We start from the raw sequence: 288,358 nt of genomic DNA on the forward strand, positions 1-288,358 counted from the left end.
CTATCAGTCCATGTCTTAAGTATGTTTCAAAATTTCTTCTTTCCATAGTCATGACCATTGGCCTAGGTTGAGCAATGGGCTAGGTTAGAAACTCTTTCGGTGATCTTTTTGATGTTTATCTTATATAAATCTTCCTGAAAAACCCATCTATTACCCATGCTGCCTTCTAAGATGCCGGTCTTATCAGATTACTTCTCAACAACATTGCTCAGTAGCTTTCCATTATCTACAGAATAAAATTTAAAATTCCTTTGTATGGCTTAGAAAACCCTTTAATTACCGGTCCATTTTTATCTCTTGTAATCCTTATATTTACTTCCTGTGACACCTTATACTTCAGAAATTCTAATATTTTCTAGTTTCTGAATCTCAAGCATAAAATACAGTTTCATATTTGTTTCTGCCTTTGTTTGTGCATGTTGCATTGCCTCTTTTCTACTAAATTGCCTGACAAACACCTACAAATCCCCCAAGTGTCCTCTCAAGATCTTTCTCCTCTGTGATATCATCCTCAACTTCCTTAAATAGGTTTTCTTTCCCTAAAATGCCATTACACCTACTGTATTATAGCAATTTTTCTCTTTGTATTGATTTTTCTGGCTCCCACCTCTTGAGAATTGAAACAATTTCTTTCTTTTTTTCTTGTTTTTATTTTTAATTTTTATGGGTACATGGTGCATATATTTATGGGGTACATGAGATATTTTGATGTAAGCATACAATGTGTGATAATCACATCAAGGTACGTGGGGTATCCATCACCTTAAGTATTTATCATTTCTTTGGATTATGTACATTCTAATTATACTCCTTTAGTTATTTTAAAATGTACAATAAATTATTGTTGACTGTAATCACTCTGTTGTGCATACTGGCTCTTATTCATTCTATGTAACTCTGCTTTTGGACCCATTAACCATCCCCAGGTCCCCACCATCACCACCACCCAACTACCCTTCCCAGTCTCTGATAATCATCATTCTACTTGCTATCTCCATGAGTTCAGTTGTTTTAATTTTTAGCTCCCACAGATGGGTGAGAACATAAGAAGTTTGTCTTTCTGTTCCTGGTTTATTTCACTTAACATGTCCTGTTCCATCCATGTTATCTCAAATGACAGGATTTAATTATTTTTAATGGCTGAATATTACTCCATTGTGTGTATGTACTACCTTTTCTTTATTCATTCATCTTTTTTTTTCTTTTTTTTTTGGAGGTGGAGTTTTGCTCTTGTTGCCCAGGCTGGAGTGCAATGGGGCAATCTCGGCTCACTGCAACTTCCAGCTCACTGCAACCTCCGCCTCCCAGGTTCAAGTGATTCTCCTGCCACAGCCTCCCGAGCAGCAGGGATTACAGGTGGCTGTAACCATGCCTGGCTAATTTTTTTTTGTATTTTTAATAGAGACAGGGTTTCGCCATGCTGGCCAGGCTGGTCTCAAACTCCTGACCTCAGGTTATCCTCCTGCCTTGGCCTCCTCAATTGTTGGGGTTACAGGCATGAGCTACCACGCCCAGCCTTATTCATCTCTTCATGGACACTTAGGTTCCTTCCAAATCTTGGCTATTGTGAATAGTATTGCAAAAAAACATGGGATATCTCAAAAAACATGGAGATAACTCCTTCATATACTGATTTCCTTTCTTTTGGGGATATACCTAGCAGTGGGATTACTGGATCATATGATAGTTCAATTTTTAGTTTTTTGAGGAACCTCCATACTGTTCTCCATAGTACCTAAACTAATTTACATTCCCACCAATAGTATACAAGGGTTCCCTTTTTTCCACATCCTTGCCAGCATTTGTTATTTTCTGTCTTTTTGGATAAAAGCCATTTTAACTGGGGTATGATGATATCTCATTGCAGTTGTGATTTGCATTTCTTTGATGATCAGTGAAGTTGAGCACCTTTTCATATACCTGTTTGCCATTTGTATATCTTCTTTTGAGAAATATTTATTCAGTTTTTTGCCCATTTTTAACTTAGTTTATTGGATGTTTTTCTATTGAGTTGTTTGAGCTTCTTATATATTCTGGTTACTAATTTCTTGCCAGATGGATAGTGTGCAAATATTCTCTCCCACAAAGTGGGTTGTCTCTTAACTTCATTGATTATTTTGCTGTGCAAGAGCTTTTTAGTGATCTCATTTGTCCATTGTTGCTTGAGTTGCCTGTGCTTTTGGGGAATTAACTCAAGAAACCTTTGCCCAGACCAATTTACCAGAGTTTCTCCAATGTTTTCTTTTAATAATTTTATAGCATGAGGTCTTAGATTTAAGTCTTTAATCCATTTTGATTTTATGCTTGTATATGGTATAGTTTCATATGATATAGGGGACTAGTTTCATTCTTCTGCATGTGTATATCCAGTTTTCTCAGCACAATTTATTGAAGAGACTGTCCTTTCCCCAGTGTATGCCCTTGGCAACTTTGTCAAAAATAGGTTCACTGTAGATGAAAGGAATTATTTCTGGGTTCGCTCTTCTGTGCCATTGGTCTATGGGTCTGTTTTTAGCCAGAACACTGTTGTTTTGGTTACAATAGCCCTGTAGTATAATTTGAAGTCAGGTAATGTGATTCCTCCAATTTTGTTCTTTTTGCTCAGGATGGCTTTGGCTGTTCTGGGTTGTGGTTCCATATACATTTTGGGATTATTTTTTCTATTTCTTTGAAGAATGCCATTGGTATTTTGATAAGGATTGCATTGAATCTGTAGATTGCTTTGGATAGTATGGACATTATAACAATATTGATTATTCCAATCCATGAATATGGAATATCTTTTAATTGTGTCCTCTTCAATTTCTTGCACCAATGTTTTATAGTTTTCATTGGAGAGATCTTTCACTTCTTTAGCTAATTTTATTCATAGGTGTTTTATTTTATTTTTGGTATTGTAAATGGTATTACTTTTTTGATTTCTTTATCAGATTGCTTGCTTTTGGCATACAAAAATGCTACTGAATTTTTTTTTTAATTTTTTATTTTTTAGATAAAGTCTAGCTCTATCACCCAGACTGGAATGCAATGGTGCAATCTCAGCTCAGAGCAACCTCCACCTCCCAGCTTCAAGCAATTCTTCTTCCTCAGCCTCACTGGTAGCTGAGATTACAGGTGCCCACCACCACGCTTCGCTAATTTTTTTTTTTTTTTTGAGACAGTTTCCCTCTTTTTGCCCAGGCTGGAGTGCAATGGTACGATCTCGGCTCACCATAACCTCTGCCTCCTGGGTTCAAGCGATTCTCCTGCCTCAGCCTCACCAGTAGCTGAGATTACAGGTGCGCACCACCACATCCAGCTAATTTTTTGTATTTTTAGTAGAGACAGGGTTTCACCATGTTGGCCAGGCTGGTCTTGAACTCCTGACCTCAGGTGATCTACCCGCCTTAGCCTCCTAAAGTGCTGGGATTACAGGCGGGAGCCACCGCATCTGGCCCTCATTTTTGTATTTCTAGTAGAGGCGGGGTTTCACCATGTTGACCAGGCTGGTCTTGAACTCCTGACCTCAGGTGATTCACCCACCTTGGCCTCCCAATGTGCTGGGATTACAGGCGTGAGTCACCATGCCTGGCCAACTACTGATTTTGTATGTTGATTTTGTATCCTGCAACTTTACTGAATTTATCAGTTCTAATAGCTTTTTGTAAAGTCTTTCGATTTTTCCAAATATAAGATCATATCATCTGCAAACAAGGATAATTTGACTTTTTCCATTTTATCTAGGACTTCAATGCAATGTTGAATAAAAGGAAACTCTTTTTCAATGTCACAGAACTTGAATTACCAAAGTGATCACTTTTTAAAATGTTTTATTCCACTTCCCTTTATTGTTCCCGACCCTGTATAAGTCATTATCCTAGCTCCCATGAAGCAATCCACCCAATAAGTAGGCAATTGCCACACTTGTAACGAATGATCTCTGAATCCTATTTCCTAATCATTTATTACATCCAAGAAAATCCAAGAATTTGTGTCATTTTTTTCCCTAAGGTATTTTCAAATGTGTCTCACTGCTTTCCCATCATCAAGCCAGTTGAGGTTATTGTAGGGAAAGAATTGTGCTTCAATGTAAAAAAGTATGTATTATTTAGATCATAAACTTCTAGGTATCTGATTCTTGTCCTTCATTGTGCTTGAGCTATTTACAACTCTGCACATTGTAGATAACTGATAGCAATGTACAATAATTATTGTCTATGAAGCATAAATTCTGTCTGGTGCAGAGTCCACTGGCTTGCCTCCTTTCCCATCTGTCCCCATGAAGCCAGTCTTAATTTCATTAGCACATTTATTTAAATGTTCCTGATTTATAATTTTAAAAAATTCTTCCTTGACTTGGTTGTAACACCTCACCTATTTCCTGAGTTAAACAAAATCTTTAACACATTTATTTTTATATTAATATAAAAGTCATGATTTTATTGTTTATAAAAAATTTATTTTAACATATTAAAAAATGATTTACTGTCACTTCTAAACATTCAAGATCATCAGTAATATGGCACCTTTGGCCATCCTACTGTTCATGTAAACTATTTGATACTAAAACAGCCTATATCAGACCAACAAACATGAAAAAATGCTCAACATCACTAATTATCAGAGAAATGCAAATGAAAACCACTGTGTGATACCACCTTACTCGTGCAAGAATGGTCATAATCAAACAATAAAAAATAATAGATGTTGGCATCTATTATTATTACTATTTTTTGAGATGGAGTCTCGCTCTGTTGCCAGACTGGAGTGCAGTGGCACTACCTCTGCTCACTGCAACCTCCACTAAAAAGGGAACACTTTTACACTGTTGATGGGAGTGTAAACTAGTAAAACCACTATGGAAAACAGTGTGGAGATTCCTTAAAGAACTAAAAGTAAATCTACCATTGGATCCAGCAATCCCACTTGTGGGTATCTACCCAAAGGAAAAGAAGTCACTACATGAAAAAGATATTTGCACACACATGTTTATAGCAGTACAATCCACAATTGCAAAAATGTGAAGCCAGCCCAAATGCCCATTAATCAATGAGTAGATAAAGAACATGTGGTATATATATATACACCATGGAATACTACCCGGCCATAAAAAGGAACAAAATAATGGCATTTGTAGCAACCTGGATGGAATTGCAGACCATTATTCTAAGTGAAATAACCCAGGAATGGAAAACCAAACATTGTATGTTCTCACTCATAAGCGAGAGCTAAGCTATGAGGATGCAAAGGCATAAAAATAATTTAATGGACTTTGGGGATTCAGGGGAAAGAGTGGGAGGGAGGTGAGGGATAAAAGACTACACATTGCATACAGTCTACACTACTTCGGTGTTGGGTGTACCAAAATCACAGAAGTCATCACCGAAGGACTTATTCACGTAACTAAACACCACCTGTTCCCCAAAAGCCTATTTAAATAAATAAATAATTAATTAATTAAGCCTAAATCATCATTCTCTAAGTATACCATGGGAGTTTTTCTTTCTTTTTTCTGGCTCTTAGTCAACTCTTGATATCTCGTCTAACTCTACAGTCAGACCTGGGGACAAATGGGTACATTAGACCATTGACTTCAGAGTCAAAAAAGCATTTCATGTATATCTAAGTCTGATTGTACATAGTCAACAAGTTGCTCTTCATTCATAAGAGTAGTATTTGGGGGACGGGCGTGGTGGCTCATGCCTGTAATCCCAGCACTTTGGGAGGATGAGGCAGCCAGATCACCTGAGTTCAGGAGTTCGATACCAGCCTGGCCAACATGGTGAAAGCCGTCTCTACTTAAAAAAAAAAAATACAAAAATTAGTTGGGTGTGGTAGCAGGCACCCATAATCCCAGCTACTCAGGAGGCTGAGGCAGGAAAATTGCTTGAACCCGGGAGGCGGAGGTTGCAGTGAGCTGAGATTAGGTCATTGCACTCCAGCCTGGGCAACAAGAGCAAAACTCTGTCTCAAAAAAAAGAGTTGTATTTGGGAATCTGGTTTTATGATGTGATCATGTAGTGACCTCTCTCAGGATATAAAGGGGATTGGTTTCTGTTGGATGAGAGACAATAAAAAAATCTGGTTTGTTAGCCCTCTTTTTGTTTACTTGTCTGTTTGACTATTTGTGAGCTCAACTCAATCAGGAAAACATTATATGCTCACTAAAAGTAAAATGTCCCTTCAAGATCTCCACTAGTGGTTTTTATGGTTCTGTGTTTACTGTTGACTCATGATTGAGGCTGTAGAACCGAAACTTCAAGTTCTCAGTCTGAGCAAGTCTATCTGTAATTGTGTAAAATCTTTACCTCTCATTGAGTGAGTTTGACATTTTTCTACCTCATGTGTGTAAATAAATTAAATTATAAATTATCTTAAATTTAAATAGCTCCTCTCATTAGTTCATAGACAAAAATAAGCACTTACATAACTCTGGCATTCGCAAATTTCTCAGGAAATAAAGAAATTGTTCATTTAAAACTAGGCTTAAAAATTATTATGGAAATCTCAAGATCAGAAGCAGGTTTGTATGACAACATGAGTTCATATTATAAAGGTGAATCTTTTGAGTCATATGTTTCATGTCAAAGAAATAAAATAAAGGTGAATCTTTTATAGATTAGGCTTGTTTGATAACTTTTGGTTTGAAAACAACTATATGACTCTTCCCTAGTTTTATTAATGGGGTTGAACTGATTTTCTATTGCCACATAACAATATTACCACAAATTTCTCAACCTTACACAACAAACATTGATTAACTTACAGTTTCCATTGATCAATCAAAGCTCAGTCTGCTACAACAAGGGAGAATACCACCTTGAGAGATCCTAGTAACATCTCAAAATGGGAACGTAAGAGGAGGATATTTATGAGGCTTAGGGATCTAGGCTTCAGTTGTTTAAGGCAGGTTTATCAAGACAAGAAACTAACTGAACTGGAGGATAGTTCATGACTTATAGTTTAGGATTAGGAGACCCAGAAAGGCCAACATAAGCCTTGATGAGTAATTTTTCTTTTCTTTTCTTTTCTTTTGCTGACAAAATCTTGCTCTGTTGTCCAGGCTGGAGTACAGTAGTATGATCTCGGCTCACTGCACCCTCCGCCTCCTGGGTTCAAGAAGTAATTTTCCTGCCTCAGCCTACCAAGTAGCTAAGATAACAGGTGCCTGCCACCACACCTGGCTGATTTTTTTTTTTTTTTTTTGAGTTGGAGTTTTTCTCTTGTTGCCCAGGCTGGAGTGCAATGGCAAGATTTGGGCTCACTGCAACCTCCGCTTCCCCAGTTCAAGCAATTCTCCTGCCTCGGCCTCCCTAGTAGCTGGGATTACAGGCACCTGCCACCATGCCCGGCTAGTTTTTTTTTTTTTTTTTGCTTTTTGTTTATGAGTGAGAACATGCGGTGTTTGGTTTTCTGTTCTTGTGACAGTTTGCTGAGAATGATGGTTTCCAGCTTCATCCATGTGCCTGAGAAGGACATGGACTCACCTAAAGGATACATTTTATAAATAAAATATTACTCACACATTTATTTCTGAGACTGTACACATTACAGAATAAATTGGAAGGCCCTGAATATTTGTTTGTGCTCTCACTGTTCATAGTATTATTTTACTTATATGAAAAACACTGATCAAACTCTTATTAAAAAATTATGTATTGCAGCCGGGTGTGGTGGTTCACGACTGACAGGCCCTGGTGTGTGATGCTCCCCTCCCTATGTTCATGTGTTCTCATTGTTCACGACTGTAATCCCAGCACTTTGGGAGGATAAGCCAGCCGGATCACCTGAGGTCAGGAGTTCGAGACCAGCCTGGCCAACATGGTGAAACCCTGTCTCTAGTAAAAATACAAAATTAGCGAGGCGTGGTGGTGCATGTCTGTAATCCCAGCTATTCGGGAGGCTGAGGCAGTAGAATCACTTGAACCCAGGAGGCGGATGTTGCAGTGAGCTGAGATCATGCCATTGCCCTCCAACCTGTGCAAAAAGAGTGAAACTCAGTCTCAAAAAAAAGAAAAAATATTGTGTATTGCACATCAACAGAGAATTTTACTGTCTTCAATTTTGACCTCATCGTACAAAGCCCACCCTGGAGTCACATTTGAGAATAAATTGAGATGGGAAAGTTCTTTGGACCCCTTCTTGGGGGACATGGGTGTGGCTCATTTACTCAGCCACTACATAAACCCCATGCAGGAGGGGGAGCATGCAGGCAAGTGGGTGCCGGGGCCTGGGTGAACGTTTTTGGGTTCCAGCCCCATGGTAGCATCTAGGGGTGTGTTACAATTAATGCTTTTTTGCAGTTGTCATCCACGGACGGCTAAGTGTTAACCAGCTCAGTGAAGAGTTGGGGTGAAGGCTTTTTATAACCTACTCTGTTGGTACCTGGGTCCTTGTCCGGCATCCAGGAAGACAGGTCACATAGACTTGAATGATGGTGAATGCAGAGGTTTTATTAATGGAGGTGGCTCTCAGTGGTATAGGGAGCTGGAAAGGGGATGGAGTTGGAAGATAATCTTCCCCCAGAATTTGGCCCTCCCCAGCCAAACTCCTCTCTGACCATCCAGCTGCCTCTTTGTTATTCAGATGCTTTTCTTCTCTTCTTCTCTGCTGTGCTGCTCTGCTCCTTGCCAGAGGAGTTTGGGGTTTCTATGAGTACATAGGATGGGGGCACGGTGGGCCAGGGTGGTTTGGAAAAAGCAGTGTTCGGGCAGGAAAACAGCAATAACTATTCTCATTTAGGGTGGCAGTTTCCAGGCTTGAGGGTGGAGCCTTTGCCAGGGAACCGCCCTCTTCTACTCAGTATTTCCCTGCCTCCTGTCTGTATCAAAACGACATTTAATCAAACATGGAAAGTTCATCATTAAGGGGCAAGATGTGAAAATAATGACTACAAATTTCATTGCCCACCCCCACTCAAAAAAAAAAAATCAACCTGTTTTATGGTTAAAGCCTCACGAGTGAAGAGCAATATCACTTACTAGCCAGCCAGGGATCTCAAGAGTATTTGGAGACTTCAAGTAGAAAGAAATCCACCAGTAGAAAGTAATAATGACCCTGTAATCTTGGTGGATAGAATTTTGGGGGCTTGGTTTTGTAGTCTTGGGATAGAAGAAAAAAATAACAGGTTTTTAAAGAATTGAATCCTATATTCTCTAATGAAATTACCTGACAGAATTTAATTATTTGGCCTCTGTAGTTGCTCAATACCGAATGTTTAAGGAAGCAGATACAGTTAGTTAATACCTCTTACTGAGCTGTGTGAACTATCATGACAAAACATGAAATTAGCTTTATATGTGAGTAATCAAGAATAATCTCCAGAGGTTATTTATGATCACAAAAAGAGGCTGTTAATTACAATTATTTAAAACTTGGAAATAAGGCAAAAAGGTAACTTGGCAAAAAGGAGGGACCTTCAATGTCATAGTGTTTTTTGTTGTTGTTGTTTTTTTTAAACAGGCTTAACCAAGGATTATATAATTATCTAAGGGAATGTATCTGAATTTAACTTGGCTGTTTTCTGTTAATTAAATATCTGGTCTCTGACACATGTGTTTACTTTTAGATATAGTCAGGAAGAGAACAGATTTAAGACAGACTGCTTGTGTATTTACCAGTGACAATGAAGTTTGAAGGAGGAAAGAAATAATTTTTTATTGAGCATCTCCTAGGTGTCAAGATCTATACATTACTCATTGAGTCAGAAAAACAACCTTGAGTGATAAGTGTGATTATCTTCATTTTACAGAAGTTGAAGTTCAACAGGTAAAATGATTTGCCACATTATTTAGCTAGTAAATAGTAGAGCCAAATGTCAAATAACAAATGTTCTTCTTTCAAAACCTACACTCTTTTTTACCACATTATTCTACCCCCATAGTAAAAACTTTTTTCTAATGACCACGAAGTTATACCCGCCACTTCTTCAAACTGAAAATGATATCTAAATGTCAACAAAAAGATATACTAGTTAGAAAAGACAGAATTTCATGATGGGAGTATATGTTCTGTGTGCATAGAGTAAAAGATCTATGAGTCATCTCCTACAACCCACGAAGTGTTTAGTTGAAAATGGTTCTTTAACATCTAGCTAGATAGCAATTAGAAGTGTGAGAGACAAAGTATCCTTTAAGAAAAATTGGCTAAAGAATAAATCATTTAAAGTGCTTTACAGACATTACCTAATACGTTTTCATACATCCCTGTGAGCTACACAGCCATACACAAAAAGCAATCCTAATGTGTTTATAGGCATTCAAAGGTGACACAATGTGGAGTGGAAGACCAAGATGTTGCTAACAGCATTAAACTTACCTTAGGCCTATGGCAGTGTTGGTCATTTTAGCTGAAACACCTGTAAGTTAATTAACCTCTATTTTTTCCCTTAACCTGCTTAGTGAAAATGTCAGTACCATTTGGGCCATGAGACTTTACAACCAGGCAGGTCATTTAGTTTTCTTCTCCACTTCCAACTGCCCCTCTTTGACCTGATCAATGGTTAACACCCTTTATTCTAGTAACAATAGGAGATATTCATATTCACCATCCCTAAGGGACCCCTTCCATGCCTTTAAAAAACCAGTGAACTGAATTTTAACTAATTTAAACCACTATTCTATAGAAAGGAAAATTGGTCTTAGTTTTTTTAGAAAGACCCAAGGCAAAATAATTGTTTTTTTTTTTTTTTTTTTTTTTTTTTTATTATACTTTAAGTTCTAGGGTACATGTGCATGACGTTTATATCATGTATAACTCCCCAATGCAATCCCTCCCTCCTCCCCCCTCCCCATGATAGGCCCCAGTGTGTGATGTTCCCCTTCCCGAGTCCAAGTGATCTCATTGTTCAGTTCCCACCTATGAGTGAGAACATGCGGTGTTTGGTTTCTCTTCTTGTGATAGTTTGCTAAGAATGATGGTTTCCAGCTGCATCCATGTCCCTACAAAGGACGCAAACTCATCCTTTTTGATGGCTGCATAGTATTCCATGGTGTATATGTGCCACATTTTCTTAATCCAGTCTGTCACAGATGGACATTTGGGTTGATTCCAAGTCTTTGCTATTGTGAATAGTGCCGCAATAAACATACGTGTGCATGTGTCTTTGTAGTAGAGTAATTTATAATCCTTTGGGTATATACCCAGTAGTGGGATGGCTGGGTCATATGGTACATCTAGTTCTAGATCCTTGAGGAATCGCCATACTGTTTTCCATAATGGTTGAACTAGTTTACAATCCCACCAACAGTGTAAAAGTGTTCCTATTTCTCCACATCCTCTCCAACACCTGTTGTTTCCTGACTTCTTAATGATTGCCATTCTAACTGGTGTGAGATGGTATCTCATTGTGGTTTTGATTTGCATTTCTCTGATGGCCAGTGATGATGAGCATTTTTTCATGTGTCTGTTGGCTGTATGGATGTCTTCTTTTGAGAAATGTCTGTTCATATCCTTTCCCCACTTTTTGATGGGGTTGTTTGCTTTTTTCTTGTATATTTGTTTGAGTTCTTGGTAGATTCTGGATATTAGCCCTTTGTCAGATGAGTAGGTTGCAAAAATTTTTTCCCATTCTGTAGGTTGCCTGTTCACTCTGATGGTAGTTTCTTTGCTGTGCAAAAGCTCTTTAGTTTAATTAGATCCCATGTGTCAATTTTTGCTTTTGCTGCCGTTGCTTTTGGTGTTTTAGACATGAAGTCCTTGCCCATGCCTATGTCCTGAATGGTACTACCTAGATTTTCTTCTAGGGTTTTTATGGTATTAGGTCTAACATTTAAGTCTCTAATCCATCTTGAATTAATTTTCGTATAAGGGGTAAGGAAAGGATCCAGTTTCAGCTTTCTACTTATGGCTAGCCAATTTTCCCAGCACCATTTATTAAATAGGGAATCCTTTCCCCATTTCTTGTTTCTCTCAGGTTTGTCAAAGATCAGATGGCTGTAGATGTGTGGTATTATTTCTGAGGACTCTGTTCTGTTCCATTGGTCTATATCTCTGTTGTGGTACCAGTACCATGCTGTTTTGGTTACTGTAGCCTTGTAGTATAGTTTGAAGTCAGGTAGCGTGACGCCTCCAGCTTTGTCCTTTTGACTTAGGATTGTCTTGGCAATGCGGGCTCTTTTTTGGTTCCATATGAACTTTAAAGCCGTTTTTTCCAATTCTGTGAAGAAAGTCATTGGTAGCTTGATGGGGATGGCATTGAATCTATAAATCACCTTGGGCAGTATGGCCATTTTCACGATATTGATTCTTCCTATCCATGAGCATGGTATGTTCTTCCATTTGTTTGTGTCCTCTTTGATTTCACTGAGCAGTGGTTTGTAGTTCTCCTTGAAGAGGTCCTTTACATCCCTTGTAAGCTGGATTCCTAGGTATTTGATTCTCTTTGAAGCAATTGTGAATGGAAGTTCATTCCTGATTTGGCTCTCTGCTTGTCTGTTACTGGTGTATAAGAATGCTTGTGATTTTTGCACATTAATTTTGTATCCTGAGACTTTGCTGAAGTTGCTTATCAGCTTAAGGAGATTTTGGGCTGAGACAATGGGGTTTTCTAAATATACAATCATGTCATCTGCAAACAGGGACAATTTGACTTCTTCTTTTCCTAACTGGATACCCTTGATTTCTTTCTCTTGCCTGATTGCCCTAGCCAGAACTTCCAACACTATGTTGAATAGGAGTGGTGAGAGAGGGCATCCCTGTCTTGTGCCAGTTTTCAAAGGGAATTTTTCCAGTTTTTGCCCATTCAGTATGATATTAGCTGTGGGTTTGTCATAAATAGCTCTTATTATTTTGAGGTACGTTCCATCAATACCAAATTTATTGAGCGTTTTTAGCATAAAGGGCTGTTGAATTTTGTCAAAAGCCTTTTCTGCATCTATTGAGATAATCATGTGGTTCTTGTCTTTGGTTCTGTTTATATGCTGGATTACGTTTATTGATTTGCGAATGTTGAACCAGCCTTGCATCCCAGGGATGAAGCCCACTTGATCATGGTGGATAAGCTTTTTGATGTGCTGCTGAATCCGGTTTGCCAGTATTTTATTGAGGATTTTTGCATCGATGTTCATCAGGGATATTGGTCTAAAATTCTCTTTTTTGTTGTGTCTCTGCCAGGCTTTGGTATCAGGATGATGTTGGCCTCATAAAAAGAGTTAGGGAGGATTCCCTCTTTTTCTATTGATTGAAATAGTTTCAGAAGGAATGGTACCAGCTCCTCCTTGTACCTCTGGTAGAATTCAGCTGTGAATCCATCTGGTCCTGGACTTTTTTTGGTGGGTAGGCTATTAATTGTTGCCTCAATTTCAGAGCCTGCTATTGGTCTATTCAGGGATTCAACTTCTTCCTGGTTTAGTCTTGGGAGAGTGTAAGTGTCCAGGAAATTATCCATTTCTTCTAGATTTTCTAGTTGATTTGCGTAGAGGTGTTTATAGTATTCTCTGATGGTAGTTTGTATTTCTGTGGGGTCGGTGGTGATATCCCCTTTATCATTTTTTATTGCGTCTATTTGATTCCTCTCTCTTTTCTTCTTTATTAGTCTAGCTAGCGGTCTGTCAATTTTGTTGATCTTTTCAAAAAACCAACTCCTGGATTCATTGATTTTTTGGAGGGTTTTTTGTGTCTCTATCTCCTTCAGTTCTGCTCTGATCTTAGTTATTTCTTGCCTTCTGCTAGCTTTTGAATGTGTTTGCTCTTGCCTCTCTAGTTCTTTTAATTGTGATGTTAGAGTGTCAATTTTAGATCTCTCCTGCTTTCTCTTGTGGGCATTTAGTGCTATAAATTTCCCTCTACACACTGCTTTAAATGTGTCCCAGAGATTCTGGTATGTTGTATCTTTGTTCTCATTGGTTTCAAAGAACATCTTTATTTCTGCTTTCATTTCGTTATGTACCCAGTAGTCATTCAGGAGCAGGTTGTTCAGTTTCCATGTAGTTGAGCGGTTTTGATTGAGTTTCTTAGTCCTGAGTTCTAGTTTGATTGCACTGTGGTCTGAGAGACAGTTTGTTATAATTTCTGTTCTTGTACATTTGCTGAGGAGTGCTTTACTTCCAATTATGTGGTCAATTTTGGAATAAGTGCGATGTGGTGCTGAGAAGAATGTATATTCTGTTGATTTGGGGTGGAGAGTTCTATAGATGTCTATTAGGTCCGCTTGGTGCAGAGATGAGTTCAATTCCTGGATATCCTTGTTAACTTTCTGTCTCGTTGATCTGTCTAATGTTGACAGTGGAGTGTTGAAGTCTCCCATTATTATTGTATGGGAGTCTAAGTCTCTTTGTAGGTCTCTAAGGACTTGCTTTATGAATCTGGGTGCTCCTGTATTGGGTGCATATATATTTAGGAGAGTTAGCTCTTCCTGTTGAATTGATCCCTTTACCATTATGTAATGGCCTTCTTTGTCTCTTTTGATCTTTGATGGTTTAAAGTCTGTTTTATCAGAGACTAGGATTGCAACCCCTGCTTTTTTTTGTTCTCCATTTGCTTGGTAGATCTTCCTCCATCCCTTTATTTTGAGCCTATGTATGTCTCTGCATGTGAGATGGGTCTCCTGAATACAGCAGACTGATGGGTCTTGACTCTTGATCCAGTTTGCCAGTCTGTGTCTTTTAATTGGAGCATTTAGTCCATTGACATTTAAGGTTAATATTGTTATGTGTGAACTTGATCCTGTCATTATGATATTAACTGGTTATTTTGCTCGTTAGTTGATGCAGTTTCTTCCTAGCCTCGATGGTCTTTACATTTTGGCATGTTTTTGCAATGGCTGGTACCGGTTGTTCCTTTCCATGTTTAGGGCTTCCTTCAGGGTCTCTTGTAAGGCAGGCCTGGTGGTGACAAAATCTCTAAGCATTTGCTTATCTGTAAAGGATTTTATTTCTCCTTCACTGATGAAGCTTAGTTTGGCTGGATATGAAATTCTGGGTTGAAAATTCTTTTCTTTAAGAACGTTGAATATTGGCCCCCACTCTCTTCTGGCTTGTAGAGTTTCTGCCGAGAGGTCTGCTGTTATTCTGATGGGCTTCCCTTTGTGGGTAACCCGACCTTTCTCTCTGGCTGCCCTTAAGATTTTTTCCTTCATTTCAACTTTGGTGAATCTGGCAATTATGTGTCTTGGAGTTGCTCTTCTGGAGGAGTATCTTTGTGGCGTTCTCTGTATTTCCTGAATTTGAATGTTGGCCTGCCCTACTAGGTTGGGGAAGTTCTCCTGGATGATATCCTGAAGAGTGTTTTCCAACTTGGTTCCATTTTCCCCCTCACTTTCAGGCACCCCAATCAGACGTAGATTTGGTCTTTTTACATAATCCCATACTTCTTGCAGGCTTTGTTCATTTCTTTTTCTTCTTTTTTCTTTTGGTTTCTCTTCTCGCTTCATTTCATTCATTTGATCCTCAATCGCTGATACTCTTTCTTCCAGTTGATCGAGTCGGTTACTGAAGCTTGTGCATTTGTCACGTATTTCTCGTGTCATGGTTTTCATCTCTGTCATTTCGTTTATGATCTTCTCTGCATTAATTAATCTAGCTGTCAATTCTTCCACTTTTTTTCAAGATTTTTAGTTTCTTTGCGCTGGGTACGTAATTCCTCCTTTAGCTCTGAGAGGTTTGATGGAGTGAAGCCTTCTTCTCTCATCTCGTCAAAGTCATTCTCTGACCAGCTTTGATCCGTTGCTGGCGATGGGCTGCGCTCCTTTGCAGGGGGAGATGCGCTCTTATTTTTTGAATTTCCAGCTTTTCTGCCCTGCTTCTTCCCCATCTTTGTGGTTTTATCTGTCTCTGGACTTTGATGATGGTGACGTACGGATGGGGTTTTGGTATAGGTGTCCTTCCTGTTTGATAGTTTTCCGTCTGACAGTCAGAAGGACTGTCTGTTGGTCTGTTGGAGATTGCTTGAGGTCCACTCCAGACCCTGTTTGCCTGGGTATCAGCAGCAGAGGTTGCCGAAGATAGAATATTGCTGAACAGCGAGTGTACCTGTCTGATTCTTTCTTTGGAAGTTTCCTCTCAGGGGTGATGCCACCCTGTGAGGTGTGGGGTGTCAGACTGCCCCTAGTGGGGGATGTCTCCCAGCTAGGCTACTCAGGGGTCAGGGACCCACCTGAGCAGGCAGTCTGTCCGTTCCCGGATCTCAACCTCCGCGTTAGGAGATCCACGGCTCTCCCCAAAGCTGTCAGACAGAGTCGTTCGCGTCTGCACCGCCCCTGCTCTTTCCCCTAATGGGCTGCAGCTGTGCGCTGTCTGCAGAGGTAGAGTCTACAGAGACAGGCAGGCTTCCTTGAGCTGCTGTGAGCTCCACCCAGTTCGAGCTTCCCAGCGGCTTTGTTTACCTACTTAAGCCTCAGCAATGGCGGGTGCCCCTCCCCCAGCCTCGCTGCTGCCTTGCGGATAGATCGCTGCAGACGGCTGTGTTAGCAGTGAGGGAGGCTCCGTGGGCGTGGGACCCTCCCGGCCAGGTGTGGGATATATTCTCCTGGTGTGCCTGTTTCCTTAAAGCGCAGTATTGGGGTGGGAGTTACCCGATTTTCCAGGTGTTGTGTGTCTCAGTTCCCTGGCTAGGAAAAAGGGATTCCTTTCCCCCTTGCGCTTCCAGGTGAGGCGATGCCTCGCCCTGCTTCAGCTCACGCTGGTCAGGCTGCAGCAGCTGACCAGCACCGATTGTCCGGCACTCCCTAGCGAGATGACCCCAGTACCTCAGTTGAAAACGCAGAAATCACCGGTCTTCTGTGTCGCTCGTGCTGGGAGTTGGAGACTGGAGCTGCTCCTATTCGGCCATCTTGCTCCGCCCTCTATCCGGCAAAATAATTGTTACACTACCATTCCATCCCCCACTCACTCAATTTTTTTAAAACTCATCGGTGAAAACTGTTGATTTCGTCTGAAAAAAAAAAAATGCAACTTGGGAATGGAGTTGGAGATGTACTTTTTGTATTTGTGTCCCAGCAATAAAAGTATTAAGAGTGGTGGGGTAGGGCAGAGTTTCATATATGAACATTTAATATGTATTGTATTTTCTTAGTTTTAACTTTTAAACATACTATCTAATGTAAATAAGAATTAACTGAATAAATATTCTGATAATCATTTCTAAGGTTGTTCCTACTGCAGTCTTTCCCCTGTTAATAAGCAGTCTCTGAAGCCACTGTTTAAGCCAGAAATAGAAATCACCTTTGATTCTCCCTCTCTCTAATCCATCACATACAATCCATCAGCAAGTTATGTCAATTTTACTTCTAAAATCCAACCTGTCCACTTTTCTGTCATTTCCTCTGCTTCCACCTTTGCTCAAACTATTAAAACAAATGAAGCCACCAGGGTAAGGAGTGAAGAGTTTTCTCGGAAGTACAAATATTTAGTAAACACTACAATTGCTGGCAGAAGGAAACGAGATAGAAGAGAAACTAAAAAGGTGGGAAAAACAGACTATACTTGAGATAGGAAGACAATTTAAACAGAAAGAACCAGAGATCTAAAGTTAAATCTCAAGTGCTTCCAGTCTGAAGACAAAGAGGACATGTGTGAATTTGGAGTGAATTTGGAATGTGTTAATTACAATGAAGACTACTATACCATGTATAAAATTTTTACTTTATACAACTTTCAAATGATTATTGAGAAGATTTCTGTATCATTTTTTTCACTGTGAAAACTTCCGGATTGAAAAAGTACAAACAAAATAATTGAGTAATACTTTAGGACTTCTTTATGTTTATTCTCTTGTATCAGTTTTCAAGTAATTGAATAAACACAAATTGGATCTTTGGGGTTTTTTTGTTTTATTTTGGTAGGGGATACTCAACTTGATTGAAGGATCTAAAGGCTGATGTTCAAATTCATCATGCTAAAAATAAGTATTTTTCAAGAAATCCAAATAGGAAAAGAGGGAGTTACCTCTCTTTGCTGAGGATATGATTCTATATCTAGAAAACTCTAATGATTCCACCAAAAAGCTCCTGAAACTGAGAAATGACCTCAGTAAAGTTTCAGAATACAAAATCAATGCATAAAAAATCAGTAGCATTTCTATATACCAATAACATTCAAACTGGGAACCAAATTAAGAACACAATTCCATTTACAATAGCCACAAAAAGAATAAAATACCTAGGAATACATCTAACCAAGGAGGTGAAAGAACTCTACAATAAGAACTACAAAACATTGCTGAAAGGAAGAATAGATAACACAAACAAATGGAAAAACATTTCACATTCATGATTAGAAGAATGAATATTGCTAAAATGTCCATACTGCCCAAAGCAATCATTGGATTCAATACAATTCCTATCAAATTACCAATGTCATTCTTCACAGAATTAGAAAAAGCTATTCTAAAATTCATATGAAACAAACAAACAAAAAACCAGCCTGAATAGCCAAAGCAATTCTAAGCAAAAAGAACAAAGCCAGAGGCATCTCATTACCCAGCTTCAAGCTATACCACAAGGCTGTAATAACCAAAACAGCATGGTACTGGTACAAAACCAGACACATAGACAAATGGAACAGAATAGAGAAGTCAGAAATAAAGCCGCACATGTACAACCTACTGATCTTCGACAAAGTCAATGAAAATAAACAATAGGGAAAGAACACCTTATTCAATAAATGTTGCTGGGGAAACTGGTGATCCATATGCAGAAGAAAGAAATTCAAACCCTACTTCTCACCATATACAAAAATTAGCTCAAGATGTATTGAAGACTTAAATGTAAGTCCTCAGCCTATAGAAATCCAAGAAGAAAACCTAGAAAATACTCTTCTGGACATTGACTTAGGCAAATAATTTATGACTAAGTCCTTAAAAGCAAATGCAACAAAAACAAAAACTAAGTGGTACCTAATTAAAGAGCTTCTGCACAGCAAAAGAAAGTAGCAACAGAGTAAACAAGCAACCTATAGAATGGGAGAAAATATTTGCAAACTATGCATCTGACAAAGGACTAACATCTAGAATCTATAAGGAACTTAAACAAATAAACAAGAAAAAAAAAACCCCACTAAAGAGTGGGCAAAGAACATAAATAGACACTTCTCAAAAGACGTAAAAGCAGCCAACAAATCTATAAAATATGCTCAACATCACTAATTATCAAAGAAATGCAAATCAAAACCACAATGAGATATCATCTCACACCAGTCAAAATGGCTACTATTAAAAAGTAAAAAAATAACAGATAACTGGTGAGGTTGCAGAGAAAAGGGAACATTCAAGTACTGTTAGTGAGATTGTAAATTAGTCTAGCCCATGTGGACAGCAGTTTCGAGATTTCTCAAAGAACTAAAAATAGAATTATCATTCAACTCAGTTATTCCATTACTGGGTATACACCCAAAGGAAAGTAAATCATTCTACCAAAAAGACAACTGCACTCACATATTTATCACAGCACTATTCAAAGACATGGAATTAACATAGGTGTCCATCAATGGTGGATGAACAAAGAAAATGTGATATGTATATACCATGAAATACTACAGAGCCATGAGAAAGAACAAAATCATGTCCTTTGCAACAACATGGACACAACTAGAGGCCAATATCCTAAGTGAATTAACACAGAAACAGAAAACGAAATACTACATATTCTCACTTGTAAGTGGGAGCTAAACAGTGGGTATACATAGACTTAACAGTGGGTACAATAGACACTGGGGACTCCAAAAGCCAGGTGGAGGATGGAAAAACTACCTATTGGTTACTATGTTTACTATTTGGGTGATGAGTTCAATCAAAGCCCAAACCTCAGCATCATGCAATATATCCATGTAACAAAATTGAACATGTACCTGCTGAATTTAAACCTTTTTAAATAAAAAAATAAATATTTTTTAATTAAAAATGTCATTTTCAGTCTTTTAGAGGAAGTTGTTCTCTCATCTAGGCAAACAAAAATTTGGCTTGGAAAATATTTCTTTACCTCATAACCTTAAAAACTTGTAAATGAAAAGTGTCTAAATTTTCTCCAATATTCTTCATTAAATGATCTTTAATCTGTATTTAAGAAATATCATGCCAGGTGTGTGGGGAAAAGAAAGAGAGAACAGCCTGTTACTGTGTCTATATAGAAAGAAATAGACATAAGAGACTCCATTTTTTCTGTATTTGAGATGCTGTTAATCTGTGACCCTACCCCCAACCTTGTCCTTGCAAGAGACATGTGCTGTAGTGACTCAAGGTTTAATGGATTTTGGGCTGTGCAGGATGCGTCTTTGTTAAACAAGTGCCTGAAGGCAGCTTGCTGGTTAAAAATCCTGCCCGTCCCTGGGCAATGGAACATCTCGGTGTAAGACCCGATTGTATGCTCTGTTTACTGAGATAGGAGAAAACCACCTTATGGCATAAGGTGGGACTTGCTGGCGGGACTTGCTGCAGCAATGCTGCTAAAAGGTTTATGGAGATGTTTGCATATGCATCTCAAGGCACAGCATTTTCCTTTAAACTTATTCATGTCACAGGGATTTTTGTTCATATGTCTTACTGCTGATTTCCTCCCTACAGTGATCCTATTGTCCAGCCACTCCCTTATCTTTAAGATGGTAAAGATAATTATCAATAAATACTAAGGGAACTCAGAGACCGGTGCCGGCATGGGTCCTCTGTAAGCTGAGCGTCGGTCCCCTGGGCCCACTTTTCTTTCTCTATACTTTGTCTCTGTGTCTCATTTCTTTTCTCAAGTCTCTCGTTCCACCTAACGAGAAACGCCCACAGGTGTGGAGGGGCAGGCCACCCCTTCAAGGTGTTGTGGCTCACACGGGTAATCCCAGCACTTTGGGAAGATGAGGCAGGAGGATTGCTTGAGCCCAGGAGTCCAAGACCAGAGTGGGCAACATGATGAAACCCTGTCACTACAAAAAAAATACAAAAATTAGCTGGGCGTGGTGTCCTGTGCTTATGATCGCAGCTACTGGGGATGCTGAAGTGGGTGGATTACTTGAGCCCAGGAGTTCAAGGCTGCAGTGACCTGTGATCACATCACTGCATTCCAGCCTGTGCAACAGAGCAAGACTCTGTCTCAAAAGAAAAAAAGAAATATTAATATTTACTAAATGTAAGGCATACTTATGTATTAAAACAGTGGTCCCAAACCTTCTTGGCATCAGAGACCAATTTCATAGAAGACAATTTTTCCATGGACCGGATGGGCAGGGTGGACGGTTTCCAGATGAAAATGTTTCACCTCAGATCATCAGGCATTAGTTAGATTCTCATAAGAAGCACGCAACCTAGATCTCTCCCATGCACAGTTCACAATAGGATTCGTGCTCCTATGAGAATCTGATGCCTCCGCTGAGATGATAGAAGGCGGAGCTCAGGTGGTAATGCTCCTTCAGCAACTTTCACCTCCTGCTGTGCAGCCTTGTTCCTAACAGGTCACAGACTGGTACTGGTCCATGGCCCAGGGGGTGGGACACACGTATTAAAAGACAATTTTTAAAAGAAGATATTATGACTCTCAAATAGATATAAAGTGAACATGTGTCAAAACTTTATTTATTTAGCTCATTAATTAATGAAGGAACCAATAAGATGTAACAACTGGTTTAAAGAAAAATTCAAAGAGCCACACATATATAGGTCAGCAAAAATTGTGAAATAAATTTGCTTAATAGATGTAAAAACTTAAATCTGTTCAATATCCAGAGGGCAATAATCAACTCTCAAATGAGAGACAATTTGCATTTCTATGGACAAGAATCATTTGCATTACTACAAGTATTAGATAATATAGTATAATTATGTATTATAGTTATTTTACAGCAATGTAAAACAAAGGCAAGATACACAAAACCCCCATAGAATCAGATAATGTGGACAATGCCCAATTTTCCACTGATGACAACCATATTTTTTCTCAATTTCTAAGTTTTTCACATTTTCCCTACATATAACAAGGACTAAGTTCCTGTGCCCCAATGTATAAAGTATGGAGGGAGGGGGATGAGGAAAAGGAAAATAAACATAGTAACTGAATAGTTTATAAGGTTCAGTGGGATATATCCCAAAAAACAGAACTGATAATTTCCCAATTACACACAATATGCACAAGTAATGAAAATATCTGTTCTGATTGGATGATGCCTGTGTTGAAGGCATACTTAAGCATATATAGAAACAAAATGCTATGAGAAATGAAAAAAAGGAAAAGATTTATATTCCCATAAGGAAGTATGGCACAAGTTCATGGAAAAAGCAAAATGTAGCAGGTCTTTAAAACAGATTTTAAATAAGTAGAATATGAGATGTGGAGTGGGGGGCAGTATTTCAACGTAAGGAAATAGTAAGAGAAAAGCCACATACCTAATGTTCTTGACTTGTAGTTTAGCATGGTTTGATGAAATCAAAGCTAAGAGAGGGAGATTTAGGCCAAATTACGAACAATCTTAAACATGTTGACAGTTTGTTATTCATTTTGTTCCAATAAAGAACCACCAAAGATTTTGAGCAGGTGCATGACAAAATCAAATATAAGTTTTAGACAAAAAATGCTAGTAGCAATTGGAAAAAAGAGATTGAAAAAGTGAGAAACTAGAGGCAAGGAATCCAGTAGAGCCTGTTGCAATGGTCAGGATAAAGCCTAAACCAGAGCATTCTGAAGAGGAAAAGAAAAGCTTTAGGGAAGGCAGAGTGAACAGCATATGTTGATTCATTAGGTAAGTGATTCCAATTTTTGTGACTGTGTGTTCACATTCGTTAAAAATTGGAGCATGCACTCCTCCAACTTTTGCATATTTATTTAGTTACAAATTATATACTGCTCTACTAATGTACTAATACAACACATGTAATTTGAAACCTTCATACATGCTCATAAATTTTTTTTGATCTCAAAGAGTAAAGATTTAATTCATGTTTTGGTGCTTAGTTTCTAAATGTCTTGCTAATGTTGATGGCTTTATATCAGTAGTAACTCTCAAAGCACTGTACATTTACAGCAAGGTCTATAAATTCTTATTTCAAACAGTTTTGATCATTTATTTTTTCTGATATCTTACAGATTTAAGTGACCATGATATATATATATATATCATATGTATGACATATATATACACACACACATACATACATACATACTTTTGTTTTAAGCATATAACGTAACTAATAAAGAGTTGAGTTTTTTGGTTTTTGTCTTTTTTCTGAGACAGAGTCTCACTCTGTCACCCAGGCTGAAGTGTAGTGATATGATCTTGGCTCACTGCAGCCTTGACCTCCCGTGCTCAGGTGATCCTGCTACCTCAGCCTTCTGAGTAGCTGAGACTATAGGCACGTGCCACCGCGCCACCACACTTGGCTAATTTTTATCTTTTCTGTAGAGACAGGGTTTCACTATGTTGCGCAGGCTGGTCTTGAACTCCTGAGCTCAAGCACTCTGCCTACCTTGGTCTCCCGAAATTCTGGGATTACAGGCAGGGTTTCACTATGTTACCCAGGCTGGTCTTGAACTTCTGAGTTCAAGCACTCTGCCCACCTTGGTCTCCCGAAATGCTGGGATTACAAGTAGGAGCCACCATGTCCGGTGTAAAGGGTTTGTTTTTTTTTTTTTGAGTTGGAGTCTCTCTCTGTTACACAGGCTGGAGGAGAGTGGCATGATTTTGGCTCACTGCAACCTCTGCCCCCCAGGTTCAAGCGATTCTCATGATTGAGCCTCCCAAATAACTGGGACTACAGGTGCCTGCCACCACAGCTGGCTAATTTTTGCATTTTTAGTAGAGACAGGGTTTCACCATGTTGGCCAGGCTGGTCTCGAACTCCTGACCTCAAGTGATTCACCCACCTTGGCCTCCCAAAGTGCTGGGATGCCTGGCCAAAACCCTATACTTTAGATGAGTAGAAGGCAGAGCAGAGAGAAGATGAGTCAAAGATTAGCAGAAATTACATGAAGGATAGTGTGCCAATGAACTAAAGGGAAAATTTAAAGGATGAACAAGGTTTAGAAGTAAAATAAAACTTGTTTTCCAACACATTGAATCTGAGGTACTATGAGAGTCATTGAAGCTGTCCCTGAGGTATATGAAAATCAGAGGACCATGAGAAGCCAGGTTGCACGTGTGGATCAGGAGTGATAGAACTAAGTCAACTTACAATTTAGTTTTGCTAAGAAGAGAAATAGGCAAATGAGAAACTTGAAACGCGCTTTTAAAAAGGGGCTTTGAGAAAGCAAGAGGAGTCTTCGGAGATGCATGAGAAAGGTAAGAGGAGAGATCTGAATAAAGCAAATATTTCAAGGAAGCTGCACAGCCAAGAAGGATAAAGCTAAGATAAATACGTTGAATTTGGTAATTTAGGATGTGGCCCTCATTTGAAAGAGTGGTTTAAATAAAGTAGTAGGGACATAAGTTAGTTTTCACGTAAAGAACTGACAAGTAGTTAAAACAAACTTTTTTTAATGGGGAAAGTAACCACAAACTGTTCCTTCAGAAGTGTGGTGGTGAAAAAAGAGAGATTGTGTGGTGCATTAAGGAAGATAGGATGCATTTGGCAAACAATGAAGAGAGATAAATTAAAGGTAGAAATAAGAAAGGTGAACTTAGGAGACCAGATTCTCAATGAAATTATATTGATACAATCATAGACACAGGTGACAGTGATAGTTTTGGGAAAGGGGAGGAGGAACTTTTCTTTGAGTCAGAAGGGAAAAGATAAAGTGTAGCAGTTTGTTTTAAAGTAATACATAGGGCTGGTGTTGTGGCTCATGCCTGTAATCCCAGCAGTTTGGGAGGCCGAGGCGGGTGGATCACCTAAGGTCAGGAGTTCGAGACCAGCCTGGCCAGCATGGTAAAACCCCATCTCTATTAAAAATACAAAAATTAGCCAGGTATGGTGGTGCACACCTGTAGTCTCAGCTACTCAGGAGACAGGCAGGAGAATCGCTTGAACCTGGGAGGCAGAGGTTGCAGTGAGCCAAGATCATACCACTGCACTCTAGCTTGGGTGACAGAGTGAGACTCCATATCAAAAAATAAAAATAAAACTAATGCACAGGTTGAGAGAGTTTCTGTCAGATGGTTTCTGTCTCTCTCTTTTAAAAATATTATTAAGGTGTGAGGTAACCTGCTGAGCATTAGTAAACATTCTGAGTAGCTCAGAGGTAAGGAAATAAACATGGAGCCACTAACTAGTTTTTAGCAGGAAATGACATTATCAGATTTTAATTTAAGAAAGTTCTGTCTGGTAAGAGATATGGCAGAATATCAGTAGGATTGGATTTTGAGTGACCTGAGAAAGATGAGTAAAAGGATAAGAAGTGCAGGCAAGAAATCATCCCTTAACCAAGGTAACAGCAAGTGGATAGAAAGGGGGCAACACAGTTGAGAGTTATTTAGAAGGAAACAAGGATGACTCAAACACTTGCTTGGATAGCTGGGTTAATGGCAAAAACTTAGGCATCAAGGTTGAAAGTAGATAAAGGAGAAGGGAGGTGATGAGTTTGTTTAGGAAATGGTGAGTATTAGGTACCTGAAGGATATCCTAGTAGAGAGATCCAGTAGGCAGGTGGTTCTTACAGCATGAGGATAGATAAATATGGACTGACATAATCAGGTGTGTGTGTGTGTGCGTGCATGCGTGTGTGTGTGTGTGTGTATGTGTGTGTGTGTGTGTATAAGGAAATTGATCCCATAGCAGTGGTGGGACCACAAATAATGGCTAAGTGATCCTAAGATTACTTAAAAACAGCAAGAAGTGGGCTGAAAACAGAGTCCCTGCTCTGTTTTAGATGGATACTAAATAAGGAAGAATGGTCAACAATGTCAGGTGCCACAGAATGGTCCAGGAAGATAAGGAATATAAAGTGTCCCTTGGATTTAAAAAGTGGTCATACCACACAGTCTTGGTGAAGAACAATGAAGTGGCTGAGGAGAGAATGCTAATTGAGCCAGTGAAGGCAGAGAGTCAACACTGCTCTTTCTAGATGTTTGCCAGAGGAGGAAAGAGTTGACCAGGTAAACACACAGGAACAGTGTCCATGGGTGTTTTTCATATAAAAACAAATTCTTTTGGAGGAAGGCAAACAGCAAGGAGATAGGAAGAACTGGAAGATACTGAAAAAGGATGATTTGCATGGGGATAACTGATGGAGGAATCAACATCCTCAAGAAAGGAGGACAAGATTCAGAGCAGAGGTAGAGAGATTGGCCTTAAACTTGAGAGAAGAAAAAGGAGGTTCACAAGCTATTTACAATATTTCAGAAAGCTTTCTGGAAATTGCAATTAATAGAATGTCAAGTTTCTTTACTTTTCGCAGGCATTAACTCAACCCTTTGGGTTAACGCTGGTTACTGCATGCTGATCAGAAATTCTAATTTGCTGTTGATGACATCATAGAAATGTCTAGGATGTGACTGGCAGACCATATATTGTTGGCAGAGTTATCTGTTTTTTACAGTATCCAATTCTTACAGCATGTGATCAACCTCTGATCAGAATGACAGCCAAAATTAAAAGACTATTTGCAGGGAACAGTGCCTAAGTGTTTGTACACTTATTTAACTTCATTGCTTATTAGCATTACATCCATGACAGTGATGTATGTGATTTCATTTAAGTGACAAAATCTTTCAAGATATGAAGTCCATGGATGAAAACACAATAAAGGTCCTTGGATGAAGAGAATGGGAATGAGTAGACAAGATCTCTACAGTCCCTTCATATCTAATATTCTATAATTTTAAGAGGGGCCAAGTTCAGGAATGGCTAAATGGGAAAGTTGTAAAGAATACTTGACAACACCCCAACTAAACAATGACTCACTCTAAACAGGGCAAGGCAAGTAGAATGGCAAGCAATGTAAATAACCATTCCCATCTGGAAGGCAGCACAAGAAAAAACATTTTAAAAACGGGTGGGATGGGAGCGAGAAGAGAGTAGGGATAACAAGTGCTTTATTAAGGAAATGGAGTGCTGGCTTTATTGAGAATCACAAAACATTAACCAACGTTTAGTAGCGGGGATGATTGCCATAAGCACATAAAAAAAATTTTTTTTTTGGCAGGGCATGGTGGCTCACGCCTGTAATCCCAGCACTTTGGGAGGCCGAGAGGGGCCGATCATTTGAAGTCAGGAGTTCGAAACCAGCCTGACCCAAATGGTGAAGCCCCCATCTCTATTAAAATTCAAAAATTAGCTGGGCGTGGTGGCGGGCGCCTGTAATATCAGCTACTCGGCAGGCTGAGGCAGGAGAATCACTTGGACCCAGGAGGCAGAGGTTGCAGTGAGCCAAGATTGCGCCTCTTGCACTAGAGCCTGGGCGACAGAGACTCCCTCTTAAAAAAAAAATTTTTTTTTTTGACACAACGACCTAGCCAACCTTGTGTAAATACAAGTGAGAGTCAGGCTTTTTTCTCATCAACACCTACACTAAGTTAGGCTCCTTCTGTACCTTCCACTCGGTACTTAAAAAATGGTTTAAGAGAAACTGGCCAGAGCAGTGAGTTAAGTTTTAAAGACTGGTCTTAATTCCTGGGTTGGATGCCAGCAATCCATCAGCCAGCACCATCAACTGTATCCATCAATCCCATCTGGCAAGCACCCAGGGGCAGCCAGATTGACCAGCCAGACAATAATCGACCTTGGGGTGTCCTTCGCATCCCGCTGGGCGGGTTCTGGGAGTAGAAGGCTGAGAAAGGGGAGTGTTGGGGAAGGCAGGACTGGGACGATGTGTACTTTTCTCCCGGAACTGTAGTTCTATTGTCCCAACCTGGGCTCAGGTAGCAGCCAGTAAACTAGGAGACAGCCCTAAGGCTCGCGTCCGGGCCAGGCGGTATCCCTAGTACCCTCTCCCCACACACCCATGGCTCTGCCTCAGCCGCCGCCGCCGCCGCCAGCCGGGGTCCGTGACCCGGTGACCCCGGAGCACTGGGCATCCGGACCCCCCTCGCAGGCGCAGCCGCTATTAAGGCAGGAGGCTAAAGAGGAGGAGGAAGGGGAGGAGACAGGCGTCCAGGGCGCCTGGGGAACCGGCACGGCGGAGCAGCGGCGGCGGGGCTGGGGGGAGGCCGCCGAGTCGGCCGCGGCCGAGGAGGGGCAGGCGGAGGTCGGGGGCGCCGCGGCCGCGGGGTCAGGTTCCCCGGCGGGAGGCTCGGGTGGCGGCCGCGGGGGCTGGCGGCGGATCCTCGCCTGGCTGCAGCGGCAGCAGCCCCAGTGCTGCCCCTGTGCGGCGCCCCTTCCCCGCTCCGCCGCGCACTGTTGTCATGGAGGAACCAAGATGGCGGCTCTGGCCTACAACCTGGGCAAGCGGGAGATCAACCACTACTTCAGCGTGAGGAGCGCCAAGGTGCTGGCGCTGGTGGCCGTGCTGCTGCTCGCAGCGTGCCACCTCGCCTCCCGCCGCTACCGAGGTGAGCGGGCCCTCCCCCCTGCCCGGGCAGGCCGTGGGGGAGGCGGCGACACGGCGACTGGAGGCCGCCCCCCTCGCCCAACACACGCCCACGCGGCCTCCCACCCGCCCGGCCCGCGGGGGAGGCGGTTCCCCCACGTGCGCCCAGGTGTCCCCAGCAGCGGGCCGGCGCCCCAGGCCAACTGAGTGGACCCCAGTGGGGGCCACCACAGGACAATGGCTGGTAGTTCTGGGCCCCCGGAGCCTCCCGCGCTGGGGTCGGGGATGCCAACTCTGGGCCTGGCCCAAGGTGTTGTCGGGTCGGCTCCTGAGCCTGTCTGGGCTGGGGGAGACGCGCCAGACCAGGGGCTCGCGTGCAGGAGGTCTGACAGGCGGCCCTTGGGGGCAGCGCGGGGCGCATGTAACCCAAGGCCGCCTTACAAGGGGCACCGCTGCCAGGAGTGGGGTCGCAGGTCCTGCCACTTAAGAGTCCGGCTCTTTAGCCTTTGTTTAATTTTGCCTCTGCCCTGTAACACCCAGTCTGGGCTGTTGGACAGCGGCAAGGGCCGCCCCCATGTTCCTTTGCCAAAAGGGCGACAGCTGGCAAAAGATGCCTGTGGCCAAATGGAAGAGGTGCCACCCAGCTTTTGTGATACATAAACGTTTAAAGACTTCGGAGTGCGCACTTTTTACAAAGTAAAGGCACTGGAGCAGATTCGTGGAAGGAAGTTATGGGTTGACAGGCATAAAGGTGGGCAGTTGAAAGCAAATTGTAAGCAGTTTGAAAGCAGGCCTTGGCCATGGGTTTTGAAATTGGTGTAAAGGGGAAAAGGAAATATGACCTTATTTCAGAACGAATTATCTTTCAGTAATCAAGGGATATTTACTTGTCCTTGTTGATTGATTTTTTTTTCCTCTGTAAAAGTGCCACTAAGAGAGAGGCTGACAGGCAGAGGGAAATTAATGATGATAGGATCTTTTATTTTTGGCTCTTAATACTATCAGAGCCATTATCTGGACAGCTCTTGGTGACTGTGAGATTAATCAGTCAAGATGTAATGTGTAATGGACAGGTGCAAATTAACGCTGTGCACGTTTAACTTTACACCTACTTTGGCAAAATATCCATAAACGAGGTGCTGGAGTCTGAGCTGTAGTCTCATCCCAGGAGATCTTTCAAGGTGTAGGGCATTTTGGTCAGTTTTGCTGCTTTATTTCTTCCAACTCCTGAGAATGAAAAATCTTATACTCTAGAGCCATACTGGGTGAACAGCTTTTAATATACTAAATTGATAAAAATGTGTAGATTCTTTATAACCTTTTGGCCTCTCTCCAGCTCTCTCCAGATTACAACCATATGACCTGACAAGGCCTTGGTTCATCTACAATCATGTAAAACTAGCAATGTTGATGCATTGATTTGTGGTAGTTTTGAGGAAATACTTCTTTTAACTACTATTAATCATTTTATGCCAATTTGGTGTAAATTAACCATAATTTAATTCAATTTTGTGTATGTGATGGTAGTAGAGAGAAATTTTGTAACTACAGTACTATTGTCCTAAGATAAACTTCTAGTCCCCTGCCTTTTGTGTTTTTGTGCTTTTTATCTTTTGATAAGCTTGGAATACTATGATTTTTAGATTATGGATTTCATCTTAAGATCTGTCATCAGGGAGAATAGAACGTCAGATGGGGACTTATGAGTCAGTGTAGCAATCTGGGATTGTTTGTAAAGCCTTCTCCAGAAGTAAGTCATCAGTTTCCATAGGTACTTCAGTGCCTTGAGTGTGAAGTAGTACACCTAGTGTGTGTACTTGTCCAGACTGAATGTCAATAATTTGAACTGAAGACTTTGGGAAAAATAAACATCTTACCAGGAACATCTTAGCCATCCTCATGCTTTGGCAGTATCAAACTGAGTCAGGTGCAGTGCCCTTCACACAAAGATAATCATACATTTGACTCACATTATAACTCTTTAGGACAGAGGTGGCCAATCTTTTGGCTTCCGTGGGCCACACTGGAAGAAGAATTGTCTTTGGGCCACACGTAAAATTAACACTAATGATAGCTGATGAGCTTAAAAAAAAAATTGCAGAAACATCTTGTATTGTTTTAAGAAAGTTTACGAATTCAGGCTACATTCAAAGCCATCCTGGGCCGCCAGCAGCCCAGGCCATGGCTTGGAAAATCTTGCTTTAGAATGAGAACGGATCTTACATCAGATGAAGGGGATTAGGCTGTGTATTTGGATTTTGAATGTGAGTGTGCTCAGGCAAAGTAGAGTGAATGCAGTTTGGATATACATATTCAGTATCTCTTGCTTTACAAACTGCCGAAAGTAAAAGAAAGAATTACCCACTACAGAAAGTAAAGCTTGGCAAATACTGTGTGCTAACATTGAGTGCTTATATGTCAGGGACTGTTCTACTAAAGGTTTTACATGTTTTAACTCATTTTGTCTTTATAACCATTCTATAAGGTAGATACAATTACCATATTTCACTCCCCCCTACTATTTTTAACATCTCTGTAATCAGGGCGAGTCTTTAAAACTTTGATTGCATGTCAAAGTTTAATTGGTAACATTTTTTTCTTACTATGACATAAAATAATCATGTGTCTTATAATCAGTGGTCTTAGATTCAGTGAATTACAGTATTATTTCCATTTTAAATATGAAGCATGACAGATTAAATGAATCGCCTAAGGATACACAATGACTGAGCTAGGATTTAGATCCCAGTTAGTCTGTCTCATGCCTTATTGTCTTTCTCAGAGCTTCTTAGACAGTGGGGAGTATAGAAAATAGAGGGAGAAAGCATTTTCCAGGGAAGCATGGGTTAAACAACTTAGAAACAGTAATTCAGGCTGGGCACAGTGGCTCACGCCTGTAATCCCAGCACTTTGGGAGGCTGAGGCAGGTGGATCACCTGAGGTCAGGAGTTCAAGACCAGCCTGGCCAACATGGTGAAACCCCCCTCTCTACTAAAAATACAAAAATTAGCCGGGTGTGGTGGCGGGCACCTGTAATCCCAGCTACTCAGGAGGCTGAGGCAGGAGAATCACTTGAACCCAGGAGGCGGAGGTTGCAGTGAGCCAAGATCGCATTCCAGCGTGGGCAACAGGGCAAGACTCTGTCTCAAAATAATAATAATAATAATAATTCAACTTTGTTGTACCAGCTAAGAGTTTTTCTAAATTTTTTTTTCCAGTCAGGAGGTAATTTTCTAAAAGTTGTTTGTGTAAAGCTTCAAAATCTGACCCGAGCCTACTTTTTGTTACCTGTGTTTTTTCATTATTTTCTCCAAATTTCGGGTTCACAATCTGAATGTGCTTTGCCCATTCACATCTCACAGTTATCTGATTTTCTCTGCCTGCAGTGACTTCTCTCTTGAAAGAAAGTGTACATTTTTCCTTCAAGGCCTGGTTCAAATGTCACCCCCACAGCAGTAGGAATTAGCAGTTCAGTTCTGCCAGCAACTTACACTTACTTATTGTGTTGTATTGTAATAATTGGTATCTGCCTACCCACACAGACGGTTGAGCTTCCAAGAGTATCTTACTCATCTTTAAATCTTTAAATCATCAGAGCCTTACACACAATAGGAAATCCTTAAATAACTGTGCATAAATAGATTTCAAAGTCCTTATTTCCTTTTATGTTCTTTTCTGGCTTTAATTGAATTTCATGTTCTAATCTCAATTTTAGAAAGTAGGCTTTATAAAATTATTAATATTATTTTCACATAATAGAATGACATTTTGAAAATAATTACTGTCTTCACTATACTTTTTCCAAATGTTATCAATTTCCAACATTATGAATCTCAAAATGTCCATTATTAGTTTGATTACAGGTTAAAAACATCGTTTCTGTGACAAATGGCCAGTATCTGTAGCCTTAAGGATAGTTCCAATCTGGATAAATTTTAATTTTTTAAATTGATAAAGTTAACTTCGAATGCCTTAATTTTTTTGAAATCAATTTTTTTTTTTTTTTAAATCACTAAGCATGTTAAATGCCAATGCTAAATGATATTTGATGTTCTGGAGAAAAGTAAGTTGAAAGCTTCAGAAATTAAAGCAAGAAAACAGCAGCTCTGGGTCTCTTAGCTTTTTCTTTCTTTGTGAGAAAGATCCTGATCTTTATGATACTACTTGTAATGAGACACTCCTTGGTTGTCTACAGATAAATTTTAATGGTGATTTTCAGCGCAGACTAACGTGTAACTTGCCGTATCTTAGGCAAACAAAATATTCTGTGGACTATACTGTAAGCTTCATGATCTGATATTTTAATGGTTAGTAGTAGGAAACACACAGTTTTAGCAGGATGAGTCAGTCTAAATTTAGGTGCAGTGTGCCAGAGATAATCTCTTCAAAGGAAAACATAAGTTGGGGTTTATATGGGCCATCAGATGTTTTCTTTAGTTGTTACATTTTATTTTTCAGTTTGTTTTTGTTTGCTTGCTTTTAAAAGTATTTTTCTATCACAGAAAAATCATGCATAAAATTCTGAGATTGTAGATTGACAAACTAGAAAGCTTATACTTAAGATAATAGAATAAAGAGGAAGACAGCTATTCATCCAGATAATCTTGGTGTTGGAGATAGCTGAAGTAGATAATTCTGTCTCTTTAGTTTCTTTGTGTGTGTGTGTTTCTTGCTTGATTTTTCTGAGCGCTTGGCAACATTTATTTCACATTAGTTGTATTAAAATAGCTATCAAAATATTAGACAATTGAAAATAACCAAAGTTTTGTTTTGTTTTGTCTTTGGTAAATTTGGAACGGAAAATATGTGCCAACAGATATTTATATATAGTGTAAATATTAAAAAGGTGACACATTATATTAAGATCTAGATTTACATTTAGTGATTTGATTTTTAAAAATTTCCTTCCTGAGAAAAGAGAACTTGTTTTAGAGTATGAAATTTTATGGAGTTTTTTCTGGATCACATTAATTTATTTTAATCAGATTATAATAATAGTAGTAATTTATTATTACTACTATTTTTATTTTGCTGACACACAAAAAAGTCATTCTCTTCTTGCTTTTTTTGGTCGTCTACTTAGCAATCCTTTGTATTAGATTCTGTTAAGATAACTGGTACAGTTCCTGTCTTTTGACTGGACCCCAGCTGATATGATACAGACACATATGGATTAATTTCAGATACAAGTCTTGTAAAAAACATCTTTGCATTATGAAATGTATTAAGTCATCATCAACTAGCATTCATTAGCAAAGTAAGAATTTCTTCCCTGGAAAGCTCAGTATTCTCTAAAATGCTGTGTTTATAATGCCTGTGGGTTAGTGACAACTTCAAATCTTATTTTGCTATGGTTTTTTGTTTTGTTTTGTTTTGTTTTGACACGGGTTCATCAGATTAGAACTATTGTTTTCCATCAGCTCAACAACTGATTAGCAAGATGTGGGTAGTAGTATTGACTGGAGGCAAAAAAAGTTGTTTGCATTTTAGACACGTTTTCTGGGGAGAAACGACTGGTTGTTTTGAGATACTGGTATGGTGTTTCCATTCTCTATAAAAACATATTGGTAACCCACATAGATGCATAATCCCAGACACTGAAGTTTGATTAAGATGTGTTTCTGTCTAGGCTTTTAATTAAAAGACAAAAGGCAAGTAACAACACCCCCCCACCAAAAAAGGGGAGGGGAGAAAGAAAACAGAAAAGAAAAAGAAGAAAACCTTAAAGGATTAACACTTAGTTATTTACAACTTACAACTTTTTAAAAAAATAGAAGTGTTGCTAACTTTTAACTTGGTTTAATAGATTTAAAGAGAAATGCTATAAATGTGGAATTTTGGCCTTAATTTTAAACATTTACTAAAGGTTTTAATAAGATTTTACCATGTGGCCATTATAAAAGAATACTACAAAATTGCTATTTGTAGAAAAATAACTTGTGTGTTTCCACAGTTCTGTTTTTACTCATCCTTAGTTATTTATATAGCTTAATTTTGTTTTTTAGAACTAGAATTAGTTTTTAATAATGGGGAAAATGAAGAACTAATTATTTGTAGTTTACTTAAAGACAGGTTATTAAAAAAATCTGTGAAATACAAAAAAACCTGCTCAGGCTGCATATATAGTTAACATAAATTTAGTAATTGATATCCTGCTTTCCTTAACCAGTTTCCCATCAATAAGATAGTGCAACATTTTAACTTTTCCTTCCTGTTCTACTTTAGAATTTATGACATAAGAAACAACAACACTTTCAATATTTATTCATACTTATCTTACATTTGTATCATCTTTTGTCTGTATTTTGGCTAAATAATGAGTAACTAGATTGAGAAAAGAGATGTGTTCTTCTACTTTAAATATCTTTGTGTCTTCCTTATCTCTACCCTGAAAAGCTCAATATCCTTTTAGTTCTGCAGTATTCTTCCTCCCAGACTCCTTAGCCTGACCTTAATTAAATGTCAAGTATAACTTGCTATTGACTATTAATAAAGAGCTGGAGATTAAATAATATTTTATTATATCCCATAATTAACCTAAACATCTCATTCTGCCCCCCCACAAACCCCCATCCCACCCCATTCATTTGACATGTTTGAGCTTAAATGCCTCCAAACTCTCTTTTAACCCCTTTGGTCATGTATATTTAGCTAATGTACAGTAAAATGTCTAAAAGTGTAGAGCGACTCTTTGCCTCGGTTTACCTGGGACTGAGGAGTTCCCTAGTTACGGAACTTTCTGTTTAAAACTAGGTCTCCAGGTATGCTGATGCACTATGTATTACAATAGTTGAGTAGTTGAATAGGAAGTCATTTCCAAAGTCTTGTCTTTTATCCCTTAAACTTTTTTTTTTTTTTTTAATTAAATCAGATAGAGTCTCGCTCTATCACCCAGGCTGGAATGCAGTGACATGATCTTGGCTCACTGCAACCTCTGCCTCCCGGGTTCAAGCAATTCTCATGCCTCAGCCTCCCGAGTAGCTGGGACTACAGACGTGTGCCACCACATCTGGCCAATTTTTGTATTTTTAGTAGAAATGGGGTTTCACCATGTTGGCCAGGCTGGTCTTGAACTCCTGACCTTGAGTGATCTGCCCACCTAGGCCTCCCAAAGTGCTGGGATTACAGGTGTGAGCCACCGTGCCTGGCCTCCCTTAAACTTTTCTTTCTCAGCTAGAAGTAGGAGTGATATTCAGATGTAAAGGCTAATTTAAGGTTGAGATGATGTCCCGGGAAAGAAAACCTGAAGCAGAAGGAACTGCCAAAGCAGGAAACGTATCATTTAGGAGTTAGGTGAAGTATAAGCCATCAGTGGCTCTTGTCCTCTTGAATATTAATGTATTAATATTTACCATGTTTTTCATGAATGGGAAATACGAACCTGGATGGTATAGTGAAACATAGAAAACTCTACTTTTTGATTTCAAGGAACTTAGATAGGGTCAAGATAGCTGATGCGTAAAATTTTAACTATTGTTTACAACACTGTTGTGTTTAACTGTTTTAGGCAATGATTCATGTGAATACCTTCTCTCAAGTGGCAGATTTCTTGGAGAGAAAGTTTGGCAACCTCACAGCTGTATGATGCATAAATACAAAATCAGGTAACATTTCTTCATTTTGTTGTTTTACTTTTTAGGATGGGTCTTAATATGTAGTGGAGAGGGGTTGATGAAGCAGTACTTTTCTTCTCTATGCTGGGGTGGAGACTTGCTGACTGTGTGTAGGGCTGATTGCAAATGAAGATTTCCCTGCCCCCTAAAGTTTTAGGGAAGGGCTTTGGCCAATGTGCTTTATCTCAGGTGAGAGATAACTAGGCCTAAGGCAATAATCCTTGAGCAAAAGACTCTTGCTCTGGCACCTGGATACTTATCTTAATGGAGTTATTCTAAGGATTAAGAGATAATAGATATAAAGCACCAAATACAGTTAGAATACATCTTAAACATGTAATGAATCGAGCTATTACAGAGAGTTAACTGGTCATAGGTGCATGGAGTGGTAAGTTAAACAAACCTGGCCACCGGCTTATAAAGCAATATAATGGTATGTGTAACAATCCAGTACAACTTTCTTCAAAAACCGTGTGCTTTGAAATGCCAATATGGCTGATTTTACTTATTTTAATTAATTTTTCTTTGTTGCTTTCAGTGAAGCAAAGAACTGCCTTGTAGATAAACATATTGCATTTATTGGAGATTCCAGAATTCGTCAATTGTTTTATTCTTTTGTAAAAATAATTAATCCCCAATTCAAAGAAGAAGGAAATAAGGTAAAACTTGTCTATTCCCTTCTGTAGAGTTGTTTTAGAAGTTAACCAACTGAATAGTTATAGGAGGAATGTGTCTCTCCAGATTGAGTAGGAGCTGAAAAACTTTTACTTTGATTTTCAGAAAGGTTGGGGAAAAAGAGGGATGACTTGCTTTAATGAGGAGGATGAGAAAAAGAAGTGGTGGCTAAGACATTGGCAAGCTTTTTATTATAATAACCTAAACTTTTAGTTTTCAGAAGTAATAAATTCTTACCATGGAAAAACTTTTAAATTTCCTTAGAAAGAAGACAAAGAGAAAATATCACCCCTTATTCTCCTGTTAGTATTTTTCCATACTTCTTTTTGCTCATCTCTTTTTTAAAAAAAAAATACAGTAATCTTTTAATATGTGTAATTTTATATCTTCCGTTTTTTCTTCACCGCTTATTCATCATTATATAATCAACTTAAGTATCTTCTTAATGGCAACATATTATTGAGTGGATATAATGTAATTTTATATAATTTCCCACTTTTTAAAGCTTTTTGTAGTTTTCTAATTTTTTGCAGTTAAAAAAGACATTTTAAATTACTTCTTTATGTGAAAACTTTGCTTTTTAAATTATTTCCTTAGGGTGGAATCTCTAAAATTCAAATATTAGGTTAAATAACATGAACATTTAAAAATTATTAATTATGCTGCAAAATTCAGTTTATACTAATTAGCAATGTATTTTGGGGCCTAATTTTCTGCAAACTTTCTGGCATTGGGTGATCATGCTATAAATTGAAACAGCAATGCAGTAGATTTCTGTTATTGATTTTGTTAGAAAATTTCTCATTTAAAAAATATAACTTTGAAAACTAACAAGGATTAATTTCTTTCTATAAATTAATTCATTATTTTTTGGTGAATTAGCTCATATCCTCTGTTTATACCTTTATAAGTGATCTCAGATTCTAATCATTGTCTTCAAATACCATGTGATTGCGAGAGGGGAATAGCAAAGGGGGAAAAGTAGAGTACAAGAAAGTAGAGTACAAGAAAGTAGAGTACAAGAGTAGAGGGGAGTAGCTCATGAATTTATGAAAATCTGCCTGTGGTAAAAAGTTGTAAACTTAGAGGCTTCATAGCTAAGTAGTTTTTAACATAATGATGATGATACCAGGTCCTGAATCTTTAGCAGCTATTCCATGTGAGAATGAGAATAATGGAAACAAACGATACAGTCAACTTTTCATTTTATTTGCGATCTGTGTTTTCCATTTGCATTTATACATATGAAATTGTAGAGAAGACTCAAAACTATTTAACATGAAATTATTACAATTTAAAGTGAAAATGTTTAATAAACTTTTATTTTTAATAGAGATGAGGTCTCACTATGTTGCCCAAGCGTTCTTAAACTTCTGAGCTCAAGCAGTTCTTCCACCTTGACCTCCCAAAGTGCTGGAATTACAGGCGTGAGCCACTGTGCCTGCCCAGCCTTTAGTAAATTTTTGAAAAGTACAGAGATTTCTGATTACTATGAAGGTTTTAATATTTCTTGGTTTAAACTTGCATGACTTTCTAAAAATTCGAATACTCCATTTGACAACAGGTAGTTGAAAAAAGCTATAATGGTTTAGTCTGCAGCCAAAAGTAGATACAGTATGGTACCTTGTTCCTGAGCCCCAGTTACAACACTTAGGTTTCCAGTTTTTATAGTCTAAGATGCCCAGTTATCCCAAGATTATCAAACGAGATATCAGACAAGATTAATTTATATGCATTTAAAAAGAAACTATAAAGATAGTGTGTCCCGGTCTTAAAGAGACAGTTTTCAAGAAAATATTTAATTCAAGCTGCTAGTGGAGCATTTGCCAAATTATATGTTACCTTGTCTCTGCACACCTTGAGGACAGAAATTACATATCATCATTATTATTTTTAAATATATTTCTTGTGCCTAGCATAATCTGGCATATTATAAAAGCTTATTAATTTTATTTAAAGCCTGGTATGGGTATGTCTGGGTAGAATAGGAATTTTGAAGATAATTCTTTGTTTAAATTTGTTTTCTTTTCTGTATCGAGGCAAATTTTTTAAAAAAGAGACCTTAGAGGTGAATTTTTTCAAATTATGCTTTGTGGGAAACTAGTTCTGTGAGAAGCTTTGGTCAAATGAATTTGGGCAGAGCTAGATATCGTATCTCCCTCTTAGATAGTTTTAATTTAGGCTGGGATATTAAAAACTTGAGAAGTCTTATAATAAAGAAATCCATTTTGTGTTGCTTCCAGCCATAGGGCTGGCTGGATACTCTGGGGGCTCCTCCTACATCAAACCAAGTGGAGCCTAGGTTTAAAAAAATACTGTCTATGGGCTGGGTGTGGTGGCTCATGCCTGTAATCCCAACACTTTGGGAGGCTGAAGCAGTCGGATCACGAGGTCGAGATGGAGACCATCCTGGCCAACATAGTGAAACCCCGTCTCTCCTAAAAATACAAAAATTAGGCTGGCCGTGGTGGCTCATGCCTGTAATCCCAGCACTTTGGGATGCCGAGGCGGATGGATCACCTGAGGTCAGGAGATCGAGGCCATCCTGGCCAACATGGTGTTACCCCATGTCTACTAAAATGCAAAAAATTAGCTGAGTGTGGTGGCATGTGCCGTCAGTCCCAGCTACTAGGGAGGCTGAGGCAGGAGAGTCACTTGAACCCAGGAGGTGGAGGTTGCAGTGAGCTGAGATCATGCCACTGCACTCCAGCCTGGTGACAGAGTGAGACTCTGTCTCAAAAAGAAAAAAAAAAAAAAAAAAGAATAGTAGCATTAAAGTTCGGAAAGTAAGTTTTAACCTAGAATTGTATACCTGGAATTAAAATTTCTGCATTCTTGAGATGTATTATAGGACATTCTCAGATATATGAAAATAATGAGGGTTTACTATAAAATAGACTTAACACTAAAGGAATTTCTGAAGGATAAACATCAGGAATGAGGGAAATGTTCAGAAAAAAATTATCTGAAATATAAGAAGCAATGGTTTAAGAAAATAGTAAACGTGTATAAATCTCAACAATGTATAAAATAATAATATCTTTTGCACTTAGTGAAAAGACAGAACTAAAGAACTGGCTAATAATAGCATATAAATCAAGGGTAAATGATCACAAAGTGTTCTAATGTACTCTATGTTCTCTAAAATATTGTGTTTTTTTAAAACTTAAGTTAAAGATGCACAGTAAAACTTCAAGAATAAGGACCGAAAGAATAGAATTAGGCTGTATACATTTCAACCAGAAGAATAAAAAAATTAAGCAAAAACCAAACTCATCTAATGCCAAATATGTATTTTATACACATGCATACACATGCATGTACCATACACATACATATGATATACATACACACACATATTTATATGTCTATGTAAAAAGCTGTTTTTACATATATTATACATATATGAAAAAGCTACATATATGTGGCAGGAATAGAAATTAAAAAGTGAGATGGTAAAGCTGGGCGCTGTGGCTCACACCTGTAATTCCAGCACTTTGGGAGGCCGAGGTGGGTGGATCACCAGGGCAGGAGATCAAGACCATCCTGGCTAACACAAAAAATTAGCTTACGTGATGGTGGGCGCCTGTAGTCCCAGCTACTCGGGAGGCTGAGGCAGGAGAATGGCGTGAACCCTGGGAGACAGAGCTTGCAGTGAGCTGAAATCGCTGGAGTGCAGCTTGGGTGACAGAGTGAGACTCCATCTCAAAAAAAAAAAGCAAAAAAGTGAGATGGTAAAAACATTTATAGTCAGAATACATGCAAGTAGCCTAAACTTGTGAGCTAAACACAGATTTTTCAGATTGCTCTTAAAGAGAACTTTCTGCTGGTTAAAAAGACATACTTAAAATAAAAAGGACATGAAAAGGTTTTAATTAAAAATGAAAAAGGATTCACCAGATAAATACTAAAGAAAGTTAAGTCATATTAGTATAAGATAAATAGATTTTAAGGCAAAAGCATTTTCAGAGATACAGAAAATCACTTTCTAATGACAAAGAATTCAGATAACTAAGATTTTAAACTTGTAGGCATCTAATAAATTAGCCTTAAAATTTATAAAGCAAAACTATAACTGCAAGGAGAAATTGGCAAATTCTCACCCATAGTGGGAGAATTGCATACTGCTCTCAATTAATGGTAGAACAAGCAAATAAAACTAGTAAACATACAGTAGACCATTAACATGCTTGATTCTATAACCTTATAGCTCAATAATTTAGAAAATACACTACAATCAGGGAATATGTTTGTTTCAAGCACGCATGGAACTTTTGAATTATTTTTATTTTTATTTTTACTTTTTTTTGAGATGGAGTCTTGCTCTGTTGCCCAGGCTGGAGTGCGGTGGTGCAGTCTCAGCTCACTGCAAGCTCTACCTCCCGGGTTCATGCTGTTCTCCTGCCTCTGCCTCCCCAGTAGCTGGGACTATGGGTGCCCGCCACCACGCCCAGATAATTTTGTTTTTGTGTTTTTAGTAGAGACAGGGTTTCACCGTGTTAGCCAGCATGGTCTTGATCTCCTGACCTTGTGATCTGCCCGCCTCGGCCTCCCAAAGTGCTGGGATTACAGGTGTGAGCCACTGCACCTGGCCAACTTTTTGATTTTTAATGTGTATTACACCATTAAGCAAATTCCAACAATATCAGAGAATTAATGTCATTCTTTCTTTAAGTTACTTTATATCAAACTTAATCTGGTAAAAATTCTAGAAGCCTACAGTAAATGTTCTTAATGGTGAAATGTCAGACATATTTCCATTAAAATCAGGAAAAAGACAAGGATGTTCATTACTGCTGCTTTTGTACAACATTGTATTAGAGATTCTAGCCAAAAAAGATAATCTAAAGATGTAAGGATTGGAAAGAAATAAACTTAGGAGTTCATATGATACAATTCTCTACATAGAAAATCCCAAAGAATTTATAGAAAATTTACTAGAAGTAATAAAGATTTTAACAAGGTAGCTGATTATAAGATGTACATACAAAAATTGTGATACCTCAACAAAGCTGTTAAAAATTAACACATATCTACATGCCAGCAATGTAAAGTTCTAAAGGCTTTTAAAATATATCATGTGCAATGGTAACAACAACAACTATATGTTACATAGGAATAAACAGCAAATGTGGAAGATCTGTATCCAGAAAAGCCATAAAAATTTGTTGGAAGACAGTTCCAAATGACATAATTAGATGGAATATAATATACTGTTTCCTTGGATGGGAAGACTCAGTATTGTAAAGATGTCAGTTATTGCCAAACTGATCTGTAGGTTCAGTGTAATTCCAATAAAATCCTAACATAATTTGTTGTGGAACTTTACTAATGGATTCTAAATTTTTTATAGAAGGGCAGCAGACCAAGAATAACCACAAGAAATCTGAAGAACAAGGTGGAAAGGATTTGTTCTACAATATCAAGATTTAATTTTACCTTGTAGTAATTAAAACTGTGTGGTATTGGTGTAGAGTTAAATGAATAAACCATTAGAATAAAATATAGAGCTCTAAAATAGAAACTTCCATATAAAATAACTTTAAAAGTAACAGAAATGCGATAGAAGATCCCTGGGGAAAGGAAGGTCTATTCAGTTAATGGTGCTAAGGCAATTAGCACATGGAAAAAGTTGAAATTGGATTCCTACCTCACACCAGTGAGTAAAATCGTTTTTAGATGGATGAGTTTAAACTTAAATATGAAAGTAAAAAATTTGAAACCTTTAGAAATAGAAATAAAATGTAGGAGAATATCTTCATTATCTCAAAATCATGCTGCTATAAAGACACATGCACACGTATGTTTATTGCGGCACTATTCACAATAGCAAAGACTTGGAATCAACCCAAATGTCCATCTGTGACAGACTGGATTAAGAAAATGTGGCACATATACACCATGGAATACTATGCAGCCATAAAAAAGGATGAGTTTGCATCCTTTGTAGGGACATGGATGCAGCTGGAAACCATCATTCTTAGCAAACTATCACAAGAACAGAAAACCAAACACCGCATGTTCTCACTCATAGGTGGGAACTGAACAATGAGATCACTTGGACTCGGGAAGGGGAACATCACACACTGGGGCCTATCATGGGGAGGGGGGAGGGGGGAGGGATTGCATTGGGAGTTATACATGATATAAATGATGAATTGATGGGTGCTGACGAGTTGATGGGTGCAGCACACCAACATGGCACAGGTATACATATGTAACAAACCTGCACGTTATGCACATGTACCCTACAACTTAAAGTATAATAAAAAATAAAAAATAAAAAAATAAATAAAAAAAAGGGAAACATCTCTTACATAAGAAACAAAAAGTGCTAAGAAATAAAAGATAAATTCACATACCTTAAGATAAAGAGTATCTATTCACCAAAAGATACCTTAAAGAAAAAAGATAAGCTACAAATTGAGATAAGATAATTTACAACATACATTCAAGAAATATCAGAAACTGCAAATTAATGAAAAAGATAACCCAGTGGACAGAAGGTGTGCATCAGGGAGTATGGCCAGGCATTTTACTGAAGTGGAAGTGAGATTTTTTTTTTTTAATACCTACTATAATGGCAGAAATTAAATCTGACAATGGCAAGAAATATGAAAACAGACCAGATATATTAGGCTGTGTACCAGTAGATGTCTTATAAACTGCTAGTGAGAGTGTAAATTGTTACAAATACTCCAGAAAATAATTTGCATTATCATTTGATGGTGAACATTTTTATGGCTTATGGATCTATGGAACAATTAGGGAAATTCTTACTCTTTTCTTAAGGGACATATCCAAGAAGATAACAATTAGTGCTTTTTATAATCTAGATAGTAATGTATTGTATCAGTTGACCTGTACTCTACAAAAATAGTAAATACGATATTTGATATTTATAAAAATAGTATTGATAAAATAAACTGGTATGTACAAATTTTTAAAGGCTAGGGAATGTTCCAGGTTATATCAGATTAAGAGATGTGAAAACTAAATGTAACACGATTTTAATGGGATTGTAGATTAAAATATAAGAGCTATAAAAAGGATATTCTTGGGAAATAGGAAAAAATTGAATATGGACTATATATTAAATGAGATAATATTTTTTCAATGTCAAATTCTTTATGTAAGAGAGTGTTCTTAGGGGTATGTACTTAAAGAGAATATGCTTAAGTATTTAAGGGTGAAATGTTATGACTTCAGCAAAGGAGAAAAACTATAGAATATGTATGTATAGAGAGGAAGAAAGGTGAAGCTGGTATAGGAAATGTTAACAATTGGTAAAAGGTTTTGGGCATTCATTTAATTCTGTCAGCTTTGCTGTAAGATTGAAAATTTTTAAAATTAAAAGTTGGAGAGAAAACTGACAAAATTAAACAATGTATCATTTAAAGATGCATATTTATGTGACAAAAACTATAGAAAGTTTTTAAAAACAAAGTATAAACACACAATTCAGGAGAGTGGTTTACTTTGGGTGAAGCAGGGAGTTAAGATAGGGAAAGGACCACATAGGTGGTTCAGTGTGTTGGCAATGCTCTGATTTGTATCATGGATTCATGAGTGTTTATTTAGTTCTACTGTGCTTTGTGATTTTCATATATGTGACTTTTTTGTATATATCAAACGTTATATTAAAAAATGAAAAAGAAGAAAGAGATCGAGTTGCATTAACTACTCTATGCAAAGTAAGACAGAGAAAGTTCATGACATTATTTTTCTGAGGACACATTTTTAAAAGTTTGAAGATGCGGTAGAAGGAGGAAAACACCTGTGTGATTTTGTTTGACCCAGTATGTCCCAGATTTATTTGACCAAATAAACTTACCTTAAAGTTTCATTGAATTAATAGTCTCAAGACTCCTTTTGGAAAGTAATGTTTTAGAAGTACCAACAAGAACCTAAAAAGTTAACCTGTTGATAGAACAAATTTTGTTTCATGGAGATTTCAGTATAAATACTATTTGTCTGTTTGAATTAATGAAAACATTTCAATTTTGATTTTAGCAAGAGAATTAGTTTCTTACTGACCACCCTTACCCTTTCCCACCTAGGATTTTTTAATTCTGAAAGGAATGCCATTCTTTATGTAGAACATTTGGTTATAAGAAGTTGTAGTGTTCACATTTCATTTTTTTTCTACAAATGGACTATTTATATGCTGTTTTCAGAGTGAAACCTACAATAACCTAGAGTCATGTTCATCCATTCCTGTCAGTCAGGGCCTATACTAGTACACTGGTGAGAATGGACTAGGTGTTGCTACACCAACAAACTGCTCTAATATCTTAACAAAACAGAAGTTCTTACTTAGCGTTGCGTGTCCTAGGTGGGCTGGCGAGAGGCTTTGCTCCACATAGTCATGTAGCCGTTCCTACTATTGGAATTTTTACTGTCTTCTAAAGTACCTTGGAACATTCGGCTTCCCTAGTCTGTGTATCAGTTAAATTAGAGGCCAGAGAATTGCCTTGGGAAATTCAGCCTGGAAGTGGCGTATGTCACATATATCCACATTGCATTAGCCAAAACTAGCCTTGTGGCTCTGCCTAACCGGAAGGGACTCAGGAAATGAAGGGAAGCAGTCCATTTCTGAGACAAATAGTAATACAAGTGCTGGGCACAGTGGCATATGCCTTGTAATCCCAGCACTTTGGGAGGCTGAGGTGGGGGTGGATCACTTGATCCCAGGAGTTCGAGACCAGCTGGACAACATGGCAAAACCCCGTCGCGACAAAAAATATTTAAAAAAAATTAGCCAAGCATGGTGGCGTGCACCTGTGGTCCTAGCTACTTGGGAGGCTGAGGTGAGAGGATTGCTTGAGCCCAGGAGGCGGAGGTTGCAATGAGCCAAGATCGCACCTCTGTACTACATCCCAGGCAACAGAGTGAGACTCTGTCTCAAAATAGCAAACAAAAAACAAATCAAACAAAAAATAGTAATACTGGGGACTAAATTGGAATCCTGGCAATCTTGGCAAAAAGGTAATTTATATAGACATGTTTATGTATTTGCTTGTTTGCTGTTGAAATTTTATCTTTGAACTGTATCTTAGATCTTGAAAATCACATGTAGACAATTTAACTAATGTCACTTATTTTGTTATGTTCTGTCTCGGTTTTTTCCCCTTTGGGTAGAATTTTTAGGTAATTGAGATTTGGTGCTTAAAAATAAATCAACAAAAATATGCATAAAAATAAAGCAGCTAAATGGGGCATTATTTATATAAATTTTATCTATACATTAATGTTTCTCTGTCTCCTTTTATGGCAGCATGAAAATATTCCTTTTGAAGACAAGACTGCATCAGTTAAAGTGGTAAGTTCATGTAATAGTAAGCTAGAGGTTACAATGTTGAAACTATATTCTTTGGTTAATTGAACATATTAAGTGTATTTCAGTGTATTCTTGAGAGTAGATAAGAGTATTAGGATAGTGGAGTAAAAGTTTGTGTGAGTTGTTTTATGTAATGGTCTCAAAATTTTGTTAAGAACGAATAATCTTGCACATGAATTCAAAACCAGTATGTGTTCTGGATTAATGTCCATAAAAGAATATATGTGAATTTTCTGAATTCCCAATCAGTGAGAATTCAGTGAGGATCAAGACAAAAATGGCCTTGACGTAATGAAGATTGCAGATTTGTATAGTTCTCTACATGCAAATACAAGTGGGACAAGGATGGCAGAAAAGAAAAAGAGGGGCAATGGGAATGTACAGAGCAAGGAATTGAAAGTTGTTTTCCTCCCTGCAGAAGTGATATTTTAACTGAGCCTTCAAAAATAAGTAAGAGTTAGGCAGGCTCAGTGGAAGAGTTTGTGAGCATTATGGACAGAAGGAATAGTATGTGCAAAATCCTAGAGAAAAAGGAGAACATAGAGCATTCCAGGAGCTGACTGAGTACCAAAAGGGAGAGCAAGGGTACAAGTAGCCGGAGGCAAAGGCTGAAGAGACAGGTGGAGATCCTGAACCTTGTTAGCAATTTATAGTATTTTAGATTTTATTCTGAGGGCAGTAGAAAGTCTCTGAATACTTAAGCAGGGGCGTGGCAAGATCAGATTTAAGTTTTTAAAAGATTGCTCTGGCTAAAATGTGGACAGTAGGTTAGAGGAAGACAGAAGTGGATTCAAGGAGAACTATTGTAAGACTCTTGCTAAATTAAGATAGGAATTGAAGATGTGTTGGACAAGGTAGTGTTTTTACTTTTAAATACTCTTTTATAAGAGAATGTTAATGTTTATTCTGAATGGTGGAATTAAGAGTTTCTTTGACTTTGTCTTTACTTCTCACATTTCTCTTTTAGGATTTTCTGTGGCATCCTGAAGTTAATGGTTCTATGAAACAGTGTATCAAAGTGTGGACTGAGGTCTGTATTTAAAAATCCTAGAGCTTTTTTTTTTTTTTTTAAGCAACCAAATTTTAAAAGCCCGCAAGCATATATTTCTTCCCTTTACTCACTTGTCCCACTCTCCTATATTTTATACCTGCCTTCTTGATAGCAACTAAGCTGTGCTGCACTGATTTTAGCACTTTATTGAGAAGAGATCGTGTTGATCCAATATCTCTGCCCCATTATCACCATTCTAACCATAAAGCAGATAATGTATATACCAGACTTTCCATATTTAAAGTCTTCTGTTAACTGCTCTAGTTCAGCTGATTCAAACCCAGGTAATCTTCCCAGCACAGCGTATGTTCTCCTGTGCGTTTTTCTGTTTTCTCCTTCAAACTCATGCCCAGATTCTTCAGGAAACTTTTGTTTATTTGTTTTTATAGCCTTTTTTTCCTTTTATTATTATATTTGTGACCCAGCAGGCAAGACTAATATGTTTTAGCTCATCATGTTTGGAGATAAATTAGATGTAAAGGTAAGCATGCTATTAACCTCAGGAAACTCCTAAGTTCTCACAAGTCCATTTTACAATCTGTGTAGTAGTTTCCATACAGCCTTTTGTCAGTCCTTTAATTAAACCTGTATTCTTTCCCAGAGACATTTGTATTTTAGATGGATAAAACAATATTTAATTTTATTGGCCTTGTTTTGTTTAATTAATTTCCCTGCAACAGTTTTTTGGTTTGGGATTTTTTTTCTTCACAATAAATATTTAGTATTACAACCACATCATACAATAAATAGGCTTTTGTAGGATCTTGTGGGAACCTAGCTACCATTTCTAACCTTGTTTCTTTGAGCAAATGTTTTCCAAAAAACAAACATGTAGTCAGCTTCTGGAATTCAAATTTCTGGTAAATTGAGGTCTACAGTGCATTTTGGTTTTTGTCGATATGTTTTTAAATGTCCGTAAGTGTAGAATTCTGTTCCATGTATATTTGAAATGATTTAAGCATATGGTTCATATTTGTGCTGGACTGAAAATATATTTATTAAAGTAGTAGAAATTCACAGTTAAACATTAATACACTACAATTTATAAATCCTGCAAGATCACATAAAACCTTTATAGGTTATTTACTAACCTGGAGATATATTACATATCCAAAATTTCAATTCTCATACATTTTTTTTTTTTTTTTTTTTTTTTTTTTTTGAGATGGAGTCTCACTCTGTCGCCCAAGCTGGAGTGCAGTGGCCCGATCTCAGTTCACTGCAATCTCCGCTTCCCGGGTTCACGCCATTCTCCTGCCTCAGCCTCCCGAGTAGCTGGGACTACAGGTGCCCGCCACCTCGCCCGGCTAGTTTTTTGTACTTTTTAGTAGAGACGGGGTTTCACTGTGTTAGCCAGGATGGTCTCGATCTCCTGACCTCATGATCCGCCCGTCTCGGCCTCCCAAAGTGCTGGGATTACAGGCTTGAGCCACCGCGCCCGGCCCATACATTTGTTAAAGCTAGTTTTTGGAGCCTTAGATTCTGTTGTAAAACTCATTATGGTTGTTGAGAAAAAGGAAATATTTTATTTAGGTAGATGACCACATGGTCACCTGAGATTGATTAGTTGATGGTTTTCATTCACCGAGGAGTATGTGTGGATGTATCTATTTACTTTTTACTATTTCCATAATAAACTGCTAGATCCTGAGGATTTGGAGACCCACATTTTTGTTGTTAATGTACTATTGCCAGCTTTGTGCTGAGTCATAGTAATGTGGCTGGGAATTAGCTGCAGTCTCAGCCTTCAAGGAATTTGCAGTCTAGTAGATGGTGACTTACTGATGAATAACGACAAAAGAAGGCAAAAACTAACACAGAATTGAGTTCAAAGGATTATGGAAGCACCATGGATAGAGACACTTAGGATAGGAGGTGATGAGAGCATTGGTAATTATGTAAGAACATTTTATAGAGGAGATAATATTTGAGAACTATGAGTTAGGAAGAAGATACACTTATTAACTAGAATAGCCTCGTAGAAGCCTATAGGCGTAAAAGCAAAGTTGAATTGAGAGGACTCTAAGTAGATTGTTATTCCACAGATATTTCTATATTCTAGGCACTAAGCTAGACACTGTTGATATATTGGTTAACATTATAGAGATCTTCCCCTCAAAGAGCTAGATGAATAACACATATACTTAAGCAATGTGACAAGTGCTAGAATAGGAAATGTAAAGGGCACAACAAACAGGATTACAGAGGATAGACCATAAGTATAATTTTTTTTAAGTTTTCAAAATTAGTTTTCAGATAAAGTGGTCATGAAGGTGAGTGTGGGGAACGAGAAGTGGGGTTATTTCCTGCAGAGGAAACAGCGTGTGCAGTGATGCTGAACATGGAGTATAGCCTATTCAGGGACTCTCCAGCAGTTTTAGTGGAGCTGACATTCAAAATGCTTCTTTATGTGTGTTGGTTTTGGTTGTTCTTTTCATATGCTTCATTTTACAGGGAGTTGACAAGAGATGAGGAAGCAGGTACTACATTATGAATGATATCCTAAGCCATATTGGGGGAGTGGATTTATTTTATCTGTTTTTTAACTACTTCTAAATACTTCAGGGTGTATTTTCTGAAAATAAGTACATTGAATTGAATTGAAGTGGAGAACCATTGAAAGTTTTAAACAGGAGAATGATGTGATATAGTGGAAGAGTGGAAGGAAATTAGGCTGACTTGTAAAGAAACTGGCAGTTGAGATGTAATTCTGTAAGTGAATGGAAGTCATTAAGTCTGAGCTATTGGATGGATTTTGGGAGTCTTGGTATGGATTGAGGTGATATTTGAAGTTATTTGAATGGAAGAAATTGAATAGGCAGAGAATTTAGAGATTCAAGAGGAGAGGGCTTATGAGGAATGGAATTATCAAGGAGATTCCGAAAAGTGGCAGTAAAAGGAGTAGGAAGAAAACCAAGGGAGGAAGGACTGTAAAATCACATACAGGGGCGGTAAGGATTTTAAAAGATGGATAGTCACCAGTGTCACTTTCAAAACTTGCTAAGGTGGAATGAAGCTACAGCATTTGGCAATCCAGGGTTCATTAATGGGCTCGCGGGAGAGTTTTAATGGATAGTGAAGCCCAAATTCAAAGCATAAGTTGAGGCATAAATGAGAGATAAAGAAATTGGCATAGTGAAGGAAGTAATCTTTCAAGTAATCTGTTGGTTACAGGTGTGAGACAGGGTTGAAGGAAAACTTTTTGAGGATAAAGATGATTTAACACTTGCAGGTTGAGGGAAGGAAAGAGAGTGGAGGAGGAGGGCAAGATTGATACTATGAGAGTTGGAGGACATAATTCATGAATCATACTCCAGAAGTGAAAAGGGGGGGAATGTAGACAGAGGAAGGCATTAGCCATTGAGAAGAATAGAGACATACTTTCTTTACTCTCTTGTCAGAGGAAGGTAGCTGCGGGAATATAGAGAAGTTGTAAGAATGAAGGAAGGAAGGCAAGAGCACACTTGTCGGATGAATTTTATTTTCTCTATGAAGTTTGAGAATTAAACTTTATGCTGAGAAGGAGCACAAGAGAGACTGTATATGGAATGTCAGGTTTGGGATAACCAGTGTAAGTTTTGGGAATGAGAAAGGCACCTAGAGATGAGGAAAAAATATTAAAAATTTTGTATTCACTAAAAATTCTTTAACAGTGTAAAATGAAGCATGCTAAACTGGAAATGGTCATGTATCTAAAAGAAAATGGATTTATTTTGTTATTTTTCTCTATTTTTGTAGTATTTTACACGAAGCATGTATTACCTTTATAGTGAAAAAGTAACTCATTTTTTACATCAATCAATTTTTTGTTATTAAATTTCATGCTTGTTTTTAATTGTTTCTTGTGTGTATGATTGCAATATCAGGTCTTTGATGATTCAGAAGTCAGAAGACTTAAGTTCTGACTTACCTGGCAGGCCTCAGCAATATCCTATTAGCCATTCTGAGTCTGTATCTTTGTTTTATAAGAGATGTATAATATCATCTTGCCTGCCCCACAGGGTGGAAGGCAGGAATCTATATTACAATGAGATAAGAGAATGTACTTAGTAAGTTACTAAGTACTATATACTTGTTATGCTATATATAACATATAGTTACCTACAAATATAATTGTACTATAATATACTATTGCTATATATTATAAATAGCATACAGTAGTCCCCATTTGTCCATGGTTAGTATGTTCCAAGACCCCAGCATGTGCCGAAACTATAGATGGTACCAAACCCTATGTGTACAATGTTTTTTCCTATACATACAAATGCATGATGAAGTTTAATGTATAAATTAGGCATAGTAAGAGGTTAACAGCAATAACTAATAATAAAATAGAACAATTATAAAAGTATCTCAGCATTACTATTTTTGAGCTTTGGGGTCATTATTGAGTAAAATAGGGGTAACTTTAACACAAAGATTGTGATGCTGTGACAGTTGGTTTGACAACTGAGATGGCTACTAAGTGACTAATGGGCAGGTAGCATACAGTGTGATACCCTGGACAAAGGGAGCATTCACATCCCAGGAGGGACAGTGCAGGATAGCATGAGACTTTATCATATTACTCAGAATGGCACATAATTTAAAACTTAGGAATTATTTATTTCTGGAAGTTTCTATTTAATGTTTTTGGACTTCAGTTGACTACGGGTAACTGAAACAGTGGACTCTGAAACCATGTGTAAGGGAGGGAGCTACTCTAATTTGCGTTTGGCGAAGGTTTTTAGGGATCTCTACTTGTATTTTTCTGCATGTGGTCTTTAATAATTATCGGTTTATTTTGTTAAATACGCATTGGATTTCACTTTCCCAGAAGATTGTTTTGGCACTGACCTTGTATTTTATTTAACACTTACGCTATGTACCCTTTAGGCTTCCATGATTACCTTTTAATTGACTGACATAATACACTAGTGCTTTACTCTAAGCATTTTACTCAGAGTTCAGAATAGTATTAGGTCGTGTTAGATTTCAATGGTGCTTTTTCTTAAGAACAGCAAAGAATTAACCATCCAAATTTCTGTCATCCTGTATGTATATGTAGCCTTACAAGATTTTAGGCATTGGATATCTGTCTTGTTATAACAATAATAAGTGATAATAATAACAAGGAATTCTAAAAACTTAGAATGAATTTAGAAGGAAGAACTTACATTTTAAGGAAAAAAAATTAAATGATGTTATTTGTATTAATTCCCTGAACTGGATATAATACTATGATAAAGATTTTTCTTCCTTTAGGATTCCATTGCAAAACCACATGTGATTGTAGCAGGAGCTGCCACAGTAAGTTATTATCTGTATTCTTAATGATTTTGTTTCACATTTAAGACCATGCTAAGAAAAAGTTAATTTGTATTCAGAATTCTTGATTGTACCTAAATTTTTAATTCTTCTATTATGATTAGATTGTTGAATTTTAATAAGATTGGAATGAACTTAGGAAACTTACTGTTACATATCAGCATTTTTTATATCTAAAATTGTATTCTTCTTGAATGTTATGCATTGAAAGTATAGTTTTATAACAGCTTTTTCTAATTGCCTTCATGTATTTCATGAAATAATTTGAATTTTATTCTAATGTTAAATAAAATGAGAAATAGCTAAAATAATAACACTTGTTACAGTAGGTAAATTATATACTTTAATTGTTTATGATAAATGCTACATTAATGGATAATATATACTTCTTTTTAGTGGTCCATCAAGATTCACAATGGTAGCAGTGAAGCACTTTCTCAGTATAAAATGAACATTACCTCCATAGCACCACTTTTAGAAAAATTGGCAAAGACTAGTGATGTTTATTGGGTCTTACAAGGTAAGGAATGAGTAATGAAAAAACGTCATTTTGTGTATATTTTGAAGCATGGGTTTTTACTATCTTCTGTTTCACGAAGCAGAATTACTGCTTTATGTGAGTTAATTTTGAAACAAGATTTGCAAGATTAGAGTACACTTGAGTTATTTGCTCTCCTTTTTCAAATGTAAGGAACAAATTAATAAATGTAGGTGAAAAATAAGAAATATCCTCCAAGGAACCTTAGCAGAATAGCTATAGAATGTATAACAAAAAGATAAGTCCTAAAGGCAAATGAGATGTGGTCTCTCTGACTTTTTTTCTTACAAAACATATTTATTGTGATTGGGAAATATATAGAAAAAATATGATCTATTTCATAATTTTTTTTTTTTTTTTTGAGACAGGGTCTCGCTCTCTTTCCCAGGTTGGAGTGCAGTGGCACGATCTTGGCTCACTGCAACCTCCGCCTCCCAGGCTCAAGCCATCCTCCCGCCTCAGCCTCCCGAGTAGCTGGGACTACAGGTGTGCACCACCACACCCAGCTAATTTTTTGTATGTTTGGTAGAGACGGGGTTTTGCCGTGTTTCGTAACATTAAAGTCATTAGAAGTAAATATACTTCACCCTGCTTCATAATATTAAAGTCATTAGAAGTAAATATACTTTTTTAGCAAGCAAAGGGTTTCTGAAAAAATAAAAATAATTAAATAAAATACACTTTTGAATTGACAGAATATGTTTAAATTTACACAATCTAGTTTATGCTTGGTAATGAAATTCTTAGTAGACATTAGGATAACTCATTTTAGGAATTTATTGAATGTTATTTAATGCCTAGCACAATATGAAATGTCATGGATATTTTAGCAATTCATGCTTTTTGTCAGGAATTCTTATTATTTCCAAGTTGAATGTCAAAATGAAAGGAGTAAGAAAAATGGTAGTGATGATCTGTTCCATAATTCCTATTTTATTCACAGACTCATTGTTAACCTTTCTCATATTAAAATGAGGAAAAATTAAATTTAAGTTATTTATAGTAAGTGATAAGAGAATAGGCAGACCTTGAGCCTCAATAATGGTATGAACCTCCTAATGGTATGCACAAAGTTTACAGAATTAAGCAGTGACAAGAGAAAAAAAAGATGGGCAGCTATTTTTATTCAAGCAATCTTCTATAACTAATTTTAGATTTCTTGTTACCCATTATATCCCAGCATCCAAAAATGTTAAACTCTTAAGACATGCTAGAGCATAAAAATATTTCCCCAAATCTGTGTACATAGAGATGGGACAACAGTTCTTTAAATTTGAGAGGGATATTGCTTGACTCAAAACTTGAATATAAAATGGGAAATCTGTTGCAAACTTTGGGAAGCTTTATGTAAAAATGAATTATTAGGTACCTGGTATCATCTGTACTTTTAAAAACAACATATGAAATGTGGAACAGCTAACGTGTATGATCACGATTTTTACCAATAGGGATTTTTAAAATGTGTTTTTAAAAATGTGTCTCACATGCAGATCCTGTTTATGAAGATCTATTAAGTGAAAATAGGAAGATGATCACTAATGAGAAGATAGATGCTTACAATGAAGCTGCAGTCAGTATTTTGAATAGTAGCACCAGAAATTCTAAATCAAATGTTAAAATGTTCAGTGTTTCCAAATTAATTGCTCAAGAAACCATCATGGAATCTTTGGATGGCTTACATCTTCCTGAATCAAGCAGAGAAACTGTAAGAAATTTTTACATGTATCAGTAGAAGGAGACTATAATATCAATTGCTTTAAGCCATAAGTCATCATAACATGGTTATAAATAATTTATTTTATTGCAATCCTAGTGACTTGTAGTTATTCTGTATAGATACATCTAGAAATACTTTTGTTTTCTGTCATCTAGCTGACAGAAGTTTTGGTACGTTCTAAGAGAGAAAGAAGTTAAGGAAGAAGGGAAATTAAACAATTTATTGAGTGCTAATCACTGTTAATATACACTGTCTCCTCAGAAGCATATATGTTCTCAGCACACTCACATTTAAAAACTACTGCTTCTATGTTCTCCTTACCTTAAACCTTAAGCTTGTAAGATTAAGCTTCAATGAAGACTACACTTTTTAATGCTTAAAATAATTTTTATTATTTCCCTATAACTCTTCTGGCCAGGCGTGGTGGCTCATGCCTGTAATCCCAGCACTTTGGGAGGCTGAGGCAGGTGGATCACTTGAGGTCAGGAGTTTGAGACTAGCCTGACTAACTTGGGGAAACCCCATCTCTACTAAAAATACAAAAATTAGCTGGGCGTGGTGGCATATGCTTGTAGTCCCAGCTACTCGGGAGGCTGAGGCAGGAGAATTGCTTGAACCGAGAAGGCAGAGTTTGCAGTGAGTCAGGATCCCACCACTGCACTCCAGCCTGGGTGACAGAGAGAGACTCTGTCTCAAGAAAAGAAAAAAAGAATTCTTATAACTCTTCTATCCTAAGCATTATTCAAGATACAGAGTATATACTGAACAAATCCAAGTTGACCTATGGAAGGGGATTTAGGTTAAGTATGAAAGAGAACTACATAACTATAAATTTTAACAAACAGTGGAACAAATTATTTAGTTTTTTTCATTAAGCAGTGGTTCTTAACCTTTGTGAGAGTTGCATAAGCCCTTTGAGTATCTGATACAAGACAGTGGTTTTGTTCTTCTCCTGCAGAATAATGTGTATGTTTGCGTATACATATGGTTCTCCATATACATAAAAGGGCTTGATGAACCCCCTAAAAGCTGGTTAAGAACCTTGCAGTGGAATTTGCAGGCTAGTGTCTGCAAGAGTGCCAGGCATAAAACCACCTGTGGTCTTAGGGCTAAAAGGATGAGATTTCCTCAAATCTTGATTATTTTGAATGTTTAAGCTTAAGTAACATAATCATCTAGAGTTCCACAGATGCCTAAACTATGATGTTTTTATAAAACTAGAGTTTGACTCAACCTTCAACTAGACAGACTCTTGACAACTTTCCCAGAATAATTTTATTATAATTAAACCATATTGAAGGTTCTAAATTTTATTTAACATTAGATATCTTAAAACTGTAGAATCTTAAATGGCCTATAAACTATAATCCAAATGAAAGACCTATTACAAATATTGCTAGCTAAAAATTAATAATTTTTTAGTGGAAGTTATTTTATGCCTTTTTTTTTTCCCACATTTAAACAGTAGACTTTATCTTAAGTGTCCTGGTATCTTCTGTTTTGAAAGTCTTCTAATTAAAATTCTTTGGTCCTTGATGTCTGTCAGCATTTTTTTAACTAAAGGTCACAACCCATTAACAACCATGAAATTGGTGTTGGAAAAAAAAAAGAGAACAATCTTGGAGTGCATTCCAAGTAGTAAGGATAGGTATTGTTTCCTATAAATGTCCTGGGTCACATTATAAAATGAATTTTGTATTTTGGTTCATAGCCCCAGAAGTTTGAAACACCCTGAACTAGCTGTTACAGATGGAAGGAATACCATTATTTGCGTGACTTGGGAAATGGTAGAAAAAGATACAAAAGCATTCTGGTTTCAGTGCTAAAAACTCAGTAGTATTCACTGGAGAAAATTTAATGTGAAATACATCACTGACAAGATAATAACAAAATAACTTGATTTGTTCACAGAATGCAATGATTCTTATGAACGTGTACTGCAATAAGATTTTGAAGCCTGTGGATGGGTCCTGTTGTCAACCTCGGCCTCCTCTGACTCTCATACAGAAGCTAGCTGCTTGTTTTTTCACTTTATCTATTATCGGATATTTAATTTTTTACGTAATTCATCGTAATGCTCATCGGAAGAATAAGCCATGTACTGATTTGGAAAGTGGAGAGGAAAAGAAAAATATTATCAATACCCCTGTGTCTTCATTAGAAATACTTTTACAGTCTTTCTGCAAACTTGGCCTGATTATGGCATATTTCTACATGTGTGACCGTGCAAATCTGTTCATGAAGGAAAACAAATTTTATACACATTCATCTTTCTTTATTCCAATTATCTACATTTTGGTTTTGGGAGTATTTTACAATGAAAATACTAAAGAGGTAAGAGTCATTTTCTTTTTAACTCATGTTACTCTTTTTATCATTACAAACTCTGTTAAAGAACTAATATCATTTATCGTGACAGAATATACAAACAGGTATATAGATGAAGATGAAGGAATATTGTAGTTACACTTCACTTAGTGGACTCTTAACTATTGCTTTTTCAGAACAGTTTGGAGAAAGGTCAGAGTCACGTGAAAATGTTGAAAAGTTGGGAAATATGACCTGTGAAAAAGATTTCATGACTTAGTGTCATTTTGCCTGCTTGTTGATGGAGAAAGTTGAAGTACTTCTGATTTTATAGTGGTCTTCAAGCATGAGATACTATTATCTTTTATAAAGTAAAAGAATATGATTATATTAACAAATGCCTATGCACACAAACATTTTATATTTATATATTTATCAGTCAGACATATGTACGTACCAATTGGAACTTAATGATGTGGCCACCACTACTCACAGTATTCTGATTTTCCTGTTTTAGAATTGCTGTCATTGCTCAAAATATTTGTGTAACTTCTTTACAAGGCATGATTTATTTGAATTACTGAATTGTATTGTAAAACATACCTCTCCTGTGAGGATTATTAATTAGTTATTCATCTTCAGTGAGAATATATTGGGGAAAGTAAACTGTAATGATAGAGCTTTTTTTCCTGTCGGTGAAGTGTAGGGGAAGTGTAAGATCCTTTTAACTCTGAAATTCTAAAGAAAATTATAGAATGCCATTTTTAGATTTATAAATACATCTGTCATAGTTTAATTTTAGTACATTTAATTTTAATACATTGTCATTTAATACAAAACCAAGGGGATCAACTTAAATATTCAAAATCTCTTTAGTTTATATTTTTCAGATTCATATTATATTTAAAATAGTTTTACACTATCTTTTAGCAAGAAATATAATGACAGTGTTTAACTGTTTCTCACCACCATCAAGGTTCTTTTGACAGAAGCATTAGCTTTATGTCCTGTAAGAAGACTTTTAACATACTTATTATATACTGTTAAATAATTTCTTCATGATAAATTTTAAAACAGATTTTGGTTCCTTTACACAGACCAAAGTATTAAATAGAGAACAAACAGATGAATGGAAAGGCTGGATGCAACTTGTGATTTTGATTTATCATATTTCTGGAGCAAGTACAGTAAGTATTGGAATTTAAGTTCAGAAAGTATAGGAAATGATGTCATTTTAATGTTTCTTTAAGGGCATCAGCTTTTCTGTGTTTTATATTCTCTACCAGTTATAGACCCTTTTTTTTTTTTTTTTTTTTTTTTTGAGAGGGAGTCTCACTCTGTCGCCTGGGCTGGAGTACAGTGGCCGGATCTCAGCTCATTGCCAGCTCCGCTTCCCAGGTTCATGCCATTCTCCTGCCTCAGCCTCCCGAGTAGCTGGGACTACAGGCGCCCGCCACCTCGCCCAGCTAGTTTTTTGTATTTTTTTTTTTTTAGTAGAGACGGGGTTTCACCGTGTTAGCCAGGATGGTCTCGATCTCCTGACCTCGTGATCCGCCCGTCTCGGCCTCCCAAAGTGCTGGGATTACAGGCTTGAGCCACTGCGCCCTGCTACCAGTTATAGACCCTTCTTATTTCCCACTTAATCTTTCTGCCTTTCCATTCTCCTAACTCTTTGAGAAAATGTAATTTTAAAAGCAAAAATTTTTTTTAAAAAGATAAGGCAATAATTGATTTGTATTTACTTGGCCTTAATTTTTAACGTAATAGAAATAGCTGATATCTTTTTTTTTTTTTTTTTTTTTTTTTTTTTTTTTTTTTTTTTTGAGACGGAGTCTCGCTCTGCCGCCCAGGCTGGAGTGCAATGGCCGGGTCTCAGCTCACTGCAAGCTCCGCCTCCTGGGTTTACGCCATTCTCCTGCCTCAGCCTCCCAAGCAGCTGGGACTACAGGCGCCCGCCATGTCGCCCGGCTAGTTTTTTGTATTTTTTAGTAGAGACGGGGTTTCACCATGTTAGCCAGGATGGTCTCGATCTCCTGACCTCGTGATCCGCCCATCTCGGCCTCCCAAAGTGCTGGGATTACAGGCTTGAGCCACCGCGCCCGGCCGAAATAGCTGATATCTAAGGGTATTATTTTATGCCATCTTATTGAACAGCTAATTTGAAGTTATCAGGAAACTTTGAAGAGGCCAGGTGCAGTGGCTCATGCCTGTAATTCGAGCACTTTGGGAGGCCGAGGCGGGGGATCTCTTGAGGTCAGGAGTTCAAGACCAGCCTAGTCAACATGGTGAGACCCTGTCTCTACTAAAAATACAAAAATTAGCCGGGCATGGTGGTGCATGCCTGTAATCCCAGCTACTCGGGAAGATGAGGCAAGAGAAACAGGGGACCAGGGAATGGAGGTTGCAGTGAGCCGATATTTCGCCACTGTACTCCAGCCTGGGTCGCAGGGCGAGACTCCGTCTCAATAAAAACAAGAAAAAAAAAACTTTGAAGATGATGATTATAAAGGATATAGAATAGGCAAATTACTACCAGAAGAAATCAAATTTGGTTATTATAGTTTATGTTCTATCCTTCACTGTCTTTTAGGAAGTGTGACTAGCTATTTTTACATTTTTAAAGTTTAAAAAACTTACAACTCTCTTGCCTCAGTGTTCAAAGAATCCAAATACAGGTGAACTACCGTCGTAGACTATGTAGGGTGTGCCATACTTCCTAAGTGCTAAGGACTATTATCTCCTCTGTGCTGTGGAGGACCCTTCCTTTGGTCACCTAGTTAGTGCCTTTTGTACCTGGAAAAAATATTTTTTTCCTTCTCCATAGGTGTCTTGAAAGACAGGATTATTATAATCTCTGGCCACCTTGGATGTGGCAGGGCTAGAAAAAAATGTGTGCTCTGAATTTTAACACCCCAGCCACATTACAGTGAAAACAAACTTCTGTGGCTGAGCCTAACAGCCACTTTTCACACAAACTTTTATAGTGAAGATGCAAACTTTCCATAAAATATGTTTGAAAATTTTAAGAAATTCATAATTTGGGAACTACTGAACTGTTTTTTATTGTTATATTTGCTTACAGAAAGCACACATCTATAAACAGTACGTGCATCAATGATAAGTTGAAGTTAGAGAGGAGTGTTGCCCAGAAAGGAGTATTTTGAAGATTTAAGGCCGGGCGCGGTGGCTCAAGCCTGTAATCCCAGCACTTTGGGAGGCCGAGACGGGTGGATCACGAGGTCAGGAGATCGAGACCATCCTGGCTAATATGGTGAAACCCCGTCTCTACTAAAAAATACAAAAAACTAGCTGGGCGAGGTGGCAGGCGCCTGTAGTCCCAGCTACTCGGGAGGCTGAGGCAGGAGAATGGCGTGAACCCGGGAGGCGGAGCTTGCAGTGAGCTGAGATCCGGCCACTGCATTCCAGCCTGGGCGACAGAGCGAGACTCCGTCTCAAAAAAAAAAAAAAAAGAAGATTTAAGCAGCATTAAGAACATAAATAACATGGTTACTAGTGTTTTTCAGATATCTCTAACAATTGAAGGATGTCTTTCTTCATTGTCTCTTTATTATTTTCAAAAATTATGATTTTATGAATTATTTGAAGTATAGAAGTCAGAGAAATGAAGTATAAATTTTACTAAAATTATTTGGCTATGATATGTATATTTGTTGCAACAGTGAAATTCCTGTGATGCTGCAACTGAAGGGAAGCTAGTGAATTTGAGTCATTATGAAAGAGCCAAGATAGTGTAAATGATCCAAGGCAAGGAGAGATGGAGATAGTAAGACATAGTTTATAAGCCCAGCTAAGAATTTGTAGTATAAATCCAGAGATTCTCTGAGAAGTAAGTAGAGATGAAAATTGAATCCTAAGAATATCTCTGATGTGTGAATAAAGACTGGGTAATGGGAATTTGTTTTAAGAAAATACCACTTAGAGACATAATTAATTGCTGACATATTAAAGGATGATACTACTGTTTAAAAAAATCAGGTAGAAAGAATTAATGGCAGATTAAGTTCCTCAATTCAGTGATTCAAGAAAGGATTTATATCATAAAAGGATGAAGGCAATTTGGTATTCTATTAAAATCATTTACCAGCCTAACATTCTAATATATCTTATACTGCATCCTAATATATTCTAATTTACAATTTTAAAAAATCTCTGTTCTGGAAGGACATACTTTTCACTAACACATCATTTATAATGATTAATTAACATATCCCTGTTCTTTTATATAGGATGTTGTGGTTAAAAAATTTGCCTTATCTACATAGGCAAAACATTGTTAGTATACGTTATAGCATATTTGGGGACTTGATTCTTGGATATTTGAGGGATTACTCATGTTAAAAACTTTTTAACATGATTATTTTAATTAATATTTTTTATTTTGAATAAAATCTGTCAAACTTCAGTTGTGTCATGTTTTTATGCTAAAAGATAAGAACTGCTCAAAAATTCTGGAGAATTATGAAAATAATCCTTATGGTCTGACAGATTCTCATTGTTAGTGTAAATATTATTTTAAAGTATATATATGAAATATAGATTAAATGTGAATTTAATATGAAGAGAATAGTGAGTTTGGTATATACGGTAGATGATTTTGTGTTTCATTGTTTCATTTTTTTTTTTTTTGCCCTTGGAGAGTTTGTAAGTAACTTCCATGGAAAGACCTGAATGAAAGGTCGTGAGAATATATGGGGGACTAAAGAAAGAGCAGAACCGGAAGTCAAACTAGCTCTTAACTGTAAACTTGAAATTTCTTACATATTTTTAATAATAAATTTTTGTTGTAATATAACAAAATAATAATTAGATAATTTTGAATATGGATCATACAGTAAATACTGTTGTCTTCGTATTAAATTTATTGGGTATGGTAATGATAATGTTGTCATATAAGAAACCATCCTTTTTTCCTGAGATATACGTGGTGAAATAGTTTAGGAGCACTGTCACATCGGCTGCAACATACTTTTAAAAGGTCCAGCATACAGCATATAGGTGTCCATTGTACTAGTACAACTTTTCTGTTTATTTAAAATATCTTAAAACGTTGGAATAAATATTACATGAAATTTGCAATAAGGCCACAATCGGCAAAAACTTGGAAAATTGTTGTTACAGTATTTAATTTTGTTTAAATGAGCTATACTTACTGTTTAAATGTAATAACCAACCCAACTTTGTAGTCCCAGCCCCAGTCTTTAAGGGAGTTGAAAGCATGTTTTATGGAGAGTGCTTAAAGTAATTAGGAATGATTAACCTAGGTTCGACATCTGTTTTCAAATATTTATAGAGCCATCAGATGTAAAAGTGAGTTAGCTTTGACAGACTCTAGAGCTAGACTTTCCGCTGTGCTAGCCCCATTCGCTGCATGTGGCTGTTGAGCACTTTGTAGCTATTCAGGATTCAGGTGTGCTGTAAGTGTGAAATGTATACCACATTAAATATGATTAATTATGATGAATCAGTAATGAATTTAAAAACTATATAAAGAATGAAAATATCTCATATGTTGAAATAATATTTTGAATATATTGGGTTAAATAAAATATATTTATTGAAATTAATTTTACCTGTTTCTTTTAACTTTTAAAATGCTCTGGTAGCCTCATTAGAAAATTGCTTATGGCTCACATTTTATTTCTGTTGGACAGCGCTGCTTTAGAAGACTGAACTTAGTAGCTTTTACATATAGTTAGGTTTCAACTTTTCATGAAAAGGAATATTATAGCAGTTAGTGACCATCTAAAGGTGGAATGGATTGCATTGGGAATTTGTTTTCTGCTATTAAAAGATGCTTAGACAATCTACGAAGGGGATATTTTAGAGTACATTCAAGAATGAGGTAAGGGCGCAGATTTGGATTAGATAAATTCTGAGGTTATTTCAGTACATTTCCTGCCTCCATCCTTGTGATTCTAATATGTTACACCCTTCTTGAAAATTTCTGATGTAATAATAAGTGATTTAAAAAAAATGATGAAGGGCAATAAATAAAAACTCTTTGATATGTAGATTATAGGTGCTGTAGGAACTCAGGAAGGAGAAGTGACACTCATCTGATAGCAAAAATTGGAGTTTTGAACCAGGCTCTGAAGAAGAGTAGGATTTGAATAAGCAAAACGCTTAGGGGAAGAACATTCCAGGGCAAGAATAAGCAGGTAAATAGAAGAGACTTCACAAAAGAGTACAAGAAGGATCAGTTTAAGAGACAGGGAATCTCTAAGTTTGCTTAGAGTGGAGGCTGTGTAGAAGAACTTACGATCTAAGTTCATGTTTGTTTGTTTTTTTTCCCCAGAAGAAATATCTGTCAAAAAAGAAACAGGTGAATTCAAGGATGTTTGCAAAAGATGCATATATTTCAGGACTTGTAAAATCTATTTAATGTGTCTGCCCAATTACTTTATTTTATCCTACGAAGTATCACTTGGGAAAGGCACATTAACCTGAAATGACCACAAGCAATGTTAATGCTAGGTAACTGCAGGGATGATCAGATGAGTTCGTAAAATAGAAGCCAAAGAAATTTTACATAGATCTAGTAATTATCCCCAAAAGAATGGCCTTATAATTACAAGGATTGCATGTCACTGAACAAGCCTTTTAAATATCACTTTATTTTTGTTATTTTTTGTGATGGAGTCTTGTTCTGTCACCCAGGTTGGAGTACAGTGGCGTGAGCTTGGCTCACTGTAAGCTCCACCTCCCAGGTTCAAGTGGTTCTCTTGCCTCAGCCTCCTGAGTAGCTGGGATTACAAGTGTGTGCCACTATGCCTGGCTCATTTTTGTATTTTTAATAGAGATAGGATTTCACCATGTTGTCCAGGCTGGTCTCAAACTCCTGACCTCTGGTGATCCACCTGCCTCAGCCTCCCAAAGTGCTGGGATTACAGGCTTAAAGATCACTTTAAAGAGTAGTGTATGGCCAGGAGCAGTGACTCACGCCTGTAATCTCAGCACTTGGGGAGGCCAAGGCGGGTGGGTCACCCGAGGTCAGGAGTTCTGGCCAACATGGCGAAACCCCGTCTCTACTAAAAATACAAAAAGTTAGCTGGATGTGGTGGTGGGTGCCTTTAGTCCCAGCTACTTGGGAGGCTAAGGCAGAAGAATTGCTTGAATCCGAGAGGTGGGTTGCAGTGAGCCGAGATCATGCCACTGCAGTCCAGCCTGGATGACAGAGTGAGACTGTCTCAAAAAAAGAAAAAAAAAAGCACTGTACAAATTATGCTGTGGAAATTGTGCTTGTACACATAAAGGGCCAGCAGGTGATAGATAGGTGGAATGACAGTGTTCTAAGGTTATGAGAATTAGTGCTAGTAAATGAGATAACATTTTTGGTGCTTTCTATCATATGTGGATTCAAATGTGTTGTATTTCATTCAGCGTAGAAGTAAAGATGTGATGCTCTCAAATACCATAATAAATGACACTAAGGGACTTGGTGATGATGAAGATAGTGATGTAGGAGTGTAAAACAAAATTGTTTTGTAAAATAATAGTGGGAGGGAAATAATATTCCTAAATTATGTTTACACTGGGTAAAAGTGCAAATCCATCTTGCATTCAGGATGTATGACAGTTAATAATTATAGCTATCATATATTGAATTTTAATTGGTTTCAAGTTAATGTATAAAGTGCTTCACATTTATTATCTCATTCATCCTTCACAAGAACCCTTCAAGGAAGGAAGGAATAGTCTCATTTTGCAAATCAGAAAACTCAGTCATGTTAGAAAGTAGCAGAATTAGAATTTGTACCTAGGTCTCTCCAATTCCAATTCTACATTTTTGTAATCCTTGCTATAATGATTAACTTATGAGAATCAACTTTGTGATTGAACTGATGCCAAATGCTAATAATGATTTATTATCTTTGTTAAATGTACTTTTTATGATAATCCGGGGTGTAGTTGATGCCAACGTATGTTTTACCTGTTTATCTTGGTCAACAGTTTTTGCCTGTATACATGCACATTCGAGTTCTGGTTGCCGCATACTTATTTCAAACAGGGTATGGTCATTTCTCATACTTCTGGATCAAAGGAGATTTTGGAATCCATAGAGTATGTCAGGTAGGAATGCACTGTTATTTCCTTTTCTTTCAGTTGAACATGCTTTCTTGAGAAATCATTAACTTGAAAAAAAAATATAAATTATAGTCGTTATAAGACTATGAATAATTTGAATTTATGAAATAGCACTGTAAAGTTGTATTCTGTGTTCTGTGTTTAGTATTTCAAGATAAATAGTGAAAGAAGGAAAATATAATTTAATATATAATAAAAGCACTGGTACACAGGAGAGAGCATTGCTGATTCACTTTGGTTTTGTAGAAACAGACAGTTCACCTGGAATTAGTGTAATGTGCTGTATTTTCTTTCTCTGAGAAGAGGATGAATATTAATTAAGTTTCTACCTAGTGCTAAGTAGTTTCTAAACATTATTTCATTTACCCCACATTACAACCTTGAGTTGTTATCCTTATATTTACAGATGAGGAATGTAAGGCTCAGAGAGCTTAAATAATTTGCCCAAGGTCACATAGTAAGTGGTAGAGCACTAATAAAGCTCTGCCCAAATTCTGTGTTTTTTGAATGACATTAAACTGATATCTGAAATGACTGTTAGGAAAGTCTCAAAGACACTTTTAAATTTGAGTTTTGAGTAATACTATTTTGTATGTATGACAACTCTTAATTTGATCCCAAATGGGGTAAATCAGCATTAAACTAGATGAAATGGACAATGCTTTCTTAAGATAATATAATCTATGCTTCTAAACTATAGCCCTCAGAAGGACTGCTTTTTTCTCCTTTAGCAAAATAGCACTTATAGCCAGAGTACAGCCTAGGTTGGTGCTTTTCTGGGATTTAGTTAATGTAATCATGTATGCATATTTTATATTCAACTCTTTACAGTGATTGTAGAAAAATGTAATTTAAGGGATTAGTAGTATGTACTTGTACAGTCATTACTGAGTCTTAGCCATTTATACTCTGTCAGAGAAAATCTGCCTTTGCTGTTTGTGTATACCTAGAATGAAAACCATTACTTAGAATGAAACTATTTTCTTCTCCTTTTCAATAGGTTTTATTTCGTCTCAATTTCCTGGTAGTGGTGTTATGTATAGTAATGGATCGACCTTATCAATTCTATTACTTTGTCCCCTTGGTCACTGTATGGTTCATGGTCATATATGTTACTTTAGCACTATGGCCACAAATAATCCAAAAGAAAGCAAACGGTAAATATACTTTCTTACTAATGTTAGTAAATATATTTTTTCAAAGTGTGAAATTTCTTTTTAGTTGCTAAAGGATATTATTTTTATTAAGTGATATAGACAGTTTAAATTTATATGTAGTTTTGACATTTTGAAATTCTGTTCATAAACGATATTTCTAAAATGATACAGCTAAGTAGTTAAGGTAATATAACAATGGAGAATAATAGTTTACATTATGTGTGTTTTTTCTTTTTTAAATTTAAATTCTTCAAAACCACTTTACATATTAACTAATGCTACAGTGTCTTCTTATACAGAGGCAGAGTGGAGAGAGCTGAAAGAGAGAAGGAAAAGCCAAATAAGCCTCCGTGCCCCTATGTCTTGCTTCAATCTTGGCAGCTTTACTTTGATTTCTTATGTATATATTGAGATTTTTGAGTAAATATTTCTTTGCAAAATGCTTCTTATGTCAAACACAATTAAAAGCACTAATATAATTTATGTTCTAGACAAGCGTTAAAGCAGTTATTATCAACCTGTTTTACATATAAGGAACCTAAATACCCAAAAGCTTGTTATTTTCAAATTTCACATGGTTAGTTACTAATAATGTTCAAAGTGAGGCCACAGTCATTTATCTTAATGCTTTTTTCACCCTCAAGATTATATAATTAAAATAAAATCTTCCTTTTTTGGAAAAGTAATTTTTTATTTTAAAAAATGTATTTAACTTGACTCAACCAAATATTATATGTCAAAAATATTTTTCTATTGGCTTCCAGTATAATATCAAATAATTTTTCAAGAATGAGTTGAGGTCTAGCCTCTATTAAAGTCCTATAGTGTCTTTGGACAGCCTTTGTCATTTAATTTCTCTATACAAACCCAGCATATTAATCGAATAAACTATCAATATGTATAAACTTTGAACATGTAATTTTAAATATGCATATGTTACAATACATTTTATATTTAAACTCTAATCCATTAGGGAGTTTAAGCTTTCTCCTTGGAACTTTAATGTTTAAGCAATATCACCTAAGTCATATTCAACAAGAGTGTTTGTTAGAATTATATTGAACATCTTGTTCCAGATGTTGCTGTAACTTTGAATAATGAATAAGTATAATTGAATCTAGGAGGCATTTTGAAATATATTTCTAATGGATGAACAGCAGGTGTACAGGGTATCAGTTATACTTTATAGCCTCATTCCTAGCAAGAATCCTTTGTTTTTCTTTTTGTCCTACTTGTAATTTATACCAGCTAGGTATATTTTGTGTATTCTTGTAAGCATTCTTATATTCTTTTAAGAATTATTCAGCATGTACATATATCAAATAGAGAGTATTTAATATGTTGTGTAATACAAATTTATTTTTTAGTAAATTAAATATTTTCTCTCTTAGGAAACTGTTTCTGGCATTTTGGCTTACTGTTGAAACTAGGCTTTTTGCTGTTATTCATATGTTTTTTGGCATATTCTCAGGTTTGTACAATCCTTTCAGTTTATATTTTTTAATATTTCATTTTAAAGTTCAAATCTATTAAAGCATGTGAGAAGAGCCAGAGCTTTTTTTTAGCTTCATTTTTTAATGACTGTAATAAAAGTGTCACTCTGTAGTTGACTACTCAGTGTAGTTCTTTTGAGATATATATACTTCGTTACCACTGTTTTTGTTGTAAGAGCAATTTAAAGCTCTTCCTCTGGCAGTTGTTCAAGATCCATTTTACTTGACTTTGATCAATCAAACACTTATTGAATGCTTCTTGTAAGACACTAGTCTAAGCGGAGATCAAAATTTTCTTGACAGAATTTGCAGCTAGTTTGTATATTATTCATTGCATCAAAGTATTACTTGATTTTTCCATAACTACATACAGTAAAATTTTAGCAGTTAGTAAAACCAACTTAGGAGCAAAGGGGTTTACGTATATATAGTATGTTTAATTGAATAAAACTTTTGGTCATTTTTTTTAGCTCTAACCTTGTATTTTTCTATTCTGATGATTGAGATATTCTGTTGTTTTAACAGGATGGCAGTCTGCTGCCTGCTGGTTAAATCCATCAGGCAGATGTATTATTTGGGCAGCATGATATTTATAACAACACATTTTAATTTGAATGCCTATAGTTGTGTCATATTCTGCAGTGTACTCACATCGCTAACACTCTGTTTTGTACCTGGCTGTGTCAGGTGGAAGGAAGTGCCCTGTAGGCATTTTGTGTGTATGTATAATCCTATGCTGTTTGGGTTTTTTTTTTTCTTTTTGTAGACTTTTATATTTGTTTTTATACTTAGAGGTCTTTAAAGCACTGTTATTTCTGCCTGACACTCAAGCTTTTTTATAGAAGATAAATAAGGAAACAACTGACAAATGTATAAAGAAATAGCCAGGTTACGGCAACAACTTCTTGACAGTTATTCATTAAAATTCCCAACACTCTGTGGTTACTGCTGAGGGAAAGAAAGAAAAGCTGACTAGAGATTCAATATAGGGAGTAAGAATGTTTCCCTAGCTTTGAGTCAGTGTTGACCACTGGACAAGAACAAAAAGCCCACTGTCTTTCACAAAACAGTGCTTAATAAATACTTGTTTATTGATCACATAATAAGAAATTAATTAGAGATAAAATTTTAAATTGTGTATACATCATATATATTCATAGGTATGTTACATGTGTATGATCCGTAAGATCATATATTTTATCTAAGAGGTATGTACTTAGTGTATATCTATATTCATGTTGATATATATACACACACACACGTATATATAATCTATTAGCACTTCAGACTTCAGATTGCCACTCTTGGTAAAAATCATCCTTGGCCGGGCGCGGTGGCTCACGCCTGTAATCCCAGCACTTTGGGAGGCTGAGACGGGCGGATCACGAGGTCAGGAGATCGAGACCATCCTGGCTAACACGGTGAAACCCTGTCTCTACTAAAATACAAAAAAAATTAGCCGGGCGTGGTGGCGGGCGCCTGTAGTCCCAGCTACTCGGGAGGCTGAGGCAGGAGAATGGCGTGAACCCGGGAGGCGGAGCTTGCAGTGAGCCGAGATCGCGCCACGGCACTCCAGCCTGGGCGACAGAGCGAGACTCCGTCTCAAAAAAAAAGAATCCTTAATTTTCTGAGACATAGATTTTGATATAATCTATTTTTAATATGCTATGTGCATTTTAAATTCTGTGGTTAAATGGAGATGGTTGCATTTTATTAAAATAATATTATAAAGTTCTTCTGACCTAAAGACTCAACATTATCTAAAATACAATATTATTTTCATCTTTTTTCTTTGTTTTTCAATAGCCTCTTTAAAAATCACGATGTTACACTTTTTATGCCGTAGCATTAGGTCTAATAATGGAGCTTTCCTTGATAGAGAGTTCATTGTGATTCTTTATTCTGAAAATTGAGGGTTTTGTTCTCTTCTTTGAAAGACTTCGTTAATGTTCAGGAATGTACCCAAGACTTCTGCCCCTTCATTCCCTGATTTTCCAACCTGTCAGATTCATAAGAGGGTACTATTCACTAACTTTACCAGAGTAAAACTGTAAACTTTGTTTTAAAGGCTGGTAATGGCATTTGAGTATGGTTGATTGAGTAAGGTGACTAATTCAGTGGACTCTTTTAACTCAAATAGTTAATTATAGATTATTGAGGACATTTGGAGAATGATAACTATATTTTAACTTTAACAGTTGTTATTTGGGATATTGATACCATATTGGCTGAAATATTTTGTATTTTTCTGTTTGATTAGTAAATACTATCATTTTGTTTGTGAGATTAAAAACCTTATATAGAATGATTTTCTAATTACCAGGTTTTCTGATTTGGGGGCTCAAGAAAATTTTACACTCTCAGTAGCCTTTCATGTGAAATGAAAATAAGTTTACCAAGTTTTAAGTCATGTTTTTTGGTCATTGAAAGATAAATTTATTTTCAAATTTTAAAAATTTCATTTGAAATACATTTCAAATGAAGTGATATTTTCAAATGAAATAAAACAGAATTTTAACATTGTGAATTACTCTTATGTAATCCAGACTTTGGAAAACTATAATTTATAATAGAATTGCAAAGCAAATATTGACTTCTACCATCTTAATTTATTTTCTGGATTCCTTTTCTAGGGTGCATTTGAGAAGATCTTTTCTCTTTGGCCATTGTCCAAGTGTTTTGAACTGAAAGGGAATGTGTATGAATGGTGGTTCAGATGGAGGTTAGACCGTTATGTATGTATTTACTTTGTGGTATTTTGTCATTTCAAATCATACTGTTGGAAAATGATGTGGAAATTTTTGATCTATCTATACTTAGTTTCAGAATAAAGATAGATGTTGATTTAGTAAATCAAAGCAGTCCACTACCCCTTGCACTCGTTTCTTTAGAGCAGTGAAAGAGTATGCATGTGTATATATATCTGCTGGGAAATATTATTTTAAAATGTTATCTATAATGTGGTCTTTGTCTGACTTATAATTTTGATTTGTAGGTGACCTGTTGTGTATATGCTTCAGCCATTCAAAACAATATTTATTGAGTTTCAATATGTGCCCTAGATGGTGATGCCATAAAGTATACATTAGAGAAAGAAAGAAGACATCCCAGCAGGCTTCTAAGCTTTAAGAATCTAGTTTAGGCCGGGCGCGGTGGCTCAAGCCTGTAATCCCAGCACTTTGGGAGGCCGAGGCGGGTGGATCATGAGGTCAGGAGATTGAGACCATCCTGGCTAACACGGTGAAACCCTGTCTCTACTAAAAAATACAAAAAAACTAGCCGGGCGAGGTGGCGGGCACCTATAGTCCCAGCTACTTGGGAGGCTGAGGCAGGAGAATGGTGTAAACCCGGGAGGCAGAGCTTGCAGTGAGCTGAGATCCGGCCACTGCACTCCAGCCTGGGTGACAGAGCGAGACTCCGTCTCAAAAAAAAAAAAAGAATCTAGTTTAAAACCCAAGATTACTATTATAAGAGGATACTAAACTATGCAATATAGATGTTGTGGTAGAAGTGTGCAAAGAAGAAAGAGCGGTGTCTTGTATTAGTCTATGAACTTGATCTTGAAGAAGGGTTAAGGTTTAATTGGCCAAGAAAATGTACATCTAGCACAGCATTTGGAAAACAGATACTAAATAACTATTAATTATTTAATTATTTCCTTTTTTCCTTTCATTTTTGACTCATCTCTTTTTTCCAACAAATGTTTTCTTAGTGCTTATTCTTTGCCTTTCCTAGTTTCCAACACCTATGCACTTTTCCAGTGCACTACGTTGCATTTCAAAACCACATCTGAATAAAATCTTTGCTAAAGTCTCTACATCAAATAATTTTTAAATTTACTCAATGTTCTCATTAGAGCAGTGTATTATGATATGACTGTCCCAGTCTATTTAGGCTGCTGTAACAGAGTACCATAGATTGCGTGGTTTATAAACAACAAAAATTTATTTCTTACAGTTTTGGAAGCTGGGAAGTGTAAAATCACACCATCATATTTGGTCTGGTGAGGACCCACTTGCTATTTGATAGACACTCGACTTCTCACTCTGTCCTCACATGCTGCAAGGGGCAAGGGTGCTCTCTGGGGTCTTTTTTTTTTTTAAAGGGCATGAATCCCATTCATGAAGTCTCTGACCTAATGACCAACCAAAGGCTTTACCTCCAAAACTATCACACTGGGGATTAACATGATTCAATTTACGATTTTGAGTGGAAGGAAATGTTCAGTCTGTTGCAACGATAGTTCACATTAAATCTTTGTTTAAAAAGAGAAAGCTCGTGTACTTTCTGTTCTACCATATTTTTTTCACTTTTTTGAGCATATGCTTTTTTTCAAAATTATGACCTGGTGGTGTTATTCTTTGTTTTATTTGACTGAAAGGACTGATATAAAATGTTTCATCTTTGTTGGGTGCGTTTAAATTTTATCATACGTCTGTAGGAGAGTTTCTTATTATTTTTACATTGTCTTTATTACTTCACTTACCACTGAGACGGCTCAGAATGAACCAGCGTTATCTCATATTGTTCCAAGAGATGCTTGCTTGTCTATTGCTGATGGTTTCTAACAATCATCAGCTTTATTTCGTTTCTTGAAGTTTCACTCTTGAAGTTGAAGTCCTTCATAGACACTTCAAACTTTAAGCTTTTAACCTACCCACTTTTATTCATATATTCCTTACTAACCAAATAGTTTTCCTGTTTTTTGAAAACTAACTGTTTAAAACAGATTTTCTGTCTTTACTTTTCAGGTAGTTTTCCATGGAATGCTGTTTGCTTTCATTTATCTGGCTTTGCAGAAGCGTCAAATACTTTCTGAAGGAAAGGGTGAACCTCTTTTTTCAAACAAAATTTCAAATTTTCTATTGTTTATTTCAGTAGTTTCTTTCTTGGTAAGTTTTGAAAACTTTCCAAAATCCTAAATGGTATGGAATATTAATGTTAAGATATGAAAATATAATCAGTTATTTTTAATAATAAATCTTTTATTGTTTTCTCCTTATTTTTCTTTTTAATATTTAGAAATTTTAATACTTCTCTTCCAGTAATTGATAGGATAGCTAGACAAATTTAGTAAAGCTATAGAATATCTTAAGGACATGATCAATTTGACCTGATGTTAGAATAGTTAGGTGAGCAATAACAGCAGAATACACATTTATCTCAAATGCATGCAAAATGTTTGCGTATTTAAAAAAAAAAAAACCATATTTTTATCTATAAAAATACTTTCAATAGTTTTTAAAAATTGTTTATTTTTAATTATGAATACATATTAGTTCATATTTATGGGGCACATGTGATATTTTGATATAAGCATGCAATGCATAATGATCAAATCAAGGTAATGTTAAATGCTTGAGGCGATGTATATCTCCTTATTTTTCTAACTGCACTTAAATTCTAAAGAGACTGTATATAAGTTAAAAATGAATAAATGAGAGCTCAATTAAATGGGAATTTTTAAAGTTACAGTAAATTTGGGAGAAAATATAATGTAAGGTGTTTCATATGGAAAGCCATCACTGCCTTTTGATCACTATTTCCAGAAAAGCACAGACTTGTGCACCTCCCTCTGTGCTTTCTTATGTTTGGACAGTTGAACATAACAAAACAGGTGATGAGCAAACTTGTAAGCAGTTTTTACTGATAGTTGTTATATAGCATAATGAAGTATAATGTTATAAATGAAGAAAACTGTTAAAAAAAAAAAAAAAAAAACACTGTGAGGCTTATGCCCCTTCCAGACTTGTTTTTGTGAACTTTTCAATACATTTTTTGTTTTAGACCTATTCCATCTGGGCTAGCAGTTGTAAAAACAAAGCAGAATGCAATGAACTCCATCCATCTGTTTCTGTGGTGCAGGTACTTATCTTGATTTAGAGAAATTTTTACATCTTAATTCTTGATAAGAAAATGGTTTTTAGAGGCAGAGAGATTTGAGATTGAACTCCAGAAAATGTAGAGAAGTTACTTCATCTTTCTAAGCCCTTCTTTCTCTGTGGTAGTAGGGGTATTAAAATCTCTTTCAAAGGGTTCTTGTATTTAATATGTGAAAATGATGTAGCTCGGTATTTTTCACTTAATCTGCCCTTAGAAAACGTTAATTCCCGGCCACGCATGGTGGCTCACGCCTGTAATCCCAGCACTTTGGGAGGCTAAGGCTGGTGGATCACCTGAGGTTAGGAGTTTGAGACCAGCCTGGACAACATGGTGAAACCCTGTTTCTACTAAAAATACAAAAATTAGCCAGGCATGGTGGTGGGCGTCTGTAATCCCAGCTACTTGAAAGGCTGAGGCAGCAGAATCACTTGAACCCAGGAAGCGGAGGTTGCAGTGATCCAAGATTGCATCATTGCACTCCAACCTGGGTGACGATCAAGACTCCGTCTCAAACAAACAAAAAACCCAAGAAGTTAATACTACATGCTAGATATTATGCCAAGGGCTACAGTGGTTACCAAATCAGACATAGTTCCTACTCTCTTGGAGCCTACATTCTTTTTAGTGTTGTACATCTTACACAATACTTTTATTATAATAAACTCATTAAATGGTTTTATGTTTAAAACTTTTGTTTAGGTCTTACCATCATGATTTTCACTATTTTGTATATCACCTGTACTATTAATTATTTACAATGTTTCTTTAAATGACTCACAACCTGTGCTATAATTAGTACCTTATGTATGTTTTCTCATTTAATGTTCACATCAACCTTTCAAAGTAAAGCTTATCTCTGTTTGTGTGAATTAAGAAAAAGACCCACAAGATTAAGTGCCTTGCCACAAGTCCCAGAACTAACACAAGCAAAAGACGAGATTTAAACTTGAGTCTTTTTGATGCTATTGCCCATGAGAATCACTCAGTTATACCTGAGTGGTTCACTTTGGTTCCTTTTTCCCATATTATCTCCTCCTTCTTCATCTTTTATGCATCCTAGAGACTTCTTAGATCCTTTGACAAAATACCCAAGATGATCAACATTGAATATGAGTTTTTCCCTGAAGTGTGAACAGATTTGTCAATCCTTTTATAAGAGAAAGTTTCTGGAAAGTAGTAGTGAAAGTGGAAATTCTTTTTTTCTTTACAGTTTCTTGCTTTTTTATAAGGAGGGTGGATTCTAAGGAAAGGATTCTTTGCTTGGTAAGCTGGTTATTGGATGTGAGACAATTATTAACAGGGCACATGTGTAGTTATGTAACAAACCTGCACGTTGTGCACATGTATCCTAGAACTTAAAGTATAATAAAAAATAAGAAGAAGAAGAAAAGAAAATGCAAGATTGTTCCACCGAAAATGAAAGATTGTTCCACCTGGTACAGAAGGATAGGGGAGAGGAGTAAAGGCCAGGATCCCAAAAGCTGGAGATTCTTTCGGGAGAGAAAAGATCCAGGGAGGAAAATATCGTACATGTGAATATAGTTCAAGACATCATTTGTGAGGCCATGCAGAGCAAACATGAAGACATGTTAAAAGCCATGCCATTTTCCATACTATTATGGCTGTCAGCCAATGGAGAATTTTGAAGGGAGTCAAGAGAGGGAGTGACTGTCAACCAAGCAGATACTTTATGCGAGCAGCAAAATTATATGATTTTGTAAAGTGTTGCTACATAAATATGATAGCAACTTTTTCTACACAAAGGGCCCTAGATAAATTTGTAATTTTTTCAGTATACATAAAATTGTTCAGTCATGTACTACTAAAAATGTTCATTGGTATGCAGCATACAGACCATGTGTTGAGAAATCCAGTTTGGGTAGGCTCTAGAACAAAAGTAACTTTCTAATACTTCTAGAATATAAAAAGACCATTGTATATGTGTCAAGTTCACAAACAAAGAATAAGGTTATCATTTAAAAGAAAGCTTTATACAAAATAATTTTCAATAAAGAGATTATTAATATTTGCCTTTGTGCTTTTTCTTTAGATTTTAGCCTTCATCCTAATAAGGAACATCCCTGGATATGCCCGTTCAGTTTACAGTTCATTTTTTGCTTGGTTTGGAAAAATTTCATTAGAGGTTGGTACATTAATATTTTCCTTATCTTACACAGCCAGGTGTTACATGTTTGTGTATGTACATGTGTATGTGTGTAAATATCACACATATATATGTGAGTATGAAAATCAGACATACTTTTTTCTAAACCAAAGCTATTATGGAATTGCAGGGAAAAGACTTAGAACTTTCAACAATACTGAAGTATTTTTGAATGTTTTTAAGCCTTATTTTTAAATGACTAGATATAGATTACTTGCAAAATATTATTTACGTTGTCTTGAGCTTTCAAGCACAACCAAGATGCTGAGATCAAGAGAGAAAAATATTAGACCAAGTATATAAATGAAATCAAGCTGAGGGGATTTTGATTTTTTGTTCATCTCCATAATTAAATATATTACTGGAATTCAGTTTATCGATGCACACCATAATAAAATTTATCCTTATTATGATTGGAAATTGTGGGAGAAAGTATAAACTCATTACATTTTGTGTAAGATACATTATATGAAATTATTTACAAAATCAGTTTGAACTGTAGGTTTTGAAATGTATTCTGAGTAGTCCAAGCCTTATTATTTGAAATAGAATGTTTTAAAACAATTTATATTGTAATCATAACATATATTTTAGAGTTTTTAGAGTATAAGATTTATTAAATTGTCTCTTAAAATAGGGAAAATAGATTCCTCTTTGAGTTCTTGAATAATTGTTCTGTTATTTTCTTTGGTCTCATTTATAAGAGAGATTGTATTAGCAGTTGGAGTTCTAAGGAGTAGACTGCAGTGGACTTTTCAGGGCCAATAGTGAGACAGAATAAAATGGTTTTAGGAAAGCCTTCTAATGTTACTATGCGATCCATGTTTAAATTAGGAAAAACTATAATTTATTCCTGGACCCTCTATAAATATCTGACTTAAATATTTTTTCTCCTAGCTGTTTATTTGCCAGTACCACATATGGCTGGCAGCGGACACAAGGGGTATCTTGGTACTGATACCTGGAAACCCTATGCTCAACATCATTGTCAGCACTTTCATATTTGTTTGTGTGGCACATGAAATTTCTCAGATCACTAATGATCTTGCACAGATTATTATTCCTAAAGATAACTCATCTCTCTTGAAAAGGTTGGCATGTATAGCTGCATTTTTTTGTGGACTCCTCATCTTATCATCCATTCAAGATAAATCAAAACATTAGGTTCCAAAAATTCTAAAAAACCTAAACTCTTCAGGCTTACTTTGTGTGTCTCTAGAAGAGAAAAGCATCTATCTGGAGATATAAATGTATATGTAAATATAAACGTTTGTGGCAAGAGGACAGTTCTGTGATATCTGTTGAACATGTGTGGTTGTATATATTAGAAATGTACATATCCAATGTGAAATACTAAACAAACAAACAAAAAACCGGAGTGCGTTGTATAGAATTGCATGTGAAGTCTTTTCTACTGAATCTATATTTCCATTTGTAAATGATTTTAAGTTAACACATGAAGGCAGGGGAATGATTACCTTTCCAGTAAAAAGTATAGATAATTTAATTAACTTAGTGACACCACCGAGTGTTTTGATATAACTAAATTATTCATTGTGGAACTTCCTATTTCATTGGAAACTTTCTTACTCAAGAATGATGGCAGTATTGTTTTCTTATATGTGCAATGAAGTGGAATGATAAACAGTATGCCTTTAATTTATATGTGTTCTTGTTCTGATGTTATGTTTTCTGAAATGATTTTTCTTCCTAACTGTGGTTTTCAGGTATGCAAGCCAAAATCTTTGTACACTTTGTCTCACAGAATAGTTCTGAGGCTCCAGTACAGGGTTTTGTCATTGTTGATGTTATTGTTGCTTCTTTTTATAAAAAGCCAAAATTTTTTTTCCAATCCAAACGTTCACCTGTTTCCTTTCCTCAAGCTATACCAGTGTAATACAGGTTACCCTGTGGATCCATTTGTTATCCCCACTAATTAATTTTCATATATTATTTCCAATATTTGGAAAACTATAGCCATTTGGTATTTCCTATTACCCACCTCCTATTTTAAATATTTGTCAGTCTAAACTTGTACAGTGTAGTAAACATGCAAGTTGTTATGATTGGGCTGTATTACCATAAGTAGAATTTTAAGTAAACTGGTGAATTTGGTCAATAAATGTTTTTGCTTTTTTTTTTTCCCCCCCCACAGGCTGTTAGAGGTATACATTTATTTATCTGTTGTACAGATTTGATTATGATTTTAATGTTTGAAAGATTGCACTTGTTTGCTTTTACTATGTGTGGGGTAAAATATATTTTCTGTTCACAGTATATGAAAATATGGAGTAATTTAAACAGTAAATAAACATTCTGTGGATGCTTATTTTTGTATTGGCAAAGTATCAATTAAACTCTGTGTTCTTTTTCAAAAATGCTGGATCCATTAATGATTGGTTCAAATATCTAATTTATTTCCTCAACTTAAATTTGCTTTTTAAATTGCTTAGTATGTAGGTGTAGATTACCAAATGGTAGTTGAATAAGGAATCATTTAGTTATCAGAGCTTCAGAGGGTCATCTGCTTTCCACCAAGGAAGTTTAAGCATTATGGTTCATTAGTGATTTTGCTTGAAGATTTTAAAAATGTAATTATTATTTATTTAGCACTGGATTTATGTGCTACTGATATACCTCCATTAATTGAGGAATATTTCTTGGACAGAAATGTGTGTTCTTTCCTTTTCTCCCTTCTTTTGCCCTTACTTAATCTTTTGACATTTCCCAGATAGACAATTGTAATGATTCATTGCTCTGCCTCCTAGACTGCAGCCTTATAAGTAGAGAATAGTATAGTTATAAATCAAAAACTTCCAAGTACTGTGATCACATTATTCTTGTTCATGTAGCTTGCCAATGAGTACAGTGCATTTTAATTTAGCTTGTAAGTTTTATCACCTGAAAAAGGTTCTTCTTGATGAAACAATTGAAAAAGAAAGATGACCAGTCTCCCTGTGTATTTTTGGAAGCACTTACGTCTTCAGTAGTGATGCCTAAGTGAATATATGCTTTTCTCTCCTATTTGAACTCAAAACTAAAACTTACCTGGTGAGCCCTGTTTCTTCATCACATGTTCTTATTTAATGTAAAGCACTATTTTTTGCATATAATTATATATATAATAATTTGTATAATTTAAATATAATGTATTTGTAGTTAAAAATATACTTTATATTTGATTTTCTTAATTAGTCTTAAAAGGTTACTGTGGAAGTTGCCACAATGATAGCACCTGCATATATGGTAAATATATGGTCTTAATATTTTATTTTCTGCATCGACTCAGGTACTGACCAGTTGCATTACTCAGTCATACCATTCTTCAGAATAAGATTTTCAACAGGATGTTTAGATATGCTAAAGTTGAGATAAAACCACAGAGATTCTCTAAATTCAGATTTTCTATAATAGAAATCACAGTCAGAAATCTACCATCTGGCTTTAAAAGGTAATTGCTTGACTGAATTCCATGTCAAATCGTTCCTCCTTTCCTTTGCCAAAACTTCCCATTTTTGTGCATAGCCAATAGAAGCATTAAAAATTCAGCCCACGTAAATTAATAATGTTTTACAAGGATGTGGAACCCAAGTTCATTCATTATTCTATTCTTGAATGACTTTATACTAAAACCTTAAAAAGAGAATGCATCCTAGATATAGTCATTGATATCATAAACTGGATGTGTTCCGTGGCTTACAGTGCAGACAATTCAGTGTTTTGCGTGATGAATTGGATATACCACATGGGAGTCTGCTGTATGACAGGAGATTAGGTAGTATTGTACTTAGAGATTTTTGGAAGAGTTGAAAGAAATTCAATTCTTCACATCATTCAAGAGAGAAATTACCTTTTTAGCTTAATAGTGGAGACTGAAATAAAGATTGCCAGTTTTGGTTGGCAGTTCAATCCATCTTACCACTTTGAATATTTCTCTGCAAAGACATTCAAAAATGATTGCGTACATTTATGACTTAATTTGTTCATTCTTAGAATAATTGTGATTTGGGGAAACTTATTTGGCAAGGTGAATTCTGACTCATTTTCTTATACTAAAAATGGTTTCCAGAAAAGGAAGTGGTGGTCCAAACTATGTTCCCAAAATTGTGGTGTTTGATGACTGATTTCCAGAGTAGATTTCTGATTTTATTTAATTAATTAATTTTTGAGACAGAGTCTTACTCTGTCACCCAGGCTGGAGTGCAGTGGCACGATCTTGGCTCACTGCAACCTCCACCTCCTGGGTTCAGGCAATTCTCCTGCCTCAGCCTCCTGAGTAGCTGGGATTACAGGTGCCTGCACCATACCTGGCTAATTTTTGTATTTTTAGTAGAAATGGGGTTTCACCATGTTGGTCAAGCTGGTCTCAAATTCCTGGCCTCAAGTGATCCACCCTCCTCAGCCTCCCAAAGTGCTGGGATTACAGGCATGAGCCACTATACCTGGCCTGATTTTCTGATTTTAGATCTTACAAAAATTTAATGGCACTATTTGTTCTGCCTTTCCATATTAATAGTCATAGTAGAAACAAGGAGACACAAATGGAAGCTATTTAACTGCCATTCAGTATGGTAACAGAACCTAAATATAACAATATTGGAATACCCAAATTCTGTATATATGTCTATATATATGTATGTGTGTGTATATATATGTATATATATGGAATAATTTCTTTAAAAATTATGCAAATATTTATGTTCAAAAGTAACCATTATGAACAATTTGGGGGGAATATGAAATTGAATAAAATACTCTTTGTTTTTCAAGGACTTGGTGGTAAAATTGTCCCGAACATCTGACATTTTACATCTTAGTAAAAAAGTATTAAAATTGTTTTGCTTTTGTTTTATTTTGTTTTGAGAGGGAGTCTCGCTCTGTTACACAGGCTGGAGTGCAATGGCGTGATCTCGGCTCACTGCTTCCTTTGCCTCCCAGGTTCAAGCAATTCTCCTGCCTCAGCTTCCCGAGGAGCTGCGATTACAGGTGTGCACCCACGCCTGGCTAATTTATATATATATATATTTTTTTGGAGACGGAGTTTCGCTGTGTCGCCCAGGCTGGAGTGCAGTGGCGCGATCTCGGCTCACTGCAAGCTCCGCCTCCCGGGTTCCCGCCATTCTCCTGCCTCAGCCTCCGAGTAGCTGGGACTACAGGCGCCCGCCACCTCGCCCGGCTAGTTTTTTGTATTTTTAGTAGAGACGGGGTTTCACCGTGTTAGCCAGGAGGGTCTCGATCTCCTGACCTCGTGATCCACCCGCCTCGGCCTCCCAAAGTGCTGGGATTACAGTCTTGAGCCACCGCACCCGTAATTTTTATATTTTTAGTAGAGACGGGATTTCACCATGTTGGCCAGGCTGGTCTTGAATTCCTGACCTCAGGTGATCCACCTTCCTTGGTCTCCCAAAGTGCTAGGATATAGGCGTGAGCCACTGCACCCAGCCAAACATTTATTAAAATTATTATTTCAAATTCAAAGTAAAACTAAGAAAAATGTCATAATTAAATGTATTTCCCTTTATTTTCAAATTAAATATCTTCAATGTTATACATGCCTATGTTGTATTAAAAGCTTATACTATCATTCAGTAAAAATAAAGCTTGATTCTATATCTAGCACTTTTGTTGGTTTGTTTGTTTTAATTCTTAGGCTTTGTCTTTCTCTTTTCTGTCTATCCTTAGTACTTGATTTTTGACTGTAGCTCTTTCATAAGTAGGCTAGTATTTGTTTTGTTTTGTTTTGTTTTTAACAAGTCACAGGGTCAAAGTCCTGCTGATAGACGGAATGAATATGCGTTCCTTCATGAGACTAGACTAGACAGGTTTTTGAAGATAACTAATACTGGGAGTGGCGTGATGTGTTTTTCTTAGGTTATTCAGGAGAAAATAGTGGCAGTTATTTCTGGTGTTGAGAGAAAACTGGAGCTAAGAATTCAGCACTTTCTTTCCTTGACCCCTTCCATTTCATCCCCACCTCTAGACCCTGTCATTGGGAGAGACAAAGTGGTGGAAAAACATTTAGTTGAAGTCTGAGGAGTCCAGTACTTTCAAAGTACGTAATGCATAAGGCTCATGGAACTGGAGCCCTTTCTCAGAGACTGTAAGATTTAAAATGGGAACTATAAAGAAGTAATACCTGGGCCAGAATATCCAGGAAAAGTTTTAGAGTAATGAGAGAAGTGGGACTTGTAAAGTTGTATATTTGGATATATTATTAAGTTACGCTAATATCAGTGTGGAATGGATGCAAGAATATGTAGATTAATGGATAGAATCAGAAGCATAAAAACAGATTTTATCAGAAGATACTAGAATAAGGTAATGGTTTGATTTCACATTACTGGAGAAAGGTAGAAATATTCTTTAAATAGCCCCAGGACTATTGCTTAATTGGGGAGTGAGAGCAATGAATTCCCATTCTTGCTCTGTATACCAAAAGAAGTATAAAATGATTAATAGGTTAAAGACATGTAAAATAAACAGTAGAAAATGTAGGTGAACATCTCATTCTTAGATGAGAAATGACCTGTTAAGGCTAAAATGTAAAATCAGAATTGCTACATCTATTACATGAAAATTTAAAATTTCAGTATGCCAGAAAACATAAATAGAAAAAATACAGTGGGAACATTTTAGAACATTAATATTTGATAAAAATTTAATATCCTGGTTCGTGACCAGCCTGGCCAATATGGCAAAACCCCATCTCTACTAAAAATACAAAAAAATTAGCCAGGTGTGGTGGTGGGTGCCTGCAATTCCAGGTACTTGGGAGGCTGAGGCAGGATAATCGTTTGAACCCAGGAGGCAGAGGTTGCAGTGAGCCAAGATCACGCTATTGCACTCCAGCCTGGGCAGCAAGAGCGAAACTCTGCCTCAGAAAAAAAAAAAAATAAAATCCTGGGTGTATAGAGAGCTCTTACAGTTTAGAAACACCAAGCTGTTTTCCAAATTTCACTTGGTTCCTATTTCTATACAGAAGGTCACTTCATTCAAATACCTCAATGTACATTACATAAATAATTTAACTTGGAAGAACATCAGGAAACCACAGTACTCAAAGTTAGGCTTCCTATGGATGCTTTTTGGGAATTAATGGGTGGGGAAGGATTCTTTAATGGCCACTATATTTAGTTACGCCTTCCTTAAACATATTCCAGACTAAAATTAGTTAAGACTAGGTTATTGAACAGAACATTGGAACCTAAATGGCCCATCTCTCTCTGTAAGAGCACAGATTCAATTTTTTTTTTTCCTAAAGAGAACCTTGGTCAAACTCTAGAGTATTCCCTCAGAAACTGCTGATTATTAAACTCAAGTTTGCCTAAAAGATGTCACTCCTACACCAGCTCAATGTCTCATTAACACTGTTTTTCTTAGAACCCTAGGGTGGCTGAACTCCAGTAATGAGCCCTCAGCTAGCTAATATCTATCTTCTGTGGGTTTGACTATGGTTAACAGTATTTATAAAGGAATATTAGGGATTTGCTTTTTATCACTTCCTCAGATACTTTAGAATGTACCTGAGAATTAAGTCTGGCAAGCACCTAGCAAAGACCACCTGGACAGTAACTTCCTGATTTATCCCTAGTATTTGTCTTGAGTTTGAAGCCATTGGTTAGCATTGCAGGACATTCTATAGACAATTCTATGAAACTCATCATTGTGTCAACTGTAGGAATGTTAATTACATTACACAATGGGCCCTTTTTGTGGAGTCTGAAGTTATTTCATTCTGACCTTACTGTAATATTTGCACCTCTTCTAGACAGCTCATTTTTTCCTGTCTTAGGTACAATGTGAGTTGACTTTTTCTGTTTGCTGATAAGAAGCTAGAGCTAAATTTGTTCTCCATCCCAGAAAACAGGACACTTTGATATTATTTATATTAGTCTCATTCTTGATCTCTTTTTCCTTCTTATCTACTTCAGATGTTATTTGGCTGTATTTTACCTAGCCGTATAAGCCATCTTACATTCTTTTTTGAAATGAGGCAGTCTGATAGACCTAAGTGTTTCTTCAGACCACACCAGTCAGGATGATCAAGAGTCAGAGTATATACAAATAGTAGTAGTAATATTTCTGCATTACTGGTTATGTTTGAAAATCCTAGCCTTCCAAGTCATTTATCTCCACATTAGGGTCCCTGAGTTGCTCATGAAATGTCCCTATAGTAAATGTTCACCGTTCTCTGCAATTCCCCTTATGAAAATAAGGCCGAAAGTTCTTATCCTATTCACCTCATGTGTTTCTTCTCAGCCAATACTGTTTCCTTTTTTTTTCTTTGAGATTACCAAAAATTCCAGTGGTAGCTATGCTATTTCCTTCTCTAACTGCCAGTTGTTTCCTCTTTTGAGATTGCTGCTCTGAGGACCAGATGTCAGGCTGCAAACTCAAGATGTTGGTACACACTTGCCCTTATGACGTAGCAGTAACCTCTTCTATGGATGCTTCTTACTGCCATGTCATCATGTTGCAGCCTGGGAGTGGTTTCATTTTAGACCAGATGTTCTCCAACTGGGATGTAGTCTCAGCTGATCCCTTTTTCTTTTATGCCAGAGAATGCTGGAGGATTCAGGAAAATTCCTGTATTTTACAGCTTAGTTTTCCTGGCCCTTCAGAAAAATACGAGATGCTGAAACAACCTGATATGATGGTGCCTAGGAGTAAGGTCTTCCTTATGCCCAACCCTATCTTAAATACAAAGGCCTTTGTAGAAACAGCAGTATCACCTTTAGGGGGGATCTGCTCTATGAATCTCCGATGATGTATGACAAAGTGAGCAGTGACCAAATTGCTAGAGAAATGAGTAGCAAGAAGGAACATGGGACTTGAAGATGTTGAGTGGACCGTGTAAGAAAAGAGGTTATACTACCTCCCTCATTACCCCCTTTCCCAAATATCCTAAATGGGGGCAATATTAAAGATGCATCTTCCATGCAAGGCTCAGAAAAGGCCTCTGTGAAGATAATAGTTAAACTCTGGAAAACTCTTACACATAGATAAGGAATTTGAGGAAAAACAATTTTTTGGTGGTTTGGCCAATTAGAGAATGAAGCCATAACTAATTACTTGCAGTTTTCAATTTTTTTCTTAAAATTCCTGCTTATTTTTTTATCCCTATGCAACTTTTAAGGGCTTGTCTTTTTCTTGGTAATTTAGAAGTATTCCTTGTATAATAAGGAAGACAACTCTGTCTAATTTTGCAAACACTTTCCCGGTTGCCACTTGTCTTCTGTTTTGACTATTATTTCTTACATTTTTTGTTTTAACAAATCCATACATTTTTCAGTAATAGCACAGCCCTTTTTTATTTAGCACCCCCACCCCTACCCCCCTGCTAAAAGCTGGCTACCATTTTTATCACTTGGTATATGTCCAGAGCAGTATCCCTTAGTGTGGAATGTATTGGCCCCAGAACCCAAAGAGCCTACCAGGCACTAGGAGCTTCCTTCTTTGCAGTAGGGAATACAAGATGCAGCAATGTGTTTTTTATTTTGATTGACATGTCTTGTCATAGCCCTGACTGCTGGACTCTTGAAAAGTGTACTTAAGTGGCAACACTATTAGTCTTTTAATGGCTTATTTCCCATACTCTAGAGTACATGTGTCTCACCAAGACCTCCAGTGTGATAACCACTTTATGAGCATGATGTCCTCAACATAATCAACATAATATCCTATGGGATGTTTAGATAGTTTAGATCTCTTTGGACTATTTTATGACACACAGCAAAAGAGTTACCACAGCCAAGAAGCAAATGAACATTTTTGTCTCTTTCATGTGAATGTGGACAATTTCTGATTGGAATGGAAAGAACACATTCACTAAGCCCGTGGACATGTACCTGAGGCCTTACTACTATGCTCTAACAATGAAACTGTGTCTGGCACAACAATTGCGGTCCAGGCTACTGCTTGGTTGAGCTTGTTGTACTGTACTGATATTCCTCAAGATCCATCTGGTTTCTGCAGGGCCAGACTAATGAATTAAAGTGATGTGATAGGGACCACTATCCCTGCATTCTTTGGATCTTTAATGGTTGCGCTAATACCTTCCATCACCCCTGGGATAAGAAATTGTAATTTACCGTCTTCAGCAGTTAGGGAGGCAGTTTCAAAGTCTTCCACTTGGCCTTGGTCCTCTGTGATAGCTCTTGCCCCACAGGCAAAGGACCCAGTTGAGGCTAACTTCAATTTTCAAGTATGTAAATTCCAATTATACATTCAGGAAATGACCACAGGGTCCTGGCTAAAGTAGTACTAAATGGGGAGCATGGTCCAACAGGGTGGATCTATGGACACAGTGAACCTACTTTGGCCAGGACCCCATTTACTACTTAGTCTTTGCGTGTCCCCACTGAGAAGGCCTTGAAAATACTCGAGTCTCCATGTATCAATGTCAAATAGTTCTCAAAATGGCTGGTTATTCTCCTTTAACAGCAACAATCACATTAGTAAATGTCTGTGAATCTCTATCAGGGAAGAACTGAACAAAGCTTTGCAGTACTGTATGTATTTGTGATTGCGTTGCAGGGTTCTTTCTCTTGGGAAATTGGCCAACTCTTTAGGTGATGGGTTCCAGATCTGAATGTAGTCTCAGATCTGGGAAATCAGGAAGGAATTGCAGTGTTTTTTTGGGCTACGGCTCTCAGCCTCCTGCTCCTCGATTCTTGCCTTCTGATTGTATATGTTAAGTAACACAGTAATTCCCTGCCCATGTATCCCATGTATTTTTCCCCTAGAGACACCATATTCTATTATCTATCTCCACTATTCCTTGCCATGAAGACTGTTTGGCTACCCATAAGACTCTAATGGTAAAGCAACTCTGACAATTATGTGCCACTACCTGGCCTCTGTTGTTTTGGAGCCTATCAACCCATTGTGAATAACAAGACCAGTTGTGTGTATATTCCCAACCCATGTTTCAGAGTCCCGAGCTTCACATAAGGGTCCTAAATTTAGAGTAATAGACCTGCCTTGTCTGAGCATTTAAACACCTCTGGTGCTCTGTAACCCTAGTTATTAAATCCTGAACTTACTTCCCACTGAAGGTAAAGTTCCTCTTTGTAAGCTTCCTAAAAGGTCCTGTGACTGTAAAACTTAGCTTATGTCTGTTAACTGTCTTCAGCTTCTCATCCTCCATCTACAGGACATTCATACAGCTGAGCAATAACCCATTGACATAACTGTCTCTGTAGGTGCTGTTTCTCCCAAAACCTTCAAATGCCTCAATTGTCACATTAGTAAGGGTGCTTCCCTCCACCAGGACATTTTCCCAGGTCTCCACTAATGAAAATTTCAGCAATTAAGCTATCACCTATGCCAAGGACTCCATGATTCACATTCTGCTTAATAAGGGGCTTCTCGTTGCCTGCCGAGCATGAGTGAGCCAGTCTCCTAATCTCATCTTACCATATACATTCTCAGACCACTCCAGGTACCAACTATGTCACTTTGGTTTCCCTAGAAGCAGACAGAATCATATATGCAATACATTTGCTAAGGAAAATACTTGTGAAGGATAAAGGGGAAAGGTACTGGGGTAGTCAGAGAATTGGGTAAGAAGAGCTTCAGAATGCAATGCAGCTTCAAGAAAGTCTTGGCTAGGATGATGGGGAGCTCCAAAACCAAGATTGCCATTGGAAATGTCAATCACTGAGCGGGAATGAGCTGGCTCTAGTACTGCTTCCATGCCCAGTCATTGGCTGGGATCAGCGGCCCAGGGAGAACCAGGACTTCCTCACAATAGGTTTTTTGAAGGGAGAGCTGAGCAGCACATTTTCATGTCAACCATGAAGAATGAGGTGAGCACTTATAGTTAATAAATGCAGAAATTTACAATTAAATTCATGGGCTTCATCAAAACACCAGAAGAAAAACTGGGAATAGAATCATATATATGTGAAAATTCTTAGTACAGTGTACATAGAATTTTAAGTAAGCAAAGAAAGGAGGGAAGCAAAATATAATTTAATTTTTATCTAACTTCTGATACAGAAAGAATAGTTCAAGCATATAAACAAAAGAAAGCAAAATGAATGTGATTATAATACTTATAAAAAAGAAATATTTCTTAGTAAAAAGAAATGCTGCAAACAAAATTATGAGTCAAATTGGAAAAAAAAAACTTGACAAATGGACTACTTTTAACATCCTTACATAAAGAATTCTTACAATTTTTTTTAAACACAGGTTTTCTCCAACTTATGGCTGTTTCATAGTTTATGATTCCATATAGTACTTTTATTCCATTACTTTGGTCTCCATTACATAAATAGTTTAGCTTGGAGGGTGCATCAGGAAGCAACACTGCTTAAAGCTAGGCATTCTAATGGAAGCTTTATTGAGTTTTCTCTCTCCTTTTTTCAAATGTGCCATAGTGGGCTTTTGGTTACGCCTTCCTTAAACATTTAACAGAGTAAAATTATTGAGTATGCCATATGGAGCAGAAATCTGGGCCCTCAATTGACCATTTGTCTGTGGTTAAGAGCAAATTCAGTTTCTTCCTGAGGAGAACCTTAGCCAGGTCTTAACTACCCCTCGGCTCATCATGGTGTGGCAGCATGATGGCTCTTCTGGTTAGGCTTTCTGACATGTGGAAATATTTCTCCTAACCCTGGTGGATCCTCTAGCAGTTTATACTTGAATTTGTACCCTGAATCATCCAAACAGAGTAGCTATACTCCAGATATTTACCAGGGGTGTTATACACTTTCACATTTATTCTGTTAACTGTGATGTTTAGTCTTACTGATTCCATCCTTTTTTTTTTTTTTTTTTAATCTTTCTGTTAAAGATTTATTTCCTATTGGAACCAAGTCTGTGAGTTCAAACCCACATATCAGATTTTGCTTCATGATTATCAGAGGCTAGTACTCATCGATCTTGTTTTATATGTGTTTTTTTGTTGACTGCTCTTTATTATAGTGATTTGTTTTTCTCTTTTCTAACATGTTGAAATGGCCTAGTTTTTATTTATTTTCTATTGATTTGAGCCTCCTATACCCTGCTTCTGTCATACCAGTGGTTACCTTATCTTTCTTCAGAACTCTAATATTATCTGAGTAGGGCCATGTAAAAGAAAGCCATATTATTGAAACAAAAATGAAAATTGCCATGAGCCCATTTTTTACCTCATGAAGCATGTGTACACTTCATTTTTGGCAAGGTACTGGCCCTGAAAATACCAGTGCAGTAAGGGGATCTCAGAAAGAAGACACCAGAAAGTTTGTAAGCCCCTCTCTCTCAACATTCTGGTCATCTTTAAAATACCAGGGAAGCTATGTGGAGAGAACTGAAATAGGAATGTCTACTGTTGCCAGCCTATGCCTGCTAGCTTCTTTTTTCAAAGGCAAGGTCCTTTATTATTTCCTTGTTATGTATGTATTTTTGAATAGGGAATATATTTAGATGTTTCAAAAATAAAATATTAAGGGCAGATAGTGAAAAGTTTTATTTTTCCTCTACAATTCCTCATCTGCCTAGTTCTCGTGACTACTACTCCCCAACTACACATAACCAGTCTTACTAGCTTTTTATGTATTCTTACAGAGTTCCTTTATACATTATAAGGAAATGGAAATATATATTCCTTTAACATTTATCCTAAATTATAAAGTTCATGTGATTCCAACATGAACATTAATAGTTTTTTAAAGAAATAAGCTGATTCTGAATTATATTTGGAAAAATAAGAATCGCAAGAAAACCTCTGATTTAAAAGAAGAGCATTATGGGAGGGTACTTTCACCAGAAATAAAAATGTATTATTTTATAATATTGTATGACATAATATAATAGAAAGCCTGTCGAATTAAAACTGTGTGGAGCTGATGCATGAATAGCTAGTGATACAGAGTAAAAAGTACGTAGATCGTCCCATACATGTTTATGAATTTAGTATATGCTATAGGTAGTAACTCAAGTCAGTTACAAAAAAGATGGATTGTTTAATAAATAATACTGGCAAGAAGGTTGTCATTTTAAAATTAAGTTGGATCCCTACCATACATCATAAGAGTATAGAAAAAATACAGATGATATCCTGTATTACTTTGGAATGATAAAGTACTCTTTATTCAAAAACTATGCAAAATCCAGAAGTCATAAAAGATTGACAAAATCTGCTATGTTAGAAAAAAATGTTTTGCAAAGCACAAACAAGTAAATCCAAAGGTAGACTGAGAAATGACACTTGTATCTTATATTATAGACAAAAGGCTAGTCTCCCCGAAATATAAAGACTTCCTAGGCATTGATGAGAAAAGAACAAATGACAGATAAGTGAAGTGGGTGCTATGGTCTGAATGTGTATGATAGTATGTTGAAACCTAATCACCAGTGTGATGGTATTTGGAGATGGGGCCTTTGGGAGATGATTAGGTCATGAGGGCAAACCCTCATGAATGGGATTATTGCCCTTATAAAAAGAAGCCCCAGGGAGTTTCCTTGCCCCTTCCACCATGTGAGGACATAGAAAATGGCCATCTAGGAATCAGGACCCTTTCCAGACATCAACCCTCATCATGAGGGCAAACCCTCATGAATGGGATTATTGCCCTTATAAAAGAAGCCCCAGGGAGTTTCCTTGCCCCTTCCACCATGTGAGGACATAGAAAATGGCCATCTAGGAATCTGGACCCTTTCCAGACATCAACTCTACCAGCACTTTGATCTTGGACTTCCTAGCCTTCCATACTGTGAGAAATAAATTTGTTGTTTATAAGCTACCTAGTCTGTGGTACATGTTATAGCAACTCAAATGGACTAAGACAGAGGGGAGGCAGTATAAGCAAACTGTTCACAGAAAGGGAAATATTAATGCCTTTTAAATATATGACAAGATATGAGTTGATAAGACACTGTGTTGAGTGAAGCTTATGGCAGGACAGCACAGATGCATTACTGTGGGAATATAAATTCCTAGGGTCCCTATGGAAGGCAGTCTAGATACACATATTAAAATAAAAAATGCATATACCACATCTGGTGACTTATATTGGTGGAAAAGGGTATATACATAAGGTCATTCACTGCAGTATTACTTGTAATTGATTGTACAATTGATAATTGTAATTGGAACTAACATCATCAATAAAGGAATAGTGGATTGATGATGTGGTAACCAATACTATATAACACCATGTAGTGGTGATAACGAATGGGGAGATTATGTATTAACAGGGAAAAATCCCAAGGAATATTGCTAAGTGAAAAAAATTTCAGAGATCTGAGTATATTTTATGTTTTTAAGAAGACAGAGTCTTACTCTGTCACCCAGACTGGAGAGCAGTGGTGCAATTTTGGCTCACTGCAGCCTCTACCTCCTGGGCTCAAGTAATCCTCCTGTCTCAGCCTCCCAAGTAGTTTGACACCTCTGCACTTGGCTAGTTTTTAAATTTTTTGTAGGCCGGGCGCGGTCGCTCAAGCCTGTAATCCCAGCACTTTGGGAGGCCAAGGCGGGCAGATCACGAGGTCAGGAGATTGAGACCATCCTGGCTAACATGGTGAAACCCCGTCTCTACTAAAAATACAAAAAAAATTAGCCAGACGTGGTGGCGGGCACCTGTAGTCACAGCTACTCAGAGGCTGAGGCGGGAGAATGGCATGAACCCAGGAGGTGGAGCTTGCAGTGAGCTGAGATCACGCCACTGCATTCCGGCCTGGGTGACACAGCGAGACTCTGTCTCAAAAAAAAAAAAATTGTTTGTATAGGTGGGACTCTATCTATGTTCCCCAGACTGGTTTCAAACTCCTGGCCTCAAGGGGTCCTCCCACCTCAGCCTCCCAAAGTATTAGGATTACAGGTGTGAGCCACCACACACCAGGCATGAAGTGTGTCTCTTGTAGACAGCATATAGTTGGATCATTTGAAAAACTCCATTCTACCAATCTCTGACTTTTTTTTTCTTCTTTTTTGAGATGGAGTGTCACTCTGTCACCCAGGCTGGAGTGCAGTGGTGTGATCTCGGCTCACTGCAAGCTCCACCTCCTGGGTTCACACCATTCTTCTGCCTCAGCCCCCTGAGTAGCTGGGACTACCAGTGCCTACCACCATGCCCAGCTAATTTTTTGTATTTTTAGTAGGGACGGGGTTTCACCTTGTTAGCCAGGATGGTTTCGATCTCCTGACCTTGTTATCTGCCTGCCTCGGCCTCCCAAAATGCTGGGATTACAGGTGTAAGCCACCTTGCCTGGCCCAGTCTCTGACTTTTGATTGCAAAGTTTAATCGATTTAAAGTACTGACAAGAATTTACTTCTGCCATTTTATTATTTTCTGCCTGTCTTATTATTTTTTTGTCCCCTATTTCCTCTACTACTGCCTCTTTTCATGTTTAGTTGATTTTTCTGTAGTAAAAGGTTTTGATTCCCCTCTCACTTCTTTTTGTGAACCTTCTAAAATTATTTTCTTTGTGATAATAATGATAAAAGGGGCTCATATTTAACATCCTAAATTTGAATTGATAACTGCAATAGCATGCAAAATCTCTGCTTCTATACAACTCTGTCTCCTTTTATGTTACTGATGTCACAAATTACATTTTTATGCATTGTGTGTCCAATAATATAGATTTATGTTTTACACGTTTCTCTTTTTTTCGGGGGGGGGGGGACGGAGTCTCCCTCTGTCACCCAGGCTGAAGTGCAGTGTCATGATCTCGACTCACTGCAACATCCACCTCTCAAGTTCAAATGATTCTCCTGCCCCAGCCTCCTGAGTAGCTGTGACTGCAGACATGGACCACTATGCCCAGCTAATCCTTCTACGTTTAGTGGAGACGGGGGTTCACCATGTTGGCAAGGCTGATCTCGAACTCCTGACCTCAGGTGATCCAACTACCTTGGCCTCCCAAAGTGCTGGGATTACAGGAATGAACCACCATGTCCATCCCACATTTGTCTTTTAAATCATGTAGAAAAAGTGGAGCTATATTTATATATATATATATAAAGCAAAATTACAGTAGTATCAACTTTTTTATTTGCTGGTGTATTTAACTTTACTGAAGATCTTTATTTCTTTATTTGGCTTTGAGTTACTGTTGAGTGTCCTTTACCCTGAAGTACTACCTTGAGCATTTCTTGTAGGACAGGTCTAATGGTAAGAGAATCCTTCAGCTTTTCCTTATCTGGAAATGTCTTAAATTCTCTTTTTTTTTTTTTTTTTTGAGACAGTGTCTCACTGTGTCACCCAGGCTGGAAAGCGATAGTGCAATCACAGCTCACTGCAGTCTTGACCTCCCAGGCTTAAGTGATCCTCCCACCTCAGCCTCCCAAGTAGCTGGTACCACAGGCACAAGCCACCATGCCTGGCTCATTGTTTAATTTTTGTAAAGACAAGGTCTCCCTATGTTGCCCAGGCTGATCTTGAACTCCTGGGCTCAAGCAATCCTCCTGCTTCAGCCTCCCAAAGTACTGGGATTACAGGCATGATCCACCATGTCCAGCCACACACCTCCTACCCCCATTTTTGAAGGACAGTTTTGCCAGACATAGAATTATTAATTGACAGGTTCTCTACTGCCTCCACTCCTGCAGGATGTAATAATTATGAGGAGCTTGATACAGAAAACCTAAACTGCCTTGAACTTATTTTTAGTAGAAAGTTGGATTTTAAGGGTGCTGCCAATGAGGGCTCAAAAGAAAATAAGAAACAGTATTTCAACCTGCATGAAGGGAGATTCTTGTCATGTAGTGGTAGAAAGCTTAACGAAATTGTTTCCTGGAAAGAGAACTCACAAATGATAAACTTAGATATGTAGCTAAGGATATTTCCAAGCAAGGTATTGAAGATGTGCCTGGTTTGCTTACAGTAAAAAATGAGAGAAAGGAGACAAAAAGTAACCAAGACTGGATGACATTTAAAATTCCAGCTTCTCTATGCGGCAAAATAAGCCTAGAATCAGAAATGGCTGCCAAAAGTGTGGCACAAAAAGATGGTTGAGTGTATGACTGTATAACCTTTTACTAAAACCTCAAAAAAATAAAAAAAAATGGTTAGAAGATGAAATCGTATAAATGACCCTTGCAAGAGATTAAGGTTGTGCCTTACAGATCTTCCCAAACTAGAGGACTTCTAGGAAACAAAAGTGGTGTCCCTCAGCAGGAGGCCAAAATAGAGAAGGAATTCTCTCAAAAACATCTGGGATTGTGGCTTTTGCCTACTGAAGTTAATATCCATTAAATCCATGGAATGCCCTTAACATTTTTTTCTTTCATTTTGACCTTGGATAATCTGATGATTATGTGCCTTGGGGTTGATCTTCTCCTGCAGTATTTTACTGGGGCTCTCTAGATTTCCTAAATTTGAATGAGATTACAGGCCTGAGCCACCATGCCTGGCTAATAATTTTTATCTTAAAGTTTATTTTTCTGATATCATATTCCAGCTTTCTTTCGGTCAACATTTTCCTGGAGTATCTTTTCTTCTGTAATTTCACTTTCAACTTATTTGAGTCTCTGAATCTCAAGTGTGCCTCTTGAAGACAACATAGTTGGATTATGTTTTTTTGTTGGCTTGGTTGTTGGTGGTCTATAGGAATGCTGGTGATTTTTGTACATTGATCATTTCTCTAATGATCAGTGATATTGAACTTTTCTTCATATGCTTGGCCACATGTATGTCTTCTTTTGAAAAGTGTCAGTTCATGTCCTTTGCCCATTTTTTTTTTTTTTTTTTTTTTTGAGGCAGAGTCTCGCTCTGTCGCCTGGACTGGGACTGGAGTGCAGTGGCCAGATCTCAGCTCACTGCAAGCTCCGCCTCCCGGGTTTACACCATTCTCCTGCCTCAGCCTCCCGAGTAGCTGGGACTACAGGCGCCCGCCACCTCGCCCGGCTAGTTTTTGTATTTTTAGTAGAGACGGGGTTTCACCGTGTTAGCCAGGATGGTCTCGATCTCCTGACCTCATGATCCGCCCGTCTCGGCCTCCCATAGTGCTGGGATTACAGGCTTGAGCCACCACGCCCGGCCCCTTTGCCCATTTTTTAATGGGGTTGTTTTTCTCTTGTAAATTTGTTTAAGTTCCTTATAGATGCTGGATATTAGTCTTTTGTTAGATGCCTAGTTGGCAAATATTTTCTCCCATTCTGTAGGTTATCTCTTCACTTTGTTGATAGTTTCTTTTGCTGTGCAGAAGTTTTTAAGTTTAATTAGATCCCATTTGTCAATTTTTTGCTCTTGTTTTGATTGCTTTTGGTGTCTTTGTCATGAAATCTTTGCCCATTCCTATGTCCAGGTTGCTATTGCCTAGGTTGTTTCAGGGCTTTTATAGTTTTGGGTTTTACATTTAAGCCTTTAATCCATCTTGAGTTGATTCTTGTATATGGTGTAAGGAAGGAGACAAATTCCAATCTTATGCATATGGCTAGCCAGTTATCCTAGCACCATTTATTTGAATAGGGAGTCTTTTCCCCATTGCATGTTTTGTCAGTTTTGTTGAAGATCAGATGGTCATAGGGGTGCAGCCTTATATCCTCTATTCTGTTCCATTGATCTATGTTCCTGTTTTTGTACCAGTAACATGCTGTTTTGGTTACTGTAGCACTGTAGTATAGTTTGAGGCATCAGGTAACACAGTGCTTCTAGCACTGTTCTTTGTGCTTAGGATTGCTTTGGCTATTCAGACTCTTTTTTGGTTCCATATGAATTTTAAAATAGTTTTATTTTTCTAGTTCTGTGAAGAGTGTCATTGGTAGTTTGATAGGAATAGCACTGCATCTGTAAATTGCTTTGGGCACTATGCCCACTTTAATAATATCAATCCTTCCCATCCTTGAGAATGGGAAGTTTTTCCATTTGTTTGTGTCTTCTCTGATTTCTTCGAGCAGTGTTTTGTAATTCTCATTGTAGGGATATTTCACCTCCCTGATTAGCTGTATCTTCGATATTTTATCCTTTTTCTGGCAAATGTGGATGGAATTGCCTTTCTGATTTAGCTCCTGGCTTGGCTGGCTGTTGGTGTATAGGAATGCTAGTGATTTTTGTACATTGATTTTGTATCCTGAAACTTTGCTGTAGTTGCTTATTAGTGAAAGGAGCTTTTGGGCTGAGACTATGGGGTTTTTCAGGATGTAGAATCATGTTTGTTGGCAAACAGAATAGTTTGATAGTTTGATTTCCACTCTTCCTGTTTGGATGCCCTTTATTTCTTTCTCTTGCTTGATTGTTCTGGCTAGGACTTCCAGTGCTATGTTGAATAGGAGTGAAGAGAGAGGGCATTCTTGTCTTGTACTGATTTTTAAGGAGAATACTTTCAGCTTTTGCCCATTCAGTATAATATTGGCTGTAGGTTTGTCATAGATGGCTCTCATTATTTTGAAGTATGTTCCTTCAATACCTAGTTTATCGGGAGTTTTTAATATGAAGGGGCATTGAATTTTATTGAATGCCTTTTCTGCATCTATTGAGATAACCATGTGGTTTTTTGTTTATGTACTTTTGTTTATGTGATTAATCACATTTATTGATTTGTGTATGTTGAACCAACTTTGAATCCCAGGATGAAACCTACTTGTTTGTGGTGGATTAGCTTTTTGATGTGCTACTGGATTCAGTTTGCAAGTATTTTGTTGAGGATTTTTGCATCAGTGTTCATCAACGATATTGGCCTGCAGTTTTCTTTTTTGTTTTGTGTCTCTGACAGGTTTTGGTATCAGGATTATGCTGGTCTCATAGAATGAGTTGAGGAGAAGTCCCACCTCCTTAATTTTTTGGAATAATTTCTATAGGAATGGTACCAGCTCTTCTTTGTACATCTGGTAGAATTTGGCTGTGAATCCATCAGGTCCTGGGCTTTTTTTGGTTGGTAGGCTACTTATTTCTGATTCCGTTTTAGAGCTTGTTATTGGTCTGTTCAGGGAATCAATTTCTTCCTTGTTCAGTCTTGGGAGGCTATATGTGTCCAAGAATTTATCTGTCTCTTCTACATTTTCTACTTTGTGTGCATAGAGGTATTCATAGTGGTTTCTGATGGTTATTTTTATTTCTTTGTGGTCAGTGGTAACATTACCATCATCATTTCTGATTGTTTTATTTGGATCTTCTCTATTTTATCCTTTATTAGTCCAGTTAGCAGTCTATCTATCTTAATGATTAAAAAAAAAAAAAAATTCCTGGGCTGGGTGTGGTGGCTCATGCCTGTAATCCCAGCACTTTGGGAGGCCGAGGCGGGTGGATCATGAGGCCAGGAGATCAAGACTATCTTGGCTAACACGGTGAAACCCTGTCTCTACTAAAAATACAAAAAATTAGCCAGGCATGGTGGCGGGCGCCGGTAGTCTCAGCTACTCAGGAGGCTGAGGCAGGAGAATGGCATGAACCTGGGAGACAGAGCTTGCAGTGAGCCAAAATCATGGCACTGCACTCCAGCCTGGGTGACAGAGGGAGACTCCATTTCAAAAAAAAAAAAAAAAAAAAACACCAAATCCTGGATTTGTTGATCTTTTGAATGGTTTTTCATGTCTCACTCTCCTTCAGTTCAGCTCTAATTTTGGTTATTTCTTGTCTTCTGCTAGCTTTGGCCTTGATTGTTTTTGCTTCTTGAATTCTTTCAGTTGTGATGTTAAGTTGTTAATTTAAGATCTTCCCAACTTTTTGATGTGAGCATTTAGTGCTATGAATTTCCTTCTTAACACTGCCTTAGCTGTGTCCCAGAGATTCTGGTATGTTTTATCTTTGTTTTAATTATTTTCAAATAATTTCTTGATTTCTGCCTGAATTTCATTATTTATCCAAAAGTCATTAAGGAGCATGTTGTTTAATTTCCATGTAATTGAATGGTTTTGAGTGATCCTCTTAGTCTTGACATCTGTTTCTTTGTGCTCTGGTCCCACAGAATGTTTGGTATGATTTCCATTCTTTCGCATTTGCTGAGGATTGTTGTATGTTCAATTATATGGTCAATTTTAGAGTATGTGCCATGTGGTGATGAGAATGTATACTCTGTTTTTTTGGGTGGAGAGTTCTGTAGAGGTCCATCAGATCTATTTGGTCCACAGTTGAATTCAGGTCCTGAATATCCTTGTTAATTTTCTGCCTCAATGATCTGTCTAATACTGTCAGTAGGACTCCCTTTAATTTTCTGGTAGGGCAGGCTTTCTAGCATTTCTTTACTTTGTGTTTATCTGGGAATGTCTTAAATTCTTCTTCAGTTTTTCAAAATAAGTTTGCTGAATATAAAATCTTTGGTTGATGATTTTTCCCCCAAGGACTTTGGGACCTTGCTACACGGTTTCTGATGAGAAATCCACTGTTAATCTTGTTGAGGAGCCCTTGCACATACTGAATTGCATTTTTCTTGCTGCTTTCAAGAGTCTTTCTTTTTCTTTGTCTTTCAGTAGTTTGATCATGATGTGTCTAAGTGTGTATCTCTGAGTTTGTCCTGCTCAGAGTTCATTGAGCTCTTGAATGTGAATGTTTTTCATCAAATTTTGGAAGTTTTGGCCATTGTTTCTTGATGTGTTCTTCCTGTCTGTCTCTTTCTCTGTCTCTTCTCCTTCTAAGATTCCCATTATGCATATGATGATATGCTTATGGAGTAAGACGGGTCTCTCAAGCTCTATTTATTTACTTTCATTCTTTTTTTGTTTTATTCCTCAGACTGGATAACCTCAGTTGTCCCATATTCAAGTTTACTGATTCTTTCTGTTGCCTGCTCAAATCTGCTGTTAAACCCTTGGGCAGGAGGATTGGGTTGCTCAAATCTTATACATTTCAAAGAAATGTTTATCTTCAGGCCTGGCCATTGGCTGGCCCCTGGAAGGTAGCCTCTGAGCCCTTGGAACATTCTTCCTGATACGAGTTTCTGTATGCCCGAAGCCCTGAGCCATGCTGTATTTATGGTATTTATTGTAAACATCTGTTTTTGTATGATTAATCCCTTGGCCTACACTGTACCAGTTTGACTGGATAAGTTTATCCTAGAAAAGTGATTTATGATAAATGCCTGGTTTTGCTCTGTGGTGAAGACTGGATGGAATCTGAGTAGCTGAGGTCATTCATATGTGCACTGCATGCCTACATGACTGACCCCCAATGAAATCTCTGGATACCAAGGCTTAGGTGAACTTTCCTAGCAACACTTCACTTGTGTGGTCACACATTCCTGCTGGAACAATTAAGGACAAATCCAGAGTAATTTAAAAATGTAAATTGCGTGTTATTTTTCTACTTCAAATGCTTTATTTCCAATGTTTTTAGAATAAAATCCAAACTCCACGATCAAAGTCTATAAGACTAATAGGACTCTGTTTATATCTCCAGAATCATCTTTAATCTCACTTCCCCCTCATCAATATGTTCCAACAACACAGAGATCCTTCATGTTCTTGAGAGTCAAGTGTTACCCAAACCAACTGCCTGCAGTATATAAAGAATTGGTTTCTGACCATTCTGTTGGTCCTCCACTTTTTTTCTGTTGGTCTTATTTTCACCCCAAATTCAAGTATATTGGATAAGAGACCCCTACCCATTTGCCAGTCTCAGTAAAATTAAATTATATCTCACAGGTCCTACTGAGTCCGAGGTCTAAACCCTGACCAGAGAGATGCAGTGTTCTGATTAGCCAGACCTGAGATCTGGTGCAAGGTGTGGAGTTACCTTAAATGCAAGTACCTGGCTAGAAATTAGAGCAGAGGTGTTTGTGTAGAGAAAAAATGTAAAGTTGCTAGAGGAAGGGTAAATTGATACTGGGCAGAAACCACAACCACCTGTTGTCATTACATTGCCTTTGAGTCTGTGCCCATGCTGTTTCCTGTGACCAGAATACTAAGCATGAGTGGCACATGATTAGTCTTCAAATCATGTCTTAAATATTTTCTCTTTAGATAGCCTACTCTGATCATTTAATCCAGGTAGCTTCCTTTCCTCATTCTCTATTACAACACTCTTTTAAAACCTTATACCTTTTATATTAGACATTAGGTTAATTCTGTCAACAAATATTTACTTAGCACCAGCTAGTACCAGATAGTATACTAGATTTGGTTCATGATCTTCCATAATACACTATGTTTTATTCACCAGTGCATAGTTCAATGCCTAGAACACAAAAGGTCATAAGTCAATATTCACTCAATGAATGAATGAAAGGGCCCTGATACTCAGTCCAATAAGATATTTTGAAATGTTAAAAAAGGAAAGGGAGTATATAATTCTACTAGGCCAGTTTATCTCAATCTTTCTTCATTGTCTTAATACTTAATTTGCTTTAGGCACATCCATGGACTCCCAAATTAAGGTAATAAGAATCTTAATCACCTAAAAATTAAACATAATATGAAAACTACATGATAAACTGCCTAAAATGAACTGCAGCCTATTAATTGAATGCAAAGTGAGATGATCTGATCACCGAAATCCTTGGAGCACATGAACAACCTTTAAAAATGTAAGATTTATTAAGAAAGTAATAAAATTTATACAAAAATAATAAGTAATGTTATATTTTAATTTTGTGAAATGTCAATAAAATACCATCTCAGACTTTCTCTGATCGTTGGATTCTGGCAAATATCCAACTTCATGTACCTTATCCTTTTTGCTAGCTATTGGAGAAATAATTGCAACACACTTTAGCTGCTGCATGAATATTCAGATGACAAAATGAGCACCAGTTTTCTCATCAGATCCTATGGTTTCAATGAAAATCCATATCCAGATGACTCACCAATCGTAGCACCAGTCCGAACTTCTACTTTGAGTTTCAAATTCGTATATTCATTGCCTACCTATTTTGATTTTCTCAGAGGTACCTCAAGTTCACTTTGCATAAAACTAAGCTCATATCATTTCCTCAATCCTGATTCTCATCCACTATTGTCTGTCACAATGGATATTGCCACCATTTGACCAAGAAAACCCACACATCAGAATTGGCTTCTCTCTGTTCCTCAACACTATTTCCAAAGTATCAGTGTACCAACAACTGCTGCCTTTTTACCTCCTAAGTAACTCTTGAATCTCCCACCAGTATCGTAGTCAAAGCTATCATTTCTCCAATTGTATCTACAACAGATTTCTGACTAGTATAACCACACCCATTCTGTCCAACTGCTCTATCAGCTCTCTATATTATTGTTGGATTATTTGTATGTATAAAAAGGTCAAATATGACCACATCACATTTTTCATTCTTAACATCCTTCAGACTTTATTTTTCTCCTGTAAGTTCATGCATGGTTTTGGCCTACCTTGGGTCTCACCTTCCCCTATACTTCACCATCTCTTGCCTAGTCTCCATTACTGTGGCTACACTGGACTTTCTAATAGAACTCTAATCTCACGAGGATCTCTTCTTCCAAAAGGGCTTAGATAATGCTCTTCTATCTGCCTCAAATATTTTTTCTTATTCTTCATCATCTTAGCATTTTCTTTTTTTGACATTTCCTTAAAATTTTATTGAAGATTTTCTAATTACTCAAGTAAGATATGAATACATTCTTCCTTACAAAAAATTATAACATTGCAGATAAATATAAAGTCAGAAAATAACTTTCACAATCTTAGCACCATCACAAGTTCAGTTAGATTTGTTTTTCTAAAATCACCTTTGTTCCAACAGATGGCCTTAGAACTCTTGAGTCACTTCTCTTTTCACCTAAGGCTACTCATCTTAGGCTGCAAAGCCATCAATTATTTCACAATGCACATAGTGTTTACTCCTGCCCTACCCTTTTGCTCATACTTGCAATAATTCTTCACATACCAGCACTGAAACATATCATTCTCTTAGTTTCTTTTCAAATAAACTCAATCTATATTTTCTATTGCAGTTTGAATTAACAGGGAGCAGTCAGCCAAGGTGTTGCAAAGGATATCAGTTGTATCATTGTCAAGAGCCCTCTCCAAGGAACACTTATTCCTTCAATTAACCGTAGTCCATGGTCTGGCTTTTGGTATTACAGGATCAGGAGCCTGATTTTGCCAGAATCCCATAAAGAAAGCTACCATTCAGGGATAGACTCACACTAGACACATAGATTCATAAGGCCAATTTTTAAATGTATAGTGAAAAATATCACTCTCCTAGTGCCATGACCAGTGCTGTGTCTCCTCAAAAGAGATAAACATGAGAATCCAACTTAAATTAGAAATTGCTTGGTGCATATGAAATGAAGCTTAAAGGCTCTTAGAACATATCGTCAAGTCTCTTCCCAGGTAAGTGGTACCAACTCACGATCTCACTGGCTGTATATCAATGCCCATTTTAATACACTGTCCAACACTAGTTGTCAGGCAGACATCCATTCTCATTCTTTCAGTTGACATCAAATGACATTTTGTTTTTTTCTCTCTTTATGTATTTATTTATTTATTATACTTTAAGTTCTAGGGTACATGTGCATAACGTGCAGGTTTGTTACATATATATACTTGTGCCATGTTGGTGTGCTACACCCATCAACTCGTCAGCACCCATCAATTCATCATTTATATCAGGTATAACTCCCAATGCAGTCCCTCCCTGCTCCCCCCTCCCCATGATAGGCCCCGGTGTGTGATGTTCCCCTTCCCAAGTCCAAGTGATCTCATTGTTCAGTTCCCACCTATGAGTGAGAACATGCGGTGTTTGGTTTTCTGTTCTTGTGATAGTGTGCTAAGAATGATGGTTTCCAGCTGCATCCATGTCCCTACAAAGGACACAAACTCATCCTTTTTTATGGCTGCATAGTATTCCATGGTGTATATGTGCCACATTTTCTTAATCCAGTCATTCACAATTGCTTCAAAGAGAATAAAATACCTAGGAATCCAACTTACAAGGGATGTAAAGGACCTCTTCAAGGAGAACTACAAACCACTGCTCAGTGAAATCAAAGAGGACACAAACAAATGGAAGAACATACCATGCTCATGGTTAGGAAGAATCAATATCATGAAAATGGCCATACTGCCCAAGGTTATTTATAGATTCAATGCCATCCCCATCAAGCTACCAATGACTTTCTTCACAGAATTGGAAAAAACTGCTTTAAAGTTTATATGGAACCAAAAAAGAGCCCGCATTGCCAAGACAATCCTAAGTCAAAAGGACAAAGCTGGAGGCGTCACGCTACCTGACTTCAAACTATACTACAAGGCTACAGTAACCAAAACAGCATGGTACTGGTACCAAAACAGAGATATAGACCAATGGAACAGAACAGAGTCCTCAGAAATAATACCACACATCTACAGCCATCTGATCTTTGACAAACCTGAGAGAAACAAGAAATGGGGAAAGGACTCCCTATGTAATAAATGGTGCTGGGAAAATTGGCTAGCCATAAGTAGAAAGCTGAAACTGGATCCTTTCCTTACTCCTTATATGAAGATTAATTCAAGATGGATTAGAGACTTAAATGTTAGACCTAATACCATAAAAACCCTAGAAGAAAACCTAGGTAGTACCATTCAGGTCATAGGCATGGGCAAGGACTTCATGTCTAAAACACCAAAAGCAACGGCAGCAAAAGCCAAAATTGACAAATGGGATCTAATTAAACTAAAGAGCTTCTGCACAGCAAAAGAAACTACCATCAGAGTGAACAGGCAACCTACAGAATGGGAAAAAATTTTTGCAATCTACTGATCTGACAAAGGGCTAATATCCAGAATCTACAAAGAACTCAAACAAATATACAAGAAAAAAACAAACAACCCCATCAAAAAGTGGGCAAAGGATATGAACAGACATTTCTCAAAAGAAGACATTCATACAGCCAACAGACACATGAAAAAATGCTCATCATCACTCACCATCAGAGAAATGCAAATCAAAACCACAATGAGATACCACCTCACACCAGTTAGAATGACAATCATTAAAAAGTCAGGAAACAACAGGTGTTGGAGAGGATGTGGAGAAATAGGATCACTTTTACACTGTTGGTGGGATTGTAAACTAGTTCAACCATTATGGAAAACAGTATGGCAATTCCTCAAGGATCTAGAACTGGATGTACCATATGACCCAGCCATCCACTACTGGGTATATACCCAAAGGATTATAAATTATGCTGCTATAAAGACACATGCACACGTATGTTTACTGTGGCACTATTCACAATAGCAAAGACTTGGAATCAACCCAAATGTGCATCTGTGACAGACTGGATTAAGAAAATGTGGCACATATACACCATGGACATTTTTTTTCATTTCATTTCCAACTTTTATTTTAAGCTCAGGTACATATGCAGGATGTGCAGGTTTGTTACATATGCAGGATGTGCAGGTTTGTTACATGGGTAAATGTGTGCCATATGGTTTGCTGCATAGATCATCCCATCACCCAGGTATTAAGCCCAGCACCTACTAGATATTCTTTCTGATCCTCTCTGTCCTCCCATCTCCTGCCCTCAAACAAGTCCCAGTGTGTGTTGTTACCCCCATGTGTCGTGTATTCTCATTATTTAGCTCTCACTTATGAGGACATGTGGTATTTTGTTTTCTGTTTCTACATTAGTATGCTAAGGATAATGGCCTCCAGCCCCATCCATGTCCCTGCAAAGGATATGATCTCATTCTTTTTTATGGCTGCATAGTAGTCCATGGTGTATATGTACCACATTTTCTTTATGCAGTCTGTCATTGATGGGCATTTAGGTTGATTCTATGTCTCTGCTGTTGTGAATAGTGCTGCAGTGAACATACATGTGCATGTATCTTTATAACAGAATAATTTATACTCATTTGCATATATACCCAGCAATGGGATTTCTGGGTTGAATGGTATTTCTGTCTTTAGGTCTTTGAGGAACCACCACAGTGTCTTCCACAATGGTTGAACAAATTTATACTCACACCAACAGTGTAAAAGCATTCTTATTTCTCCATAACCTTGCCAGCATCTGTTATTGTTTTACTTTTTTTTTTTTTTAATTAATAGCCATTCTGACTGGTGTGAGATGGTATCTCATTGTGGTTTTGATTTGCATTTCTCTAATGATCAGTGATGTTGAGCTTTTCTTGCTCTGTCTCCCAGACTGGAGTGCAGTGGCATGATCTCGGCTCACTGCAACTTCCACCTCCTGGGTTTAAATGATTCTCTTGCCTCAGCCTCCCACGTAGCTTGAATTACAGGTGCCCGCCACCATGGCCAGCTAATTTTTGTATTTTTAGTAGAGATGGGGTTTTACCATGTTGGCTGGGCTGGTCTTGAGCTCCTGACTACCCCTCAAGTGATCTGCCCGCCTCAGCCTCCCAAATTGCTGCGATTACAGGCATGAGCCACTGCACCTGGCCAGCTTTTTTTCATGTTTGTTGGCTACATGTATGTCATCTTTCGACAATTGTCTATTCATGTCCTTTGCCCACTTTTTAATGTTTTTTTTCCTAGTAAATTTGTTTAAGTTCCTTATAGATGCTGGATATTAGACCTTTGTCAGATGTATAGATTGCAAAAATTTTCTCCCATTCTGTAGGTTGTCTATTTACTCTGTTGATAGTTTCTTTTCATCTTAGCATTTACTACTCATTCTTTTGGTATCAACCAAACTTTAGGGAAGCTTCTCTGACCTTGCTGACTAGGTCAAGTCCTGCTGTGATAAACTTTTATCACATCAATTACTTTCCCTCATAGCATTTATCACACTATTACAGGTTGACATTTATTTGTATAATGACTTGGTTAATATCTGTCTTTTCCAGTAGAATGTAAACTTCTTGAGAACAAGCCTATATCTAATATGGCTCGCGACTACATCCTTAGAACACTCTCTGACTTATAGTAACATATTAGGCATTCAGTAAGTAAGCAAATGGTAGGGGTGTCTCATAGGAAATTCTGAAATGCAAATTTTTTGAAGCTGCCCTATTTTAGGATGGCTTGCTTAAAGGCTTTTATTCATCCTTAATTGGTATGGTCAAGACGTGAGAATAGCTCAGATCTTGGACTACTGATCCCAAGGGTCACTCACCTCACCTATTTGCTATGTATGTACTTGGAGGCACTGACCTTGATGTTATTTTCTATTTAATTTTTTCTAAGTATTCTCTTAGCCTCAAATTTAGCCTTAATAGCTTTACTTAGTGCTCTTTTCTGTCATCAGTGTAGACTTACAGATTTGAATTTTTAATGCATATTTTTACCTAAATAAATGTTTAGGGGTTTCCGTTTCATTACTGCTATCGGCACTTGTGTCTAAAGATCAACAATTCCTTATTGCTCACTGCCCAGTACCATTACTGATGTAGCCTCCAAGTAAGTACTGAAGGGGGATAGAAATAAACACACAAGTTTGGTGGGAGTAGGTCAGTGTTCAAAAGAATCATGGTCCCTTAGTCAATTCTAAAGAACCAGTTTATAGACATGGAACCTGTGAAATGATGGCAAATCTTGTAACCTCAGGTACACCCATGTGGAAATTGAACCTAGACCTTCCTCAAAGAGAGGCTGTCATGTATATGGGTAAATATACCTTGGAGGATGGAAAAGTCACTAACTTTTAGGGGATATTTGGAATCTAAATCTGAGTTTACTTGAATTCCTGAAAATGTAAAGAACTACTCTAGTCAGTATTTTAGGGCAAGGGATTATGCTGGCTAACTGAAAAGGTGTTTTAAGTTTACCATCAGGACCCAAAACTTACCATATAGTCTTTTGCCCACTAAGAGAGTATAGTTGAGATAGAAATCCTCAGCATGTGGCAGAATCCTCATTTCGAAAACAAAACAAAACAAAAAAAAACCCTTAATAGTCCTTAAGGACTGTTAGGGTAGCATCAACCAAGGGGAAATTATTTGTACTCTTTTCCCCACCAGAATATTAAGTCAGAAACAAGATCACTTTTTCACGGGGAACTGCAGTGATTAAAGCTATTATTAAATATTTGTAAGATGCTGGCCAGTGATTTCTGTCCCCATTCAATACCTCAATACGGTCAGTGTAAAAACCAATTCTAACTCCAACTGCACTTTGCAATCTCCAAATGGCTTCTTTACTAGAATAGATGAATAAAGTTCCTGATTTCTGATCTGTAGTCCATCATATGTTGATCGTGCATTACTTTGTTCCTGCTCACTTGGACTATTAGGAGCAATTTGATTTCACCTGGCAGGAGCAGCAGTTTGTTTACTCTGCGTTCTGTGCCAAAATCTGGTCCTCTGGAGCCTTGACAACACTGCATTCCTCCTAGGCCATGACTCTGTTGCAATACATTTACAACCTCAAGCTGATTACTCCTGTAGAACAGCAAGTGGCAATGCCCTAGTTAACTTAGGAAGAAATTAGAGTAAGAGATACATCTTTAAGAAATAAGAGAACCTACATCCTCTGTCCTAGAAAGAAGAGGGAGGTTCCAATGTCAATGATGTGACAGAGTATTCTCCCTAAGTGGAAAACAAGTTACGGTACCTAACATTAACAGGGAATCTTTCTGGATTTTGGAATTTTTGTGACCTCTGGCCACCTAATAGGTGACACAAAAATTTTCCCAGAGTAGATTAAGAGAAGGTTTCCAGCTAGTCCAGTCTGCAAGGAAAGCTGCCCTGCCAGGTGACATGATAGCCACACTGATCCAATAGTATCCAAGATGCATGAAACTGACCAAAGCTATAGAGACTTGAACATAAAGGAGTTACGCAAAGTACTCTGGGGATTTGGAGCTAGCTGATGTCACATTAGCAGTAACTATTCTCTTTTTGTGTAACAGCTCCTGTCTTGCTTCTAGATCCAAATATCCTCCCATTCCAGTAAGTGTAGCTAAAGAAAAAAACAACCACCAAATATCTGATTATGAAGTCAGGTAAGTATGCAACCTGGGCTGCCCTGCATGAATTGGGTGTCATCAGTTTCACAATCCATAAAACTAGGTTTATTCGAAAACACTCCAAGTGGTATATAAAACAACAGGATTTACAGGCCACAAGAGTTAAAGTATTATTTAAATGGGTTGCTCAACTAGAACACTGAGGCACAGGCATTTTATATATTTATAGGAAGCACTAAATAAAGTCTTGTGGAATGAGAATGAACACATAAACCTGTTTCTAGCAATTAAAAGATTTCTACTAAATAGGAAGCAAATACTTTATTGAAGTAAATTTCACCAGTCATTAGGCTTCATTAATAATGTTTATTTTAAAGATCAACTTTTATTGTAACAAATATAAAGTCATCAATGTTTTACAAATTGTCAAAAATGCTTTAAGTACAAAAAAATACATTAGTAAAATGAAAGTTATGTTGTATTATTTGGTGATACACTTAATACTGCCAACATGCACAATGTATGCCAGAAAAGCTCATGCATTATTGGAAGAGAAAAGAAATGTGATATAACTGCCATATTGTCTGATTATAAATTCATTGCTTCAGTCAGTTTTCTTTCTTCAGGGATACCATTTACCTGCAATGTTAAGAATGAATATGGGCAGGAGTTAGTCAGGGCATGTATACTTTTAGATTTTCAGCAAAGCAAATTATGGCAAGGAGAAAGTTTCCATCTTCTTAATACAATGTAAAAATAATTACATTGCATTATTTCTCTGTATTTCGTTTTTTTAAAAAACATAAAGCGAAAGAAAAAATTCTAAATTAGTCTTCTCCTTTTTGGACCAAGGCTATAATATTTTGTATTTCCCAAAAGGAACAGTCTGAAAATTCCTCCCACAATAAACAAAAAGAATGAGGTTGATTGCAGGATATATAACTGTACCTTTTAATCATGGCTTTTAAAAAAATATCATGTGGGCTGGTAGGGCAGAGAAAATGAGAAAACCTGAAGGGGCATCAAACCTAATGGTTTGGGCCTAGTCCAAAAGTTAGTGCGATTGTCAGCTTTTAACTGCTCTATTATCCCGGCTAATGCTCAAGTCCAGGAGTACAACACCAGCAGCTAGTTCATTTCTTAAAGCTTTGATGGGAATTTAAAAGAAAACAAGTAACTAAATAAAAAAAAAAAAAACTTCAAGATATACTTTCCCCTGATAAATTCCATATAGGTAGCTACAAATAAAATTACTTGATATCCAAGATGCAAACTCTTGTGCCTAAATTACCTTCATAAAGAAAACTGACACGCGCATAATGTTCTATGGTACTTGGAAAACTCCAGTTACTGTTTCATGACAATCGCATAAATGTAGCTGCCTCTTTGCAGTATTAGGATAATCAGGGTAAAAGAAAAGAAAAGCTGCTGTACTCAAAAAATATATATAAACAGCACTGAATCCATGCATTTGCAGATAGAATAATTTAGAAATTGAGAAATAAAGTTTTTCATTTAAATGAACAGAATGGAAATAAGGAATGTAAACTGCCCATTAGCCCTTCTCTCCAGGAGGCATGCCTCCATTTAGCTTTTTGTTTGTTTGTTTGTTTAAATCCAGAGTCTGACTCTGTTGCCCAGGCTAGAGTACAATGGTGCGATCCTGGCTCACTGCAACCTCCACCTCCTGGGTTTAAGTGATTTTTCTGCCTCAGCCTCCCAAATAGCTGGGATTACAGGTGTAAGCCACCATGCCCAGCTAATTTTTGTATTTCTTTAGTAGCGACGGGGCTTCGTCATGTCGGCCAGGCTGGTCTCAAACTCCTGACCTCAGGTGATCACCTGCCTTGGCCTCCCAAAGTGCTGGGATCACAGGCGTGGGCCACCGCGCCCAGCCTCCATTTAGCTTTAAATGTACCAGAGGCACAAACACACCAATCTTTCATAATTATAAAAAAATGCTAGGGTGGTCTCTCTCCCTTTGGCACTTAAGATATTTGGGGACTCACTGAAAAAACAACAATAACAACAAAACAATCAAGAGGAGATAGTGTACTTTAGTCAATAGTATGATCCAAATTGCAGAAAAATGTAAGAAAACAAGGTAATAGGCTCCAGTGTTAACTAAAAAGGAGAACAAAACTTTCTTGACTCAAGCAAAATACCTGCTCCCTAAAATCTGTTTTGGAAAAATAATTTTATAAATTGGGTTAAACAACCTTAAAATCCCCTAGGAAAACTCTTTGGCTCTTATATTTGTTTAGGCATAAATTGTCCTTGTATTTGGAAATGCTCTGTATTACTAAAATGTAGTAAGTTAACAAGAGCACTTGGTAAAATATCTATGTGACTACTAAACAAATTGCTCTAATATCATCTACTCAAGTTTCCTAATTCCCCTAGTGGGTAAGTAAAATCTGGAATTTTAAATACTCAAAATAAATATTTACTATTTTTCTAGAAATTGCCTCCTTCCTACTCACTCCCTGCCTGAAATAATTAAGAATCAGAAGATAGACATCTTAGGAGAGATGGAAGCTACAAGGTTAATAACGAAGAAGTTCTATCATTTCTATCGTAGAAGTATTCTTTTAGAAATTTTCCTCTTTAAAAAAATAACCATGAAATTAGTAGTAGTAGGGATTCATTTATCTTTTTTCTCTCTTTAGGTTACTCATTTTTATAACAAAGTTTGATCCTTCATCAATCTCCTGAATGCTTACAAAGTAGCACCAACACATCAATATATTGAACAGTCTTGTTGAAACATGTTAGCATTTAATTAAAACAAGTAATCAAAATTGTAGGGAAAATTCTGATAAACATTATCTTGTAATTAAAATCTGATGAACAATTTCATTATACTTGCCTCAAATCTTTGAAAGGTTGTCAAACGAAAATCTCCTTAAATTCACGAAAGCAGTAATAGAGAAGATAATTTCTGAATGAAAACATCCAATACATTTCTGTATGTGCCTGAACTTTTTAAGAGACTTACTTAACAGTTTCCCTACCACAATGCCACTATTCATACTCAGAATTCCACACCCAACTTACATTTTTAAAACTTCTCTTGCTTTTCCAAAGGAGCTACAAAGGCATTAATGGTTGCCTGGCAATTAGAACTAGGAATCAACCACTAATTAGAAGACAATCATGAATAAGTTATCTACTCAGTATAGAGATGAATGAAATAATTGGCTGTGGAAAATTTTTAGGGACACTTGAAAGAAATAAAGAAAGCAAGTCTTAGGGAAATAGAATAGTCCAAGGAGAATTGTCTGCCATCTTGTTGTCACTGGTTATGTTATAACAGCTTTTTAAAGCGGCTTTAAAACCAGGCCAGCCATTTCTCATTTATCCCCCTGAAGCCTCAGTGATTTGTCACAATGGTTTCCTTTTGTAAGAGTCAGTTTCAAGCTGCTCACTTACTGAGACAAATCCTAGATGCATCCAAGCTAAGAATCTTTCATACCAAGGGGAAGAATAGAGAGCTTCAGTGAAGGAAGGGGTTTTATTCAGTCTTCCTTAATTAGACAGGACCTCCATGGATGCTTTTGCTCTAAGATCATTTACCCTGTGTTTATTATTCTGATGCCAATCTATGTAATAATCTAAGCCATTATTCTGAGGTTTTAAGTCTGATTAAGGAATGACACAAGTGTTTTGCCTTATTTGGTGAAGCTAAAGCTTCATAAATTATATAGTTATGCCATAATTATCTTTTAATCTGTAGATTCATTCATAAACATCAATTTATTATTCTTAGCACTCACCTGTAGTCTGCTGTTGGGGAATCTGAGTCTGATGTGGCAAGTTCCTAGAAATGATGAACATTTTTGAGTAAAACTGTTTGTTTACACACTTGTAAATAGAGAGCAGACATACTAGAATGAAAAACTTTATGGGTAACTGACCCCAGTCATGTAATCCAGCACAATTCCCCTCCCCTTTCATGAGCTTACAGATGAGGAAACTGAGGTCTGAGGAAAATAAAAATTAACAATATTTGATAACATGCATGAAATTTTCACTACAGGCTATACTCTAAAGTACCTCACAACAACCCTAAGAGGTAGGTGTTAATGTTTTTCCCATTTTATGGGTGAAGAAATAGCCTTGGAGATCCGAGGCTACATAGCTAGGACATGTAGCTAAGATGTGAACACAGTGGCTTGTGCTCTTAACCTATACACTTTCAGATCCAGGCCTAGAAGATATACACATGCTCACATATTTTCATGGAACAACATATATAACCACCTTCATTCACTATCCCAAACATCTGTGCTTTTTATCTTCATGTCAGGCATGCATCCAGATGCATTGGCAGAATGCAGAAGTCATCCTTGTTCCTTCCCTCTCCTTCAGTCTCCACATCCAACCACTCAGGGACTTCTGACATTTCTTTTTGTCTCATTTGGATCTGCCCCATTCTTCCCCATCTCCATTGCTAACTTGGTTGAAGCCATCATCATTTCTCACTTGGATCCTTGTAAGGGGGTTGACTTGTTTCCTCATTTACATTCTTGTCCCCTTATAATCCACTCTGCACATTGCTGTCAGAATGCTCTTCTAAGACAGGGGTCCCAACCCCTGGGCCATGGAACTGGGCTGCACAGCAGGAGGTGAGTGGCAGGTGAGCCAGCGAAGTCTCATCTGTATTTACAGCTGCTCCCCATCACTCACATTACCACCTGGGCTCTGCCTCCTGTCAGATCAGCGGCAGTAGTAGACTGTCATAGGAGCATGAACCCTATTGTGAACTGTGTATGTGAGGGATCTAGGTTGTGCACTCCTTATGAGAATCTAATGCCTGATGTTCTGTCACTGTTCCCCATTACCCCCTGATGGTACTGTCTAGTTGCAGGAAAACAAGCTCAGGACTCCCACTGATTCTACATTATGGTGAGTTATGTAATATTTCATTATATATTACAATGTAATAATAATAGAAATAAAGTGCATAATAAATGCAATGCACTTGGATCACCCCAAACCATCCCCCACACCTGGTCTGACATGAAACCAGTTCTTGGTGCCAAAAGTTGGGGACCAGTGTTCTAAGACACAAATCTGTTATGTCATTTAAATAACACACATTTAAGTATTTCCTTGTATCTATCTGCAGATTAAATTTCAGATTTCTTAATGTGGCCTGGAAAGCCACAATATATCTCGCTCCTACATGGAGTGCCCCATATCTGCTTGAAGCCGACAACCAACCACCATGGCTACTACCATGTCCTGTACCCAATCAGCTCTCATTTGTCCTTGCAAACTCAATTCAGAACTTGTTACAGCATACAAGTATTACTCTTGTAATTTAAAAATTCCCATAAGAAATGTTATTAAAATTTTTAACATTATTTTTAATTTAAAAAATCTCAAGAACCACCTCCCTATGCATCCTTACTCTCTAAGCAACCCACAATTAGGTTACCATTTAGCATGCTTTCATTCACATGCTGATTGTCATTGTATTCTCTGTACATAATATTTAATTGCCCTAAAGTATTTTAACAGTAAGAACCATCATATTTTGTTTAGTATCCTCAGCAGTAAACATTATAAAGTATACACATTTATTAACTTACAGATTTAGTTTCACATTTTGATATTAAAATTAGTTTATGAAAATGTACAATTTAGGTTCTGTATAGAAGAAACTCTAGGATTCAGTCCTTTGTAATAAAGTTTGATCCATGCTGAGGATTTTCAAAGTTTTTTGTTTTCTCTTTAGCACTGGGATTTCTCTTAATTGAAACCCTAAGCAGAACTGTGATGTACAAAAGAGATAAATGTGAGGTTGCCTGGGTTGAAACAAGGGAGTTAGGAATCCTGTCCGCTTTGTTTTCTTTGTCCCTCATGCTGGCCCCTGCAGCAATTCTAAGAAATCTGTAAGAAACAGTTTGAAAACCATTGATATTATTTCAGCCAGGCAAATACTATGTTCCAAATACAAAAATATAAAGTGGAAAACAGTTCATGCTAGTTAAATACTGTTTAAACTCTTAATTTAATCTACAGTTAACACCTTTGAGCGATTTTTTTTCAATGTTTCAGTTCCACTTTAAAGATATTACTAAGGAAATAATAAACTAACACAATTTGAGGAAGTTACTTAATAATTCATCCCAATGATTATATTCTTTTTTATTGTTACTTATCAGCCTTATCCTTGTGTAGGCTAAAGGAGTATTTCTTTTTTAGCTTGTTTGTTCTTTCAGAATTTCACACAATGTATTTATATTGATTTTGGTCACAAAAGTAAAAAGATCAATTTATAAACTACGAAGAGGGAATAAGTTCTACATTTAAAGATGGCAAGGCAAACATCTTTACTACAGAAGTCAAAATGCAATTAGATGGGTATCTGGCACAGGGTGGGAGGATGTGTTTTACTTTATCTACTCAGGTATAACTGATCTGGGTCTATTCTACACTCAAAACAAATACAGTGCACCCTCTACACACAGGCACACACCACACTTCCTCATTCCTTACCATCTGTAGCTCTACCTAGCCTGTTAGCAGATTGAATCAACACATTTTGACAAAATACAAAAATCAAACAGGATAAAGAAAGTATAGAATGTAGGTGTTCTAACATAGGTAGTGGTTAGTAAACAAAGACACATGTTTTCCAAAAGCACTAGATTAAGGACCCTCCAAATTCAAAATCAGCATTTGGATGAGGTCGTTGGATGCCCCCTACTTTTCTTTTTGGCCCTCCCAGCTGGCCTTTCTGTGGAATTTAGCTTGAAAACCACTGATCAAAGTCAACCTATGCCTTGTTGTTTCTTCTCTAGTCTCTGTTTTTTCCTCTTTTGCTACATTGCTAAACTTTCTAAATCACAATGGGCTGGGCTAGGTGAAAAGAGATGGCTGGTTGAGAAAAATGCCACACACAAACTAGCAAGAAATTTGGAGAAGATGCATAAGAAAGCAAACTGTATGTCTTACATTGATTTAGGGACTGAAAAGTATCCATAGTGCGTGTTCTAAGTGGTTGTGTTTGAACAATGCACATGCACTCCTTGCAATTTCAAAGGAAACTTAGATGAGTTATATTAAAAGTGCTTATGTGTGCAAACAGGTGCTCAACTAAAAAAATTCTGAGATTCAACTTCCCCTGATTGGGTACACCTATCTCCTGTTTTGAAGGAGACCCTTGAGTCTCCAAGATGTGTGCACATAGCTCTGTTTTTGTGGCTTCGCAAACTTGTAACTACATGCGAACCTGTAAGTATTAAAGTGTGAATACATCTATGATGGGCATATTTAAAACTGTGTGTTCCATTTAAGAGTTGAAGGGACATACTTCATAACAGCACTGCTTCAGGCATACTGGAAAAATGCCTACAATCCCAACTCTGCTAGTTAAGGTGCAGAAAATGCAGGAAGAAAGTGGCGAATTCTCATCTTTGGTGAGAGCAGGCTGCTAAAGGCAATTATACAGGAGGGGGAGTCGACTTCAAATAGAGGCCCTATAATCCTTCCAAGGAAGGACCTTAATAAAGTCATAAAACAATTTAATGATTATTAGACTAAGTGAAAAGTTATTATGTATAAACTGTATTATGTAGAAATTTAAGAAAACTGTAACTCTCTAAATTATTAGCATTAATTATTTTCTCATTTTGTTTTCATTAATTTCATGCATTTAAATAGAAAATTGTGTAAATCAGTCATTGCACAAACTTCATTCTTTAAGAATGCAAGAGTAATAACTTGCAAATTAATAAATGAGTGATTTGGGGGAGTACACAATTATTTCTTATTTGTACAACCATTTTAAAGTAATTTGACATTCTTGGATACCCTATACAGTAATTCAGTGAGTAAAGTTGATGATTATCAGCTGATTATATTGCTACTTGTTTCAGACTAAAAAGCAAAATGATTTGCATGAAGCCACAGAATCCATGCCAGAGTTGAAAGAAAATTACATTAGTTGTGTGAAATACAAAACATTTCACTTTTCAGTTAGTATGGTGGCATCATTTAACAATAAGAAATAGTTATGTGTTTTTGGAAATCAATGGCTCTGAAATATTCTTGGCTGCTTGATACTTCTCAATAGGATACCATAATCTTAGTCCCCTGAAACATTGTCTTCAACTGATATTAACTTTTATTAAAACTTAATTTTTATTTATGGACTTTTACCATAAAGTTAGTTGTCACTGTGACCAAAAGCAGGACAAATGGAAAAATATTTAAATGATTAGATACTGTCTTAAATTAGAAGACTTAATTCTACTTTTATACTTGTTAATTTTCAAAAGATTAAGTACAACCTATCTCCTGTTTTGAGAGAGACCCAATTATCCTGGATTAGGAATTATGTTTAGAATAATGAATAAGGAAAATTTTTGTGTAGCCAATTAGTATCTTCCCGAAAAATGTGTGGAGTACTGTCCCCAATTATTCATTACCTAAGGGGCCTCATGAAGATGCCTACCACTCCAAAAAAATCAATTGGTATTGATGTTGGCATAAGAAAAGAATAGTGAAGAGGCAAATCTTTCCCCGAAAGACAGCATACCTCACTACAAATTTAATATAATAAGTTATTTTTTAGAAAATCAAATATTTGGGATCCTCCAGTCAATGCCCCTTTCCCCAAGCATAAGACTACAAAATAACATTTTTTTCAATGGATTTTAGCTGTTCCAGGCACTGTTTTCTGATTAGCTCTCATCTCTCATCCTCTCCACACCATTTTCCTCAGGCAGTTTAGGGAGGTGTGGAAGAGTATAGAGGCTGAGAAGTATAAACTCCCAAACAGCTCCAACCTCCTAGACAGTGTGCATGGACTGCTTTTCTTTCAGTTTCACATGGGGAAATTAGGAAAAACTGTTCCCCTTTTAAAACTCCATGTAGAGGAATGTGAATAACAACCTTTCTTACTCACAGGCCTGACCAGAAATACCAGAGCTCTGGATTTTCCAATCCTGAAACTTAAGTCCTTTGATTATTAAGCCAGGAATTCTCAACCTTTGTTGAGAAGCTATCTGCAGGAGCTCTACCATAACACACACGCCCACCAGACTCCAAATTCGCATACTCAGAGCCCCAGAATGTGTACTATAAACGCTCTATGGTGATCCTGACACAACGTGGTTTGGGAACAAGGCTAGACTCTCTCTTGATATTCCTTTGATGACCTAAAATTTTATTACTTGGAATTAAATTTTTTTCATTTAAATATTTACAAAAGGCAATCATCGAGGTACACCAGTCAAATGTGTAATAGATTTTTGATGTGAAGTCTTTGGTTACAAACATAACCCCAATCACAACAATGATTCTTTGGCAAAGTCAATTTACTTTTAAGAGTTACTTTACAGGGCCGGGCGCGGTGGCTCAAGCCTGTAATCCCAGCACTGAGACAGGCGAATCACGAGGTCAGGAGATCGAGACCATCCTGGCTAACACAGTGAAACCCCGTCTCTACTAAAATACAAAAAAAAAAAACTAGCCGGGCGAGGTGGCGGACGCCTGTAGTCCCAGCTACTCGGGAGGCTGAGGCAAGAGAATGGCGTGAACCTGGGAGGCGGAGCTTACAGTGAGCTGAGATCCGGCCACTGCACTCCAGCCTGGGCGACAGAGCGAGACTCCATCTCAAAAAAAAAAAAAAAAAAAAAAAAAAAAGTTACTTTACAATGTGATTTCCAGAAATAAATTGTAATAAATAAGACGAATGTCTATAGGGGAAAAATTATTCCTGCTATTAATGGCAACACTTATTCACTAGGCTACAAAGATAACTAAGTACAGATGCAGAAAAACTTACTATATGAGGGCATGAGGGACATACTACACAATACCTGGCTATAGCTCCTCATGACTGTCGAGGTCATGGGATGCAAGAAAGGTCTAAGAAAATGCCCAGAACTGAGGAGACTAAGGAGACACAGTGAATATTGTGTCCTAGATGGATCCTAGAACAGAGAAAGGACATTAGTGGAAAAACTGATGACATCTGAAAAAAGTCTGAAGTCTAGGTAACAGTAACATATGATACTGGGTTCCTCATTGTGACAAATGTACCATGGTACTATAAGATGTTAACAATGGGAGAAACTGACTGAGGAGTATCTGGGAACTCTATTATCTTTGTAACTTTCCTGTACCTCTACAATCATTCCAAAATAAAAAGTTTATTAAAGAATAAATACATTAGCCAAGATCAAATTAAATTGACCTTACATTTCTAGACTATGTGATAGTTTTAACAGCCTATTTATATTGTCTCTGTAATTTGAAAAGCAAAAGAAACACAGTACAAAATGAAACACCTCATTTCTGGGCATGTGCTACGTCTCCAGGTTCTGCTCCAGCTTCCCTTTCCACTGCCTCTTTGTTCATTTTGCTTATAACCTGAATCAGAGATCCCTCTGAGGTCAATGACCGACATTATCTATCCCTGCCTAGATATCAGGATAGGTAAATAATCTAATCTTAGTTCTGACCTAATTTAACTTTGTCTCTTATCAGTGTCTCAAATTTATCATCTGCAAATGATTAAACATTTTTTCTTACTGGCTAATTTATGGTGCCAGTCTGGAGCTCTGTGAAACATTCTACTAAAAAGAAAATATTACTATGTAATTGATAATGGTGGCAGCCATTCATTACATAACGTTGTGAATTCTCTATACTTCTGATGTAAATTGACTCGTTTAAAGGAACAAACTAGTTTTATGCAGTTTTGAAAGAAAGCTTTGAATATTCTTGAGTCTTGCTTAGAAGCCAATATAAACCTTTAGCCATAACCATGTGTGAATATTTCTGGTATCAATCTGAAGAATAAACACAGAATCCTTTGGCTAGCTAAATTGTTTATGAATGATAAATTCAGTATACTTAGTATGAATGTGAAGATGAAATGCATGCCCTTTTAGAAAGGGTAAATTAATAAGTACAAGGCAGCATTATCCAAGCATACACCTGGTTATTGAGTACTGTAATGCCTCCCCAAATATAATATCACATTTTAATCTTGAGAATTCAGTTCAATCCAAATGACCAAAATATTTGTGTGTGTCTACTCAGTGCTGAAGTAAAACTTTTAAAACATGGCTGTTTTTCTGGTAAAAAGTAAAAGTTGAATTTGCATAAAGGACAGCTATGATGAACCCCATACAATAAATTCCCTATTATCTGGCATGGTTGGAAAATGAGGTTAATCACATATTCTGGTTTATAGGGAGTTACCATAGAGACTGTGCACATATGATCCATTTCTAAGAATAAAAGAAAGATAATATACACTCAACACTGAAACGACACCGAATGTAATTTAATTTTCCTCTGATGAGTCAGATGCACTTGATGATCCTGCAGTGCCTCAGAATAATCATTGTGAACATCATCAATTATCTATGTACCCTATTTATATAGAAGTGCTAGTTAATGGAGCTTTTCCATTAGCAGAAATCTGACTAATGTGAAGGTTTTCTGGACTTAAAAATACGTATGTGTTTAAATTGTTGCAAGTTCAATATAATAGCCTATTGCATTTGCAAATAGAGAGATCTGATCAACATAATGACAGTCTTGATGGGGTTATGGAAGGACCAGAAAGATGCATTTGGTGTAAACTAGATAGAAAATTTTATTTTGCTTGTATATTAGTAGCAACATTGCAAAATTCTAACCACCGGGAATCAAAATACTTTTTAAGGAGCTATTCTTATTTTCAATATATATGGTTAGAAAGGGTTATCTTAAAATGACAGCAACCTTTTTCCTCTCTTGAATTTCACTATCAATAGAGTTTTACTGATTTACAAACATATTCAAGTTCTCCTACTCGTTATAACTAGTTTTCTACTCTAAAATTCTACAGCATTGTTACATTATCAATAGAGGCATTTCTCAAACTGTGTTCTTTGAAGATTTACCTATTCTGACCTTTTCCTATGGATTCACAAAGTATATCAACACACCAAGGGACTGAAGACTGTTGTAGCTTAAAAAATGAAATAAAACCTTTACATTACAGTACTCAATAACCAGGTATATGCTTGGATAATGCTGCCTTGTACTTATTAATTAACCCTTCTTAAAAGGGCATGCATTTCATCTTCACATTCATACTAAGTATATTGAATTTATCATTCATAAACAATTTGGTTAGCTACAGGATTTCATGTTTCATGTTAGAATTTTGCAATGTTGCTACTGCTTTTTTCCAAGTGTATTTGACCATTCCATTTTTGAAGGATATCTGTCAACATTTCACTGGCATGCTAGGGTAAACAATATCAGAAATAATAACCTTAAAGAATAAGTACAAATTCTTTTCATTTTGAAAATGAAAGACAAAACCATTTCATAATTTTCATCTAAAAACGGGATAAGAGGTGGTTAAATTCTGAATTATTACAATATTCTTGAAATTTTACCAATTTTTCTCATGAGTATCTAATCCTGGTAAACTGGATTTGATGATGACCCATAATAGGTGGGCTACTGACCACCAGAGAGCACAGAAATCCATGTGTTCCCATATGAAGAGAGTACAACTAAATTTGGTAGACCTTAATATTTCTATCCCTGATGTATTAATGTTTCCAAAATTCAAAATTGTAAACATATGCAGTTTCACCCATTTCTTAAATTACCCACTATCCATTACTTACTCTCTCTCACACACATGCACATAAACAGGCACCTTAGTCTGTATGACCCTAAGTGATGTTAGAGAACTTTAGAAAAATATTCACAATACTTTTGGGTTTCTAAAGTATTCTGGATAAACTTATCTAGTCTGTCTATACTACTCATATTATTATTTAATCTTCAAATTACCACATGCATTCTACCTGGTTACAAAATAAGCACACAATGGGAAAAATGTACCCAGCAGAGTTCCCAGGTAAATGTGTTCACTTTAGTATTATATCCTAAGGGGTTTGTATGTGTCTGTGTGTGTGTGAGAGAGAAAGAGAGAGACTGAGAGAGTAAGAGAGATTTTTCTGTATAGCCATTCCATCTATAAAAGTAAAGTGAAAAAAAGGAGGACCTCAAAAGCCAACTTTGTGACTTCTAGTGCTTGGGGCAATTGAATTTAACTCATTTTAACATATGGTTAAAAAGAAAAAAAGGCCAGGCACGGTGGCTCACACCTGTAATCATAGTACTTTGGAGGCCAAGGTGGGCGGATCACCTGGGTCAGGATTTCAAGACCAGCCTGGCCAACATGGTGAAACCCTGTCTCTACTAAAAATACAAAAACTAGCTGGGCATGGTGGCAGGTGCCTATAATTCCAGCTACTTGGGAGACTGAGGCAGGAGAATCACTTGAACCTGGGAGGCGGATGTTGCAGTGAGCCGACATCGTGCCATTGCACTCCAGCCTGGGCAACAGGAGCAAAACTCCGTCTTAAAAAAAAAGGAAAAAGAAAAAAAAAGGGACATGTTCTTATAAATAACAGTTTTACCTACCATTCCCTTACATAAAAATGTGGCCACAGGGTACATTGTATCAGCAATATAGGATGCAGCATAATGCTGCATTACAGCATTATATAGCATGGTCTCCCAAATGCAACTGTACAATTTCCTCACCCCTCACTCTTACCTACTGCTTACAAAGTCCTTCCAGGGTTTCTAACCCTGATCCCTAGAGCACTAGACAAGGTTTGCACTAATAAAATAGGTGTTTATAGCCCAGATTGGAACTGCTTGCTCTGACATACAAGCAGATCATAAGAAACAACCCAAACACCCTTAATTCTGAGGCAAAAATTTAGATTACAAAGGTCTACGGTAATAATATTTTAATAGGTTTAAACCAAATAATTCTAACATCTCTAAAAATAATCAGTTTGAAATGCTTAGGATATGGTTCTTTTTTAATAATTAACTCATCTTTGAGCAAACATGTAATGTTGAGTTTAGTATCAGTGTCAATTTCTTAAATATTAAGGTATATGTAGTCTTGTTTGGATTAGTGGGGATAAAAAAGCACATTTCCTAAAAGTAACTGTATTGTATATGTCACGACAGTAGGGGTGGGATTTACATAATTAATATCCTTTTGGTATTTTCTCTTCCAGTTATAAACAAACAAACACAACACAACAACAGAAAGCTCTGTTCTTTACAGACATTAGTAAAAATATACATGTATATTAATAATTATGGCTCTAAGTGGACACTTACTGCTGCGTTTGCATCAATGGCATGTTTGTGCTATCATAGTTGTCTGTGTGTAAAGGAGGTATGATTTCCCCAGTCACAGGGTGGAACACAGGAAGCGTTGACAGGGGCCATGCTATCTCTCTATTCTTGGACATGTCTCGAAGCTCCTTGGTAGATTTTTGAATAGCACTGTGATGAACCAGTTGGATGCTAGGTCAAAAAGAAATAAAACAACGTATATTTAAAATCATATATTAACCTGACGGGTCATCAATTTGAAAAAGTTAGGAAGTATTTCTATCTTTAAAAATAACAAGACATTATTGCACTTTGGGCATTCAATAAACTATTTCAGAAAGTCATACATCTCACATACTTTTAATGTAACAAAACTAAAAATTATAAACTGATTTTAAAATATGTGTTTTATTAAACTAAGCTATGAAGAATGTATTAATATTACTGTCCTAAGTAACAAACTAGTTTTCTATTTATTTTCTATGATTAAGATAAAACTTCCATAGCTTTTATATTTTTGCTTCTGGTGGGGCATTTATAAATACTCACAGAAGTTTCATTTTATGGTAGGTTATTACTGTAGATTCTGGCAAACTTGTATGAAAGGTCTTTTCATCTGTTCTCTGGTTTATAGAAATGCAGATTGGAAACCACATAATATAAATGGTAAGTTAATATTCTGAATCTGAAATATTTTAGGTTTAATTTTTATCTGTTTTATCTATTTTATTAGTTTTCAGTTTATTAGTTTTCAAAAAAACTAAAGTTTTCCTTCCTCTAAAGCAGCAGTCCTTTACACTACCGTGTAAATGTCTTATTTCCTAGTGGCAAAGATCAAGTGCAGATTTTACCAAACCTAAAACTGGTTGAAAACCAGGTATGCACGTATGGGTTCTAAGGTTAGTGACAGAAAAGTGTGAGGCATCTAGTTTATTAGTTTTCAAACCCTTTCTAGTTTTAGTTTCTACCCCTCCTTAATATCTCTATTTAGAAAGCAGCTTTCACATTTATGAAATAAACTATGAAAGATGATGAATGAAAAAAAGCTTGACACACATGTATGGAGCATGATGGGCAACTGAGAGGTGGGAAAAAATGATGAAGAAAATAACAGGAAAGAAGACACTTACTCTGGTGTTTGCATGTTTCTCTTTTCCCTAGAAACAAAACAAAATTTATGAATTAAATAATAGCATTGATATTTGGAACATTAAGACTATATGCTCATGGGATCTTGCATGATGTGGAAATGCTGACATTGTTACTATTAAATGCAACCAGGCAGCATTTGCCACCAGGTTTATGACATTACTTGGATGAGTACACATACAGCGATGGAATACTGATGAGAAACACACAGAAAAATGAAAAAAAAATGGAGATTAAGAATCAAGGCCTTGATTGAAATAAATTCTATGACATAATGAAATCAAGCTACATGTAAAAATGAAAGAATTTGTTACTTGCTGCTTTATTAAATTTTTATCCTTTCCTTTGTTGCCCTGACTTCCAGATAATCTTGGGAGATTACCTTAATTGACATAGATGTCCTGAAAGTACTTCATGAAGTGAAGAGTTGTTACTCAAATTATACCTTATTTTCGTTAAGTTACTCCTTTGTTGGGTTTTAAATATATATTTTATACATTTAGATTGTGTTACCCTGTTTGGCAGCAGAATGATTTCAAGAGTTTTGACCATCACTTCTGGTCAAACTAACACAATTAATTTTTTTAAGTGCAATTACCATGTCAGTGGATTCTGCAGTCTCTGCTCATACAAGATGGCTTGTATAACCAAAATATCTAGCCTCAATTATTCTTGGGACTGTTTTGCCAGTGTGAATTTACATCTAGCCTTAATAATTTTCAAATAAAGTAATTATATCCCCTAACTTGATTTACTAGACTCAAAACTATTTTAATTCATTTTAAAGGAATAAAGTATTGCAGTTTGGACACAATTTCAATTCATTTACAAAGTGTTTTATGAACTAAAATGAAATTTCACTTTTAACGGAAACTTCTATGTTGTTATCTTAGCAGGATCTCTAATTTTCTTATTAGTTGTAAAGTACTCACACGCCTTCCCGTCGGCAGCACATGATATAAGCAAGTATTAGAAAAAGGACCAGTGCTACTGCCGAGGGCACAGCCAGTGTAATTAGGAAATCCGTGTAATAGTCTCTGCTTTTCAAAGAATCAGAAGGGGGTTTGTATTCCCCACCATCAGGCAAAATCCCCTCTCCACGAATCACTTCCTGATAGGTGGACACTTGCTTTGTTTTATCAACCTGATACAAAAGAAGACAATTACACAGCAAATTAATCATTGCAAACATTATGAGATTTTAAGATCTGGATACACTAAAACATTCTTTGACAAATTGTCTAAAAAGCCATCTTTTCCAATTACTTTATCACCTTGAATTTGCAAGTATTTATTGGAGGTAGGGAATGTAATGAATGAAAGTAATAAAGACTTTACTTTGGTCTACTTTCTATGTTCTTCCTAAAACACATATACATATATATTTACATGTGTACATATTGAACATGTGTGTGCCTATGCGTGTAGTTGTTCTTTTTCAGTTTCCTTCCTCTAAAGCAGCAGTCCTTTACACTACCGTGTAAATGTCTTATTTCCTAGTGGCAAAGATCAAGTGCAGATTTTACCAAACCTAAAACTGGCTGAAAACCAGGTATGCACGTATGGGTTCTAAGGTTAGCGACAGAGAAAAGTGTGAGGCAGGCAGGGGCGGGGGGGAAAGAGGGACAATTTCCAAATGTGTTGTCCTTGATCTTTCTGCCTTCCAGCTGACAGAAGTAACTTTTATGGAAGATAGTCTAGGGAATATGGAACCTATCCCAGTCTTACTTAATTCTATCCCAGTATCAAAAAAAAAAAAAAAAAAAACTACAACAGTTGCACTATGTTAATTTACCTCCACATTAATTGTGCTGCTTTCACTGAGTTGCATTTAATTATGCTAAGGTTTTTATTGAAGGACACTAAAAATGTAGCCATGTGAAATTTGCTACTACATTTGCTACTAAAATAAAATGCTGGGGAGAATTAGTTGTAGCATTATTCAGTATCTTCTCCCAAAATGTAAATGACGAGTTGATGGGTGCTGCGAAGTTAATGGGTGCAGCACACCAACATGGCACATGTATACATATGTAACAAACCTGCACGTTGTTATACTTAAATATACTTAAAGTATAATAATAAAAAACAAAACAAAACAAAACAAATTTTTGTTAATAATATAGTGTTAGTGAAAACTTGTTTTCTGCCAAGGAATTGATGTGCCTCCTTTTTAAGAATGAGAACTAAATATGAATTTCATTTTTTTTGTCCTGCACATTAGGCGGCTTGTTGTCCAACACAGCCTTATGCTTATTTTTGGGGGGTGAAATTTAGGTCCTGATTTTCCACTTCTTTTATATTTTATTTATTATGTTTATTGTATGACTCTTGTTTAACCTTCTGAAATCTTTTGTGGCAAGCAAGATATGGCATAAAAATAAATACACGTAAAATAAAAATTCCCAACCTTTCCACTTATAAAGCCTTAACAGATAAAACAAAAATCTTCAAGGTATATATTATTTTTTAACTTTTAGATATGTGGTAATAGTCTTAAACATAAACTCATTTTCCAGAACAACCACAAGTAAAATGGCATTGTTAGGGTCTGCTGTCCACTGATGATGCTGGGAGAGGAATCTAAGTTATGGTTGCAGCTGCTCAGTCTCCTGTACCCTTGTATCATTAGCACCATGATTGAAATATTGAGCACATTTGCCTATAACAATGATTTTACTTGATTTAGGAAGGCAAAGAAGGCCATTTTTCTAAAGGCCACGAGACAAGAGGCATGAGAAGAAGAGTTCAAGGCAAAAGGCCACAAGGAGTGCTAAGTGTTGCAGTGTGAGTAATATGTTTTCCAGGATGCAGCTGGCTCTCTAAGACATGAAGTGATAGTTGCGTTTATGTGTCAGTAACTTTGTTCAAATGTCAGCTTTAAACTTAGATCTAATTCATTCACTACCAATCATAAAGAGTTGAAAGAAGTTAAATCTAAAAGGTCACTAAAGAATTAAAACATCAGTTGGATACATTAATATGAAAAGTAAAAAGAAAAAACAAAGAATCAAAACAACCCTCCTACCTTTCAGATAACAGGATCAAAATATTATATACAGACATATAATATAAAATATACAAACATATATAAAATATTACACATCTTACATATATTTGAAACCTTACATTTTCCTAAATCTGTTAACATGCAAACTCAAATGTGATTTGGAAAGAAATATTATGTTTATGAATTATGGGTAAGATTCTAACTTCACTCGAAATTGTCTCTTGTTTCTTGGACTTTCCCTATAATTTGAGTTTTCAGAACATTAAATCATAGCACAATATTGCTTTATTTTCAGATTTATTATTGTACTCCATCCTCTCCTTCCAAAGTGGGTTAGTGGCAGAATATTTAAGAAGAATCTTTCTGCACCTATCATACTAACTCCATTATCTGTGCTCATTAGCAGCTATATGGATGTCCAGGGGGCTCATTTGGACCACCTGCCAAGCTAAACCAGCCCCAGCAACTAATCAAGGATAGAATAAGTACAAAAGTGGATATATTCTTTCCTAAATGGATGCACTGTCAACGAGCTTTCTAGATCCTTAATCTGAAGGGAAGTCAACTGCAGTTAAAGTAAACCCAGGATTTATTCCTAAAAGCAATTCAGGTTTTAGTCAAATGTTAACTCCAGTCACATCATTTTTAATTAAACTTGCAAAAACAAAATAAAAACTTACCAATGAAATTTTGCACCAGTCAATGTAAAAATGAGTACGAAATTTTTTATCACATGTTATTACAGGCTCCATTTCTTGACTACATCTCAATTGATTCTGTGGATTTTCAACTTCTCGTAAACAAGAAGAAAACGGGACATCTGCACCAACCATGACATAAACGCTGTAAAAATGTGAAACTCTCAGGTTATCCTTTAAGAAAATTGAAAACACTAAAAAACAATCTACCTTGAAAGCAGGATTTAGCCTTTTGAATTGAGAGATTAACTAGACTCATCCCTGAGGTAAGGGCCTAGGCTTTAAAAACAATGATTCATGTAGGGCCTTCCTTTCATTCATTCCTTTATTCAGCCAATATTTACTGAGTACTTTGGTATACCAGATACTCTCTCCATTCTATGTTAATTTCTAAAAACTTTATTTCATCCTATTTATTTTCATTCAATATAAACATGCATCATATTCTGATTACTATATTTAGTAATTACTATATTTAGTAGACTACTTACATTAAAAAATTATCCTTAAGGTAAATTAGTTAGAAAAACCCCCACTACTACAATAATAAATAACTAAGTAATACATTTCACTTAATTTTCTTATAATAAAACTCTTAAATTACATCCCTGGAAGTATGGAGCTTTGGGTAGACATCGCTATTTTACCTACCAGTTCAGTCCGTTTTTCTGCTACACAAACCCCTATATGCTTGGTCTCTCATCAGAATGCCTTGCAATCTTTTATCTAAGACATTAATATAAGAGTAAAACTATCGTTTGGTAAACACAAAGAGGCAAACAAAATCTATTTTATTAGTATGGGGGAGTTATGGGGAAAGACCTCTACTTAATTGAAAAGATTTCACAACAGAAAATAGTGACAATAATATTTAAATAATCTTGGAGCAGCTTGAGAAGATAGGAATCTCATTGGCCTTTCAAAAGGAAAGAGAAAACCAGGAAAATACTCCTAAGTAAATACTATTCCTTTTCATAATGACAATGCTAAGAAAAAAAATGACAATGTAAAATGAAATAAAACCATCAAAATTCCAGCTGCCTTCTTTGCAGAAGTTGACTAACTGATCCTAAAATTTCTAAGGAAGTTCATAGCACCCAGAATAGCCATACATACACACACACACATTTTGATAAGGAAAAACAAATTTGGAAAACTCACAATTCCCAATTTGAAAATTTACTCAGAGCTACAGTAAGCAAGTCATCTGGTACGGGCATAGGGACAGACATACAGATCAATGGAATAGAACTAAGAATCCAGAAATAAACTCTCATATTTAATAAACTGATCATTATCACAGGTACCTAGACAATTCAAAAAGGAAAGAATAGTTGTTATAACTAATGGTGCTGGAAAAACTGGATATCCACGTAGTATCCTGTCCTACCTAAAAAGGCAGATGAGAAGCATATGTGAAATTCATGGTCCTGAGGCATAGGCTCACTAAAAGATTGAGAACAAATCATAGAATTACAGAATTCTTCCCCTCCCACAACACCTGACCACCATATTACTAAAGGTCTACTTATAGTCAAATTCCTTTTACTCCATACATTAGTCTGGCTATCAAGAAAAAATTATAAAACATACTATACAGCAAAAAAACACAGTTTGAAAAGACTGAACAAGCATCAAACCAGACGAGATGGCAGAGATGTTGAAGTTATCAGAACAGAAATTTAAAACAACCATGACTAATATGCAGAGGGCTCTAATGAATAAAGTGAAACTACTTTGCAAGAAATGTTAAAATAACTTCTTTTGAGAGATGGAAAATGATATAGGTCAGAAACTGAGATCTACATAAAGAAAAGTGGAGCATCAGAGAAGGAATAAGTGAAGATAAAACCTTTTATTTTTCTTAATTGATCTAATAGATGATTTGTTTAAAATAATATCTACAATCTATTCATCCATGTATCCATAAATGTATATATCTCTATGTTTATATACACATATATAAGCAAAATAAATGACAGCAATGATACAAGAGAGATGAGGGAGAGACAGGGATTATTTTGTTATCATAAGATACCTGCAATACCTAGGAAGTATTATAGTGTTATTTGAAAGTGAACTTGGATTGGTTTTATATGTATATTGCAAACTCTAAGACAATCACTGAAAGAAAGTTTAAAAAATACAACTGATAGGTTAAAAAAGAAGAGAAAACAATCATAAAAATTGCTCAATGAAAACTATAAAAAGTGGGAAAAGAGTGGACGACAAAATTAGAAACAAAAAACAAAGGCAACAAACAGAAAGCAATAACAAATATGGTAATTTTATTTTACTTTGTTTTGTTATTTTATTTTTGAGGCAGAGTCTCGCCCTGTCACCCAGGCTGGAGTGCAGATCTCAGCTCACTGCAACTTCCGCCTCCTGGGTTCAAGCGATTCTCCTGCCTCAGCCTCCCAAGTAGCTGGGACTACAGGTGCCAACCACCACACCCAGCTAATTTTTGTATTTTCGGTAGAGACGGGTTTTTACCATGTTGGCAAGGCTGGTCTCGAACTCCTGACCTCAGGTGATCTGCCTGCCTCTGCCTCCCAAAGTGCTGGGATTACAGGCATGAGCTACCGTGGCTTGTCTCAATAATCACTTTAATCATCCATGGTCTAAATCTAAATACCCCAATGAAAAGACAGAGACTGTCAGAGTGGATTGAAAAACAAGATCAAACTATACTCTGTTTACAAAAAAATACCTACTTTAAATATGAAGACACATATACATTAAAAGTAAATGAGTGCAGAAAGATATACTATGCTAACAATAACTCTAAAAAGCAGGAGGAGCTATATTACTTTCAGACAGAGCCAACCTCATAGCAAGGAAACTTATCAGAGACAAAGAAAGGCATTACATAATGATAAAGAGGTCAATTCTTTAAGAACATAAATCACTCCTTAATGTCTATGTGCCTAATAACAGTGCATCAAAATACACGAGGCAAGAGCTGATAGAAGTTCAAAGAGAAACAGATGAATCCACTATTATAGTTGGACATTTCAACATCTCTCTATCAGAAATGGACACAACCAGCAGGCAGAAAATTGGTAAAGACATAGTGAAATTCAGTATCATCATTAGTCGACAGGTTTTAATAGATACTTAGAGACTACTTCATCCAAAAATAGCAGAATATACGTTCTTCTTAAGTTCACTTGAAACATTTAACAACATTCCAGACCATAAAAAATTAAAAATTTAAAAGAATGGAAATCATATACTGTCTGCTCTCAGACCACAGTAGAATTAAACTGGAACTCAATATCAAAAGATAACTGAAAAATCCCAAACTACTAGGAGACTAAGCAACATCCTTCAAAAATAGCACATGGATTAAAGGAGAAATCTTGGATGAAACCTGAAAATATTCTGAATTAAATAAAAATGAAACCATAACTTATCAAAATGTTTACAATTCAGCAAAAGCAATACTTAGAAGGAAATTCATAGCATTGAATGCATACATTAGAAAAGAAGAAAGATCTAAAATCAATAATTGAAACCTCCCCCTCAGGAAACTAGAAAAAGAAGAACAAGTCAAATCCAAAGTAAGCAGAAGAAAAAAATAATAATAAAAATCAGATAATCTGCACAGGACCTATATGTAGTAAAGAAATTGAATCAATAATTAATAATCTTCTAAAAAAGAAAGCATCAGCTACAGATGGGTTCACTGTTGAATTCTACCAGACATTTAAAGGAGAAATTATGCCAACTCTCTACAATATTTCTCAGAAGCCAAAAGCCAAAAGAATGCTTCCTATCTCATTCTATGAAACCAAAATTACCTTAATACTAAAACCAGAAAACAACATTACATGAAAAGAAACCACACACCATACCAGCATCTCTCATAAACACAGGTGCAAAAATCCTCAACAAAATATTAGCAAATCAGATTCAACAATGTATAAAAGGAATTATACACAATGATCAATTGGGACTTTCCCCAGTTATGCAAGGCTAGTTCAACATCCAAAAATCAGTTAATATCACATCAACAGGCTAAAGAAGAAAAATCACATGACATCATCAACAGATGCAGGAAATGCATTTGACAAAATCCAATGGCAATTTGTGAAAAAACTCTTAGTAAACTAGGAATAGAGAGGGATTTCCTCAATTTGATACCTACAGCTAACATTACTCTAAATGATGAGAAACTTGAAGTTTTCCCACTAGCATCAGGAAAAAGTTAAGAATGTTGCCTCTCATCACTGTTTTTTAACATCATACTGGAAGTCCTAACTAATGTAATAAAAAATAAAAAGTATACAGATTTGAAAAGATCAAATACTATCTTTGTTTGCAGATGATATGATTCAAAAGAATTGATTAAAAACTCCTAAAACTAGTAAGTGATTACAGCAAGGTTGCAGGAATCAGTAAAAACCTTCCAAAACAGAAAGCATCAAAATACGTGAGGCAAGAGCTGATACAGCTGATAGTAAGATTAATATGCTAAAGTCAATCACTTTCCTATATACCAGCATGAACAGGTAGAACTTGAAATTAAAAACACAGGCCGAGTGTGGTGGCTAACACCTGTAATCTAGCACTTTTGGAGGCTGAGGCAGGTGGATAACCTGAGGTCAGAAGTTTGAGACCAGCCTGGCCAACGTGGCAAAACCATCTCTACTAAAAATACAAAAATTAGCTGGGCGTGGTGGCACACGCCTGTAGTCCCAGCTTCTCAGGAGGTTGAGCCAGGGGTTGAATCCGGAAGGCAGAGGTTGCAGTGAGCCGAGATTGTGCCACTGCACTCCAGACTAGGTGCAGAGTACCCTCCAAAATAAAATACTTAAATATAAATATGTCTAATAAAATAGGTACAAGATCTGTATGAGGAAAACTACAAAACCGATTAAAGAAATCAAAGAAGAACTAAATAAATGGAGAGATATTCCATGTTTATGGATAGGAAGACTAAATATTGTCCTTATGCCAGTTCTTTCCAAATTAATTATAGATTCAATGTAATCTCAATCATAATCTCAGCAAGTTATCTTGCAGATATTAACAAACTTATTCTAAAGTTTATATGGAGAAACAGAAGACCCAGAATAGCCAAAACAATACTGAAGGAGAACAAATTTTGAGGACTGGCACTACCCAACATCAAGATTTACTATAAAGCTATAGCAATCAAGACAGTGTAGTATTGGGAAACAACTGACCAAACAGATCAATGGAACAGAATACACATTTAGAAATAGACCCACATAAATCTATTCAAGTAATCTGTGGTAAAGGAGCAAAGGCAATACAATGGAGGAAAGACAGTCTTTCGAATACATGGTGTTGAAAAAACTAGACTTACACATGTAAAAAATGAATCTAGATGCATATGCCCTTCACAAAAATTAACTCAAAATTCATCACAGATCTACATGCAAAATGCAAAACTATGAAACTCCTAGAAGATAATAGAGGAGAAAATCAAGATGACCTTGGATTTGATGATGACTTTTTAGTTACAACACCAAAGGCACAATCCATGAAAGAAAGAACTGATGAGATGGACTTAATTTAAAATTAAAAATTTCTCTTCTGCAAAAGACACTGCCAGTAATACAAAAAGCCACAGACTAGAAGGAAATAGTTGCAAAATGCGTATCTGATAAAGGACTGTTATTCAAAAAACACTTACAACAAAACAACAAACAATCCAATTAAAAATGGGCCAGAGGCCTGATGCAGTGGCTCAAGCCTGTAATCTCAGCACTTTTGGAGGCCAAGGTGGGCAGATCACTTGAGGCCAGGAGTTTGAGACCAGCCTCACCAACATGGCGAAACCCCATCTCTACTGAAAATACAAAAATTATCTGTGTTTGGTGGCGTGCTCCTATAGTCCCAGCTACTTGGGAAGCTGAGGCATGAGAATCGCTTGAACCTAGGAGGCGGAGGCTTCAGTGAGCCAAGATCACAACCCTGCACTCCAGCCTGGGCGGTACAGTAAGACTCTGTCTCAACAACAACAACAACAACAACAACAAAAAAGCCAGAGACCTTAACAGACGCCTCACCGTAGAAGATACACTCGTGGTAAATATGCACATGAAAAGATGCTCCACTTCACATGTCATCACGGAAAGACAAATGAAAACAGTGAGATATGCAACACACACATTGGCCAAAATCCAGAACAGTGGCAATATCAAATGCTGGCAAGGATGTGAAGCAACAACAACTTTTATTCATTGCTGGTGGGAATGCAAGATAGTGTAGCCAATTTGGAAGACAGCTTGGCATTTTCTTACAAAATAACATACTTTTACCATATGATCCAGCTATCACTCTCCCTATATTTACCCAAAGGAGTTAAAAACTTACTTCCACACAGAAGCCTGCACATGGATATCTATAGCAGCTTTGTTCATGACTGCCAAAATGTGGGGGCAACCAAGATGTCCTCCAGTAGGTGAATGATAATTAAACTGTGGTACATCCAGAAAATGGAATATTATTCAGTGCTAAAAAGGAATAAGCTATCTAGCCATGAAATGGTATGGAAGAAACTTAAAAGCATATTACTAAGTGAAATAAGCCAATATGGAAAGGCTACAGACTATATGATTCCAATTATATGACATTCTGGAAGAAAAACCACTATACAGACAGTAAAAACATCAATGATTGCCAGAAGTTGGGGGGAAGGAAGGATAAACAGGTGGAACATAGATGACTTTTAGAGCAGTGAAACTACTCTGTATGATACTATAATGGTGGAAACATGTCATTATACATTTGTCCAAACCCACAGAATGTAAACCACCAAGAGTGACACCTAATGTAAGGTAGGGACTTTGGGTGATAGTGATTTGTCAATGTAGGTTCATCATTTGTAACAAATATACCACTCTGGTGGAGGATGTTGATAATGGGGGAGGCGATGCAAAAGTAATCTCTGCACCTTACGCTTAATTTTCCTATAAACCTAAAAATTCTCTAAAAAATAGTATATACACAAAAAATTCAAAGACTTTAAGAGCAAAAACTATTACACTCTGAGAGGAAAACAGGCATAAATATGACCTTGGATTAGGCAATGATTTTTAAAATATGACACCAAAAGCTCCAGCAGTAACAGAAAAAAAAAATAGATCAATTGAACTCTTATCAAAATAAAAAAAGTTCTGTGCTTCAAAGAACACCATTAAGAAAAGTGAAGACAATCCATGAAATAGGAGAAAATACCTGCAAATCACATATTTAATAAAGGACTTGTATATAGAACATATAAAAGACTCTTACAACTTGATGAAAAGATGAATAATTCAATTAAAATGGCAAAGGATATGAATAGACCTGTTTCCAAAAATGATATCTAGATATCTAATACACATATGAAGAGATGTGCAGCATCACTGGCCATCAGCAAAATAGAAATCAAAACCACAATGAGATACCACTTCACTTTCACTAGGATGGCTATAATCAAAAAGATAGATACGGTGAAACCCCGTCTCTACTAAAAATACAAAAACTAGCCGGGCGAGGTGGCGGGCGCCTGTAGTCCCAGCTACTCGGGAGGCTGAGGCAGGAGAATGGCATAAACCCAGGAGGCGGAGCTTGCAGTGAGCTGAGATCTGGCCACTGCACTCCAGTCCGGGCGACAGAGCAAGACTCCGCCTCAAAAAAAAAAAAAAAAAAGATAGATAATAGCTAGTGCTGGTGAAGATGTGGAACAGTTGGAACTCTCCTATTTTGCTGATGGAAATGTAAAATACATCTGCTTTGGAAAACAGTCTGGCAATTCTTCCAAATGTTAAATACAGAGTTACCATATGACCCAGCAACTCGATTCCTAGGGATATACTTACTTAAGAAAAGTGAAAATATATGTCTTCACAAAGACTTGTACATGAATGTTCACAATGACATCATTCATAATAGTCAACAAGTGAAAACAACCCAAATGCTCATCAGCTTATAAAAGGATAAACAAAAGGTGGCATATCCATAAAACAGAATATTACTCCATGATTAAAAATGAAATACTAATTTATTCTACAACATAGATGAAACTTGAAAATGTTATACAAAGTGAAAGAAGCCAGTCACAGAAGACCACGTATTATATAATTCCATTTATACAAAATGTCCAGAATAGGCACTTTATAGAGACAGCAAGTACCTTAGTGGCTGCCTAGGGGTGGGGGTGGTGGTGACTGCTAATGGGTACAAGGGTGGGTGTTGGGATAATAACAACTTTCTAAAATTGGTTATAATAATGATTGCATGACTTTGTGAATTTACTAAAAATCACGATTTAAAATTGTACATTTTAGATAGGTGCATTGTATGATATGTGAATTATATCTCAATAAAGCTGTTATTTTTAAAAAATGAAATAAAAGTACAGCACAAAAGTTCAAAGCTATGTAAATGTAAATATGAAGTCACGACCAAGCCTGAGATGACAACTGTGTTCGAGAGTATGTTCACACAAATTCATTTGCTCTTCACATCAAATTTGTATTAGGATTTAAGACTAATTTGAAAGATTATTTTTTTAAAAACCTATTGTACCTTTGGGAAACAAATAGTAAATAACTGACTAAAATTAAAGATCAAATTAAAAATTCAGAACAAAAGTAGATATGAGAAACCATTGGTATTTAGATGATCAGTGGATATAAACATATTCAATTTAAAACAAGTTATTACATTTAAGCCTTGCATACATTCAGTTTCTATCCTCTTAATAACTACCAAGCCAACACCGTATTTTTCCTTGGTAATTGTGAAATGTATTTGTAAGGACAGAGATAAAATGAATTTTTCTTACAACTGTTAATGGCCCTCTTGCTTAGACAAGACATTGATTTGTATTTGCAATTAGTAAGATTTTTAATTAATTCCTTCAAGGTAACATGAATGGGCATAAGAGATTTTCATGCTTTGAAATGTTTCTTTCCTTAAATTATAAAAGCAATATAAAAACATTACAGAAAACCTGAGGTATAAAAACAAAACTCATTTATATTGCCAAGAGAACTATTTTCATTTTCCAATGTACCTTGCAGAATTTTTTTCAAATGCATATATTTTAATCTAATTGCAATAATCTCTAAAATATAATTGTGTGGCCTGCTTTTTCACTTACTACATCATAAGCATATTCCACATTGTAATCTTTGTAATTATAGTTTTATGGCAATATAATTTTTTAAGTACATATGATTTATTTCGCAATTATTTCAGAGCTGGACAACTAAGTTGCTTCCAATTTTTTGAAGTTATAAATAATATTACAAAGACTATTGCTGCATATTCTTTAATGTGACTATCCTAAAAGAGAGGTTCTAGAAGTGGAAACATTTTTATGACAGTTGACACATATTGCCAAATTACTTTCATCTCTACTTGGATGATCCATAAGCTTTTCAACTTAATATGTTCCAAACTGAGCTCATCATTACCCCACCCCACCTCCACCTGTTCCTCCTTCTATCTTCTCTCTCGGTGATTGACATCCCCAAATGCTCAAGTCATGAACTCAAGCACCATCTCTTTGACTCCTCTCCTTCTCTCCACATATTCAATCCATCATCAGTCTCTGACATTTGCCCTGAAATAACTCTCATACACACCTGTCCACTTTGTTTTGTCCCACTGGTAGAACTATAGTTCTAGTCACCATCACCTTCCAAAGGGAGTGAAGGAACAGCCCCTTAATAGTGCTCCTTGAACCCAGTCTTTGCCACTGTCCTCAAGTAGCCTATTGGCTAAATGAATGCATGAATGAAAAGCATTATACCAGTTTAAAAACAAATGGAACACAAATGTCATGCTCAACAGCAGTAGATATTGGATTTGTCTCATTAAGTTTTTCTGAAAAGTATATTTATGGCTTCTTTTATAGAATCACTAAGTTTGAACATGCTAGCTTTTAAAAATATGTAATTTTGTCTGAGTCCATGTGTAATAATAACTATGCTACACATGCTAAAATTATGTTTTTTGTAATTTATTTTCCTTTCACCTAGTTTTTGATATGTCAAAATTTTAAATTTGTATGAAGTAAAATGAGAATGATCTTTACCTTTATGACCCAACCACATGTTTTCAAAATTTCAAATGTGTATAAACAGATGAGACAGAAGGCTATTATCAAGTATAAGACTCTCAATGAATGCTAACAAAATCTGGTACTTCAAATTATTAGAGACTGGAGTACACTAGATAGAGTTATTTCTTGTGAAGAATTTTTTTCTTCCAATTTGAACAATTCAATTTCTCTTCTTTGAGGTAAAATGCATTTATTGAGGCCTTTAGATTTATAATGTGAAGAAACAAGTAATGGTAAATAATTTAAGTCAAAACTCCACCTTTTACAGCAATAACCAAATAAATGGATCCAATGATTGTATTTTTCCCTAATTGTCCAATTAATGAACACACTTTGTTATTTTATGTATATAGAAGATAAAAGACAGTTTACAGAAGAATATGTCCATATATGTTACATGTTGCCTGGGAAATGTTGAGCTCTCAAAAGCAGCAGCACCAAACTTCCTGCCTTTTCCTCCACCCCACTTCTTTATAATGTACATATCTACAATTAATCAATAAAATTAAGATGAAAAATAAAGAATGAAAGATGTATGAGATTATAGCGAAACACATATAATAAAATAAACAAGTGAAAAAGTCACCAGAAATTAGGAAAACATTGAAAACTCGACAGGACTAATAATTATCTTGCAAGCCAGAGCACTGCATTTGGCACTGAATTTTCTTGTACCCAAATTGAAATTAAAAAAAAAAACACAGTAAATGTCACAGTTCTCATCATTAGAGAGAGGAAAGCATGACTATTCCTTAGAGACCTAAATGTTTTATTGGCACTGAATTCTAAGAATTTTTTCATGTGTTCATGTTCCTCTTGTTCATGTATCCTCTGGCAGGGGAAAATGGATGCTATTAGGTCCCCTAAAATCCCAGCACCTATATCCACACAGCATTTCCTCCATTCAATCTTCCCTATTCTACAATTGTGATCTCTCTAAAACAAAAACTTTAGTATCAACCATTTTCTCCACAGGTCCTAATGCTTCAGGATGAAATCCAAATAACTTTTCCCAGAAGACAAGGTCTCACATGATCTGGTCTTTGCCCCTTCTGGATCTTTCTCCATTTCCACACTAAGTAGATTTCTGAATCCACTATGCTCTATCCCACCTAAGGGACTTGCCCAAGCCTTTACCCCTGTGTAGCGTTCCTGTTTCTCATTTTCTCAGCACGCTAATTTGTACTTATATTTTCAACTCAGTCAGCCTTCGGTTCCTCTATAAACCTTTTCCAGGTGTAGAACTATAATGAGAGAGGAGCCCTCTCTGTGATGCCTCAACTGTGGTACTTAAAACACTGATTTTAATTATCTGATTATTTGCCTACTACCTAGTAGACTGCAAGCCTAGATTGTGTTTTTAAAATCGCTCTACTCCAAAGACTAATAAAATATTATCCCATTTAAAAACTACTGAATAAACCTTAAACTATGAAAGAAAAAATGATAGAATTCAGAAGAGTAGATACTAAACATATAGTTGCATTGACTTCATTTGTTTTTTGATATAAAAATTGATTCAGGTTTCCAATTTTATATTAAAGGCATCTGCAAATATTTCTATATCACCACTATTCCATAAAAGAAAGGATATTTGAACCAAAATTATAGGAGGGACATCATTTAAGAATAAAGGGCAATTCGTCCAGGCACGGTGGCTCACGCCTGTAATCCCAGCACTCTGGGAGTCTGAGGCAGGTAGATCACGTGGTCAGGAGTTCCAGACCAGCCTGGCCAACATGGTGAAACTCCATCTCTACTAAAAATATAAAAATTAGCCGGGCACGGTGGCAGGAGCCTGTAATCTCAGCTACTCAGGAGGCTGAGATAGGAGAATCACTTGAACCCAGGAGGCAGAGGTTCCAGTGAGTCGAGATCCCACCACTGCATTGTAGCCCGTGTGAGAAAAAAAAAAAAAAAAAAAAAAAAGGATAAAGGGCAATTCTGTAAGTTACAATAAATAGAGACAATTTCAGAACCCTACTGAAATTGGCCCAGGATCATGACTTTCCATCAGACCAATATTGGGCAGCCATTGATTTCCATTCTTTTCCTCAAGTATAACTTCTCACTGAGGCCTCTGACGTACAGCAAAAAGCAGACAATCAGCGGGAGTACTTTGTGAGACGGTCTAGAGAATAAACTAGGATTCTCTGTTGCTGACTGAAACTGGATCCACATGCTTTGGTAACCAGAGGAAATAGTGGTAGGTTTGACAATCTCTTAGGAAAAGTGAGTATATTCTTTAATCCTCACACCCCATCATTCCCTTCATAGCCACCATTTACACTACATCACTGGCCTGTGGTTGGCAGCCATGATATGCCTGGAATGAAATATGAACCTGCTCTTCTTCCCCCAGCTTTATCCCAGGCTAAATACATCCATGAGGCCTTAGCCTCTAGCTCAGCATCAGGAGCAAAAGTAGCACCAAGACCATGCCCAGAGACAGCACAGTTGCCTTGGGGTTATGGGTCTGGCAAAGGAAAATGAATCTTTTCAGAGGGCTCAGCCTTCCTTTGCAGGAGCTCATTCACTTTGAAGTAAATCTTTATAATCATTTTCTGTTTGATTTAGGAGAAGTCTGAAAGCTGTCAGTGAGTTCTGCCAGATTAAAAAAAAAATGCTCATCAAGAAGGATGAGGAGCTGAGATGCTGCAGGTTGGGCTCTTGGGGACTGACATTTAATTACACTTTAGGCAGTAGAAGGGTAGTAGATTTACTCTGAGGGTCTACTACTGAGGGCTACTCTTGGTCATCTGCTGTTTAACTGACTATACATATCAAATATGAAAAAATTTGCACGTAGTAATTGTGGCTGACATGTGTAATAGGAAATAATTTCATGGAGATCTTTTTCTTAAATCTGCGACTAAGACTTATGCTAAGTATTATACAGAATACATTTATTAGGTGCTTAATTAATACTTCTGAAGTGTATGAATATATTTTTAAACAAAAATTTTTTAAAAGGACACAATTCCTTTGCTAGCTCTGGCCCTATTTCTTGGTCTTTTCAATATTTCATTTTTAAAGGATTTATAGCCCCTGATATTTTCAAAAGAAAATACAAAGGCAGAAAGTATATTAAGTGAATTAAAAATCATAATATACATGGGTAAAAAGGAAAGAAAGTACTAGTTAAGCATTGAATTTTTTTTTTTCTAAATTTAAGGCAACAGGGCTAAAAAACTGTTTCTATTATCATGATGTTATATAACAACTCAAGAAAACATGCAAAATCATTTGCAGCGACAAACTTTTCTTTTTGAATTATAACTCAAGTAGGATTTTATTTTATGAGTGTATACGGACACTGGAGTAATAGAGTTGACATTGTGTACAATTTATAGAAATGCTATTTTAAAAGACTCCATATGAATATTTTGTAAAGGTTAAGGCTTAACATCAAATTAAAACTCATGGAAAGCATTTCAAGTTGGGAAGGGATCTGAGACAAGAGTCCAAATAAATGCCACGGGACTGATTCTCTCAAATATCTGACAGCATGTGCCACCCTCTAGCAGGTGTTGGGGGTCAGTCAGTTAGTGATTGAATTCTCAAACAAGTACTTGTAGGACAAAAATTCTGTTCTTAATATAGAGTCACATGCTCAGGCCCAGCCCTAGGCTCAAAGAATCAGTCTCTAGGGGGAACAAAGGCCAGGAACCTATCTATATTTTTAGTAATGTTCTATTGGCAATTTTCAGGCTAGACATAGTTGGAAAGCAGTGCTTTAGGTTACAGTTTGGTTTAGGGAGTTGCTTTAGTTTAGTTCAGGCTCTAAAAGTACCCCGACAGGTGGGACCTGCACTACTAACTGGAGAAAAAGTGAGACCAGAATAAAGCACAACAATGAAAAACTCTACCAATGCCTTGTTTTTGTGCTGTTTCCTCCAACACTATTTGGTCATTGTTTTAACAATTGTGGAACACATTACCTTAAGAAAAGTGTTTTAAAACCTCCATATTTGGAGAATGCCTTCAGGGAAGATAGCCCCATTCATATCATTCTATGGTTCTGCTTTAATTACTTTATAGGAAAGAGAACCGTGTTGTAACTATGAAGTAAAAATTTAAGCTCTAGAATCATGTTTTCATATAGAAAGCCAATCAGCACATAGACAAGAGATAAAGCAACCATTTTCCTCAAAGGACTTCTATGTATGCTTGACTGACTTCAAAATCCATTGCTATAAAATAGAAGATAAAATTGAATTCTGAAATTTTCAGGTTGGACTTTACAGCTCACTGCTTTTCCCCATCTGCCTTCTACCTACTCCCACAGACCGCATCCATGTGTACATAGTTCTCCTTTAAAGTTGGCCGGGCGCGGTGGCTCAAGCCTGTAATCCCAGCACTTTGGGAGGCCGAGGCGGGCGGATCACAAGGTCAGGAGATCGAGACCATCCTGGCTAACACGGTGAAACCCCGTCTCTACTAAAAAATACAAAAAACTAGCCGGGCGAGGTGGCGGGCGCCTGTAGTCCCAGCTACTCGGGAGGCTGAGGCAGGAGAATGGTGTGAACCCGGGAGGCGGAGCTTGCAGTGAGCTGAGATCTGGCCACTGCACTCCGGCTTGGGTGACAGAGCGAGACTCCATCTCAAAAAAAAAAAAAAGCTATACTTAAATTTAATTCTTACTAATCCACGTATTCTAGCTAATTCTAGATCTCACCTGTATAAAAGTGTTTCCAGGATTATGGGTGAAGGAGAAGTTGAAAGGGGAATATGCTATGCAAAATGTGATTTATTCTACAGACTATACTTTTATAGGATTGAGGGAGGAAAAGCAAATCTGCCTCAACCTACAGATTAAAAATTAAAGATCGAAGTTTGTCTTGATAATAACTTTACCCAGGCAGGATTGTTTCTTGACCTCCACAAGGTCAGAAGTCATGCTTTCTATCTGCACGGCTTGAGAATTGACAAATACCTTTCAAATGCATTATCTCACTTAATCTTTATAACAATTCTGAGGGAGAACATCCGTTCCCCACAGGAACAGATGAGGAAGTTGAGGCACAGAGGAGTTCAGGGTTTGCCCAGTGTCACCCAGCTTGTGAGTGACAAGGTCAGGCTTTAGGCCTTTGTGTCACAGGAATGGGTTTCAAATCCACCCCAGCCATCAGTCACCGACACATGGTGGAAAGAATGTTAAAGACGAAGAAATAGTTTCCTAGAATAAAGTTACAGCAGTCTGCACATCCTTCTGCAGCTAATAACTGGGGCGTCAATTTCCTTTGAAATTCATGGCCCTAAATAATCAGCTTCTTTATGGAAGGTACAAAAGACTTAGTGCTGTAATTTATGATGCTGACCCACATCTACAATTAGATTTCACAGACCAGGAACTTGAGATATAAAAGACCATTAACAGGATATCTTTGTCAATATAGAGAATTACTAGTATGTTCATATCTTTACAATATCTATTTCTTATTAAAAAGAAAAATGCAATAGACCATCTCCCATCTATAATAAGTTTGAAAAGATCACCATATTTAAAAAATCTATATTTAAGGCAATGAGATAAAGGTCTGCTTACCCCTCCTTCAGGTCATTAATGGGAAGTGGCACCCTGCCACCCCTGTCTAGGGCTGATGTGATGTTTATGGCATTCAGGCGCTCTGGCTGCCACACATTTTTCACTGCCCCAAGAAAGTCTCCAAGAACCTCACTGGCCAACATTTCTTCTACATTCATATTCTTAATGAAGAATTCTGCTTGATATGGCAACGGGAAGTCTAATTTTGGTGAAAAAGGGCATGCATATCTTTAATGAAGTAGTCTTTTAAAAAGGAAACAAAAGAACAATTTGCGATTTGTTGAGTTCTGTCATAATCCTGGCAGCAGGAAGCAATATTAATACTGACTTTAAAGGCTTTCTGTATAACAGAGGATGTATCTAAAAACATAACCGACACTAGAAACAGAACTTTATCTACAATATAATAAAATCCAAGGCTCACCAGAGACTCATCAGGGCAATTTATAATCATAGGATTTGGCAAAACAACTAAGAAAAGATAAATCTGCATTTTAAATTTATAATATTACTCATCTTTTGGGAGCAGGCTAAAATATTAGTTTTTCTGAAATAAAAATCAATTATATGTCCAACAGGAATTCTAAAAACCAGAACAATTCCACAGTTTTTAATCGCACTATAATTAAATATTCTAGAAAAATTATAAAGTTCTCATGGAATTCCACTTCACATTGTTGGAGATTTGGTGTTTTTTCCTCCATAATGTGTCATCAAAATTTCTCTCTAAATATTTCATGATTCACATATTAAAACAACCCCATGTCAAACTCAGCCTTTCGATATAAGAAACTGTAAATATATATAAAGATAATTTGTTACTCAAATGCTACTCTTCAATTACAAATCATCACTCTCTATATTCTAATTGTTCTCTTATGATAAATAATAGCTTTCTGTTTATTTAATAATATTTCTATAAGAATAAAGGTTAATTTTTTAAATGTATTTACTATGAGGCAGGCCAAGCTAGGGGACTTAAGTGAATTAGAACATTTAATTCTCACAAGAGGGTGAGTAGCTATTTGTATTTTTCATTATACTTTCCTATGAGAAAGCTTATTTTTAGAGAGGTCCAGAAGCTTATCTCATAATGTGAACTTACCTCATATGATTTTTATTTATGCTAAAAGAGACTGCATATATAAGGTGCTCAGCAGAGCTCCCAACACATAGGAGCCTATAAAATATTAGATGTTAGCTTAATTATAATAATATGAAAAGGTTGATTATCTGAATTTGTACTTTAAGAGGATAAGAAAATGCTTCTAGGTGCTACACAGATTTAAAGTCCCCAGTAGTAATTACACTATGTATATCCTCTCATTTATGTCAATAAAATTCATGTATCTGTAAGATATTCCACTTTTATTTAATGAACAAAAAATAAAAATTACATTAAGTACCTGAAATCTTGGTTATTTCTTATGAAGCATCCTATTAAAGGTCATTTGATGCCTGAGATGAAGTCAGAGAAGAAACTATGGCTTCAGAATTTTCAAGAGTTTGGCTGGGCGCGGTGGCTCAAGCCTGTAATCCCAGCACTTTGGGAGGCCGAGACGGGCGGATCACGAGGTCAGGAGATCGAGACCATCCCGGCTAACACGGTGAAACCCCGTCTCTACTAAAAAATACAAAAAACTAACCGGGTGAGGTGGCAGGCGCCTGTAGTCCCAGCTACTCGGGAGGCTGAGGCAGGAGAATGGTGTGAACCCGGGAGGCGGAGCTTGCAGTGAGCTGAGATCCCGCCACTGCACTCCAGCCTGGGTGACAGAGCGAGACTCCGTCTCAAAAAAAAAAAAAAAAAAAAAAAAAAAAGAATTTTCAAGAGTTTTCTAGAGTTTGGTCATCACTTTTTAAAGATTTAGTTTTTCAAAGCCCTAATCATACAAAGTTCTTTGCTTATCTCCTATATTGTCACTTGTTCTGCTTACAATTTTGTTAGATTTGCTTAATGTATAGCCCATCTGCAATCTAAAATATATTTCTTCTCATTTATGCAAATAAATTTCCTGTTTTATACAGATAAATAGCTTAATCATGCTACATTTATCTACATACCTAGAAATAGTCATGCAGAAATGTGTTATGAAAAAGTTTCTTGGCAATAAATAATAAAATATTTATAAATAATATCAATACAGCTTTTGAATATGCCAGAAGTCTAAAATCTATTAATTTCATTCAATGTTTTTACATCCAGTTTTCTTAAAAAGTATCTAAAACTTTTTTCTTATGATCAGTGCTACTTTCTGGAGAATTATTATCTGGCTTTTCCTGTTCCATGTGATCCCGCTTCATGGCTCCTTTTCTGAGACCTGCTGCAAAGCCTGTGGTTGCCACCACACCCCTCAGAGGCTCTGAGCTGGGCAGCTGCCTGCTATCTACCCATCCAAGAGCTGCTGCCAGGCCTCCCAGAGATGAGTCACAGCAGCTTTCTAACTCTGGGGAAATCCCATGCCTGCTATATTTGGAAATCACAGAGGCCAAGAGAACAGTAGGCCAACAGATTGGTGGCAGGCCTCTGAGGCACTAAACCCAATTTAGAGAATCACTTTATGTACTCTCCTTGAGCTTCATGCTGTGTGAGTCTACATGACTAATTTCCCATTAGGTCTCTCAGAACAGGAGACAGCTGGGCAGGGAGTTGGACAGAGCATGATTACCCTGATATATAACTTTTGTTATTTCTTTTCCTAAATCTAATCTGGGATAAATAACATGAGTGTAGGCCATGCTCAAAGATGTACATCCCACTGCACATATACATTTCTTTCTAGACCAGCAAGGACAAATGCATGGACTTTAGTGCATGTGGTTCAAATAGGTTTGGGCCACTAACCCTACATAAAGAGCAAAGGAACAAGCACTGCCTGGAGTAATGGTGGAGGCTTCTAAAACCTGTCTACTACTCCTTCTCACTAGCACACCTTCCAAACCCCTTATTTAGACAAAGAGCCCTGCTGCCAATTTTCAATCCTACAGTTGTCTAGCAGTCTTCCATTAGTATCTACTTGACCATGGGTCCCCATATGTCAACAACAACATCTATTGAGATGCCTTGAGTAATCTGTATCTACAGCACTGAGACTAGATTTGAGAAGGAAGAAGTTCAGATTATAGACCAAGCTTTCAGTTTGTAGGGACTCTCACACCTGACAGAGTTTCAAGTCCCTTTGAGAGCATAATGGTGAGGTGAGATGGTCCAAGGCCACTGTAGTATAACTTTATAACTATAACGATGAATTCCCAAGGAGGGAGGAAACTTTTCAATTATTCTGTTCATTAAGTGTATTCCAATTCTACAGGGCCAGCTTAGACAGCATGCAAGCATCCAATCACCACTGTAGTCAAGAACAAAAGTCTCCCTGATCCAAACATAAATACCTATCAAAAGCCTTTGGAGAGTGGGAGAGTGAACGGGAGTCTTCTGTCCAGGCCCAGAGAACTGGCACTTGGACTTACTTTTCATATATGAAGGTCATTTTAAATTTTAAACTTGCACATTTGTTGTCTACAATTGATACTGGTAAACACCTGGGGGAAAACATTCACTTAAGGGGGTTTAAGTCTTCAAGCAATCTCTCCATACATATGTTTAATTTTACAGAAATTCCTTCCTTCATATAGTGTAAAAGTAATTTTTAAAACAGCCTTGAATGCATTATCATTAATTCTAAATTAGTAGGTTCTGATAAAATGTTTGGTGTTTGCTCATTTGTTTTTAGTTGCACTTGTAAATAGAAACAAAAATTCTCCTATCAAGAATGCACAATTGTTTTCTTGTTTTTACAGGGAAAAAATTCTGGATCTGTTTCCCTCCTGTCATCCTCATAAATGATATCTAATATAGGGAGGATTATTCCATGATTTATACATTTCAACTACAGGCCAGGTGTGGTGGTTCACACCTGTAATCCCAGCACTTTGGAAGGCCAAGGCAGGTGGATCACATGAGGTCAGGAGTTTGAGACCAGCCTGGCCAACAGGGTGAAACCCCATCTCTACTAAAAATACAAAAAATTAGCCAAGCGTGGTGGCAGGTGCCTGTAATCGCACCTACTTGGGAGGCTGAGGCAGGAGAATCGCCTGAACCCAGGAGGCGGAGGTTGCAGTTAGCTGAGATGGCGCCACTGCACTCCAACCTGGGTGACAAGAGCAAGACTCCATCTCAAAAAAAAAAAAAAAAAAAAATTAACTACAAAGTATTTGGTGGTATTTTCCCAGTCAATTGATTTTTTACAAGGTCAAATATTTGAGAGTGTAATTCTGAGAATAATTCCTTATCCCTAACCTTCAAAATTCTTAGGAAATCACTTACAATTTGAGCATATGAAACTTTAAATTGCTGAAAGACTCTACAAATTACTAATACACTATTAATTATTTAGGAAGGAAATTGTGCCCTAAGTTATGGTTTGTTTTCCAGAAACCCTATATTATCACATACACTTATACTACTACCTACAGTAAATTTTAAAATAAATAGTAAAAGTAGTTAGTAATTTTTTTTTTTGAGACAGGGTCTCACCCTGTCAGCTAGGCTGGAGTGCAGTACTTCAGCCTTAACTTGTAGACTCCTTACTCCATACTTATAAGATAAATGCTATTGTTAGTCCCATTTTAAGGTGATGAAAAAGGATTAGAGAAATAAGAAGACTATCTGTTTGGCTTCCTATCTGAGCTTTTCATCATCATAACACACCATAATATTTTATAACACATTAGATATTGCTTAGTTTTCTTTTCTACATCTTATTATTTCATCAGTTATATATTAGGTATGTGGCATTTTAAAACTCTTAACTGTATTTTATGTAGTTATAAAACATAATGAAATACTTCTTGTAAATAAGGAAATGATCATCAACATATTTTCATACATACCTTCTGCAGACATTATATTAATTATCAAATTATGCCTTGCAGTCTCAAAGGTGCGCCTATTGTAGGCAGTTATCTATTATAAAAGGAAAATCATATTAAAGAAGTGAAATGTTCTTTGTAAAATGAAATTCATTAAGGATTAAAATGAAAAAAATTGTCGTTCTTTCCATTTTCATTATTTGTTGATACACTTACAAAATAATCCTTTTCTAGGCAATGAGAACTCAGAGCTTTTAGCAATATTATGGGAAAATAAATAATTAGTCAGGTCTATTTAATGTACTGAAACAAAAAGTTAAAATCAGAAAGACTCTTTCATAGAAGGCCATTAAGCACTGGTAGCAATGCAGATGCATCATTAGTAAATGGATTAACCATTAAGAATTACTTACCGGTGATGTTCTAAGATTTCAAAAAAACAAACAATAATTTTTGTACTTTTAAATGGAGTTTAAGAATTATAATGAAAAGTACATTTTAAAACAAGCACATCTTTGTGTTTTTTGCATTTAGTTCTAAACTGCACCCCAATCAGTAAAAAAATGTCATAAATAACCCTTTGGAAATCATATCTCACTTATGATGGGAGTAAAGTAGTAAGGATCAGAGTCCACAAAGCTTATGGAACATGCTCAAAAACACAAATCAATCCCTTCATACGGTCAAATATTAGTAAACATTTGCAGAGCCAATAGACTTACATCAAAGTCAATTCAGAAACAGCCAGTGCAAACAACACACAAAGCAAAGGCCAAAAACAGGATATGGTTTCAAAACTTAAGGCCTATTTAACTTTATAACAGATATTAAATCATTCGGACACGTCTGCAGTACCTCAAAAAAAAAAAAGAACAAATGATTGGGTCAAAATCTTAGAATCCCAGCACTAACCTTCTGGCAATGATTGCAGCTGGAGGTGACACTGAGACAAAAAAGTAGGATAAAACTGACTTCAACTAAAAATAAATATCTTGTGCATTTTAAAACAAATATCAAAGATTTTTATACATTACATGAGTGTCAAAAAAATAAGTTGCAGTCGTTGAAAATACTGAGTTAGAATAGTAAGAATTTTGAAATAAATAATTCCAAACCTTTAACACTGTTTAAAAGGTACATATTTTGAAAGGCATATTACTCCATAAAGTTAAAAGAAACTCTCTCTCCATGATTTGTCAAATTTCCATCATATTTAATTATTTCCTTGCTGCTATCTGTTGGGACACATGATCAATTAATTTCACACCAAACATTAAAATTAAGACTAGCCATTAAACAAACTAGGAATTTTTGCTCAAATGAAACATACAAAAAATGTTAACTAGATTTTGTTGAGAAACTTCATCATTTGAAAAGTTTACCCTGCAAAACATTTAATCACATTTTCAATAAAAAGTATAATCCTCTAGTATTTGTTACAATATCATGAAGCTTCAGCTCAGAAAAAGATAGATTTTTTCAAATTAATAGCAACATTTTTATGGGTAGCCTTCCCTTAATCATCACAAATTTCATTATTATAAGTTTCATAAATTCCAATAAATGTCTTTATTTTTAAATAATGCAGACTATTGAAGGGAGTGAAGAGTATTTCATATCAGGAGGAAGAATTTTATTATCTGATTTTATAGTTGATGCTTAATTTTAACAGCTGTATCAGAATGTAGTCTTTCTATCACTTCCAATGAGACATTTAATTGCTGTAATATCCTCAGATTTTACTTATTATGATTATGTGAAGACCTTCAAAGCAGAAGAGTATGTGTGTGTCTATATGTGCATGCTTTCTTTTTTATTCCCCAATTTCTAAAACAGAGCTGATCTATTTTAAATACTTAAAATTTGAATATTTCAGATAAACATCTACTGAATGAAGGAAATAGTAGACTTATACGATTAAATATTATATATTTAAGATACAAAAATTCTTGACTAACTTAATAGAATATTTTAAAATACCATACCTGTTACTATAAATGAATGTAAAAATGAGCTATTTACAGATAAATCACTACGTTATATGAAAGATATGGTAAACTTTCATTTTTATCTTTTTAATATATTTTTATACATTTTCATAACACTGTATGTTAGTCATAAAGTATATAATGAATGCACTCACAATAAACTCTTATGAAACCATCTCAGTATATGTGTTGCTCTCCTAGCCTAAGCCCCTGTCTCCCCCCAACCAGAAGTAGTCATTCTGGATTTGGTGTTTAACAATCCATTCATATAAAATACAATTTTATTATAATTGCATGACTGCTTAAAGCATATGGTTTAGTTTGCTTGTTTTTGAGCTCTACCAAAATGGCAAACTATTATATGTAGTCTTCTAGTACTTTTTTAAAAATTGAACATTGTGTTTAAAACACTTATTCATATTGCTGGGCAAGCTTAAGTTCACTGTTGCTCTGAACATTCACTGTGTGAATACACCAAGATTAATATATTCTCTTGCTGATAGACTTTTGGGTCTCTATTGTTTTGTGGCTTTCCAGTGTTGTGCTATACAAATGTTGCTTGATGAGCATGATTGTACATGTCTCCAGGAGGGCATTTGCAAGTGCTTCTTTGGGGCATATTGCTAGAAGTAGGACTGCCATATCATAAGGTACAGGAATACTCAATGATATGAGAGATTCAGTACTGCTTTCCAAAGTAGTGAAGCCAACTCCCACATCCACCTGCAGTGCATTTTACTGATGGCAAAATTTTCATTGTGATCTCTATCTGAATATTCCTTATTACCCATATGAGTAAGCTACTTAAGTTTATTGGTGTTTTAGTGAAATATCTGTTTCTTATTAAATTACAGGATTTCTTTATTATTTTTGATGCTCTTAGTCAGCTACATGTATTGAAAATACCTTCTCCCAGTTTGTGGCTTGTCTTTTTAAATCATACTCTGGTTTAATTGTTGATGAACAGACATTCACAAATTTCATATAGTGAAATTGATAATTTTTTTCTCTTAAAAATATTTAGGTCTTACTTAAATCCTTCCCTATCCATAGGTCAAAAAGAGATTTTTCTACATTTTAATATAATTGTTTAAAAATTTGCATTTTACATGTAATCCCTAATCTACCTAGACTTGAGACCTGGCATATATTCTGTTAGATATATTCCTAGTACCTCAACATTTTTGTTGCTATTAAAAATGGTATTTTTAAAAATGTGTGTTTTCTCAATACTTGCTATTCATGTATAGAGATACCACAATAATTTATACTGATCTCACAGTTCACTGCTAGCCTTTAAGATTCTTAATGGTCTACAGACCATTTATATCATTGATAGTTTCCATTTCTTCTTTTTAAATCCTTATGGATTTAATTTCTTTTTCTTTCTTTACTGTACTGGCTGGGACCTCCAATACATTCTGTAACAGATTTATCAGACAGAGTCATTCTTGTTTTGTTCCTGAATTTAAATGAAATTTCTCTAACATTTTACTATGAAGAATGATGTTCGCTCTTACTTTTGGTAAAAACTGGCAAATTAAAGAACTTCACTTCTATTCCTAGTTTGCCAAGAGCTATTTTTTCTTATCAAGAATAGGTAGTAAATTTTAATATACACTTTTTTCATAACTATCATGACAATTATGCTGTTTTTCCTTCTTTAATCTGATAATGTGGTGAATTACATTTATATATTTCTTTTATAATTTTTACTGAATATTTTAAAAAATTAATTTGACAATAGCTCAAACTAACTTGCTTCTTCTAAGTACCTGTCTATCTTATAGCTACACTGCCTTAAGGAATACGATTTATAGATAGAAATCACTGAACGGTTAATACAAACTTCAATTCCAAATGAATTGGCCACTGTGGAAGCTCACATCCACAGTACACATCTGACTAAAACTTTGGAGAAAGATTCATAGTATGTAATCCTCTGAAAGGAGGTATACTTTTAGTTTATACATCCATTCATTTTTTAGAAGTATTGTATTAATTCCCACTAAATATTCAATGTAACAACTGTTTTGTTGTTGTTAATTTCTAACATCTCCCAGCTAAGATGCTAGGTGCTGGTGAGGACCTGATGAATGGTAACACCGCCATCACTTCTAGAATAAAGGCTAAACACATCAGGATGGCTTACAGACCCCTCAAAGATCTGCCCCTACCAGCATCAACAACTCCCATTCCCATCATTTGCCTACTGGGGTACATCCTCTTCCAGACACACTTATCGTTCTCTGAGACCATGTGACTTTCCTTATACCTCCAAGATTTTGATGTGTTGTTTCCTCTGCCCAAGACAGTCTTCCTTCTGCTTCGTGAAGTAAATTCTTTACTTTGCATCAAACAGCACCTTCTTACTATAGCAGTTATTACAGTGTGGGCTAAGTATTTGTTTGCATCCTAGTCCTCAAACCCCTGAATTGTAAGACATGGCAAGACTCACTTGTTATTTATCATTCTATCCCTAAGCACCTATCACAATGCTTGGCACATAGTAGGGGTATATAAGATGTCTGTTGAATGGCTATATTTCAATGAACATAAAACCTGAATTCAAAATACAGAACAAATAAGTCTATCAAGTCTACAATTATTTTTTCAAATAGAATTCATATTATAATAATCTATTTCTTTTAAATGTCATGACTTTTTTCACAAATTTAGACTGTCATTCTAATATAAAAGCTGAGACAAAACTTTATAAACAGAAAAGAATGGCACATTTCCAAATGTTATCTACTGTGTTTCCATGCACAAAATATTAAAAACCACATCAGGTAACTACAGTTTCAACACTTAAAACTCAAATTACAATATTATATATATACACACACACATATATATATAGTTTTGCTCTTTCTAGGGTTAAATTACCTCAATGATTGTTGGCTTCCCCACATTTTCAGCTGTTGGGGACCCATATAGGACTCCATCACTATATGGTGTCCTTTGGATATATCGAAGCCATCCAGGTCGGTCTGGGTAACCCATTAAATTTGTATTAAATGTTATGGGATCATTACTAATCTCTCCTAGATAAGAAACAGAGAAGACATAAGACAGTTATTTTCACACATGTTGCTTTGGTAGTTTCAATCAAAACATTCTGTCTAAAATTTTTTTCCTATATTTGTAGCCAACTAAATACACACATACAAAACCCATCTGGGTATTTAAATTAGGGCTCCATGTTAAAAAAAAAATCCTTTTGGTTGTTTAATTTGTCTCAAAATCTGATGCAACAAAGAAAGCAGATTCATACAGTTTTCTTGGAAATATATTTTTGGTCACCGAACAGTGAGATAGTTCTGCCAGTGAGACAATTATCTTTCAGGAAAATTCCCTAATCATGCTGATGTACTCATTCTTTTCCCAAATATTCCATTCATGAAACTCTGGACACTATCATATAAGTATGAAAGATATTCCAAAATTGTAAAAGTCTCATCAAAAAAATATGTAATTTTAAAACGCTGGAGGATAGGATGAAAAAGACGTTACAAATCCATAACAACTGTACTAATGACAGCATATATTAATCACAAGCAATAATAACAGCATCATTTATTAGCACATTCCCTGGCCCTGTGTTAAATGCTTTACAAGCCATATTTCATCTATTTTCACACATACCTATGAACCTACTACTAGTATTAGCCCTGATTTTATTGATGGAATATGTAATTTTCCACATTAAGTTACTTCTCCATGGTCATATTAAGTGATGAAACTATAATAGCATTTAATCCTGGCTGATTCCAGAAACTATGCTCTTAACTACATGTTTTTCTTCTCAAATGTTATGGCTGCTGCTCAAAAGTTTGAGCCATGTAGTTTTGCAAACATGGAATGCCTCATAAGAAAACATTAAAAAAAATTGATGAAAAGACTATTTCTTCTTGAATACTATTAGGAACATGGTTAACTATATTGTGGGAGAGTTTTCAGGTACAGTATTCATCATATAATCTTCAAAAAGAATAGTTATATCAATTCTAATGCTAAAGATACACAATATAATTTTTATAAAATTTGCTTTTATTTGCTGCTTAAGGAAGAGTTATAACGATATGTTTTCTCTTGCTATTCTTCGTTAATTTGATGGCATTTATGATCATTCAAAATAACATATTTAAACCAGTAGTGAATTAAATAAGACTTCATAATTGGTATCACTTAAAAGGAAAAATTAATCTCCATAATATTATTAAGGAGTTATATGAAATTATATCCTATTGTAAAAGCTTTTTAAAAGCTCTTACCTAATGCCATTTTTTCATTCTCCTCTACAACATATGTATAGTTTTCTGAAAATGAAAGTACTATGTGAAAATCTAGGTCTTAATATAGAAAATCATAAGTTTACAGCTATAATTATTTCCATGTGAATATAGGTAGATCACTTGTCAGAGACATAAAACTCAAGACTGAGAATCCAGAAATATGGTTTCTTTAACATTCAAAAATAAATTATTTTTGTCTGTAATTAAATTTCTAATCTGAAAATGAGGAATGTCCTACAACAATTTATCACATTTAGACCATTTGAATGAATGTTAATGATATTCTATCATATATGTCTAGATTATGCAAATTAAACAAAAAATTTAGTACGTTAACTACTTTTTTTCTCCTCACAAAGAACATACCAGGTTTTGGGTAAGGTGGAAATTCCCCCTTAAAATATTCTCTTTCCAAAACATGAACAAAGAGGACACCTGCTGATGGGTATACATTCCGATCGGAGTGTACCTTGGAGAAAATAGTGTACACTGAAAACAAAGAGGAAAGATAAGTAACAGAAAGACAAATAATGAGACATGCCCTTGATAATTCAGCTTACACTCTTTATAAAGAGGGGTCTCACTATGTAGACATTTCTGGAAAAATTGAAGCAACATGCAAGGAAACTGTTAATAACAATTTGTTTTAAATGGAAGTGATTTCAGGACAAAACGGGAAAAAATTCTTTTGATTTGTGTTTACAGCCTTTTCAAACACTACATAGACAAAATTATGCACATTTGATATTTTAGACCGTTATTAAATAATGAAGCTATCCAAAATATCTTTTTGGTAATTTCTTTTTATTTGAGGTTATTACCAACAAACTACATCATAAGAACTGACCAGCTACAAAATTGCTACAGATGTTTTTCTTCTTTCCTTTTTTTTAAAGCAAAGTACACAGAGTAATTTTTAAGTGGTAAGAATCCATACTATACTAATTGTTTTCTAGGCAAAGCATGTCAGACTATATAACACTATCAATAGGTATAATGTGGTTTTTATGTATACTTATAAAAATGCATTGGATACTTTTTCTGGGAATTCATTCCTCACATCCTTCAAAGACATGATTTATTCAATTTTCCCTGATCTTGATATTTAGTAATTCAAACAATATAATCTATTATATTATGCTGCATCCTAAATAAGCAATAAAAATTACATAATAAAATTCAGGCCAAATAATTCATTGAAGTGAAATACATAAATTTCATGATTTACCAGTTACTTAAGACATATGATATGAGTACATTAAAATGGCCAATTGTTTTGATTAGTTTCCACCTATTGTTTTTGCTCTGATAGCATCTTCTCCACTAACACATTATTGCCGTTACTCTCATCATGTCTACAATCTCTTTTGGGTTTCTATTTTCCTGATTGGCTAGTGGCTGCAATTTTTAGCTAGATTAACCCTATCAGGCCAGTTCTTTCTTTTAAGTCATTGATGGATTTGTAAATATGGTAATTAACCTTAAGAACCCCAAGGCTGCTCACTCCAAGCTCACAACTTACTAAAAGCCTTGGATAGCAAGATCACTGAACTACATTTTTCAGCACAAAAATAAAAACTCCCACAAAATGTTTCTTTATCTGTGAAAACTTGTCCCTGCAGTTCAGTGGATGGCTGCCAGAAAAGGGGGAACTGAGCTAAAATATTTGGCTTGTAGCTTCATGTATCTACAGCTTTACTACTAAAAACATAACTTCAAAGGCTGTGTAACAGAGGGAAGGAAGCTACAAGTTATGTTTAAACTAGGTATGTAGAGAGATCTACTCTTTCCTGATTTGTTTTCTACTAGTATTCATAAGTGATCTTCCCCCGTGGCATATACAGTACCCAACTTCTACTCAAGAACAATGTACTTACCAGCAGGAATAATCCCAATCCCCAAAACAAGAATGAATGAATCGCAGAAAAATAGTAAAGATGAGAATTCTATACTTTTTTTTTTTTTTTTTTACCAGTTTGATACCACAATGTACCCTGAATGTGAGGTGCTATGGGGAATATGAAGATGAAAGAGACCCTGCCACTGCTTTCCAGGAGTTCACCATCTGGTTTGGGAGACCACCATCTACCTAACTAGGTATTATCCCAGAGGTAAAACTGCTTTGGCAACACCTGGAAATACGGGAGGAGCAATTAAGGTTGGACAGATTCAGAAAAGATTTATGGAAGAAGTGGAATTCAATATGGCTCCTAAAGTACTACAGTAGTAGGATTCTGAAACTCAGAGATGTGGAATTTCGGCAATTCAGCAGTGAACATATGTGCAACATACAACACTGGATACTGTGGGGGCCTTTCAGGGAAGGGAATTAAGCCAGTAATGCTGGATCCTGGGGTAAATTTAAGGTAGGGGGAGGCAAAACTGGGAAGAAAAGAAGAGTCCAAATAGGGAGTTTTGAACTCCTGCTAAGAAGTCATTTCACTCTATATATCAAAGTATTTAAATTCAGGATCACAACCCTACATCCCAAGCAGAGAACATTTCAAATAATCTAAAGGAATCTCTTTGGAGTTTATCTAATTATCTAATTTATTCTTTCTAGAGATTAAAAATACCTTGAAGTACAGCACTAAGTTTTATTTACCTTGCTATTTTCTCGGCAGCTAGAAGAGAGTCTAGTGTATTTGAATAATTGTATCAATGCCTATGGAATGGATAAGTACGTTCTAATACAAAGTACGGCAGAGGCAAACACAAGTTTCCTATTAGTAAACTAAATATATATAATACTTACAGAGGTAGCATTCTGTAGATTATCATCCTTCATTGACATTATAAACTAATAGTCTCCCTTAGTATTTGCTGCTATAAGGTGGTAAAAGCTAGCTTACAAAGCAAAATGAAAGGTTGTTCATATTAAGTAATACTGAAATGATTCCATTTTCTACATTGCCCTCCACAGGTAGTGAAGTGGAACCATTAAAGAAAGGGTACCTGCCACTCCATATCATCTCACTTCAAGAACTTGCATAGAACATCTCAGTTTCTGCTTTTATAAAAAACATTTCTGCAATCTACAGAGCCAAGACACAATCTACCATGGCCCTCCTGGGTTTAAAGATGACAAGCACATTTCTTTATTCATGGGTACTCAATTGCCTTTCAGCAATCTGCTGAACTGCATACTTGCTGGTCAGTTACCTTGGCAACTCCACAGTAAAGGCTGCTTCACTTTAAGTATAGTATGCCATTCACTTTGAGAAAAACATGATACAGATGTATGACACATTCGTCATCTAGAAATGGAAAATGACTAAGCCACTATGTTTTGTTTGTAAAAATAATACTTCCTTTCTGTAGCATCAGTTTAAATTACAGGCACCCACACAACATTTTAGAGCAGTGCCCTTTGCCTTTCCCTTTCGCATTTGTTACTTGCAAAACAAATAGCTCTTCAACAGAGGCAATTTGGGCAGTATTTACACCTATGCTTCCTTTCAAAAACAACAAATGACAAAGAGAATTCGAAGCTATAGGTTCTTGTTCTAAACATGAACCATATAAATAAAGCTGATGGGGTCTGTTCCAACACCCACAGAGGCTATTACTAACAGTTAACACATGTTGCACTCACATATGCCTAGGCAGTACTCACAAACCATAAGCTTAACGCATGTTGTTTTCCTTAAGAGCAAGTCTTGAAAAATCAAATTTAAACACTCTAAGAATCCACAATACTAAGATCTAATCTCTGAAATATACATGTGTACAGTGCCATGCTAATCAAGCCAAGGTAACAGGGTCTGGCCTCTCCGTGTATCGCATGGTTTTGCAGTCTTCTACGGCTGCAAATCCATTACCTCTGCAAACATATGCCACTAGATATAAATGAAACTGGAAACCTATGGCTGGTTAAATCCATGCAATTCTATCACCAGTAATGGGAAAAACAATGAAACCAAAAGTCCAACCCACAAGAGGTCAAAAACACCACTCCAAATAGCAAGGATAGCTAGATTTACAAAGATTAAAAACTTCTGAAGACAGGTAGTCATAAGGAACAGAATTTTAAAAGTAATAATTACATATCTGAGTAGAGTCAGCCAAAAGGGTATGTAAACAAGTAGCTAGGATCATTATCTCGCTCTCCCTAAACATAGCCTCAATGTCTCTCATCACCGTGTTATCAAACCTTGTTCACAAAACTGTTATCTGTATGTTTCATTCACAGGTATAGAATCTGCAGCCATTTCAACAACTGTATATTATGTGACAGCACAGAGCCCAGAATCAAATAACAGACCATGATAGCAATAGCAAAAAACATTGGGACCTCATGCTAGCTAAACAATGTCTTGTTTTCCTTTACTAATAGTCCAGTGGAACCTTTCTCTCTCCATAATGAAAATATTAGGGTGTGCATGTGTGCTTATTACAATTACCGTCAAAGCAAGTTTGAATGTATTTAGTAAACATTAAATTTTGAAAGTATTATGATGGTATGTTGCTAATGAATCCACAGCACATAACTTCACAATTCTCACAATGATTATTCTTAATGGCCTATGCATAAGCACAGGCACACACACAGCCCCTTCACTACAAAAATGTCCAGAGAACACTTGCCAGCCCTTTTTCTGCATCACCAAAAACAATTACATGGCTATAAAGATAAAATAACCACTGAGTATAAGACCCTGCAAGTTTGAGCTAGTTTTAAATCTTAAAGCCATCTCTGTTGTGAACTCTTTGAGAAGAAAGTCATAAAGTATTGTCGATATTTATGTTCAGGTGACTTTTATTAGGTACCCAGTATGTTTAGGTCTCTCTTACAGATGTTTTATTAATAAATTAATCACTTTAAAATGTCCATTTATAACATCATTTTCTAATTTTTAAGGTTTACAAGGATCTAGTAAAATCTCAGTTTCCCAGAACCCCATGAAATGAATTGTTCCATGGAGCTGATTTTTCTGAAGTACTCTGCAGTTGATTCTTTTTCATGACGGTACAAGATCATCATTTTGTACATCAATTGTTGCACTCTGCTCTATTATACGGTGATACTCGTGTGGACTGTCTGGTTGCCTTGTCATTTACTGATCATACTGTGGGTCCCAGTCTGCTAATGCTTTTTAAGGCTGTGTGTTTTACAGATTTTGTTTTATCTTTTGTAGACAAGTTGTCAGCTGTCATTTCTCATTGCTATCAGTATGTTTCCTGTAGCAGCTTCTCTATCCCCTCTAATTTGCTGTTATTAATCAGCTACAGGTTTAGAAACCAGACTACCAAATGAGGCAGGGTTGCGCATTAAAGTAAAAGCAAATGCGTACTGTTTAACGCACATAGGGCTCTGCTAGATGTAAAAGACAGGAGCATGCATTCGCAGCATCTATTTTGGCTGCTGAAAGGCTCTTTTGTGGCGTATTTCCTGGTTCTTAGTTGACGCAGTACACTTCTGAATAGATGATCTTACTATACTTGAGAGAGAGCCATTACTTAAGGCGATGGCAGCAGAAACTCTGTTATAAAATACATTCACAAATAAATAGGTGTACAATTGAAAGTCTTAATTCAACCCATATATTACATAACCATGAACTGTCAAATAAAAAATGGATTGAATGCGTTTTATAAAATAATTACTTACATATTCGATGTGTGGGAAATACACTGCATAATTTAAACAAACAGATCTATGAATTAAATGATATATTGCCCTTAGTTATAGCAAAATCAGCCTAAAATACTATAACACAATATAATTAATAAGTAACTTATTAATAAGCAATTAAAGTCTATTTCTAAAAGCATTTCAATTTTATCAATTTGTTTCTCACATGAAGAGTTTGAAGACGGAAGCTATTCGGTGGGGGCAAGCATCACAAAGGTGTTTTAACTGAGTTCAAATTACTTAAATATGATAGTATATATTTCACAGCTGGGAAATTAGTTGTTTAAGTAATTTGAACTTAGTTTAAGTATTGCCTTAACAGTAAGTATTATCTTAAAAAAAATTTTGGATAAGAATAATTAAGAAGGTTTTAAGGTATGTTGAGGATATAAAGAGAATACTAAATAGCCACTGATCTGCTGTACCTTTTAAATAAATTGTTGCCTAAGAAACTAGGTATGGTCATCCCTGATAATTAAAAATGTTAAGTACTGACAAAAAATAATACTTCTTGTCTCATATTTTATAGTTTTAACATCTAAAAACTCTTTATGAGATTCAGAGTCCCTGTATACACAGAAATTGATTACAAGAGGCAAATCTCACTTGCTGTCTCTGCATCAAAAGAACTCATTTCAAGGTTTGCATAGCCTGATACATTTATGGATTCCTTTCTAATTTATTTTTTAACATGTTACTACAGTCAAATTGAAATTTAATTATTAAACCAGATAATTGCTGCAGAGAAATATTTTAAGAGATATCAATATCCAGCCAGTTACACAACCTGTTTTTGTTTTTGTTTTTCTCACTAAGATTTACCTTGTGTTTTATCAATACAACTTTATGAATCTTGGCTTTGAATCAAAAGCTTTTCCCAGCAAAGTATCTCAGCAAAGTCTGCCCTTCACCTTTGAATTCACTCAACATCAAAGTACTGCAGGCCATTCATCTGGCATTGGCCAGCTATTGTTTTTTTCAGTCATAGATAGTCCATGCCTTGGCTGTGGAATGCATCACTGGGAAGGCATTACAGTGTCTTTGTAAACTTCATTTCTCTAAGAGATATGGCCACTTTGCTTTACATGAAGTAGGAGAGGAAACTATTACTTGAATCTTCTTCTACAAAAAAGCAGAAGAGTTTCTTCATGATATTTTTTTCCCAACTAAAACCACTGACTTTTAATCTTTCCAAACTGGAACTAAACATCTTGATTATTATGTGATTTCATGTGTGTGTTTTTTTTAAATGTCAGTTGGAAAGAAGTTGCATACCATTGTTAATTGGTGATCAATAAGCTTAGTGTCATAGTATGCTACATTGAAAAGAGCTTTATATGTCATCATGTCTGGGCATGCCAAATATATTTCTTTATTAAGAGACAGATCGTAACATTATTTCCTACCTGCATATGGCCTCTGCCTCCTACTCAACCCAGGATTCCTGACAGTTACTAACAATCAGAGTTTGCATGCATTTGCTCTCCTGGAGAGTTCAGTCTCTCTATTATCTATTTTATAGATAACAAAATTGAACCTAGAGGGACTAAGTGACTGCTTCAAGCCTATGGGACCCATAACGAGAAAACAGAAAAAAGGAAGGGTGTGTTGAAGAAGCTGATGGCCCTCAGCTTGCTCAAGTAGGTCCCCTACTCCCATTCCAGAGAAAAAAAGAAGAGATTCCATAGTCCATATCTGGAGTATTCTTCATTACTTTTGTAACCACTTACTGGGTGCTGAGGTAGAATGATGTCAGAAGTGTTGTTCTAAGGCATTCAAATTCCTTGGAATCCTATTTACAGAAGAAGTACCATCCTACCACTTTAGCTAAGAATTGGAATATTCTTTGCTGGGCCCAGTGGCTCACGCCTGTAATCCCAACACATTGGGAGGCCGAGGCGGGCAGATCACCTGAGGTCAGGAGTTCAAGACCAGCCTGGCTAACATGGTGAAACCTTGTCACTACTAAAAATACAAAAAACAATTAGCAGGGCATGGTGGTGGGTGCCTATAATCCCGGCTACTCAGGAGGCAGGAGAATCCCTTGAACCCGGGAGAAGGAGGATGCAGTGAGCTGAGATCACACCATTGCACTCCAGCCTGGGCAACAAGAGCTAAACTCCGTCTCAAAAAAAAAAAAAAAAAAGAAAACCACTACACAAAACATACATTTGTTAAAGTTATTTTATATATAAACGATCCTATCATCTTTTGTGCTCTCTTGAAATTTTCAAAAAGACATGACTGAGATTCATGGTCAAGAACATCTCAAAGAACATTATATATCTGAGACAGCATTTAAAATGGCCTTGCCATACAAGCTACTAGTATTTGTTATTATAATTTTAAAAGTGATGAAACAATTCTCCTCATACAGTTGACAAAACTTACTCTCTGTATAAAGTATCTTGATAATTCAGAACTACAATGATAGGATATAAATAAGATGAGAAGAAAGGAAAATAATCTAAAGGATGAGATCAAGCTAAACTGAAGCAATAAGAGAATGTGATAACCTAAACTCGTTACCTCAGTAGATTCAAGATGGAGTGATCATTTCTATTCTGAAAACTCTAGTTATCTCTAGGTTCCAAGGAGAAAATCAGTGTGAGGTTCAATGACAGTCTGAAGTTTGAAACAGGAAGAGACTGGCGTCTCTCAGAGATTCTAGATGACACTATATGTCAAGGTCTTGAAATGCATTTCCCTGAGAACAGCACCATAATAGATGACTCTGCTGAGTATAGCAGCTGTTGAGTTTTTTTTTTTTTGGGCAAATCAAACAGTGAGAGAGAGGCATGCTCACAGAGGATAGAAGTTCCAGGGATCAAAGCTAAAGAGAAAAGACTGAAGAAAAGGGATGATTGCAATCTAGTAAAAAATGATGTGAAGTCCAGAGGAAGAATCTTCAGAGATTCTAGGTGAGGCACAAGGAACCAGGGCATGTCCCAAGTCCTTTGGAGATGACAGAGCAGAAGCTCAGTGCAGATTGCAACAGTGAAGGACACCGGGGACCCATATCCAGAAAATAGATTAGAAAAAAGGAAGAGTGACTGTGTCAGAGAAGCCGATGGCTCTCAGCTTGCTCAAGAAACCAGCCAGATAAGGGTGTAATCAGGGGTGATTCCCTTGAAGGAACGTGGGAGAATCTTATGGCAATATCTAAAGCGAATATGGGGAAAAGAACTGTGAGATCATGGGCCTGTGTCCAGGAACAAGTGCGTCTAGTACTTTTTAAAACAAATTTTTGTGATCTTTTCATGAGAAGTTATTTGTATGAAACTCTATGTATGTTTTCTTACAGATCTTAGCAATGAAAATTCCTTAAAAATACACAGGTATTTGTGGGTTTGTTTCAAAGTCGCTTGAGAAAAAATATGCTGGGAAACTTTGTCCCATTGTGAAAGAGATCTGGGGCAAAAAGACTCCAGCTGAAGAATAATTTGGTTCCAGCTATAAAAAAGTTAGTGACACCCAACTTCAGAGATGTATGAAGAAAATGAAGTAAGCCAGGAATCAATCCTACAAGTACCCAGCAGGTTTCATCTGGCATTATCATCTTATCACATAAAATTACTGTTCTTTTGAAAACATTTTAACATTACTCTTATTTTTATAGACATTTTGGTTGCTCCAAAGTTAGATAAACTACTATTCTGCTAATGTTCATGAACACATGTAGTTAATATTTTGTGTGAAGGATCATAAAGCCAAAAAATATAAAGAAATATTAAGTGCAAGTTCATAATCGTAATTGATATTTTGAAAACAACTAATATTTTGACTGTTCAGTAATGCCTTTTCTCCCTAATGAAATACATTATTTCAAAAGTCCTGGAATATTACTGATGGTCACATTTATAGATACAGAAGAAAAACTTATAAGGATCAATCAGTCATTTATAGGTCAAGTCATCTTTCCAATAGAAAACAAGTGCCAACTAAGTAATAGCAAAACATATCAATTTGGTTTTGCAACAAGAATCATCCAAAATTAGCCAAAATATTTTATGATTATTTTTCCAAGGTTACATATATACTGTTTTAAATGATACATGTTAAATACACGTTTTTCAATATTATAAATAACTTGTTATAGTAACTACAGTAGGACAATTTTTATAAGTGGCAAGCTAGTGACTGGATAAAAGGTAGGTTAAAAACATAGGAATGGTTTTTAGTTTTTCCTTAAAAAGGGCAAAGCTATAGCCAAGGAAAAGGACTTGAAAAATAATGGATTAAGAACATAGAGGATCAGAAGTTTTAGCAGATTAGGAAAACAAAATTTTATTTTTCCAGACTAACAACAATAACAACAAAAAGTCACACATGACTAAAAAAGCGAAGAGACTATTGGAAGCAGACATTTAATTGGATCCCGCAAAGGGATTTAGATTTACAACCTAAACTCACCATCTTTCATCCCAGCAGCCATTTTTCTGCTGATAATAAAATTGTTGGCCTGTCTGGTCTTCCAGTTAACTGTTCCATTTATGCCATCAGCACAGCTTAATAAAAAAGCTTTTCAGAATAAAAAAACGTACAAAAAAATGAAATTAATGTCATGTTAAAATGACTATCACAGATCACCTACAATTAACTGGGATCAGATTCCTTCCAGCCCAGCTAACTGTTTAATTCTACTTAGCAAGTATTTGTTGTATGCTGACACGAGGAATATGTGGGGATACAAGACAACCAAGGCATAGTTCCTGCCCCTGAAGAAGCTTACAATCTATGGGGATTGGCAATTCATATACATATACATATATATATGTGTGTGTATATATATACATATATATGTGTGTATATATACATATATGTGTGTGTATATATACATATATATGTATATATACATACACACACACACATATAAAATAAATCATAGTAATTATACACACAAATGGCAGAAAGCATAAGTGCTATAAGAACACTGATGGGGCAGCAATTATCTCTGGCTAGGAATGTTGTGTTAAGTTTAAAGTACCTTTTAAATTCACAGTTGAATTTTCCTCACACTGACAGCAATGACTAGAATAGGGGTTAAGGAATACTAAATAGGGGCTACCGCAAGAGTGTCAGATAGCAGTCAGGGTAAAGCACAAGGAAACAAAAAGTGGTGCCAATTACAAGACAACATGGAGATAATACTGACAATACTTTTTCAAATTGCTAGGTGTAGGGATAAAAGGAGAATCAAAGATGCCTTTGAAGTTTTTATCTAGAATGACACAGAATAGCAATACATTAGGAACCTCAGAAAAGTCAGTTTCAAGAGAAAGATGATTAATTTGATTCAGGATATGTTAAACTTAGGGTACTAGTTGGACATCTAGGTGAAACGACTTGAGAAGATAATGTAATGGGGCTTCACATACAGATTTAAAGTTCTTCTCCAAAGAAATGATTATTGAAGCTAAAGCCCTAGTGTGATTCCCTGGTAACACATACATCAGGCTCTTACATAGAAAGTGATCTGGAGCAAATATATGTTCCTGTTCTTGACCCATTCATCGATCCTATTTTTCATCATCCAAACTGCCAATCTGCTGTCTACTCTCTGATTTTTCACCCTTACATTTTAGACATGATAGATTTGGGCACCATTTTTTTCTGATTACAATATTGGCTCTCCATCCTATTCTCCATTGGGCTACTTTAGGTAAGTTCCTTGTGGATTCAGTTCAGCCTAAGAATTGCCCAGGGGATTTGTCCTAGCTTCTGTGTGTTTGTTTCGTTTTGTTTGTTTTTGTTTTTTTTGTTGTTGTTGTTGTTGTTTTTGAGATGGAGTCTCACTCTGTTGCCCAGGCTGGTGTACAGTGGCGTGATCTTGGCTCACTGCAACCACCACCTCCTGGGTTCAAGAGATTCTCCGGTCTCAACCTCTGGAGTAGCTGGGACTACAGGCGTGCACCACCATGCCTGGCTAATTTTTGTATTTTTGGTAGAGATGGAGTTTCACCATGTTGGGCAGGCTGGTCTCGAACTCCAGGCCTCAGGTGATCCACCCACCTCGGCCTCCCAAAGTGAGGGGATTACAGGTGTGGGCCACCGCACCCAGCCTGTCCTAGCTTCTGGACCTGGTATGCAGTAAGGAAGAATGCTCAAAAGGAAGAGGGACAGCAAAAGCAAAACAACATATTAATAAATACATTAACATATCAAAAGCAGAGGATGATTCAGCAAAGAAAGAAGAAAGAAGCAGTCACAGAGGTTGAAAAATGAAGTCTAAAGAGTCACATAAGCCAACGGAAGAGACATGTCAAGAAGGAGAGTGTGATCAACATCCTCACTTACTGCAAAAAGGTCAAAGAGGATGAGAGCTTAGAAAAGACTGCTAGATTTGAAAAGTGAGAAGTTACTGGTGACTCCTTGAAAGTGGAGTTCTGATAAAGCGGTGAGAGTAGAAGCCAAACTGCAAAAGGTCAAGACATAGATGCAGAAATTACAGTTAATCTTTCAAGAACACTGGTCAGAATACGGAAGCAAAAAGATCAAATGATAGACTGAAGAGTGGCAAGGTGGACAGAAGGTTGGTTATTTTAGTAGGGATGACATATTTTGTATCTAAATAGAGGAAAAGATGTAAGCGGGGAGAAAGAGATTAAGGATAAAGAACAGGAGCATAACTGATAAGATACAATCCAAGAAAAGGTAGAATGGGTAGGACAAAGCATATGGAAGTAAGGAAAATGCTTTGGGCATGAGAAAGGGAAAGGAAAGTGGAGACAGCAACAGTTAGTGGGGTATAGCAAACTTAACTTTAAAGGAGCTCCCCACCTTACTAAATCAGAGATAAAAGGCGTATTTTCTTTTCAAACTAAATTTCCAGTAAAAATCTGAACTTTATGAAAAATCCAACCCTTCAAAATGAGAAAAGAATACAATTCAAAACCCAGATTATTATTAGTAGTAGTAGTGGTAGTGTTTCTAGAGATGGGGTCCACTATGTTGCCCAGGCTGGACTAGAACTCCTGGGCTCAAGCAATCATCCTACCTCAGCTTCCCAAGTAGCTAGGACTACAACCACTGCTCAGACCACTGCAACCAGCTAAAACCGAGGTTACTAATTTAATCATTACACATTGGATGATTGTATCAAAATGTCACAGGTGCCCTTTATGTATGTACAAATATTACATATCCATAATTAAAATTTTAAAAAGTTGTTAAACCCAGGTTATTAAAAACAAACAAAACCTCAGGTGATCATGTCAGTGCTACCTAGGAGTACAAATCAAAATCCACAGCACCCCCCAAAATAAGCTACTTAATTTGTATTCAATTTTAAAAATACATCAAATTAAGAATATTAATTTTATCTACTAAATGACCAATGTTATGCATTTCTCTAATAAATGGTTAATTTAATAACTGAAGTTATGTATTTTTAAATCTAGATGAATAATACAGGAGGCATTTCTCAATAATTTAAGCTAAAACAGGATCAGAAATACTAATAGTCTCTTGTGGCAAAATACTCCACCCCCAGTATCTTCCTGATGGCTGTGTTCCAAAAGCAACATGCTAGTTACATAGGAATCACATAGGCAGCTCCCCCAAAATACATATTCACATGTACCCCCAAAATATACATAGTAAAAAAATTCTGAAACACATATCCATGACTTCACCATGGAGAGTCTAGGTAGGTGGGTTACACAGTTCCGTCAGGTAATTCACATACAAAACTGTGAACTCTAGAAGACAGAAGAGCCATTACAGAACCCAAAGAAATATAAACTATTACCTGAGTTACATATGCAACAAATGTAGGGCTAACCTTAGAACTGAAAACCCTACCCATTCCAACCTCCAACTGATTTATAGATACAGCCAATCTGCAAAAACATACAAGACCTTGCTGGATAGTGGAATATCCCAACTAGAAGGACAAGAAACAGGTGGCCAAATTCTTCTCTACAATGTTCCAAAGAACAATGTATGTGTGGATATGACAAGCAACATTTAGATTTAACTGCTTCCCATCACCACCTCCTGAGCAAGGTGCTTTCACATATACTGTCTAATTCAATCCTTACAAAACCAAATTAATCTGTTAATGTGTCTGAAGATTATAAGGGCTTAATCTTAAAGCATAATGAAGTAAATCCTGCAGGCAAGCAGACACTCTATAGAACTCTCCATTCCTCCATGAACTGGGTAGTTACCATAAAGAAAGAACGGGCTGAGTGCCCAGTTTCTCTTTTGTTCCTTCCTTTAGTCTAGCTCAGTAGTTCTCAGACTATGTTGTGCATAGGAATTATTGTTCAGAGTTGTATACACAAAACTACACATATTATACCTTATGGGTGATTTAAAGGATTAACTAGGATAACTGTAGGTCTATGGAATTTTTTCTTACACCCTTGCTTTTAGAATCCGACTAACCCAGCATAAGAATTAACACCACTACATGTCCTTGGCTAGTGAATCAATGCATCATTGCTCATACTTTCCAGGTCCTGTATAAGGGCAGCCTAGTCGGCTTTTACAGGATTCAAAAAGCAAACTGAATTGGTGTCTCAACTGTTTAAACAGAGAGGCAGGTTAGAATAGTTTAAACACAACACACAGACGTTGCCCTATTTCAAGGCCAGCACTGCTTTTGAGCACATTCATTTTTTAAAAGTTTGTATTGATCCATATGAAGTCCTACTTTGACCACAGAAGACTGAAGTCCAATAAATCTCAATAAAAGGATAATGTTTTATGGCTCTACTCCCCAAGCAGTATCACTAAAGGCAAGACACGATGCCACGAATGATGTGCTTAAACCAAGTCCCACATATTGAGGGAGAAACTTTAATAATAGGGAAATAACTATTTATTTTTAATTGTGTGTCCAATATCATGGATCCACTTGACTAACTTCTTGTATAGAAAAGTACTGTATTCTGTACATTGACAAGTACAGAGTACTCATTGAAAAAGGCTAGTATTTTAAAGTTTAATTTTCATTAGAAAAGGACCAATGCATTTCTTAATGTGAGAATGAATTTCTCTAGGATGGAAAAATATGACTCAATATTTAAAATATTTATCCTACCTACAACTTTTCAAGATTAAATCTAATGTGTAAAGATGTGTCAGACTTGTACAGACCAGTTCTTGAACTTCCTCCAAAGACACTGGACTATCCTCAGGAATCCTAAAAGGAAGAGAACACCACTGTGCTCACCAGGTTCATGGTAATCTACATTACAATTACATCTGGGTGTGAGTTTTACTCTGATTCATAAACACAGAAACAAAGAATCATATGTATCTTGCATTTACAAAGCCCAAGCTAAGAAGGCATTCACACAATTAGCCAGGATATCACTGTACATAATTTAATCATAATTTCAATGTTCCCCCTTTGAAATCATCAAAGCCTAAATTAATCCAAAGGTGGCTGGCATGCCTTCACCTTCCTTAGAAACCATATGACAGTTAAAGTTTGTCTTAAGATTCCATGATTCATTTTGAGTCTTCTAGCAGCATGACTACATTTCATCTGGCCTGGGGCAAACAATCTCTGAAGAGATATTACTGTTACCCAAACCTGAATAATTTGCTGACTGGGGGAGGAGAGGATTGCTATTTAATAAAAGTAATTGAAGAGCTGTGAATAGTGACTGATTGCTGATGAGCTAATCAGAATATCAAGGAATGGAAATAATAAATAATAACTTATTCAGACATCACTGTCCAAGTAAACAGCAGGATATGCCAAATGAAATTTAATCTGATTATCATACTCACCTTAAAACCAAACTGTCAAGTCTTTCTCTGTCCACTACTTCATCTGTCTCTTTCATATTCCACTGTAAGGGGGATGGAAGACTTTGTTTTCAGAAGTTAGTTATATAGCTCACGTGTCCTGCATCCCTTTCCTTCTCTTACCATCCCCATCCAAGTTGCTATGTTGCTCCCTGACCCTCTACATTTTTCTCTTCCCTTCTTTTATGTAATTCTCCTTATTTCTTTGTTTTTTTTTTTTTTTTTTTTGAGACGGAGTCTCGCTCTGTCGCCCAGGCTGGAGTACAGTGGATGGATCTCAGCTCACTGCAAGCTCCGCCTCCCGGGTTTACGCCATTCTCCTGCCTCAGCCTCCCGAGTAGCTGGGACTACAGGCACCCGCCACCTCGCCCGGCTAGTTTTTTGTATTTTTTAGTAGAGACGGGGTTTCACCGTGTTAGCCAGGATGGTCTCGATCTCCTGACCTCGTGATCCGCCCGTCTCGGCCTCCCAAAGTGCTGGGATTACAGGCTTGAGCCACTGCGCCCGGCCTACTTATTTCTTTTAAAATTGTTTCTTACATCGAAACATTGTTTTTATATTTTTCTCTCTAAAAAGTGTAAGTTCACTATTACTTCTCTTCTTTAGCTACAATGTCTTAAATACTAAGTGCTGGATACTACACTAACGGTTGTATATATATTAACTAATGTAATCCTTACAATGACTATGTGAAGTAGGTAGCATTCACTCTATTTTACAATGAGACTACCAAGTTTAAGAAAATTATGTTAACTTACCCCAGGTCTTATGTTTACTAAGTGGCAGAGTTGAATTTTGAACCCATTTCGTGTCTGACTGCAAAGTCTATGTCATGAACACATCAATACTATCCCCAAATACAGTCATGCATTGCTTAATAATGGGGATACTTTTTGAGAAATGCATTGTTAGGTGATTTTGTTGTTGTGCAATCATAGAATGTACTTACACAAAATGATATATACATTTTTATTTATATATATTTTTTCATATAGAAAACCAAAGTTCCCATCACCATTACTATGCTATTGCTGTGCAGTGGAAATTAATCTCATGTACTATGGGCACCAAAACCAGAACAAAAACAATTTGTTGAAAGAAGAAAGCTTTAAGTTTTGGAACCTATGAGGGAAAAAATGGCTTTACTGAGGAGGACTGTCTACCCCAACCTCTGAAAGGAGCTGGGAAAAGATAATCCTAAAAGAAATGTCATAGCAAGGCTTTAAATGAAGAATGCCAAAAGTAGCTAAAAAATTAGATATAAGAGACTTTAGAGCGAAATAAAAAAGAAATGTTACAGCAAGGTTTTAAATGAAGAATGCCAGAAGAAGCTAAAAAATTAGATATAAGAGACTTTAGAGTGAAAAAAAACTGTAGTGCAGAAAGGTCATGTTTAACATCAGTCTTTACAGACAGAGTATCTGGGTTCAAATCCTAATTTTTGTCCATTGGGCAAGTTACTCAATGTCTCTGTGCCTCATCTGGAATAGAATAGTACCCATATCAGCGACAAACTGTTGAGTATTAAATGACATAATATATTTAAGAACTTTAGAAGAATGTCTAGCATATAATGATGTCCCCCCAAAATAAAAACTATTATTACATTTACTCTTCATCTAATTTGAAGAAAATGTTGGATTTCCTTAAATACAATCATTTTAAAAAATACATCTTCAAATGAAAAAAAAACTATCATCACTACAGGTGGCATTATATAATATAGCACTCTCACTTTTTCCACAATCATGACACATGTGAAAAATGATATTCTATAGAAATATATTATAGAGTCAACAGTAGAGGCTACTCAGAAGAGGCAATAGTCATACCAAACTCTACTACATGGTTGCCCAAGGGCTAAAAGGATGGCAACTCAGCCAGTCCTCACTCTCTGCACTCAGCCAAGTTGAGGGCTGCAGTTTAACCCTTTTGAGGGAAGCCTGATGTAATAAGATATGAATTACATTGATATTTATAATTCTGACTCTCATAAGCTTTTAGATATTTATTTAGAGGAAACAATGCAACAAAAGCAAAAAGTTATGTGTGAGCAAGACTCAACTGCATTAACCACAATATCAAAATTGAGTGGAAAGTTAAACGTTCAATATAAGAAGTGTTGGTTTGGCAGAACAGTTAATGGAGAAGGGAAAGTTCTTCACTTCTCTTGGTATTTTCTGCTCCTTTGCTCAACTAGCCAGAGAAGATAAGTTTGGGTTTCCACTCATGGGAACAGTACTATATCTCAGATGAAACAGGAACACCAGTGGGAACTTTAACAAAAACAATGCATATAAGCAACAGTTACATGCACCATTACAATTTAATGTCCTTATTTGCACAATGTTAGACTATTGTGAAAATAATACAATTAGTGAAAAGCAGAATAAAAAACAGTATAAAGGCAATGTAAAATCTAGTGTAATAGTGCAATCTAGTGGAAAAGGATTAAAAAGCCAAGTGCAGGAGCTGTTGGGTTAGGGATATAAAGCTGCAGGAAAAATTTCTGTTCACAATAAAAAATACAACAACACTCACATGATCTTTCCAACTAAGTAACCTCTAAAGAAGAAATATTCTCATATTGGATGTTTGCTTTAAATTGTTATTAATTTTCTTAATTATAAAAATCCATACATTCTCATTGTACTATGATACATTCCAATAGTATAACCAGGAAGATACAAAATATAAACGTTCTCTCTCATATCCCTGTTGCCATCCCACCAATGTCACTGCCTAGCGTATCTACTCTTAATCGTCTTGGCATCTTTCTATATTCTATGTGTGTACACACAAAACACATACCATGCTCTTTTTTGCATAATATGATCACATTTTTTCACTTAGAATATATCTTGAACATGTTTACATGACAGCACATTTTAAGGCTACATTGTTTTCTGCTATGTGTCTCAATCATAATTTATTTATCATCACCTCAAACTAAGCTTGTCCAAACTAGGACCCATAATCTTTCCCTTAAAAACTGATCCTGTTCGAGCCTTCTTCATCCTGTGTGTGGAACCACCATCTGTCTTCACGTAGATGACAGAAATCTAGAAATCATCCTTGCAATCTTCTCCTGACAAACTTAGCACCAAATTCAATGCAACACTCACTCCTGTTGTTTTTTACACCCTAAAATATCTCTCCTATCTTCATCTCCCCATCACCACCCTAGCCCACAAGGTCATCATCTCTATCTTCAATTACTAAAGCAGCCTAACTAGTCTACAACTAGCTCTTCTGACCCCTCCAACCTTTTCCTCACAAACAGCTAAAGTGCTCTTTTTGAAATGCAGATCTGATCATGTCCTGGTTAAATCCCTGCAAAGATTTTCCCATTGCTCTTAGTATAAAGATTAAACCCGTTAAGGCTGTCTACCAGGTTCTGCAAAATTTGTTCCTTGATCTCCTCACTAGCCTCATTTAACATTGTGCTCACCCTTCTCTTTCTGTTCCAACTCCACTGGACATCTTTTAGCACTTTCTGTTTACCATATTAAACCTGCCCCAGGGCCTCTACAAAGGTCTTCCTTTTACCTCAAATATACCATCTTTCCTTACTAATATTTACTCATCCTTAAGATCTGAGTGCTTCCTTGGAAAAGCCTTCCTTAAACCCCTTATCTGGCCAAATCCTCTACTTACAAGTTCTAGTCATGTTTGTAGCACTTACCATAGTTTTAAGGGCACATTTATATGTGTAAATGTTTGATTAATCAAATAATCTTGAAAAAAAAAAAATCCCTGTTCTTTGTCAACCCCACTAGTGTAAAAAGTTCCACGATGGCTGAGCTGTGTATTCCCCAGCATCCAGCTTGGGGTCTCAAAACTAGTCAACACTCAAAAAAATTAATGAATAAAGGAATTACTGGCCAGGTGTGGTGGCTCACAACTGTAATCCCAACACTTTGGGAGGCCAAGGTGGGAGGATCACCTGAGGTCAGGAGTTCAAGACCAGCCTGGCCAACATGGTGAAACCCTGTCTCTACTAAAAATACAAAAAATTAGCTGGACCTGGTGGCGGGTGCCTATAATCCCAGCTACTTGAAAGGCTGAGGCAGGAGAATAGCTTGAACCCGGGAGGCGGAGGTTGCAGTGAGCCAAGACCACATCATTGTACTCCAGCCTGGGTAACAAGAACAAAACTCTGTCTCAAAAAAAAAAAAAAGAAAAAAGAAAAAAAGAATTACGAATTAGTAAAGATAACCAGGATTTTTTCTAGTTTTTTTCATTATGATTATCAATACTATAATAAAAATCCTTATCTGTATCTTTGAGCACCTTCATCATTATAACTGTAAGCTAGACTTCTAGCAGTAAAACGGTTATACAAAAAATAATGTACATTTCAAATTCTGATAAGCACGTGTAGTAATCTGTTCTGTTTCTACTTCTGCAGTACTGGTATCTCATGAGAATCAATCCTGTAACTACAGAAAATGAAAGATGTTAAAAGTGCTACACTAATTAACTATTTCATAGAAGAGAAAAAAGCCCATGTCATTTTACTGCACAGCAAGAAACATGAATTTGCTAAGAAGGAGAAATAAAAAACCTCAGTGCTATTTTTTCTCTTATTTTGCTTTCCAGGGTAAAAGAGCACCTATCCTTCTATGCATACTGCTGAAGAAATAGGTAACAAATATTCCACTTTAACTGCTGTAAGAAAATTACTGTGATCTCTTCTTTCAAGCTTGCACTGAACCCCAAATCTCCATAATAATCCAAGTGGTGACCAGACAAATGAGTGAAAAGCTAAAGAATGGGAAAGAATTTATACCAGACTGCCTAACTCCTATACATTTTTTAAATGAGCGGCTTCATTTATCAGAAAAGAAAGTCTGCGTACATGTCACAACAGATGCCGTGGCGATTCCCGTGGTACAGGATGCCAAAGATCCATTCCAAAAAATTGATTAGTCTAAGACAATTAAATACAAAGTGAAATGTGCTAAACACGAGAGGTTTTTAAATAATAAAATGCACTTAAACTGCTATTGCATAAACATTGCATACAAATTCTTAGATGAAGATACAAAAAAAGAAAAAATTCTACCAAAGAGTGACCAAAGAAGAAAACAGTACTGTAGCTTTTACTAACATATTGTTTCCAAGAATATAACAATAATCATGCCAGCAACTAATGTTTCGAGGCTACCTATTTATTTCCTAAGGTAACGTCTTTAAGTTTTAAAATGTAAACACGGGATTATTACTTCCAAAGCAGGGGAGCCGGAGCCAGAGCAAGCAAGCACTGCATTCAAGGAATTACAAGTAGCCGCCTGTAGACCAGCTGAGCGTTGACAAGCCAGAAACTCATCTTTGAGTTTTTCTGTCTTGGAAATATGAACTCAGCCCAAGAACGCCCATGGCATCTTCAACAACAGGGATGCAAGCCATCGCAAATTGCTGTTTGCATTATTACAATCCCACAAAAGTGCACAAGGCCCTTTTATAAAAGAGAGAATAAGGAAAAGAGAAAGTTGTTCAACATTAGAAATATACTTCATACAGTCAGAGTGAAAGTGACTGCATTTCTGACCTAACAAGTGGAGTGGAGGAGAAAGTTCTAAGTGTGAGGCAGAAGTGAAAGCTGCAGGGAAAAGTTAAAAAATATGACAGAAGAATTTTTCTATCATTCCTTCACCTCTCTCATTGGACTTCTTAATTTGCAAGAACTAGAAACTCCAGGGTATAAAAATAGCTTCTGTGAATCCAAAACTACTCACAAAAGGGGTCCTGTAAGGAAGTCTTATGTACTCCACAAATTCATTTTAAGAAATCGTATTTTCAAAGTTTGATATAGTAACCAAAATAAACAATCAATAGGCAGATCACCATACAGGAAAGAAAAATCTGCCTCAAGACATGTTTGAGATACTAAGAATGTGCCCTTAAGCCAGGCAGAAACCAGGCTAACCTGAAACGGACAGAAGTTAAAAACATTTGATAAAAATATTTTATTTTGCTATGTAAAAGCTAAAAATTTTAACTGTTAAGTTTTGTAGGGAGATATATCACAAGGGAGGGGAGGTTGCAGAACAGACCCTATTTCCCTCTGGAGAAGTGGCAGCTGAGCCCCAGCAGCCAGCCTGCCCCCTCTAGCCCTAGGTACCCTCAGCATCCACGGTCACTCAGCCCCAGTAGCCTGCTCCGACAGAGCAAGAAATTCCAGGAAAGAGTAATTCTAGGGAGCAAATTAAGCAAGTTAAGACACTTTGCAGGGGGAAAAGGAATCTTTCATTTTCTTCTCAGGTTTTCATGTTTGAAATAGAATGGGAGAGATAGCAGGGTGTGTGTTAAATTACCCTGTTGTAGCTATTTTCAAGCTGTAAGAAATGAACTTGCAACACACAGGGCTATTTAGACAGTTTATCAGAAAAAATAAAATGTTCTCATCACAAATATCTTTCAGGTCTACACTAAAATGTTATCATGGCCTTCAAGTTAAATATTCATTGCAAGAAAGGTGAATATTTCTGATATTTAAAGAACAGAATAAATAAAGTTGATTGTTTTGTTGAGCTGCAATGTTAGGAAGGCCTCATGTTGAAATCTATCTGTACCTTTAACCCACCAATGCTAGTTCTACTTTCCGAAGCAAACATCAGAGAGTTCATGTTGACTGTTTCGTCTTATCAAGTTAAACACTTCCAGATCCTGTGAAGATACCTCCCATGACAGGATTGCCAGACCCTTCAACATCCCCATCGACTGCTCTGGAAGTGGTCTAATTTGTCAAAATCTCTCTTTAAATGTGACAGCCAGAAATGGACACAGTACTACAGGTGTGGTTGATTAGAGCAGGGTACTATTAATGTTTGTGACATATGGACACTATACTATTACCAGAAGCTAACTAATTCTTTTTCTTTTGCAACCACATCATGCCACTGGTTCATATTAACCTTCATTTTCCTAAAGAACTGTCACCATACAAAGTCATTTCCATACTTTCATACCAATGAATTATGATGCATTTACTACTATAAAATATTCTTTGCTTTCAGCACAGCATTGCAGCCAACTTAAAAACCATGTTAACTCTAAATTGTTACCAATTTCTAACAGCTATCCCTTTTCAATTCATCCTTGGATTTTAAAGCAAGCCTCCTAGATCTTCATCAAACTCATTCATACAAACGCTGAGGAAGAGAAAACTCAGGGCAAAGGCTTATGATCCTTAACCAGGGATAATACCCTGACCCAAACCCAAGAACACACACACCTCGCCGGTGCTGGTTCAGTCTGCCTCCCACTCACACAGCAATACTGCTAATTAATCTGCACACCACCTCATACACAAGAACATCCTGTATCCTTGACAAATGCTTTGCAGAAAGCAGGATTAACTTACCTTTCAAAACAAAGTATAAGAAATCTATACATATTAAAATTGTAATTATATAAAAATATTTATGTATACAGAACAAAGACTAGAAGGGATACAACATCAATGGAAATGGTTGTTCCAGTGTCAGGCTGTGGAAACTGGAGGTTTGTTTTTTACTTAATACTGTCTTTAATATGGTTACATTGTGTACAAAATTTAAAACACTGGGAATTATGAAGAGAGAATTTGGCTTGGAAGCAATCCATGTGAAACAGCATTTAAGAGCATTGAGACTCTATCTGATCCTACCAACATGAAAACTTGAATCAGAAACATTCATTGGAAAAGACTTGTTGATACCTAGAAACACTGGCTTTTTCTTCTTCATTTTTTGTTTGTTTGTTTGTTTGTTTCTTGTACTGCTACTTTAGGCTTAATATTTCTGGAAATCAGGGAGATAACAGACTGGAGAACTGGATTCCGAAGTTTAGAAAAAGCCTAAATGGAGTGTGTGTTAGTCTATGTATGCCCCTCACATATGTCTGTCTGTCTGTCTGTCTGTCTCTGCTGGGGAGGTTGAGAGGGATAGAAAGAAAACAGTCATCATATTGACATTTCTGTGAAGCTCTGGACTAAAATGGAGTGAAGGGTGAAAGCGATCTCCCCTCCAGCCCAAGAATTTCTAACGAACACATAAACCCATATCATCAATTCCCCTAGAGTCATTTCTTTACACCGAGGGTAGGAAATAAGTGTTAGAATATGCATTTAGGTGTTTAGAGAATATGGAAGGGTGAATTTTAAGGAAAGGATTCGGGTAGAGTATGGAAAATTAGCAAAAAAGAAAAAGGAAGAAGGCGAGTGGGTATTTTGGAGACAATGTGATCTATAAATACTGTACTTATTAGAATAAGAAACAATCTGAATATTTGACTTGGGAATTTGTTTTAACAAGTCAGGATTTCTTCACTGCTTCCATATTTTGTGTACTGCATGATTTTCACCAGTGGAAAACTAGTGTTGGAAACTGGATACATGTTATCTTTATTTCTTTGAAGTTGTCTCTAATCAGTTTTTCTGGTGCTATCCCTTATTTTCAATGTCTGTGAGACAAGTGAAAATGCCACTTTGCTTAGAAATGCAATTTGTCCACCATACTATAGGTTAAGTAAAATACAAGAAGCAAATCAACAGCTTTTAGATTTATGGCAAATTGTTGTAAAAATGGATAAAATGTTCAATACAAAGTCCACTTACTCTTTGACAACTGGAAATTCTACTTTGCTTAGAAATAAATTTTCCCTACCATACTAGAACTTAAGCCAAATACAGGTGGTAAGTCAGCAGGTTCGTAAATCCATAGCAATTGTCATTAAAAATGAATAAGTTGTCCAAATAGAAAGTCCAGTTATTATTTGACAACTGAAAATTTAACTTCGCTTAGAAATATATTTTCTCTATCATATTAGAAATTAAGCCAAATACATGTGATAAGTCAGCAGATTCATAGATCTATAGCAAATTGTCATTAAAAAGGGGTAAAATGTCCAAATAGAAAAAGTGCAATTACTCTTTCACGAGTGAAAATTCCAGTTGGTTTTGAAATAGTTTTTCTAAAACCCTAGAACTTAAGCTAAATACATAAGGTAAATTCAACAGCTTTATAAATACATGGCAAATTTTCATTAAATGGGTAAAATATCCAAAGAGAAAGTCTAGTTATTATCTAACAAGTGAAAATCCCACTTTGTTTTGAAATACAATTTTCTTACCCTACTAGAAGTTAAATATAGGTGTTAAATCAACAGCTTCGTAGATCTACAGCAAACTCTCATAAAAATAGATAAAATGTCTAAATACAAAGCCCAGGTATTATTTGATAAAATAAATAATATGCATTAACTCCTCTTTGCTGTATATGCAACCCTGTGCAAAATGGGCAGAAATAGTCAACACCAGGAATAAATATCTGAGAAAATCCAAAATTCACGTAGATATTAAATATCCAAAATATGTTTAAAGTTCTTATCTATTAATTTTATTTTATTTTTGGTTTTGAAAGTTTTTGTTGTTCTAGACAACACAAAAATGTTGCCTAAAGTATTGCTCTATTAATGTTATCTGTCTGTTTTATTTTTAATATTGTTTTGTTTTTTGGATACCAAAAAGATTTTATCTAAATCACTTATTTATTGATGCTGTTTTTTCCCTTAGAAAATTCTATTTCTAAGCAAAGTGAAAATATTTTCATATGTAGAAGAATAAAAAAACTATAATATGTTAGAAACAGTGAGACCAGAGAAAATTCTTCTCAGTTTTCTGGTTTTAAATATTTATGTACTAACGTTGTTCATTTAAAATTTTAATTAAAAAATTAATTAATATTATTTCCTTGAAAGAAAGCTCTGCAAACTTAATGTTATTTAACATTTAAAGGCTCTTTGGAAAGAAAATAATCGAAAAGAATTAATTTGATCTTGTTTTTAACATTTAGAAAGTATCTGCAATCCTATGAAAAATATTTACGGTATAGATACCTATATATGCATAGAGAACGTCTGAAAAAGCAGACTCTATAATGTTTACTGGTGTTATTGCAGGGTGAAGAGGTTACAGGTGACCTTTTCTTCTTTAGAGTTTTCTAAGGTTTTCTCTCCTGAATTTTGTACAATGACCTGAAATTACTTTTATTATAGTAAAGTACTAATTAGGTTTTTTTAAAAAGTCCTGGTTAACATTTTGAAAAGAAAAAATTAAATTGGTTCGAACTTGTTCAAACTTTTAAAGTCTTACGATGGAGTTTTGAACTTTAATTTTTCCTACTTTTCATCTATACTGGTTTTAAATCTCAATTTTTAGAAAAATAATGTCTCAGTTAACTAGGTGAAGTAACTTTCGAATTTAAACAAATAAAACTGCTAAGAATTTGACAGCAGTCATCAGAACAGTACTCTACCAAGCATAAGAAATCCTGGAATTATTCTATCTTGCAGAAGAGAGTGAACATCCTAAAGATTAAATTAAAAGGCACTTCTAAAAAGTGTAATTGTGTTCACCCAACTTCCTATGAAAATGTCTTTGTTAAAAAGCTGCATTTCATTCATTCATATTTCGGATAGTGGATATTTTATCTCTAATGAAAAGTAAAATCTCAGGAAATGGGCTACAGTTTTGTTTATTCCTAGAAAGGCTCGCTTTTAAAGTGCGGTGTCTGCAACGTTGTTACGACAATAAGTCAAATTCTTATTGATCCTCCAAGTATAAAATAATCCGTAGCAATGTTACTAAAATGTGCTCAATTTTGCTCTTCAAATACGAAAGAGTTTCATCTGTGTGTCCGAAACCTAACTCAGCTGTAGACAATTTGGTTTTCCCTTTTAACTTAAATTTGTTTTACTAAGCTCATCAACAGATTGTCAGTTTCCCAAGCGCCTAACACTGAGGCGCTTAGATGGGAACCTGCGTTAAGGTTTTATTTAGCATCCTTCCTCATCAGTACTTTAGCGTCTTATCAGCCACTGCAATTTTCCTTGACATAAAATATATATGTTGATAGTACAAATGCACGCAAATATTTGTGGCCGAATCTCGGCAACCCGCTGGAAAGGATTAAACGTGCAGTTGCCGTGACTAAACGCATTCATTCATCCTACAAGATTTAGGAAAATGTAACCTTGCAGGGGAAGCAAGATCTCTGTGTAAACCTCCTAATCGCCACCAAAAGTCCGTAGCTGGGAGCCTCCGAAGCCCACCAAACACATTGGAAGCATCCACAGCTGTTTTAAATTGGTTTTGGTTTCTGGAAATAGCGCACTTGGTGCGGCAGCATCTCTGGCCTCCAGCCGGGGTTAACCCTGACCTGAACGCCCTGTGTAGTTCCCAGCATTTCAGGATTCCGCTTCCCTGCTCCGTAAAACCGAAGAAAACCGAGATTTCCGCCACCGAGAAATGGACTTAGCAAGAGGGGGAAATTCGGTGTTTTAAATGTCAAATTTTTGTGCTCTCTATCACGATCAAGAAAAGGAGAAAAGATGTGTTTGTGTAGCGGGGACGCAGCTTAATACCCATTTCCTTTGGCTCGCATCCCGGCCGCAGAGCCCAATCGGGGGGAAACGGCCCCCCCAGAAAAACAGGCAACGACCCCCAGCTCTTTGCTGCAGGGATCGGGAGAGGACTACCCTGGGGCTGGGCGGGGAGGGGGATGTTGGGAACAGGAATTGGAGATGGAATTTCTGCGCCCGCAGAGCAGGGAGGGGCCCGCGGGGGCGCGGAGAGGAAAAAAGGCCAGGGGTCAAGCCTGGGAAGAGAGAAGCTGGGCCGGGAAAGTGGGGTACAGGGTGTACTGAAGGAGGGGTACGGTGGGGTCCGGGACAGAAAGAGAAGCTGGTGCCCAAAGGGCGCGCCCAGGCGCCCGGAACCCGAGCGGGGGAGGGGGAGGCGGCGGCCTGTTGGCCCCGGGACCTCCACGTCGCGCGCAGGCCACTAACCTGTTAGCAAGAATGTGCCAGTGGTCGCGGGGCTCATCCTGCGTGTCCCCCGACCCTGTCCCGTCCAAGCACAGGGGTCTCCCAGCTCCCACCACCGGGGCAATTGCATTCTTGGCCTGGCTAGGCCGTCCGTCCTCGATTCTCCCCTCCCCTCCCTTTCTTCTTCCCTCCCAGCTTGGCCAGTTCAGCATCAGCATCCCGCACCCCCTCGGTAATCCCGTACTCCCTCTAGCGGCGGGCCACTGTAGTGTGGCCACCGCCCCCACCCCCATCCCCCATCCCCCGCACCCCCCTCCACCCCCTAGCCCGCGGAGCACGCTGGGATTTGGCGCCCCCCTCCTCGGTGCAACCTATATAAGGCTCGCAGTCTGCGCTCTTGGTACACGCGCTTCAACTTCGGTTGGTGTGTGTCGAAGAAACCTGACTGCGCCCTGAGGAGAACAGCGGAGAAGATCCACCAAGCCTGGCGAAAGGTCCACTGAGCGGGCTGTCGTCCGGAGCCACTCCGGGCTGCGGAGCACCCAGTGGAGACCGCGCCTGGCTCAGGTGTGGGACCCCATCCTTCCTGCCTTCGCAGAGGAGTCCTCGCGTGGTGAGTATGCGGTGAGGACGTTTTTTTTTAAAGATCACGTTCATTCCCCGTGCTTATCGGGAGCTGCGGGAGATGGAGTAGCACCCCAGAATGTCTCCACGCAAACCTTGTCACGCCTTCACTGGCTGTACCCCAAAACAAATGGGGAAACAAGCCTTCAAGGCTTGGGTTTCCAGGACCAAGTCCAGATATGGGCTGTAGAGAGAGATGAGCTGCGGACAGTGATGAGCTGCAGACGGTCAGGAGCTACAGATCAATTTGCAATTTGCTCTTCAAATGCGCTACCAAGTGCCATGCTTTACAAACTGATAAGCGCTTCAAATGCGCTACAAAACTGGCGCTTCAGATGCGCTACAAGCACGCTTCACGCGGGCGACAAACTGATGGGCGCTACAACTGGCGCTTCATTGCGCTAGGAACTGATGGGCGCTTTATGTGCCACAAACTGATGGATGGGCGCTTCAGTGGCGCTACAATCCCGAACGAGGAGCAGCAATATAGGAGCTGCAGACAGAAAACTGAATTGCGCTTTACACGCGCTGCAAAATCTGAGCTGCAGAAGAGTAGCACTACAAAAACGATGCGATTAGCCAGCCCGAAGATAGCGCTTCATTGCGCTCCGAGGCACATGAACTGCAGAGGTACATGAGCTGCGGAACAATTCAAACCTAAAATGCACTACAAAGTGGTAAGAGCTACAGAGGTACGGGAGCTGCAGACTGTTTGCGCTACAAATAAAGCAGCCGTAGTGGGACATGAGCTGCGAAGTAAAATTCCTCTGTTTTCTTGGAGCAGGACCCCACCCTTTCACCTTTTGGAATGGCTCCCACTCTATTTTTCTGCAGGACGGTTCTCTGCATGATGGTGCTGGTAGACAAAATGGAGCCCTGGGCAAAAATTAGTGTTTAACATTCTGCCCATACCGTTCCCGCTATAGCAGTGGAGTGGAGGGGCGCTGATTCGAGTGGAAACAGGAATCTTTTGGTGAAGGCAGAGCAGGCTGCCTGCCTGGTTGTGCTTGATTGAAGTGGCGGTGTAGTTGTGGTGGCGCGAATCAGCGTCCAGCAACAGTTTGTGGAAAGTGTGGGTTTGCTGAGTATGGCGGGGGGATCGGATCTGTGGATTGCTCTTGCTGCATGAAATGAATCTGGCTTTGGTGGCTGGTGGGAGGAGTTTGGGAGGGGGGATTCTTGGGGGGGGCGTGCAGATACTCTGCAGCCCTGTAGCAGCCAGTCTCAGGCCTGCCCCGCCCATCCTAGCGTGCCTTCTCTGCGGTACTTAGCGCCTCCTCCCACAGCGCCTCCTCTGAGCGCGCCTCCCCTGCAGCGCGCCTTCCCAGAGCGCGCCTTCTAGATGTGGGGTCCTCAGGCCCCTCCTCCCAGCTCCTTAGCGCCCGCCTGCCCAGGCTCCACCTCTCCCTGGCCACCTCATTCTGAGGTGAGCTGCTCAGGCCCCGCCTCTTCTAGGCCCGCCTTTTTTGAGGTGAGCTGCCCAGGCCCCGCCTCTCCCGGCCCGCCTCCTCTGAGGTGAACTGCCCAGGCCCCGCCTCTCCTGGGCCCACCTCCTCTGAGGTGAACTGCCCAGGCCCCGCCTCTCCCGGGCACGCCTCCTCTGAGATAAACCGCCCAGGCCCCGCCTCTCCTAGGCCTGCCTCCTCTGAGGTAAGCGCACCCTCCTCCGAGGTGAGCTCACCCAGATCCCGCCTCCCCCAGGCCCGCCTTCTCTGAGGTGGCCTGCTCAGGCCCCGCCTCTCCAAGGCTTGGCCCCTCCCTAAGCCTGCCTCTGCCGGGCTGGCCTATAGTTCCGCCTCCCTCAGAGCCAGCTAGTGCGCATGCGCAGTGTGAGCCCTCAGCCCCTCCCTTCAGGCCCCAGTCCTCTGCACCTGCGCACCTTCCTAGCCTGAGCCTGGCTGTACAGCCCCGCCCCCCTGCGGTTTCTCTGCTGTGTCGGTTTTGCTCTTTGGCTACTAGTGTCTACTAGAATAATAAAACAATTAATAATTATAACTGGAATTTATGAGCACTTTTAATATGTGCTTTGCGTATATTCAATAACACAATCCCACAATTTAAACTCCTGATAATGGCTTATGAAGGGACCTTGTAAACTGGCATGGCTGGTGCCTCTAACGGCAATTTAGCCAAAAGTTTTTACTGCAGATGAAAACCAAAACTTAACAACTTATTTTTAAAAACTTTAAAAATATTTTCACATTTAAGGTTTTTTTAGAGACACTAGTGGACCTTTTGGAATCCGATGTTTTGGTGGATACAAAATTGGTGCTGTTGGTTTGGCCTCTGAGTGAGGATAAGGCTTTTTTATTTGTGTGCCTATGAAGCTGGGTTTTTTTCTTGAATCTCTAGGTGATTAACCCTAGCCTATTTGCCTATGTATAATAAATTGTGCCTGCACATGGTAGGCATTCATTAAATATGTGTTAAATGATCAGAGTAAATTGGTTTATTCAGCATCTTGCTTGATGTCTGTAGGTCTCTTCTGATTTGCTCCTTTCCTATGGTGGTTTGCTGTCCTGGGTTGCCTTGTTTGCGTTGTCGCTCACATGTAACAGAATTTTTAAAAGTGTATGTGTTTTTAAACTCCAATTAAGCTGTAATTATAATACAAAACAACTAAATTAATTTTAATTATTCCAAATAATTAGCTTTTTTCATAAAAAGCTAGTTATTCCAAATATTAGCTTTTTTCATGAAAAGCTACTTATTCCAAATAATTAGCTTTTTTCATAAAAAGCTAGTTATTCCAAATAATTAGCTTTTTTCATAAAAAGCTAGTTATTCCAAATAATTAGCTTTTTTCATAAAAAACTAATTTAAATTTGGGGCAAGTGGATTGTTAATGGTACATATTGGTATTAAAGTTTGTGTAATGTTACATAAAGTGGTTACATTACAAAATATAGATTGTTTAAGCTTGCATAAACATCTGTATAAAACAAATTTATAACTGATTCCCAGTAAGATGTACCATATAAGAATTGTGTTTCTAGCTGAATGAAGAAATTTTAAAACCTGGTTCCATATATTACAAATCATGAGCCAGGACTTTGATAGGGGAGGAACTGGGGGCTTTGGCTCCCAAAAATCTGTCACATACCTGCTTCCCACAACAAGTACACAATCTATGGAAAATTTGTGCTTATCATAATTACAGCTTTAAGTAATTCCCCCTCCTCTTTGGATATTGTATATTGGCATATTACAGAGGTTCAAAACAACTGTAATAACATGCATATTAAGAGAATTTGCATTTTATAAATAGTACAAGATAGTAGTAAAAAAATTGGACATTTAAAAATATGAAGCAACTAAGAGTTGCTTAATGAGGTGTCATTTCCGAATGGGATGTTTATTTATGGTTTTTGGCTACTATTGCTCTTTGGTGTGTTTGTGGAATAGAAATTTTTCCAAGCTATTATGAAGAATCAATAATTAACCAAATGTATTTAATTCCTAAAAAGACTAAAACTGAAATTATTATCATGTAAAGATGGCATCTGTCCTAGGCAGCTTGGTTTTATGCAGTTTGTCCTTTTAATTTTCAGGAATGAGACCTCTTGAACCCTCCCCTCCAATGCAGCCCCTACTAAGGAGGAGTTTAAGGAGCCATACATAGTTCTATAATTCAAATCAAGTAAACATGCTCCTTGTCCCAGGTTAACTTGTGCTGCCTCAGTCGCTGTTTAAATATTTTTATATGCACTGTTAACCTGCCTGCCCATTACCCTATTACTTTTAATGGATAAACTACTGTTCCCTGGGCAGTTGTCTCTTTTAACATCCCACCCTAAACTTGCCAACCCTCATATGAAGGCCTCAGGCTTGTTACTGGCAAAGGTCAGAAGTCTTAAGCTAGTGACCTTGCAGGCTAAAGTAGGCCTTGAATTTGTTTGACCAGCACTACATTAAAAAATAAAAAAGAACGAAATGTCTGGTAGGGGGGAGGGCATGCACCTCCAAGTTCCATTGTTGCAGCCCCTCCCATCTTAACTCTGGTCTCTTTTTACTTTTAAAGTACCTTCCTTATATACCAAAAGTATTTGAATTTTTAAGACTTATTGATCTTTTATTTCCCTAAACCATGTAGTAATTATTTGCTGATTTCTTAATGTATTATTATTTCTGTCACATCATTGTTTTTTACAGATAATAAAACTATCAGACCTGGGCTTCAATAAAGCCCCCCTTAGTGGCTGTGATTGACAAGTGGTCAGGCTGCACCAGGCCATGCTGTGAATGCTCTTTAGGAAGTCTTTTCTCAAGGTTTTGAAGATGTTAATGTCTGGATGACAAAAGTGGTACCTGAGTCACCTTACTTATGCTTATTAGTTGTTTCTTAATGGGACATGAAAACTCCTAATTTAATAAGTAAAAGTTGCATTATGTTGTGATGTTATATTGTCAGGGTCACCAATAGAATTGTCTTTAAGGAGTTGGAAATGATACTGGATGTCACAGGTTATGATGTGTGTATTGTGTTTTCTAATTTTTTCTAAACTTGAATATTTTATCTTGAATGTCAATTTCTTGTTTTTGTAGACTAAGTTACTAAAGTAATTAAGTAGTGGGGTTAAAACTATTAAAATGTCACACTACTCCCTGTCTCTTAAAGACCCTGTTTGCTGTATAGCCACTCCTTGGAGTGGCTATACACCAACTGCAAAGGACACAGGAAAGTATCTGTGGGTGGTGACACTGGGGCATGGGAGGTACCTAAAGGGTTAGGAGTTGGGGAAGAAGCATTTCTTTACAGCCAGGGGCTGGGCATCATATTTAATTACCACTTTCTTTCTTTTTTTTTTTTTTTCTTGTACTCTATTGGTTGAAAATAGTAACTATTTTCCACCTAACTTCTCTAATTACCAACTGTGTATCTTTCTGGCCTTATTCTATGTAATTTATTTGGTGTCCGTTTTTGCAGGTAAATCACATAGTGTATAGTATCCAGAGAGGACCAAGTTATGTTTTTAAACTTTTCTTTCTTTAAAAGTTTTATAAACTTTTTAAACTTTCTTTAAAAGTTTTACAAGCTTTTCAAACTTTCTTTAAAGTTTTATAAGCTTTTCAAACTTTCTTTAAAGTTTTATAAGCTTTTCAAACTTTCTTTAAAAGTTTTATAAACTTTTCAAACTTTCCTTAAAAGTTTTATAAACTTTTCAAACTTTCTTTAAAAGTTTTATAAACTTTTTAAACTTTCTTTAAAAGTTTTAAACTTTTTAAATTAAAGTTTTTTAAACTTTTTTAAACTTTTACATATTATGTTTTAAACTTTTTATATATTTAAATTTTCCAAATATGGGACTTGAGATTATTAATAAAATTTAAAATAATTAAATCATTCTAAATGCATGTAACTGTATTTTCAGCAAGTACACAGGCAGACACCGTGTCGGGTATTTTTATGTGTGTGATTTATTGTCATTGCACTCATAATTAGAATGCTTAAACACACACCCTACCCCCACCTCCCCACACACATCCACTCACCTGCAGGAATGCAGCCCTGTTCCACCTTAACATTACAAACCTTCACTTGGGGCTATGCTGACAAATCTTGGTTAAAAACTATGGATTGCAAACTGGTGACCTGCAAGACAAATAAGGCCTTGGATTTGACCAACACAGTGTTTTTAAAAAAGTAAACATCTTTAGGTGGGAAATGCATGCCCATGTTGCTATAGTTGCAGCCCCTCCCTCTTTTAATCCCACTCTCTTTACACAGATAATCACCTTTCTATTTTCTAATTAATAACTTTGTTAATATCAGCTAACCATTATTGAATACTCAGTACATAATTTACCTGCACTATTTAATTAAGTCCTCACAATTAGTTTGAGGTATACTATTATAGGGCTTCTTTGAATGCCCCATTTTATAGCTTTTCCTAGGAGGCATCAATTAGTATTTCTTGAATGACTGCATAAATGACAAGGGAAACTGACATACACATATTGCTGCTTAGTGCCATTTCTGTCCCATAGAGAATTTTCTTTGGGGATTTAAATTATGGTCAGAAAAGTAATTTAGGCAGTCCTGTGGTTTTTGTGGTTGTGGTTGTTTGATTTGATAACCAGTTACCTTCTCCGTGGCAGTGAAACAGGGTTGTGACAGTTGGCCAGAGTACCCTCCCGCCCACAGGGCTGATGAATACATGCATTGTGATTGTAATACTCCCCTCTTTTTTAATTAGCTTCTATTAGTTGTAGTATTAACTATTTTTGGCGAGCTTCTTTAATAACAAAAGTTATTATTTTGGCTTTAATTTGCATAATTGATTTGGTATCCATGTTTGCCTTGAAGTTTCTTCCTCTGTTTCAATACAAAACTACTTGTTTAGAGGGTTTCAACATTTTTTTTATAGTTTATAAAGGTAAGCATGCTGTTGATAATGTATTGTTGAATCATAATGAACAGGTGGCCTTTGAGGAAGACAAGGTCATTTGAACATCAAAAAGTAGTTTCCTTTTTGTTATCTATGGTGCTGATTGATACCTTTCTCTTCAAAGTTTGTTTTCTTTGTTCGCTAATTATTAATATAAGTGTATGGAGCAAGGGATAATTTAAATACCAAATCCTTTGTGTCTGCATTTTGCTGCTTTGAATGTATAAGTTGGATTTATACATTTATCTTTATTTACAGAAATAAGCGGATTTTGAAAACAAAAAAAAGAAGGAGTGGAAGAGGGGGCCAGGATCCAGGCCTCCATCCCCACAGAAGTGAAGCTACAGCTGGGAGGTCTCCTCCCACCCCAACCGTCACCCTGGGTCCCGACTGCCCACCTCCTCCCCCTCCCCCTCCCCCCAACAACAACAACAACAACAACTCCAAGCACACCGGCCATAAGAGCGCGTGTGTCCCCAACATGACCGAACGAAGGAGGGATGAGCTCTCTGAAGAGATCAACAACCTAAGAGAGAAGGTCATGAAGCAGTCCGAGGAGAACAACAACCTGCAGAACCAGGTGCAGAAGCTCACAGAGGAGAACACCACCCTTCGAGAGCAAGTGGAACCCACCCCTGAGGATGAGGATGATGACATCGAGCTGCGCGGTGCTGCAGCAGCTGCTGCCCCACCCCCTCCAATAGAGGAAGAGTGCCCAGAAGACCTTCCAGAGAAGTTCGATGGCAACCCAGACATGCTGGCTCCTTTCATGGCCCAGTGCCAGATCTTCATGGAAAAGAGCACCAGGGATTTCTCAGTTGATCGTGTCCGTGTCTGTTTCGTGACAAGCATGATGACCGGCCGTGCTGCCCGCTGGGCCTCAGCAAAGCTGGAGCGCTCCCACTACCTGATGCACAACTACCCAGCTTTCATGATGGAAATGAAGCATGTCTTTGAAGACCCTCAGAGGCGAGAGGCTGCCAAACGCAAGATCAGACGCCTGCGCCAAGGCATGGGGTCTGTCATCGACTATTCCAATGCCTTCCAGATGATTGCCCAGGACCTGGATTGGAACGAGCCTGCGCTGATTGACCAGTACCACGAGGGCCTCAGCGACCACATTCAGGAGGAGCTCTCCCACCTCGAGGTCGCCAAGTCGCTGTCTGCTCTGATTGGGCAGTGCATTCACATTGAGAGAAGGCTGGCCAGGGCTGCTGCAGCTCGCAAGCCACGCTCGCCACCTCGGGCGCTGGTGTTGCCTCACATTGCAAGCCACCACCAGGTAGATCCAACCGAGCCGGTGGGAGGTGCCCGCATGCGCCTGACCCAGGAGGAAAAGGAAAGACGCAGAAAGCTGAACCTCTGCCTCTACTGTGGAACAGGAGGTCACTACGCTGACAACTGTCCTGCCAAGGCCTCGAAGGCTTCGCCGGCGGGAAACTCCCCGGCCCCGCTGTAGAGGGACCTTCAGCGACCGGGCCAGAAATAATAAGGTCCCCACAAGATGACGCCTCATCTCCACACTTGCAAGTGATGCTCCAGATTCATCTTCCGGGCAGACACACCCTGTTCGTCCGAGCCATGATCGATTCTGGTGCTTCTGGCAACTTCATTGATCACGAATACGTTGCTCAAAATGGAATTCCTCTAAGAATCAAGGACTGGCCAATACTTGTGGAAGCAATTGATGGGCGCCCCATAGCATCGGGCCCAGTTGTCCACGAAACTCACGACCTGATAGTTGACCTGGGAGATCACCGTGAGGTGCTGTCATTTGATGTGACTCAGTCTCCATTCTTCCCTGTCGTCCTAGGGGTTCGCTGGCTGAGCACACATGATCCCAACATCACATGGAGCACTCGATCTATTGTCTTTGATTCTGAATACTGCCGCTACCACTGCCGGATGTATTCTCCAATACCACCATCGCTCCCACCACCAGCACCACAACCGCCACTCTATTATCCAGTAGATGGATACAGAGTTTACCAACCAGTGAGGTATTACTATGTCCAGAATGTGTACACTCCAGTAGATGAACACGTCTACCCAGATCACCGCCTGGTTGACCCTCACATAGAAATGATACCTGGAGCACACAGTATTCCCAGCGGACATGTGTACTCACTGTCTGAACCTGAAATGGCAGCTCTGCGAGATTTTGTGGCAAGAAATGTGAAAGATGGGCTGATTACTCCAACGATTGCACCTAATGGAGCCCAAGTTCTCCAGGTGAAGAGGGGGTGGAAACTGCAAGTTTCTTATGATTGCCGAGCTCCAAACAATTTTACTATCCAGAATCAGTATCCTCGCCTATCTATTCCAAATTTAGAAGACCAAGCGCACCTGGCAACGTACACTGAATTCGTACCTCAAATACCTGGATACCAAACGTACCCCACATATGCCGCATACCCGACCTACCCAGTAGGATTCGCCTGGTACCCAGTGGGACGAGACGGACAAGGAAGATCACTATATGTACCTGTTATGATCACCTGGAATCCACACTGGTACCGCCAGCCTCCGGTACCACAGTACCCGCCGCCACAGCCACCGCCTCCACCACCACCGCCGCCGCCGCCTCCATCTTACAGTACCCTGTAAATACTTGTCATGTCCTTCAGGATCTCTACCCTCAAAATTTATTCCTGTTCAGCTTCTCAATCAGTGACTGTGTGCTAAGTTTTAGGCTACTGTATCGTCAGGCCACCTGAGGCACATCCTCTCTGAAACGGCTATAGAAGGTCAGGGCCACCCTGGACTGGCACACATCCTAAAACACCAAAAGACCTTCAACATTTTCTGAGAGCAACAGAGTATTTGCCAATAAATTATCTCTCATTTTTCCACCTTGACTGCCAATCTAACTAAAATAATTAATAAGTTTACTTTCCAGCCAGTCCTGGAAGTCTGGGTTTTACCTGCCAAAACCTCTGTCACCATCTAAATTATAGGCTGCCAAATTTGTTCTTTAACATTTACAGAGAAGCTGATGCAAATGCAGGAAATGCTGATTTCTTTATGGAGGGGGAGACAAGGAGGAGGAGGACATGACTTTTCTTGCAGTTTCGGTACCCTCTTTAAATCACTAGAGGACCGAGGCCTTACTAAGGAAGCCAAAATTATCGGTGCAGTATGGAAAGGCTTCCGTGATCCTCTCGCTGCACCCTTAGAAACTTCACCATCTTCAAACTCCACTTCCATGGTTCTGTTAATTCTCAAGGAGCAGCAACTCGACTGGTTCTCCCAGGAGCAGGCAAAACCCTTGTAACATGAAACATCTCAGGCTTGAAAAGAAAGTGCTCTCTCAGATGGACTCTTGCATGTTAAGAGTATGCCTTCACATCGTGGTGCAAATCACATGTACCCAAGGACTCTGGCTTTGACATAACACCTTACCATCATCATGCCATAGTGGCTTCCACGAAGCATTAAACCTGGTAACCAGAGATTACTGGTGGCTCCAGGGGTGTTAGATGTTCGTGAAATGTGACCACATCTCAATTACCTTCGAGGGCTAAAGAATAGCAGATCAAAAGGACTCCAAAATCCCATACCCAACTCTTAAAAGATTTGTCCTGGTACTTCAGAAAGAATTTTCATGAGTGTTGTTAATTGGCTGGAAAAGCACCAGCTGACGTTTTGGAAGCATCTATCCATGTGTCTGTCTCCATGTGCATCTGGGCATTCCATCTTCAGTCCCCTCATTAGACTGTAGCGTGTTAGGATGTGTGGAGAGAAGAGAAATGATTTAGCACCCAGATTCACACTCCTATGCCTGGAAAGGACATCTTTGACGAAGAGGAATTAGGGCTGTGGACACTGTCTTGAGGATGTGGACTTCCTTAGTGAACTCCACATTACTTGATGGTAACCACTTCAGAAGGATCAGAATCCATATAATGAAAAGGGTCCCTCTAGAGGATGGAGCTGATGTGAAGCTGCCAATGGATGAAAAGCCTCAGAAAGCAACTCAAAGAACTCAAAGCAACAAACAACACAAGAGTTGTCTTCAGCCAAGTGACACCTCTGGTGTCCCCTGGATGCTTTGTGCTAACCTGGGACTGCCTGACTTTCTTTAGCCTGGTCCCTTGCTACTACCTTGAACTGTTTTATCTAACCTCTCTTTTTCTGTTTCTTTACTACTGCCATTGACCCTGCTGCAGGATTTGTATCATTTTCTTGCCTGGTTGCTGAGACTCCATTTTGCTGCCACACACAGAGATGTAACAGGAGGCTTTAATTGCCAAAACACAGTTTGAGCGGTAGAAAACAACATTGTGTATATCTCAAATTGCCTGACGTGAAGAGGAGTCTTAACGGTGAAGTTTCACTTTTCATCAGCATCATCTTTCACATGTTCATTATCAACCACCCTTATTCTTGCATGTTTAAATACTTAAAATTTTTAGTGTAATTTTTAGTGTAAGTGTTTTGAAGTGGTGACTAGGCTTTCAAAAATTTCCATTGAATTACAAAGTACTATCCAATTCTTACTGTTAGAGTTAAACTAAGTAAAAATGATAAGTAACATAGTGTAAAATATTTCTTTACTGTGAAGTTCTTACAACGCTGTGAATGAGAGGCTCCTCAGAACTGGAGTATTTGTATAACAGTTCATCCTGTTCATGTTCAATTTTAACATCATATATAATTTCAATTCTATTAATTGGGCCTTTAAAAATCATATAAAAGGATATAAAATTTCAAAAGAGAAACCTAATTGACTATTTAATCCAAAACAACTTTTTTTCCTTCAATGGAATCAGAAAGCTTGTCAACCACTCATGTGTTTTAGAGTAATTACTTTTAAAATGGTGCATTTGTGCTTCTGAACTATTTTGAAGCGTCACTTCTGTTTACCTCAAGTATCAATTCATCCTCCATACCTTTGAATTCAAGTTGTTTTGTGTCAAATTTACAGTTGTCAATTGATCTTCAAGCTGCAGGGTGCCTAGAAATGGGTCATTGTCTGTAGCCCTGGCATGTGCACACGGACATTTGCCACCACTGCAAGCAAAAGTCTGGAGGAGTTCCCCAACGACAAGAATGATCAGGGAGAATATGCTGCTGTGGGTTAACAACTCAGAAAGTCCCTGATCCACATTTGGCTGCTTACTAAAGCTTGTGATTAACTTTTTGGCAGTGTGTACTATGCTCTATTGCTATATATGCTATCTATAAATGTAGATGTTAAGGATAAGTAATTCTAAATTTATTATTCTATAGTATTGAAGTTTGGTTAAGTTTCCTTTCACTCGATTGATTTCTTTTGTTGTTAATCAAATTTATGTTAATTGGATCCTTTAATTTTTTTGGCATTTTCCAACAAAAATGGCTTTATTCATAAGAAAGGAAAAAATCAATGGAATTTAATATCTAAAGAAGTTAGAAAGGGAGCAAAATAAAAAACATGAAGGAGATAGATTATTAAGCAAAATCAATAGCTGAGTTTTTGAAACAAACTGGCAAAATTAATTAATTGACTTTTGGCCCAAATTTACATTGTTAATTAAATCAAGAAGGAAGAAGATCTAAGAGCTCCCATTGATAGGCAAGCCTAGAGAGAACTAGCTAAATTTATCATGCTAGGATATTGAAACAGAGAAAGTTTACATACATTTATGAAGGGTCAATTTAGTTTGGACAGTGAGGTATTTGTCCTAGATAGTGGAAAAAAGGAGAATTAGTCTGATGGGATCATGAAGTAATACAGTGAACTTGCAGGTGCACAAAATAAGAGGGCCACATCTATATGGTGCAGTCTGGAATTCTGTTTAAGTTTGCAGGTACCTCTTGGACTTCTGAATTGATCCGGTTGTCATCCACCACAGACATCTCACATCAGATACAGACAGTTCCAAGACTGACAACAGAGAACACCCTGCTGGAAAGACCTGGGCAGAAATGGAGAGCCCTGCGGGAGCCATGTTACATTTTCATCTAAAGAGAGAAGACACATCTGATGAGACTGAAAGTTCTTTGTTGTTTTAGATTGTAGAATGGTATTGAATTGATCTGTGGAAAATTGCATTGCTTTTATTTCTTTGTGTAATCAAGTTTAAGTAATAGGGGATATATAATCATAAGCATTTTAGGGTGGGAGGGACTATTAAGTAATTTTAAGTGGGTGGGGTTATTTAGAATGTTAGAATAATATTGTGTATTAGATATCGCTATAAGTGGGCATGTGTACTTACTTGTGACCCTTTACCCTGTAATTGCTATCCTTAAAGATTTCAAATAAACTCAGAGGGAACTGCAGGGAGACCAACTTATTTAGAGTGAATTGGACATGGATAAAAACCCTAGTGGGAGAAAGTTCAAAGGTGATTAGATTAATAGTTTAATAGAGGATGAGTGCCCTTTGATAAATTACTGCTGGAATGAAATTGTCAATGATGGATGGTAAATTTTCATGGAAGTTATAAAAGTGATAAATAAAAACCCTTGCTTTTACCCCTGTCAGTAGCCCTCCTCCTACCACTGAACCCCATTACCCCTACCCCCTCCTTCTAACTTTATTGCTGTATTCTCTTCACTCTATATTGCTCTCTGTTTGCTAATATTGCATTGCTGTTACAATAAAAATTCAATAAAGATTTAGTGGTTAAGTGCAAACTGTGTCCTGATCATTTCAGCATCGAGGGAATGGGGTGGGGTAGGGTGGGGAAGGCTGAGAGAGTAGGGAGGGTGGGGGAGGCTACGAGTGGGGATAGTAGAGTAGGGTGGGGCTGCGGGGAGGGTGAGATTGTGGGAAGGGTGGGGAGGTAGGGAGGTGGGAGGTAGGAGGGTGGGTAGGATGGGGTGGAATTGAGTTTGAGATAGTGGGGTGGTGGTATAAAGAACATTGTCTATTACAACCCAGTATGAATTATATAGCCAGAATACTCCAGGAAATCAGTTATTCCAGCTGCAAAAGTTTAACATAAAATGAAGGTACACAATAACAACTCTGGTGATATAGTATCACACACTTTAACATCAGTTTTACTTTAAATACTTGAGATTCATTAATAGAAAATTATGAAGTATTAGGACATAGAAGAAGACATAAATGCAGTATAGATGTGTGGGAAATTAACACACAGATTTATACCAATTAACACTAAAACAATATAATGAGAGCAATAGTGAGATTCATCTAAGGAAAAAGTGGCAACTGGTGTTCACAAGGCACTCATCCTATCAGATTTTAAAACACGGTGACCCCACTCAGGGTTGTAGAATAACAGACTGCATATAGGAAACCTGAAAAAGGGTTTCAAAGGGCTGCTGTGTTCATATGACATGATAGTCACATAAATATGACTGTTTATTGGGAAGATAGTGACTAAAAGGAAAAATCTAGAACTAATGAAAACACACAACTAAAAACTGTCTACCCTTAGAAGCAAGCTACCAGAGTAGCTCTCCATCAAACAGAGCTCACAAACTCCAACTGTGTGCAGGGTGGTGGGTGGATTTGAAGAAATTGGGAGTGAGGGTCCTCGGCCAAGAACTACTGAGTTATTAAGTACTTGCCCTGGGAGTTCCTTAAAATTGAACCTGATGCAAAAGTGAATAGCCAAATCATGTTGACAGAAAATGGAAATATCTTATTCATTCCTATTTGTTACACCTAGACTCCTCCCCATCTGGGCCGCACTTCTTTCCATAATCCACGTGATTAAACAAAAACAGAAAAAGGTGCTCAGCCTCAAGATATTAAGTTATGCAGCTGTATGACAAAGCTAGTCCAGAACAATAAACTTATTTTGCATAACAATTGTAATATTTTTTGAAACATTTTATGAAATGAATAAAGACTCCCTCTTATCTAGTGTAGTAGATGCTAGCAATTAATCAAAACAACTAATTACAATCAAAACAACTACAATCAAAACAATTGTTTAGAATGATTACCATACTATGTTAACTTAAAACACAAATATACATTCATTTGGTCAGTCTTAAGAGAGGTGCGTGTTCCACTGATTGGAGCTCTGAGTTGCCCTTTTGAATAATTTAAATCATCGGCACAAAATATTACACAGCAATGGGAAAATAAACAACTTTTAAAAACATAAAGACAAATATTCATGAGGATAAGAATCACTCTTGAGCCACACCTCAAAAAATTGCATAAATCAAGGACTACAAGAAGGAAGAATAACTTATTGGTATGAGGAGGGTAAACTAGTAAATCTAAGATGAATTAAATTAATAAAGATAACACGCACAACAGAATGGAAACATATTTGGTACATACCTATAAAAGATTTGATAATTAATTCACTACGCAAACCACCTCATATTTTTGCTAGAAAAATTAAACACACAATCCCCACCCTTTACTCCTTATCCTCGGGTTCGACATCTACATTCAGCCAATCTCAAATGGAAAATACTCAGAAAAAAAAAGTAAAAAAAAAACAAAGATAAAAATAAAAATCAACAATACAACTATTTACATAGAATTTACATTGTATTAGGTATGCATACAGGAGGGTGTGCATAAGTTATATGCAAATACTATGGATTTACATGAGGGACTTGAGCATCTTCAGATTTTACTATCGGCAGGGTGGGAGGTACTGGAACCTATTACCTTCGTACACCAAGGGACAACTGTATTTGAAGAAGAATCTGGAAGGATGGATAAATGACAAAAAGAGAGAGAGTATGTGTGTGTGGTATGTTCAATAACAATTTATTAATTTTTTTCAATGTTCAAGGCAGTAGGCTAGGTCTAAGGGAATGCAACTCAGGGCACAGACTTTGGACTATGACACCTAATGCAGTTGAAAGGTGAGCACCCAAGGGTTGTCTAGCTAGGTGTCTTAGTCCATTTTCGTTGTTATAAAAGAATACCTGAGACTGAGTAATCAACAAAGAAAAGTAGTTTATTAAACTCACAGTTCTGCAGGCTGAGAAGTTCAAGGACATGGTCCTGGCTTCTGGCAAGGACTTTCAAGCTTTGTCACAACCTGGCTGAGAAGGTCAAAGGGGAAGAAGACATATGCAAATGGAAAAACCTGAGGGGTATCCCGGCTTTATATCAACCCACTCTTAAGGAAACTAATCCAGTCACTACCTCAAGAACAGCACCAAGCCATTCATGAGGCACTTGCCCCCATATCCAGACACCTCCTACTAGCTCCATGCCTGCCAACACTGCCACATTGGGGATCAAATTTCAACATGAGTTTTGGTAAGGACAAACAAACCATATCCATATGATAAGACCCGAGTACTCCAACTGTTCTTAGGCACCATAGTTGCCCAAGTCATTTGTGAGTAGGCAGCATTTAATTTTCATTTAGTGCAGACAAAGGATATTTGACATTTAAGATTTTTTCTAGAATACACTAAACTTCTTAAATATTTATTTTTACTAATATTTTTTCAATTGAGGATTAGAAAGAATGAACAAGAGAAATGATTCCTTCCTCCCAAATTGACCTCCCAAGCAACCCTTTTAGCATATAATAAAATTCCCTTATTCTATTCCCAGATAATCCCTAGAGGTAGTTGACAGCTGTATATCTAGAATCCCAGTTCCTGGAAACTCGGGATAATTTACAGAATAACATTTTGATCCAAGACAGTCAAAAAAGAGAGCAAGTGAATCTTTGGAATATCATTAAATCATTAATTGCTATTTTCTATTTAGCCTTATAGTCCTTACATAAGAAAATCCATGAATTAAAATGAATTATAACTTATATAACTTCAAATCATTGCTTAGTTATTCTCAATCAGTCCATGTTACACAAAAAGAAATAGGTGGAATTTAGACTCAGAGATAGCACCTTATAAAAATTTATTATAGATAAAATTCTTTTTAAAATACAAATACTTTTTCCTATTTTATTTCTAAGAGGTTTCAACATTACTTAAATCTCATATATATCAGCCTGATGTTAGAATAAATATAATAAAATAACACAGCATCCTACTTGCTAGGTATAAGTTGATGTGAAGACTACACATGCTCATTTCTACTTTAAGTCTCTTGAGTAATACCCTAAGTTTCATCACTGCCTGCAGTTCTTAAGGTTAAAGTAGGGTGAATGATATTTTGCTAGCTTTTGAACCACAACATTGGTATAGCAAATTACCGTATCAGTCCAAGTCTGAAATACTACCCAATTGTGACAACTGGGCTTAAGTCTTCTTACTAAGCGCTAAACCTCATCAAAATCCAATGCTGAGGTTGGAAGAGTGTTCACTAATGACCTCTCTTTTCTTTTGTACCTACTTGAGAATGAACACAGGTAGTTAGATGTGGATTAAAATGCATCTTTATTATGGTCAAGCTAAGTTGTAGAATGCAATTTGGGCCTTAGGTTAAAATTATCCATCCTATTCCTTTCCTCCTCCCCAATTCTGGATCCGAGGATGAGATGTGCTCAGAGTAAATACACTACACACCCCCCTCAAGGAGGCACATGAGCTGCCTCACACCCATCAAGAACTTGGGAGAGGAACAAAAGTAAGGCAGATATGCCTACAAGCCTACCTTTTTAAGACAAGGTCTATGTAGATTGCATATAAGTATAGAGTATAGAACTGAAGCCCCAGTTTGTTCTCAGGACATTGTCAACACCAATATGTAAGGTTTCTCCAGTCCAGTGATAACTCTTATCAGGAGATACATATCAGATTGGACTTATTTGCACATATGTAAAATTTACAACCAGAGGGCTAGGGGTTGCATGTATGTCTAATGCAGCATATTAGGGTTCACTAAGTATAAAAATCCTGATTAAGAACTTGATGACACTTGTTCCTACTTCAGGGGACCTGCTGTCCTTTGTTCCCCTAATATTGAAAGATCAAGTCTCTGACCTAATACCCTGGACTTCACTGTGATGAGAGTCCTCACAGTGATTCCAATCCACAGTGATAGCCTAAAGGATCACTTTGAAGAAGACACATTCCTACCTAGGAGATGATTAATGAACCATCACAGACACCCACCTAGAGGTTAAAAGGTGGTGTTCTATACCTACTCCAAAGAAATCTGTGAGATATTTTTATTATAAATAGGAAAGTGTAGTTTAGACAGTTTAGTTTTACATAGGAATTTTTTTTTAGGTGAAGTCTCACTCTTTCACCCAGGCTGGAGTGTGGTGTTGTGATCTTGGCTCACTGCAAGCTCTGTTTCAAGTGATTCTCCTGCCTCAGCCTCCCAAGTAGCTAGGATTACAGGCACCTGCCACAATGCTCAGCTAATTTTTCCCAAAGTGCTGGGATTACAGTTATGAGCCACTGTGCCTGGCCAGGTGCTTATTTTATTATTATAAATAATGCTGCATTGAACTAGTAATTCCGAAGGATTAAATCTTAAAGTAGCAATCAAGGGGTGGGTTGAGCGAGTGACAATGAGCAGTCAACCCTAAGAGAAGTGTTTTATTACTGAAATTGCTTAGAATTGCTGGCGCATAGTGATAATACAAAGAATAACTTTTGGTTGGTTTTCTTCTTATTTTTTTTTAACTCTCTCCAAACCCCTCGATTACCTATATCCTGGGCAAATCTTCCCACTGACCTGCCTCTGGTAGGCCACTGGGTTCTTAAAATGGGTATTAATTCTTTCAAAAAGAACACACATTTGAAATTGATGATACCTTTTCCTTAGTCCTCTCACCCTCCAGAGGTCATAAAAATTTGTAATCCCAACAGTAGTATGAGAAAGTGGCAGATTTATTACACCTTTAAAAATGCTGGATATTATTGCAGCCATCAAAAGGAAAGAGATCGTGTCCTTTGCAGGGACATGATGGAGCTGGAAGCCATTATCCTCATCAAACTAACACAAGAACAGAAAACCAAACACTGCATGTTCTCACTTATAGGTGGGAGCTGAATAATGAGAACACACGGACACAGGAACACACACTGAGGCCTACTGAGGGGGCAGAGGAGGGACAGTATCTGGATAAACAGCTAATGCATGTGAGGCTTAATACCTAGTCGATATGTTGATACATGCCACAAACTACCATGGCACATGTTTACCTATGTAAAAAAACTGCATGTCCTGCACATGTAGCAGGAGCTTAAAATAAAGAAATTTTTTTTTAAAAAAAGACAGAAACTTTTGCTTAAAAATGCTGGATATTATCAGTGTGATTTATTTTTACCAGTTCAGTAGACAAAAATATAATATAATAGCTGTTTTAATTTTTTTTAAGTATTGGAGAGTTTGAGCTGCTCACATTATTGGGCTTTTGTATTTCTTCTTTGAATAGCTTATTTTATGGTCACACATTTTTCCAGTTATTGATGGTCTCTATGCTATAAAGCAAGCTCAGAAAAGTTCTATCCCATTCCAAAATTAAAATATATTTCAACATGTTTCTCTATTTCTTTTGCAATTTTTAAAAATGTTGATACTTTTGACCCTTCTAGAACCTTTTAAAATTATGATGTTATTTAAGAATCATTTATTTTATATTGTTAACCATTTTTCTATCATAATTTACTAAGCAGACCAGTAGCATCCACGGGTCCCCCAAGAGATCCATAGATTCAGGGCAAATCTGTGAATCTGAATGGAAAAATATTCCCTTTTATTTTCACTAACATCTCATTGATATGTATACTTTCCTTCAATGCTGAGCATAGGAAACAAACTACAGTAGCAATATCTGTATCCCTGACTTGCCTACCAATAGAAATTAGAGATTTTTATATCAAATTGCAATTACAGATATCTAAAAATAATGTTTTTAGTCATTATTACTTAGAAATTGCTGCAGTTAGTAAACTTAGCACATCATATTTTGGCCAAAGTAATTCTATCAGGAAGTAAGGTTTATATTCTTTGCTTAGATGGAGCTCCCATAATGTTTGATAATGTCTCCAGTTTTTCCTACTTTTAGGGAAAAGAAAGTGCTTTGCATCATCATTTAACACATTCACGTACTCACAACAAAACTCTTCCTACAGTCTTAAAATAAGTTTTGTCAACAGACATAAAACTAATTAACTTTATCAGAAAAAGGTATGTGAATCATTTCATTTAAAAATTTTTGTCAAGGAATGGGCAAAGGACGTGATCACCAGCAGAGAAGTTTGCTGGCTTTTAAGAGAATAAATCTTCCTATGCTTATTGAGCACAAGTTGTACATTTTATGAAACAATAATAACAAAAAATACTTTTTGAACATTGTCTTTGTCCAGTTTGAGCTGCTGTAACAAAATACCTTAGACTGGGTAATTTATACACAACATAAATTTGTTGGTTACAGTTCTGGATGCTGTAGTTCAAGATAAAACCAGAAGATTTCAAGTTTAAAATAAATACAAGACAAAGTAAGCAGATTTGGTAGCTGGTTTTATCTAGTCTCTGCTTCAAAGATGGCACTTTCTAGCTGTGTCCTCAGATGGCAGAAGGGCAAACAAGCTCCCTCAAACCTTTATAAAAGCACTAATCTAATTTATGAGGTCTCCACTTCCCAAAGGCCTCCAGTTTGCCTCCTGAACACCTCATCTCTCAATACCTGTTGCACTGGGGGTTAGATTTCAACATGTGAATTTTGGTAGTAAAACCATATTCAGATCACAGCATTTCACCCTGATCCCCCCAAATTCATGTTCTTGTCACATGCAAAATGCATTGATTCCATTCTAATAGCCCCCAAAATCTTAACTTGTTCCAGCACCAACTCAAAAGCCTGAAGTTCAGAGTCGCATCTAAATGTCATCAAGATAAAAAATTGTTGAGACTCAAATGTGTGATTCATCCTGAGGCAAATTTCTCTCCAGCTGTGAGCCTATGAAAACAAACAAGTCATGTCCTTCCAAAGCACGACGTTGGGGTAGGCATAAAATTGACATTCTCATTCCAAAACAGAGAACTAGAAAGGAAGAAAAGAGTAATAGATTCAAAGTCCAAAACCCAACAGGGCTAATAACATTAAATCTTAAGTCTTGAGAATAATATCCTTTAACTTGATGTCCTGCCTTCTGTACGTACACACTGGGGCACAACCAAGCCTTGGGAGTGGGCCTTCGAGGATGCAGGCAGCCCCACCCCCAAGGCTTGGCTGGGTGCATGCCACACAGTACCTCTCATACATTGGAATCACGTGCCTACAGCTCTCCCAGGCTGGAGTTGCATCATTCTGGAGTCTCAGAGCCTACTCCCACAACAACACTAAATGTTGTGATGCTCTCTCTGATGACCCCAACCTATGCCTGTGCTGGGCATTGCCCTTATGGGGGTTCTCTGCAGTGGCCCCACCTCTGTGGCAGTTCTCTGTCTGGATACAGAGGCTCTCCAGAGCATCTTTTGAAATCTAGCTGGAGATAGCCATGGCCACACAGTTCATGTACTCTGTGGACCTGTGGAGGTGGCACTGTGCAGACACTGCCACATGGTTTACCACCTGTGCCTTCTGGAGGGCCCGCCAAAGTCACACCTGGGCCTGGTTAAGCCGCAGCTGGGATGACCAAGGACCACTTCACATGAATGAAATGAATGGAGCCTTAAAATTGTTCTCTCCTCAAGCTTCTGACATTCTGGGCCTATGATAAGTGGGACAGCCCTGAAGATCTCCACAATGACTTTGGTGTCATTCTTCCATTGTTTTAATGAATAGCACCTGGCTTCTAATCATACTAATCTTCTTATTTAACAATCACTTGGCCATAACATTGGTGTTCTCTCCAAAACTTGCTTTTTCATTCTTTACATCCATGCTTAGAATTTTTCAAATCTTGATAAATGGAATTTCTGCTTCCATTTTTATTATAAATTCTATCTTGAACTCATTTCTCTCTTCCTACTCTTTACTATAAGCAGTTAAGAAAGGATATGCTACACCTTCAACACTTGGCTTAGGTATTTCTTTCACCAAATATCTTATTTCATTACTCACAAATTGTACCTTTCACAAAACACTAGGACCCTAGGACATGAACACAGTTCAGCCAAATTACCACTTTATAACAAGGATTGCCTTTCCTCCAGTTTTCAATGACATGTTCCTCATTTGTGTCTGAGACCTCATTAGAATGGCCTTTACTGTTTGTATTTCTACCAACATTCTAATGGCTACCACTTAGGCAATCACTAGAAGGCTGAGGCTTCCCTACAGCTCTTCTCTTTTTCCCAGTTCTCACAAGAATTACATTTTATGGTCCATTCATGAGAATGCACTTCAAAGCCCTTCTAGCTGCTACCCATCACCCAATTCCAAACCTGCTTCCACATTTTCAGGTATTTGTTAAAACAGCCCCCACTCTCATTACCAATTTTTATCTTAGATTGTTTGAGCTACTATAACAAAATACCTTAGACTGGGTAATTTATAATCAGCATAAATTTATTACTTACAGTTCCAGAGACTAGGAAGTCCAAGATCTAGGTACCAGCAGATTCAGAGTCTGGTGAGTGCTCATTCCTTTCTTCAAATTTAGCATCTTCTAGATGCGTCCTTATATAGCGGAAAGGCAAACAGGCTCCCTCAATCTTCCTTTTTAAGAGTATTAATCCTATTCATGAAAGCAGAGCCCTCATGACCTAATCACTTCCTAAAGGTCCTGCCTTTCAATACCATTGCTTTCGGGGTATATTTTTCAATGCATGAATTTGAGGGAGACACCAACATTTAGACTATAGCAAAGACATTATTTTATGAGACTATGAAAGAAATTATTTTATGACAGTGTGAGTTCTGCTTGCACATATTTTAAAACATATGAAAATAATTAAGTCTTTCAATGACAGATCCTAAACAATTAACATGATTGCTACAGAAAAATCACACATTTTCTTGGATAAGCTGCTAATATGGAAGAAGAGATTTGAGGTACATCCTGGCAAATTTTTAAGTTCTGGAAGATGAACTCTACCAAGATACAATATTATTGGTAAATGTTCTCAAAAAAATTCTGAATATACCTGGAAACACTTTAAAAATCCTCCAAAGTTAGTCTATCTTGATGACGTTAAGGCTTATTAATTATATTTTCATAAATTATGCTTTTGACGATATATCTACAAGCTCATTGCCATCAGAAGATTGCCTATACTTTTTTCTAGAAGTTTTATAGTTTTGTATTTTATTTTTAGATCTGTGATCTATTTTGAATTTTCGAAAACTCAGAAACATTTTGTAAAAGATCAAAGTCTAGATTCATTTTTTTTGCGTGTGAATGTCCAGTTGTTCAATCAACATTTATTGAAAAAACTACTCTTTCTACATTGTATTGCCTTTGCTCCCTTGCAACTTTGTCAAACCAATTGACAATATTTTCTGGATCTATTTCTGAATTCCCTACTCTGTTTCACTGAACTATATGTCTATTATTTTACCAACATCACAGTATTCTGAAATTTATACTAAGTCCTAAAATCAAACAGTGTTAGACCTCTAACTCTGTTCTTTTTCTTCAGAATTGTGTTGGCTGTTGAAGGTCTGTTGCCTTTTGACAAAAACTTCAGCATCAGTTTGTCAATACCTACAAAGTGACTTGCTACCATTAGGTTGGGGTTGTGTTAAATCATAGATCAAGTTGGGAAGAATAGAAATCTTAACAATATTAAATCTTTTAATTCATGAACTTGGAATATCTCATTCATTTAGATATTCTTTGATCTCATTCATCAGAATTTTTCCGCATATAAATCTTGTACAAAATTTGTTAGATTTATACCCAAGTATTTCATTTGGGGGGTGCTATTTTAAGTTGTATCATTTTAAATTTCAATTGTAATTATTTGTTGCTGGTTAAATGTATAAGATTAATTAAAGTTATAAGATATATTGTATATTAATCTTGTATCCTATAGTCTTGCTATATATGCTTATTAGTTTCAGGTGTTTTATGTTGATTCTTTGAATTTTCTATATAGCCAATGAAGTCATCTGCAAACAGACAGGTATTTTTCTTCCTTCCCAGTCTGTATACTGCTTATTTCCTTTTTTGTTTTCTTATCGATACAAAATAGCTGTACATTTTTCATGGGATATATGTGGTATTTTATTACATGCATAGACTGTGTAATGATCAGGTCATGGTATTTGAGGTGTCCATTACCTCAAGCATTTATTTCTATGTGTTAGGAATGTTTCAAGGCCTCTCTTACAGCTATTTTAAATATACAACACATTGCTGTCAACTATAATCACCCTACTCTACTATCAAACAGTGGAACTTATTCTATTTGTGTAACTGTATGTTTGTATCCATTAAGCAAGCTCTCTTTATTCCAACCTCCAACCCAGGAAACCTTCCCAGCCTTTGGTATCTATCATTCTACAGTCTACCTCCATGAGATCAACATTTTTAGCTCCCACATATGATAAAGAATATGCAATATTTATCTATTTGTGCCTGACTTATTTCGTTAATATAATAAACTTCAGTTTCATCCATGTTGCTGCAAATGGCAGGATTTTATTCTTTACAGCCAAATAACATTCTATTGTGTATATATACCATATTTTCCTCACCCATTCATCTGTTGATGGGCACTTAGGTTGATTCCATATTTTCACTATTGTGAATAATGGTGTAATAAACATGAGAGTGCAGGTATCCCTTTGATATACTGATAGCCTTTCCTTAGGATAAATACCTAGTAGTGGGATTACTGGATTATATGATACTTCTATTTTATAGTTTTTTGAGAAATCTCAATACTGTTTTCCATAGTGGCTGTACTAATTTACATTTCTATCAACAGCGTTTAAAAGATCCCTTTTCTCTGCCTCCTCTCCAGCATCTGTACTTTCTTTGTCTTTTTACTAATCGCCATTCTAACTGGGATAAGATGATGTTTCATTGTGGTTATGATTTGCATCTCCCTGATAATTACTGATGTTGAGCTTTTTTTCATATACTTATTGGCCATTTCTTTGCCTTCTTTTGAGAAATGTCTATTCGTGTTCTTTGCCCACTTTTTAATGGAATTGTTTCTTTTCCTGTTGAGTTGTCTGAACTCCGTGTATTTTCTGGGCATTAGTCCCTTGTCAGATGAATAGTTTGAAAATATGTTCTCCCATTCAACAGGTTATCTCTTCACTCTGTTAATTGTTTCCTTTGCTGTGCAGAAATTTTGAATGTTAATATAATCTCATTCGCTTACTTTTGTTTCTGTTGCCTTTGTTTTTGAGGTCTTAGCTATAAAATCTTTGCCTAGATTAATGTCCTGAAGTGTTTCACCTATGTTTTCTTCTGGTAGTTTTATAGTTTCTCATCTTACATTTACATATTTAATCCATCTTGAGTTAATTTTTGTTTATGGCGAGTGACAGGGGTCCAGTTTCTTTTTTCTGCATATGGCTAATTTTCTCAGCACCATTTATTGAATAAGGGGTCCTTTCCCCAGTGTATATTTTTGTTGGCTGTGTCAAAGATCAGTTAATTGTAGGTATGTGACTTTAATTCTGGGTTCCCTATTCTGTTCCATTGATCTACATGTCCATGTTTATACCAGTACCATGCTGTTTGGTTACTATAACCTTGCAGTGTAATTTGAAATCAGGTAATGTAATGTCTCTAGCTTTGTTCTTTTTGTTTAGAATTGTTTTGGCTGATCAGGCTTCTTCTTGTTTCCATATGAAATTTAGGATTGTTTTTTCTAATTACGTGAAAAATGATGTTGATAATATTATAGGAATTGCATTGAATCTGAAGATTTCCTTGGATAGTATTAATACTACTACTTATTAGTATTATTAATTAACACTAATATGATACATTAGTATTATGTATTATTCTATTAATTCAAATATTAATTAATATCATTTTAACACTATTAATTCATCCAGTCAATGAGCATGGGATATCTTTCTATTTGTTTGTGTCCTCTTCAATTTCTTCCATCAGTGTTTCGCAGTTTTCCTTGTAGAGGTATTTTACCTCATTGGTTAAATTTATTTCTAGGTTTTTCTTTTTTTAGCTACTGCATATAGGATTGCCTTCTTAATTTCATTTCTGCTAGCTCATTATTGGTTTATAGAAACAGTACTGATTTTTATATGTTGATTTTGTACTCTGCAACTTCATTATATTTATTGATCATATCTAAGAGTTTTTTGGCAGAGTCTACAGGTTTTTCTAAATATAAGATTATGTCATCTGCAAAGAGGGACAACCTGCCTTCCTCTTTTCCAATTTGGATGTCTTTTATTTCATTCACTTTCCTGATTTCTTTGGCTAGAATTTCCAGTATTATGTTGAATAGGAGTGGTAAAAGTGGACATTTTCATCTTGTTCCAGTTCTTAGGAGGAAAGCTTTCCAGCTTTCCCCCACTCAGTATGATGTTGGCTACAATTCTGTCATATATGGCTTTTGTTATGTTGAGGTGTATTTCTTCTATGCCTAGTTTGTTGAAAGTTTTTATCATGAAGAGATGTTTAATTTTTATTGCATGCTAATTTCCTTCTATTAATTTGAGGTTTGGTTTGTTCTTGCTTTCCAAGTCCTTGAGGTGCATCGTTAGATTGTTGATTTGGAATCTTTCTGCTTTTTTAATGTAAGCATTTAATGCTATAAATGTCCCCCTTCATACTGCTTTTGCTGTGTCCCATAGGTTTTGGTATGTTTTTATTTACATTAGTTTCAGGAAATGTTTTTATTTCCATCTGAATATTTTCCTTGACCCAGTGGACATCCCAAAGTATGTTGTTTAATTTCTATGTATTTGTACAGTCTCCAAAATTTCTCCTGTTATTGATATGTAGTTTTGTTCTATTGTGTTCTGCCAAGATGCTTAATATAATTTTTATTTTTACACATTTGTTAATAATACTGGTTTTGTGTACTAATACATGGTTTATTCTGGAGAATATTCCATGCACTGATGAAAATAATGTGTTTTATTTAACTGTTAGATGAAATATTCTGTAAATAACTGTTAAGGCCCCTTTAGTCTAATGTGTAGTTTAAATCCAATGTTTCTCTGTTAATTTTCTGTCTAGATCATGTCTAATGTTGAGAATGGGGTGTTTAAGTCCTCAACCATTATTATGTTGAAGTCTATCTCTCCCTTTAGAGCTAATAATATTTGCTTTATATCTCTGGGTGTTCTGATATTGGGTTCATATATGTTTAGAATTGTTTTATCCTCTGCTGAATTGATCCCTTTGTCATTATGTAATGACATTCCTTATCTCTTTTTACTGTTTTTGCTTATAGTCTCTTTTATTTGATAGAAGTATAGCTGCTCCTGCTCACTTGTGGGTTTGGTTTGCATGGACTGTCTTTTTCATCCCTTTACTTTCAGACTATATGTGTCTGTACAGATGAGATCAATTTCCTATGGGCAACACATATTTAGGCCATGTTTTTATATTTATTCAGCTGGCATGTATCCTTTAAGTAAAACATTTACTCTGTTAATGTTATTATTGATATGTGAGGGCTTGTTCCTGTCATTTGATTGATTTCTGATTATTTTGTATATTCCTTGCTCCTTTCTTCCTCTCTAATTGTTTATCATTGTGGTTTGTTGGTTTTCTGTAGTGGTAACATTTGATTTGTTTCTCTTATTTGTATATTCATTTCTAGGTTTTTCTTTTTTTAGTTATTGCAAATAGGATTGCCTTCTTAATTTCATTTCTGCTAGCTCATTATTGATATATAGAAACAGTACTGATTTTTATATGTTGATTTTGTACTCTGCAACTTTATTATATTTATTGATCATATCTAAGAGTTTTTTGGCAGAGTCTATGGGTTTTTCTAAATATAAGATCATGTCATCTGCAAAGAGGGACAACCTTCCTTCCTCATTTCCAATTTGGATATCATTTATTTCATTCACTTTCCTGATTTCTTTAGCTAGAATTTCTACCAGTGGGTTTTATATTTCTGTGTGTTTTCATCTTGGTAGATATCAGCCTTTCACTTCCAGGTACAGAATTTCCTTAAGCATTTCTTATAGGGCTGATCTAGTAGTGATGAATTCCCTTAACTTTTGCTTGTCTGGGAAAGACGTTATTTCTTCTTATTTATGAGGATAAATTTGCTCAGTATAGTATTCTTGGCCGACGGTTTCTTAATTTTTTTTATTTTTTTCATTTTAAATACATCGTCCCATTCTTTCCTGGCCTGAGACGTTTCTACTGATAAATCTGCTGTCTGATAGGGATTCCCTTATAAGTTACTAGACACTTTTCTCTTGCTGTTTTTAGAATTCTCTCTATCTTTGATATTTTACCATTTGACTATTATGTGCTATGGGGAAGATATTTTTGAATTGTGTATGTTTGAGCTTTCTCTGAGCTTCTTGTGTCTGGATGCCTAAATCTGTTGCTAGATTTGGGAAGTTTTCAGCTTTTATTCAGCTGTTATTTCATTAAATAGGTGTCCCGTCCCTTTCGTTTTCTCCTCACCCCCTGAGACAACAGCAATTCAATGATGAGGTTGCTTTAAGGTGTCCCATATGTCATGTAGGTTTCTTTTTCCTTTGTCTACTTTATTACTTTGAAAGACCTGTCTTCAAGTTTTGAAGTTCTTTCTTCTGCTTGATCTAGTCTATTATTAAAATTATTGAATATATTTTGTATTTCATTCATTAAATTCTGTTCAAAATTTCTGTTTGGTTCTTTTTTATGAGATCTCTTTGGTGAGTTTCTCAATCATATATTGAATTGTGTTTCTGATTTCCTTGCATTGTTTTTCTGTATTCTCTTGCACCTCATTATTTTGAATTCTTTTTGTGGAATTTCATAAATCTCTTTGTGATTGGAATCTGTTGCTGGAGAAAATTGTGCTACTGTCGAGACATCATATTTCCTTGCTTTTTCGTGCTTCCTTTTTTTTTTTTTTTTTTTTGAGACACAGTCTCACTCTGTCACCCAGGCTGGAGTGCAGTGGCATGATCTCTGCTCACTGCACCCTCTACCTCCTGGGTTCAAGTGATTCTCATGCCTCACCCTCCTGAGTAGCTGGGACTACAGGTGCACACTACCATGCCTGGCTAATTTTGTGTATTTTTAGTAGAGATGGGGTTTTACCATGTTGGCCAGGTTGGTCTCAAACTCCTGGTCTCATGTGATCTGAACATCTTGGCATCCCAAAGTGCTAGCATTACAGCTGTGGGCCACCGTACCCAGTCGTGTTTGTTGTATCCTTATGTTGATTTCTGTGCATCTGGTGTAATAATCACTTCTCCCATTTTTTTGAATTTGCTTTCATAGCAGAGGACATTTTCTTTTTTTTTTTTTTTTTTTTTTTGAGGCGGAGTCTCGCTCTGTCGCCCAGACTGGAGTGCAGTGGCGCAATCTCGGCCCACTGCAAGCTCCGCCTCCCGGGTTCACGCCATTCTCCTGCCTCAGCCTCCCGAGTAGCTGGGACTACAGGCGCCCGCCACCTCGCCCGGCTAGTTTTTTGTATTTTTAGTAGAGACGGGGTTTCACCATGTTAGCCAGGATGGTCTCGATCTCCTGACCTCGTGATCCGCCCGTCTCGGCCTCCCAAAGTGCTGGGATTACAGGCTTGAGCCACCGCGCCCGGCCGACATTTTCTTAAAGGTGTATCTATGGTGTGGGTTGAGTAGGGCTTTGATTCTGGATGTGTGTGGTAGTGTAGTCTCAGCATTTCTTTGACTGTAAATAACATCAATGGTATTTGTGATTTCTTCAGTGGCTTAGGGTGCAGTTGTTTGTGGTGGTGGTGAAGTTTTGCTGAGGATAAGGATATCAGGTGGGCCTATCCGTGGGCTCCGGTGGTGGCAGCATTGGGCCAAGTGTACCTATCCTTGATCCTCCGGGCAGTATATGCTGGCACCAGTGTTAGCGGGTTCAGGTGGACCAGTTATTGGGCCTCCATGTACCTTTTTCAGGTGCTGGTAGTGGCAGCAGTGGGGCAGGCCGATGGGAAGGCTCTTGGGCCCAAAGCAGTGTACTTATGGCACACATGATGCAGTAGCAGTGGCATGACATTCTTCTAGCTCCCAAGCAGTCTATCTTGATATTACTTGTGACTATGAAGGGCTGGGCAGGACAGTTTCCAGGCCCTCAGGTGGCATCTGCAGGTGGCTGCGGCTGTGGTGATAAGGGCAGGTTGAGTGGACCTGACCTCAGGCTCCCGGGATAAGTGCTCAGGTGCCAGCAGTGGTGTGCTGGGCTGGGCAATCTCAGGACTTTGGATGGTATGCGTCGGTACTGGTGGGTTGCAGCTGGGTGATGTGGACGTGTCATCAGGCCCTCCGGTGGTGCATGTAGGCAGGGGCAGGGTGATTTCTAGGCCCTTTGCAGAATGTTCAGGTGGATTGGCAGTGGTTGTGCTACAGCTCTGCTATTAGGGAAGCTGTGGTTGTTTTCAGTGGCAGCAACCATATGCAAGTAACCAGGAGTGTGCACTTCAGACTGCATATATGGTGGTTGTATGTGTGTGTTGGGGGGGTAATTTGTCCTCAGGGTGCATGAAAATGCATGACAGCTTTGTTGCTTGGAGCAGTGGGGTCATTGCTAATAGTTCGCACTTTTGCCCTAACGGCAGTGGCTGTGGGTGGTGAATGTCAACGGGGCTCCAAGGATGTGGACATACAGGGGCTATTGGGCCTCCAGGCAGGATACAGCCTGGTGAGGGTTTGGCTCTCAAAATAGCACCTTGTGAGACCCAGCATGAGCTCCTACTCTGGAGAAATACCTTTGCACAGTCTCCGGGCAGTTCCCTGTTAGTCTTGGGGCCCTTGAGGGTCTAGGGGTTCTCCTTAAAGGGCCCTATTAGGATTGTAGGAGTCTGTGATGGAAATGTGCACCATTAAGGGTCTCTCACTTACCATTTCTGTGTGTTAGGGAGCCTCTCCGGGCTCCCAGATGATCCTGGCCAAACAGACAGCTTCACTTCCCTCTCTTCTTGTGTTGGATGTTTCCTGTCACTTCTCTGTAGATTATCTACTCAAAGCGTGATTATCTACTCACTATTTTTGTTCTTCTTTGTGGAGGAAGCAAGTACCAGATGCCTCCAGTAATCCACTCTTGAAGTCCTCCTTTTCTTGTCTTATTTCACCACTAAGACTTACAGTATGACATTGAATAGGACTGGTGAGAGGAAACATTCTTTCTTGTTCTGGATCTTTGTAGGAAGGCACCCAGTGTCTCACCATTAAGTACGATGTTAGCTGTAGGTTTTTGTAGATATTCTTTATTAAATATAGGAAGTTCCCCCTCTATTCCTACTTTGCTGACAGATTTTATCATGAATAGGTAATAAATTTTGTCAAGTGATTTTTCTGCCTCAATTGACATGACCAAGAATTTTTTCTTCTTTAGCTACTAATGGCTAATTATATTAATCAGTTTTTGAATGTTGAATTGGTGTGCAGAACTGGAATAAATCCTACTTGGTTGTGTTTTATAATTATTCTCATAGATTTTTTTTTCAATTTGCTAATTTATTTTTGAGAATTTGTCATCTCTGTACTGAGAGATTGTGATTTGTAGTTTTTTACTGGAAGCTATCTTTTATAATATTTTTATTTGGTTTAGGTATTAGGATAATGCTGGCCTCATACAATGAGTTAGAATGTGTTCCTCTGGTTCCATTTTCTGGAAGAGATTGTAGAGAATTCATGTAATTTCTTCTTTAATTGCTTGATAAGATTCACTGGTGAAATCATCTGGAACTGATGTGTTCTTTTTTGGAAGGTTATTAAGATTAATTAATTTTCTTAATAGATGTACACTCATTTATTTCTTTCTCCTTGTGTGAGTTTTGGGAGTTTGTATCTTTCAGGGAATTGGCCCAGTACTGATAATAATCAGTAGTCATGGCCCTGTTTTAATGTCTGATATTGGTAACTCGCGTCTTTTTTTTTGGTTATCTTGGTTAGAAGTTTATCAAATTTACCGATTTTTTTTTTTAAAGAGCTTTTGGCTTTTCTGATTTTTTCTATTACTTTATTCTGTTCAATGTCATTACTTTCTGTTTTCAATTTTAGTATTTATTTTCTTCTGATTTCTTTAGGTATAAATTGCTCTCCTTTGTCTAGTTTCCTGAGCTTGGGTTATTGATTTTAGGTTTTCTTCTTTTCTAATAAAGGCATTTAATTTTAAATTTCCTTCGAAACACTGCTTTTTCTGCATTCCACAAACTTGAACATTTTTCATTTTCATTTAGTTCTAAATAATGTTATAATTTTTATTGAAGTTTCTTTGTTATTCATTTGTTATTTATTTATTTATTTAGAGACAGAGTCTCGCTCTATCGCCAAGGCTGGAGTGCAGTGGCACGATCTCAGCTCACTGCAACATCTGCCTCCCAGGTTCAAGGGATTCTCCTGCCTCAGCCTCCTGAGTAGCTGGGACTACAGGTGTGTGCCACCACGACCGGCTAATTTTTGTATTTTTAGTAGAGACAGGGTTTCACTATGTTAGCAAGGATAGTCTCAATCTCCTGACCTCATGATCCACCCTCCTTGGCTTCCCGATCGTGTGTTATTTAGATAGGTGTTGTTTAATCTCCAAACATTTGGGAACTTTCCAGATATTTTTCTTTTATTGATCTAGTTGAATTCTATCACGGTCTGAGAGCATATTTTGTATGATTTCTATTCTTTACAAGTTTTTAAGGTGGTGTTTTATGACCCAGATTGTGGTCCACCTTGGCAAATGTTCTAAGTGAACTTGAGAAGAATGTATATTTAGCTGTTATTGGATAGAGTATCCTGTAATTGTCAGTTAGATCACATTGATTGATAGTGCTATTCTGGTCAATTATAGTCTTACTAGTTTTCAACCTGCTTGATGTATGCATTATTAACCACTGCTAACAGATAAATTCTCCACATCTAATAGTGGATCTATTTCTTTTTACAGTTCCATTGGTTTTTGCCTAATGTACTTTGATGGTCTGTTCTTAGCTGCACACACACCAATTGTTATGTCTTTTTAGAGAATTGATACCTTTACCATTGTGTAATGCATGCCTTTATTCCTAATAATTTTTTTCTGAAGTCTACTTTTTTCCTGAAATTAAAATAACTACTCTAGCTTTTTCCTTTTTTCTTTCTTTCTTTTTTTTTTGACCGAGTCTTGCTGTCTGCAGTGCAGTGACACAATCATGGCTCATGGTAGCCTCAACACTGTAAGCTTAAGTGATCCTCCCATTTCCGCCTCCCAAGTAGCTGGGACCAGAGGCACACACCAATATGCCTGGCTGATTTTTAAATATTTTACAGAGACATGATCTCCCTATGTTCCCTAAGCTGGTCTTGCACTTCTGGGCTCAAGGAATCCTCCCACTTTGGCCCTCCTAAAGCACAGCTTTCTTTTCATTAGTGTGAGCATAGTCCATCTTTCTTATTATTTTAGTTTTACTCTATCTGTGTCTTTATATTTAAGGTGGCTTTCTGGTAAGTAGTGTTTAGTTGGGTTTTGATATTTTATCAACTCCGACATATCTGTCTTTTAATTGGTGTATTTAGACCATTCACATTTAAAATGGTTACTGATATAGTTTGGCTAACATCTACCTTGTTTATAATTGTATTCTGTTTATTCCATGTATTTTTTGTTCCTTTCGCTTCCCTCTTTTTCTGTCTTGCCTGGGTTTAATTGAGCATTTTATAATTCTCCATTATCTCATTCTTTAGCATATTAATTATACTTCTTTGTAAAAATAATTTAGTAGAGACTGCTCTAGAGTTTTCAATATTAATTTTTAACTAATCAAATTTACCTTTAAATAACAAGAGAGATGGGAAAGACAACTTTCTCGCCTCTATCTTAGTGAGATTCATAAGATAAGAAATTTTTCAAACATAGAAAGGATGTTCAAAATTGCTGAGCAGCCACAAAGAACACAAAATCTACTACATATTTTTCTTAACTAATTTTTCTCCTGTTTTTCACCTCTTTGCTTAGTTCCTAAAACGGTTAATTTCTTTCTACTTTGTCTTCTAGTCATTAAGTCATTCTACAAACACATCATTTATCTTCAGTCCAACAATTGAGTTCTTTTTCAAAAATACCCTTGTGTCATGTTTTTTATTTCTAAGAATGCTCTCTTTTTCTGATAGTTCCATTTTTCGTATGCAATAACCTTTCAAATCTATTTGAAGGTATTAATTACAAATTATTTAAGGAATATGTTTCTTTTTCCTCTGTATTTTTGTATTCATTTTAGTGTCCCTCACTAAAATGTGCTCTTGCTTTTCCTCAAAATGCCTGGCAAATTTTGTATTCACATTTATAAATGAAAGACTTGCCTCGCCATTGTGGGTGTCATGGGGCTCCCTGGCCATTTTCAAGCCTTCTTTGCTATAGAGAACTACCCCTCAAAAGGGAGTTGTAACTTTAGGGCTCCATAAGTGTGACAGGGAAAAACTTACAAGAATGCTTCTTGCCAGGAGAAAAAAGGGCAGCTGTTTTTGAAAGGCCCATAGACAAAAAGCAAAGAGATAATCTACTGACTTTCCTCAAATGGTGAAACAAGAAAAGTATGAGTATAGCCCAACTCTTAGCATGGAGCTGCAATGTCCTTGTCATTTTCTTTAAGTCCATTCTAAGGGTCAAATTTTACCTTTTTGCCTTACTGCAGTTCAGGAGTTCATGCTAAGGCGTCATTTAAAATTCTACTTTATTTAATTCTTGTAACATGATTTAGCCTGCAGGCTAAAGAATATTCAAGTTGGGACTGGCTCAACTGTTGCACAATTCTTCAGTGAACTGGCTCACTACCTGACCCATGACCAGATCCCATTACTAACCCTGCTGACTCAATGCTTTGCATTTCACTATGGTTTCTAGCACTAATCCTGCTAACTACTCTATGTTTTTAAGAAATTCCTCAAATTTTAAGTATGATAATGACACTCTGCTTTGTCTCCAGTGCTGCTACAGATTTTTTTTATTCATGAATCACTTCTGTTTTTCAAGGTGATTTTATGAATAAAAGGAAATACTGTATCATCTTGTTTGGTGACAACATTTGTCTTTTTCTACCACACAATGGGTGAATAATCCACTGGGTAACATGGTAATTTTCAGGCTAGCTGAGACTAAATAAAATAAACAATGATGCATGGCTGTGATCAAAAACTCAGCTTTTTCATTGGTATATTTGGAATCTGTGTTTGTGCAAATGAATCCTTAGGCACAGGATTTTTACCATGATACTTTAAAAATGCAAATTGTTATGTGATATTTGTACAATTCATTTCAGTACTTCTGCTTAGAAATTGTTTTCTTAGCCCTTTTCTGAGTAAGATGTATGTTCATTAACATTAAAACATACATTAACACAAATATATATTTTCATATGAAGATAAAAATATTAATGCGGTTATTCCAGAAGGTAGAATTTAGAGCGATGTTGATATTTTTTGCTTTTAGATTGTGTGTTCTCAATTTTCTACAATAAACATGTGTGTAACTTGAAGGGGGACTTTAAAAAATAAATGTATTTGCTTTTTTTTTTTTTCAGTTTGCTAGATAAATGTTATACCATGCCCATGGCTACCAAGAGAAGTAGTCACAAAGAACAGCAAATTTAAGAAGCAAAAAATAAAAAAGCATAAACAGCCTTATGTATATAGATTGCATAAAGATTTCCGTGTATATACCATAGTATAGAATGCAAGTTTAAAACTGCATGTGTTATTTCTTCTGTGCTGTTTCCTGCCAGCTGTTGACCTTCAAAACAACATATTATTGAGTTGACTCATGAGAACCAGTGTGAAATAGGACGTTTTACTGCTAGAAGTTCTCCTTCTCCTCAGACTGTAGTTTGGCAGTACTATATAAAGGCAGAACAAAGTTATAAAACTGAGATTAGAAATTAGTCCCGTTAGTACACCTTAAAAGAACCATAATTTCGTTAGGATGTGCAACAAAAGATCAAAGTTAACTATTTACTTAACAGTAACATTTATTATGCAGAAGAAATATGTGTTCACAGACTTATGAAATGTCTTCTAAGTCTTCCAAAGCCTAACAAGGCAAATATAGAGTTTAGTGGACTCCATTATAATTTGGCTTATAACCCACATCTCTCGCATTTCCCCATAAACTGTATGAAAATTATATGCATAAAGATTATTTTATGAAAATGTAACATTAGCATTTTCCTTTTAAAATATCTGCGATTCATCCAATAAAAGTTCCTGTGATGTCAGGGACAGAAGATGACCCTAAATGTAGAAGTGACATTATGAGGCATTTGCAAAATTTGGGGAAAATCAAGAGTATAAAATATTAACATTTTTACTTGCTATGAAAAAATTAGGCAAAATTTGAAAGTGTGGCAAAAAGTTGGGTATCATATCCCTTCAATGTCATACTAGGGTGACAACAACCTAATTATTATCTAGAGAAGTAGGTCTCAAACTTCAGTGTGCATTCAAAATCATCTAAATAACTTACTAAATTATAGGCTGTTGGGTCCCACTCAGAGCTCCTGGTTCTGTAAATCTGGCAAAGGGGACTGAGAATATTCATTTCTAACAAATTTCCAGATGAGATAGATCCAGGAATTTCCAATCCAGGAATTATAATTTCAGAATCATTGATACAGAAGAAGATACCTACCTAGACTTACTGTACATTATTCATCTGCGTTTCTAGGTATCAGTTTATAGACTTCTGTTCAGTAGAAACAGAAATAATTTCTGTCCAGAGTAACAGATAATACTAAATATTATTGCCTTATAAGACATTACCAGTTTTGTATCTTACCCAACTATCTTAACTGAATATGTCTCTGTGTGTTTGTGCACACAGGTGCATACATGCATGCATAATAGTTTCTCAACTGCTTCTTGAACTGGTTTTAATACCTTACTGGTTCCCATGCAAATGTGAGTTCAATAGCATTTTTTACACTTGTTTATATTATATTTGTATGAGAGTAATAATTTTTCTTTTGTGAAAACTATACTTTAACACGTTTGAATGAATGATTTTTCACTGAATTTTGGTGCTTTTGGATTTTATTATATAATTGTAACCAAGTGTTGTACACAGAGCATCAAGGTAATATCTTTTAAATACAAAGGTACATCTTTTGTGAAATTCATGAAATTACTTCGAAATTTCTTACAATATTTCAATAGATTTCCTTTTCTTGCCTCAGATTTATGTGCTTCAATGTTTTCTTGAGACTATCAAGACGTTGTGTCATATGATGATGACTTTTAATCAGAAATGATTTTCTCTTTATTTTTATTAAAGCAGCTTGCAGAGTCCTTTTTATGTTAACATGCAGAAATATACCACACGACTATGTTCTTTATCAAAATTGGGTGGCATCCATATTAGGCAGTATAAAAAACATATTTTAGCATAGAGAAATAATAACAGAACATGGAAGTCAGAAGTATATCTGTGCTTCCAGGGATTACATAAATGGCGGGGGGCTTCATAGCTACAAGTTTAACTCCCAATTTATTACTAATTTCCCATGAGTCTTGGAGAATCACTAAGCTTTTTCATTCTTTTGCATCATTGTTTGCCAAGTATTATAATGTTTGCAGGGATATAATTTAGTTAGATTGTAAGCAATTTTTATAAATTAGATGGTCTAGTAAAAGATGTAGCATTAATATAAATATTCAAAACCACAATGAAATATTATTTCACATACATTAGGATGGCTACCACCAAAACGAAAACAAAATGACAAGTGTTAGAAGGGATGTGGATATGGAGAAATTGGAATCTTTGTACACGGCTGATGGGAATGCAAAATCACACAACCACTATGGAAAACAGTATGGCAGTTTCTCAAAAAATAAAAAAAATAGAATTATCATGTGATCCAGCAATCCCTTGTCTGTGTATATATACAAAAGAATTGAAAGCAAGATCTCAAAGAGGTATTTGAACACCCATGTTTATAGCAGCTTCCACTAACAGGTGGAAGCAACTCAAATGTCCATCAGTGAATGAAGGGATAAACAAAATGTGGTATACCCATATGATGGAATATTATTCAGTCTTAAAAAGGAAGGAAATCATGTCACACGCTACAACATGGATGAACCTTGAGGACATTATGCTAAGTGAAATAAACTAGTCACAAAAAGACCATGCCACATGGTTTTACTTGTATGAGATATCTAAAGCAGTCGAGCTCATAGAGACAGTCTGGGTGGAGTGGCTCACACCTGTAATCCCAGCACTTTGGGAGGCCAAGGTGAAAAGATAACTTGAGCCCAGGAGTTCAACGTCAGCCTGGGCAATAGAGAGACCCTGTCTCTATTAAAAAAAAATTCATAGAGACGAACAATAGATCATGGTTACCAGGGACTGGGAGAACCAGGAAATGGGGGGGTTTTGTTTCATGGATATATAATTTCAGTTTTGCAAGATGAAAACATTCTGGAGATCCATTGCACAACAATGTGAATATAATGAACACTACTGAACTCTATACCTAAAAATAGTTAAGACTGTAACTGTTATGTTGGATTTTTTTTATCACAATTAAAAATATTTAAAAAAGTATTTCTGGATAGGATTAACTTTATGACTTTAAGAGAAGGCAGCTTTAGGAGCCTAATTTCAGGCTCACCACAGGATTCCCTTTACCCTGCTATCTCCTTTACTAACCTGTTTTATGCCTTAAGTGTTACCTGTGGAGCGCCCTTCCTTGTGGTTATGAGCATATTCCCCATTGTGAATAAATACCTAAAGTAACAACCTGTAATCAAGCATTTATATTTCTAAGGACATTTATGACAGATTGTTACAAGTAAGCGTTGACCGAATACACAAAGCAAAGAGCAGGAGGGCAGAGTGTCCTTGGTGAAGGGAGATTAAGAGTCTGGTGAAGCCTGGTTATTTACCAAAAACTTCATCTACTTAACTCCATGTCAGGCCTGCAAAAATATTTTCCCTTCCTATTTCCTGTTGCCCTGGGGAAAGTTGCTGTTACCATAGAAAAGGGAGTCTATGTGTGTAACCTATGCATTCCTTTCTAGGGGCAGACAAAAGACACTTTGTGAGTGAATGACTTTCACAGCTCTTCAGCTCTAGTCCATTAGTATGCTCAGTTTTAAGCTCTATGTTTCCCTTTTTGAAGTAGTTAAATCCATTATTGACTGTTTCTTCTCATTTCCACATCACCTTTTAGTTCAGTGGAGGAACATTATATTATGATTCTTACAAAGGGGCCAGAAGCGCCAATCCATTTTAAGGTCAGTTCAAACATAGACCGCTTACCTCTCAGCCCTATGCTGTGGAACTTCTGGAAGAAACCCCATTCTTAATTTTATGATGTTTTTACACACATACCCCCCCCAAAAAAAAGTGGTTACCATAGAAACTGGGGAGCAAGTAACTTGGTAACTTTAACAGAAGTGCATACTTGCTATTGCCAAGGCTGGAATAACAATTGTGCATTTACCAGGGGAATACAAGACTTTCTATTGTAAAGTTGACTACTTCTTTTTTACCAGGTGCTCCATAATTCTTCAAGTGCATTCCCAATATGGGAACAATGTTTTCTGTATTAATGACTTAGAAAAATATCTGGCTTTTTTTTTTTTTTTTTTTTGACATAGCAGTATGGTAGTGAAAAAAATTAAATTGACATGATTTATATTACCTTATGTGTCTACATCATTCCTTTTGCATCTAAGGCTTTAAAAGGACATCCTTGAAGATTTTGTGAGGGGTTGGCTCCCTTTATTTTTAATTAAACATTGATATAATTCATTGTACAGAATTTGGGGAGCACAGTGAACTATAAAGAAGATTTAAAAAAACCCATAAAGATAGCATTAGGAGATATACCTAATGTAAATGATGAGTTAATGGGTGCAGCACACCAGCATGGCACATGCATACATATGTAACAAACCTGCACGTTGTGCACATGTATCCTAGAACTTAAAGTGTAATAAAAAATTTAAAAAAAACAAAACCAAACATAAAGCCTTTATCTCTCACTCCAGTCAGAGCTCGGGGTTAGTTCTTCACTGCCCTGTGTCCTCCGCTCCAGGAGGTCTCGGTGATTCTGCCACAGCCTCAGCCTCCATCGCTCTGTGACCTGCTGGTATTGGAACATTCATAGCTAAGACCCCAGGACACTCCTGAAGCTGAGAAATGGTGTCACTATCTTGAAGCCAGACCTGCTCACCTGTCTGCAGGAAAGGAAATAGCCTTGTAATGTGAAGAGACATGAGACAGTAGCCAAACTCCCAAAAGACAGGAGAAGACAGAACACCTCCTAAATCTTTATATGAGGCCAGCATTAACCTACATCAAACCAGACAAAGATATTACAAGAAAATAAAACCACAGACCAATATCTCTTATAAATATACATGCAAAAACCTCAACAAAATACTAGCAATTCAAATTCAATGAGATACAAAAACAATTACACACTATGACCAACTTGGATTTATTTCAGATAATGCAAATCTAGTTTAACACTTAAAACCCAATTAATGCAATCCATTCCATGGAGACTAAAGAACAAAAATAACATGAGCATATAAATGGAGAGAAAAACATTTGAAAACATCCAGTACCTTCTCGTGGTTAAAAGACTGGGCAAAGAAGGAACAGAAGGGAACTTCCTCAACTTCATACAACATATATTTTTTAAAAACTCCAACACCTGGCCAGGCACGGTGGCTCACGACTGGAATCCCACAACTTTGGGAGGCTGAGGTGGGCGGATCACCTGAGGTCAGGAGTTCAAGACCAGCCTGACCAACATGGTGAAATCCCATCTCTACTAAAAATAAAAAATTAACCGGGTGTGGCAGCGGGCACCTGTAGTCTCAGCTACTTGGGAGGCTGAGACAGGAGAATCACTTGAACCCGGGAGGCAGAGGTAGCAGTGAGCCAAGATCATGACACTGCACTCCAGCCTGGGTGAAAGAGAGAGACTCCATCTCAAACAACAACAACAACAACAAGAAAAAAAAAAAAAAAGCCAACAGCTACCATCATAACCTAGATGGTGAGAAACTAGAAGTTATCCTGCCAAGATCAGGATCCAGTTAGTGATGTTCTCTATCAGCACTCCATCTCAACATTTTACTGAAAATCTGAATAATATAATATGGGGGAAAGTGTATACTGTTTGGGAAGGATAAAATAAAACTGCCATTTTTTGCAGATGACTAAATTGTCTATGTAGTAAATCGAAAATTATCAACCTAAAAAAATCTGGAGCTAATAAGCAATTATAATAAGGGTATGGAACACAAGATTAATATACAGAAGTAAATTGTTTCCTGTATAGCAGGTATGAACAAGTCAAATTTGAAATTTTAAATGCATTAACATTTAAATTAGCACTTTCCAAAATGAAACATGTAAATCTAACAATATATTCAAGATCATTTTGATAAAAACTATATAATTCTGATAAAAAATCAATAACCATATACAGTATTATAGGTATTTTGAAAGTATTTTTTTCCAGTCTGTGCCTTGTCTTCTTATTCAAATGAGAAGCAGTGTATTTCACAGAGTATAGTTTGTATTTCACAGAATAAATATTTCCTTCTCATATACAAGAAAACTCAGTATTGTCAAGATGTCATTTCTCAGCTTCATCAATTGATGAACACAATCCCAATTTAAACCCAAAGAAATTATGTTGTGGATTTTGAGAATACTTTCTAAAATTTATATGAAGAGAAAAAAATCAAAACAACACAATACTGAAAAAGAACAAAGACTGTTATTACTCAACTTCAATACTTATTATAAATCTGTGGTAATCATGAAACACTGTATTTGCAAAATAATCCACAAATTGATTAACAAATACAAATCTCAAATATCTACTAAAATACAGTTAACTGATTTTCACAAAGAATAAAAGGCGAATGTAACACATGGGTGGTACCCAAGATGGCTGAATAGGAACAGCTCCAGCCTGCAACTCCCAGTGTGAGCAACACAGAAGACGGGTGATTTCTGCATTTTCAACTGAGGTACCGGGTTCATCTCACTGGGGCGTGTCGAACAATTGATGTTGGTCCGCGGGTGCAGCTGGACCAGTGAGAGCTGAAGCAGGGCAAGGCATCACCTCACCTGGGAAGCGCAAGGGGGAAGGGAATTCCTTTTCCTAGCCAAGGGAAATTGAGACACACAACACCTGGAAAATCGGGTCACTCCCACCCTAATACTGCGCTTTACCAAGGGTCTTAGCAAACGGCACACCAGGAGGATTATATCCCACACCTGGCCCAGAGGGTCCCATGCCCATGGAGCCTCCTTCATTGCTAGCACAGCAGTGGAGATCTAACTGCAAGGTGGCAGTGAGGCTGGGGGAGGGGCGCCTGCCATTTCTGAGGCTTAAGTAGGTAAACAAAGCCACCAGGAAGCTCCAATTGGGTGGACCCCACAACAGCTCAAGGAGGCCTGCCTGCCTCTGTACACTCCACCTCTGGGGACAGGGCATAGTTAAACAAAAAGCAGCAGAAACCTCTGCAGATGTAAAAGTCCCTGTCTGACAGCTTTGAAGAGAGCAGTGGTTCTCCCAGCACGGAGGTTGAAATCTGAGAATGGACAGTCCCTGACCCCTGAGTAGCCTAACTGGGAGACATCCCCCACTAGGTGCAGACTGACATATCACACCTCACATGGCTGGGTACACCCTGAGACGAAGCTTCCAGAGCAAGAATCAGACAGCAACACTCACTGTTCAACAATATTCTATCTTCTACAGCCTCCGCTGCTGATACCCAGGCAAACAGGGTCTAGAGTGAACCTCAAGCAAACTCCAACAGACCTGCAGCTGAGGGTCCTGACTGTTAGAAGGAAAACTAACAAACAGAAAGGGCACCCACACCAAAACCCCATCAGTTCATCACCATCTTCAAAGACCAAAGGCAGATAAAACCACAAAGATGGAGAAAATGCAGTACAGAAAACCTGGAAATACAAAAAATCAGAGTGCATCTCCCCCTTCAAGGGAATGCAGCTCATCACCAACAATGGAACAAAGCTGGACAGGGAATGACTTTGACGAGTTGAGAGAAGAAGGCTTCAGTTGATCAAACTTCTCAGACTCAAAGGAGGAACTACGTACCCAGCACAAAGAAACTAAAAACCTTGAAAAAAGAATGGATGAATGGATAACTAGAATAATCAATGCAGAGAAGACCTTAAAAGAACTGATAGAGAAGAAAACCATGACAAGAGAACTACATGACAAATGCACAAGCTTCAGTAACTGATTCGATCAACTGGAAGAAAGATTATCAGTGATTGAAGATCAAATGAATGAAATGAAGTGAGAAGAGAAACGTAGAGAAAAAAGAGTAAAAAGAAATGAACAAAGTCTCCAAGAAATATGGGATTATGCGAAAAGACTAAATCTACGTCTGATTGGTGTGCCTGAAAGTGACGGGGAAAATGGAACCAAGTTGGAAAATGCTCTGCAGGATATCATCCGGGAGAACTTCGCCAACCTTGTAAGGCAGGCCAACATTCAAATTCAGGAAATACATAGAACACCACAAAGATACTCCTCAAGAAGAGCAACTCCAAGACATATAATTGTCAGATTCACCAAAGTTGAAATGAAGGAAAAAATGTTAAGGGCAGCCAGAGAGAAAGGTTGGGTTATCCACAAAGGGAAGTCCATCAGACTAACAGCAGATGTCTAGGCAGAAACTCTACAAGCCAGAAGAGAGTGGGGGCCAATATTCAACACTCTTAAAGAAAAGAATTTTCAACCCAGAATTTCATATCCAGCCAAACTAAGTTTCAAAACACCTACCTGGAAAGAGATATTATCCAAGATATGTAACAAACACTTAAAATTCAACAAAAAGAAATGAAGTCCTAACATACCCAAATTATAATTTCTGAGCCCTCTTTCAGTAAGATATGTAAAGGCACAGGAAAAGCTGAAAGACTTTTTTGTATTCCTGGTCTACCTCTTTAAAATGGAATCTTCGGCCAGGCCCGGTGGCTCACGCCTGTAATCCCAGCACTTTGAGAGGTCGAGGCAGGCAGATCATCTGAGGTCAGGAGTTCTAGACCAGCCTGGCTAACATGATAAAACCCCATCTCTACTAAAAGTAGAAAAAAATTAGCTGACCATGGTGTAGCTGCAGTCCAGCTACTCGTGAGGCTGAGGCAGGAGAATCGCTTGAACCTGTGAGGCGGAGCTTGCAGTGAGCTGAGATCGCGCCACTGCACTCCAGCCTGGGTGACAGAGCAAGACTCCATCTCATAAATAAATAAATAAATAAATAAATAAAATGTAATCTTAGAAGGTGTTGTAGCCAGCTCTCCAGGCTGCTAAGATTATGAGGAATGCATAGCTTCCTTCCAGGGCAAAGAGCAGCATTGAAAAATAACATAACAGCTGTAACATGGATTTTTCAAGCATGGCTTCAATTTGACACGTCAGAACGTTTGAGATTCTAAATCACTGCTCCAGACTGTTTTACATCGCTCCGCCAACTACAGGAAATTTTTACTGAAATCAAGGTTTAACTAAATAACTTACTGATAAAGTCTATCAAGAGGAAAGAAAATTAGCCAGAGATAATAAATTCTTCCTGAAAAACACTCTTTTCTCATTAAATTTTTTCTGAAATTACTTTACTGATTTCAGGTGGAATTTTAAATTCTCCTTAAAAACAGAAACAAACAAAAGGACTAACTGATAAAAACTAATAAAAGTGTGCTCAAATTAAAAAAAAAAAACATAAACCCACTATCTGGAGTTAATTTTACTTAACAATTTGATCTAAGTTCTCCAAGTATTTTTTCAAACATAGCTGAGATAGTTGGGGGCTTTCATTGCAATTGTAAAAGGAATTGCAGGTGCCTGCTGAAATGAATGACTGCGATACACATATTAAACTGCCTTGTCTAGTATTTCTTTACCTTTATTCCTTAGCAATAGAATCTAGCCGAGCCAGCTATCATTCAGCATAACTTGTTAGTAATATGCTCTCATTTTTGCCTTAAAATATTTATTTTCTCTGTTTGACATGTAGGGTCTATGTAATTTTGGAATTTATTTCATGGAGAAATACTAGCTAGAGGGAAGAAATACCTTTGGTACCACAGTGTCAGAGGATGGATCTATCTGGAAAACACTCCCTGTTGACAAGGTGAAGGTTGTGGGACTTAAGATGCCAAAAAGGTGTATGGTGATGATGAAAGATGAAACTGTCATGGCTAAAATTGAGCAATGGCTGCTCCTTCTGTAGGGGAGAAAGTTTTCTTTTCCTTTCTCTACCCCTCTTAGAATCATTGGCAGGGGCCCTGTAAATTAGACTGACAGAAGACACATTAATAAGAGAAGAACAAACAGAAGTTTGTTAACATGTATAGTATGCGTACACAGAAGAGCACTCAAAGGGATGGTTAGTATTTTGGCTTACATAGCATCTTAATAAATTTTAGAGCAATAAATTTTAGAGATGTGACAAGATGAAGGAAAAGGACTTTGAGTTTCTAGGGCAGCAAATTATGGGAAGGCAAATATATGGGGGGATGAATGAAAGATAAGCGTTAATTAATAAGATTTGTTACATAGATTCCTCTGGTGCAGTCTCCAGGCAGATAAGGGTCTAGAGCTGTCTCCAGTAATTACCTCTGTCCTTCCTGGTGGAGAGAAGAGAGAGGCACATTTACAAATTTACGTTCTGCTTTTAATCAAATAAGGGAGGGAAGAGTTTTTCTTATGTCTGTTTCTTCTTAATTGTCTTCAGCTCAAAATAATCAATATGCTAAAATGACATATTTTGGGGTGCATCTTTTGCATCTCTTCACTTCCATTTCTCTTGGTAGCTGCTTGTAAGATTGGCTTTGAAAGTAATGGGGCTGAGGATGTTTGCGACTGAAAATTACAGACAACTGGGCAATGCTGTAATCAGAAAAAGGATCACTGACTTACATAAAGCTTCCATCAAAATACATTCTATATAAGAAGATTTGCAATATCAATAGCCTTTCTCTCAAGGTATACTAGAAAGCATTCAGTGAGTCTCACTGTATGTCACATACATGGCATTTATTATCTTATGAAATCCTCTCAACAGTTTTGTAAATTAAATGCTGTTATTTTTCTCATTTTAGCAACGTAGAAACTGAGTTACAAAGAAAGTAAATTAACTTGCCCAAAGTTAATTACTAGTTAGTAAGGAAGTCAGAATTGCAATTTCCGCAATCTGACTTGAGAGTTCATGTTCTACCCAAGTTTTACTGTGTCCTATCTAGTAGAATTAGATCAATAATCCCTCTTAAGACTCTATGAGTCTTGTTCTCAGTCTTTTCTGGGAAAAAAAATAGAATTACCAGATGTCAAATATAAAGAACACTTATCAGTATTTATTCTAAAAATCTCTGAGAAAACAAATTAAAATTTTTTTTATAAATTAAGCTCATGTTTTCTCTTCTTTGTAATGAATCAGAAGGATTACACGGTGTCTTCAGTGGGAAACTAGGCAGTTGTCTAAGTACATTATTACTGTCATCTGATCTACAGGTTCTCTGTATTTTTCCTTGTCTTTGAGTTATTTTATAATTCTTGTAAGTTGTAAGTAACTGATAGCAATGCAAGTAATTACTCTCCAGAATCACACAAATGAATTCTGTCTTAGGGAAATTAAACTGATTTCTCTCTACTTCCCATTGATTAAGACCGTTTTACACCAATTTGTAAATAAATTCCAACATACTTACTGCTTATATATGTGCATATTCTTTAACATTCATTTGGATCAATTGTAACATTTATGAGTCCCTCATTAGTTAATGAGCTAAATAAAATCATTTTGTATTTGTATGTCAGTCACAATTATACCCCATTTTAAGCTTCCAAATCTACTTTTCTTTTTTTATTCCAAGCAGTACCCATATTCTATATATCCTACCTTAGATATATTTTAAACTTACCTTTTCTGTTCCTTTTGCCTTATCTTGTCCCTCATTATCTCATCAGGAGTACAGCAACAATCTAACTGGTATATAAGTGATGAATAAGTTCACAAACTCCCAGGTTTAGGATCAGGATTATAACAGTTATTGTCAATAATGGAAACAGCTGAATTTAAAATAGAAGATACCAGGGCTCTAGGAAGGTTACTCTTCTAAAAATGTTTCTGAAATACAGTTTCACTGTATTTCTTTCTCTGATAAAGCATGTTAGTGCAATATGCACATTCCTTACTTCCACAAAAATGTCATTGCTTTTGCACCCAAAATTCAACTGGCTTTGCAGTGGCTTGAAGCCTAGTAACATCTCCTCCATTTCTTTAGGCATTGCTGAATGACACCATTTGTTCATCACTTAAATATAAACTATTGGAATATTTAAATTAACAGTAATCAACTTAACTGGTTTAAAAAAATTGTAAGCTTAATAACAGGATTAGATTTGATTGGTTGTAGCAGGGGGTGGGGAAGTTGGCATCAGCAACATTAACTTCAAGAATGATCCTTGCCCACGGTTGTTTTGTTGTTGTTCTGCAAACATTTCTTCTGGTAATTACTAAACTTAATGTCCATGTATATTCTTGTAGTATCATAAGAATAGCATAAACTCTAGCTCAAAATGCTTAAACATGATCTGAATATACTAATTTAAGATAGAGAATATACTAAATTAAAATACGCCTTGTAGGCCGGGCGCAGTGGCTCACGCCTGTAATCCCAGCACTTTGGGAGGCTGAGGCAGGCAGATCACGAGGTCAGGAGATTGAGACCATTCTGGCTAACACTGTGAAACCCCATCTCTACTAAAAATACAAAAAATCAGTCAGGCCTGGTGGTGGGCACCTGTAGTCCCAGTTACTCGGGAGGCTGAGGCAGGAGAATGGTGGGAACCTGGGAGGTGGAGCTTGCCGTGAGCCGAGATCACGCCACTGCACTCGACTGGGTGACAGAGCGAGACTCCATCTCAAAAAAAAAAAAAAAAGTATGCCTTGTATAAATTCTTGGACCTCAGAATGACACTTCAATCCACTTTTTGGAATCTAGAGGTCACATGCAGGGGCAGTTGAATAAACACGAGGTTTCCACAGTACATTCTGAAGCTGGAAGGATGCTCAGCAATTACCCAAGAAATACGGAAAATATCCTCAAACAACCTTGTTTCCTGAAGTTTCTTTGACTGTACATACAAGTTATTAAAAACAATACACTTAGAAAGGCTCAGAAGCCATGCAGCACTGCCTAAGTATAAAAAATAGGAAGACTAACTTTCTTGAAATCCTCAGGCATACTGAATTTGTCATTAACAAAACATTTGAATTCATGAAGAGCAAAAGCTGGAGAAAAAGGGAGGCTATCCTGTCCCTACTTAAGTTGAAACTACAAAGGCTATATATGTTTCCATTTTCTGGTGCCAAATTACAATAAGGTTAACAGTGTTAAGAATGTCAGTTTGATCTGCATTATACAATGAATAAGATATAAAAATACTCTTCTGAAACAAAAATTTTAAAATTCAGGTTTTTCTGAAGTAGCTTTGTTCGACATGTTAAAATGATATTTTGCCACAGATATGAACTTTGTGAAAGCCTAGACACAATTAGAATTTATGTATATATGTATTACAAAATGTACACTCTTTATTGATAGTTATTTTACTACAAAAATTATTGGAGTTTTTCTTTAAATAACATAAACCTATTATTAGCTTTCATTAAGAGAATTATCCAGCACATGGTGAAAGGGACAATAAAGTGAAAAGAAAAGAAAATTATCCATAAACATTACATAATTACACCATCTAACACTTTTCAATCTATTTGATTTATAAAGTCTCCTTCAGGGAGTGGTTCCAAGATGGCTGAATAGGAACAGCTCCAGCCTCCAGCTCGCAGTGTGAGCGACACAGAAGATGAATGATTTCTGCATTTTCAACTGAGGTACTGGGTTCATCTCACTGGGGCATGTCAGACAGTGGATGCAGGACAGTGAGTGCAGCCCAGCGAGTGAGAGCCGAAGCAAGGTGAGGCATCACCTCATCCGGGAAGCACAAGGGGCAAGATAATTCCATTTCTTAGCCAAGGGAAACCATGACACACAACACCTGGAAAATCGGGACACTCCACCCTAATACTGCACTCTACCAAGTGTCTTAGCAAACAGCACACCAGGAGGTTATATCCCACACCTGACTTGGAGGGTCCCACGCCCACGGAGCCTCCCTCATTGCTAGCACAGCAACCTGATATCTAACTGCAAGGTGGCAGCAAGGCTGGGGGAGGGGTGACCGCCATTGCTAAGGCATAAGAAGGTAAACAAAGTGGCTAGGAAGTTCAAACTGCATGGAGCCCACCGCAGCTCAAGGAGGCCTGCCTGCCTCTGTAGACTCCACCTCTGGGGACAGGGCATAGCCAAACAAAAGGCAGCAGAAACCTCTGCAGATTTAAATGTCCTGTCTGACAGCTTTGAAGAGAGTAGTGGTTCTCCCAGCACAGAGTTTGAGATCTGAGAACGGACAGACTGCCTGCTCAAGTGGGTCCCTGACCCCCAAGCAGCCTATCTGGGAGATACCCCCTACTAGGGGCAGACTGACACCTCACACCTCACATGACCGGGTACCCCTCTGAGACGAAGCTTCCAGAGGAACGATCAGACAGCAACATTTGCTGTTCAGCAATATTCACTCTTCTGCAGCCTCTGCTGCTGATACCCAGGCAAACAGGGTCTGGAGTGGACCTTGAGCAAACTCTGAAAGACCTGCAGCTGAGGGTCCTGACTGTTAGAAGGAAAACTAACAAACAGAAAGGACATCCACACCAAAAGCCCATCTATACATCACCATCATTGAAGACCAAAGGTAGATGAAACCACAAAGATGGGGTAAAAGCAGTGCAGAAAAGCTGAAAATTCTAAAAATCAGAGCACCTCTCCCCCTCCAAAGGAACACAGCTCCTTGCCAGCAAAGGAACAAAGCTGGATGGAGAATGACTTTGACGAGTTGAGAGAAGGCTTCAGACGATCAAACACCTCCGAGCTAAAGGAGGAAGTTCGAACCCGTTGCAAAGAAGGTAAAAACCTTGAAAAAAGATCTGATGAATGGCTAACTAGAATAACCAATGTAGAGAAGTCCTTAAATGACCTGATAGAGCTGAAAACCATGACACGAGAACTATGTGACAAATGCACAAGCTTCAGTAACCAACTCAAACAAGTGAAGAAAGGGTATCAATGATTGAAGATCAAATGAATGAAATGAAGCAAGAGGAGAAACTGAGAGAAAAAAAGAGTAAAAGGAAATGAACAAAGTCTCCAGGAAATATGGGACTATGTGAAAAGACCAAATCTATGTCTGATTGGTGTACCTGAAAATGACGGGGAGAATGGAACCAAGTTGGAAAACACTGCAGGATATTATCCAGGAGAACTTCCCCAACATAGCAAAGCAGGCTAACATTCAAATTCAGGAAATACAGAGAAAGTCACAAAGATACTCCTTGAGAAGAGCAACTCCAAGACACATAATTGTCAGATTCACCAAAGTTGAAATGAAGGAAAAAATGTTAAGGGCAGCCAGAGAGAAAGGTTGGATTACCCACGAAGGGAAGCCCATTAGACTAACAGCGGATCTCTCGTCAGAAACTCTGCAAGCCAGAAGAGAGTGGGGGCCAATATTCAACATTCTTAAAGAAAAGAATTTTCAACCCAGAATTTCATATCCAGCCAAACTAAGTTGCATAAGTGAAGGAGAAATAAAATCCTTTATAGATAAGCAAATGCTTAGAGATTTTGTCACCACCAGGCCTGCCCTACAAGAGATCCTGAAGGAAGCACTAAACATGGAAAGGAACAACTAGTACCAGCCACTGAAAAAACATGCCAAATTGTAAAGACCATTGATGCTAGGAAGAAACTGCATCAACTAACGAGCAAAATAACCAGCTAACATCATAATGACAAGATCAAGTTCACACATAACAATATTAATCTTAAATGTAAATAGGATACATGGTCCAATTAAATACAGACTGGCAAATTGGATAAAGAGTCAAGACTTACCAGCTTGCTGTATTCAGGAGACCCATCTCACATGCAGAGACACACATAGGCTCCAAATAAAGGGATGGAAAACAAAAAAAGGCAGGGGTTGCAATCCTAGTCTCTGATAAAACAGATTTTAAACCAACAAAGATCAAAAGAGACAAAGAAGGCCATTACATAATGATAAAGGCATCAATTCAACAAGAAGAGCAAACTATCCTAAATATATATGCACCCAATACATGAGCACCCAGATTCATAAAACAAGTCCTTAGAGACTTACAAAGAGACTTAGACTCCCATACAATAATAATGGGAGACTTCAACACCCCACAGTCAACAGTAGACACATCAAGGAGACAGAAAATTAACAAGGATATCCAGGAATGAACTCAACTCTGCACCAAGCAGAACTAATAGACATCTACAGAACTCTCCACCCCAAATCAACAGAATATACATTCTTCTCAGCACCACATCACACTTATTCCAAAATTGACCACATAGTTGGAAGTAAAGCACTCCTCAGCAAATGTAAAAGAACAGAAATTATAACAAACTGTCTCTCAGACCACAGTGCAATCAAACTAGAACTCAGGACTAAGAAACTATCAAAACCACTCAACTACCTGGAAACTGAACAACCTACTCCTGAATGACTACTGGGTACATAACAAAATGAAAGTAGGAATAAAGATGTTCTTTGAAACCAATGAGAATAAAGATACAACATACCAGAATCTCTGGGACACATTTAAAGCAGTGTGTAGAGGGAAATTTATAGCACTAAATGCCCACAAGAGAAAGCAGGAAAGATCTAAAATTGACACTCTAACATCACAATTAAAAGAACTAGAGAAGCAAGAGCAAACACATTCAAAATCTAGCAGAAGGCAAGAAATAACTAATATCAGAGCAGAACTGAAGGAAATAGAAACACAAAAAAACGCTAAAAAAAAAAAAAAAAAAAAAATCAATGAATCCAGGAGCTGGTTTTTTGAAAAGATCAACAAAATTGAGACTGCTAGCAAGACTAATAAAGAAGAAAAGAGAGAAGAATCAAATAGACACAATAAATAACAATAAAGGGAATATCACCACCAACCCCACAGAAATACAAACTACCATCAGAGAATACTACGAACACCTCTATGCAAATAAACTAGAAAACCTAGAAGAAATGGATAAATTCCTGGATACATACACTCTCCCAAGACTCAACCAGGAAGAAGTTGAATCCCTGAATAGACCAATAACAGGCTCTGAAATTGAGGCAATACTTAATAGCCTACCAAGCAAAAAAGCTCCAGGACCAGATGGATTCACAGTCAAATTCTACCAGAGGTACAAGGAGGAGCTGGTACCATTCCTTCTGAAACTATTCCAATCAACAGAAAAAGAGGGAATCCTCCCTAACTCATTTTATGAGGCCAGCATCATCCTGATACCAAAGCCTGGCAGAGACACAACAACAAAAAAAGAGAATTTTAGACCAATATCCCTGATGAACATAGATGTAAAAATCCTCAATAAAATACCAGCAAACTGAATCCAGCAGCACATCAAAAAGCTTATCTACCACAATCAAGTGGGCTTCATCTCTGGGATGCAAGGCTGGTTCAACATATGCAAATCAATAAATGTAATCCAGCATATAAACAGAACCAAAGACAAAAACCACATAATCATCTCAATAGATGCAGAAAAGGCCTTTGACAAAATTCAACAGTCCTTCATGCTAAAAACTCAATAAATTCGGTATTGATGGAATGTATCTCAAACTAATAAGAGCTATTTATGACAAACCCACAGCCAATATCATACTGAATGGGCAAAAACTGGAAGCATTCCCTGTGAAAACTGGCACAAGACAGGAATACACTCTCTCATCACTCTTATTCAACATAGTGTTGGAAGTTCTGGCCAGGGCTATCAGGCAAGAGAAAGAAATAAAGGGTATTCAATTAGGAAAAGAGGAAGTCAAATTGTCCCTGTTTGCAGATGACATGATTGTATATTTAGAAAATCCCATCACCTCAGCCCAAAATCTCCTTAAGCTGATAAGCAACTTCAGCAAAGTCTCAGGATACAAAATCAATGTGCAAAAATCACAAACATTCTTACACACCAAAAACAGACAAACAGAGAGCCAAATCATGAATGAACTCCCATTCACAATTGTTTCAAAGAGAATAAAATACCTAGGAAACCGACTTACAAGGGATGTGAAGGACCTCTTCAAGGAGAACTACAAACCACTGCTCAGTGAAATAAAAGAGGACACAAACAAATGGAGGAACATTCCATGTTCATGGACAGGAAGAATTAATATCATGAAAATGGCCATACTGCCCAAGGTAATTTATAGATTCAATGCCATCCCTGTTAAGCTACCAATGACCTTTCTTCACAGAATTGGAAAAAACTACTTTAAAGTTCATATGGAACCAAAAAAGAGCCCACATTGCCAAGAAAATTCTAAGCCAAAAGAACAAAGTTGGAGGCATCATGCTACCTGACTTCAAACAAGGCTACAGTAACCCAAACAGCATGGTACTGGTACCAAAACAGAGATAGAGACAAATGGAACGACACACAGCCCTCAGAAATAATACCACACATCTACAACCATCTGATCTTTGACAAACCTCACAAAAACAAAAAATGGGGAAAGGATTCCCTATTTAATAAATGGTGCTGGGAAAACTGGCTAGCCATAAGTAGAAAGTTGAAACTGGATCCCTTCCTTACACCTTACACAAAAATTAATTCAAGATGGATTAAACACTTAAATGTTAAACCTAAAACCATAAAAACCCTAGAAGAAAACCTAGGCAATACCATTCAGGACATAGGCATGGGCAAGGACTTCATGTCTAAAACACCAAAAGCAATGGCAACAGAAGCCAAAATTGACAAATGGGATCTAATTAAACTAAAGAGCTTCTGCACAGCAAAATAAACTGCCATCAGAGTGAACAGGCAACCTACAGAATGGGAGAACATCTTTGCAATCTACTCATCTGACAAAGGGCTAATATCCAGAACCTACAAAGAACTCAAACAAATTTACAAGAAAAAAGCAAACAACCTCATCAAAAAGTGGGCAAAGGATATGAACAGACACTTCTCAAGAGAAGACATTTATGCAGCCAAGAGACACATGAAAAAAACGCTCATCATCACTCGCCATCAGAGAAATGCAAATCAAAACTACAATGAGATACCATCTCACACCAGTTAGAATGGCAATCATTAAAAAGTCAGGAAACAATAGTTGCTGGAGAGAATGTGGAGAAAGAGGAACACTTTTACACTGTTGGTGAGACTGTAAACTAGTTCAACCATTGTGGAAGACAGTGTGGCGATTCCTCAGTGATCTAGAACTAGAACTACCATTTGACCCAGCCATCCCATTACTGGTATATACCCAAAGGATTATAAGTCATGCTGCTATAAAGACACATGCACACGTATGTTTATTGTGGCACTATTCACAATAGCAAAGACTTGGAACCAACCCAATCGAAAATGCAAATTTGGGGAGGCAGAAAGATCACACACAAGGCTGCCGCTTCACACCTGGAGCGTTGCACTGGGGTGGTGCAGAGGCACTCCACACTTCCCAGACTGTGGTGGGTTGGACAGAGGTGCTCAGCATTTCCTAGATGGTGTGGGGGTGGGGCAGAGGCGCTCCTCACTTCTCAGATGGTGCTGCCGCCTGTCTGAGACGCTCCTGACTTCCCAGAAGGTTCCGCAGATAGAAGATTAGCACACGTATGATTATTGCAGCATTATTCACAATAGCAAAGACATTGAACTAAATGCCCATCAATGATAGACTGGATTAAAATAATGTGGTACATATACACCATGGAATGCTATGCAGCCATAAAAAGGAATGAGATCATGTCCTTGCAGGGACATGAATAAACGTGGAAGCCATCATCCTCAGCAAACTAACACAGGAACAGAAAACCAAACACCACATGTTCTCACTTATAAGTGGGATTTGAACAATGAGAACACGTGGACACCGGGAGGGAACAACACATACTGCTGAGCAGGACCTGTGGTGGGGAGGAAAGGGGACGGAGAGCATCAGGACAAATAGCTAATGCATGTGGGTCTTAAACCTAGGTAACAGGTTGATAGGTGCAGCACGCCATCATGACACAACGTATACCTATGTAACAAACCTGCACGTTCTGCACATGTATCTTGGAAAGTAAAATTTAAAAAAGAAAAAAAAAAGGGAAATTCAGTAAATTAAGGAAAAATAAAATCACACAAATAGAGAAAGAAAGCAACCCTTGACAACCAGAGGGCAGCCAGGTATGGTTTTCAAGTAAAAACAGAATAGTGTTTTCGGCAAGGTAGTCTTCTCTCTCTGATATTCTTTCTTCCACTTGATCAATTTGGTTATTGTGTATGCTTCACAAAGTTCTTGTGCTGCATTTATGTTCCTCTCTGAACTGGTTATTCTAGTTAGCAGTTCCTCTAACTTTTTATCAAGGTTCTTAGCTTCTTTGCATTGGGTTAGCACACACTCCTTTACTTCAGCGAAGTTTGTTATTAACTACCTTCTGAAGCCTACTTCTGTCAGTTTGTCCATCTCATCTTCCATCCAGTTCTGTGCCCTTGCTGGAGAGGTGTTGTGATCATTTGGAGAAGAGGAACTCTGGCCTTTTGGTTTTTTAGTGTTTTTTCGTTGATTCTTTCTCATCTTCATGAGTTTGTCTAGTTTCAATCTTTGAGGCTGCTGACTGTCGGATGAGGTTTTTGTGGGGACTTTTCTTGTTGATGCTGTTGTTGCTTTCTCTTTGTTTTTCTTTCAATAGTCAGGTCCCTCTTCTGTAGGACTGCTGTGGTTTGCTAGGGGTTTACTTCAGGCCCTATTCATTTAGTTCATTCCTGCACCTAGAGATGTCACTCGAGGAGACTGGAGAACAGCAAAGATGGGTGCCTGCTCCTTCCTCTGGGATCTCTGACCTCAAGAGGCACCAACCTGATGCCAGTAAGAATGCTCCTGTATGGGATATCCGACAACTCCTGTTGAGGGGTCTCACCCAGTTGGGTGGCATGGGAAACAGGACCCATTTAATGAAGCATTTTGACTGTCCTTTGGTTGAGGGGGTGTGCTGTGCTGGGGGAAACCCACTTGTCTGGGCTGCCCGGATTCCTCAGAGCTGGCAGGAGGAAAGATTAACTCTGCTGGTCTGTGGAGACAATGACCACTCCTCCCCCTGGGGGTTGAGACCCAGGGAGATCAGAGTTCTGTCCCTGAGCCCCTGGCTGGAGTTGGAGTTCCTGCAGGGAGGCCCTGCAGTTGCAGAGTTGGCTGCCGCCCCTCCCCCAAGGAGCTCAGACAGCTTAGGCAGCAGGTAGCTACAGCAGTGGTGATGGCTATCCCTTTCCCTGTGAACTCCACAGGCTTAGGCAGATTCTAACTGAGTGGCTCTTGAGAATCTGCATGGCTCTATGGTTGGAACCCAAGGCACCAGTGGCATGGGCTCACAAGTGGGATCTTCCTATCCATGCATTGCACAGTTCCGTGGAAAAAGCATGTTTTCCCAGGCTGGGTAGCATGCTTACTCACCACCTCCCTTAGCTGGCAGTGGGGGCTTCCTGCCCTGTGTGGCTCTCAAGTGAGCCTCAGCACCACACTACTACTCTTCCTTCTTCACCGTGAGTCACACCCACCAGCCATCTATTCAGTCGTAATGACAGAACCAGGATACCTTGGTTGCTGGTGCAGGATTCACACACTGTTTTGGATCTTTTCAGTGGGAGTTTCTGATCGCTGTTGCTTCTAGTTGACCACCTTGGCCCTGTCCCCTGAAATTTTTTATATGACCCATAATATGGTCTATTTGGACAATGTTCCATGTCCATTGACTCATCTTCCTATAATATCTCGCTTTATCTCAGATATTATTTTTTGATGCCTACATTATGTATTATAGCCACTACAAATTTCTTTGGACTATTGTTTACATAGTATATTTTTAAAATTATTTTAAACTGTCTATGGTGGAGAACATGATGAATTGCAAAGGAGCATGAGGAAATTTGGGAGATGATGATATTCAGCATCTTGATTGGCAGTTCTGTCACAAGAGTTGTGTATCTGTTTAAACTTGTATACACAAATTGAGCACAGTTTTTTTTTTTTTTTTTTGGTACAAGGTTATACCTCAAAATGGTTGATTACATGTGAAAAATGGTTGATTAAAGATAGAAAATAGTAACAAAATCTAGAAAATTCTCAAGTATTTGGATATTAATACTCTTCTAAATAAACCATTGCAATCATTGTAGGTTTAAAGAAAAATCATAAAATAGAAACAGAAAATAGAAAAGATCATTAAATCTAAAATATTTTGAACTGAAAAATAATGAAAATTCTTCATATCAAAATATGCAGCATGGAACTATAGCAATGGTTAAAGAAGAATCTATAGTTTTAAATGTTCATATTATACACAAAACATTTAACACCATGGATCTAACTTTGTACCTTAGAAACCTAAAAGCAAAACTTAAATATATAGGAAATCAAAAGAAAGAAACTATAAAGATAAGAGCAGAAATCAGTAAAATTGAAAATGACAAATAGAGAAAATTAACAAAGCAAAAAGTTTGTTTCTATAAAGTATTAATACAGTTAGTAAATCTCTGGATAGGAGGCATGTTATTTGTTTTCATCGGGGACATGAACAAACATACCAAAGAAAATTGGATATGTCAGTGTTCTTGATTATGTTATTTTTGTACCTTGAGTATTGCCATGATCACTATGGATATTTATCTTTGTTAACAGCTGTAGGTAAAATTTGAAGGATACATAGAAGTTTACTGTAGAATAGTGAAAGTAAGGCAAGGACACTAACAGCATCCATGCAATGATATCAAATTATGAACAAGCATGTTGTGGTCACATTTTATGAAAAAACATTTAAAACTTGGAAATAAAGTCAAAAGAATGTAGTCTCTCCTTTCAATGTCATACTCTATCATTATTTAATACATATCTATGATATTTCTTTCAGAAAATTAAACTAGCACATTTACTTGTGTTTTATCTTGCTCTTTACTATTTGATTAGAGCCTAAACACTACAAAATTCATGTTATCTTATAGATTTCTGTGTGACAGAAAAGATAACTTCCACAATTATGTCAGGTCTTGTTTGTTTTCTAACTGTGAAGTAACCAGTTTTACATATAACCTAGCAATCTAATTCTAATATTACTTTACTCTAGTGCCTTTAAATAGATACTTCCACAAAATGCTTTTTGAATTATCTCTGCCATTTCACTTGCTGATGTTGAAAGCCAGTTCTCTGTGGGTCTCTCACATTTTTGTATGTCTTATAAGCAGAGACACTGGCTACCTTTGTTCAGAATTATCTTTTCAAAAATGTTTGTATAGCAAACAGCCTTAAAAGATACAGTATTTATTTCCAGAGCAAAGTGCAGGTTTGCTTATAGCCTTTGGAAGATATAAATAAGTCTCCCTCCAGATCAAGGGTAAGTCATTCTTAGTGTGTATTATAAGAGATATGAATAATATAAGCTCAGAGTTCTCCTAGTCTCCTAGAATGCAACCCACTGCATGTGCAGGTGTCTCCTAGCCTTATTCATACTACTGTGTGGAAACTGATTTGGAAAACTAGTACTAAATATTCTTATGCACATGCTGCTTGCTATACCATGAGTAATAAACTTCCTTTTGCTTCTGACCCAGGGGTCTTGTGATTTCTGCCAGCACATATGAGTCCTTGATAGGCAACTTTTTACCTTACAAGTAGAGTAAAATCACAAACCCTTCAGGGTTCTTCATAGGTTGCTCATTAGTTAAAAAATAGACAAAATATTTGACTTGTGTTCATTCTAATCTGTTTAGGAGTTTTGTTTCAATTATTTGAAAGTCATACTGTAACACACTGATAAGTCATCCATAAAGATACTTGAATGGACTTACCTGCTGAATTCGATAAAACTGCATTGTCTATGAAGTTAACTTAATGGGCTACTTACTTATGCCTTAGCATGTCTTTTCTTGACTCCTGTAGTGATTCCTCATCAATCATGGCACTATACTTTTGCTGATACACTGTTTCTCTAGTTGGTTTTTTTCCCCTTTGTTTTTGCTTTCTCATTTTGTTTTCTCTTCTGGTTCTTGGTAAATTCTGTAATTGGCCTATGTCTCACGTAGTTTGGTGTTTGGGCTAAGTCACTTTCTATATCTAGGAGCAGGGACAAGTGGTCTTGTAAGCTGGTCTTGACTGCATAGTCAGATGAGCACCTTGTATACACATGAATCTCATTTGTGTGTGGACAATAAATTTTTTCTTGTTGATTACAATAATGATTGGTAATCTGTTTTTATGATATTACATTTAGTAATCTCTGCAAGAGCAATGGGGATGAATTCCTTTTCAGGTGAGAGATAACAGAGAACATGACTTGTTTTTCTGTTTGACTATTGTGTCCATTAGAAAGAAGAATAGGCTTTTGATATCAGGACTATAGAGTTTTTGGTTCTGTATTTACTTTCTCCTGTGGCTGAAGTTGCTAAACTAAATCTGCAAACTCTTTCTGTGTGTTTTTGTGATTGAGGAAGATCCTTATCTCTTGGTGGGTGATTTTGAATATTCTCCTACTTCCAGATGGTATCAATAAATTAGATTATAAAGTTTTAGAAAATAAAATAAGTCTTTTGTTTTTTACAATCTAAGTTATTACATAAATCTAATATTCTGAAAATTTCTAAAAATTAACAAAATTTTAATGTTATATATAATAGTCTATTAAAAATTACTTTCTTGCGAAGTTTAGTTCAAAAGAACTTTTACATAAGAATTCAAATCCACATAATTATGGTGAAATCTTACACAAGTCAAATTGGGTTTGTAATTTAGGTTTAAATCATCATTTCTCCACTTTGGCACTATTGACATGTTGGTGTAGATAATAAGAACTCAAAATATTATGGTATTTCAAAAGATATCTCTCATTACATTTTTAGTTAAACACTTTTTATCTAAAAAAAATTGTGGAAACAAAAATGAATTATTGGACTCATGAAACAAAGGTAAGAAAACTTAAACATTTAAATCATGAAAAATTAGACTTTTACTAACAAAAATATTTTGCTGAAAATTTCCACATATGGATAAAATTAGAAAGAAGACAGTGTTCATTGTAAAATTAAATTACTCTTAAACTGAAGAATGCATCAGAGACTTGTAACAGCAGAATTGATCAAGCAGAGGAAATGGTTAGTGAGCTTGAAGATAGGCTATTTGAAAATACACAGAGGAGATAAAAGAAAAAAGAATTTAAAAGACTGCCTTAAGATTTGGAAAATAGTCTCAAAAGGGCAAATCTAAGAGTTACTGGCTTTAATGAAGATGCCAAGAACAACTCAGCCAGGGAGACCCTAACCCAGTGGTGCTAGAGAAATCAAAGACACACACACAAATACAGTGGGTGGAGTGGGAAATCAGGGGACTTATAGCCTTCAGAGCTGAAAGCCCTGAACAGAGATATACCCACATATTTATTGACAGCAAGCCAGTGATAAACATTGTTTCTATAGATTATAGATTAACTAAAAGTATTCCTTACGGGAAATAAAGGGATGGGCTCTGGCTAGTTATCTGCAGCAGGAACATGTCCTTAAGGCACAGATAGCTTATGCTATTGTTTGTGGTTCAGGAATGCCTTTAAGTAGTTTTCCGCCCTGGGTGGGCCAGGTGTTCCTTGCCTTCATTCTAGTAAACCCACACCCTTCAGCGTGGGCATCATGGCCATCACAAACATGTCACAGTGCTGCAGAGATTTTGTTTATGGCCAGTTTTAGGGCCAGTTTATGGCCAGATTTGGGGGCCTATCCCCAGCATGTTCCCCTTCTTGTTTTTGCATGGCAGTAAAAACAAAGGCAGCTTTATCACAGTGAGCTACTACTCGCAGGAGTCAGGATCCACATCTGCAGACTACACAAAGACAACACAGATTAATAACACAATCATCATTGAAATCACAGGTCCTTCAAGTGTTTTTATCTATTTAATGGGTTACTAGCTGCTAATCTGTCTGCATCTCTTTTAAGCACTCCAGTTCCTGGCATTAAGGTTAGGTGTGCCTGGGATGCTTTAAAGATTTGTTCTTTTAATTTTGCAATATCCAAAGACAAGTTTGTAGAGTGTCCTTCTAGATGCTTTTTTATTCTTTCCCAAATTTTGATCTTATTAAGAGTCATTAATAGTTTCCACAAATCCTTATGTTTAGCTCCTACGGCGGGCCATATCATTTGAGGTTGAGGTGCCACTACACCATCATGTTTCCAGGTAATAGGAACTCTTACCATATTTCTTACTATTTCTACCATCTGACCGTTTTGTTTAGCCCAGCTGAACCTAGTATGGCCTTGGCATGCAGGCTGAGAGGGGCAATTTTAAGCTAAACATCCCCTTAGGGGATCAATCAATAATGATTCCATAGGAATCATTGTGCAGCACCTCTGCCTGTTCTGCAATGCAAACTTCCCAAACAAGCACATTCATTATTTCTGACCAGATCCAATTCTGTTTACAAACAGGTTTTTGAGGGCAGTATGCCTCAATTATAGTAGCAGATTTATTATGGTAAATAATGAGATCAGAAAGCATGTGTAACTGTGTCATACAGTGATTACATTCATACATTATTAACAGCCAAGATTGATAAATATGCCCAATAAGTATAATTACTCTCTGTGTCAGCCCTTGTTGAAGGAAGACTCATGGCAGTGGTGATCACCGCTATCATAGTTGTCATTAAATTACTTATTGTGACTGGTTGTCCCACTTTCCTCATTTTTTCTTCTGCCATCTGTGACAGCTTCTTCATCTGTCCCCAGGTATGTGGCTGTGTTCAATGGATGTTGCTCATGACAGTTGGGGTCCTCCTCAGCATCAGCCTCAACATGGCTGCAACTGGGGGGTCCTTGGCATCCTCCCAGAATCTCTTCTTCAGCATCTGGCTCATGATAAGGTTTCAGGTGTCTTGATGGTATCCAAATTGGCTGCTGGTTTTGGCCTGGAGAAACACAAGCATAACCTCTACCTCAAGTTATTATTTTACCTATTTCCCAACTTTTTGTTATCGGATCTCTCCTCCAAACCAGTTGTTCTGCTTCTGTCTTTGCAGTTGGTTTCTGTAGATGCTGTTCAGCTGCTGATAGCATCTGGCCTTTAGGCAGGCTCAAAAAATTTGAGGTAAATAATGCTAGATTCAATTGCATATGGGCTGTCCTGTAATGCCTGTTTCCTCCTTTCTGCTTTTGCAATTGTTGTTTTAGGGAGAGATTCATTTGTTCTACAATGGCTTGTCCTTGAGAATTATATGGGATACCAGTAATGTGTTTAATATTCCATATAGAGAAAGATGTAGCTAGAGCTTGGCTAGTATAGCCTGGGGCATTATCTCTTTTAATAGAAGCTGCAATGCCCATCACTGCAAAACACTGCAAAAGGTGACATTTAACACAGGCAGAAGACTCTCCTGATTGGCCCAGACAAAGTGAGAAAAGGTATCCACACATACATGTACATAAGCTAGTCTCCCAAATGAGGGAACATGTGTGACATCCATTTGCCAAAGAGAATTATGTACCGGTCCTTGAGGATTAACTCCTCCTGTAAAAGATGAGGAATGTACCATTTGGCAAGTTGGGCACTGCTGGATAATAGCTTTAACTTTTTTCCAGGTAATGCTGTATCTGCATTTGAGAGCAGAGGCATTAATATGGGTTAAATTGTGAAAGTGTCTAGCATTAGATATTGCAGTAGCAAGAAAGTGTCTAGCATTAGATATTGCAGTAGCAACTAGGTGATCAGCTATTTGATTCCCTGCAGTCAAAGGTCCTGGAAGAGGTATGTGAGCCCTAAAAAGGGTGCATTCTACTCCTGACTGCTGTTTGCAATTGGGTAAATAAAGTCATCAGTTTTTCATCTGTGTGAAATCATAACTGAGCATTTTCAATTAATTGTGTGGAATGAACCACGTATGAAGAATCAGAAATCACATTAATAGGCATATTAAAAACAGTCAATACTGCAATTACAGCTACAAGTTCTCCTTTTTGAGCTGAAGTATAGGGCATCTGAAGAACTTTATTTACCTTTTGAGCCAGAATAAATTTTACCATTACTAGACCCATCCATAAAAACATTCTCAGCACCTTCAATTGGTTTAAATGTAGTTTTTTTTTTAGGGAGAATCCAATTGTTAATTTCAAAAATTGAAACAGTTTCATTTTAGGAAAATGATTATCAAGAATACCCACAAAGTCAGCTAAATGGGTTTGCCAAGTAAGACTATTTATAAAAGCTTGCTGTATTTGTGACTCCGTGAGAGGGACAATGATTTTTCCAGGATCATATCCAGGTAATTTAACAATCCAAGTTCTTCCATTTCCTATCATAGTAGCAATTTGATCCAAATAAGGAGTTAGAGTCTGTGAATTAGTATGTGGAAGAAAAAGCCACTCTACAAGATCTTGCTCTTGAACAATAACACCAGTAGGTGAATGCTGAGTTCAAAAAATTAGCAAATCTAGAGTCTTCTCTGGATCTATTCTATTTATTTGAGCTTTATGGACTTGCTTTTCAATCAGCTGTAACTTTGCCTCAGCTTCTTTTGTTAATTGCTGAGGGCTAGTGAGAATAGGCTCTCCTCTCAGGAGAGAAAATAGATTAACCATGGCATAGGTAGGAATGCCTAGAGCAGGTCATATCCAATTAATGTCCCCTAGTAATTTTTGAAAGTCATTTAATGTTTTCAATTGATCCCTATGTATGGCTACTTCCTGTGGCACAATGGTAGTGTCATTTACTAAGGTCCCCAAGCAGGAGTAAGGAGTAGTAGTCTGAATTTTGTCAGGAGTTATAATTAAACCAGTGCAAGAAATCAAATTTTGCAAGTGATCATAACATTGGAGTGATATTTCTTGAGTGGGGGCAGCACAAAGTATATCATCCATATAATGAATAATGTAACACTCTGAAAATTTGTTACAAGTAGATTCAATTGCTTACCCTACATATGTCTGGCAAATTGTTGGGCTGTTTAACATGCCTGGTGGCAACACTTTCCAATGAAAATGCTTAGCAGACTGCAGGTTGTTTACTGCAGGAATTGTAAATGCAAACCATTCACAGTCTTGCTCAGCTAAGGGGACAGTAAAGAAACAGTCTTTTAAATCTATGACTATTAAAGGCCAATTTTTTGGAATCATAGCAGGAGAAGGCAGTCCTGGCTGCAATGTTCCCATAGATTGTATAAATTGAATTAATGGCTCTTAAGTCAGTTAACATTCTCCATTTACCCGATTTTTTCTCAATTACGAAAACTGGAGAATTCCAAGGGGAAAATGTTGGAGCTATGTGTTCTTTTTCTAATTGTTCAGTAACTAAGTCCTCTAAAACCTCCAGTTTCTCCTTACTGAGTGGCCATTGTTCTATCCAAATTGGCTTACCTGTTAACCATTTTAAAGGTATAGGTTCTGGAGGCTTAACAATGGCTGCCATCAAAAATGATATCCCAAATGTTGGTGGGAACTTTGTCTTTCTGCTTGAAGCAGTTCCTTCAAACCTTGCAAATTTTTTCCTAGTCCCATACCAGGGACATACCCCATTTCATACATCATATGTTGACTTCAAGGGCTATATAATTGTTCTGGAATTAGAACTTGTGCTCCCATTGTTGTAATACATCTCTCCCCCATAAATTTATACGTACAGAAGTTACAATTGGTTGAATAGTCCCAGGTTGTCCATCGGGTCCTTCACAATGCAAAATGTAACTACTTTTATATACTTCAGGGGCTTTACTAACTCCAACTATGTTAAACTGAGTGGGTTGAATTGGCCACAGGGATGGTCAGTGCTACAGAGAAATGATTGAAATGTCTGCTCCTGTATCTACCAAACCTTTAAATTTCTTTCCCTGAATAGTTATTTAACAGGTAGGATGTTTATCAGTAATTTGATTCACCCAATAAGCTGCTTTGCCTTATTTGTGCTTCCAAATCCTCCTGTTCGTTTGATTTCACTTTTTCCCATTTCCACATATGGCACATTCAGGAGTTGTGCTATACACTCTCCTGGCTCTGCTTTCCAGGGAACAGGAGCAGATATAACAATTTGAATTTCCCCATTGTAATCTGAATCAATGACTCCTGTATGTACTTGCACTCCTTTTAACTTTAAACTAGATCTACCTAGAAGTAATCCTATCATCTCTGCTGGCAAGGGTCCACAGACCCCTGTTGGAACGTTTTGTGGGGGTTACCCAGGCAGAAGGCTCACAGCTTTTGTATAGCATTAATCTACTGAGGCACTGCCAGCTGTGGCAGGGAACAGACATTGTAAAGGGGTGAGGGAATGGCCTGAGCCAGAAATGCCCCGGTTTGGAATGGAGCCTGGGACAGGCCCCTCATGGCATTTCTCGAAATTGGGTTCCCATCTTTATCAAATTTAGAATGACACTGGCCCAGTGCTTTCCTTTTTTGCATTTTTGGACATATTTCAGGCTCAACAGTTTTCTTTTTTCCCCCATCTGGTGGCCTGACTCACTGATTTTTTCTACATTCTTTTTTAGTATGACCATGCTTCCGACAGTTAAAACAAGCTCCAGGAAATGGAGTATTTCCTTTACCCACTCTCAGTCCTAATATTGCCTGGGCTAGCAGAGTAGCCTTATGCAGATTACCTCCCATACTGTCACAGGCCTTGATATAATCAACTGAATGTGCTTTCCCTCAAATAGGTCACAGAGCAGCCTGGCACTCGGGATTATCATTGTCAAAAGCTAATAACTGCAACACTATATCCCCAGCAGCCGAATCTGCAATCACCTTTTTAAGAGACTCCTGTAACTGAGCTATAATATCTGCATACGGTTCTTTTGGTCCCTGTTTTACAGCACTAAAAGAAGGGTATTGTTCTCTGCCTGAAGTGATTTTTTCCCAAGCTCTAATGCACACTCCTCTAAGCTGTTCTATGGCATCATCCTGCATGACCACTTGTGCATCTAAACCAGCCCAGCTGCTGACCCCCAAAAGTTGGTCTGCAGTTATATTAATTTGGGGTTGGACCTGGGCATTGTGAGCAACCTGAATGGAAGTTTCATTTGCCCACCAAGTTTGAAATTGTAGGAACTGAGCAGGAGTCAGACGAGCTCGAGTAAGAGCATCCCAGTCAGTAGGAATAATCCGACTGGAAACAGCAACATTCTTTAACAGTCCCATGACAAAAGGAGAACCTGGTCCATACTGATTAATAGCTTATTTAAATTCTTTGAGTAATTTAAAAGGAAAAGGCTCAAATGTAGCTATATTATTTCCTGGTTGATCTGGGTAGTGTATCCTAACAGGGAACTGCCAAGCCTCTATATCACCCTCATGTCTAGCTTGCTGGATTCCTGCCTGAATAGAACTGAGAGCGGTAGCTCAAGGCACTGCTCAGTCACTGGGGCAACTACTTTTCACCCAGTGTCCTCTGGAAAAGAAAGATCTGGAGGGTCAGGCCACTCTTTTTCTTCAAAATAATGAGGTGGTGCAGAAGGATAGGGACAAACCTCTCCCTCCTTTGCCGCTGTAGCTTTAGATGGCAAACAAACGTCTCTGTCACCTCTTCTGTTATTTCGTTTTACTTTCCTTCTTCCTCATCATTAGTATGAAGGTTCCAAGGTGGAATGAACCAGAGCCCACACTTGTTCCATTGTTACCCTGATGCTTCCAAGCTCCCCTTCTTACTCACCATGGGGATTGCTTAAAAGTACTTGTGTGTCCTCCAGCTTCATTCCACATTTTCCAACCGTCACTCTGGTGACCCTTCAACCTGGGTTCGAGCCCCTGTATAGGCACCACTTGCCAAGACAAGCTCAGTCGGGGAGACCCTTACTCAGCGGCGCTAGAAGAATTAAATACACACACACAAATACAGCATGTGGAGTGGGAAATCAGGGGACTCGTAGCCTTCAGAGCTAAGAGCCCTGAAGAGAGATTTACCCACATATTTATTGACAGCAGCCAGTGATAAACATTGTTTCTATAGATTATAGATTAACTCAAAGTATTCCTTGTAGGAAACAAAGGATGGGCGCTGGTTAGTTATCTGCAGCAAGATCATGTCCTTAAGGCACAGATCACTCATGCTATTGTTTGTGGTTCAGGAATGCCTTTAAGCGGTTTTCTGCCCTGGGTGGGCCAGGTGTTCCTTGCCCTCATTTCGGTAAACCCACAACTTTCAGTGTGGGCATAATGGCCATCACAAACATGTCACAGTGCTGCAGAGATTTTGTTTATGGCCAGTTTTAGGGCCAGTTTATGGACATATTTGGAGGCCTATCCCCCACATGAAGAGGTAGAGAGAGAGACTGGGGTAGAAATTGTATTCAAAGAGACAACACAGAGCTTTCCAAACCTACAGAAAGATATCGATATTTAAGTACAAGAAGATTGTAGAACACCAAATAAGTCTACCTCAGGACATGTAACAATCAAACTTCCAAATATCAAGGATAAAGAAATGATCCTAGAAGCAGCAAGATAAAAACAAAAACAAAAACAAATAACATATAATAGAGGTGCTCCACTATGTCTGGCAGCAGCAGACTTTTCAGTGGAAACCTTACAGGACAGGAGAGAGTGTCATGTTATATTTAAAGTACTGAAGGAATAAACCTTTTATCCTAAAATAACACGTCTGGCAAAAATATCTTTCAAATATGAAGGAGAGGCTGGCTGCAGTGGCTCACACCTGTAATCCCAGCACATTGGGAGGCCAAGGCAGATGGATCAGTTTAGGCCAGGAGTTTGAGACCAGCCTGGCCAACATCGTGAAACCCTGCTTCTATTAAAAATACAAAAATTAACTGGGTGTGGTGGCACACGCCTGTAATTCTAACTACTTGGGAGGATGAGGCATGAGAATCACTTGAACCCATGAGGCAGAGATTGCATTGAGCCAAGAGCATGCCATTTCACAGAAAAAGAAAACAACAACAACACAAGCAAAACCATGAAGGAGAAAGACTTTCCCAAACAAAATCTAAAATCTGAGGGATTTCATCAACACCGGAAATGCTAAAGGAAGAAATGCTAAAGGAAGTTCCTCCATCAGAAAGGAAAGGATGCCAATGAATAACAAGAAATCATCTGAAGGTACAAAATTCACTAGTAATAGTAAGTACACAAAAAATACAGAATATTATAACACTGTAATTGTAGTGTGTCAACTATTCATATCATGAGTAGGAAAGCTATAAGATAAACCTATGAGAAATAGTAATTATAACAACTTTTAAATAAATAGTACAATAAGACGTAAATAGAAACAACAAAAAGTTAAAAAGTGGGGGAGATGAAGTTAAAGTATAGTTTTTAGTAGTTTTCTCTTTACTCATTTGTTTGTTTTAGCAATCATAGTTAAGTTGTCATCAGTTTAAAATCATGGGTTATAAGATGCTATTTGCAAGCCTCATGGTAACCTCAAATCAACAAACCTACAACAGACACACAAAAAATAAAAAGCAAGAAATCAAAACATACTACCAGAGAAAATCACTTTCACAAAAAGGAAGAGAGGAAGGAAGGAAGAGAGATCACAAAACGACCAGAAAATAAATTTTAAAATGACAGGAGTAAGTCCTTACTTATCAATAATAACACTGAATGAAAATGGACTAAACTCTCCAATCAAAAGACACAGAGAGGCTGAATGGATTAAAAACAAAACAAAACAAGATACAACTATCTGCTGCCTACAAGAAATATACTTCACCTACAAAGACACGTAGACTGAAAACAAAGGGGTAGAAAAAGATACTTCATGTCAATGGAAACCAAAAGAGAACAGGAGTAGCTATACTCAGATAAAATAGATTTTAAGACAAAGACCATAAAAAGAGACAAAGAAGTTCATTAAATAATGATAAAGGGGTCCATTCAGCAAGAAGATATAATTATAAATATATATGCACCAGCCACTGGAGTGCCAACATATATAAAGTAAATTATTATGGGAGCTAAAGACAGAGATGATTACCAGAGGCTAGGAAGCATAGTGAGGAGTGGGGCGGGGAGTGGGGATAGTTAATGGTACAAAAGTATGATTAGATAGAATGAATAAAATCTAGTACTTGATAGCAGAACAGGGTGACTAAAGCCAACAATAATTTAAAAATATTACATATTTAAAAATAAGTAAAAGTGTATAGCTGGAATATTTGTATCACAAATAAATGAAAATGCTTGAGCTGATCAATACACCATTTATTCTTATGTGATTATTACATATTGTAGCCTGTATAAAAATATCTCATGTACCCCATAAATATTTATACCTATTATGTACTCATAAAAATTAAAAATAATTTTTAAAGTAAATAAACAAATAAATACAATTACATTACTCTAATTTGTCCAAAGAATTGCCTATTTAAGTATACCTTTTCCTTTTTCAATTACAGACAATCTCAAATAAAATATCAAAAATTTAAAAGACTAAAATTTTGCCAAAAGCTCTTAAGTGTTGAGTTTTTCTTTATATGCAGGAAACAAACTATTAGTTGAACTCACAATGAACTTTTCTTGAATCACACTTTTGACAAGAAAAAACATACCAAAAAACCCCACACAAACTGTTTAATATTTTGTGTTTGTTTGTTTGTTTGTTTGTTTTTTAGTTTTAGGAGTTCTTGACTTTATATCTACACTAGCCATTTTCAGAGTTTACACATAATGACAGAGCAGTGTTCATGAACAAATGAATATCCAAATTTTCAGAGCGATCAGAAAAAGAAAGGGAGAAGAAAGAGAAAGAAAGAAACAAGAGGAAGCCAGCTTAGGACAGATATGAAATTATTACTGTAACAGGCCAATTACCTAAATTCTACAAAAAGAAGACAAGGGTTAAATGACAGAAAACCTATCTTTACAATATACAATCTAGAAAAAGCATTACAGCTGATTTAAACAATAACTAGAGCCTTCAACCATTCCATCAAAACTTAATGATTAAAAACTTAATCATTAAGTTGGTTAAGTACCACTGGTCTGTTGGTACTTAACAGACCAGTGACACTACAAAGCAATTAAACAACAAGTCTGCAAAATAACCAGCTAACATCATGATACCAGGATCAAATCCACACATATCAATACTAACCTTGAATGCAAATGTGCTAAATGCCCCAATTAAAACAGCATGGCAAGCTGGATAAAGAGCCAAGACCCATTGGTAGGTTATCTTCAAGAGACTCATCTCACATGCAACGATACACATAGGCTCAAAATAAAGAGATGAAGAAAAGTCTACCAAGTAAATAGAAAACAGAAAAAAGCAGGGATTGCAATCCTAGTTTCAAACAAAACAGACATTAAACCAACAAAGATAAAAAGACAAAAAGGCATTACATAATGGTAAAGGGTTAATTAAACAGGATATAACTATTCTAAATATATATGCACCCAACACAGGAGCACCCAAATTCATAAAGCAAGTTCATAGAGACCTTCAAAGAGACTTAGACTCCCACACAATAGTAGTGGGAGACTTTAACAACTCACTGACAATATTAGACAGATCATTGCAACAGAAAATTAACAAAGATATTCAGGACCTGAAATCAGCACTGAATCAAATGGATCTGAAAGACATCTAGAGGACTCTCCATACTCTAAAATCAACCACATAATCAGAAGCAAAACACTTTCCAGCAAAAACAAAAGAAATGTAATCATAACAATCTCTTGGACCACAGCACAATCAAATTAGAAAGCAAGATTAAGAAATTCACTGAAAAAAACATATATTTACATAGAAATTTAATAACTTTCTCCTGAATGACTTTTAGGTAAATAATGAAATTAAGGCAGACATCAAGAAGTTCTTTAAAACTAATGAAAACAAAGATACAACATACTAAAATCTCTGGGACACAGCTGAGGCAGTAGTAAGAGGAAAATTCACAGCACTTAATGCCCACATCAAAAAATTAGAAAGATAGCAAGTTAACAACATAACATCACAACTGAAAGAACTAGAGAGCCCAGAGCAAACAAATCCCAAAGCTAGCAGGAGACAAGAAATAATCAAAATCAGAGCTGAACTGAAGGAGATTGAGAAATGAAAAAGAATTCAAAAGATCAACTAATCTAGGAGCTGTTTTTTTGAAAAAATTAACAAGCTAGACCACTGGCTAGACAAAGAAGAAAAGAGAGAAGATCCAAATAAACACAATCAGAAATGACAAGGGAGATATTACCACTGACCCCATAGAAGTACAAACAACCATCAGAGAATATCATTAACACCTCTAGGCATATAAACCGGAAAATCTAGAATAAATTGATAAATTCCTGGACCATACATCCAGGAAGGATACATCCAAGACTGGACCAAGAAGAAACTGAATCCCTACAAAAGCCAAAAATGAGCTCTGAAATTGAGCCAGTAATAAGTAGCCTACAAACCAAAATAAGTCCAGGACCAGAAAAATTCACAGTTGAATTCTACCAGATGTACAAAAAAGAGCTGGTACCATTCCTGCAGAAACTATCCCAAAAAAACTGAGGAGGAGGGAATCCTCCCCAATTCATTCTATAAGTCCAGCATCATCCTGATATCAAAACCTAGCAGAGACACAACAAATAAAGAAAAATTCAGGCCAATATCATTGATGAACATCAATGCAAAAATCCTCAACAAAATACTAGCAAACCAAATCTAGCAGCCCATCAGTAAGTATATTTACCATGATCAAGTAGGCTTTATCCTTGGGATGGAAGGGTGATTCAGCTTATGCAAATCAATAAACATGATTCATCATATAAACAGAACTAAAGACAAAAAACACATGATTATGTCAATACATATACAAAAGGATTTTGATAAAATTCAAAACCCATTTATGTTGAAAACTTTCAATAAGCTAGGTATTAAAGGAACATACCTCAAAATAGTAAGAGCCATCTATAACAAACCCACAACCAACATCATTCTGAATGGCCAAAAGCTGGAAGCATTCCCCTTGAAAACCAGCACAAGATAAGAATTCCCTCTCTCACCACCACTCCTATTCAACATAGTATTGGAAGTCCTAGCCAGGGTAATAAGGCAGGAGAAAGAAATAAAAGGCATTCAAATAGAAAGACAGGAAGCCAAACTATCTCTATTTGCAGATGACATGATCCGATATCTAGAAAACCCCATAGTCTGAACCCAAAAGCTCCTTAAGCTGATAAACAACTTCAGTAAAGTCTCAGCATACAAAATCAATGTGCAAAAATAACTGGCATTCCTATACACCAACAGTCAAGGAGAGAGCCAAATCAGAAATGCAATCCCATTCAAAATTGCCACACAAAAATTTAAAATACCTAGGAATACAGCTAACCAGGGAGGCAAAAGATCTCTAGAAGGAGAACTATAAAACATCACTCAAAGAAATCAGAGATGACACAAACAAATAGAAAAACATTCTATGCTCATGAATAGAAAGAATCAATATCAGTAAACTGGCCATAGCATCCAAAGAAACTTATAGATTCAATGCTATTTCTATTAAACTATCATCAACACTGTTTGCAGAACTAGAAAAGCTATTTTAAAATTCATATGGAACCAAAAGAGAGCCCAAATAATAAAGGCATTCCTAAGCACAAAGAAAAAATGCTGGAGGCATCACACTACCCAACTTCAAACTATACTACAGGGCTACAGTAACCAAAACAGCATGGTACAGGTACAAAAACAGACACATAAACCAATGGAACAGAATAGAGAACCCAGAAATAAAGCCACACACCTACAACTATCTGTTCTTCAACAAACCCAACAACAACAAGTAATGGGGAAAGGATTCCCTGTGAAATAAATGGTGCTAGGAGAACTGGCTAGCCATATGCAAAAGATTGAAACTGGACCCCCCTTTCTTACACCATATACAAAAATTAACTCAAGATGGATTAAAGACTTAATGTAAAACCCAAAACTATAAAAACCCTGGAAAACAACCTAGACAATACCATTCTGGACAGGAACAGGCAAATATTTCATAATGTAGACACAAAAAGCAATTGTAACAAAGGCAAAAATCAGAAACAACAAGGGGGTTACTACCACTGACCCCACAGAAATACAAACAACCATCAGAAAATATTATGAACACCTCTATGCACATAAACTAGAAAATCTAGAAGAAGTTGACAAATTCCTGGACCCATACATACTCCCAAGACTGAACCAGGAAGAAATTGAATCCCTGAACAGGCCAAAAACAAGCTCTGAAATTGAGTCAGAGGTAAAAAAACAAACAAACAACAACAATAACAACAACAAAAACATGACAAGTGGAAACTAATCAAACTAAAGAGCTTCTGCAGAGAAAAAAAGAAAACTACTTACAGAGTGAACAGACAACCTACAGAATGGGAGAAAAAATTTGCAAACTATGCATCTGATAAAGGTCTAATATCCAACATCTATTATAAATTTCTTTACAGAATTTAACCAAATTTACAAGAAAAAAACAACCCCATGAAAGAGTGGGCAAAGAACATGAAAAGACATTTTTCAAAAGTAGACAAGCATTCGGCCAACAAGCACATGAAAAAATGCTCAACATCACTGATCATTAGAGAAATGCAAATCAATACCACAATGAGATACCATCTCACACCAGTCAGAATGGCTACTATAAAAAAGTCAAAAAATAACAGATGCTGGCAAGGTTGCAAAGAAAAAGGAACATTTATACACTGTTGATGGGAGTGTAAATTACTTCAACCATTGTGGAAGACAGTGTGGTGATTCCTCAAAGACCTGAAAATGGAACTACCATTGGACCCAGCAATCCCATTATGGGTATATACCCAAAGGAATATAAATCATTCTATTATAAGGACATGCAAACACATACATACCCTGCAGTACTAGTTACAATAGCAAAGACATGGAATCAACCTAAAAGCCAGTCAATAGTAGACTGGATAAAGAAAATATGGTACATATACACCATAGAATACTATGCAGCCATAAAAAGTATGAGATCATGTCATTTGCAGGAACATGGATGGAGCGGAGGTCACTATCCTTAGTAAACTAATGCAGGAACAGAAAACCAAATACCACATATTCTCACCAACAAGTGGGAGCTAAATGATGAGAACACATGGACACATAGAGGGGAACAACCCACACTGGGGCCTGCTGGAGGGTGGAGGGTGGGAGGAAGGAGCGGATCAGGAAAAATAACTAATGGGTACTAGGCTTAATTCCTAGGTGACTAAATAATCTGGGCAACAAACCCCCATGACAAAAGTTTACCCATATAACAAACCTGCACATACACCGCTGAACTTAAAAGTTAAAAAAAAAAAAACCAGGTACTTAATCATCATCTAAGTAGGAAACCTTAGAGGGAAGGTAGGGGGTAGCAGAAACCTCTTATGTTAAAAAAGTGATCTCTCATTTGAACAGACAAACCAGAGAATCTCCTCCCAAAATGTTTTTCCTCATTTATTCTAGTTTATCACTCAAATAATTCATATTGTTCATGTCAAAAATTCCCCAATGTGCCCACAGTAATTTGTGAAATTAGGCCATGAGTAAATGCATGTTTGGCCCAGAGTGTAAAAAAACAAATGAACAAAAAAAAGCAAAGACAAAAACAAACAATGACAACTACAATGCTAGGTAAGAATCTGGTTAATCACCAAGTCTGGCAGTCTAGAAAAAATCAACAGCTCCAAGTAAAAGACATTAAATTAAGTAGTTATCAAAGAAACAATGGCAAGCCTGAGGAATGTTCTTATTAGGTTTAAGGTTGGTCCAAGGCAAAATTTTTTTCTATAAGGACACTGGTCTGATGATATCTTCTGGACTTGTCAGCCTTGGGGGGTGCACTGAGAGACATACTTATTGAACCAATGCTAATCCTTTTTCATCTTATAATTTTCTCCTAGAGACTCACAACAAAAAGAAACAAGAACAGAACAAGGGCCAAAACATTGTGGAATTAATCAGGAAGTTTCCCCACCAAATATGAGTTTTCAAATCTGATCAGATAATAAAAGGATTCCCGAGAGAGGAATTCTCTTTCCCAGCACACAAAATAAACTCAGTATTACAGGGCTTCAAATAAACATATTGGACCTGAGCCCCAGTGGAGGACCTACCTCATCACTGCAGCAGGAGAGACCCCTGAACATGAGACTCAGGAAGCTTCAAGGTTATGTATGATTTCCAAGCTACAAGCCTTGAGCCATGGCAGGGACGGTGTTTCGATTATAGCTTGGGACCTCTAGGATCATCAACAGTCTATTCCCTAAAAGACCATCTGAAAAACCTATTGATCAAACAAAGCTAAGTTTATTAGACTTACTGTAATAAGGTAGAGCACGACATTTAAAGTCTTAGTCGTGGCTCAAAAGGGAGAGTTTAAGGAATATTATTTATAGGGTTTGGGGGCTTGAGCTTACGAGATTTAGGGCAAGTCTTTCATGGCAGGTAACTGTGACAAGTACAATTTTGACATAATAATTTGAAATTGGTGGCAGAATAAGGTGTATTGATGAGTAAACTTGACAGATAAGCAAGCAGTTTGCCTAAGGGATAAACTTATCATAATAGGAGCTGTTTATGCAAATGAGCAAAGTATTTGCCAGGACAAACTTGGTTTGCAGAAATTCCCAAACCAAACAGTAACATTTACTAGTTTATAGTCTTACTTTCCTGGGCTAGAATTCTCTTGAGCAGTTTTGTTATGATGGCACAGGTGGTCTGAGTTCTCAGAACCTTTTTATTTTGTGACCTCTGCCACAGCTTGCTCAATGGTATACCTGAAAGGTATCATTGACCTAAGATTATCTCCTATAAAAACATCAGTTAATATTTCAGAGGAATTTTTTTTATCTGTGGCATTAGAATGTACCCTTTCTTTACAATGGTATTATCCTTTAACCTATCTGATAGTATTTCTGTTTCTATTTCCTTGCAAAGGGGGTATTCGTTGTTAACAGATTAGACTTAGAAGTTTTGCCAAGGTTTGGATCTCTGATTCTTTCAGGATTCCTTTGTACATGGCCCATAAAGAAAGGCACTTTCTGGTGTATCTTTCCTTAACCTGTTCCCCTTCATGTCTAGCAAAAATTTCTCAAACTTCTAGGGCCAGTAAGAATTTTTTTCTGATTTTTAATGTTTTACAGATTTTTCCTCAAGAATCTATGCTGAAAAAAATTAAACAGCTTGCCCTTAAGATCCTTTGGAAGAAGCAAACAAGTTGAAGATTTTTCTTCTAACATGATGGATTGGTAAAATAATAATTAAAAAATAAGATTACAGATGACAGAATCCCTCTGGTCACTTTCTCATATAAGCTACTTCATTACTTTGGACTACAGCAAGAATTCCTTTGCAAACAGTGATGCAGTGAAGTAATTTGAACAGAAGCATGAAACACATTATTTCATTGCCTACATTTATTAAAACAGAGAAGTAAAACCTAATTTGACTCATTAAATATTAGAAACATTTTTGTCACTCATCTTGAAGGCCTTTTAATTTGACAAAGAAGGTGCAGAGGCAAACATAAACAGACAATGCGAATATACAGATAATGTACTATACACACAAGCATCAGTAGAAAGATCTCAGAAGAGTGCAAAAACTAAACAAAGCCATGAAGATGCCTGTAATTTAATTTAATGTCTTCTAATAGTTATACAAATGTTAAATTCTAGAAGACCACTGCCTGGACCTTCACGGACCATGCTGTCCCAGGGGGTGCTTTCTGCTGCCACCACAGCAGTGCCCTCTCTGAAGAATGCAGCCCTCCTAGGTCCAGGGATATTTCAGGCAACAAGGACTTTTCTTACAGGGCAGCCGAGTCCTACCCTCTACTACCTCTTCCTGAATATGGAGGAAAAGTTTGTCTTGGGCTGATCCTTGAGAAATTCTTCCAGTTTCTTTATGCTAAAACTTGTGTAAAAGTACCCTATGTGCTTGGAGCCTGGGCTTGTCTTGTATGCGGTACCCAAAGAAATATATGTGATTACTCCTACTCTACAGTATCAGTAGTAGGTTACTCATCTATGGAATTTAAAAATATGGTACCTCTATTGGAAATTAGCTGATAAATTCAACGAGTAAAAAATTGTCCACCTAGAAGAGGTGAAGCAGGTTTCCATCAAACAAATCCAGGACACAATTGATTTGGAGAAGTTATTGCAGGTATTGGTTCAGAAGTGCCATTACTATTTTGATGTCCAGAGGAATAATATTGCTATGGCTTTGGAGGTTATTTACTGGGAATGGCTGCATAGCATATATGAGGTAAACAATTACCTGGGCTATCATATCTGTGTGTAAAATACGATGCATGAAAAGGAACAAGAGCACACGATCAACTGGATGGAGAAGCACATGTTCCAGAGGATCTCTGCACAGCAGGAAAAGGAGAGAGTTGCCAAGTGCATTGCAAATCTAAAGCTGCTCTCAAAGAAGGCTCAAGCACAGCCAGTTTTGTCAGTGTATCCAGCCCAACTGAGACAACTGAAATAACTGACTGACTAAGTGAAAGGTAGTCTTTGTGCCAAAATCTTTCTGTATTGCTGTCTACTGAAGTTACAGCTTACTTTTCCTAAAAGTGAAAAGTTTCAGTGTCATTATAGTGAAAGAATTAAGTCTATTGGTCAATCAGATGGTTCTCATCTTTCTTCCTCTGCATATTGAGTTGTTCCGTGATCACTTTTGAATAAATGGTTTGTTTTTATTAAAACTTGCTGCCTGGCTAAAGATTAGCAAGATACAGTTTAAACTTGTAATTAATTCTACCATCTTGCAATAAAGTGATAATTGAAGCAAGAAAAACATTATAAATTATAAACTATAAAACTCTATCTTCTAGAATTGAATACAAAAAGAACGCAAGCTATAGAATAGAAAATAATATCAAAAGGATATAAGCTATGATCAAGTACAAAGGGTTTTGAAACTAGACAGAAAGATTTAAATATTTTGGGGAAAAATAAGTGAAAATCCAAATAAGATGACGAAGCAAAGTAACAACAATCTTGGTGGGGGCTGCACGCTTTTTTTAAGAGACACGTTCAGGCATTTCCTGCTTAATGTCAGTAAACTGTTTCTGACAATCTGCACTGATATGGAAAATTGTTAACAGGAGCCTATTTCCAATCATTTTATTTATTTATTTATTTACTTACTTACTTACTTATTGAGATGGAGTCTCGTTCTGTTGCCCAGGCTGCAGTGCAGTAGCATGATCTCGGCTCACTGAAACATCTGCCTCCTGGGTTCAAACGATTCTCGTGCCTCAACCTGCCAAGTAGCTGCGATTACAGGCTCCCACCACCACGCCTGGCTAATTTTTATATTTTTAGTAGAGATGGGGTTTCACCACGTTGGCCAGACTGGTCTCAATCTCCTGACCTCGTGATCTGCTTGCCTTGGCCTCCCACAGTGTTGTGATTACAGGCGTAAGCCACGATGCCCAGCCTATTTTTTTTTTTAATTTGATAATTTTGCTAATCTTCTCTGTATCGTTCCCATTTTAGTATATGTACTGCCGAAGCAAGCACTCCAGTTATTTTAAACAGCAAAACGTATAATATGCTCAATGGCAACGGAAAACCTCCAGTTTCTTCAAATACAAAAAACAGTTGCATATGAGTAACAGGCTTTAATGTCAGGATGTGAAATTATTATAACTAAATGTTGTATTGTGTGCAATAATGCTGCAGTGCTTCTCTTTATACCTTGGACATAATGAGAGTTGCATCCCTCCTACTGACACTTTGATACGTTTGTCAAGGCTTCTATGCTGATTCTGTCAGTCTGTCAATTGTATTTGAATCACATCTCATGGCTTTTTCCTGTCATCATTTTGATTAAAAATATTGCATTGAGCTTTGGGGACATAAATATAATTTTCCCCCACATAAACACCAGCCTCAAATAATGTATTGAGAGATAAATATGTTTTATGAAGTTAGAGGTATTAAAAGCCAAGAGGCATCCTACTGGGAAAATCTTAACTGAGGAGAGAACCAGCAGCATATTGCCGATATTATGAAATACGTGATTTAAATGCATGGACTTGAACTATGTGAAACCCTCTCTACAGGCCCTTTTTAAAGTTATAGTGATTACAATTAAGACTTAATTTGAGCCACTTACTGCTGTCACTAAAAAATCATTCTAAAAGTCAGCCTTAAAAAGGAAGGAAACTCCGATACACACTAAAACATGGACGAATCTTGAGGACACCAAGCTAAGCGAAATAAGCCAGTGACAAAAAGACAAACACTGTACCATCCTATTTATATGAGGTATCTGGAGCAATTGAATTCACAGAAATAAAGTAGAATGGTGATTGCCAGGAATTGGGAGGGAAATGGGCTGTTGTTGTTTAATGGGTATAGAGTTTCAGTTTCACAACATGAACAAGTTCTGGAGATGGGTTGCACAACAACCTGAATATATGGAACACTATTCAACTCTACACTCAGAAATGGTGAATGTGGTAAGGTTTATGTTTTGTATTTTGTATCACTATAAAAAAAAAAGTATGTGGAGGGGAAAGTCATTCTAGAACCTCACTTTACTCAGAAGATGTCTCCAAAAATTTCTTGATACGACATAAGTGTCTCTAGTGATTAAGGATGTTTTCACTCAGGAAGAATTAGCAGTATGTGTAAAAAAATTGAGAAAATAAAATCTGTAGTGTTATTATTTTGCATTAAGGAATCTTGTATACCTGCCAGTATTTTTTTAATGTTTGTCTTATTAGCCGTGTAATTCAATTTTCTAAAGTGTACTTGTGTAATTGATTTAGGCTTATGATATGAAATTGAATTCTTGCTAAATATATATATATGGTCTAGAAAAAAAATCTAAGATAACCTGAGGTATTTATAAGTTTAATTTGTGAGATTAATAAGAGTACTCAGGAAGACTGTGTTAGACAATCATATTGCTGAAAAGAAAACTGAACATTTTAACATAAAATGTGAAATGTAAAAGGAAATTTAATAAACTTAGATGTTTAAGGGAATTTAATAAGGTCCTAAAATCCTCCTTAAAAGGAGTTATAAAAATTTTCTAGATTTTTAAAAAGAATTTAAAGACTAGAAGGTGAATAAAAGCTTAAGAAAGAATCAAGTAAATAAAATATTTATTTAAAAAGAAACCTAAGTAAACCTCTAAATGGCTTCTTCTACACATAAAAGCTGTCCTTGAGGGCACCAGAAAACTCATTTTAACACTGAAAATAATATTAAGAGTGACAAAAATCCTTCCCCTGACCGAACTCTAGCCAGGCTCCTCTGAGCAGTCTTCTCAGCTAGGCCTCAACCTTGGCCTATAAATGCTTTAATAAACACTTACATAGTTGCTAACAGCTCAAGGCTGAATCCCCAGAATGACCCCAGTCCTTCTTCAAGTGTCTGCCTTAGAAAACTCAAGGCTGTCAAAAGAATTTACTGTTTTCTCTAGCCAACATCTGAAGATAGAGCCCCCGCCTCCCAGTCTCTGTGGGAGGGTAGGAGCTTCACTTTAATAAACACCAGTTAATAAGCCCAGATCGATTTCACATGGACCAACCCCCTTTTCACTTTTTCTAATTTTTCACTTCCCCAGCTCCATTGAGAGCTGGCCTACTCCTGTCACTATTCCCTTACTGCCCCTTTAAAACACCCACTCACTTCTGCACAAATCAAAGCTCAGGTCAGTTCACATTGGACTCTTTTCCTTATTGCAATAGTGTATTACTGAATAAAACCTGTCCTTACCACTTCAACTTGTGTCCAACTTTCTTTATCTTTGACAAAGGTAAAGAAGGAGTGAGATTTGGGTTGCAACAAGCTAACAGGTAGTTGTTAACTGACATAGTATGGGCAAGTCAGGTACCCTATACAACAGAAATAGAACTAAATTCAAAGACTCCAGAGAACCACGGCTAAAAATGTAAATGTTGGAGTACTTGTCTTCCTATTTAAGTTATATTGAGCCCTTCTCAGTAATTTTTAACCTCAGAGCTTTTACTTGGTTTTTTATTCATTAACTGTTATGCCAGCAGGCAATTTGTGAGTTCTGGGGAAGGCCTGAAACTGTGGAGCAGAGACTATAAGGAACCTTGATAATGAGCAGCATAATTCTCTCTTCATCTCTGGGACAGAGTAACTTATAATTCTGCTCAGGTGCAAAAGCAGTTTGAAACTGACTGTGCCTCCAGCACTTAAAGATTTTTCTACAATCAAAAATAGATTTTCTTTTATTTTTAAGTAATCTGCAAAGCACCCTGCTCAGCAACATATACATTTAATAATTTGGGGGGAAGATAATAAGGATGACCTGGTATGATACCATTTTAATGAGCCAGTTTGTTGCTGAGTAAGCTCTGGGCCTTGGTGCATATAAGGTACATTTTTAAATGAGTCAGAATCACTTATTGATCACCCTCTGTGTGTAAATTACTGTGTTAGTATTATTGACAATTTAGAAGAACAACAGAAGAAAAAAGACTCAGACTTCAAAGGGTTTCTAACAGTCTTTTTGGAATAATGAACACTTTGAGGCAGGCAAAGGCCAAGGCAACCTGCTGCAGCCCTGCGTCAGTTTCAGGGTTCAGGGTCATTCACTGGGATAAGAAGAAAGGCGTTGAGAACTAGAAGTAGACTATAAAAATGAAATTACCTCCAAAGCAATCCTCAGACCAATGATCAAATGAAACCTATCAAGCAGGGGGACCAGAGAAGCCCATCCAAAATTATATTTGTTACTTACCACAATACTTGGTCCAACTATCAGTTCAATGAAGAATTTTCAGACTACAGAAAAGTCACCTCCCTCCTTGAAAAACTGAAAATACAAACAATGGCCAGATCAAGATCAAATATGCAATCCAACTCTAACCCACAATTGCTGCAGCAATCAGCCCAAAATGATTAAAACTTGTTCAGTGACTGCCAGCTTCCCCTGATTCTTGCCCCAGCTTCCAACTCAGGACCAACCAGAGAAAGCCAAATGTGCTTTCCAATTCAGTTGCATAGGGTGCCCTGCTTCTAGCCAGCCCACCTCCAGCTTCCCCATGCCAACAACTTCCTATCAAAGCAGACCTGAAGGTTTCCCTTTTTTTTTTTCCTTCACTATAAGGCTTCCCTAGCTGCCTTGCAGTCTCTGCCAAAAGCAAGTGATAGTGGCTGATTCCCTGTCTGAAAAAACAGTCTTTTAAATTCTCATCTCAGTGGTCTTGATTTATTTCCACAATTTTACTGGATGCCCCACCTGAATACGTTCTGCACTGTCTGTTGCCGTCATCCAGGTGAAGATGCTATAGTAGGAGGCCCCTTGTGCCTCACTACTCGTGTCTTACAGAGCACATGCTGATGTGGTAAGTTTGCAGTGGGTCTAAACTTGGCTTTCTTTATGCTGAGTTTCTTAGTCATTTATTCAGTTTGATAAACAGAGTTTGTAACTTGTTTCCATTTGTTTAACTTCCTTGGTGGAATCAGGTCATTCTGTTTTGCTGTCTGTTGTGCTTCTGTTCTATGTTGTGCTGTTTGAAAGTATTGTTTGTTATAAGGAGAATCACAGGGTAGACACAGGCATAGCCTTAATAAACCTGTTGTTCCAGCTAGCCTCACAGGCCTATTAATTTGTGGTTCTTACTGGACAGGTGTTCATTTGACAAATTCTGCTGTGGTCACCAAAAACAAAATGAGTTTCTCCTTTTGTCTTGACTTTTTGTCTTAAAAGCTTGGCTTAATGATGAGAGAATGTTCTCTGGTTTTCAATCTGCAGGGTCTGGGAGTTAGGGAGGTGCAGATGATCGGTTCTGTGCATGGAGGCAGCCACTTTTCAGGTTAGTGACCCAGAACATGAGATGTCCAAGGATCACATTTCTACTGACCATGGCCAGCTCTCATGGAGTCATGTGTGTCTAAAATCTCCTCTCTAGAAAGAACTCCTTCTTAAATGTACTCATGTTATAATCCTATTTTTTGCACCTCTCTAAAAGGCCTAAGTTTACCAAGAATGATTTGGGCCTTCAATGACCACTCTGGGGAACATTTGACTTGAACAAAATTGTTCATTTGAGAAGTGCCTTAAGAAAGGGAATACTATTTCTCTGGCCAAATAGACAACATTTCTTAATTGGTATGCAAAGACCTCTAAATTAAATTCTGAATTAAAAAATGCTTCACTAAAAGTTCTTTTGGCCAAAGATAATAAGCAATAAAGCAAACTTAAGCAAATGTAAGCTAAAATAAACTAGACTCATCCCCCATTAAGTCCTCCCCCTCCTTATCCTCCAGGTGCTTCCCTATATTCAGCTTTTCCTCCTCTCTGTTATCCTCTGATCCTCTCCTTCTGCACTTCTATGGACTCATCCTTTCCTGGTTCAGACCCTCTTTCTTTTGCCAACACCTCTCCAAAGAGCCTGACATACAACTTGCCTCGAATGATCCATTCCACTCTTGAGACAGGCATGCAGGCACCTATAGAATTTAAACCTTCTCCCAGCCCTTAACTATAACCATTAGGCTCTTAACTGAAAAATGTTCCTTTCTGCTCTGTGATACCCTCCCTGCAAATCTAAAATAGAAAGACTTACTTAGCCATAGAATTGTAATATTAAATGCACAATAGGAGGATTTTGTCTTGAGGTTCCAGAGGACACCTCTATTACCAAGTTGTTTCTAGTCTAGACACACATTTACTTGTCCATTATATTTGAGGCATATCTCAAATAAGGATTATGACACTGTACCTAACACTTCATGGGCTAAAAATTCCACTGACACAGGAAAAATAATTGGAGCAGAACCTATTTAAATAGATCCTACCAAACCATTATACAAAGTTCACCAAGATCCCTCGAAACCAGAAGCAAAGGAAAGGCTCAGACCTACAGTTTAAGGCTTTATAGCAAAAGATCTGCAATAGCTCCTGTAACACTCCCATCCTAAGAGTAAATAAATCAAACACATAAGTAAATCTATTTTTTCACAACCTGAGAATCAGCAGCAAAACTGTTACTCCTCACTTGCTAGTAGTACCTAACCCAAATATCAACCTGTCATTGATTCCACCTGAAACTACTTGCTTCACTGTAGTGGATCTTTTTTCTAACTTATTCAGTGTGCCTGTAGACCAGGACAGTGAATACCTTTCCTTTCACCTGGAGAAGACAACCATATATCAGAATAATCATGCCTAGGAGTTTCTGAAGCTCCCTCCTACGTTACCTGGGTACTCAATCGGGAGTTAAAAGATCTAAATTTCCCTTGTGATTCAGCACCAGTACAATATGTAGACAGTGTCATAATTTATTGAGAGAACAAATAATTTCATTTACTTGCTCTTTGCTATAAGAGAAGAGGGACATAAAATTTCAAAAGTTGTTACAATTTTGCCAAAACACTGCCTATTATTTAGGGCATGACCTGTCTGAGAAAAACACTTTCTCCTAAGTCCTAATGACTATCCAAACATATCCTATGCCCCTTATAAAATGGCAATTGAGATGATTTCTAAGTTTAACGGGATATTGCAGACATTGGGTATCAAATCCTTTTGAGCTTGTGATACTTCTTTATGAATTGAAGAACATCTTGCAATGCAATTGACTATGGAGATGACTGAACAATCCCCCATCAGTGAAGATCTGGAACCCTAACCTTTCTGGAATTGGCCAACCTCTTGAAAGTAAGAGAATGACCAAAGGTGGGAGACTAAGAGACTGAATATACAAATGGACGATGGCCAGACCAAATATGCAATCCAACTCTGACCTCTCACAACCTCACAACCTCTGCTGCAATCAGCCTACAACAATCAGAACATGGTCAATGACTACCAGCTTCCCTAATTTTTGCCCTGGCTTCCAACTCAGGTGAACTGCTAAATGATCTCCCCCAAACCAATTACATTGGATACCACATTTCTAGTTTGTCCACCTCCAACTTCCCCATGCCAGTAACCTGCAATCAGAGCACACATAGAGCCTCCTTTTTTTCACCATAGAGCTTCTGCACTCCCCTGCCTGCCTTCAAGTGTCTGTCAGATGCAAGTGATGGAGGCTGATGGCCTTGCTATAGCAAGCCCTGCATAAATAGTCCCTTTCGAGTTTTCTCTTACTTGCATTGTATTTATTTCCATATTCTCCACTCAGAACTTTTTTATTTGAACAATTTTGGTCCCTAGCTATGGTAAGTTCCTGAGCACTATCAATCCCACCTACAGTCTGAATAAGTCTTATGCTACTTAAACTCCAGAGTCAAAATATCTATGTAAAAATGCCACTGTCTTACTCTAAAGAAATATGTAGACACTTAACTTTTTCTGTGCCCCCAAATGCATGGATACTATGAGTTTATTCAGAATGAAGGAGGTCTCAACTCAAAGATTTTTAAAGTTAAGGTGCCCACTCCATGTTTGTCTACCCTGTCTTTAATTAAACCATGCTATGGTCATCTCATCTCCAAACTGACCTCCAAAAACTGACCCTTGAAACATAGGTATGAATTTTGAGAAGTAAATTCCTACTTACTTCACAGTCATTTCCAGTAGATGGTTTTATAAGGAGGGTTACTATTAAGAGAAGCTTGGGAACCACATTGTCAGTCATGTAGTTTTATAGAAATGTCAAAACTATACCTAGTGAAATACGTGCCAGCCCTACAGGAAAACTAACATTTTGTCTCCATGAATATAATAGAAAAACTATCAAAAAATCAGAAATAGGCAAAATTGAGGACTGAGCGTTCTTTCAGCTCTGTAGGGGCAGAAGTTAACAGGTAGATTTCTGTTGAATAGAAAAACGACTTCTACTCTGTATCATTTTTTGCCCTGTGAGTATTAACCAGCTTAGTGTTTACCCAAGCAATCTAATACTAATTTTTTTAAATTAAATTAGCTGTAGATTCCTGGCTCCTCTTTGTACTTGTTTTAACATCTACTAGTTCCCTCATTAATTGGTTGAAAAAAACTTTGACACATGTTCATTTGATATTCACATGAGATATAATTTTATCTTTCTAAAAATTATACTTCAACCATTAAAAATGTAAGCTCCCTGACATTTGGGGCTGAATGATAAAAAAGAAAAAAAAATTAAGCTCTTGAAGGAAAGACATTATATGATGGTTTTTTTTTTTTAGCTATTATAACAATATATAATCCTAATATTGAATCAACCTTGCATCCCTGAGATATATAATATACTTGATATTTTGGTGCCAAATTCTATTTGCTAATATTTGTATTTAGAATATTTACATTCGTAAGTGTTCCCAGATAATTTTTTTAAAAAGGGAAAATCATGACTCATATAAACATAAAAACAGCAAATATGAAAACTTTCAAAAGGAAAGCTAAAATGGAAAAAAAAAACTATATAGAGTAAAGGGATGGTGAAAGGAATTGCAAATAGGCACAAAACTGTTTTTTTCCACAGAGTTAGTCAAAATCATTACAGAACAAGACAGCAGTCATATATTTATCAGTTACCTACACATAAAAAGAGATCAAATCACTCAAAGACAATGAACAGGACTAGAATCTGACAAGCTGGAAGGTATGCTGCAAATGATGCATAGTTTCCATTGAAACACACACGAAAAGTTTGACATAATCATTGGTAAAGTTGGTCTGTAATTTAATTTCTTTTTTTTTTTTTTGAGACAGGGTCTTATTCTGTCACTCATGCTGGAGTGTAGTGGCATGACCATAGCTCACTGCAACCTCAACCTGCTAGGATCAAATGATCCTCCCACCTCAGTCTCCTGAGTAGCTGGGACCACAGGTGTGCACCACTACAGCTGGCTAATTTCTTTATCTTTTTGTAGAGACAGGGTCTCATCATGTTGCCCAGGCTGATCTTAAATTCTTAGGCTCAAGCAATTCTCCTGCCTTGGTCTCCCAAAGTGCTGCGATTACAGGCATGAGTGACCACATGTAATTTGAATTTTTAAATAAAATATTCATTGCATTTTAGTATTGTAAAAGAAAAAAAAAATACCTTTGCAACTCTTTTATTTAAAAAGGATTTCACTGGGTGCAATAGTTTGCATTTGTAGTCCCAGCTACTTGGGAGACTGAGGTGGGAGGATCACTGGAGCCCAGGAGTTCTAGACCAGCCTAGACAATATAGTAAGAACTGAAAAGAAATAAAGAAAAAAAAAGTTTCAAGACACAGGGACATCAGTAAAAATGATACCATATGAACCTCCAATGCCCTGTTCCTCCCAAGAAACATCCAAAAACCTGGCAAAAACTTTCAGAGTCAACTTTATCTCAATTCTGGAAGACAGACAATGGTTTGCAGCAACAAAGGGAACACTTAATCATGAGAAAGAGCATTGAAACAAAGTAAAAGAACTTTGCAGCAGTTTAACTTAGCCTTGTCCTGTCCCTTTCCCCAGCACAATAGAGGTCTTGAAGACAGTATCTTGTGTTCCTGATATGGGGACATCGTTCCAGAAGGAGCCTAGTGGACCTCTTTCCCAGGAATTACTCTTTTCTCTTTTGACCCGTTTGCGGGTTCCCTGAAAGACTAACACATGGGTCCTGCCTTTGTTTCATCTACCTTGGAATTCTCTCAAGGTGGAGAATCAGAGAGATGTTCCTCTAAAACATTGTACACCATCACACACAGAGTATGTTCCTCTAAATCATTGAAAACCAAAAGAATGAGCATCTGTCAGCAGAGACAAAAAAGAAAGATTGGGGAAAACAATTGTTTCCACACAGCAAGGAAGAAAAGTTGAGAGTAGGAATCTGTAGGGAATAAAGGCTTTGAAAAACTCTTGCCTATAATGGAGAATCTAGGAAGTTACACACAAACTCAGAGCAGGATGCTTGCTCGGAAAAGACCCGAGAAGGCCATAAACTTTCACCTTTGGCTGATCTTTAGGTTTAATGAAAGCAGGAAGTGAAGGTTAAGTCAGAGTTGTAAACTGCCTAAGCAATGGAGGAATGCCTCAACAACCAATCTTCAAAAACCTAGAGAATATCATATTTCTCTTCTTTTCTTTTTTCCTCCCTTTGTTTTCTTTCTTTTTTCCTGCTTTGTGTGTGTGTGTGTTTGAGGTGGGGAAAGTGTTCCCAGAATTTAAGAAAAATCTCTATGAAGGAATTATGTGACAACTAAACTAAAAGAACAAAGATTTCCGACAAACACATGATAAAGAAGATAGTTTTTATAAGAAGAGTTTAGGAAACTCATTAAAACAAACAACTACAACTCATAGCAAGCAAAATCAGCAAATCCTGGAGACAGAAGAATTTGATATCCAGGGTTAGTATGTTTTAATATACAAAATGTGGCTGGGCGCGGTGGCTCAAGCCTGTAATCCCGGCACTTTGGGAGGCCAAGGTGGGTGGATCACGAGGTCAGGAGATTGAGACCATCCTGGCGAACACGGTGAAACCCCCATCTCTACTAAAAATACACAAAATTAGCCAGGTGTGGTGTCGGGCGCCTGTAGTCCCAGCTACTCCAGAAGCTGAGGCAGGAGAATGGGGTGAATCCAGGAGGGCGGAGTTTGCAGTGAGCCCAGATCGCGCCAATGCACTCCAGCCTGGGCTCCAGCAAGACTCCGTCTTAAAAAAAATAAAAAGTGCAATTTTAAACAAAAAAGAAGCAGAGAGAGAAAGATCAAAGAAAGTATGGCCCATTTACAGGGAGAAAAAAAGAAATTAATGAAAACTACCTCTGTGGAAGCACAGACATTTTTCTTAAGTAGACAAAGATCTGAATACGTTATCATAAATATGTTTAAAGAGCTAAAGGGAAACATGGAGAAAGAAAGAAAAGAAACAAAGAAAATTATATCTCAACAAATAGAAAATATCAAAGGAATAGAAATTTCAAAAATAAATAAATAGAATATTTGGATCTGAAAAATACCATAACAGAAATGAACAATTCACTGAAGGGGTTCAACAGCAGAGTTACGCCGTCAGAAGAAAGAATCAGTGAACTAAAAAAGAAGTCAAATGAAATTATTCAGTCTGAGAAACAGAAAGAAATAAAGATGAAGAAAAATGAACAGAACTTAATTGTGAGACACGATTAAGCATACCAAGTTATGCATAATAGGAAGGAGAGGTGATAGAGAAATGGGCCGGAAGAATGTTTGAAGGATGTTTAATATTTCAATAAATAATTGCCAAAACATTTCCAAATTTGAAAAAGATATGAATCTATACACCCACAAAGCTTAATAAATTCTGAAATTGAGTAACTATTTATGCTTTAGTAGTCACTTGCATTTTAAAATCTATTACCTGTTCTTTTTTGATCACTTTTTATTTTTTCTGATATTTGCGTATTTTTTTCTTTAGTTATATATATATACTTTTTAAGTTCTGGGGGACATGTGCGGAACGTGCAGGTTTGTTACATAGGTATACATGTGCCATGGTGGTTTGCTGCACACATCAACCCATCATCTACATTAGGTATTTCTCCTAATGCTCTCCCTCCCCTAGCTCCCCACCCCCCGACAAGCCCCAGTGTGTGATGTTCCCCTCCTTATGTCTATGTGTTCTCATTGTTCAACTTTCATTTACAAGTGAGAACATGTGGTGTTTGATTTTCTGCTCTTATGTTAGTTTGCTGAGAATGATGGTTTCCAGCATCATACATGTCCCTGAAAAGGACATGAACTCATCCTTTTTTGTGGCTGCATAATATTCCATGGTGTATATGTGCCACATTTTCTTTATCCAGTCTATTGTTGATGGGTATTTGGGTTGGTTCCAAATCTTTGCTATTGTAAATAGTGCCGCCATAAACATATGTGTGCATACATCTTTATAGTAGAATGATTTATAATCCTTTGGGAATATTCCCAGTAATGGGATTGCTGGATCAAATGGTATTTCTAAGTTCTAGATACTTGAAGAATCACTACACTGTCTTCCATAATGGTTGAACTAATTTACACTCCCACCAACAGTGTAAAAGCATTCATATTTCTCCACATCCTCTCCAGCATCTGTTTCCTGACTTTTTAATGATTGCCATTCTAACTGGTGTGAGATGGTATCTCATTGTGGTTTTGATTTGCATTTCTCTAATGACCAGTGATGATGAGCTTTTTTTCATAAGTTTGTTGACTCCATAAATGTCTTCTTTTGAGAATTGTCTGTTTATATCCTTCACCCAATTTTTGATGGGGTTGTTTGTTTTATTCTTCTAAGTTTGTTTTAGTTCTTTGTAGATTCTAGATATTAGCCCTTTCTCATGTGGATAGGTTGGAAAAATTTTCCTCCATTCTGTAGGTTGTCTGTTCACCCTGATGATAGTTTCTATTGCTATGCAGAAGCTCTTTGTTAAATCAGATCCTATTTGTCAATTTTGGCTTTTGTTGCCATTGCTTTTGGTGCTTTAGTCATAAAGTCTTTGCCCATGCCTCTGTCTTGAATGGTATTGCCTAAGTTTTCTTCTAGGGTTTCTAAGGTTTTAGGTCTTATGTTGAAGTCTTTAATCCATCTTGAGTTAATTTTTGTAGTAAGGAAGGGATCCAGTTTCAGCTTTCTGCATATGACTAGCCAGTTTTCCCAACACCATTTATTAAATAGGAAATCCTTTCCCCATTGCTGGTTTTTGTCAAGTTTGTCAAAGATCAGATGGTTGTAGTGTGTGGCATTATTTCTGAGGCCTCTGTTCTGTTCCATTGGTTTATATATTTGTTTTGGGTAGCAGTACCATGCTGTTTTGTTACTGTAGCCTTGCAGTATAGTTTGAAGTCAGGTAGCATGATGCCTCCAGCTTTGTTCTTTTTGCTTAAGATTTTCTTGGCTATGTGGGCTCTTTTTTGGTTCCACATGAAATTTAAAGTAGTTTTGTCCAATTCTGTGGAGAAAGTCAATGGTAGCTTAATTAGGATAGCATTTAATCTATAAATTACTTTGGGCAGTATGAGCATTTTGACAATATTGATTATTCCTATCCATGAACATGGAATGTTTTTCCATTTGTTTGTGTCATCTCTTATTTCCTTGAGCAGTGGTTTGTAGTTCTCCTTGAAGGGGTTCTTCACATCCCTTGTAAGTTGGATTCCTAAGTATTTTATTCTCTTTGTAGCAATTGTTAATGGGAGTTCACTCATAATTTGGCTCTCTGATTGTCTATTGTTAGTGTATAGGAATGCTTGTAATTTTTGCAGATTGATTTTGTATCCTGAGACTTTGCTGAAGTTGTTTATCAGCTTAAGGAGATTTTGGGCTGAGACGACGGGGTTTTCTAAATATACAATCATATCTGCAAAGAGACAATTTGGCTTCCTCTTTTCCTAATTGAATACCCTTTATTTCTTTCTCTTGCCTGATTGCCCCAGCCAGAATTTCCAATACTATGTTGAATAGGAGGGGTAGAGAGGGCATCCTTGTCTTGTACCAGTTTTCAAAGGGAGTGCTTTCAGTTTTTCCCATTCAGTATAATGTTGGCTGTGGGCTTGTCATAAATAGCTCTGATTATTTTGAGATAAGTTCCATCAACACATAGTTTATTGATAGTTTTTAGCATGAAGGGGTGTTAAATTTTGTTGAAGGCCTTTTCTGAATCTATTAAGATAATCATGTGGGTTTTGTCATTGTTCTGTTTATGTGATGGATTATGTTTATTGAGTTGTGTATGTTGAACCAGCCTTGTATCCCAGGGATGAAGCTGACTTGATCATGGTGCATAAGTTTTTTGATGTGCTGTTGGATTCGGTTTGCTAGTATTTTATTGAGGATTTTCACATCAAAGTTCATCAGGGATATTGGCCTGAAATTTTCTTTTTTTGTGGTGTTTCTCTGTCAGGTTTTGGTATCAGGATGATGCTGGTCTCATAAAATGAGTTAGAGAGGATTTCCTCTTTTTCTATTGTTTGGAATAGTTTCAGAAGGAATGGTACCAGTTCTTCTTTGTACCTCTGGTAGAATTCAGCTGTAAATCCATCTGGTCCTGGGCTTTTTTTTTTTTTTTTTTTTTTTTTGGTTGGTAGGCTATTAATGCTGCCTTAATTTCAGAACTTGTTATTGGCCTATTCAGGGATTTGACTTCTTCCTGGTTGATTCTTGGGAGGACGTATGTGTCCAGGAATTTATCCATTTCTTCTATATTTTCTAGTTTGTTTGCATACAGGTGTTTATAGTATTCTCTGATTGTAGTTTGTATTTCTGTGGGATCAGTGGTGATATCCCCTTTATCATTTTTTATTGCATCAATTTGATTCTTCTCTATTTTTTCTTTATTAGTCTGGCTAGGATCTATTTTGTTGACCTTTTCAAAAAGCAACTCCTAGATTCATTGATTTCTTGAAGGTTTTTTGTGTCTCTTTCTCCTTCAGTTTTGCTCTGATCTTAGGTATTTCTTTTCTTCTACTAGCTTTTAAATTTCTGTTCTCTTGCTTCTCTTGTTCTTTTAATTGTGACATTAGGTTGTCAATTTTAGATCTTTCCTGCTTTCTCTTGTGGGCATTTGGTGCTATAAATTTCCCTCTACACACTGCTTTAAATGTGTCCCAGAGATTCTGGTACATTTTGTCTTTGTTCTCATTGGTTTCAAAGAACTTCTTGATTTCTGTCATGATTTTGTTATTCACCAGTAGTCATTCAGGAGCAGGTTATTCAGTTTCCATGTATTTATGCAGTTTTGAGTGAGTTTCTTAATACTGAGTTCTAATTTGATTCCAATGTGATCAGAGAGACTGTTTGTTATGATTTCCATTTTTTTTGCATTTGCTGAGGAATGTTTTACTTCCAATTATGTGGTCAATTTTAGAAAAATGTGATGTGGTGCTGAGAAGAATGTATACTTGGAACTCCAAATGTTGATTTGGAATGGAGAGTTCTGTAGATGTCTATTAGGTCCGCTTGGTTCAGAGTTGAGTTCATATCCTGGATATCCTTGTTAATTTTCTGTCTTGTTGATCTGTCTAATATTGACAGTAGGGTGTTAAAGTCTCCCGCTATTATTGTGTGGCAGTCTAAGTCTCTTTGTAGGTCTCTAAGAACCTGCTCTGTGAATCTGGGTGCTCCTGTACTGGGTGCATATATATTTAGGATAGTTAGCTCTTCTTGTTGCATTTATCCCTTTACCATTATGTAATGGCCTTGTCTGTCTCATTTGATCTTTGTTGGTTTAAAGTTTGTTTTATCAGAGACTAGGATTGCAACCCACTTGTTGTTGTGTTTTTTTTTTTCTTCTTTGCATTTGCTTGGTAAATATTCCTCCCTCTCTTTATTTTGAGCCTACGTGTGTCTTTGCACATGAGATGGGTCTCCTGAATACAGTACACTGATGAGTCTTGACTCTTTATTTAATTTGCCAGTCTGTGTCTTCTAATTGGGGCATTCAGCCCATTTATATTTAAGGTTAATATTGATATGTGTGAATTTGATCCTGTCATTGTGATGCTAGCTGGTTATTTTGTCCATTAGTTGATGAAGTTTCTTCATAGCGTCAATGGTCTTTACAATTTGGTATGTTTTTGCAGTGGCTGGTACTGGTTGTTCCTTTCCATGTTTAGTGCTTCCCTCAGGAGCAGGGCAGACCTGGTAGTGATAAAATCTCTCAGCATTTCCTTGTCTGTAAAGCATTTTATTTCTTCTTCGCTTACAAAACTTAGTTTGGCTGGATATAAAATTCTAGGTTGAAAATTCTTTTCTTTAAGAATGTTGAATATTGGCCCCCACTCTCTTCTGGCTGGTAGGGTTTCTGCTGAGAGATCTGCTGTTATTCTGATGGGCTTCCCTTTGTGGGTAACCCGACCTTTCTCTCTGGCATATTTTTTCCTTCATTTCAACCTTGGTAATTCTAACGGTTATATGTCTTGGGGTTGCTCTTCTTGAGGAATATCTTTGTGATGTTCTCTGTATTTCCTGAATTTGAATGTTGACCTGCCTTGCTAGGTTGGGGAAATTCTACTGGATAATACCCTGAAGAGTGTTTTCTAACTTGGTTCCTTTGTCCCCGTCACTTTCAGGTACACCAATCAAACATAGATTTGGTCTTTTCACCTAGTCCCATACTTCCTGGGGACTTTGTTCATTTCTTTTCACTCTTTCTTCTCTAATCATATTTTCTCACTTTATTTCAGTCAGTTGATCTTCAATGTCTGATATCCTTTCTTCTGCTTGATCGATTCATCTACTGGTGTATGCTTTGCGAAGTTCTCATGCTGTGTTTTTCAGCTCCATCCGGTCATTTATGTTCTTCTCTAAACTGTTTATTCTAATTCACAATGTGTCTAACCTTTTATCAAGGTTCTTAGCTTCCTTGCATTCGGTTAGAACATGCTCCTTTTGCTTGGAGGAGTTTGTTATTACCCATGTTCTGAAGCCTACTTCTGTCAATTTGTCAAACTCATTCTCCATCCGGTTTTGTTTCCTTGCTGGTGAGGAGTTGTTATCCTTTGTAGTAGAAAAGGCATTCTGGTTTTTGGAATTTTCAGCCTTTTTGCGATGGTTTCTCCCCATCTTCCTGGATTTATCTACCTTTCATCTTTGAAGTCAGTGATTTTTGGATGGGGTCTCTGAGTGGACGTCCTTTTTGTTCATGTTGATATTATTCCTTTCTGATTGTTAGTTTCCCTTCTAACAATCAGGCCCCTCTGCTGCAGGTCTGCTGGAGTTTTCTGGAGGAGGGACAAGGCCCTGTTTGCTTTCTCAGCAGGGAGGCATGTAGCCTGGTTCAAGATCTCAGTCCTGAGCACCAGAGGCCTGGATATAAACTTGGCTCTGTTGGGGAAGCATGGGAGTGAGACTGGCCTTGCTGGCTGCTGGGGAGCTGGGTGAGGCCTGTCACTGCTGACTTTTTCTTGCTTCCCTGGCAACCCATACAAAGCAGCATAGGCAACCATAATCCCCCTTGGAACAAAACTCTATTGGCCTGAGAACCACCCCTCGTCCCCCACAGTGACCATAGCAAGCCTCGTCTGAGGAGAGTCTGAGCTCAGACATGCCTAACCCTGCCCCCACCTGACGGTTTTTCTCTACCTGCCACAGTAGCCAAAGACAAAAGACATAAACCTGTGGGAGTGCTATAGCCACACCCATCACCTGAGAGACTTGAATACTTATCCAGGTGACCTTAGGGCAAGCTTGTATCACCCCTATACTACCATAGCTGATGCCCTCTTGAAAGTGCCACCTCCTGGCTGGAGGCCAACCAATTTAAGCATTTATAGAAACTCATAACAAAAACAAACCCCGCTCCAAGGAATGAGAAAACAATAGCTAATTTGACCACCTGTAACATCCTGGCTAACCAGAGGTCCTGAGCCTAGACACAGGACAACTTCACTGTTAGCATAACCAGCATTTGAGATAATGAGCATGCTAAACAAAACTGCAACCAAGGACTTTCACAGAGACCACTTCACTCCCCTGCTACCTCCACCAGAACAGGAGCTGGTATCCATGGATGAGAGACCTGAAGATGGATCACATCACAGGAATCTTTGCAGATACTCTCTAGTACCAGCCTGGAGCCCAGTAGCTCCAATGGGTGGTTAGACCCAGAAGAGAAATAACAATCACTGCAGTCAAGCTCTCAGGAAGCCCCATCCTTAGGGGAAGGGGAAGAGCACCATATCAAGGATCATCCTGTGGATCAAAAGAATCTGAACAGCAGCCCTTGAGTCCCAGATCTTTCCTCTGACATAGCCTACCCCTATGAGAAGGAACCAGAAAAACAATTCTGGTAATATGACAAAACAAAGTTCTATAACACCTTCAAAAGATCACACTAGCATACTAGCAATGAATCCAAACCAAGACAAAATCTCTGAATTGCCAGAAAAAGAATTTAAAAGGTTAATTATTATGCCACTCAAGGAGGCACCAGAGAAAGGTGAAAAACAACTTAAAGAAATTTTTAAGCATACCGGATATGAATAACAACTATCCAGAGAAATAGATAGCATAAATAAAAAACAATCACAATTCCTACAAATTAAGGACACACATAGAGAAATATAAAGTACATGGGGAAGTCTCAGCAATATGAATTGAACAAGTAGAAGAAAGAACATCAGAGCTTGAAGACAAGGCTTTCAGATTAACCCAATCTGACAAAGACAAAGAAAAAAATTTTTAATGAACGAAGCCTACGAGAAGTTTGCAATTATGTTAAATTATCAAATCTAAGAATAATTGGTGTTCCAGCAGAAGAAGAAAAATCTCAAAGATTGGAAAACATGTTTGAGGGAATAATCAAGGAAAACATCCCTGGCCTTGCTAGAGAACTAGATATCCAACACCCAGGAAATTCATTACAAAAAGATCATCACCTAGGCACATAGTTAACAGGTTATCTGAAGTCAAGAAGAAGGAAAGAATCTTAAGAGCTGTGAGGCAAAAGCATCAGGTAACCTTTAGGGAAAACCTATCAGATTAAAAGCAGTTTTCTCAGCAGAAACCCTACAAGCTAGAAGGCACTGGGGTCCTACCTTTAGCCTCCTTAAATAAAATAATTATCCAGCAAAAATGTTGTATCCAGAAAAACTAAGCTTCATAAATGAAGGAGACATAAAGTATTTTTCAGATAAACAAAGGATGAGAGAATTCACACTGCCAAGCCAGCACTACAAGAACTGTTAAAAGGAGTTCAAAATCTTAAAACCTCAAAATATACCAAAATAGAACCTCCTTGAAGGATAAATCTCACTGGGCCTATAAAACAATAACACAAGGGGAAAATAAACCAAGATATTCAAGCAACAACTAGCACAATGGATAGAATAATACCTCGCATCTCAATACTAACATTGAATATAAATGGCCTGAATGTTCCACTTAAAAGATACAGAATAGCAGAATGATAAGAATTCACCAACCAAGTATCTGCTGTCTTCAAGAGACTTACCTAACCCATAAGTAACCACGTAAACTTAAGTTAAAGGTGTGAAAAAAAAAAATTCCATACAAATGTACAGAAATGAGCAGGAGTAGCTATTCTCATAGCAGACAAAACAGACTTTAAAGCAGCAACAGTTTAAAAAGACAAAGAGCTTCTCCTGGCTCAGAAGCTCCCCCACTGAGCTCCTTGTGAACTTCGCCCTTGCCTAAAGTTCAACAATCGGGGGGGAGGCGGAGCAAGATGGCCGAATAGGAGCAGCTCCAGTCTCCAACTCCCAGCGCGAGCGACACAGAAGACCGGTGATTTCTGCGTTTTCAACTGAGGTACTGGGGTCATCTCGCTAGGGAGTGCCGGACAATCGGTGCTGGTCAGCTGCTGCAGCCTGACCAGCGTGAGCTGAAGCAGGGCGAGGCATCGCCTCACCTGGAAGTGCAAGGGGGAAAGGAATCCCTTTTTCCTAGCCAGGGGAACTGAGACACACAACACCTGGAAAATCGGGTAACTCCCACCCCAATACTGCGCTTTAAGGAAAGAGGCACACCAGGAGAATATATCCCACACCTGGCCGGGAGGGTCCCACGCCCACGGAGCCTCCCTCACTGCTAACACAGCCGTCTGCAGCGATCTATCCGCAAGGCAGCAGCGAGGCTGGGGGAGGGGCGCCCGCCATTGCTGAGGCTTAAGTAGGTAAACAAAACCGCTGGGAAGCTCGAACTGGGTGGAGCTCACAGCAGCTCAAGGAAGCCTGCCTGTCTCTGTAGACTCTACCTCTGCGGACAGCGCACAGCTGCAGTCCATTAGGGGAAGAGCGGGGGCGGTGCAGACGCCAACGACTCTGTCTGACAGCTTTGGGGAGAGCCGTGGATCTCCTAACGCGGAGGTTGAGATCCGAGAACGGACAGACTGCCTGCTCAGGTGGGTCCCTGACCCCTGAGTAGCCCAGCTGGGAGACATCCCCCACTAGGGGCAGTCTGACACCCCACACCTCACAGGGTGGCGTCACCCCTGAGAGGAAACTTCCAAAGAAAGAATCAGACAGGTACACTCGCTGTTCAGCAATATTCTATCTTCGGCAACCTCTGCTGCTGATACCCAGGCAAACAGGGTCTGGAGTGGACCTCAAGCAATCTCCAACAGACCAACAGACAGTCCTTCTGACTGTCAGACGGAAAACTATCAAACAGGAAGGACACCTATACCAAAACCCCATCCGTACGTCACCATCATCAAAGTCCAGAGACAGATAAAACCACAAAGATGGGGAAGAAGCAGGGCAGAAAAGCTGGAAATTCAAAAAATAAGAGCGCATCTCCCCCTGCAAAGGAGCGCAGCCCATCGCCAGCAACGGATCAAAGCTGGTCAGAGAATGACTTTGACGAGATGAGAGAAGAAGGCTTCAGTCCATCAAACCTCTCAGAGCTAAAGGAGGAATTACGTACCCAGCGCAAAGAAACTAAAAATCTTGAAAAAAAAGTGGAAGAATTGACAGCTAGATAATTAATGCAGAGAAGATCATAAACGAAATGACAGAGATGAAAACCATGACACGAGAAATACGTGACAAATGCACAAGCTTCAGTAACCGACTCGATCAACTGGAAGAAAGAGTATCAGCGATTGAGGATCAAATGAATGAAATGAAGCGAGAAGAGAAACCAAAAGAAAAAAGAAGAAAAAGAAATGAACAAAGCCTGCAAGAAGTATGGGATTATGTAAAAAGACCAAATCTACGTCTGATTGGGGTGCCTGAAAGTGAGGGGGAAAATGGAACCAAGTTGGAAAACACTCTTCAGGATATCATCCAGGAGAACTTCCCCAACCTAGTAGGGCAGGCCAACATTCAAATTCAGGAAATACAGAGAACGCCACAAAGATACTCCTCCAGAAGAGCAACTCCAAGACACATAATTGCCAGATTCACCAAAGTTGAAATGAAGGAAAAAATCTTAAGGGCAGCCAGAGAGAAAGGTCGGGTTACCCACAAAGGGAAGCCCATCAGAATAACAGCAGACCTCTCGGCAGAAACTCTACAAGCCAGAAGAGAGTGGGGGCCAATATTCAACGTTCTTAAAGAAAAGAATTTTCAACCCAGAATTTCATATCCAGCCAAACTAAGCTTCATCAGTGAAGGAGAAATAAAATCCTTTACAGATAAGCAAATGCTTAGAGATTTTGTCACCACCAGGCCTGCCTTACAAGAGACCCTGAAGGAAGCCCTAAACATGGAAAGGAACAACCGGTACCAGCCATTGCAAAAACATGCCAAAATGTAAAGACCATCGAGGCTAGGAAGAAACTGCATCAACTAACGAGCAAAATAACCAGTTAATATCATAATGACAGGATCAAATTCACACATAACAATATTAACCTTAAATGTCAATGGACTAAATGCTCCAATTAAAAGACACAGACTGGCAAACTGGATCAAGAGTCAAGACCCATCAGTCTGCTGTATTCAGGAGACCCATCTCACATGCAGAGACATACATAGGCTCAAAATAAAGGGATGGAGGAAGATCTACCAAGCAAATGGAGAACAAAAAAAAGCAGGGGTTGCAATCCTAGTCTCTGATAAAACAGACTTTAAACCATCAAAGATCAAAAGAGACAAAGAAGGCCATTACATAATGGTAAAGGGATCAATTCAACAGGAAGAGCTAACTCTCCTAAATATATATGCACCCAATACAGGAGCACCCAGATTCATAAAGCAAGTCCTTAGAGACCTACAAAGAGACTTAGACTCCCATACAATAATAATGGGAGACTTCAACACTCCACTGTCAACATTAGACAGATCAACGAGACAGAAAGTTAACAAGGATATCCAGGAATTGAACTCATCTCTGCACCAAGCGGACCTAATAGACATCTATAGAACTCTCCACCCCAAATCAACAGAATATACATTCTTCTCAGCACCACATCGCACTTATTCCAAAATTGACCACATAATTGGAAGTAAAGCACTCCTCAGCAAATGTACAAGAACAGAGATTATAACAAACTGTCTCTCAGACCACAGTGCAATCAAACTAGAACTCAGGACTAAGAAACTCAATCCAAACCGCTCAACTACATGGAAACTGAACAACCTGCTCCTGAATGACTACTGGGTACATAACGAAATGAAAGCAGAAATCAAGATGTTCTTTGAAACCAATGAGAACAAAGATACAACATACCAGAATCTCTGGGACACATTTAAAGCAGTGTGTAGAGGGAAATTTATAGCACTAAATGCCCACAAGAGAAAGCAGGAGAGATCTAAAATTGACACTCTAACATCACAATTAAAAGAACTAGAGAGGCAAGAGCAAACACATTCAAAAGCTAGCAGAAGGCAAGAAATAACTAAGATCAGAGCAGAACTGAAGGAGATAGAGACACAAAAAACCCTCCAAAAAATCAATGAATCCAGGAGTTGGTTTTTTGAAAAGATCAACAAAATTGACAGACCGCTAGCTAGACTAATAAAGAAGAAAAGAGAGAGGAATCAAATAGACGCAATAAAAAATGATAAAGGGGATATCACCACCGACCCCACAGAAATACAAACAACCATCAGAGAATACTATAAATGCCTCTACGCAAATCAACTAGAAAATCTAGAAGAAATGGATAATTTCCTGGACACTTACACTCTCCCAAGACTAAACCAGGAAGAAGTTGAATCCCTGAATAGACCAATAGCAGGCTCTGAAATTGAGGCAACAATTAATAGCCTACCCACCAAAAAAAGTCCAGGACCAGATGGATTCACAGCTGAATTCTACCAGAGGTACAAGGAGGAGCTGGTACCATTCCTTCTGAAACTATTTCAATCAATAGAAAAAGAGGGAATCCTCCCTAACTCTTTTTATGAGGCCAACATCATCCTGATACCAAAGCCTGGCAGAGACACAACAAAAAAGAGAATTTTAGACCAATATCCCTGATGAACATCGATGCAAAAATCCTCAATAAAATACTGGCAAACCGGATTCAGCAGCACATCAAAAAGCTTATCCACCATGATCAAGTGGGCTTCATCCCTGGGATGCAAGGCTGGTTCAACATTCGCAAATCAATAAACGTAATCCAGCATATAAACAGAACCAAAGACAAGAACCACATGATTATCTCAATAGATGCAGAAAAGGCTTTTGACAAAATTCAACAGCCCTTTATGCTAAAAACGCTCAATAAATTTGGTATTGATGGAACGTACCTCAAAATAATAAGAGCTATTTATGACAAACCCACAGCTAATATCATACTGAATGGGCAAAAACTGGAAAAATTCCCTTTGAAAACTGGCACAAGACAGGGATGCCCTCTCTCACCACTCCTATTCAACATAGTGTTGGAAGTTCTGGCTAGGGCAATCAGGCAAGAGAAAGAAATCAAGGGTATCCAGTTAGGAAAAGAAGAAGTCAAATTGTCCCTGTTTGCAGATGACATGATTGTATATTTAGAAAACCCCATTGTCTCAGCCCAAAATCTCCTTAAGCTGATAAGCAACTTCAGCAAAGTCTCAGGATACAAAATTAATGTGCAAAAATCACAAGCATTCTTATACACCAGTAACAGACAAGCAGAGAGCCAAATCAGGAATGAACTTCCATTCACAATTGCTTCAAAGAGAATCAAATACCTAGGAATCCAGCTTACAAGGGATGTAAAGGACCTCTTCAAGGAGAACTACAAACCACTGCTCAGTGAAATCAAAGAGGACACAAACAAATGGAAGAACATACCATGCTCATGGATAGGAAGAATCAATATCGTGAAAATGGCCATACTGCCCAAGGTGATTTATAGATTCAATGCCATCCCCATCAAGCTACCAATGACTTTCTTCACAGAATTGGAAAAAACGGCTTTAAAGTTCATATGGAACCAAAAAAGAGCCCGCATTGCCAAGACAATCCTAAGTCAAAAGGACAAAGCTGGAGGCGTCACGCTACCTGACTTCAAACTATACTACAAGGCTACAGTAACCAAAACAGCATGGTACTGGTACCACAACAGAGATATAGACCAATGGAACAGAACAGAGTCCTCAGAAATAATACCACACATCTACAGCCATCTGATCTTTGACAAACCTGAGAGAAACAAGAAATGGGGAAAGGATTCCCTATTTAATAAATGGTGCTGGGAAAATTGGCTAGCCATAAGTAGAAAGCTGAAACTGGATCCTTTCCTTACCCCTTATACAAAGATTAATTCAAGATGGATTAGAGACTTAAATGTTAGACCTAATACCATAAAAACCCTAGAAGAAAATCTAGGTAGTACCATTCAGGACATAGGCATGGGCAAGGACTTCATGTCTAAAACACCAAAAGCAACGGCAGCAAAAGCAAAATTGACACATGGGATCTAATTAAACTAAAGAGCTTTTGCACAGCTAAAGAAACTACCATCAGAGTGAACAGGCAACCTACAGAATGGGAAAAAATTTTTGCAACCTACTCATCTGACAAAGGGCTAATATCCAGAATCTACAAAGAACTCAAACAAATATACAAGAAAAAAACAAACAACCCCATCAAAAAGTGGGGAAAGGATATGAACAGACATTTCTCAAAAGAAGACATCCATACAGCCAACAGACACATGAAAAAATGCTCATCATCACTGGCCATCAGAGAAATGCAAATCAAAACCACAATGAGATACCATCTCACACCAGTTAGAATGGCAATCATTAAGAAGTCAGGAAACAACAGGTGTTGGAGAGGATGTGGAGAAATAGGAACACTTTTACACTGTTGGTGGGATTGTAAACTAGTTCAACCATTATGGAAAACAGTATGGCGATTCCTCAAGGATCTAGAACTAGATGTACCATATGACCCAGCCATCCCACTACTGGGTATATACCCAAAGGATTATAAATTACTCTACTACAAAGACACATGCACACGTATGTTTATTGCGGCACTATTCACAATAGCAAAGACTTGGAATCAACCCAAATGTCCATCTGTGACAGACTGGATTAAGAAAATGTGGCACATATACACCATGGAATACTATGCAGCCATCAAAAAGGATGAGTTTGCGTCCTTTGTAGGGACATGGATGCAGCTGGAAACCATCATTCTTAGCAAACTATCACAAGAAGAGAAAACCAAACACCGCATGTTCTCACTCATAGGTGGGAACTGAACAATGAGATCACTTGGACTCGGGAAGGGGAACATCACACACTGGGGCCTATCATGGGGAGGGGGGAGGAGGGAGGGATTGCATTGGGGAGTTATACATGATATAAACGTCATGCACATGTACCCTAGAACTTAAAGTATAATAAAAAAAATAAAAATAAAAAATAAAAATAAAAATAAAAATAAAAAGACAAAGAGAGACATTATATAATGTCATATATATAATGATATATATCATTATATATATGACATTATATAATGATAAAAAGATTAGTCCAACAGGAAAATATCACAACCCTAAATATATATGCACCTAACACTGAAGCTTCCAAATTTACAAAATACTAAGAAATAAGATAGACAACAACACAATAATAGTGGGGCCTTCAATACTCCACTGACAGCACTACACGTCATCAAGACAGAAAATCAACAAAGAAACAATGGAATTAAACTATTCTGTAGAACAAATGGAATTAAATATTTTACAGAACTTTCTACCCAACAACTGCAGCATATACATTCTATTCATCAGCACACAGAACATTCCCCAAGATAGACCATGTGATAGGCCATAAAACAAGTCTCAATAAATTTAAGAAAATTGAAATTATAGCAAGTACTCTCTCAGACCACAGTGGAATAAAATTGGAAATCAACTCTGAGAGGAACCCTCAAAACCATGAAATAACCCTGCTCCTGAATAATCTTTGGGTCAACAATGAAATCAAAATGGAAATTAAACAATTCTTTGAACTGAATGATAATGGTGACACAACCTATCAAAACCTCTGGGATACAGCAAAAGCAGTACTAAGAGGAAAGTTTGTAGCATTAAATGCCTACATCAAAAAGTTTGAAAGAGCACAAATAGACAATCTAAGGTCACACTTCAAGGAACTAGAGAAGCAAGAACGAACCAAACCCAAACCCAGCAGAGGAAAAGAAATAACAAAGATCAGAGTAGAGCTAAATGAAATTGAAACAAAAAATACAAAAGATTAATGAAACAAAAAAGTGGTTCTTTGAAAAAATAAACAACATTGATAGACCATTAGTGAGATTAACCAAGAAGAGAGAAGATACAAATAAGCTTGATTAGAAACAAAACTGATACCACAGAAATACACGAGATCATCCAAGGCTACTGCTACTATTCCACCCTACTAGCCTACGTTCTATTCCCCACCATCACTAAACCTTTTTACCTTGTTACTCATCAAGTATGTTCTATCTTCAGTTCTTCATGTTAGACAACTTTCATCCTCTATATCTCCTCAGACTAGCTTTTCCTGAACAATCTGTGTAAAGATGACTCTCCCAGGTAGGTAGTCTCCATCTTATTAATCCATTTATTTTCTTTGCATAGGTTTTTAAAAATTATGTTATCTTGCTAGTTCTATATGCTCTACTTCAGAATCAGCAAAATTTTTTCATGAGGGGTGAAGTAGTGAATATTTTAGACTCTGTGGTCTATATGGTCTCTGTCACAGCAACTTAAGTCTGCCACTGTTGTGTGAAAGCAGACATAAACAAAACATAAACAACTGAAAATGGCTATGTTACGATAAACGTCTGTTTACAAAATCAGGCAGCAAGTCAGATTTGGCTCATAGGATGGAGTTTATCATTCCTGGTCTATTGTATCTCCTACCTCTCTAGCCCATGAGATGAAGATATCCTGTAGATCTTCCTTACTGTTGTATCTCCAATGCCTAGCAAATTGGGTGCTCAATAGCAATGGACAATATTTGCTGAATAGGTAAAATTTTACTTTACGATAAGCATAAATTCAATTAGCTATCTTTTTTACTTTTTTAAGAACTTGAGCATCTGTTTTTATAAATGATTGTTTTTATTTCTGGATGCTATTAGCAACTTATGGTATTAAAGTACTTGGAAAAAATTTTTCTTATTTTTCTATACTGTGAATAGTTTGAGTAACATGATATTCTATTCTTGGAAAATTACATAAAATAGATATATAACTATACTGGACTGTCATCTTTTAATTATAGATGAAAAAATGTTTCTTGATCTAAATTTTCCAATTCTTTTTAAGGCAATAGTTAAAATTTTTCTTAGTAGAAAAACCCTCATTTGTACCCCCACTACACCCCCATTTTGGAGTTTGAGATATATTTCTACATAGTTTGAAAGATATTTCTACAAAGCAGCATATAAAATATTTACTATAGATTGAGAAAATGGACAAAATTCTTTGCAACTGTTTCTGTCGTCAAGAAATGAAATCTATTTCCTCACTGTTTGAACTGGAGATGGCCTTGTGATTTACTTTGGTCAAAGAATGTGCCAGAAATGGTGTTCGTTAAATTCAGAACCTGTAACTCAAGAAGATATATGGTGTCTGCTCATGACCTCCAATTGAACAAGCCCAGGTGTATTAAAGGAGGATGAGAGACAAAGCAGGGAGTGGCCCTGCTCATCTAGTTTATGTCAGCTGAGGTCTCCATAAACCAGTCAGTCTCAATTGTTCCATGAGCTGACTGCAGGAACCTAAGCCCAGCAGAGATCAGATCTCAATCTAGAGCAGAAAAATCACCCAGCTGGATCCAAGCTCAAGTCAGATTGACAAACCGCTGAATTATGACTTTAATAAATGTGTTGTTTTAAGCACTTACGGTAGAAGATGGTTTGCTCTGTAACAAAAACTAATATAACCTTTAATTTATTTCAAGTTTTAATTTTCTTCTCCTTTTATATTTTCTTTTAGTTACTTTTGTTTAGTTACTGTTGTTGTTCTTTTGCCCAGTTTACCAAATTAAATATTTATTTCATTCAATTTAGTATTTCATTCTTAATAAAACATTCAGAATTCTACTTGAAGCATTTTTTTAATTCTTTTGAGACAGGATCTCACTCTGTCACACAGGCTGGAGGGCAGTGGCGCTATCATGGCTCACTGCAGCCTCAACCTCCTGGGCTCATCGATTCTCCTGCCTCACCCTCCTGAGTAGCTGGGACTAGAGGTATGCACCACTACATCCAGCTAACATTTTTGTATTTTTTTTATAGAGACAAGATCTCACCATGTTGCCCAGGCTGGACTTGAACTCCTAGGTACAAGTGATTTGCCTGCCTCAGCCTCCCATGAAGCATTTCTTTAAGCAGAAATTTAGTTGTATTATTTTAGGTTTTCATTTGATATGTTTTTTCCATTACTGTCTTGGTGATTTTACATTTCATTTTAAAAATCCTATTTCTTCTTGAGGTCGTTGTAAAGAGTATTTTCCATTATAAAGCAACTAAGTTTATATTGTTTTTTACTGTTGGTTTTAGTTTTTCACATTTTAGTGAAAGAGCATAATTGCTCAATCTGTTCTTTTTAAAGATTTCCAACTTTTTATCTGCTCATTTTCAGATTGATTTTTATAATTGTTCTATATATTAAAAAATAAGAAATATATAGTGATTGATATAGATATAAAATATCATATGTATGTAATTTGGTAATTTTTTTGTTCAAAATCTCTATTCTTAGTTATTTCACAAGTAAATTTTAATACTGGGCTTGTTGTATCAATTTTTATTTTACCTTTTATCACTATAAATACCCTTTTTGTTGGATACTTTAAATTCCACTATATGAATATTAATATCATCCTAACTTTTAAATTTGTGTTTGCCTAATATTTTTCTTCATCCTTTTATTTTCATTCTTTGTTTGTGCCTTATGGTGAGTATATGGCTAAATTTTATTTCTTAAACAAATGTGAGAGCCTATCTTTTCTAGGGGAAATTTAATGAAATCAATTAATGTTTGCTTTTGTTTTATCCAACTTATTTTATATTTATTCTTTAGTATATTTTGTTATAGCTTTCTTTTCCTGTCTCATGTTTCTTGTATCCATCTCTTTAAAAATTATTTTTTCCTTAGTAATTTATCTATTATGTAGACTTATTTTAATCGATCAGATTAAACCACTAGGTGACAGGCCAAATGAGATATTAACTGTTGTGTTACTCTGTTTGATTCCCTCTTGGGCCATTCCTAGCTTTTGTGATGCTGGGGATTGCTATACTGTGACTGATCTAGAAAGCGAAGCTGTGGAGGCAAGATATCCACTTTGATAATACTCTGGGTCCTTTAGATATCTTAAATGAATGTAGAAAGAATGAGCTAATGAGGAAGAGGACTAGAGGGAGAAGAATTTCCTCCCTCAGAAAGTATCTGCAACGAGGAGGTGGTTTCTAGCCGGTTTCCGTGTTGCTGGCCCTCTTCCTGTCAGAGGGCTGCATCCATTCCCTATTGCACTGTTCAGGGCAAAAGGTCAAGTGTTCATGGGCTATGATTAGAGTTGTTTAAACCTTAACATCTGCTTGTAATTAGTGTAAATCCTTCCAAGATTTTGATATATGATGAATTCTAATCCTTAGTTTCCAGAGGCATTGCACATGTTTTTCTAATTTATGTTTTCATAGCTATTTCATAACATGTATTGGGGTTTTTGTTACCATTGAAAAAGTAACACACAATATTGCCTAACATTTGTAAAATGCAGAAAAGCACCCCTCCAAAAGAAACTACCCATAATTTATCTACATGGAGACAATCACTATTATTAGATTTTTTTATTTTTATATAGTTTAAATTCTAATTTTATGGCTATTTTTATAAAGCTAGATGCAATTTGTAAACTGTTCTGTATTTTTATATCTATGTATCATGAACATTTTCATCTATTTAATATTCTTCAACAGCATAATTTTTGTTGCTACTTAGTATTCCATCTATAATTCCCAGAAAATTTTCAAATTTATCAGTAGATTTGTGCTGGAAGCAAAAGTTAGCATCCATAGACATTAATCCAACTTCTGAAAGGTAGTGCAGTTCTCAGCTAATCAGAGTACCAAGGTTGGTAAGGTTACCTTAACCACCAGAATTCATAACTTAATTCCTTCTCTTAATCAAGGCATAATACTTACATAGTTCAATAAGAGACAAAATTGCTCCCAAATAACACTCCTGGATAAGTCCCCAAATTTCCTATTTG

At 37.2% G+C, this 288,358-nt stretch overlaps 3 protein-coding genes across 19 annotated transcripts; 2 read left to right on the forward strand and 1 right to left on the reverse strand.

Moving 5' to 3' along the window:
• The first annotated feature begins 27,697 nt into the window (after positions 1–27,697).
• CASD1 (CAS1 domain containing 1) lies at positions 27,698–110,179 on the forward strand. Of its 5 annotated transcripts, XR_004433326.1 has the most exons (20): positions 27,698–28,307; positions 35,793–35,889; positions 36,437–36,557; positions 45,851–45,895; positions 46,881–46,943; positions 52,209–52,253; positions 52,668–52,791; positions 54,300–54,514; positions 56,438–56,860; positions 57,931–58,020; positions 64,805–64,924; positions 65,940–66,096; positions 67,488–67,567; positions 70,223–70,324; positions 72,341–72,481; positions 73,377–73,454; positions 75,523–75,615; positions 107,276–107,368; positions 109,794–109,877; positions 110,002–110,177. XR_004433326.1 is itself a non-coding variant. In XM_033194956.1 (18 exons), exons 1-18 carry the CDS (start codon positions 27,761–27,763, stop codon positions 107,291–107,293), a joined length of 2,559 nt encoding a protein of 852 aa, XP_033050847.1. In that variant the 5' UTR covers positions 27,698–27,760; the 3' UTR covers positions 107,294–108,529. The 5 variants fall into 5 exon arrangements, 2 of the variants coding, with proteins under 2 accessions (XP_033050847.1, XP_033050845.1); XR_004433325.1 differs by having other exon boundaries at positions 109,794–110,179; XR_004433327.1 differs by lacking the exon at positions 109,794–109,877 and having other exon boundaries at positions 110,002–110,175.
• On the reverse strand, positions 107,679–180,609 carry SGCE (sarcoglycan epsilon). Of its 13 annotated transcripts, XM_033194957.1 has the most exons (13): positions 180,390–180,581; positions 163,206–163,313; positions 153,524–153,646; positions 151,749–151,906; positions 146,893–146,965; positions 142,006–142,204; positions 126,350–126,512; positions 123,592–123,803; positions 122,641–122,667; positions 121,514–121,702; positions 111,109–111,152; positions 110,202–110,236; positions 107,679–107,971 (listed from the first exon to the last, which is right to left on the reverse strand). In XM_033194957.1, exons 1-13 carry the CDS (start codon positions 180,496–180,498, stop codon positions 107,921–107,923), a joined length of 1,491 nt encoding a protein of 496 aa, XP_033050848.1. In that variant the 5' UTR covers positions 180,499–180,581; the 3' UTR covers positions 107,679–107,920. The 13 variants fall into 13 exon arrangements, with proteins under 13 accessions (XP_033050848.1, XP_033050852.1, XP_033050849.1 ...); XM_033194961.1 differs by lacking the exon at positions 163,206–163,313 and having other exon boundaries at positions 180,390–180,609; XM_033194958.1 differs by lacking the exon at positions 122,641–122,667.
• Positions 180,610–180,702: 93 nt separating this feature from the next.
• On the forward strand, positions 180,703–194,005 carry PEG10 (paternally expressed 10). The gene is given in 3 exon segments (XM_033192943.1): positions 180,703–180,992; positions 187,640–188,811; positions 188,814–194,005. Coding segments are annotated over 3 exon segments (2,352 nt in total). The 5' UTR covers positions 180,703–180,987; the 3' UTR covers positions 189,989–194,005.
• The last annotated feature ends 94,353 nt before the right edge of the window (positions 194,006–288,358 follow it).

This window comes from Trachypithecus francoisi, unplaced genomic scaffold (genome assembly GCF_009764315.1).
Source record: "Trachypithecus francoisi isolate TF-2019V2 unplaced genomic scaffold, Tfra_2.0 Lachesis_group4, whole genome shotgun sequence".
Lineage (NCBI taxonomy): Eukaryota > Metazoa > Chordata > Mammalia > Primates > Cercopithecidae > Trachypithecus > Trachypithecus francoisi.

What these genes read in the sequence shown, in the direction of transcription:
- CASD1 (XM_033194954.1), top strand. Translation starts at nt 27,761, where the DNA reads ATGGCTCTGCCTCAGCCGCCGCCGCCGCCGCCAGCCGGGGTCCGTGAC. An exon ending in TTGTAGCAGGAGCTGCCACA is followed by an intron (nt 52,254 to 52,667) that starts GTAAGTTATTAT and finishes ACTTCTTTTTAG; the next exon opens with TGGTCCATCAAGATTCACAA. An exon ending in CATCTGTTTCTGTGGTGCAG is followed by an intron (nt 73,455 to 75,522) that starts GTACTTATCTTG and finishes CTTTTTCTTTAG; the next exon opens with ATTTTAGCCTTCATCCTAAT.
- SGCE (XM_033194957.1), bottom strand. Translation starts at nt 180,498, where the DNA reads ATGCAATTGCCCCGGTGGTGGGAGCTGGGAGACCCCTGTGCTTGGACG. An exon ending in TCCACCTTACCCAAAACCTG is followed by an intron (nt 151,907 to 153,523) that starts GTATGTTCTTTG and finishes TTTCTTATCTAG; the next exon opens with GAGAGATTAGTAATGATCCC. An exon ending in ACTGGTGCAAAATTTCATTG is followed by an intron (nt 123,804 to 126,349) that starts GTAAGTTTTTAT and finishes CTTTTGTATCAG; the next exon opens with GTTGATAAAACAAAGCAAGT.